Source organism: Zeugodacus cucurbitae, chromosome X (genome assembly GCF_028554725.1).
Source record: "Zeugodacus cucurbitae isolate PBARC_wt_2022May chromosome X, idZeuCucr1.2, whole genome shotgun sequence".
NCBI lineage: Eukaryota > Metazoa > Arthropoda > Insecta > Diptera > Tephritidae > Zeugodacus > Zeugodacus cucurbitae.
Window position 1 is genome coordinate 31,218,690 of NC_071672.1, and position 288,358 is coordinate 31,507,047.

The 288,358-nt window shown below is 36.6% G+C and overlaps 4 protein-coding genes, 2 long non-coding RNA genes, 1 other non-coding gene and 1 pseudogene across 37 annotated transcripts; 3 read left to right on the top strand and 5 right to left on the bottom strand.

The window, feature by feature from the left end:
* Positions 1-10,638: 10,638 nt before the first annotated feature.
* On the bottom strand, positions 10,639-11,548 carry LOC128923125 (uncharacterized). Its single transcript, XR_008472180.1, has 3 exons — positions 11,287-11,548; positions 11,175-11,218; positions 10,639-10,756 (listed from the first exon to the last, which is right to left on the bottom strand). It is a non-coding gene; the product is annotated as an uncharacterized LOC128923125 (long non-coding RNA).
* Positions 11,549-16,213: 4,665 nt separating this feature from the next.
* Positions 16,214-18,242, top strand: LOC105220552 (uncharacterized). The gene is made up of 2 exons (XM_011196994.3): positions 16,214-17,278; positions 17,336-18,242. Exons 1-2 carry the CDS (start codon positions 16,953-16,955, stop codon positions 18,240-18,242), a joined length of 1,233 nt encoding a protein of 410 aa, XP_011195296.3. The 5' UTR covers positions 16,214-16,952.
* A 454-nt stretch (positions 18,243-18,696) lies between these two features.
* LOC105220596 (uncharacterized) lies at positions 18,697-19,930 on the bottom strand. The gene is made up of 5 exons (XM_029045895.2): positions 19,819-19,930; positions 19,614-19,757; positions 19,400-19,559; positions 19,221-19,347; positions 18,697-19,164 (listed from the first exon to the last, which is right to left on the bottom strand). Exons 3-5 carry the CDS (start codon positions 19,498-19,500, stop codon positions 18,922-18,924), a joined length of 471 nt encoding a protein of 156 aa, XP_028901728.1. The 5' UTR covers positions 19,501-19,559; positions 19,614-19,757; positions 19,819-19,930; the 3' UTR covers positions 18,697-18,921.
* Positions 19,931-39,313: 19,383 nt separating this feature from the next.
* Positions 39,314-56,558, bottom strand: LOC114804697 (uncharacterized). Its single transcript, XM_029044097.2, has 4 exons — positions 43,656-56,558; positions 43,521-43,585; positions 41,288-41,603; positions 39,314-39,863 (listed from the first exon to the last, which is right to left on the bottom strand). The coding sequence occupies exons 1-4, from the start codon at positions 43,701-43,703 to the stop codon at positions 39,504-39,506; spliced, it is 789 nt and encodes a 262-aa protein (XP_028899930.1). The 5' UTR covers positions 43,704-56,558; the 3' UTR covers positions 39,314-39,503.
* Positions 56,559-78,323: 21,765 nt separating this feature from the next.
* On the bottom strand, positions 78,324-237,663 carry LOC105218274 (protein pangolin, isoforms A/H/I/S). Of its 31 annotated transcripts, none has more exons than XM_054235484.1 (14): positions 237,090-237,660; positions 232,930-233,153; positions 229,916-230,166; positions 215,941-218,487; positions 213,880-213,928; positions 212,536-212,633; positions 169,370-169,481; positions 139,940-140,021; positions 138,810-138,893; positions 136,259-136,405; positions 117,631-117,826; positions 114,768-114,933; positions 108,817-108,886; positions 78,324-87,536 (listed from the first exon to the last, which is right to left on the bottom strand). In XM_054235484.1, the coding sequence occupies exons 4-14, from the start codon at positions 216,115-216,117 to the stop codon at positions 85,568-85,570; spliced, it is 3,150 nt and encodes a 1,049-aa protein (XP_054091459.1). In that variant the 5' UTR covers positions 216,118-218,487; positions 229,916-230,166; positions 232,930-233,153; positions 237,090-237,660; the 3' UTR covers positions 78,324-85,567. The 31 variants fall into 31 exon arrangements, 29 of the variants coding, with proteins under 29 accessions (XP_054091459.1, XP_054091467.1, XP_054091458.1 ...); XM_054235492.1 differs by having other exon boundaries at positions 229,916-230,074; positions 233,073-233,153; positions 237,129-237,659; XM_054235483.1 differs by having other exon boundaries at positions 229,916-230,074; positions 237,090-237,659.
* LOC128923085 (uncharacterized) lies at positions 96,679-99,267 on the top strand. Its single transcript, XR_008472160.1, has 5 exons — positions 96,679-97,259; positions 97,373-97,440; positions 97,521-98,563; positions 98,677-98,744; positions 98,825-99,267. It is a non-coding gene; the product is annotated as an uncharacterized LOC128923085 (long non-coding RNA).
* Positions 237,664-263,115: 25,452 nt separating the features above from the next.
* Positions 263,116-263,206, bottom strand: LOC114804700 (small nucleolar RNA U3; annotated as a pseudogene).
* Positions 263,207-264,374: 1,168 nt separating this feature from the next.
* LOC128923255 (small nucleolar RNA U3) lies at positions 264,375-264,588 on the top strand. Its single transcript, XR_008472233.1, has one exon. It is a non-coding gene; the product is annotated as a small nucleolar RNA U3 (small nucleolar RNA).
* The last annotated feature ends 23,770 nt before the right edge of the window (positions 264,589-288,358 follow it).

The following is a 288,358-nucleotide window of genomic DNA, read 5'->3' on the forward strand; positions in this document are numbered from 1 at the left end:
ATTTGCTGGTAGGTAATGGCCATCTACAACCATGGCGAATAGTTCAAATGGTACTCCCGAACTGTACTGCTTCATATGACTATGACGCTTGGAACTCGACACTTTAGCTGCAATGCAATCTCTCATTGATTGACGACAAGCAACCCAATAAAATTGATACTTCAATTTTTCCAAGGCATCCGTGATTCTCAAGAATCCTCGGTTGGGACCTTTGTGCATCTCATTGCGAACTTTATGTAACCTTTTATTCCGACCAACTATGAAAGAACGGGAGATTTGTCCTTCTTTACTTTTCCATACCCGATATAAGCAACCTTTTTTCTTTCTCTGGACGTTTCACACCTGGAGCCTCATGTTGTTGAGAGTCGTCTTCCTTCAGATCATAATCTTACGTCTATGATACGTCTGTCTCCTCTGGGATCACCTGCATCGATATATGTACCTCCTGTTCCTTCAACTGTGTCGACACCGGAGCCGAAACCTGTGTGGGCATACACTTTCCATTCACATCCAGCTGTTTTGACACCTCTTCTCTTTGTAAGGTCACTTCCATCGACTCCTCCTCTTTCATCTGTAAGGACACCACATTCACTTCCAATTGTGTTAACAAAATCTCTCCATGCGCTTCCAAAGGCCTTGACATACAAGTCTCATTTGCTTTCAAATATGTGGACATATTCTCCTCATGCTCTTCCAGCTGTTTTAATATGTCTGTTCTATTTGAAGTCGCATCCATTGACTTAAGTTCCTCCTGCTCTTTCAATTGGAAGGATACATCATGCATGCATTCCTTTCCTTTCAGCTGTGCTGATATTTGTGTTGACCGCTCTGATATTTTTAAGGACACTTGCGTTATTATTTGCGATTTCATCTGGGCTTGCTGAACCAAAATGTTTGCCTACATTGTGCTTATGTCCCTATTCTTTGATGAACATTGGGTTTCTTCCTTCTCTTCTATCTTCATTGTTGATTCCTCCAACACCGATTCGAAAACATATTCGTCAACGTTGATGTTTTCTTCCTCCATGGCCTCTCGCAACCGGGCTTGTAACTCAGCTTTCAACCCATTCGTTGCTAACCCTCGTTGTTCCAACTCCGTTTTGAGTTGTGGTATCCTTAATTCGTTTAACTTAGCCATTATTTCCGACGTTGTTTTATTTGTCAATCCCACTTCTGACACCAATTGTAACGGATTTCCAAAATCTGTCGTTTACGCTGAAACTCTACCCTGAGTTCGATCACTGGATTATCAAATAAAAGGCACAATTTAATGGCTATACACTAAATTTTGTAATCCTTATAACTTAACACTTTAGTACTTAATATTCTACTTTAAAACTCTAACTTATAATTTGATTACACTTTACTCGACAACTCTCTCCTTAGAATTGTCCTCACTCGACAAGTCTAGTGCTGAACACAAAGACGACGACACGACACGACGTAGCGACGGCTGATCATAAATGTCGCTTTGAAGCCAGCGTCTTGAACATTTTGAAGACGGCAGCGACATATCAAACAGCAATTTAATTTCAACACTTCAATAAAATTTACATATTTAGTTTAAAGTGAAAGTATTTACGCAAAAAATGTAAAAATGGTCGATTTATTTGTTTTAAATAATCGATTGTTATTATAAATGATATATCAAAAATATTTTACGTTTCTGCTGGCAAACTAACGTCATACTTGTGAGAACTTTGAATAATTTTCATTTCACATGTTAGTGGCAGCTCTACAGCGGCCATTGTCGTCGGCAAAATTAGAAACATTTCTAATTTGGCGACAACGACAACTATAAGCCTGTTGTCGCGTAGTCGTGCTGTTGTCAAAAAATCTGTGCCCATAAGAACGCGTGTATTTTAACATTTGACAGATGTCGCTGGTCGCTTGTCGTCTTCTATGTGTTCAGCACATCTCTTATTAGAACTGTGTCCTTGCTGCCAGTCCGGCAGCCCTTATATAGTCGATTGTAAGCGATACATCGGCACTGGAACATTCTGGCAACTACGAAAATCGATGTCTAGTTACATCTGGCAAGTTATCGATTTCGATTGTCAATTCTAGTTTGTTCTGGTGCCATTTTCGTTACAATATTTTTGTTTTTTGATTTTGGCTGAAGCAATGAGTTATGCTAATACACGGCTAGCGCTTTTATTTTGAGATATCAAGGGAGATGAGTTACCAACTGCTGAGTTTTCGTAATTATTAAATAAAAGTTTCACAAATTACTTTTAAACTATGTACCCTGCTAGCTAAGCCTTACCACCTTCCCCATAGGTTTCAACACATTTACGCATTTTTTTGTAAAATACCAACACCAACGCACATGTGGTCGTCATTTTTGAAAACTTAATTAGAATTTCCCAAACAAATAAAAACTAGTTATCTCATTTCTGGTTCTTATTGAATGAGTACGAATGAGAAAACATGATTATCATTAGGGCCAAAAGAAAATCACAAAATTGGATATAAAAATATATTGAATAAAACGTCATTTGCGCTCATATTACAAAAAAGGTAAGTCGAATGTATTGATTGTTATTTTTAATTTCAATTTGTATTTAATTAATTAATGTAATGTTATTCAGCAGAAGCGGGAGCAGTTTTGGTCTTTCAACTCAGGAGCAGCACATACAAATTTTAAGTTAAGATAAGTTGTAAAGTGGTCTGCGCAGTGCAAAAATTGTATGAAAATAGATGTGTTTAAAGATTCCTGCGCAGTTGTAAAATTATTCAAAAACAAATATGTGCGGCCTGTGCAGTGCAAAAATTGTTTTTTTTTTTGTCGAAGGGGGAATCTTACACGATAATGCACGATTCGTACTGCCCGCTTTAGATTCACCTCATTCGGGACCACGCTCAGTCAGTATTACCTACTGTTCTGGACTTGCGAGACGGTACGCTTACGTACTAAACCCTAACTCAGTCTCCTGTAGCTTTACTGAGGCCCTGTGGGACCGCCGTTAGGCATTTCATCGCAGGGCAAGCTTAGCCTGTGGGCTCACGTCATTAACGCGCTATTCGCTACTCTATGATATTTCCTTCTTTGCTGTTCTGCTCTCCTCAAATCCTGGAGTACCATGACTGACATCTTCTCAATTATATTCCACACATTCCTTGAATGCAACATATAAGTCACTATATTCTCTGGTGTTATTCGGTCAGATACTTCCCTTTCTAAAGATAGTCTCTCATTTGTATATTTCCGACAGTAATAAAATAAAATAAAAAACAAAAAGAAAATAATTATTTTTAACTGTTAGCGGAAAAATATAACAAATATAGGTAACAAGCTGCTAACCAAAATAATGAACCGTACGGTAACAAATACATCTGTTCTGAATAACATAGGGATAACATATATGCTAACATTTGCTTCAGCAGAGGTAACATATATATAACATGCCAAATATGAAAATATATGAGGCCATTAACAGACTGTTAGTTGTCAAAACTTGACCAATAGGAGACAAGTATAAGTGTTATCGTAGAACGAGACCACTTATGCAAAATGTAATTGGATAGAGTGAGAAAACCGTTGAACGAGTAGGGGCATAGTGTTACTTCTTTCCCACGCTTCGAACAAAAGTAACACACAAATTAATTTTTGCTAATATTTAGAGTAACATAGCTGTAACATGTTAGCTGAAAATTACCCGTCTTGCAGGGGTATAGCTGTAATCGATTGGTCATTTATTTACTCATTAACTGTGTTTTGAAAGACGGTGAGCAAGATTTCTCGGAAATGGCTGAAAATGTTTGAAAACATAATTTTTTATGGCACCTAATTAGATTTATCCCCTTAAGTCGTGCTGAACAATACTCAAAAAAAGTATTAAATAAAGCGAATTTTTACATAATTTTTGGGTTTATTTTCAAAATCGTAGATCATTGTATAGGAAATACCTTCAAGTTTAATAACTTTTTTGAATTTTTTTGTTTCAGCTGCTCATTAGAATGGGATCATGTCAGCAGTTGGGGAACTTTTTTTGCACCTTCGAAGACGTTATTTTTCAATATTTTTGTAAAAAAAATTGAAATATAGCTGAAAATATATATTACGTCAAAAACACTTTGAAACATTCGATCAAGTACTTTCTTAAAAAAAAAACTCACGAAAATCGCCTAATTCGTCATGGATTACACTGGTAAAGCCCCATAAATACAAACCTGTATTGTTATCACCGCATTTGACATTTCCAAAGTTTGAAAAATATGATACAGCCAACCGTTATAATGTTTATATTAGTTGTTTACCTAACACAAGCAGAAGTTTTTAAATAATGGTTGATGTGAAAGTATAAAATTATATATTTTGTAGTTTAAAAAAAAATATGTGTTTAAATAATGATGCTGAAAATTTGCGTATGTCTCTTAATATACTTCTTCTTAATATATTCGCTTAAGTGCCCCTTCTTAACATGCAAGACTTTTGGGACACTTAAGCGAAAGTCACTTAAATGAATCCCTGTGTAATATTGGGGGGTGTGAGTACTGTAAGTGGGGATCACTGTAATAGAAAGCGATCTCCTCGATGTGTAAATATATTTATTATTGTAATACTGTGAACTTCCTTAACTAAAACTTCTATATCCCGAAGTTCTCCACAAGTAGCATTCTTGAATAGGCAATAGCAGTAAAATTTCATACAAATTATCTGTCATTACTCGGAAATCACTCTTACTCGAAATTTTTTTGGTGGATTATGGTGCTTCGAGAAATGGAAGTTCAATTGTATATTGTGAATACGGGAATTATTATTATAAGTAATAATATTAGTAAATAACTTAAGGAGTTGGAGTTTCAAAATTTTAATATTAGAAAAATGTTTTTGTCTTATTAAATAGTACAATTTGTTTAAAATATTATTTAAAAATAGCAAACAACCCGAGTGCAATTCTAAGATATATACCCTTTGGAAGTAATGCAAAACAGGCCACGTCGGTTTGAATGTAAAACTTTAAACCCGTTTAACTCAAAACTCAATTTTTCAAGTCGTCAAAAGTTATGAAGCGATTTCATTCAAATTTACACACATGACATTATCTAATTAATCAACCAAGGTTTTATTTTTATTACAACTAATTTTTTTTATAACTTGTTTACACTTTACTTGACAACTCTCTCCTTAGAATTGTCCTCACTCGACAACTCTCTTATTAGAACGGTGTCTTGCTGTCAGTCCGGCAGCCCTTATATAGTCGATTGTAAGCGATACATTTGGCAAGTTATCGATTTCGATTGTCAATTCTAGTTTGTTCTGGTGCCATTTTCGTTACACTACACGTTATACTCGCAGTCGTGTACGCCGTTGATTCCTGGACAGCAGCGGATACCTGTCCACCAGTTTTCTAAAACGCTCTTCCAAATTTTGGATTAAACTTTCCACCATGATATCGGATCTTGGATGTGATGCAGCTTCAAATATTTTCCAGACACATAACTTCTGGCACATCTCTTCAACTTTTGATGTCCACGTGAACCATCTCGTCAGTCTCTTGGCTTAGAATTGGGTATTTCTCCGTCCTAGCCATCAAATCACTCCTGTTTCCTGATTTGCTGGTAGGTAATGGCCATCTACAACCATGGCGAATAGTTCAAATGGTACTCCCGAACTGTACTGCTTCATATGACTATGACGCTTGGAACTCGACACTTTAGCTGCAATGCAATCTCTCATTGATTGACGACAAGCAACCCAATAAAATTGATACTTCAATTTTTCCAAGGCATCCGTGATTCTCAAGAATCCTCGGTTGGGACCTTTGTGCATCTCATTGCGAACTTTATGTAACCTTTTATTCCGACCAACTATGAAAGAACGGGAGATTTGTCCTTCTTTACTTTTCCATACCCGATATAAGCAACCTTTTTTTCTTTCTCTGGACGTTTCACACCTGGAGCCTCATGTTGTTGAGAGTCGTCTTCCTTCAGATCATAATCTTACGTCTATGATACGTCTGTCTCCTCTGGGATCACCTGCATCGATATATGTACCTCCTGTTCCTTCAACTGTGTCGACACCGGAGCCGAAACCTGTGTGGGCATACACTTTCCATTCACATCCAGCTGTTTTGACACCTCTTCTCTTTGTAAGGTCACTTCCATCGACTCCTCCTCTTTCATCTGTAAGGACACCACATTCACTTCCAATTGTGTTAACAAAATCTCTCCATGCGCTTCCAAAGGCCTTGACATACAAGTCTCATTTGCTTCCAAATATGTGGACATATTCTCCTCATGCTCTTCCAGCTGTTTTAATATGTCTGTTCTATTTGAAGTCGCATCCATTGGCTTAAGTTCCTCCTGCTCTTTCAATTGGAAGGATACATCATGCATGCATTCCTTTCCTTTCAGCTGTGCTGATATTTGTGTTGACCGCTCTGATATTTTTAAGGACACTTGCGTTATTATTTGCGATTTCATCTGGGCTTGCTGAACCAAAATGTTTGCCTACATTGTGCTTATGTCCCTATTCTTTGATGAACATTGGGTTTCTTCCTTCTCTTCTATCTTCATTGTTGATTCCTCCAACACCGATTCGAAAACATATTCGTCAACGTTGATGTTTTCTTCCTCCATGGCCTCTCGCAACCGGGCTTGTAACTCAGCTTTCAACCCATTCGTTGCTAACCCTCGTTGTTCCAACTCCGTTTTGAGTTGTGGTATCCTTAATTCGTTTAACTTAGCCATTATTTCCGACGTTGTTTTATTTGTCAATCCCACTTCTGACACCAATTGTAACGGATTTCCAAAATCTGTCGTTTACGCTGAAACTCTACCCTGAGTTCGATCACTGGATTATCAAATAAAAGGCACAATTTAATGGCTATACACTAAATTTTGTAATCCTTATAACTTAACACTTTAGTACTTAATATTCTACTTTAAAACTCTAACTTATAATTTGATTACACTTTACTCGACAACTCTCTCCTTAGAATTGTCCTCACTCGACAAGTCTAGTGCTGAACACAAAGACGACGACACGACACGACGTAGCGACGGCTGATCACAAATGTCGCTTTGAAGCCAGCGTCTTGAACATTTTGAAGACGGCAGCGACATATCAAACAGCAATTTAATTTCAACACTTCAATAAAATTTACATATTTAGTTTAAAGTGAAAGTATTTATATAAATGATAAATGATATATATTTATTATAAATGATATATCAAAAATATTTTACGTTTCTGCTGGCAAACTAACGTCATACTTGTGAGAACTTTGAATAATTTTCATTTCACATGTTAGTGGCAGCTCTACAGCGGCCATTGTCGTCGGCAAAATTAGAAACATTTCTAATTTGGCGACAACGACAACTATAAGCCTGTTGTCGCGTAGTCGTGCTGTTGTCAAAAAATCTGTGCCCATAAGAACGCGTGTATTTTAACATTTGACAGATGTCGCTCGTCGCTTGTCGTCTTCTATGTGTTCAGCACATCTCTTATTAGAACTGTGTCCTTGCTGCCAGTCCGGCAGCCCTTATATAGTCGATTGTAAGCGATACATCGGCACTCGAACATTCTGGCAACTACGAAAATCGATGTCTAGTTACATCTGGCAAGTTATCGATTTCGATTGTCAATTCTAGTTTGTTCTGGAGCCATTTTCGTTACAATATTTTTGTTTTTTGATTTTGGCTGAAGCAATGAGTTATGCTAATACACGGCTAGCGCTTTTATTTTGAGATATCAAGGGAGATGAGTTACCAACTGCTGAGTTTTCGTAATTATTAAATAAAAGTTTCACAAATTACTTTTAAACTATGTACCCTGCTAGCTAAGCCTTACCACCTTCCCCATAGGTTTCAACACATTTACGCATTTTTTTGTAAAATACCAACACCAACGCACATGTGGACGTCATTTTTGAAAACTTAATTAGAATTTCCCAAACAAATAAAAACTAGTTATCTCATTTCTGGTTCTTATTGAATGAGTACGAATGAGAAAACATGATTATCATTAGGGCGAAAAGAAAATCACAAAATTGGATATAAAAAAATATTGAATAAAACGTCATTTGCGCTCATATTACAAAAAAGGTAAGTCGAATGTATTGATTGTTATTTTTAATTTCAATTTGTATTTAATTAATTAATGTAATGTTATTCAGCAGAAGCGGGAGCAGTTTTGGTCTTTCAACTCAGGAGCAGCACATACAAATTTTAAGTTAAGATAAGTTGTAAAGTGGTCTGCGCAGTGCAAAAATTGTATGAAAATAGATATGTTTAAAGATTCCTGCGCGGTTGTAAAATTATTCAAAAACAAATATGTGCGGCCTGTGCAGTGCAAAAATTGTTTTTTTTTTTTGTCGAAGGGGGAATCTTACACGATAATGCACGATTCGTACTGCCCGCTTTAGATTCACCTCATTCGGGACCACGCTCAGTCAGTATTACCTACTGTTCTGGACTTGCGAGACGGTACGCTTACGTACTAAACCCTAACTCAGTCTCCTGTAGCTTTACTGAGGCCCTGTGGGACCGCCGTTAGGCATTTCATCGCAGGGCAAGCTTAGCCTGTGGGCTCACGTCAGTAACGCGCTATTCGCTACTCTGTGATATTTCCTTCTTTGCTGTTCTGCTCTCCTCAAATCATGGAGTACCATGACTGACATCTTCTCAATTATATTCCACACATTCCTTGAATGCAACATATAAGTCACTATATTCTCTGGTGTTATTCGGTCAGATACTTCCCTTTCCAAAGATAGTCTCTCATTTGTATATTTCCGACAGTGGAAAAATATATGTTCTGAATTCTCGTTACTACTTCCACAGAAAGAGCAAGATACGCCCTCATCGTGACCGTACTTATACAAGTACTCCCTGAAGCATCCATGTCCGGTTAGGAACTGTGTCATGAAATGATCTATTTCACCATGTTTTCGTTCCACCCATACCTGTATGTTTCCAATTAATCGATGTGTCTCCCCTTGCATGATGTATCCCAGCGTGTTTGCCATTCGTTTAAGCATTATGTCTGGAGGCGTAATTCCTGCTAAAACACCAACAGCTTCATTAGAGACCGTGCGGAATGCACTGGCTATTCTTATAGCTATAAGCCGGAACACAGATTTTGCCATTCCAGCATAAGTTTTGTGCATTAATGCCGGCCCCCATACAGGCACCGCATACATTAAAACTGACTGGCTGACCTTAGCCAGAAGAGCTCTCCTGCTCTGTTTCGGGCCTCCTATGTTGGCCATTATTCTAGATAGATGTCTTTTCAACCTGCATTTTGCAATTGAGTCTCGCATCTATAGTTACTCCGGGTATTTCACAGCAGTTTATGTTGTAATGTAGTGCCCGTCTATGTTAAGCGAGATGTTTTCGAGTTTCTTTCTGCTAGTGATGAGCACTGCTTCCGTTTTGTGTCCGGCAAGTTCGAGTGCAAAAATTGTGTAGAATCCAACATGTGCTATATGTCTCCAGTGCGGTCGATTTTCCATTTCAAACAAATATGTGCGGTTTTATTTACATAAGATTTGCGGGCATCGATTACAAAAATTAATTAATTAATTTTTGTATTTCCAGATTTTATAACTATTTATATATTTTCCTAACTATTTTTAATTAAAAATCTTTTTTTTCAGATTTTATAATTATTATTATTTAATAAATATTTTATCAGCTTTAATTAACCTTTTTTCAGATTTTATAATTATTATTATGTAATTAATATATTTCTCAACCAATATTATTCTTCTTTTCAGTTATTAATAATTCTTTTATCTTACCTTTTATTATCAGATATCAATAACATATTTTACAAAATATATTTTATGTAATAAATATTTAATTATACTATTTTTTTTAATAATTGTAAAAGTAAAATGTGAATACATTGACATATAAATAAATAAAAAAAAAAAAATAATAATTTTGAAATTAAAATAATTTGTTTGCAATTTGAAAAAAATTTATAAATAGGGCTAAAAATGCAACCCTGCATCAGCTGACGATTAGGGATATTACCCTGCAAGACGGGTAATTTTCAGCTAACATGTTACAGCTATGTTACTCCAAACATTAGCAAAAATTAATTTGTGTGTTACTTTTGTTCGAAGCGTGGGAAAGAAGTAACACTATGCCCCTACTCGTTCAACGGTTTTCTCACACTATTCAATTACATTTTGCATAAGTGGTCTCGTTCTACGATAACTCTTATACTTGTCTCCTATTGGTCAAGTTTTGACAACTAACAGTCTGTTAATGGCCTCATATATTTTCATATTTGGCATGTTATATATATGTTACCTCTGCTGAAGCAAATGTTAGCATATATGTTATCCCTATGTTATTCAGAACAGATGTATTTGTTACCGTACGGGTCATTATTTTGGTTAGCAGCTTGTTACCTATATTTGTTATCTTTTTCCGCTAACAGTTAAAAGTAATTATTTTCTTTTTGTTTTTTTTTTATTTTATTTTAATACATTTTTAATTATTACAAAATAAAATATGTAGATAATACAATCATATAAATTTAAACAGTTAAACTTATTATTAAATTTTTACATTTACAAGTTATTAATATAAAAATTACATTTATATATAAATTATTATATTTATGCAATTTATGTTCTAATTTAACAAAAATTCAAATGATATATAATCTTATTTTATTCTTATTCTAAATATATGTATATATTTTAACAATGTTGGGTGTGGACTGGATACTCCTTACGCAAACCTGCTAACAACATATCAAGAAATTCCATCCCAGCATCCAGGCATCTAACACCTAAAACAGAAAAACAAAACAAAGGATGAGTATATGTAAAATAGTACATAATAGAACTACACGCTATACAATGGCCACTAGTATTTACAAAGCTTTTAATATTTATTTTTCTTCTTATATTTAGCACTTTTTTTTAATATTAATATTCTTTAATTTAGCACTTGAATTTTTATATATTTCTTTATATATTTATATAGCTTTTAATATTAATTAATCAGCTTATATTTAACCATTGAGGTTAATATGTTCAGAATTCTGCAAACGAGCAGATACCCTGACATCCGAAAGCACTTATTTAAATGAGTTAGGTACCAACCGCTTGTTTACCCAATTCATTTTTTTTTTTTCACTTTTGAACTACACACTTTAAATATAATAATAATTAGGTATTAATTAAGATAATTTTAAAATATCTTACATTTTCTTTTGTATCAAGTCCCGGTCTTTGTGCGTTGATTTTGCCTGCAATTTCATTAAAGCTGTATTAGTAAAAACACACAAATTATTAGATAAACACAAATCACACTTACCTTTTTAATTGAATACTTTTACATATCTCCTGCATAAAAATTAAAATCAATTAATATTAATAATAAAATGTAACCAAAAATAACCTTTCCTCTTCAAGCGCCAATTTTTTTATAAAATGGCCAAATTGCGGCTTCAATTTCAGTTTTTCTTTTTTTAATGTCATATCTGTCTTCTTTTAGCATATTATTATATCAATATGCTTACAGTGGCAATATTTTTTCTCTTTCTAACGAAAGGTTTCTCCAATTCAATTCAAAGTTGTAAACAAATGTAAGTGTTGTAATTGTATGAGTAAACATCTGAAAAAGTTTGATTGTGTTTGTGCAGTTTGTTACCTCCGTCTTGCAGGGTAGAGCAGTTCAGCTTTATTTGTATGTATATAATTTATATGACGATGCGTAATGAGCGCAACAGAGTCGTAAGTTCACATGTATACGTACGTGTGAGGGGAATAGTGGTTAAAAAATGTACAAGCAGTTATCCTGGCCTATGGAAAACTCACCACTTTTTTTTACCACTTTTGTGGAATTGAAAAGCTTCGGTTTAACCAGCTTTTTCACCACCTTTGGCTTGCAGGGTAGCTTTGATATGCTGAATGTATGATGAAATTTATGTTGTATACATTAACAAGTAAGGAGAGACTAAGTTCGGGTGCAACTGAACATTTTATACTCTCGCATATTATGCTATATTTTTATTAAGATAACACACAATTTGACCCATATATTTTGTATAAAGTCCAATAGAAAAATTAAGTAATTCCTGAGCCGATTAAACTCTTTTTCATCACCAACATACATTAACAGCCGGTTTCACGAAATTTTTTAATTGAAAATTAAGTTCCATTTAATTTTAATTTTTATTTTTATTTAACTTTGCACTTAAGTTTCTTGCGTTTCACCATTATTGACATTTGTCATCAGAAAAATTAAAAGGCAAGGATGTTAGTAAGAAAATCAGCTGATTTATGTAAACAAATAAATTGTATTTCTTTGTCAAAATGGTAAACAAATTGGAATTCAGCTGATAGAGAAGCGTAACCATGGTTACATATGACATTATTTAAATAATATTTAAATGGCAAAGCGTGACCATTTAAATAAAAATTAAGTCAAATGATGAAACTGAAATTAATTATTTTTCACTTAAATTTGTTTCGTGAAACCGGCTGTAAATTTAAGATTATATTGTCATTTAATTTGGCTAAGAAATTTCATATATTACCCGATTTATAAGCTATTAGCCCATCGTATTTTTTGTGTTTCTGATACAGAGACACACTATTAGAAGAAAAAGATTTCCTCTGAATTAAATTAAGATATGAGACATTTACCGATATTTTCGGTGAAAAATTAAAATAAGGCACTGAGTTCTTCAAATTCGATATCCGGATCCTTGAGAAGTTATAGTCCGATTTCGACAATTTTTTCACAACTGATGCCACGGATCATATACAGTATTCATGTAAACTTCTATTTCGCTATTTTCATTGGTTCCTAATGTATATCTTATAAGGTGAAGGAATCAGATGGATTTCAAAATTGAGTTAAATGGGAAGTTGTCGTAGTTGTGAACCGATTTCATCAATTCAATTCACGAGTGTCATCAGGGTGTCAGTAAAATATTATATACCGAATTTCATTCAAATCTGTCCAGTAGTTCCTGAGATATTGTTTTTGACCCATAAGTGGGAGATGCCACGCCCATTTTCCATTTTGTGAAAAAAATTTGAGTGCAGTTTCCATCTGCCATTTCTTATGTAAAATTTAGTGTTTCTGGCGTTTTTCGTTATCGAGTTAACTCACTTTTAGTAATTTTCAACTTAACTTTTGTGTGGGAGGTGGGCGTGGTTATTATCCGATTTCTTTCATTTTTGGACTGTATTAAGAAGTGGCTAAACAAACTACTGCAAAAAAACTCTATTGGTTTGCGAGATATATACAAAAAACCTATTTGGAGGCGGGGCCACGCCACTTCCCAAAAAAAATTACATCCAAATATGCCCTTCATAGTGCGATCCTTCATACCAAATTTTATTTCCATAGCTTTATTTATGGCTTAGTTATGGCACTTTATGTGTTTTCGGTTTTCGCCATTTTGTGGGCGTGGCAGTGGTCCGATTTTGCCGGAAAGCAACCTTCCTATGGTGCCAAGAAATAAGTGTGCCAAGTTTCATCAAGATCTCTAAATTTTTACTCAAGTTACAGCTTGCACAGATGGACGGACGGGCAGACAGACATTCGGATTTTTACTCGCTTCGTCGCCCTGATCACTTTGGTATATATAACCCTACATTTTTACATACATTTTTTTCTTTGTGTACAAAATGGCCACAAATCACTGCCGAGAAGTACATTGCGGAAAGGTTTGTTACCTGTGCTGCTGCGCCAGATAAATTCATTTGGAAGTAGTTATGTTTTGTAAGTAATGCGTAGTAATGAATGTTTATATCACTCAATGATAATTGAGAAGCCGCTAGTGCAATCATGGTTGAAAGAGCTAAAACTTCGAAAGAGAGAGAACCCTGCAAGACGAGTAGAGTTACTTAACTTATGGAATATTGGTTACCAGTAAAGAAAGCTTGTATTATATTTTTGGTCTCTCTTGTTCTAGCAGCAGGAAAAAAGTTACCATTTCTCCTCTTTTACGGCATGTCGGTGTGATTATCTTGCTTGCTCTCTCTCATTGATTTTGGTGCCAATGCTGCATATGTCTTTCTGCTCTAATTTTTCTTTGTTTTGGAAAGGCATATGTCACTCTGTGTAGTAGTTTTTTTTTTAATCAGTCGTCTATCAGTGGAGACTGTTCGATTTATCATTTTCAGGGTAACCCTTTAATCACAGGTATTGGTCATTTGTTGGGTCACCGTTTCGTTACTTAAATTTGGTTCATTGGTCTTCATTCTACAGGTCACCTACTTTTCCGTTTAGAAATGAAAAAGTGAAATTGTTTTATTTTTATTTATTTATTATAATTGTATGGTGTATTTACATTTATAAATTAGTATTTTATAATATTTCAAATTTTTAATAATCATTATAGATTAATTTTTAAATATTAGCATTTCAGTACAAAGTGAACTTTCATTTTTACAAACGTTTTTGCAGCTATTTATACATTGATTTTTTATACATTTATATTTATACATTGACAAAATTTACATATTTTACAAATAAAGTTAGTATTAATTATTAAATTTTTATTTTTTGTAGTTGTTGTTATACAATTCAAATAAAATTCCATTACCATTACGAATGTTATTAGTATTCGAACATTCATTTGTATAATTTAAAAACAATTTATATCTAAATTATGAATAAGCAAATGAATAAATTAAGGGGTTATATACAGTTAGACGGCCGAAAAAAGTGAATTTTCCAGATTTTTTCTGATAAAACTTTTTAATTTATTGATCCAAAAATTTATACACATATTATGGTATCTTTTAACTGTATTTTAAGACTTAGTACTAGTAAAAATATTTATTTGAAAAAGAGCTACAGCAGATCTCCAGGAGCTCCTTTCAAAAAAGACGTTTTGCGGTGACCACTATATCTCGGAACTGGATCATCCGAAATTAAAAAACCAAACAGATTTCGTTAAAATAATGTTAAATCTAGTAATTAATCGAAGAAATAAGCAATATAAATTTTTTTGACAAAATGGCGGTTTCTCAAAAAAAAATCGATTTTTCACCGAAATTTCGGCCTTAAATTGTTTATAAAAAAAATATTTATCGGAGAGAAAAAATCTTTGATTAATTACTAAAAAATATATTTAAGAAGGTCGTGTTAAAATTTGAGACTAATCGGTCTAGCCGTTTTCGAGTAATGTTGGTCACCGACTTTGAAAACACCATTTTGAGAAAAACGCGTTTAAAGTTTGGACCTTGTACTTCCAAGCACTCTGAAACGCCTTTTCAAATTTTTCATTTGCTTGTAACATTGAAAATATTCACCGGAACGATATGAAATTTTCTGTGTGTATTCTTAAATATATGTACATTAAGGAAATGAAATAAAAAAAATCGATTTTTTGAAAATTCTAACTGTATATAACCCCTTAATACTAAACGCGAACGATTTCCTTATAACTATCCTGTAAGGCTGTTAGGATCCAACGAAACTAATGAACCAATATTGTTTGATGTCAATTCCACACAATCCTATCCCATATGTACATCATAGAAAGGTTCAGCTCGTCGGAAAGAGGTTGTGCAACTGCTAATCTAAATGTTCGATGGGATTTGTTGTTGTCTTGTTCATCATGCCTGAAAAATATTTAGAAATAGAAATTGTTATTAACGATTAGAAAATATTAATATATTTGTATTCGTGGTAAAAACCTAAGAAAAGTTGTAACTAATGTAATCCTCCATTTGTGCAAAGTATTTGTATTTCCAATATCTGAAATGGATAATGAAAATATAAGTAATGTTAAAAAACAAATGTATATATATATATATATATATACAGAGCTTAAAGTGCTGAACACAAAGACGACGACACGACACGACGTAGCGACGGCTGACCACAAATGTCGCTTCGAAGCCAGCGTCTTGAACATTTTGAAGACGGCAGCGACATATCAAACAGCAATTTCATTGTTGCCGTACTAACATCTTTCACTTCAATAAAATTTACATATTTAGTTTAAAGTGAAATTATTTACGTAAAAAAATTTAAAAATGGTCGATTTATTTGTTTTAAATAATCGATTGTTATTATATGATATATCAAAGTTATTTTACGTTTCTGCAGACAAAATAACGTCATACTTGTTAGAACTTTGAATAATTTTACATTTCACATATTAGTGGCAGCTTTACAGCGGCCATTGTCGTCAGCAAAATTAGAAACATTTCTAATTTGGCGACAGCGAAGACTTCAACCCTTTTGTCGTGAAGTCGTGCTGTTGTCAAAAAATCTGTGCCCATATGAACGCGTGTATTTTAATATTTGACAGATGTCGCTCGTCGCTTGTCGTCTTCTATGTGTTCAACACATAATGCTTGTAATAACTAAACAAAAAAAACAACGTTTTGACATCAAAATAAAAATTATTATTCTATTATAAATAAATAGATTAAAAAATGCAATTCTGATATTTACATATTTAAACTAAGGACTAATATGTACATCTTAAAACTAAAATATTTACTATTATTACTATTTTTATAGAATGTTTCACTGCAAGGTGTCTTGGAGAAATATACCACAAGAAAGAAAAATTTTCTTTATATATCACTAGCAGTATGCAGTAAACAGATTTTGGGAACAATGCACGAGATGCGTACTTATACATACATACATACAGACATCTTAAGTTTCACTAATCACATACCTAGCAAGGATATTTACAAAATAATAACAATCCACTATTTTGGACACAATGCAACAGATTCTTGTACCTACAGCAAGTGGGTAGGGGTATAGAATAGCGAACTCAAGAAGCATACCACGCAGTGTTGTATCAAGTGCTGAACACAAAGACGACGACACGACACGACGTAGCGACGGTCGACTACAAATGTCGCTTTGAAGCCAGCGTCTGAACACTTTGAAGACGGCAGCAACAGTAACAACAGCTGATTTTATAGTTTGAAGTTTGTGAGACTTTTAATTATTGAAATTCAGTGTTTTTAATCAAAATAAATATATTCAATATGAATGACGAATATGTAATAGATTTTGTGAGGATAATTGAAAATATTGTGCGCATTACAACTATTGCTAATGAATTACACAATGAGCTGCATGCAAGCAACCGAAGATGGTGGGTGCGTCCAGTCAACTTAACACGCCAAGAAGAAGGTTTTTTTAAAACGTGTATCAAACAACTCCAAGAAAAGGATGAAGAACATTTTTTTAAAGTGACTCGAATGAACGTTTCCAGTTTTAATTTATTATTGTCGTTATTAAAACAACGAATGGAACGCTTTTCGAATAGAAAAGCAATTGATCCTGAAACGCGTTTGGCGGTAACCTTACTGTAAGTTAATTTTAAATCTTTATTATATTAGTATACTTAAGCGCTTTCTAATTTCAGTTTCTTGGCACATGGATGTAATTTTAATGTGATATCTTGGGCATATAAAATTGGAATCTCAACAGTTCGCAAAATTATATATGAAACATGTGACGCTATTTGGAACGAATTGCATGTTGTATATTTGTCACCACCAAACTTATCCGAACAGAAAGGCATAGCAAACAAATTTTATGTGAAGACTGGCATGCCGAATTGCTTGGGAGCTATAGATGGGAAGCACATTCGTATAACAAGTCCTAGGAACAGCGGGTCTTTGTACTACAATTACAAGAAAACGTTTAGCATAGTATTAATGGCATCGTGTGATGCTAATTACGTATTCACATATGTAGACGTCGGAGCACTAGGAAGTCAAAGTGACGGTGGAATATTTGCCCGTAGTGCCTTTGGAAGCAAATTATTGAATGGTACTCTAGAAGTTCCTTCCGATGCAAAATTACCGGGTACATCTACCAGCTTTCCGTATTATTACGTCGGTGACAGTGCGTTTCCACTGAAACAAAATTTAATGAGACCATATCCCGGCCGCCAATTAGACGAAGATAAAGACAAATTTAACATAGTGTTGTCTAAAGCCCGCGTGCATATAGAAAACGCATTTGGAATTTTAGCCAATCGATGGAGAGTTCTGCATACAACAATATCAGCTTTCCCAAAGAATGTAGATAAAATTGTTTTAGCTACAGTAGTACTTCATAACTTTTTAATGCTACAAAATGACAGGAATTACTTCACCCTTGAATATGCGGACCACTCAGTAGGCAACCAAGAAATAAACGGCCGTTGGAGAGAAGAAGTACCTTCTCTTGAATCGTTTCATCAAAGAACTGTTAATCGTTCAACCACAAACGCTTTTCAGTTACGTGAAACCCCTAAAGAATTTATTTCAAGAAATACTTTGTAATGCTACTCATGTAATATTATATTTATAATTAAAACAAAATATTATATAAAAAAAAATTGTTTTATTCAAAATTCTAAATATAAAAAAATTATAATATATAAAAATAAAAAAGGTACTTCAGTCTCACAGTTTTCATAATTCATAATTCAAAATTAAAAATTCTTTTTAAAATATATTTACATATGTACATTTTTAAATAAAAAGTACTTCAGTCTTTGATTTACTTAAATACTAAAAAAGCTATTTACATATTTACATTATGTAAAAAAAGGTACTTCAGTTGCACTGTTTACTTAAATACTAAAAAAGCTATTTACATATTTACATTATGTAAAAAAAGGTACTTCAGTTGCACTGTTTACTTAAATACTAAAAAAGCTATTTACATATTTACATTATGTAAAAAAAAGGTACTTCAGTTGCACTGTTTACTTAAATACTAAAAACGCTATTTTCGTATTTACATTATGTAAAAAAAGGTACTTCAGTCTATGATTTAGTTAAATACTAAAAAAGCTATTTACATTTTGTAAAAAAAGGTACTTCAGTTGCACTGTTTACTTAAATACTAAAAAAGCTATTTACATATTTACATTTTTTAAAAAAAGGTACTTCAGTCTATGATTTACTTAAATACTAAAAAAAAAATTTCACATTAAAAAAAAAAACCCTCAAAAACTTAAAGTGTGTTGGCGGAATAAAATTTTTTGATTTCACCAAACACTAAATTAGATACTTTTAATTCTATTTCATTCACTAAATTTGGCGGAAGACCTGACTCTGTTATTTTTGCTGCCAGTGATGAAAAGTGCAGGGCAGTGGAGTTTTGCGTTTTACTTTTCTCAGCAAAGGTCGCACAACTTTCAGAAATGCTTCTTCCTGCCATGTCCAGAAATTGTTGAAATTTTTGGCAGTCCTTTTTCTGTGAATAAAAATTATGAATATTGAAAAAAAAGAATACAAACTATATATTTTTACCTTTCGTTTATTTCCATCATAATCTACATTTCTGCTTTCTGGTACTAATTTTTCTTGGGAGTCGTCAATTATGACAATGTCACTATCATCGACATATTCCACTTCATAGCTGACATTGCTAATAGTTCTATAAAATAGATTATTAGCTTATATATATAATCATAGGTACATTTACTTACCGCCTGGAAGTTGTGGCACTCTCCAAAAACGACATTACCTCTAAGTATTTCCACTTTCTTCTGTTTGTCTCAGCATCACTTCCAGAAGGGACCTGCTCCATTCTCCTGCACCGTTTGTAACAATCTCGAAGGCTCTTCCACCTTTTCTTGCACTCCAGTTCTATTAATGAATTATAAGTAAGAATTTTATTTATTGTTTCTATAATTTACTTACCACTCAATTTTAAACACTCTCCGACTTCCTTCCACGCGTGGTCCTTCTTCCGCAAATTTTTATAGTCACCATGACCAAGATCGTATAAAAGTTGGCGATGACGCACTTCTTCTATCAACGCCTCATCGATATCCCTATCTAGTTCTGAAATATAAAATTTTAATTGAAAACAAAGTAATTTAACAATTAAACTTAAAAATCTTACCAAATAAAAATAATGCGCAGTGCTATTACAAGATGTTTATTTTGTTTGACAACAACTTTCCATTTTCGATGTACACAATTTCATTGTTGCCGTACTAACACCTTTTTCTTCAATAACATTTAAATATTTTGCCAAATTGAAATTTTTTGTATAAAACATTATAAATAAACCGAATTGTTTATTTTAAATTATAAATAATGTATTACAAATGATATATCATAGCTATTTCACGCTTCTACTTGCAAAATAACGTCATAATTGTTAGAACTTTAAATAATTTTACATTTCACATATTAGTGGCAGCTCTACAGCGGCCATTGTCGTCGGCAAAATTAGAAACATTTCTAACAGGGATAAAGGGATGTCCAACTTATTCCAGTGTGAGAGCGCCTCAAAATTTGCGTTTTTTATAACATTTTGCATTATTACCAGATCAGACAAAATACTAATTTTTGGGCATTTTAATAAAAATACCCAACATTTATTATGGTTAAAAATTATTATATACTGAATGTTTATATAAAATGTACGTTTTATATTTCATTTAGCGATAAAATGGTATATTAAAATAGCCGGTTTTCGAAGTTTCAGTAATAAATATGGTCAATTATTAAGTGTCAACTGAAAATAAATCAATTTCTTTTATAATTTTCCATGAAAAATTAGTTTCTCGATGCTGCAATTGACAAAAACATTCTTAAACCACTTTTAAATTACGCGTTTTCATTGATATTTATTGTTTTAAGTTCTTATTAGTGATCTTGCAAGGCGGCTAAAAATGTCTCCACCGCATTATTTTTTTTGCAACATTTCAATCTGGCCTTTCCAGTTTCCCAATTGCGAAACGTCAAAACCTCCTCATCTCTACAAACTGTCAAAGTTTAGGTGGTTTTGACGTTTACAATTGCGCTCTCACTTCCAGTGATATGAGAGTTGTACATCTCTTTATCTCTGATTTCTAATTTAGCGACAACGACAACTACAAGCCTGTCGTCGCGTAGTCGTGCTGTTGTCAAAAAATCTGTGCCCATAAGAACGCGTGTATTTTAATATTTGACAGATGTCGCTCGTCGCTTGTCGTCTTCTATGTGTTCAGCACATCAGTCATATTTTAATTTTGCATGTGAAACAACAACAGTGGTGGTATGACAGTCACAAAAAAATATGACAATATGACACACTATGACACCTTGTGAATACCCTACATGTTATTTTCCATTGTTCTCTGCGTTGTTGTTATATATTGCACCAATGCTAAATCCAAAAACCTGAAATGATTAAAAATTACTAATTTGTATTATGTATTAAAAATATATGAAACATACCTCCACCAATTCCACCGTCACCTCCTTGCTCTTCCTTTGCTGTGCACACACGTATAACTAGAATGAAATTATTTTAATTATAAAAACAAATAACACAAATAAATGCATTTAAAAATTCGAAAAATTTCCAAAAACACTTAACAAAATAAAATAAATATTTAAAACGCACTTACATCCATTCACTTCAAATTTTATTTTGAAATGAACAGCGGCCATGTACGGTTCATTGTATCTCTCTTACACACACAAAAATTAGGGTTAATGAATTTTGCTACTCTAACTGCCGAGATTGCCACTTAACTACAAAATGTTGGCAAAGTGTAAGTATTGGTAAAAGCTGAAAAAATTTACATGTGTAGTGGTGTATGAGTTAGCTCCGCCTTGTAGGGATACTTCTTATACGAGTTCGGAAAAGTTGCGATAATTGTTGCGCAACATGCAACGTTATGCATAAACATACATATGTACACGTTTATATGTTATTGAACAAACACACAAACTTACATTTGTATATGAAAAACAGAAGATTGATCTTCGACACCGACGAAGGAACTAAGAGCTACTCTATTTCTAGTGGAGTCCCACAAGGCTCTGTTTTAGGTCCGCTCTTATGGAACCTCGTGTATAACGGTGTGCTGAGAAAACAACAACCAAAAAATGTAAAACTAGTTGCATACGCGGACGATCTTGTTGTGGTAGCAGTATCTAAACAGCTCGGTGACCTTCAGAACAAATGTAATGAGTGTATAAATGGTCTACGCCAATGGTTCTCTTCCATGAGCTTGGAACTGGCGGAGCACAAAACAGAAGTATTGCTTATAAGTACCAGGAAACTTGAGGAAAAAATAACCATAACTATTGGAGATTGTGCGATTATTTCACAGCCAAAGTTAAAGTATTTAGGGGTAATATTAGACTCTAAGCTTAAATTCAAGGAACACTTGGCGTACACGGCAAATAAAGCAAATAAGATTTATAACGCCTTATCAAGAATGATGGCAAATAGAGGCGTTCCAGCCGGCGTTTTTTAATTGCAAAAGCCATGAGCTCCGTAATATTATATGCGGCCCCAATATGGGTCCAGGCGCTAGACATAAAAGCGTATGCAAAACCAATAAATGTTGTACATCGACTCTCAGCAATAAGAGTAATAAGTGCTTTCCGCACTATATCCAGCGAAGCGGCTGAAGTACTGGCAAGTATACCGCCCATAGACATCCAGGGTGACGAATTCGCAAGATTAAACGAACTCTCAGAAATAACAGAAACCAAAAAGAGAGACGAGAGAAATAAGAGCATAACAATGTGGCAGCAGCGGTGGGAAACTTCAACTAAAGGACGGTGGACCCACAGACTCATACCTGACATCCATTCGTGGATAAATAGACAGCATGGGGACCTTGATTTCCACTTGACCCAATTATTAAGTGGTCACGGATGCTTCAGAAGCTACCTATATAAATTCCGTCATGACACTAGTCCGTATTGTCCGATGTGTACAGAGTTCATAGAAGACTGTGAACACATATTTTTCGAGTGCCCCCGATTTTTAAGTACAAGAGATAGGCTTAAAATTGCCCTAGGAGGTAGTTTAATGGTGGAAAATTTGACTGCACTCATGTGTCAGTCTCCCGATAAATGGAAAGCTGTTAGCAACGCAACAGCTTTTATTATGACAGAACTTAGACATTTAGAACAGATTAGGCGTCAGTCAGTCCGTATTATAGAGGAGACTTAAAAAGTCTAGTCACTCCCACGAAGTAATACTTAATCCGGTGGTTCCGTGGGAGAGTCTTGTGTTGGGAGTAGGTTAGGTTTAGCGGATTAAAGTTCCGCACTCCGGCTTTCGATGCTTCCCCCTACTATAAAAAAAAAAAAAAAAAAAAAAAAAAAAACATTTGTATATGCGTGCACGTAAGTTTGTCAACCACCAGAAATCAAAAGCAATGTTCTACAAAAACAACAAGCGCCAAAAATTTATGTCGATATGTTTGCGTGCTCCTACATATTCATACATATTTACGACAAGCCGATTTTCTACCAACAACGCAATGTAGCGTCGCGCAGGCGGCCATCAATTTTTCGACACATCGAGCTTTTCAGAGTCGTTTCAAGTGATCCCTCCGTAATTATAAATGCGCAAAATATGTATTGGATAGTATTGACTTACTATTAGCAAATATAAATAATTAAATGTATTTAAATATTGTACTAATATATGATGCCAAATATTAATGTACTACAATTGAGTTTAGTAAGAATCAAGACATTAAACAATCCATAATAATATGAGTTGGTGGTTGTCCGTGGCAACGAAGATTTTACAAGAAATGTACTACAAGTGCACATATTTACACACATTTGCGAATTTTATGCGTATGGTTCTTTTGATTTTTTTCTTTTTTCTTTCGTTTCTGTTTCATTTCTGCGAATTCTCAACTAGTTTATGTGACTTTTGGTTGGAAAAGTTAAGACTACGCTTCAAAGGATCATTTCTTGCAGTCAGTATTCATGTACTTTCTTTGCAAATCGAAAGTATTACTTTTGGTTGGTGACATATTCAAATTGTGTGTGTATTTTATTTCAATAAAATTAAATTTTAAAAATTTCTTAAGATTGTGGGTTCGAGCCTCAACCGGGGCATTAAATTTTTTATTTATTTCAATAAAATTAAAATTTTCAAATTTCTTAAGGTTGTGGGTTCGAGCCTCACCCAGAGCAGTACATTTTTTATTTCAATAAAATTAAATTATTTTGAAGTTATACGACTTCGGAAAAATGTGTACGCATATGTATGATTGAAATATGAACATATTCGCATGTGTATGTATAAACATTTTTTTTATTTTTTTTTACCAGGAGGAAGCATCGAAAGCCTGAACCCCATGTCAGTGTGGAACTTTAATCCGAACTAAACCTCCTACCGTCCTGTACCGTTCCCCCCGGTACCACCGTCAAGTATTACGTCGGGAGGATGGTTGAGTTACACTCATGCGTACGTGATGGTCACAATGCATTCAGTCAAAAGTTGCATTTACTTGGCCCCACCTCCGTTGGTTTATTACCCCGCCTCGTACATTGTTCGTCGCCAACCCTTCCCGTCACGTTAACGTTTGTGTGTTCAAGTCATAGTTGTTCGTTGTATTTAACAGCTCACTTCTCCGCCGCTGTTCGCTGGCTCGTTGAGATTTCATGATTCTGGCAGCAGCTTCGCAAACTGCTTTCCAATTTTCTACTGATTCGACCATTTGGTTTACAAGGTTATCAGGAGTAGGGTCTATACCAAGCGAATTTTTGAGATGTTGCCTCTCATGGTTATATTTCGGGCAATGGAAGAATGTGTGCTCTACATTTTCCACGGTTGCGCCTCCGCAATAGTCGCATATATCGTTAGTTTCGTGCCCGAATCGTTTCAAATATGCTTTGAAGCAGCCATGTCCTGTGAGGATTTGAGTTAGGTGGAAATCCACTTCACCATGCGTTCTAGTTAACCATGGTTCAATGTTGGGGATCAAACGAAAAGTCCAACGCCCGTTTCCGCTGTCTTCCCAGCGTTTTTGCCAGCAATTTATCGTTTCATTCCTGGCACTTCTTTTTAGTGCCGTGTGCGGTAAACTACCATTCATCACATACTGAAGCTCCTTGGCTAAGAGGTCTAAGGGGTGTAAGCCCGCAATTACTAGAGCTGCGTCTTCCGATACTGTACGAAAAGCGGAGCATACTCTCAGTGCGCAAGTGGCATATATAGAAAAAAGGCCACGGCGATATGATTTTATATCAGCGAGACGGACTTGAGTACCCCAGCTAGTAGTCGTCTTCTATTTTGCTTTGGCCCACGAGTATTGAGCATTAAACGGGTTAAAGCTCTGCACACTTTTGTAGCTTTTTCGCATGCATAAGCTACGTGTTCTTTAAAGGACATCCTTGCATCAAGGATAATACCCAAGTATTTTATTGCTGGTTGTGTAGTAATGTTTACCCCCTTTGTGCTGAACGTGGCAACTTCGCGGACTTTTCTGCCGGTAATAAGTACCGCTTCGGTCTTGTCCTCTGCTAGAGTCAATCCGTGAGTTTCGAGCCAGTCGCCTATTAACGCTATTGTCCTGTTGGTTATCAGAACTATGTCCTGAATGTGTTTTGCTATAACAACAACAGCAATATCATCTGCAAAACCGATTATATGAACGTTTTTGGGTACGTTGAGTCTCAGTATTCCGTCGTACATTATATTCCAGAGTAGCGGCCCAAGTACAGATCCCTGGGGTACTCCACTAGTGACTTTATATTTTTTAGAGCCTTCGTTCGTATTGTAGCTCAATGTTCTTTCCTCGAAATAGCTTACAATTATGTTGTAAAGGTATAGAGGCACAGAGAAGCTTCTTAGTGCACTCAGTATAATTTGCCAGGATGCCGAGTTAAAGGCATTTTTAACATCCAGAGTTACAACCATACAGTACTGTATAGTGCCTCCCTTCCATCTTTTACCGCTTATAGCCCGCTCGGCCAGGGTTTTTACAAGAGTTACAGCTGCGGTTGTGGATATTGCCTTCCTGAATCCGAATTGGTTTGCGGACAGTCCACCAACGTCGTCGATTGCCTTATTTAGCCGTTGGTATATGATTCGCTCCAAAATTTTCCCCGCGGAGTCTAACATGCAAAGGGGCCGGAAGTGGGACGGTTCTGTCATTGGTTTATTAGGTTTTGGCAGTAATATGAGGTTTTGCCTTTTCCATATGGTGGGAAAGCGGCCTTCTTGAATGCATATATTATACATTGTTCGAAAAGGGTCTATGTTTTGAAAAATCGCTGTTTTTAGCGCTAGGTTCGGGATTCCATCTGGTCCTGGGGCTTTAGATGGAACTCGAACTTCTTCATTAGAAACAGCGGGTATAGTCGGGCTTTGTTGAACTCTCACGATCTCCTCAAGGAATTGTGGTCGGGTTGGGAAGAGTACCGAAACTAGTTTCCCAATTGTTGAAGGGGAGGTTGGAATCTGTCCGCGAACGCGAAGTTTTCCCATCACCGCTTTATATGCGAGTCCCCAAGCGTTGTTTTCGACTTCGTCGCACATTTTAAGGAAACATTCCTGCTTACTTTTTTGATAGACTTTTTTAATAATTTTCTTTTGTCTTTAAAATGTCTTTGGAGAGTGGTATAATTGGGGGTACCACGTGACCTTTGGTATAAACGCCTTGCTTGCTGGCATTCTTTGCGTAGATTAGCTATCGTTCCGTTCCACCAATGCACTGGATGGTGGTGGTTGCGTCCAGATCGCTTGGACATTGAAGCGTCGCATGCGTTCTTGATACAACTTATAATCGAGGCAGCAGCTTCGTTAGCCGACAACAAATTGTCGGAAATAACGGCCGATCTAAATACTTCTTCAAAGAGGTCTGGGTCGAATGTTTTGGGGCGCCAGGTACTTCTGTTTTAGGTCGGTAAACATTGACGTGCGTGTATAGTATTTATCTCGAATATGATGGCATAGTGATCACTAAAAGTGTAGTGGTCACTGATTTCCCATTGAGATCTACATACTAGGCTTGAGTGTACAAAAGTTAGATCTATAACCGATTTTAACAGCTGTGCGAACAAATCCATCTGAAGAGAAGGGTGATTCGAGTTGAGAAAAGATGGGGTTACATTTCCATATAGCCGCTTTATTTCGTGTGTCGCTTATCCAATTTAAGTCTTGCCCGATTTTATGTATGTATGTGATTGGCGTTGCAACCGTTTAGCCGGTTATAGCCGAATCGACGATAGTGCGCCACCTGTCTCTCTCCTTTGCAGTTCGGCGCCAGTTGGAGATCCCAAGTGTAACCAGGTCGCTCTCCACCTGGTCCCTCCAACGGAGTGGAGGCCTTCCCCTTCCTCGGCTTCCTCCGGCGGGTACTGCATCGAACACTTTCAGGGCTGGAGTGTTTTCGTCCATTCGGACAACATGACCTAGCCAGCGTAGCCGCTGTCTTTTTATTCGCTGAACTATGTCAATGTCGTCGTATAACTCGTACAGCTCATCGTTCCATCGTCTGCGGTATTCGCCGTTGCCAATGTTCTGAGGACCATAAATCTTGCGCAAAATTTTCCTCTCGAAAACTCCTAGTGTCGTCTCATCTGATGTTGACATCGTCCAAGCTTCTGCACCGTAAAGCAGGACGGGAATGATAAGTGACTTGTAGAGCTTGATTTTGGTTCGTCGAGAGAGGACTTTACTGTTCAATTGCCTACTCAGTCCAAAGTAGCACCTGTTGGCAAGAGTTATTCTGCGCTGGATTTCGAGGCTGACATTGTTCGTGTTGTTGATGCTGGTTCCCAGGTATACGAAATTATCTACGACCTCGAAGTTATGACTGTCAACAGTGACGTGGGAGCCAAGACGCGAATGCGCCAACTGTTTGTTTGATGACAGGAGATATTTCGTCTTGTCCTCATTCACCTCCTGACCCATTCGCTTCGCCTCCTTATCCATGCGGGAAAAAGCAGAACAAACGGCGCGGTTGTTGCTTCCGATGATATCAATATCATCGGCGTACGCCAGGAGCTGTACACTCTTGTAGAAGATTGTACCTTCTCGGTTTAGCTCTGCAGCTCTTATAATTTTTTCCAGCATCAGGTTAAAGAAGTCGCACGATAGTGAGTCACCTTGTTTGAAACCTCGTTTGGTATCGAAAGGCTCGGAGAGGTCCTTCCCAATCATGACGGAGCTTTTGGTGTTGCTCAACGTCAATTTACACAGCCGTATTAGTTTTGCGGGGATACCAAATTCAGACATCGCGGCGTAAAGGCAACTCCTTTTCGTGCTGTCGAAAGCAGCTTTAAAATCGACAAAAAGGTGGTGTGTGTCGATCCTCTTTTCTCGGGTCTTTTCCAAGATTTGGCGCATGGTGAATATCTGGTCAGTTGTCGATTTTCCAGGTCTAAAGCCACACTGATAAGGTCCAATCAGTTTGTTGACGGTGGGCTTTAGTCTTTCACACAATACGCTCGATAGAACCTTGTATGCGATATTTAGGAGGCTGATCCCACGGTAATTGGCGCAGATTGTGGGATCTCCCTTTTTATGGATTGGGCAGAGCACACTGAGATTCCAATCGTCAGGCATGCTTTCTTCCGACCATATTCTGCAAAGAAGCTGATGCATGCACCTTATCAGTTCTTCGCCGCCGTATTTGAATAGTTCTGCCGGTAATCTATCGGCCCCCGCTGCTTTGTTGTTCTTCAAGCGGGTAATTGCTATTCGAATTTCTTCATGGTCGGGTAATGGAACATCTGTTCCATCGTCATCGATTGGGGGATCGGGTTCGCCATCTCCTGGTGTTGTACTCTCACTGCCATTCAGCAGGTCGGAGAAGTGTTCCCTCCATAATCCCAGTATGCCCTGGACATCGGTTACCAGATTACCACCTTGGTCTCTACATGAGGATGCTCCGGTCTTGAAACCTTCGTTAAGTCGCTTCATTTTTTCATAAAATTTTCGAGCATTCCCTCTGTCTGCCAGCTTCTCAAGCTCTTCGTACTCACGCATTTCGGCCTCTTTCTTTTTTTGTCTGCAAATGCGTCTCGCTTCCCTCTTCAGCTCTCGGTATCTATCCCATCCCGCACGTGTTGTGGTCGTTTGCAATGTTGCGAGGTAGGCAGTCTGTTTTCTCTCCGCTGCGAGACGGCACTCCTCATCGTACCAGCTTGTTTTTTGTCGTTGCCGAAAACCAATTGTTTCGGCTGCAGCGGTACGCAGTGAGTTTGAGATGCCGTTCCACAGTTCCCTTATACCGAGATGCTGATGAGTGCTCTCAGAGAGCAGGAGTGCAAGTCGAGTAGAGTATTTCGTGGCTGTCTGTTGCGATTGCAGCTTTTCGACGTCGAACCTTCCTTGTGTTTGTTGACGGACATTCTTTGCTGCACAGAGGCGGGTGCGTATCTTCGCTGCGACCAGATAATGGTCCGAGTCTATATTTGGTCCTCGGAGCGTACGCACGTCTAAAACACAGGAGACATGTCTTCCGTCTATCACAACGTGATCGATTTGGTTCCGCGTGTTTCGATCAGGAGACAGCCATGTAGCTTGATGTATTTTCTTATGCTGGAATCTGGTACTACAGACGACCATATTTAGGGCCCCAGCGAAGTCGATCAGCCTCAGGCCGTTTGGCGATGTTTCGTCATGGAGGCTGAATTTTCCGACTGTTGTGCCAAAGACACCTTCTTTACCCACCCTGGCGTTAAAATCACCAAGCACGACTTTTACATCGTGGCGGGGGCAGCGCTCATAGGTGCGTTCTAGGCGCTCATAGAAAGCATCTTTGGTCACATCGTCCTTCTCTTCCGTTGGGGCGTGGGCGCAAATCAGCGATATGTTGAAGAACCTCGCTTTGATGCGGATTGTGGCTAGACGTTCATCCACCGGGGTGAATGCCAGGACTCTGCGACGGAGTCTCTCTCCCACCACAAATCCAACACCAAATTTGCGCTCCTTTATATGGCCGCTGTAGTAGATGTCACAAGGACCCACCTTCTTCCGTCCTTGTCCCGTCCATCGCACTTCTTGGATGGCGGTGATGTCAGCCTTAAGTCGTATGAGGACATCAACCAGCTGGGCAGAGGCACCTTCCCAATTAAGGGTCCGGACATTCCAGGTGCATGCCCTTATATCATTATCCTTAAAACGTTTGCAGGGGTCGTCATCAAAAGGGGGGTGTCTCATCCGAGGCTTTCGTAGATTTTTCATTGGGGGGTGTTTTTATGTGGTGGGTCCCAAACCCTACGCACAACCGCATAAGCGGGCTTCGCCTTCTCACTTTAGCTCGCCTTCAAACGGATGTCTGTTGGCTACCCAGAGGATACTTGGTCTAAAACCGGAAGTCGTGAGCTGCTTGAACCATGTGGAGAAGAATCGTTTCTGGCCACTCCCAAGTGAGTGACAATCAAAAACTTTCCTCACTTGCGTGAACTTCTACACATGATCCATCCCGATTTTATACGGTTCGCTTAATAGGACCACATCAATTTGCTTTTCGGCAACTGACTGTTTTAATAAGTCGTGAGCCGCTTGGCAATGGTTTGCGTTAAGTTGAAAAGTGATTTAGCGAAGTGACGTGTTTTTCTGGTGCTCTGCTTATGGCACCACATACAAGAGGAAATAATTCGAAACTAGTTCCTAAGTGCGCGGAAACACACACAGCGCCCACATCATCACTGCGAAAAGCTGAGATTGGCCGTAATAAAGCCATACTTAATTGTGCGAAGGTTCGTGGAAAAGGGAAATTGGGAAGAGCGCACTGCTTATTAGCTCTCCCTTTCGATACCTTCCTAGATCCTACGATCCACAATCCACAATCCACACGAAGAGAAATTTCTGGGGATTTATCCTGAGGAATTTCCGAGCATCAGCTGCTCTAGTGTATTGCTGCAGGAATAGCTGAGAAAATGTCAGCTAAATCTAAACCAGCGTACACCATTGCTGGTAACAAGGGGGATTGTAACCCGTTTACACGGAGCAACAAAACACCTCGATCGCCTGATCGACGGAGTGCCCAGACGCTTAAAGTTACCCAATCGACTATAAATGATGTGACTCCTTCGAGTGCGATTTCGCGCGATGCGACTCCATCTGATAACGTCCCAATAGTAATTACTATCGCCAGTGTAGCCAACATTCCGTCAACCCAAGGCAAAGGGCAACACAAAGAAATTGCAATTATTGCTAGCGAAGGAGAGAGCGCGCTCTCCGCCCTACGCACTCTCATAGACGAGTTAATCTCACTCACTCATGGCCAAAAACAAAGACATCAACAAAAACAAATCCATTGAAGGAACAATGGAATACAGTAGCTAAGAAAGCTAATAAGAAGTCTATTAAACTGCCAAAAAGTATGTATAAACATATTCACATGTGTATGTATAAACATATTCACATATGTATGTATAAACATGTGTATGTATTTTATTTCAATAAAATTAAATTTTTAAAATCTCTTAAGGTTGTGGGTTCGAGCCCCACCCGGGGTATTAAATTTTTTATTTATTTCAATAAAATTAAATTTTTCAAATTTCTTAAGGTTGTGGGTTCGAGCCTCACCCGGGGCAGTAAATTTTTTATTTATTTCAATAAAATTACACCTTTTTGAAGTTATACTTCTTATACGACTTCGGAAAAATGTGTACGCATATGTATAATTGTATGGTTGCGCATTGTTGGTTGGTGACATATTTACATGTGTATGTATAAACATATTCAGAAACAGAAATGATAATTGATTTGGACTTTGGTTTATAAAATGTGCATAATAAATTTATAAAATGTGAATTTAAGAAAGTGTGTCTCGCTAGTTTTCTTTCATACAAAATGATATGCATTTCTTGGAATATCACTAAGAAGTATAACTTCATCCGCGCGTAGGGACTCCAGGCACTCTTTTTTATTTTTAATCATGTTATTTTAAATTTTTAATAATTATTATAGATTAAATTTAAAATTTAATTAATTAGCATTTCAGTAGAAAGTAAACTTTCATTTTTACAAACGATTTTACCGCTATCATTTATACATTGACAAAATTTACATATTTTACATATAAAGTTAGTATTAATTATTAAATTTTTATAATTTACAATTTCTCAAAAGTTTTAAGTATTGTTTTTTTGTGTTGTTATACAATATAAATTCAATTTCACTACTATTACGATTGTTACAAATATTCTTACATTCATTTGTATATATATTTATATATTTGTATATAGATGCCAATTTAACAATATTTTACATATAAATTAATAAATTGAGTGCTATTGCGTACGTTCAAAATTTATAAGTTAACAATCACAATATTGAAAATGTTAAATTGTAAGTTCAGCCTAACAATGCCTTCTTAATCAAATCAGAAGCAAGATGAACAACTTCGGCGCCGCAATGTTGTTTTTAGAGCTCTGATAATAACCTTTGTATAGATCCAAGGGCATTATAGGAGACACTGTGTTTAGCACGTCGAAAATAAGTGTTGAAAGTGCTACTCCAAAAGTCCGATGTAATTTGGAGTACATAATCCGATGCCTGAAAAATATTTAACGTTGGCTAGAAATAATTAAAATATCTATATTCGTAGAACAAACCTTGTTATTTGCCTGTTGCGTTGTGCGATTTTACATTTATTGTGAATTTGAATATGTATTACTTGTTGTTGCTGCTACACTTGTTACACCATTTGGCGATAATCCACCAATATTATAAGCATGGGAAGTATTAATACCAACTCTGTTAAATTATAAGAATATCAAAATTATTGTTTTGTCTTAGTTTTGCAATTAAATTCGAATCAATAATACCTGTTGTTGTAGCATATTTTGTGTTGTATTTCTAGGTGCATGATTTTTGTTACTTCCTGACACAAAGAACTGCGGGTGCTGCTTCCATCATACGTCGAATTTGTAATGTACGATTGATGAGCGATTGCCGTTGTATGGCTTGAAGAACTGCTGGTAGGATTTCCAGCACCCATACCAAGTGTAGCTACCTTCCTATATGCGAGTATATGGGTAGTATTCAGCTCAAGCTTTATTTTTTCATCCTAAGTTTTCAAATATCTGAAAAGGATAATAAAAAGATAAAAGTATATTCTAACAAAAAATTGATATTATCAACTTACCCATCTGCCTAAAGTGGCATAATCCGTGATCTGCTTCTTTTTTTAGTTTTGCATGTACGCACCAGATGTGCGTTGCAGCTCGCTTTGCCTTCCGAGACCATTTTCTGCAGTTATAATCCTTTAAAATAAGCTGCAGCATCCAGTCCACCATATTACCGCTCTGTAATTAGAAAATTTACTATAAATATAAGATAATATCAGTAACAAATTATTTTAATACGCACATACATCCACTCACGTCAATTTGTATTCATATGAATGGCGGCCATGGCATCTCTTTCTTATACATACTAAAATTAGGGGTACTGAATGTTGCCACTCTAACTACCGAGATTGGCATTTAACGTATAGATCGGGAAGTTTTATTATAAATGTCGAATGAAATGTTTTAATAGCAAAATCATTAATTACATTGCATAATTCGTGTTGTTAAATATTGAAGTGTTTAATGTCTTTGATTGGGCATTTCTATGGTTTTTATTCTTGTGCCACTCTCCTGTAAAAAAACTTTCCATGCGAATGGCATGACATAATTTTCCATTTGTATTCGTTCTAGAGAGTTTGCGGATACCTCATTGAAAATTCTATAACCGCTTCCGTCAGTGTTACCAAATTCTGTTTCACAAATTTAGACTATTCACAAAAGAAGGAAAATCTACAGAGTCAGCACTGAAATCGGTGATAGCAGATATTTCTGGTGGTAATAGAATACGCGATTCAATGACATCCAGCCTACAGCCCTAGTGAGCGCGTTTAAAGATCTGGACGCTCTGAAGCTCGGGTGAAATTTATTGAAGAGATATTTCTGCGAACGCTGGAAGCTTCTGTCCAAAGCGGTGCATCTCAAGGTGGCAAGTTATCACCACTTCTCTGGATCTTAACAATTAATAAAATGCTATTAGATAAGAAGCGGGGAGTATATGTTGCGACCTACGCTGATTATGTGGCTATTGCAAAAGGGATATTTCTAAGGACTCTTTCTAGTCTTATGCAACCAATATTTAATGAAATTAATAAAAAACAAGTAAGGAAGGCTAAGTTCGGTTGTGACCGAACATTTTATACTCTCGTAATTTATTTATTTAATATTATATAATACACAATTTGACCCACATATTTGTCATATCTTCTTCTTCTTGACTGGCGTAGACGGGAATGATGAGAGACTTGTAGAGTTTGGTTTTTGTTCGTCGAGAGAGGACTTTACTTTTCAATTTCCTACTTAGTCCATAGTAGCACCTGTTGGCAAGAGTGATTCTGCGTTGGATTTCCAGGCTGACATTGTTATTGCTGGTTCCCAGGTAGACGAAACTATCTACAACCTCAAAGTTATGACTGTCAACAGTGACGTGGGAGCCAAGACGCGCATGCGCTGACTGTTTGTTTGACGACAGGAGATATTTCGTCTTGCCCTCGTTCACCACCAGACCCATACGCTTCGCTTCCTTATCCAGTCTGAAAAAAGCAGAACTAACAACGCGGGTGTTGTTTCCAATGATATCGATATCATCGGCGTACGCCAGTAGCTGTACACTCTTGTTGAAGATTGTACCTTCTCTATTCAGTTCTGCTGCTCTTATAATTTTTTCCAGCATCAAGTTAAAGAAGTCGCACGATAGTGAGTCACCTTGTCTGAAACCTCGTCTGGTATCGAACGGCTCGGAGAGGTCCTTCCCGATCCTGACGGAGCTTTTGGTGTTGCTCAACGTCAGCTTACACAGCCATATTAGTTTTGCGGGGATACCAAATTCAGACATCGCGGCATAAAGGCAACTCCTTTTCGTGCTGTCTAAAGCAGCTTTAAAGTCGACAAAGAGATGGTGTGTGTCCTATTTTCACGGGTCTTCTCCAAAATTTGGCGCATGGTGAATATCTGGTCTGTTGTTGATTTTCCAGGTCTAAAGCCACACTGATAAGGTCCAATCAGTTTGTTGACGGTGGGCTTTAGTCTTTCACACAATACGCTCGACAGAACCTTATACGCGATATTGAGGAGGCTTATCCCACGGTAATTGGCGCAAATTGTGGGGTCTCCCTTTTTGTGTATTGGGCAGAGTACACTGAGATTCCAATCGTCAGTCATGCTTTCTTCCGACCATATTCTGCAAAGAAGCTGATGCAAGCACCTTATCAGCTCTTCGCCGCTGAAGAGGGAAGCGAGACGCATTTGCAGACAAAAAAAGAAAGAGGCAGAAATGCGTGAGTATGAAGAGCTGGACAAGCTGGCCGACAGAGGTAATGCTCGAAAATTTTACGAAAAGATCCAGCGACTAACTGAAGGTTTCAATACCGGAGCACACTCCTGTAGGACCCCCAGAGGTGATCTAGTTATTGATGACCAGAGTATACTGAGTTTGTGGAGGGAACACTTCTCCAGCCTGCTGAATGGCAGTGAAAGTACAACAACAGGAGAAGGCGAACCCGATTCCCCAATCGACGACGATGGAGCAGATGTTCCATTGCCCGACCGTGAAGAAATTCGAATAGCAATTACCCGCTTGAAGAACAATAAGGCATCGGGGGCCGATGGATTACCGGCCGAGCTATTCAAATACGGCGGCGAAGAGCTGATAAGGTGCATGCATCAGCTTCTTTGCAGAATATGGTCGGAAGAAAGCATGCCTGACGATTGGAATCTTAGTGTGCTCTGCCAAATACTTAAAAAGGGAGACCCCACAAACTGTGCCAATTACCGTGGGATAAGACTCCTAAATATCGCCTATAAGGTTCTATCGAGCGTACTGTGTGAAAGACTTAAGCCCACCGTCAACAAACTGATTGGACCTTATCAGTGTGGCTTTAGACCTGAAAATTCCACCATGGACCAGATATTCACCATGCGTCAAATCTTGGAGAAGACCCGTGAAAAGAGGATCGACACACACCACCTTTTTGTCGATTTTAAAGCTGCTTTCGACAGCACGAAAAGGAGTTGCCTTTATGCCGCGATGTCTGAATTTGGTATCCCCGCAAAACTAATACGGCTGTGTAAGCTGACGTTGAGCAACACCAAAAGCTCCGTCAGGATCGGGAAGGACCTCTCCGAGCCGTTCGATACCAGACGAGGTTTCAGACAAGGTGACTCACTATCGTGCGACTTCTTTAACTTGATGCTGGAAAAAATTATAAGAGCAGCAGAACTAAATAGAGAAGGTACAATCTTCTACAAGAGTGTACAGCTACTGGCGTACGCCGATGATATCGATATCATTGGGAACAACACCCGCGCCGTTAGTTCTGCTTTTTCCAGACTGGATAAGGAAGCGAAGCGTATGGGTCTGGTGGTGAACGAGGACAAGACGAAATATCTCCTGTCATCAAACAAACAGTCAGCGTATTCTTGGCTCCCACGTCACTGTTGACAGTCATAACTTTGAAGGTGTAGATAATTTCGTCTACCTGGGAACCAGCATTAACAGCAATAACAATGTCAGCCTGGAAATCCAACGCAGAATCACTCTTGCCAACAGGTGCTACTATGGACTAAGTAGGCAATTGAAAAGTAAAGTCTTCTCTCGACGAACAAAAACCAAACTCTACAAGTCTCTCATCATTCCCGTCCTTATTTACGGTGCAGAAGCGTGGACGATGTCAACATCTGATGGGACGGCACTAGGAGTTTTCGAGAGAAAGGTTTTGTGGAAGATTTATGGTCCCTTAAACATTGACAACGGCGAATACCGCACACGATGGAACGATGAGCTGTATGTGTTATTCGACGACATAGACATAGTCCAGCGAATAAAAAAACAGCGGCTACGCTGGCTAGGTCATGTTGTTTGAATGGATGAAAGTGCTCCAGCTCTGAAAGTATTCGATGCAGTACCCGCTGGTGGAAGCCGAGGAAGAGGGAGACCTCCACACCGATGGAAGGACCAGGTGGAGAGGGACCTGGCTTCGCTTGGTATAACCAATTGGCGTCAAACTGCCAGAAGGAGGGATACGTGGCGCGCTCTCTTGGACTCGGCTATAACCGTGTAAGCGGTGTCTACGCCAGTCAAGAAGAAGAAGAACTAGTCGGCGAATAAACTGAGGGAATCTTCTCTACTAGTCACCTCTAATAATATCAATTCCCATTAGTTAGGGAAGAGGAGAACCAAGATACAGAGAAGAATACGGACGGATCCAGACTAGAACAAGTAACGAAAGGCTTAGTTCGGGTCCGAACATTTTATACTCTAGCAATTTAATGAAGAAATTTTATTAAGATAACATACAAATTAATCCATAAATTCGGCATAAAGTTTAATAGAATAACGAAAATCGTCATATATAGTATATGAGGGCTGAGGTAATTCCTGAACCGATTTCATTCATTTTCATCAGCAAGGTACACTATATCCAAGACTATACGGTCACTTAATTTTCCTAAGATAGCTCACATATTAACCAATACATATATGAGGAATAAAGCTCACCGTATTTTTGAAAAACCTATAATTAGGTATATGGGAGCTAGGAGAAGATAGTTTTGAAAAACCTACAATGAGGTATATGGGGATGTTATGACCCGATGTTAATAATTTTTGGAACAGAGACACACTATTAGAAGAAAACAATTTCCTCTGAATTACATTAAATTATCTGAGAGATTTACGCATATTTTCGGTTAAAATTTATCCTTAGGCGCTGAGTTCAACATGTTCGATATCTGGGGCCTTGAAAAGTTATGGTCCGTTTTCGACAATTTTTTCACAAGCGAAGCCAGAGATGATACGCACTATTTGTGTAAAGTTTTATTCCACTATCTTCATTTTCTCCTTATGTTTACATTATAAAGTGAAGGAATAAGATGGAATTCAAAATTGAGTTATAAGGAAAGTAGTCGTGGTTGTGAACCTATTTAGCCCATTTATCCGTGTTATCAGGGTGTCAAGAAAATATAATAACCGAATTTCATTCGAATCGGTCGAGTAATTCCTGAGATATGGTTTTTGACGCATAAGTAGGCGATGCCACACCCATTTTCCATTTTGTAAAAAAATCTGAGTACAGCTCCCTTCTGCTTTTCTTCTGCAAAATTTAGTGTTTCTGACGTTTTTCGTTAGTTAGTTAACCCACTTTTAGTAATTTTCAACCTAACCTTTGTATGGGGTACGTAAGAGAACCGACTGCAGAAAGTTTGGTTTATATAGCTTTATTGGTTTGCGAGTTAAATACAAATAACCGATTTGTGGGCAGGGCCACGCCCACTTCCCAAAAAAAAAATGCATCCAAATATGAATCCTCCTAGTGCGATCATTTATTTCAAATTTTACTTTTATAACTTCATTTATGGCGTAGTTATGGCACTTTATGTGTTTTTGGTTTAACCTTCTTATGGTGCCAAGGAATATTTGTGTCAAGTTTCGTCAAGATATCTTAATTTTTACTCAAGTTACAGCTTGCACAGACGGACGGACGGACAGACATCCGGATTTCAAATCTACTCGTCATCCTGATCACTTTGGTATATATGATTCTATATCTAACTCTTTTAGTTTTAGGTGTTACAAACAACCGTTATGTGAACAAAACTATAATACTCTCTTTAGCAACTTTTGTTGCGAGAGTATAAAAACGAGTGGGAGTTGGCTTATTGTTGGTTGGTTGGCGCTTTCAAGCGGAGATGACTGCAATCAAAGAATATCTTATCGTATTGACTAATTAAAGTAAAGTCTTTAAAGATTTCCGCTAAGATAATGCAATAATGTCTCGAGCTATTTGTGGAACAATATTTTAAGATAAGTCTACAATGGGTTCCAATGAAGTAGTTGAACTATCCAGTTTAGGTACAGCCTTACAATGAGATTCCAATAAATATAGAGTATACAAGTTAACTTAAGTAGTTCATCCACAGACGGAGAATTCACGCGTGCCTTGAGTGAACAAAATTCTATCTCTTGCTAGCCACTGCGTTGGTCGCTTGATACTATTAATAGTGCAACAGAAGATATTGAGAGGATAAGGAAATTCGTTATCTCACGTCAGCCACTGCATTGGTCGCCTGATACTATTAATAGTGCAACAATGCAAAGTCACGTAGCTAATATTAAACATAGGCTCTAGATATAATTTTCTTTAGATTTAAGTTTTAGTTATAAATTGTAGCTTATAAGGTGCAGCAGTAGCTCACCAAATTATAATAAAATAAACAATTCAAAATAACATGTGTTGTTTAACTTATTTAACTTACATGTCCCACATGTAGAAACTTAATTGATAAATAAGTAATTTCAAGGGTTTGGAGAGTCCAAAATACTTTTTTTACAGACATGGATGCGTGTGATTTTTTTTCTATTTCCAAAAATAAAGAAAAACATTAAAGGGCCGTCTTTCGAACGCTGAAAAGGCCATAAGCAATTGGAAGAAATTAAATAAGAATAAACTGTTCAAGGCGTTGTACAAGAAAGGAATTGTCACGGTTTGGACATATAAAACTTTTTGAATTTATTTGCTTTATCAAGGCTACATAGTTGTTCAGAGAGATTGAGTGGGGAGATTCCGGGGTCTCCTAAAAGCCTAGGTAAAGAAGCAGCACTGAATAATTGGGTTTTTCATTCATTATTCAAACATATAAGATAAAAACAACAATGGTAATTTTATAGCCATATATCTAACAACCATTTGAAATAAAAAGTACACAATTTGTGGTCTTTAAACAACTATAATTTATCAAATATTTTCATTTACATACATATATACGTATGTACAATATAAAATGCCTTTCTATGTATTTATTTTAGCATACAAATGCGCCATATCCAGTCTGCTGCAATATGGGCCGACGAGAGCAAAACTGATCGGCTGCAGCTGTAGTGATTGCTGGAAAAGTTATGACACGCAAATCACCAGTTTCCGATATATGAAGTGCGTTGAATGACGTTAACTGCTTCAGTGGCAAAGATCCGCCAAGCCAAACTGTTGCTGCTGTATTGACTGGTGTACCAAATGTGTTTTGAAACTCTCCCGATATAGGATTGTACTGTGAGCAACGCGTTTTAGCTAATATGCACGATGAGATGTTCGTATAGAAATAAACACGGTCGAGGTTGTCTGTTAATGCTCTCGTGCCCAGGTTTTCCATATAACAAGTTGAAATCTAATAAAATAAAATAAAAAAATAAACGATTATAAACTTAAAGCTCTATCTATTTACTGATCGTAGAAAATAAATTCTAAAAAATCCCTAAAATACAGGCAGTGGGATGACCCCCTTAAGAAATAACAAATGTTGATGTGGAAATATTAATAGCTATGTCTGTCGATTTTGTGTATTTTTAGCATCAGGTCATTGTTATTAAAAAATATGCCAATTTAACCTCATTCGGATATCTTATCCAGCCTTAATCCAACGCAGAATCACACTTGCCAACATGTGCTACTTTGGACTGAGTAGGAAATTGAAAGGTAAAGTCCTCTCTCGACGAACAAAAATCGAACTCTATGTTCGATTCAGTACCCGCTGGTTGAAGCAGAATAAGAGGAAAGACCAAGTGGTAAGTGACCTGGTTATTTCGTCCCAAGCAGGTCTGACTACACGCCTCCGTCTAGGCGCGTTCCAGTCAACGGCATATTTTGTTATGTCGTTTACTGGTTTGTGTAAGATGTGTCCAATCCACACGCACTTTTGTTGCGTGAGGCTCCATACTGCTTGATTGGAGATTATATGCCGGGTAAATGCGTAGTATTCTACGAAGATATATAGTATCACAGCCATACAGCAAAACAGATGTAAGGGGTTACATGGGTTTCGTGGGTTCAAAAAATCGATTTTTTGTTTTTTTGGCTTATTAATTTCTACAACATCTCAAGAATATTATCCTAAATTTTCTAGTCGATAAGAATATTAGTTTGGCTCCAAGTCAGATATTACTCAAAACTTTAAACGCGTTTTTCTCGGAACCGTGTTTTCAAAGACGGTTGTCAAATTTTCTCGAAAACTACTCAACGGATCGGAAATTTTGCACAGGTGTTCAAGATACAATTTACGCGTGCTTGAACGAAGGATTTTATTTTCACTTACAACTATTTAAAAAAAAAAATGTCAAGTAAATTTGACCGAAATTTTATTTTTTTTTTAAATGTCTGCCAAAATTACAATTTTTTACTTTTTTTGTCTTTCCTTCGTTCAAGCACGAGTTTATGGTCTTACCTAAAACACTTATTTTTGTTTTTTTAATTTTGGATGATCCTGGCAGGAGTTATGCTGACAACGCGGGGGTCACCGGAAAGGAGGAGTTTTAATTTATTTTTTTGAAAATTTCAGAAATTATTCTTTAAATATGTATCTAAGTTTGAATTAAAATATAATTTTTACAAAGAAAAAAAAAATGATTGAAAATAGGCCATATTTTTCGCGACAAACCCCATGTAACCCCTTAAAAAAACGCTTTTTTATTCGAATGAATAACTATGGAGATTTCAATATGTTCTTAATTTGTACATATGGTTATAAAATATAGGATAAAGTAGACAAATCGCATGACTTAGGGGACAACAAGCAGTTGCTGTGCAGAAACTTACCAGACTTTGGGTATTAAAATGCCTCACGCAACGTACAAACTCACAATACCCCGTAAAACAAGGCCCAGTAGAAAATTCAGCAGGTAATGTCTCTTTTAAAGTTCCATCGATGGAAGCCTGTAAATTAGCAGCACAAACTGCATAACTGGAATTCGCTATATATAAACGGACACAATCATTCAATGATGAAAGTTGCTGAAGCCCATTAAGACTATTGCCGGCACGGAAGAAGCAACCATAACATGCATCACGGCTTTGTATCGATGTGGTTTGTGTCGTATTACAAAGCAAGTTCATCAGCGAAAGTAATTTTACACTGTAGAGAAATAATAAGTAAGTCAAGAAATAGTTTACACATTGAAAATAAATATACTTTTTCACTTTGAGCAGCAAAAGATATTACTTTTTACTTCTTTGAATTGACACAAAAACCTGCAAAAGCAATGCATAAACGAACCAAGAACAACAAAAAACAAGAATCGTTCAATTTTGTTAGTGTCAAGAAACTCTTTTCATAATTCGTTTTTATAATTCTTTAGCATGTGTTACACAATTAACCGTACTTTACCGTTACCTTTTCTTCGCGATGATACTTAAAATTAATTTCTGAATTAGTTCATGATTCATTTTTACTTTTTTCATATATAAAATACCGAAGGTTGCATATTTTAAATGGTCCAACTATTGTCCAATTGGATAAAAACGTTAGAAAGATATTAGACATGTTTTCTATGTCACTTCAAATGGTTAAAATGGGCTTGGCGTCACCCACTTTTGGGCCAGAAACCATATCTCAAGAACTACTCGACCAATTTACACGAAATTTGAAACTTAACACTTTCTTGATACCTTGATGTTACGGTTGCAAAATGGGTGAAAGCCTTTCACAACCACTCTTACTTCTCATGTGCACCATTTAAATTATCGGAATAAAATTGTGTCTCAAATACTGCAACTTATAAGTCTCTAAATATCGAATATAAGATCTCAATGCCAATGAATATTTTTTTGTAAAAAAGTGCAAAACTAGTATAAAGTGATTAAGCTCTTTCCATCGATACTATCAGGCACAACAAGTTGTTGAACTAAAACCAGGGGTCTCTACCGGCTACCATAGAGAATAACGTGGAAAAAGCCCATAAGATATCTGAGAAAACAGGCATCTTGAAGAACCGTGTGTACCGTCTCTGGTATAAGAGAACTGTCAGCAGACACAACCTGTATATAATGTTGTTTCAGCGCAATCCAAAGAAGATGCGGTCTGGTTTCGTGACTGCCCATGAGTAATTGATCCACTGGTACACACTACGGATTTCAACTAGCAAGCGTGTTCCGAAAAACGCGAACAACACTTCGGTTAAGGGCCTTGGAGACGATCAAATAAACTCATCAAATTCGTAAGTGTATTGGTGTCGGCCGCAAATTTGATCGTCCCCACTCATGCTTGACGAAAAAAAGCTTATTTGCCTTCGGACGTTCAACATGGACGGATGCGCGGACGAAATTAATTGCATATTGCGGTATATTGAACGTAGTAGTAGTAGTATTCGAGATGAGATGAGGAAGCAATATGAATTTATTTTAGGGATTTAGTTTTAAAAATTATTTTTTTAATAAAATTCCAGCAGATGCCAATAAAAATATCACCATCTGATTTTTACATGACAACCGAACTGACTCATAGCAAATTTAAAATGATGCTTAACGTGTTTATTTGACGGCAAAACACGAGTGAACATTACTCACTGTGAACTGATTATTTGATCGTCTCCAAGGGCCTTTAGCAGATAATTCACGTTTTGAGCCGGTCGATTGGCCACTAAGATCGTGTGATATCACACCGTTAGATTGTAGACCTCTGGTGATATGTATGTAAAGTCTAAAGTCTGTGCAGACAATTCCGTTTCGAATCAGTCTTTTGAGCTGGAGCAAATCATCACGCGTATCATACTCCAGTTACCAGTCGAAATGCTCGAGCACTGACCAACTGAGACGTAGCGGCGATCAACATTCAAAATTTATAATTAAAAAATATATGTTCTTTCGAATGATAATAAACATGATAAATACTTTTATAGCCATTCGGTATTTGTTGATTTTACATGTTAACGATATTTCGATTTAGAAAGATTTCGAGTCATAGAAGTTCAACTGTATTTATATTGCCTGAGTCTGTGGTAGACGTCCGATTGCTAACAAGCCAATATAACTTGAATTGTTATTAACAGCTTACTTTTTATCTGCACACACTCCAACGTTAGTAATTTTATTCCAATTCGCTGAGAAGCCGGGATTTATCTAGTGTAAAATTGAAATCAAGATTTGTATGTTACAAAAGAAGTGTCATAGACAAGTTGTAGGTACTCACAAAAGCGAATATAATCAGTAAAGTAATATAATTATTTTCCATCTTCATTTTCAAAGTTTTTCACATCACAAGAGTTTTTCACTTTGGACTAAACGCTGACTTTGCATAAATTCACCTCCTACTGCTATATTAAATTTGTTAAAAGTTTTTTATCCCGAAAAAATATGAACAATAAATTTCGAATAGAACACAACAGAAAATAAGTTTTCAATTAGTTTCAAGTTGTGCTGCACTAAGCAAAATGTTAACTGACTGTTTCTAATTCGGTGCAACCGCTAATAGTTATGTTTGCCGGAATTATTTTTTTTTTCAATTTTCAGTCCAGTAATCTTTTTAATGCCTTTATAATTATCCCACCATGTGTTCTGTACAAATAGTAAAACAACTTCACTGTCAAGCATTTTATGCATATGTATGCATTAATTATACTATACATAAAACGCTTGACGAATCGCTGAAAGTTTTATTGGGGAAATGGCTTCTCACTTTTTGTTTGCCTCTGAAATATTTACTATGATTATATAGCTAAGAGCTGCAGCACTTTTCATACAAAATTAATTTTTATACTCCACCACAACAAAATTAAATATAAATATAAGTTTTGCCGAAATCGGACTATAGCTTTTCAAGGCACCAGATATCGAACATGTGAACACCAAAGGTTTTGGCTAATATATTACCGGAAATATCGGTAATTCTGTGTCGCATTTTAACTTCGCCTAGCTCCAATATATAGGGTTTACAAAATTACGGTGGATTTTATACTTTATAAATCGGTGAGATATAATGAAGTGGTTATTATGTCGCTTGGTGGTGAAAATTAGTAAAATCGGTTCAGGAATTACCTCAGCAATTCAGACTTTATCTTCATCTTCTCCTTCTGCATATAACAATGTGTCATCCGCATTTTAAAAATTAGTTATGAAATTATTTCAAAAATTTTTATTTTCATTTCAATGTCATTTGCATATAGTATGAGTAGTATAGGTCCACGAATTGAACGCTGCGGTATTCCTTTCTCGATCCAACTACAAGCTCATATCCTCCCATTAAATCGTTGGTATCTATTTTCAATTTAGGATAGAATCAATTCCATTATACTTCTCAAATATTATGCATCTTATTTATTACGAGTACAATATCTCCATCGATTGTTTCAAAAGCCCGCTTAAAAAATAATGTGCTCCACTTGTCTTCTCTTCATCGATAATATAATTTATTGCGGTTTCACAAGAGTGATTGGAATTTCGCACAGCAGCACATTCCCCACTAAATATTCCATCAGCTGTTTTGTCTGATTGTCTAAGGACCGCTGATTATTCTCACTCTGCCATGCTGCAAAATCTTCCTTCAAGAGACGGTTAGCTCCAACAAAGGCTGTCCCAATGTCACTGTATAAATCACGACAAGGACCGCGTGTGCTGATTAAACGAGTGAAAGCGACTAGGAATGCCTGTGCCGACAGGTCATCTACAACTTCAATGTGTACAGCCTTGGTGACCATACATACGAATATGGCGAGGTATGTCTTGATGAGCGTTCGCGAACGTTTCGTTCCTGCACGTAGTGTGAAAGGTCCACAATAATACACACCAGATGAAATGAACGGCCGTGCTGCTCTGACCCTCTGCCCGGGTAAGGAAGGCGTTGCCTTTGGCATGATAATCGGGAATCGTGGATCATGTGCTAATTCGGCTTTATGAATTCGTCCACCGACTCGTACGATCTGGTTCTCGTCTAGAAATGGATTTAGAGGCAATATTCGAGAGGAGGATACCAAACCTGAACGAGACTTCAAATGTCAGATTTCATCTGCAAAATGTTCCTCTTGCGTTCCTGTGCGTCATCTAGTTCCTGCGCAACGATGACCGGTTGACGAAGATGTCGTCGGCGCTGTAACTAACGAAGAATAATGGCAATTGTGTCCAAGATGCGGGTAATTGTACTGAAACATTTAGTTAACAAAATAGTCTGTCCGTTTGGACGATGTGTATACAATGGATGTGAAACGAGTACAATCATCTTATTAGTGTTACGAGTTTCAGCGACTATAACTTCTGACTCGTCCTTGCTGAGCAAAGTATCGTTGTTAGTAGAATAGATCATGTGTGTCTCGTCCGGGCCATACCACCAAAGTGGGTGTACTAATAGCTCTTCAGGTGTGATGCCTCTGCTGGCACAATCAGCTGGGTTTTGAGCAGAACGGATGAGATGCCAGCGGGCGGGGGATGTCAGCTCCTGTATTCGACGAACTCGATTGCATATGAAAGGTTTCAGTGTTGTTGGATTCTTCTTTAACCAACACAATACAATCGCTGGAAGATGTAACTAGAAAGAGATGATTCATTAGCTAAGCACTTCATCATCTGACTATCGTTCGAATTCCATTTTCTCAAGGTAAACTGCCCTGCAAAGAGAATGACATCCACGTTCGCTGCTAGTTCTACTGCATCTGTAGCGCTTTCGCAACTTGTTAGAAAGTCATCAGCATAAAACGAGGTTAGTATCGCCGTTCGAGCAAATGCAGCTTGCTGTGTATTTGGTACCACAGTTGAATTGCCACAATCACATTGTTGCAGTGTACGAACTGCATTGTAAGGACTGTATGCAATCCCATATGTGAAGGTCTTTAAGCGGTACACTTGGATGTCGTCTTCCGGAGACTCTCGCCAGATGATTCGTTGATAATCGTGATGCTCAGGTGCAACCAACACTTGCCGGAACATTTTCTGGATGTCCGCACTTATCGCCACTCGATAGCGTCGAAAACGTAAAAGTATACTACTATGAGAATCCTGAAGCGTTGGACCAACCAGTTGAATGTCGTTCAGTGAGACTTCAGTGCTGGTAGGTGCCGAAGCGTTGAACACCACGCGGAATTTCGTTGTGACCGCATGATATGGAATATAGTAGCAGTTAGTGTGATCGTAGGGTGATTGTACCAATTCCATATGCCCAAGTGCGGCATACTCTTTCATGAATGTAATGTAGTTTTCTCTAAGAACTGGATCTGCAACCATGCGACGCTCCAATATATGAAACTGCCTTACTGTACGAGTCACCAAGTTCCGTTGCATTTCGTTGCAGGGGTAACCGTACAATATAACGGCAGTCTGAGGTACGGCTATGTGTGGTTTCGAAGATCTGCTCGCATTCGTTCTCTTGCGAATCGTCAACAACCGTTATGTCCTCCATTTGCCAAAACTTACTCACCAGTTCTTCTAAATGGTGGTCTTCTCTCTCTACTAACGTGTTGAGTGTGAGCAATGATTCCTCGATTGTTCCAGGGGTACCAAACTGGTCGTCCGCCAAAGCTAAGCCTTTCAAGTATGGCCATTAGGCATAGAACAAATTTTGACGAAAAATTTGGCATACTACCACGTGGTGGCAAATATTGTACAAGTAAAGAATATCACTTTTTTTAGGTGATTTCAGTTCAAAAACGTTCCGCCCAAAAACGGATTTCTAACTACGCTCTCGTCTCGTCAGATGTAAAGACATTGTCGCGCGCACAGCTGTGTTATTATTATATTGAATCAGAATTTTCTGAAGAAAAATTAGTTTGGGGTGGGTGGGGCACTTCCCTTAGGTCTATTAAAAGGCGTTTGGAATAATAGGAAGATTATTAGTTAAAAAAATATCTATTATTATGAAGAAAAACGTGTACAGTGTACAAAACTTTTTTTGTTATATTTTTTAGCAGTTCTGATAAAAAAGTAATTTCGTTTTGCGCGGAAACTTTTTTGCAATTTCACAAAATAAAAATAATGGGGTTCATACTCTTTTATTCTCTATTCGACTATGGTATGTCGTTTTTCGTATTTGCAAAAATTGTAAAAAGTTATATGCCTAATGGCCATTGCTTCATGTCAATCTTCACTGCTGGAGTCGGAGAAGTAATGGACGATAAAACCAAGGCATCAATTCGCATCTCAAAATTAGTTGTTGTTGATCTCAGAGTGAAGGTCACGCTGCCGTTAACTTGAGTACTAGCAGAACCTACTCCTTCTACCATTACGTTACATTTTCGTCGATATAGTTGCAAACAGTTAGCTAGTCGGTCCGTTACGAAGCTAACCTGGATCACATAAGACCCGGGCCACTCGCTGCACCGATGCGTTTCCAATGGCATATACAATGCTGTTGCTAAAAGAGTGATCGGCTTTGGATTGACAACGAGGGACCTGACGGGTGCTGCTAGTCATGCTGTTGAGGTTGTCTGCACCTCAGCAGGCACGTTAGCAGATACTGGTGAAGTAAGTGAAGATCAAAGCGTTGACGCATTATTGACCTTAGCTCGGCATAAGATTGAGTTGTGCTTGCGACCACAATTTCGGCAATTACCTGAGGAACACTGCCTTAGCGAATGACCAGCACGTAGGCAGTTGTAACACAACTGCAATCTCCTAATCGCCTCAAATCGTTGCTCTAGATTGAGGGCGAACACTGTAGGACACTTAGCGATTCCATGTGGTAAGCTGCAATAAGCACACAACGCTGCGTCTGTAGTCGCGACATGCGTCCTCACTGGCCGTTGTTGCTGACACCCCATTAACGCAGCCGATGGTTCCGGAGACAGGCTATGAGCATGTCTTTCGAGAAACTTCAATATATCTTCTAACTGTGGTATGTCTGTAGGAGAGCATGTCATACACCAATCCTGTTTGGTTACAGCTGGAAGCTTAGTCACCACGATTGGCACAGCTATTGTATCCCAGTGATGTATAGGAATATCCATCACCCGCAGAGCACGCAGTGACTCATGAACCGCGTCCACAATTGACAGCAACGATTGTGATGACTCCAGGGTAGCTGCCTTAAGGTTAAGAAAACGGGATACGTGTAGTTCCGCTAGCTGCTTTTTGTTGTCGTAGCGTTCCTTCAGAGCATTCCACACCTCTTGATAGCCACCCTAGTAGATTCCTCCAATTAAGGGAACTGAGGCTACATTGACTGCCTGACGAAGTTTGCCCAACTTAAATGCTTCCGGGTATGCCGAGTGATGAACCAGTGTTTCAAACGCATCTTTGAACGCTAGCCACTTGTCTCCATCGAATGACGGAATAGCTAACGAATCTAACTTAAGATCAACCAAGTGGCCATCCAGCGATGATATGGGGCAATCGCGCGCTCCATCGGTGACATTGATTCGACCTTTGACGATGAGATTAACCGATTGAGTTTACTGCATACTTCCTTGTAAAGCTCCTCCACTGCTTCCCAAAGCGCATCATGTGAACCCATCTCGGTGGGCGTAGCTCCTCCAATCAGATGATTGTGATTCTCCTCGAATCGCCCGAAGTGTGCTTCAACTGATCTGAGTTCTTGTTTAAGATGAAAAACATCCAGATCTTCCATGACGCCATCAGAAAAACGTGCGTGTATACGCTTAATTGAATTTACCGCAGATGTACGCCAGTTGAGTTCCGCCATGAAAAATACTCAACCGTATTAACACACAAAATTTAAATATTTGTCTTCACAGGAGGCACCAAAAAATGTTAAATAATTAATTTTACAGCGGGTAGAGTTCCTATTGAATCTTACGTTTATTTGACAGCTTGACCGTATAACTTGACATCAGAAAAAGAAGGATTAGTGCATGTATGTCCTGCACTTTGTATAGTAGTTTGTAGGAATTTGAAATACCGTAACATTGCATACGCGTAAACAAATAGCATAGCAAACAGAAGTGGATGATAAAAGAAAGTGTTTACTCAGATGAGTAATTATACTTACGTGGAATTAAATACGACCGCAATAATAAGGAAATTCTAAAGGTAAATGTAAATTTGAAATACGGTAACATTGCATTCGCGTAAACAAATAGCATAGCAAACAGAAGTGGATGATAAAAGAAAGTGTTTACTCAGATGAGTAATTATACTTACGTGGATTTAAATACGACCGCAATAATAAGGAAATTCTAAAGGTAAATGTAAATACACGATTTCAAGAATATGCAAAAGTTAACAATTTATTTCACTTCAATTCAAATCGCACAAGAATGAGATGGAATAACAATGTTGTTGGTATTAATTGGGGGCACACTGCTCACACGGAACACACTCGAGTCGAAAAAGACAATCAGACCGCAATAAAATTGGAGGCGCACCAAATTGCATAACCTTCTGGTTCACGAGTAAAAGCGAAAGGGAGCCAATCCCAATCGGATGGCTCCTTTTTAATAACTTGGGTGGTGAATATTAGCAAGTTCAGTTCGTTGGTGATGGTTTGGTTGATGTCTTGTTTGATGGGTTGTGTTGTGTGTTGCATGTGTGTGATGAGTGTGGTGATGTGTGTCGTGTGCGATGTGATTTGCAGGTGATGTACATAGGTCGTATGTCATGTGAACAGAAAGAAAACAAAGTAAGCATAGATAAGGCATTGCTAGATAAGAATTATAACAATTAGGAATAAACTTAAATATTAGGAATAAAATTAAAACTATTAATTTTAAACATACAGTTTTTAAAAGTTTTTCTATTGTTTCGCGTGTGTTAATTGGCCTAAATTCTTCCCCTTTTTTTGTTATATGCATATTTGCTGCATAGGAGTTATTAAATATTTCTTCAGTGACTGCGGTTATAGCAGTTATCTCTAAGCAATTCTTTCTGTATTTTATCAAAATCTGATTTTTACAAAATGTATACAATTCTTCATTAGTGATTTCCTTAAATTTAAATACGCTGTTTACATTCTCAATACATACATATGTGGTCTATTGTTCTACTAGACGCAAACGTTGCCCTGCGCGAAATTATTGGTTTTGAAAAGAAAAAAGTGGAAGTGGAAAAGTGGTTGTGTTGAAAATATTTATTTGCGATTTTTCTATTTTTTTTTTCAATGGAACGCAGCTGGATAAACAACAATTTTTGTTTTCAGTTCCGGTGCGTAAATGTACAGATAATATGGTTTTTCAACTCACATATCACATTATTCGATGGCTGCGTCACAATCAGTCGGGTTAAAGTACGGCGTATGAAGTTTGCGAAGTATAGACAGATCCAACTTTGAGACGCAAATGATGCAGCGGCATGCCAGTAGGGATGATGTATCGATGTCACTTTCAGCGATGTTTTATGTCGATGTTTTATATAAAAATTTTACTTCACACCTTCACATTTTTTCGGGTATTAACCCGAAACCCTCTATTTGGATAACCTTTATTACATTGGAATTAGATTTTTGTAAAATACGGAGAATTCGTTAAGGGAATGTGCGCTTGGCCTGCGGTTACTTTTATGATTTATTTATACAATTTACATAATTCTGGCGTAGGCTACTGCGTTTGATCAGAGATTCAAATTACTTCATTTTAAAGATGCTAGGGCTAAAGGAAATACTTTTTTTTTGTTTCATAGCGCGATTAATTTGCGCTGATACAACGGAATCTTCGGATGAGTGTGAAACAGAATACTCGTTTGATGTTTGGAACCAGAATAAACATTTGGTCCACCAAAAGGTGAAATGAAATCTGTCAAATTTATCTACAATTACAGGGACGGAAGGTTGAAGAGAAAGTGTATCTCGGCTGTTACCCCTACCAATCAGAAGTCTATAGAATTTGGGTTGACATGAATACTGTGTTTCCGGAGTTGTATAAATAGGCTTATTAATATTTACACATTGTAGCCTCTTCAGTGCCGAGTAAACGACTGTTTTCAAAACCCAGGGCAACTATCACGCAGAAGTAAAATCGAAAAGAAATTACAGTGAAGAAATTTTCCATATCGTTGTTTTGAAATTCTGTTATTTATTGAGAAAAAACTTTAGCAGACATATAATGCTAAGTGAAATAAAATGTATCAACTTAAGGCGTACTACTACCTATCGTAGTTACGATAATTTTAACCAATGTTCGGATAAACATTCGCGATGGATTCATCTTTCGTTGATGTCAAACCATTGGAAGTACAACCGGAATTTGGACATTTCCAATTCTTAGCAGTTCTTCTGCGGTGCTATACTGTTGCAGGTACAACGTTTGGTGTGATTAACGTGGGTACCTGCCGATGACGGCCTTACTCCACGGTGCTCAAATGCACAGCGGATCAAATCAATGCGAAGATCAGCGCCCCGAAAATGCAATGCATTACTCGGTACCAATTGTCGTGTGGAATGGACACATTAACCACCTTGGTGGGGTTCGAGGCCTATCTAATACCTCGCCGTATTTTGGGTCCGGGACCGGGTTGCAATGCAACTCCACATTGAGCGACCAAGATCACTCTACCCGCATTCGGGTATTAACAACAACCTCCACGATACTCCCCGAGGGGCCAGTCCGCATGAGCAGGTTGGAGCGAACTCCAAGGGCTCCGTGCTACCAGAATTAAGTCTCCGGTCAGACCTCGTAGCCGAAACTACTACCAGTTGAGCTTCCATCCAGCTCTGTACTGGTGACCAGGGTTTGAGCTCAATACTCTCATCCAATTCACACCCCATTCATACGAGAATCTAACCCCGGTTTTCAGCTAATTGCCTTCGCCGCCTAAACAACACACGCGGAAACCTTTCAAACGACCCTAACTGTTCGGCATTCCGACTAGTGGAAATCACACCAATAACATCTAACCCTCTATCAGTCCAACTAATCCCTATACAGCAAGGTCCCTAATGCCTCAGTACATCCGGCATTCCGCTATAACATGCACCCCATCCTCAACACGCGCTCCACACATACACTCTGACCTACCTGTAAGGTGTCTCATATGCAGAAATGCATTCAGAGGCACGTGCCCCGAAAGACAGAATCAGACAGAATCTGAAGTCTGGGTTTCCTTCTACATACCTAACGTCCCGGATGTACTCATAAGTCACCCGACCATTGAAGCTGTTGTCCAACGGTCTTGTCACCTACACCTGACCCTATCATCTAGAAGACTTTTGCTCCCTAGATATCCCTCCCCCTCCACATCATCATGGGAAATCAACTCGTTCCGAATTTTCACACTCAGACCCCTTCTTAACCTGAATGACACAGCACGCTGTATGACGACCACGTCAAGAAGGCATCCGAAGAAACGGTGCGACATACAGGCAGCATCATGCAACGCTTCACGGAGAGGAGCTTTCGGCGACCAAAGGCCGTCGTAGCTGTTTTCCACCATACAGCTGTCCAAGCAGAGAGTCCATCATGAGGGTTCATGGGTTCCTGCGGACAGCCACGAGCCACTCCAATCTCCATACTCCCATTCATTCTAACGATAGAGGCCTTTCTGTCCGAAAAATAACTCCGCCAGAGAGTAATCTCCGGCCAGCCAAGTTCCTCTAACCGTTGTATCACTCGGTCCCACATTAGAAAGTCAAACGCCCCCTTGAAATCAACAAATATGCCAGGGACATATTTGCTTTCATTCTCCCTAACCACACTCTGAACATACATTCACGCATATTCCACACTGCGTCCTTTCCTGAACCCATACTGACTATCCGATCACATACCCCGCGTTAGCTCCTGAAGTCGTTCCACCCTAACCCTCTCCAGCACTTTTCAAAGCACCGAAAAGAGGCTAATGCCCCGATAAGAACGAGGATCACTCCTGATCTTATCAGGGGACTTCGGGAGTGGGACGACACTTTTTCACTCACGTGGAAAATATCCCTCCCACACGTACTTATTATAAATGACCTCCAAGTATTCCGGAATGAACTTCCACAAGCTTTTACACATCTCTCCGTTCAAACCATCAAAACCAGGGGGCCGTTTTGACCTAACCAGACCAAAGACGTATCGTATCATCTAGTGAAGGAACAGGTACCTCTTGTGCTTGAGGTGCCTGAACCTCTGCCCTAGGAAAGAACGCTCCTAACAGAACCTTCGCACACTTTCTCCAAGTTGATAACACAGTGTCGCCAACGCGAGAGGTGATATCCTCCCTCTTGCGACCCCTGCAGATCCTATAGACCTGACCCCAGGGGTCATCCCTATTCTCCCCCACGAAACTCCTCCATTATTCTTCTTTAATTTTTACAAGCATATCATCGCAGAACTAAACTCATATCTAATCTGGGACAGCCTATCAGAATTGGACCGTCAAGCGCGTAGAAGCTTTCGTCGCAATCGCCGGACAGTCCTCCTTTTCAGGGTTAACTCATGCGTCCACTACTTAATTCTCCTATTCTTAAAACTTTCAGGATTTGGTGCTACTATCAGGGGCCACCTTCGGTTGGGGGAAGGATCCCCCACAACCCGCCCTTAACGTGTCGACCTGACCGCGGTAACTACCGGTCACGGTAACTACCGGTCTCGGTAACTACCGACATCATGAGTGCCTCGTACCTCGATGAAAGCTCCATCAGCCCCTTTGCAGTCGTGACTTCGAAGTTCTTCGACCCGAAGACCAAGGCGCTTCCTTCGGCTGTCACTGCCTTCATGGCAGCAACATGGCTGATAGCACCTCCCCCATCATACTCCCTTATTCTCTCCCTTCTTCACCGATCCCTTTCCACTCGCGACGCCATTTTCTGCTACGTCAGTGCCGCTTTTCGCCTCGCCCGACTTCACCGAACATGTGGGGTGAACAACCGCTTTTTCAGCGGTGCCACCTATTCCGTTACCACTACCGCTCCCGTCCCCCGATTTCGCCAACAACGGTGGTGAAGGACTTAACCCTCCTCCTCCGTGGTGGAGGCATTTCTGCCTTCGGACTACCCTCAGGCAGGCAGTTCAGGTAAAACCCGAGAACAGCGCTCTCCAAGCGCGTGCGACTGAACGCACTGAATATGCTAACCTCTATGTAGACCCGCTCTGTAGCAGTCACTACCCAGGCGGTCGATTAAAGCGCTCTCACGAGGGCACAGCCCGAAACTCCAGCCAACGGCCTGGAAAGGATTACTCAGAAAGACCGCTGGATGGATCATTGTCCCCGTAACGGTCGCGAGTCAACCGCTGTGGCACTGCACCAAATCGCACCGTGGGCTCCACTTCTACGACCGCAATCTACACACCAGTCAGCTACTTCAGCACTTGGACAGTCGCTGGCACCCTTTGGGCGAAACTGTCCGAGCAAACCCGATACAGGTGCAACTGAACCCGCACAGCACTCACTGATAGACCAGCCAGCAGGAATACCAACAACACGGTAAACCACTGAAACTGTGCGACAGTCCACCAACAACAACTGTGTAGATACCCACGCTACTTTAATAACAACAATGTTGTACTTACCAAGTCTACCAAAACTGTACAAAAACGCACGTCCGTACGGAAAACCGTAACCACGCGCGCCCAAAAAATGCGGAGAATGCACAAAATTGTGCACTCACACAAAATCACACGCGACCGTAACAACTACAACACGGCACTACTTACTCACGGCAGGCAACGGTGCCTATACTCCACGTAAACAAATGACCGCACAAAAGAAAATACGGAAAAATCGCAACACCAATTCGCCTGGAAAAAATTCACCAAGAAAATCGTGATGGGCTCGCACGTTTATTCGCGTCGAAAGCCAACTAAGGAATATAGGTACAATTGCATATTTATAGTCAATCCGTTGTGGTTTTCACGCCACAATCGGATGACCTGAGACATGTGTTCAATTCATCCGCCGTTGTTGATTTCGAAATAACAGAAGTGAAAAATCGCCTGCTAACAGGAGCATTACGCCACCAAAGTGACGTTTATTATTCCACAGAACTTTCACTGTTCTGTCAAGTGGTCCTAGAGAATTGAACTCATCTCATACTATCAGTTCACAATTCTTCAACATTTTGCCATAACTGATTGCGTTGCAAACATGTGTTTCATTGATATGCATGTTTAACGGATGCTTCAGTGCCGAATGTGCCGTTCTTCCAACTTCTAGTAGCGTTGCAGCAATTCCAGTAGATGCGAGAGCCAACGCAATGCCATTTTGAGATCTTATTGTTGCCAAAATAATCGATATCAGTAACGTTTTCCTAGTTCCGCTGGGCGTATCAAGAAAAAATAGTCCACTGCTTCCATCATTGACAGCCTTCATCAATTCATCATAGGCACTCTTTTGCTGCTCATTAAATAATGGAATTAATTGAACATTTCTTGATACTTGTTGCTCCAAAGTTATTCTGTCGTATGCTCGCTCACATTTCAATGTTCGGTTCAGTACATTTTGACGATTTGGCACTGGCATATGAATTTCAGTCAATAGTTTGTCACTCATAATCAGGCATGGGCAAAGTCTTAGTAGGTGCTAAAAGAGCATAAGTGATCGTATACGTACACACACCGATTGTCACTAACACGCACAAGCGAAGAACGTAAAACGAGCACCTACGATGGGACAATACGATAAATAAACGACGATAAAATCAGTCTGCAATCAGCAGTTGACTGTGCAGGTCGATGCGGACGAAGTTGTATATTTTACGTATGAAATGAAAACCATTTTTTCATTATAAAATAGCACTAATTTACTTTTTTAAATTATTATATTACCCAATTTTACTATAATTTATATTAAATATAAATTATTATTAATTTTTACATTTTGTGGTGGTGCCCATCCCTGCTCATAATCAAACACATACAACACGTTGGGCACTTTTGTGGGTGAGCATTTTCAGCCGTTCTCGCGACAGATGAGATTTTACACAGATATATTGAGCTGTTAAATACAACGAACAACTACGACTTGAACACACTAACATTGACGTGACGGGAAGGGTTGGCGACGAACAATGTACGAGGCGGGGTATTAGACCAACAGAGGTGGGGCCAAGTAAATGCAACTTGTGACTGAATGCATTTTGACCACCACGTACGTATGAGTGTAACTCAACCATCCTCCCGACGTAATACTTGACGGTGGTACCGGGGGGAACGGTACAAGACGGTAGGAGGTTTAGTTCGGATTAAAGTTCCACACTGACTTGGGGTTCAGGCTTTCGATGCTTCCTCCTCGTAAAAAAAAAAAAAAAAAAAAAAAAACAGATATATTCCTCGTGTATTCTTATAATATATGTATACTATACGCGCTCTCGCGACAGACGAGATTACATACCTATATGTATACTCAGAGTGTATAGGTATGCGAGAGCGCTGCATGCTATACGCAGTCTTTGCATGGGCATTCGTTTGTGCCCTCGCGACAGACGAGATTAAGAGTTTTTATACTCTCGCAACAAAAGTTGCTAAGAGAGTATTATAGTTTTGTCCACATAACGGTTGTTTGTAAGTCCTAAAACTAAACGAGTTAGATATAAGGTTATATATACCAAGTGATCAGGGTGACGAGTAAAGTTCAAATCCGGATGTCTGTCTGTCCGTCCGTCTGTCCGTCCGTGCAAGCTGTAACTTGAGTAAATATTGAGATATCTTAATGAAACTTGGCACACGTGTTCCTTGGGACCATAAGAAGGTTAAGTTCGAAGATGAGCGGAATCGGTTCACTGCCACGCCCACAAAATGGCGATAATCGAAAACACATAAAGAGCTATAACTAAGCCATTAATTAAGCTATGAAAGTGAAATTTAGTGCAAAGGATTGTTCTGAGAAGGGGAATATGTGGATGTAATTTTTTGGGAAAGTGGGCATGGCCCCGCCCCCTGCTAAGTTTTTTGTATATATCTCGTAAACTACTAAAGCTAGCATTTAATTATATAGTACAAAAATGGATAAAATCGGATTATAACCACGCCCACCGCTCATACAAAGGTTACGTTGAAAACTGCTAAAAGTGCTTTAATTCAGTAATGAAAACCAACAGAAACCTTAAATTTCATTATAAAGAACGTCCAGAAGACCTGCACTCAAAATGGTAAACAAAATGTTTAATGGGCGTGGTTTTGGTTTGTAATACTTTCCTGGCATCCCAATGGTATGTTGTGAAAATAGTCCAAATCGGATCACAACCACGCCTACTTCCCATATACCAGAACTTTGAAGTCGATCTGAATCGTGTACTTAACAATATATAAAGTAAGCACTAGTGAAGATATCGGAACAGAACTTTTATAACATCACTTTCAGTATAAATGTTTATTTGGTCTCCATTCTAGTTATCTACACCTTAAAAGTCTAATCATCATTTGTTGGTGGTGAAGCCCACGACCCCCTAACAAGCAGCTAAACCGATTTTTGAGCACCCCAATCGTACGTTCAACAATATTTCTACCTTGCCAATGTCGTTTATTAAATACACTTTTAGGAGATCCATACATAGTATATCGAAATGGAGTTAGTAAATAAGTTTGCAAGACATATCTAGCTTCCCTTGTAGATGATAAATATGTTAAACAATGTTTCAAATATGATACGTATTTCAACGTATGTATACCCAAAACAATACTCCGAAAACCGCCAAGATTTTCTGCTGCACGCTGCCGTTATATATATATACAATGTCGGACAAAACATATTGGACTCATACCTATGAAGTACGTTATCATCTCCTATACTCACAATTATTTTTGTAAATATAAAAAAATAACTTGTAGAATAACTATGTATTTTATGAAAACATACAAAATCTTAGACATTATTTGACTCCTTGGCTTTTTTTACATGCATTTTATTTTACGACAATCTTGCAACACAATGCGACAATGAATGCCATTTGCAGTGGCATTCATGACATGTTTACAATTAATTCACAATCAGCTGATATTGCCACAATATTGCCAAAGAGCGCTCATTTAAATAATGTTGTCATATTGAAAATTGCCATTTGTATATAATTGCGACGCTAAATGAGTACCACAACTGATTGTTGTGTAATATTTTATAGCATAACAATTATTTTTAATTTTTACGTGTTCCTCTTGTTCCTTGTATATGAATGGAACCATAATGCATTTGACTCGATGTAGAGACCTATCACCAATCCCGGAAAACTTCCCCATATCATAATGCCACCTAATCATTCTTAACCGTACCTTGTCAGTATCGGGATGTAATCCTTAATTTTTTGGTCGGCTAACACTTCTCATTCTGTCTGAGTATTTCAAATTAAATACTAATTTTTCAGAGAAAATTATTGTTTTTCATCGTTCCACTGACCAGTTATTGTGTTCCCCAGGAAATTGTAATCGTTTCAGTCGATTTTTTCTTGATATAAAGGGTTTTGGCTGCTCTTTAGCTTTTTAGCCCAACTGCATAGAATATCGAAATCGTCATATATAGTATATGAGGGCTGAGCTAATTCCTGAACCGATTTCACTCATGATCACCAGCAAGGTACACTGTATTCAAGACTATATGCTCACTTAATGCACAATTAGATGATATTGTCTCGCATATTAACAAGAGTCCGACCGATTAATCGGCCTTGGCATCGGCACAAAATTCAGAACCGGCACCCGCCATATTTGGCCGATTCTTTCTACTTCCTTTGAATTACACTTACATAATTTTTTTTTACTTTCTTGATTTCTTAAAAGCCTAAAATATACAGTCTTCTGTTCACTTTATAAAACACAGTTAGTTTTGTATTTGCATTCCTCACGATGATAATATTAGGTTGGAAAACATCTTCCTTCCGCCTTTTTATCTTTTGAATTTCGCAGCTATGTATATTATTATTATATATATATATATGTACAGAGATCGTACCTGGCAATACATCTGGTCTTGACATAACCTACAAAATGACGATGCATGATTAGTTTGGATATTGCGTTCAACATTTAAAGACTGGTAAAAAGTTCACTAACGCCGAAATTCGCGTTATTTTAAAGTTTACCTTTGTTTAGGCAAATCTCCTAGAGAAACGTTCCGTGATATCAATGATGTTTTGGGGGATGATACTCTATCACTTCGAACTGCGGAGGTGACGACGAATACCGATCAAATCTTGGAAAACATCGAGTTAGTCCGGCTTGTGGCATCTCGTGACATCGCCCACCTCTCCAACTCCTTCTCCCTCTCCAAAACAGGGAGGTACGAATGACTACCTCACCACCGTTAATTGGCTTCACTTCGTGAACGCGCCCTCCATGGGAAGGTCCAACCTCCTTAACGACCTTCTTAATCACCTCCTTGGAGGAAGCCGCAGGAGCGTTGCTCCACACCACCACCGACCAACGGGCTTCGGCAATGCCGGAGCTATCGCTTCCAACACACGCCGATTCAGCCGGAGCCAAAGCCGCAACCGACATCTTCGGTTGGGGGAAGGATCCCCCACAACCCGCTCTCACCGCGTCGACCTGACCGCGAAGATGGGCTTTCTCGGTAACTACCGTCATCAGGAGTGCCTCGTACCTCGAGGCAAGCTCCATCAGCCCCTTCGCAGTCGTGACTTCGAAGTCCTTCGCCCCGAAGACCAAAGCGCTTACTTCGGCCGTCACTGCATTTTTGCATTCGGACTACTCTCAGGCAGGCTGATACGCCGCCGAACCACTAGCGCAGAAGCCACCCGTTCAGATGAAATCCGAGAACAGCTGCTCTCCAAGCGCGTGCGACTGAACGCACTGAAGATGCTAACCTCTACGTAGACCCGCTCTGTAGCAGTCCCCACCCGTGGCGGTCGATTAAAGCGTTCTCGCGAGGTCACAGCCCACAACTCCAGCCAACGGCCTGGAAAGTGTTACTAAAAAGACCGCCGGACGGATCAATGTCCCCGTAACGATCGCGAGTCAACCGCTGTGGCACTGCACCAAGTCGCACAGTGGGCTAACAGTCCACTTCTACGACCGCAATCTACACACCAGTCAGCTACTTCAGTACTTGGACAGCCGCCGGCACCCTTTTGGCAAAACTGTCCGAGCAAACCCGACACAGGTGCAACCGAACGCTAGACGCTCAGCACAGCACTCACTGGTAGGCGATCCAGCCAGCAGGAATACCAACAACACGGTAAACCACTGAAACTGTGCGACAGCCCACCAACAACAATTGTGTGAAGTACACGTCGTACAGTGAACCCGCGACTGTACCAAAAAACACTATACCGTAACCACTCGCGCACAGAAATGCGAAGTTCTTTAAAAGGCTAAAAAGGGCTAAAAATATCATTATTTTATTATTAATTTATCCATTTAAGTAAACAATAACAATTAGCAATTCACGAAAAACTTGATCTCCCTCTAAAATGTCTTGGACATTCAAATAGCACAATTTACCAAACCTGCAAAAATTATGTGAAATTAATGAAATTTAATCAACGATTTGGTTCCATAATATATTTACGTTTCTAATACTTGGTACTATGTCCCCGATTTTGCATTACGGCATTACATCTGCGTATCATACTTTCTACAATCTTATCACACCTCTCCTTTGGGATGGAGTACCAAGCTTCCTTAATACCTTCCCATAAATGTTCAAAATTTGAGAAATTTTTAGCCGCAACTTTAATTTTAACATCGTTCCATAGGTTTCCTATGGGATTAAGGTCAGGGCTTTGCGCCGGCCAATCCAATACATTTTTATTTTCTTTCATAAGCCAATCCTTTGTGACCTTCGCCGTATGCTTAGGGTCGTTATTCTGCATTAAAGTCCAGCGAAGGGGCATGTAACTAAAAGCAAATGGTTCCATTTCGTTCCTTAATATGTCTAAATATTGATACCGATCCATTTTTCCGTTAATAATTGGACCCACGTCTTACAACAGTCTTCCGCGATATATTTAATCCATATTCGTCATTGATTTCCTGCATTATTTGTCTTGAAGACTTAAACGGGTCGGCCTTGCTTTTCCGGACTAGGGCTCTAACTTCAGAAATTGTTGTCTTTCGCGGTGGTTGGAGTTTTTTTTTTTGTTTTTGGTCAAATAGATCTCATTAGATTCAATGAGTTTAAGGCCATTATAAAACATTTTCCGGGAACAATTCAATAAAACAGCAATTTCGGTAACAGTTTTCCCAGATTTCTCCATATTCTGCATAACGCGTCGTTCTTCCGGAGTATAGTGCTTACCACGTAATAAAAAGTCACGATATTTTGAATGACCACCTCTAAAGAATGCAATATTTCAACAAACTGATACAAAAACCACGCGTTGCAAAATAACGGAACTTATTGAACGGTACTTATGACTAGACAGATTAAGTAAAAAAAAATAAATACCGTTCAAAAAAGTAAGTTTCGCAAAAAAATACGTATTTCGCGAGTCGTATGTCGCACAGAAAACAAGAGCGTTGCGCCCAGTATGTATTGACAGAGGGTTTGACTTTGCTTTGTTGTACGCGTAAAACTAAACATCGCGCTGTATACAAGACGCATAAATTATTTCAGTTTTATGAAAGCCGTTCAAGTGTAAAAGTCTCATAATATTATTATTGTGTTTACCATTGAAAAATTCAATTATTACTTTGAGTTATCCATTTTTTTAACTAAGTTGTCGAGGTTCTCTGAATTTAATTTTTTTAATAGCAATGAGTGATTATCGAAAAAGACTGAGCGGTGCGGAATATCGTAAAAGGAAATCAGAAAAATCATCAAAACATGAAACTTTACTGAATAAAATTCCAAAAATATCTAATATTATGACAAGATCAGAAAAACTTGTAAGTGAAGACTAGCAAGCATCAGGTTCATCGGACGTAAGGATTTTGATACACTTGCAGTGTGTTTTTTATACTCTCGCAACAAAAGTTGCTAAGAGAGTATTATAGTTTTGTTCACATAACGGTTGTTCGTAAGTCATAAAACTAAACGAGTTAGATATAGGGTTATATATATCAAAATGATCAGGGTGACGAGAGTCAAAATCCGAATGTCTGTCTGTCCGTCCGTCCGTCCGTCTGTCTGTCGTGCAACAGATAACTTGAGTAAAAATTGAGATATCTTAACGAAACTTGGAACAGAATAGATAACTTGAGTAAAAATTGAGATATCTTAACGAAACTTGGAACACGTATTGGCACCCTGAGGAGGTTGCTTTTGAAAATGGGCAAAATCGGACCATTGCCACGCCCACAAAATGGCGAAAACCAAAAACCTATAAAGCGTCATTTCTAAGATATAAATAAAGTTATAAAAGTAAAATTTGAAATTAAGGATCGCACTAGAAAGAGGCATATTTGGATGTAATTTTTTTGGGGAAGTGGGCGTGACTCCGCCCCCGCAAACTCGCAAACCAATAAAGCTATATAAATCAAACTTTCTGCAGTCGGTTCTCTTAAGTACCCCACCACACACCATGAAAATAGTTGAAATCGGATAATAACCACGCCCACCTCCCATACAAAGTTTAGGCTGAAAATTACCAAAAGTGGGTTAACTCACTAACGAAAAACGTCAGAAACACAAAATTTCACAGAAGTAATAGCAGAAGGAAGCTGCACTGAGATTTTTTTACAAAATGGAAAATGGGCGTGGCGTTGCCCACTTATGCGTTAAAAACCATATATCAGGATCTACTCGACAGATTTCAATAAAATTCGTTAAATAACATTTTCTTGACACCCTGATGACACGTGTGGAAAATGGACGAAATCGGTTCACAACCCCGACAACTTCCCATATAACTCATTTTCGAATTCCATCTTATTCCTTCACTTTATAATATATACATAAGGAACGAATGAAGATAGCAAAATAAAATTTCACACAAATACTGTATATGATCTGTGGCACCACTTGTGAAAAATTTGTCGAAATCGGACTATAACTTTTTAATCCCCGGTTATCGAATATGAAGAACTCAGTGCCCCATTGTAACTTTCCGGTAAATCTCTCAGGTATCTTAATTTAATTCAGAGGAAATATTTTTCTTCTAATAGTGTGTCTCTGTACCGGAAAAGGTTAAAATCGGGTCATAACTTCCCTTATATATGAATATACCTAATTATAGGATTTTCAAAAATACGATGAGCTTAATAGTTTATAACTCGGTTAATATGTGAAATATATTTATGCCGAAAATATGGGTCAAATTGTGTGTTTTCTTTTTCGGTTGCACCCTTACTTAGCCTTTCCTTACTTTTTTTTTTTTAAATATAACTCTAAAAAAAAGATCAAAAATAATTTCTCATAACTTGAACTTTTTGAGAAAGTAAGTATTGAAATATTGCGAATTGATTTTTTTATTTCATCAGAAGTTGCGGAAGAAAGTCTATCAACAACTGATATGTTGAAAGGAAAAGAAAAGGACCACTACCCTTTTCTATGGAATATAAATGATGAAACACGAGATTTTATAACTATAAACGGTTTCTTCTTCTTCTTGACTGGCGTAGACACCGCTTACGCGGTTATAGCCGAGTCCAAAACAGCGCGCCACGTATCCCCCCTTCTGGCAGTTTGGCTCCAATTGGTTATACCAAGCGAAGTCAGGTCCCTCTCCACCTGGTCCTCCATCGGAGTGGAGGTCTCCCTCTTCTCCGGCTTCCACCAGCGGGTACTGCATCGAATACTTTCAGAGCTGGAGCACTTTCATCCATTCGAACAACATGACCTAGCCAGCGTAGCCGCTGTTTTTTTATTCGCTGGACTATGTCTATGTCGTCGAATAACACATACAGCTCATCGTTCCATCGTCTGCGGTATTCGCCGTTGTCAATTCTTAAGGGACCATAAATCTTCCGCAAAACCTTTCTCTCGAAAACTCCTAGTGCCGTCTCATCGGATGTTGACATCGTCCACGCTTCTGCACCGTAAAGTAGGATGGTCAACAGTGACGTGGGAGCCAAGACGCGAATGCGCTGACTGTTTGTTTGACGACAGGAGATATTTCGTCTTGTCCTCGTTCACCATCAGGCCCATACGCTTCGCTTCCTTATCCAGTCTGGAGAAAGCAGAACTAACGGCGCGGGTTTTGTTTCCAATGATATCGATATCATCGGCGTACGCCAGTAGCAGTACACTCTTATAGAAGATTGTACCTTTTCTATTTAGCTCTGCAGCTCGTATTATTTATATTATATATTTTCTCCAGCATCAGGTTAAAGAAATCACACGAGAGTGAGTCACCTTGTCTGAAACCTCGTCTGGTATCGAACGGCTCGGAGAGGTCCTTCCCGATCCTGACGGAGCTTTTGGTGTTGCTCAACGTCAGCTTACATAGCCGTATTAGTTTTGCGGGGATACCAAATTCAGACATCGCGGCATAAAGGCAACTCCTTTTCGTGCTGTCGAAAGCAGCTTTGACATCGACAAAAAGGTGGTGATTTGGCGCATGGTGAATATCTGGTCCATGGTGGACTTTCCAGGTCTAAAGCCACACTGATAAGGTCCAATCAGTTTGTTGACGGTGGGCTTAAGTCTTTCACACAGAGCGCTCGATAAAACCTTATAGGCGATATTTAGGAGGCTTATCCCACGGTAATTGACGCAAATTGTGGGGTCTCCCTTTTTGTGTATTGGGCAGAGTACACTGAGATTAAAATCGTCAGGCATGCTTTCTTCCGACCATGTTCTGCAAAGAAGCTGATGCAAGCACCTTATCAGCTCTTCGCCGCCGTATTTGAATTGCTCGGCCGGTAATCCATTGGCCCCTGCCACCTTATTGTTCTTCAAGCGGGTAATTGCTATTCGAATTTCTTCACGGTCGGGCAATGGAACATCTGCTCCATCGTCGTCGATTGGGGAATCGGGTTCGCCATCTCCTGGTGCTGTGCTTTCACTGCCATTCAGCAGGTTGGAGAAGTGTTCCCTCCACAAACTCAGTATACTCTGGTCATCAATAACTAGATCACCTCTGGGGGTCCTACAGGAGTGTGCTCCGGTATTGAAACCTTCAGTTAGTCGCTGGATCTTTTCGTAAAATTTTCGAGCATTACCCCTGTCGGCCAGCTTGTCCAGCTCTTCATACTCACGCATTTCTGCCTCTTTCTTTTTTTGTCTGCAAATGCGTCTCGCTTCCCTCTTCAGCTCTCGGTATCTTTCCCATCCCGCTCGTGTTGCGGTCGATCGCAACATTGCGAGGTAGGCAGTCTGTTTTCTCTCCACTGCGAGACGACAATCCTCATCATACCAACTGTTTTTTTTTTACTTTTTCGAAAACCAATGGCTTCGGTTGCAGCTGTACGTAAGGAGTTTGATATGCCGTCCCCTAGCTCCCTTATACCGAGATGCTGATGAGTGCTCTCAGAGAGCAGGAGTGCAAGTCGAGTAGAAAATCGTTCGGCTGTCGGTTGTGATTGCAGCTTCTCGATGTTGAACCTTCCTTGTGTTTGTTGACGTGTGCGATTTTCTACTCAGAGGCGGGTGCGTATCTTAGCTGCTACAAGATAGTGGTCCGAGTCGATGTTGGGACCACGAAGCGTACGCACATCAAAAACACTGGAGACATGTCGTCCATCTATTACAACATGATCGATATGGTTGCGAGTGATTCGAGCCGGGGACAGCCAAGTTGCTTGATGGACGAGCCATATTTCGGGCCCCGGCGAAGTCGATCAGCCGTTTGGTGATGTTTTGTCATGGAGGCTGAATTTCCCGACTGTTGTGCCAAAAACATCTTCTTTACCCACCCTAGCGTTGAAATCGCCAAGCACGATTTTGACATCGTGGCGGGACAGTGCTCATAGGTACGTTCTAGGCGCTCATAGAAGGTATCTTTGATCACTTCGTCCTTCTCTTCCGTCGGGGCGTGGGCGCAAATCAGCGATATGTTGAAGAACCTCGCTTTGCTGCGGATTGTGGCTAGACGTTCATTCACCGGAGTGAATGCCAGGACTCGACGAAGGAGTCTCTTCCGCACCGAATTTGCTCTCCTTTATATAGCCGCTGTAGTAGATGTGACAAGGACCCACCTACTTCCGTCCTTGTCCCGTCCATCGCATTTCTTGGATTGCGGTGATGTCAGCCTTTACTCTTACGAGGACATCAACCCACTGGGCAGAGGCACCTTCCCAATTAATTGGGGTCTCTCATCCGGCTGTTTCTTTCTTTTCATTGGGGGGTATTTTTATGTGGTGGGTCCCAAACCCTACGCACAACCGCATAAGCGGGTTTCGCCTTCTCTCTTTAGCTCGCCTCCAAACGGATGTCTGTTGGCTACCCAGAGGATACTTGGTCTAAGACCGGAAGTCGTGAGCTGCTTGAGCCACATGTAAAAGAATCGTTCCTGGCCACTCCCAAGTGAATTACAGTCAGAAACTATCCTCAATTACGTGAACTTCTACATATGACTCCATCCTCCATTTTTACAATATGGAAAATGGGCGTGGCGTCGCCCACTTATGTGTCAAAAACGATATCTCAGGAACTACTAGACCGATTTCGATGAAATTCGGCATATAATATTTTTTTGACACCCTGACAACACGGAAGATTGGCGAGATTGGTTCACAACCACGCTAACTTCCCATATAACTCAATTTTAAATTCCATCTGACACGTTTACTTTATAATTTATATGTATATAAGGAACCGATGAAGATAGCGGAATAAAACTTTACACAAATATTGTATATCATCTGTTTCTTCACTAAAATTTTCGAAATCGGAAATCGGAAAAATTAGTGAAGCCGGTTTAGGAATTACATCAGCCCTCATATACCATATTTGATTCGTTATTACATTGGACTTTATGCCGAATATATGGGTCGAATTGTGTTATCTTTATAAAATTACATCAATAAATTGCGAGTGTATACAATGTTCGAACGCACGCGAACTTAGCCTTTCCTTACTCGCTTTCAAGTGGTGCACCCTGGGTAACGCCAAATGACCTGCCGCATTCACGGCCTTACCAACCCTCTTGATTGACGACCTTAGGCACGAATTCGGGCAACGAGTAGGAACACCTAGTTTTGAATTGGTTGAATCTTGGGCTGGTGGGTGCGGCACTCAGTTACCTGAGTATGATGTGGTGACACACATCAGAAATGGCTGGCGGGTTAATGTCGCAACCGCCTCCGTCCCGTTAAAACCATGTCATGCCCCGGAGTATCATCCTATATGTCTCATGAGGATGAGGTGCTGAGAAGGGCCCTAAAAGTGGCGGATAAAGCCGGAATCAGGGTCATCACAGAATGTGACGCGAACTCGCTACATCAAATCGGATACAAATAAAAGGGGTGAGTCACTTTTTGAGTTCATCGTAGATGAAGATCTTTTTGTTTGTAACATGGGAAGCATCCTTACCTTTGTGACTGCGGGCAGGGAGGAGGTCCTAGACCTATATATTTCGGCCAATGTTCAAATATCATTGAACATGCATTCTTTTATGCCTTATCAAATCCGAGGAGCTACATATAAAACATAAATTTGTATACATAAATAAACACATAAACATATATGCATTAATATGCAACAAACATACATTATATGTTGCACGCATACATGCAACACACATACATTTATATGAGGCACGCATGCATCTATATGCAACACGCATGCACTCAACTACTAATAAATAAACATATTTATATGTATGCACAAGATAACCTATTGGTTATAAAAATACATTGGGGCAATTGCTTGTGTGCATTTGAAATAACCCCTTATCGTGCAACATATAAAATATAGATATAGACATACACACATACACATATAATTAGTTCTTAAGATAATTCTAAAATTTGTATATAAGTAAGTAAAAAACCAAAATAAAACTAGAATGAAATAATTTCTCAATAAGGCTAGACTATCACTTATTTTCCCCCACCAGCGGTAAGAAATATTTGAAATAGCTAGTTTTAACATTTGAGAATGAATTAAATTCTCACTCAATGCAAGTCTATCATTGCCCCCCACCAGCGGTAAGGTTTGTTAGAAACTACATTGTTTTATAAAAATTGGTAGGCCGGATGTTTTTTACATTGGTCCTATCGAGCCTATGAAAGAGCTCAGCCAAAACAAAAGCCCTGAATTTAATACAGGCAAAATAAAAAGTCCTGTTATTTATACAGGCACCATAAAAAGCTCTGTTAGTTAGACAGGCAAAATAAAAAGCCCTGTTATTTACACAGGCAAAATAAAAAGACCTGTTATTTACACAGGCAACATTAAAGCCCTGTTTATAATTCAGGCAAAATAAAATAATAATTGTAAGACGGGTGCATATTCCCGCATATTAACAATATAAAATCAACAATTTTTGTTGCGAGAATATAACAATAAGGTTCTACAAAATGTGGAAGACTGAACCTAAATACCAATATCTGGATCGAAAAACGTCCATGATCATGAGGAAAATTGAAACCTTCAAAAATAAAATGGAAAATCTAAGTTTAGAATTAACGATAAAGAATTATCAACTAAGCTATTTGCAATCATTATACAATGATATTCAGAAGATGAAAAACGAATTAGATTTCAATGAAGAAATTGAAATCATATATGACCAAATAGGTGATGAATTTTTTCAAGAGCTTTGTTATTTTAATCGACAATCACAACGAGAAGAGCCAAAAAATACTTTTCGAAGTAATTTGGATAAAGAAGAATTTATAATAATTCCACAATTCTCTTCATCTACCACAACAAAGCTGGTTAAAACAAAACCAATACAAAAAGAAAAAGAGGAATTAATAAATATTCCAAATTTAAAAAATAAATTAAACCTATCTCCAAACCTATCTTCTGAAGTTGAACGAACTAAATTGGTTAAAACAAGTGATTCAGAAGAAGAAGAATTTATAATCGTTCCAAATCTCAATCTATTTTCTAAAACTAAGAAGAGACCAACTAAATTAGTTGAAGATAAGGCGTTACCGATCAAACATGCAAACTTTCAACGTTATTAAAATGCGGGGACACCAACTACTGTACTACAACATTCGAAGACATCACTTCAATCGACATACAAATATATAAAATGCAAAGCGACATCAATCCGAAGCTGGACCCGATCGTGAAAACCATAAAGGAAATTGCAGAAGACCAACTAACTACTCTTCAAATAAGTAAACTGGAGCAGAGAAAGCTGCGAGAAGGCCTTGAGAAGATCAGCAACAACGAACTAAAATTAATATTATTCAATATTTATAAAATTTATACAGTCCACTAATTTTATATAATAATTTCTTTCCCTCGGCAATATGTTCAAATATCATTGAACATGCATTCTTTTATGCCTTAGCAAATCCGAGGAGCTACATATAAAACATAAATTTGTATACATAAATAAACACATAAACATATATGCATTAGTATGCAACAAACATACATTATATGTTGCACGCATACATGCAACACACATACATTTATATGAGGCACGCATGCATCTATATGCAACACGCATGCACTCAACTACTAATAAATAAACATATTTATATGTATGCACAAGATAACCTATTGGTTATAAAAATACATTGGGGCAATTGCTTGTGTGCATTTGAAATAACCCCTTATCGTGCAACATATAAAATATAGATATAGACATACACACATACACATTTAATTAGTTCTTAAGATAATTCTAAAATTTGTATATAAGTAAGTAAAAAACCAAAATAAAACTAGAATGAAATAATTTCTCAATAAGGCTAGACTATCACTTATTTTCCCCCATCAGCGGTAAGAAATATTTGATAAAGCTAGTTTTAACATTTGAGAATGAATTAAATTCTCACTCAATGCAAGTCTATCATTGCCCCCCACCAGCGGTAAGGTTTGTTAGAAACTACATTGTTTTATAAAAATTGGTAGGCCGGATGTTACAGCCAACAAATATATATATGAATTTTAGGAAGACCAACTGGAAACTATACGGTGTCAGAGTTTTTAGTTCCGCGTGTAATTATGCCTTGGAGAGTTCCTGTCCAATGGTAACACCAAAGGCAGTGGGAAACCCTTCTGGTGGACTTCGGAGCTCTCTGAAATTAGGTCATCTAGCAGAAGGCTATTTAATTAGGCTCTGGAGGTGACTGGATATTGTATAAGAGTGGACTCGCGATTTACAAGTACGTGATTAGGAAGGCTAAAACGTCCTCTGGACTTTGAGCAGCGAGAAGACCCACAAACTGCTCCTTGACGCTCCCTTTCCGAGCAATCCTTCCCTGGTGGAGCGCACCTTGGCGTGCTTCTTACTGACCACGCAGCCTTTCCGGACCTATTGCATGAGCGGAATCTCGTAGGGCGATAAACTTATTTAAACCGTTCAAGTCCTCTGGGCTGGATGGAGCAAGCTATCAAAACATCATGCAGCTGGTTGGCCCATTTATGTGAACTGCATTAGATTGAATTACATTCCTGGGTCTTGGAGACAGGTTAGAGTCACTTTCATACCCAAGGCTGGAAAGTGCTCGCATGTCGCGGCCAAGGACTTCAGGTCTATCAGTCTCTCCTCTTTCTTATTGAAAACTTTGGAGAGGTTGATTGATCGGTACATCAGGGGAAGGATACCAGTAGATCTTTTATCAAGCGCGCAGCACACTTACTGTAAAGGTAGGTCAGTAGACACCGCCATATACACTGTGGTTACTTGGATAGAAAAGTCTATCGTACACAAACACTTTGCCGTGGGAACCTTTCTCGATATCGAGGGGACTTTCAATAATGTTCTGCCGGAAGCCGTAATTGGAGCCCTGAATAGGTTCGGGGTTGAATCCAACCTTGACATCTTGTTTTCAGTCTTCTCTGCGAAAGAACGATCGTTGCGTATTGGGGTAGCGCGCGTGTACATACATCGTGCTGTTAACAGGAGAACTCCACAAGGAAGAGTTCTCTCGCCTATTTTCTGGATCATGGTCGTTAACGACCTGCTAGAGAAGCTTGCAGAGAGGGGCTGCCGGGTGGTAGCCTACGCTGACGACGTAGCTCTCATGGTTGAGGGGAAATTCCTAGGTACTGTGTATGAACTTACACAAAGTTATCTTGGCGTCGTAACGAATTGGGCTGCGAAATGTGGCCTTTCCGTAAATCCAAGCAAAACTGAAATGGTTCTGTTCACAAGACGGTACAAAATACCGGAGGAGTCCTTGCCATTGATGGCCGGAACTTGTCTCCTTCCAGCGGATAGAGTCAAGTACCTAGGGCTCATTCCGGATAGAAAGCTCTCATGGAAACCTTATATAAAGGAGAGAGCTAAGAAGGCCTCGGTTGCCTTATATTGCTGCAGAGGAGCCATCGGAAAAAGATGGGGTCTTTCACCTAAGATGGTTCTTTGGAATCTGTAGTCAAGCCGATTATGTTCTATGGCGGGGGAGTTTACTGTCGGGAGCTTCGCATCAACCTTAGTTTCCGGCTTACCGATTAATGCAACGTTTTTCAAGCGGAAGGAGCTGCTATTAAAGCAGCGACGGATATATTGATTCGAAGCGCAACAACCTTTAGGGAGGTGACGATCCACTCAGATAGTAGAGCGGCGATACTAGCCCTGAGTTCATTGACCATGCGCTCAGGGTTGTTAAGGAATGCCTATCCTCACTGTCGGTGGCATCGCTATACTTCTCAATTAAATTAGTCAGTGTTCCTAGCCACTGCGGGTTTGTGGGGAATTGTAAGGCTGATGAGATTGCAAGGTCAGGAACGACGGACTCACTATTAGAAGCATGTAGGAGCACCATTGTCCTATTACGGTTTGCTAATGGACAGATGGGCCTCGGCTGAGTTGGGTAGGCGCTGGTCAATTACCAATACATGCGTAGTCACAAGATCCTTCTGGCTTAAGGTAAACCGCGATAGGTCTACCGAACTTTTCGCCCTGAGTAAACCTTACGTCGTAGCGGTTCTTACTGGCCATTGCCCCATCGGGATCCACGCTATAAGGTTAAAAATCTTACCGGACGCTAGCTTTAGAAGCTGCATGGAGGAGGATAAGGTGGAATCGTTTCATCACTTTCTACTGGAATGTCCTGCCTTTGCTTTGTAGTAGGTTCAAGGCGCTTTGTCGACTCCTAATTGTTAATCTAGGCTTATATGTATATAGGACTATATTTTAAAGTCTACAACCTAACCTAATCACCGTACGCAAAATTATCGAAATCGCAACTAAAATTGCTACTGTGATCACTGAACTGTGATTCTTACTTTTCGAACTGCTATTGCTAAAGTGATCGATTTAGAATTACTTAACTCCTAAATGTACTGTGATCGAACTCAAATTACTGAGCTGCCATTGCGATTGTAAATCACTGCTATTTACAAAAATTGATCGCAATTGCTGTATGCGATTTTTCAATCACAGAGAAAAAATCACCGGTAGTGAAATATCGCTCATCACTATTAAAAATGTTACACACATGTACGACTCACACCTGCTTGTTATTATCCGCTCACTGCTTTAACACACATTATATATTACAATTAAAGAAATAATAAGAATACTAGGTATTATCTAACAGTAACCCAATGCTAAGCTATATCCCCAATATAGGGCTTATTTGCATTTTTTTGGTTTCTAAGGAATAACGACAATGGCAAAACGTGCACAGCCGTGAGAACTTTTCCTCTCTTCACTCTTCTGAAAGATATTGCCAGAATGTTAAAGGCCTTCTCCAAATGAATAAATCCGATTTTAATGAAATTTGGTATATCATATTTTCTTGAAACCGTTATATTACGGATTGAAAATGGGCGAAATCCACCACGCCTACATGCCATATCGTTCATATATCGTTCACTTTACAATATATGTATAACTCCAGAACCAATGAAGATAACGGAACAAAACTTGACACAAACACAACATTTGAGGTGTGTTGTCGCTCATTTAAAAATTTTCTAACTCACACTATACATTTCAAGGCCAAAGATAATAACGGTAAATCTCTCAGATATTTTAAAGAAATTCTGAAGCAATCTTTTTCTTAAAAATATAAAATGGTGTAATCGGATTATAATATCCCCTAGCTCCCATATACATACCTAATATTAGAGTTTTAAACGTCCAATGGGGTTTATACTGTATTTATTGGTTAATATGTGAGATATCTTAAGCGAAAGTGAGCGTATAATCTTGGATATATTGTATTTTGGTGGTGAAAATGAATGAAATTCGTCCAGGATACTTATACCAATTACCCCAGCACACTTATACCATATATAATGATTTTCGTTATTCCAGTTGAGTTTATGAGCTTCGCATCAACCTTATATAGGAATGAATTGTGTGTAATCTTCATAACATAAAACAAATAACATTTAAAATGTTCGGTTACACCCGAACTTGTTTTAAATTAACAAAGTGGTGAATTATGGTGTTCTCAATAAAATATAATTTTTAAACCTATGTATGTATATGCAAATCTGCCACATCATCACAGTTAGATATAATGCGTATCATGTTTTAGGTTTGAAAGTTATCGCACTTTTATTAATTTTGAAGATTACAAATTGTCTCATGGAATGTCTGAGAGAATTATTTGCACTCTCTGATGATTTAACTTTAACAGTTGCCAATAAACCAAGTGAAGCAAAAAAATTATAAAAAGTAAAAAACAAAAAAATGTTTATCCAACTGATGCTCTGCGCAACTCAGATGAGAGGAGCAAGCTGTTATGATCACTGAAAAATCGTTAGTTTTGTCTAAACTAAAGGCCTTAGGAAGATCAGTTTTACGTTTGTTAAATCGGCAAGAAACGACCGTACATTCTCTTTAAAAAGCATCTCTATTATATTTGAACGCACCACTCAACCTTCTAACCAATGGTAATATGGTAATACCTCCGCTGTACAGTGCGGTAACTTTAAAGGCTCGTATCACTTCCGATTTTAGTACTGTATTTTTATCCAAATCTCGCGAAAAGACCCGTGAAAAGAAAATCGACACACGCCATCTCCTTGTCGATTTTAAAGCTGCTTTCGACAGCATGAAAAGGAGTTGCCTCTATGCCGCTATGTCTGAATTTGGTATCCCTGCAAAACTAATTCGGCTGTGTAAGCTGACGTTGAGCAACACCAAAAGCTCCGTCAGGATCGGGAAGGACCTCTCCGAGCCGTTCGATACCAAACGAAGTTTCAGACAAGGTGACTCACTATCGTGTGACTTCTTTAACCTGATGCTGGAGAGAATAATACGAGCTGCAGAGCTAAATAGAGAAGGTACAATTTTCTTTAAGAGTGTACAGCTGCTGGCATACGCCGATGATATCGATATCATTGGAAACAACACCCGCGCCATTAGTTCTGTTTTCTCCAGACTGGATAAGACGTATGCGTCTAGTGGTGAACGAGGACAAGACGAAATATCTCCTTTTATCAAGCAAACAGTCATCGCATTCGCGTCTTGGCTCCCACGTCACTGTTGACAGTCACAACTTTGAAGTTTTAGATAAATTCGTATACCTAGGCACCAGCATCAACACAAATAATATTGTCAGTCTTGAAATCCAACGCAGAATCATTCTTGCCAACAGGTAAAGTATTGAAAAGTAAAGTTACATACACTTTAAGTTGATCCAAATTTGTATTGTATTGGAATAGATATTATAGCGTTCGCTCTGCTGGAGATTACCTTAGATGCAATTTTGATTTCCAAAATTTTAAAGATGGTGCTTTGTGGCTGCTGCAACATCTTGAGCGGTAGGTCCAGGATGTTTGGTGGTGGAAAATTTCATTGACACAGCGTTTAGATTAATATTTCTTTACAAACACAATTCATATCACCGTTAACGCTTCAATGACCGGCCACCAATTCTAAATTTGATAAAACTCTTTTCAAAACATTAATTATGAATGAAAGTATGCTTAGCATTATTTGATTCAAAAAATTTTTCCATCGACAATCAAAACACAATTACGATGACGCCAGAGAAAAAATAACGCTTCATTACAAAAAAAAGTTGCCAAAGTTATTACATAAAGCTTGGAAATTATACGATAATATCGTTATTCGCAAATGACGAATGAGCTTCTCAAGCGCTTCGTACTCATGCATTTCGGCCTCTTTCTTTTTTTGTCTGCAAATGCGTCTCGCTTCCCTCTTCAGCTCTCGGTATCTATCCCATCCCGCACGTGTTGTGGTTGTTTGCAACGTTGCGAGGTAGGCAGTCTGTTTTCTCTCCGCTGCGAGACGGCATTCCTCATCGTACCAGCTCGTTTTTTGTCGTCGCCGAAATCCAATTGTTTCGGCTGCAGCGGTACGCAGTGAGTTTGAGATGCCGTTCCACAGTTCCCTTATACCGAGATGCTGATGAGTGCTCTCAGAGAGCAGGAGTGCAAGTCGAGTAGAGTATTTCGTGGCTGTCTGTTGCGTTTGCAGCTTTTCGACGTCCAACCTTCCTTGTGTTTGTTGACGGTCGTTCTTTGCTGCACAGAGGCGGGTGCGTATCTTCGCTGCAACCAGATATTGGTCCGAGTCTATATTTGGTCCTCGGAGCGTACGCACGTCTAAAACACTGGAAACATGTCTTTCGTCTATCACAACGTGATCGATTTGGTTACGCGTGTTTCGATCAGGAGACAGCCAAGTAGTTTGGTGTATTTTCTTATGCAGGAATCTGGTACTACAGACGACCATATTTCGGGCCCCAGCGAAGTCGATCAGCCTCAGGCCGTTTAGCGATGTTTCGTCATGGAGGCTGAATTTTCCGACTGTTGTGCCAAAGACACCTTCTTTACCCACCATGGCGTTAAAATCGCCAAGCACGATTTTGACATCGTGGCGGGGGCAGCGCTCATAGGTACGTTCTAGACGCTCATAGAAAGTATCTTTGGTCACATCGTCCTTCTCTTCCGTTGGGGCGTGGGCGCTAATAAGCGATATGTTGAAGAACCTCGCTTTTATGCGGATTGTGGCTAGACTTTCATCCACCGGGGTGAATGCAAGGACTCGGCGACGGAGTCTCTCTCCCACCACAAATCTAACACCAAAGTTGCGCTCCTTTATATGGCCGCTGTAGTAGATGTCACAAGGACCCACCTTCTTCCGTCCTTGTCCCGTCCATCGCACTTCTTGGATGGCGGTGATGTCAGCCTTTAGTCGTATGAGGACATCAACCAGCTGGGCAGAGGCACCTTCCCAATTAAGGGTCCGGACATTCCAGGTGCATGCCCTTAAAACGCCATAAATATCCTGTAATTAATAATTATGATTTAAAAAAAGCCTTTTTTCGATCATCGAAACCAAATATTTCGATTTTGGAGGCTAATTTCGAAAATAGAAGAATGCAATTTTTTCACTAGTGGCCACCCATAAATTACGTCACACGAATTTAAGGATTTTTTAACCCCTCCCCCCTCCTTGCAACATGTGGTCACATTTTGAACTATGACAGTTAAACAATTTTTTCAATGAATTATGTTCTTTATTTGAATTCACTTATAAATTAATAAAGAAGATGTTGTTTTTTAAGTTATTGCGGTCACATTACTGAGGGCTTACTTATACAATTATTTGCTTTACTTAGTTTAACAGTAATTATTTTATGTGTATTTGTGTGATTATATAAATAAATAAATATATATTATATATGTATACATATATATATATATAATGTATATATATTTATTTAATTGTATTTTATATTATATATTTATGTATAACTGTGTATTCATTAGTACATATATGCTTACCTACTTACTTATAAATATATATGCATATGCCTATATATGTATGTATATTTAAATTAAATTTAATTTTATAAGAATTCTTTTTAAATGGTATGTGTGTGTGTAAGTAAACATTACATACAACTTGCAACTCAGGCGTATCTAAAGTAACATTACATTACAACTGCATTCGTATACATAAACATAAACATTAAAATATATATATACTTATGTATATGTGTACATATTGATATAAACATTTATGTAATAGTTGTGTACATTATTTATATATATTAGATTGCTTTTGTTTATAATATATGCATGTAACTAGCTAATTGACAACTCAAACCATATACATACATGTACATAAATTTATTTAAATTACAGTATAAAATTATATAATACATATATGTATATGCAAAACGCTATCAGTGTATCGCAATTGCGTATCTACATGTGTATTGTGTCCCTCTTTGAACTGCTGGGAGATCTTTCTTAAATTGTAAATTAAATTCTTTGAATTATACTTATACTTATATATGTATGTATATATTGTCGGAACGTAAAAATACTGCTGAATGAACTACATGTTAATAACTGCAGTTAAATAGTTATTTCATTTTTTTCTAACTAAACGCTTGTGGGAAAAAATATTAATAATAATGAAACAAAAAAATATTGGAAGAGCGGGATTTTTACAAAAAAATAATTTCATTAAAAATAATTAATTAACAAATTATATGTATAAGTGTTTGAAAATAAAAATATATAATATTTGAAATAAAAAACCTTTTACTTTAGAACTAAATCAAATAGCTATCTCGATATGACGAAATATATTTTAAATATAATTCACTTTAAATACATAGCAGTTGTAATTAATATTAATAATTAATTATTAATCAATTTCTTCAAAACCAATAATTTCCAAAAGAAAACTGTTATACATTTATTATAAGAAAATAAAAAAATATATATAGTTTTTAGTTCTCTTATAAAGAAAACATAAATAATGGAAGCATTTGAATGATTAGATTTCATTAAAGAGTTGCACATATGTGTATATTCACACATAAGGACTACAAAAATATGTATGCAAAAATATTTCATTGTATTTTGACCATTTGCCTATACACATTCCATACGAATATTATGCCATAAGCAGTGCTACTAAAACTAAAACCCTGCTTGGCGTATAAAGCAGCATTGACACACGGCACGCACGATGGTATACTTTTTGAAATGCAAATAATAAAAATAATAACACCTCGATGGTTTTTCGAACATATGCAATTTCAATATACGGCAAAATTGACACTTCTTTTCTGGGTTTTGGACAAAACTAGTTTTATCCAGAAGATTGAATCGCAAGTAAAAAAATTGTATTTTCCGATTTTCGAAGTTAGCCTGCAACAACGAAATATTTAGTTAAAAAAAGGATTTGCTTTTCCAAAATGTTTTATATACATTTCAATGAATTAAGCAGAAAATTTAAACTTTTTTCCATATTTTGAATTATTTTTATAGCTTTTTAGTGATATAATTAGAAATTTTTTTTAAGTGTTTTTTTCGAACTTCGAATCGATATATTGCGATATTGGCGACTAATTACGAAAATCGTTGAACACACATTGTTTACTTATGACACAGTCTCACGTAAAGAAATTAGTTGGGTGCAATACGCAGCCGAGTGTTGCACAGTGTTTTACATGTGATTTGGTGTGTATTCAATTACGAAAGTTACTTTTCAGAAACATTAAAAATAAGTGCTGCTGCTGTAATTAATTACGGTATACTGAGTTGTGTTACTAGTTTAGTTCGCTTTTTAAACTATATGGCATTTCTCCTATATATCAGTTATAGCATTGAAAGTGTACACCTGAACTGCAACTGTGTGGATTAGCCCGGCAATGTGCATAAATATTATATATGTAACTAAGCTAACATACTCATGTTAACCATGTATACGATATAAGAAAAATGTTTAAATCTATTCATACACATATGTATAACAAATGTATAAATGTGTGGCTTATACTAAATACGCATATATTGCACGAACTTAACAATAACACTTGAGTTCACATGTGACATAGAAATAAGTAAATATATTAAATTACATAAATATAGAAATAGCGCTATGACATAAAATGTTAAAAAAATGCTTAAATATATACATTTAAATGAAAATATGTACATGTAAATATACATTCACGCGCTTAAAATTTGGTTCAATTTAAACGCTATAGAATGCTAAAGCCATAGATTTTTTTATGAAAACATACATGTATTAAAGCGTAATGAAAGCAAATTAGTGTTATAAAAAATATTATTAAATAAAACTAAATTTTCATTTGGCAATTAACAGTGCATGTTTAATTTTTTTTTAAATATTGAAAACAACAAAACATTTTGCGTTTGGAAAATAGTAAAATTTGCACAGACAGAATTTCAATATAGCGAATACAGTTAATGCTGGCGTCAAATTATATGACATTCCAATAGCAGTTTTTTTAAGCATATACAGTTGAATTGCCATAAATCGATCGATAACTCGATATTCTCCATAACTTGAACTCTTGAATTGGCAATCGCAGTCAAATTTCATACAAATTACTCTTAGAGCGTACATTTTACAAAAGCAGTTGTGCCAAAGGAGAAAAAAAAGCTATACTTAAGGGGTTACAACTAGTAAGAATTTTCAAAAAATCGAACTTTATATTTCATTTTTGTATTGTACATAAGTAAACACGCTGAAAATGTCAAGTCAATCCAATTGTTATTTTTGAAGTTACACACATTTTAAAGTAGTGGACCGGTAAACGGAGCTTTGTTTTTCTCAAAACAATGTTTTGAATATTTTAAACTCAAAGTTTTACACTGAACTATATATTCTAGCATTTTAATAGATTTTTTTTTTATTATGGATAAACATTTTTTGTATACAATTTAAGGTCAACATTTTGGCCAAAAAATCAATTTTTTTTTTTAGAAGCCGCCATTTTGTCAAAAAAAATTGTTTTGCGTATTCTTTCGATTAATTACAAGATTATACATTACTTTAACGAAATCCGTTTGATTTCTTCATTTCGGAGATATAGTGGTGAACGCAAAACGACTTTTTTGGCAGGGGCCCCGGAGACCTGCTGTAGCAGCTTCCAAAACTGTCATTTTTACAAATAAAAAATTATGCAATACTTTTCATAGTCATCATAATATGTGTAAAAATTCTTTGGATCATAAATAAACATGTTTAGTGCTCCTAACTAGTTGTAACCCCCTAAAGCATGTATGATGAGCGTACCTACTATGGGAAAGAGCTTGTAACTGTCCACCGATATTATAGTAGCTAACAGTAACATGTGTGTATACAATGAATGCAAGTGTCGATTTTGCGTTCTTACACCAAGCACATTGAATGTTTTTGAAAAGATTTCGCGTTGCGTCCATATATGTATGTAACTGTACTCTACAAGCTTTTCTTTTTTTATAAAAAAAAAAATATTTAAGGAAACAATTTATATTCATATTTGTAATGCACAATTAAATATTTTCACTTTTCTATCGTGCCATTGTATGCCAGCTTGTGTTCAGTTAAAAATAATTCGCTTATACATATACAAAATGTTGATTTTACAATTAAATTTTTTCACAACACACATTGCATTACAATTTACCTTATAATTAAATAATAACATACATACGTACATACATATATTAAATAACTATTAACTATTTATTTATACTTGATAAATTGCTGCAATTACAACACTATAAGTTTTAATTTACTTGTATTATTATTATTATTTGTAATTTGTTTTTAGTTTAGTTTTTCCATTTTGCTTGTTGGTTATTAACTTTACATGATTTCTTTTTCCTGGTAATTTGTAATTTATGTATACAACTAATAGATAGTAACAGTCTTTTAGTGAAAATTGGCAATTATCGATACATATGCTTACACAACTGGCCTTGGCCACAATGCTTATTTGTTTGTTTGTTATACATATACATATACATATATATGATATGTATATATGTATGTGTTTAATTATATTACGGAGGATTTTTCGCGCTTACGCTTTTGCATTTCATTTCACTTATAGCGTTTTCTTTTCTCGATGAAAATGCTGCCTTTTTATATTTCAACAATATACAAATGCTCTACTACCTTTTTGAATGTTTTCCATTTTTACGTAATAAAAGAACAGATAAATGTCTTCCTATTGCTGGTCAACTCTCATCCACAATTTGAAAATCCAAATACAGGGCAGAATAAATGTTACATTTTTTTGAGAAAAGAAAACGCTATTAATTTCCTTTATAGCGCACATTAGACCTACAAGTATGGGCCTGGTTTGCTTACATACTTACATACACAAATATGCGCGCTCTAACGGTATTTACATATATGTTAATAATGCTTCAAAATGTGTGCTAAATAATTGCATTTTGCATGCAATGCCATTTATCAGTATTATTACTTTGCTGATAGTTTTTGGTATATATAATTCGTTATCGTTAACTTGCTTAATGCTATTGCGTTATTACATACATATGTATATCATGTACACTTAGTCTGTACAATCCCAACGACTCGTAATTTTGTAAATCCGTCCCTAATCACAATACAAACGAAGTTATGTTAAAAACCCCACAAAATTACTATATGATTTGTATATATTCACGGCGTTCACACGACAATATGAAAATCGTTTAAGAAGAAGTGTACTTTGTACTCAAGAGAGGTCATATATTTACGCAGGGAGTAGCGCGGAAGTTAAGCAGCTGAAGTAAGGAATTGCAATAATTAATATTGCTTAATTGGAAATGACATTATTAACGTTTTAAGAAAATATGAAACATGAAACTGTTAACGAAAATATACCACTTTTGCGCTTAACAACTCTACTGAGTTAACATTTCGAATTAGTTAACAACTTACCTGAGTTAACAACTAACCTGAGTTGACAACTCAACTGAGTTGACAGTTGGACAGAGTTAACAACTCCGTCGAGTTAACAACTCAACCAAATTAATAACTCAACTGAGTCAACAATTCAAACAAATTAACAACTCAAACTAGTTGAATTGCAGTTAAAGCAGCAAAACTTCTACATTGCATTGCAATGATTGCTAGCTGAAGTTTCATTGTTATTGTTAGCTTTAAAATTGAAAATCCGGCAGTTAATTGAACAAATTAAACGGTTATAGAAAAAAACACAATTTTGTTTTATGCTACATAGGTAGGAGCCAAATTATGTACTTTTCAATACAAAAAGCTAATTTAGTTGTATTTCAACTGATTTTTTACGAATTGGGTTGTTAGCATTAATAAGCATTACAAAAATTCAACTGAAATGGAATATAATTGCATGGTGCAAAAAATGAAATTAATTTTTTTTAATATACAATATAAAAAAGCAAATGAGTTAGCTATATTTAGAGTTGAAATTTTTGTTGTTATGTCTACCAGTATAACCATACTGGCTGCTGAAAGAGCTTTTCTTGCTACGACGGCGCATTGTTTACAACATGATGATATGTTTAAAAGTAAGTCCAATGCACAAAATTAGTTTCGCGTAAATGTAGAAACAACTGTACAGCTATTATGTGAGTATATACATACATACATATACTTTCAATTTGTCTAGCTGCTCGTCCAATTATGGAGTTTGTACACATAATGTATGCCATTCTTTTAACTTGGGTTCATTTTATCATTTAGCTGGCACTTCACTAAACTTTTTTATGTTTTTTGCAAAATGTGTTATAACTACTTAATGCTGTTTTCATTTGTTGTTTTGAAATGTACATGTGTACTCATGAAATGCTAAATTTTATACTTATATGCTTAGATTTGAATTTGTCGTTGTCTTAACATTGTTTAATTGTATTATTCAACCTTTTATGTTTTATGCACAATTTTTTTGTTTTTGTTTTATGTAAATGCTTAAATAGATCTTTCCTTTTTTACGCTATCTATACGCCTACATATATAATCTTTTTTACATAAAATTTGAAAAAAAATATGGCAAAAATGTGGCACAGTTTTTATGTTTTGCATTGTATTATTAATTATGTTACTTTTTCATTATGTTTCTGCTTTAACATTACTATAGTAAAATGGTTTTCAGCTTTAACTACAAATAATATGTAGGACTGTGTATATTTTTCAACAACAACTTAAACTTTAATTTTTTTTCGCTAAATCCTGTATCAAATTTGGGTTGGTAGCGTATGTACTACGAGATATGTGTTGTGTGGTAAAGACTTAAATGGCCAGCAAAGGCTAAAATCTAGGGAAATTCATATCGCCGAGGATAAGGCATTAACTTGTGGAAATCAGGGGCGTTCTAAATACAGCGCAAATGTGATCTAAGAACTGATGCTATGTCAGTACGACAACTAACTCGGACTGCATGCTGTATTTATATGAGTTTTATGTCATTTACTACTCGTGTGTGTCCACATCTGATTTCCCAAAAATCGTGTATGATATGGTATACGTGTATGCATATGTCAAGTTGTGTGCTGTTGTGTTTTGAATTTTTCTTTGTTTTCATGTAAATATGACAAAATATACATTTTTTTGTTTTAAATTTGTAACTTTTTTTTACATTTTGTTATATTTGTTTTATATTGATTTCTTTAGGCATGTTGCGTAAAATTTCTTTTAAAAATAAATTCGTTTAAGTTTTCCGTCAAGTCTATCATTAAGTTTATTTGCAATCATTTACAAAAAACAATATTTTTGCATTACTTTCAATTGCAATAATTTTGTTATTAAACGTATTAATTTATGTATATATATACATATAAATATATATATATATGTATTGTTTTATTTTTGTTTTTTGTAAATTTATACTGTGTATTTCATGACCTAATTAGCTACACTGCTTGCGTTTCGCCATATCATAACCATTTAATTTTACACTTACTGTCGTGTGTATCGTTTATATTTACATATAGAATTCTTTTATTTAACTGAACGTGATTGCGCTTTTGAAATCACATTTGGTCAATTTTATTTTTTTATTATTTTGTCTACAGACATACACATGTAGCTGAGCAACTATTCAACATTGATCCACCGCCAAATATATTTCCAATTTATGGTGATGCTTGAAACTAATCAGAGTTTGCATTTTGTAAACAATTTATTGACAACCCGTGATGAGCACACACCACACTTGGTTAAGCGGTTACTACTAGTTGAATTAAAAAAAAATCGATTTCTTTATTTAATGTAAATGTATTGTAAATACGCTGAAAGTAGATCCGATGGTTATTTTTAAAGTTAAACACTTTTGAAAGTAGATGACAGGTATATAACGCCTTATTTTTCTGCAAAGCTGTGATTTGAAAGTCGGTGAGCAAGATTTCTCATAAATGGCTGTACCGATTAGTCTCACAGTCACAACTTTGAAGTTGTATTTAATTTCGTCTATCTTGGGATCAGCATTAACACCAATTATAATGTCAGCCTTGAAATCCAACGCAGCACAGAAAACTCTTGCCCATAGTTGCTACTATGTACTGACTAGACAATTGAAAAGCAGAGTCCACTCTCGACGAGACAGAATCAATCTCTACAAGTCGGTCATCATTTCCCCGCTGCCTTATAAAGCTGAAGCGTTTCCGATGAGACGGCACTAGGAGTTTTCCAGAGCAAGGTTTTGCGGAGGGTTTATTGTCCTTTGAACATTGGCAAAGGCAAATACCGGAGACGCTGGAAGAATAAGCTGGATGAGTTATATGGCAATATAACATAGTTCATCGCATAAAAGGACTGGCAAGGTTATGTTGTCCGAATGAACGAAAGCACTCCAGCTTTGACAGTGTTCCATGCAGGACCCGCTGGTGGAAGCCGAGGAAGACCGCCACACCGTTGGAAAGACCAGTTGGTTTAGTCTCAAAGTTTTACACAGGCTTCAGAACTATATTTTCTAGTACTTAACCGAGGCTTGCTTTTATTACCGTTACAATTTTGTTTTACATTACTTTAACGAAATCCGCTTGAGTTTTTAATTTTATATGAACCACAGGTCAACGCAGAACACCTTTTTTGGAAGGGGTGGCTAGAGTTCCTTCAAAAACTGTTATTTTTACAAATAAAAAAATATGCAAATTCTTAGAATAAATTTAGCAGCCTCAATCAAAATAGTATAAACGCGTGTAGAAAATATCTATATTAGTTACTTGTACTTGCTGCTGCTACATTTCAATAAAATTTGGATGACTTTGCAGTTGCATTAGTACTGCTGCTGCTGCAGCTGCAAAGCAACAGCGGGAAAAAGTTTGGAGTGTTAGGCTTCGGCAACGCAATGGTCGGCAAAGCGGTGAGTGGCTTAGCGGCGCCGCTCACAGCTCGCTCAGTATGTGGGCACTTCAATAGAATGTTTTAATCGTCTGCCGCTTACCGTTCAGCCGCTCATTGCGTGGCCGAGGCCTATGTATTAGGTCTACTTGACTGACTTAGGCGGCGCCAGGGTTGATTATTTGCCAACATTTTCACATTATTTATACTTACAATACGCATACTACATACTATGAAACTAAAAATATAACACAAACAGTTGCAACGTTGCTATTGTTGCAAGCGCTGACATTCACCAGTTTCAGCAACAGTTTGCGTGCGAGTGTATGTTACCGTTACGTAACGCTGATAGCGCCGTTTTCACTGCCAGTTTTGCTTGTGCTGACATTGGCAATGGCCGCGCTGTCCGTAGCCAACACTGGCAGTGTCTTCGCTGTTGGCGTTGTCACTGCTGTTGTTGACTGTGTTGCGTGGCATTTGGCCGCTGGCATATTTGCGCTGCTCTCTGTGCCAGTCTCATTGTTCAGAGTAGTTTCGCTCGCTGCAATTGTTGTTGCTGCTGTTGTGGCTACTGCGTCAACAGCTTCATGTGTTGTTGCGCCGCTTCTGCTGTTACGTTGTATGCTGTTGTTGTTGGGATTCACTGCAGCAGCAGCGCTCAATATGTTGGGCATGTGTATGCTTGCGGCCGCCGCCGCCGCTGCAACGGACGCCAAGTGATGGCTAAATTGTTGGAAATGCTGATTGAACAGTGGTGAATGCGCGTGGTGATGGGCGTGGTGATGGGTCGACGGCGTGGGCGGCCCAGTGCCCGCATGCAAATTGAATTGCTGCTGATAATGTTGCGGCACCGGCGGTAATAAGGACTGATGCTGTGGCGTTGCAGCGATTGTGGGTATACGCAAGGCAAGTTGTTTTTGCAGTTGTTGTGGGCTATGCTTGTATTGCTTGGCCGCAATGCCATTGGTAAGGCTGTTGAACGCAGTTGGCACATTATCGAGGCTGGATGGATCAGCGTTGTTGTCAGAATTCTTCGTAACAGTACAACTGATGTTGTTGTTGCTGCTCGTGCTTTCACTGCATTTGGTGAGCTGATTAATGCTGAGCGGGTTGTTGATGTCATGCGGATTGGCGCCTATAGGGTTTCGTTGGGCTGGCGGCACTGATTTTTCGTAAGTGTCACACGCAGGTGATGAGGGCTCCGATGAAGCAGACGATGAAACGCTAGATTTTGTCTTAACTACAGCGCTTAGTATGGGCTGTGTTGACGTAACGGCCTGCATTGCATTGGGTTCACAAACACCGTTGTTGTTGGTATTGCTATTGGTGAATGAGGCATTGCTATTGCTGCTGTAAGTAATAAAACTATTTGACTCATCTGTGGCGCGGTTGCTTAATGTGCTGTTGGTATTGGTCGTGGTGGGGTACTTAGCAACAGCGCTGGTTGGCGTCGTCGTCGCAGTGCTGGTCGATAAACTATTGCTATTCGCTAGAATTTGTTCTATTGAGACTATGGCGCCGCTTGGTTCCAGCGTACTCTGTGGAAAGCAATTGTTATTTAGTAGTAGGCCAGATGGACTAGGATTCAGTAGTGAGCGCATTGTGCGCTCTGTGAAAGCTGCCGCCGCTGCCACAGCAGACGGTGTTGTTGAGGTATTTGTTAGACTGTTGTTGCTGCCAATGCATATACCGCTGGCACCGTTATTTGACAGCGCTGGGGACATTAATGTACTACGGCCGACACCGACGCCGCTGCCACTATTGCAAAGAAATGGCCTTGCGCCTTTCGCATGCTGCTCGTAAATACTGTTATTTGTGTGCGTGGGATGCGGGTGGTGGTGTTGCATAAGTTGTTGATGTTGACTTAAATGCATTTGCTGCTGCTGATGATGATGATGTTGCATACGCATTTGTTGCTCACTACTCGCTTGTTGTAGTTGCTGCTGTTGACTTGGCACATTCTGCTCCTGCTGATTGTCAGATAGTCCGAAAGGCACACCCACTGTTACGGGCGTTGCAGGACTAGCGAGCAGATTTAATGGGCTAGCCATGCTGGTTGATGGGCTCTGTAGACTAGACAAACCGCTTTGGCATCCCGGACTAGATAGCGAATTATTCAGCGATTCCGTATCATCGTCTGGCGTTTTGTTGTTGTCATCTATGCTACCTGGACTACCGAGATTATCATCACTAGCATTATCCTCTTCCAGATCGTCCAAATCTTGAAAGCTATCATCTTTGGTGCCGCTGCTGCCGGCATTACTGCTCAGTCCTTCCATATAACGTATGCATTTCTTTTTACGCCTGCGCATTGGAAGGAAAAATGGCACATAAAATATACAAAAGAAAGAAAGAAAGTAAGTAATTAGATTAAGAGGGAAGTTAATTGCGACACACATACCAATGCACATTTTCATAATAAATTAGCGAAGCGCACACTCAATTTTTTTTAATTAATAATTTTAATAAATTCATTATTTTTTTGTATTTGAATTTTTTTTTGTGATTTTGTGCATTATTCGCTTTGCAGTGGTTTGTGTATGTGCAATTACCATGAGTAATAGTAATTATAAAAAATAAACGTTTTCAAATATATAAAAATCTATATATTTGTATAAGCACATATACATACATACATTTGTATATTAGACATTTAGAAAACTGAAATATGCGCATTAAATAATTAATAAAATAAAATTTCATAAGGCATTGTTTTTGTTTAAAAAGACAGAAATAAAAAAAACATCTCAACTACGCGTGCAACATGCAACATGTATAACGGTGTTTATTTAAAGCCAATCATCATCATCATATCAAAAGTACACAAAAACTATAAGTAGAAAAGCAAAAACTCCCAAAAAAATACTTGATACTAAAAAGCTTAAAATTGAAAAAAAAGTAAAAGACACAGCAACAGCTTGGATACAGAAAAAAATCCCGCTTCTAACATATCTGAAAAAAATTTACATTTGTTAAACAGAAAACGTGAAACAACCAATAATAATTATGATGAACTGTAATTAAATATTGCCAGGGAATTAGTACTTTACGATATATAAAACCCACTAACAGCCGGTTTCACGAAACAAATTTAAGTGAAAAATAATTAATTTCAGTTTCACCATTTGACTTAATTTTTATTTAAATGGTCACGCTTTGCCATTTAAATATTATTTAAATACTGTCATATGTAACCATGGTTACGCTTTTCTATCAGCTGAATTCCCATTTGTTTACCATTTCGACAAAGAAATACATTTTTTTGTTTACATAAATCAGCTGTTATTCTTACTAACATCTCTGCCTTTTAATTTTTTGGATGCCAAATGTCAATAATGGTGAAACGCAGGAAAACTTAAGTGCAAAGTTAAATAAAAATTAAAATTAAATGGAACTTAATTTTCAATTAAAAAAGTTCGTGAAACAGGCTGTTATAGTCTTTTCGCACTGGGATTAAATTAACCGGCTTTATGCTCCATTAAAACGCTGATTGAATCCGATTTACTATACAAAATAAAAATGTTTAAACGAATACAAATCATGTTGAAAATGCAGAGTGCATACTGTGGGAGTATAACAGCTGATCGTCAATCGAGTAGGTGGCAGTGCGAAGGGCAAAAACTGGTTTCTCAATTACAATCTTATTGTACTAAATTAATTTGGCTGTGCGAAAAAGCTATAACACAAGTATAACGCTTAGAAAAAAGTACGTTTGTGGCCATATGTTCCAACTAGGAGCTATGGGAAAAACTTATTTAAAGAATGCTTGAAAATCAAACTTGTTCATCCTATATCATTGAGACAACTACTATTGTTGTGTTTACAAATTTTGACTATTAGCTTTAACTCGCCATTGCTGATATTTTGAGTTGGGTGCACCAAATAAACAGCCATGCCCACAAATAGGCGGATAATATTAGAAGAAAGTCTTATTTTTTCGGTTGCTGGTATATTTATGCGGCGTTGGATAAACCAAATACACATTTTACTCAAGGTCTTTAAGGTATTCCCGGGTTAAAAATATTAAGCTTCAAATATCACTACATTATATGGTATGTAGTTCAACAAGTTTTATAAAAAGGCGATATTACTAATTTTATGAAATGTTAAATGCTTGTAGCCCGGTTAAAGTGCTAAACACACAGAATTACGATTTGTCAATTAAAACAAAATATACTGTAAATATTAATAAGAAAATACATTTGAACTTCGATAACTCGAACTTCTATAAACCAAAGATCACCATAACTCGAACTCTTGAATAGACAATAGCAGTAAAATTTCATACAAATTACCTGCCATAACTCGAAGTCGCTCTAACTCGAAGTTTTTTTGTGGATTATGGTGATTCGAGTTAGGGAAGCTCAATTATATATTAAACACTATGAATTATTTAGAAGCCGTAAGCTCTGCTGGTTAGTGCTTTTGTAATAAGTTTAAAATAGTTTTTTGTTTTTATAATATGAACTCTTTTGTAAGGTGATTTAGAGTTAGCCACTGCTACAATGCAGTCTCCAACAACATAAAGAACTATTAAAAAGATTATAGGGGTGTCTTTCGTCACATAAAATTTAGCATAAATTATAGTGATGAGTGATACATTTAACTGCTTTCGTAATCACCGTACTTAAAAATTTCGAAATCGCAAATGAAATTGCTACTGTGGTCAAACTAGAATCACTGAACTGCTATAGCTAATGAGATCGAATCAGAATCACTGAACTGTTATTGATACTGTGCTCGTAGCAGAATCACAGATACTGTAATCAAACTCAAAGTATTGAACTGCCATTTTGATAGTAATTCACTGCTATTTACAAAAATTGATCAAAAATTAAACATAGTGAAAAAATCACCTGTAATGAAATATCGCTCATCACCATAGCTCGCAAATAAGACCGATTTCACACAGGCAATTCCTGTTGCGGCAATTCTTAGTTTTATAGGAGAGGGGGCGCCGAAGAGAGGAGAATTTCTCTCTCTCTCTCGCCTCTCTTGGTCGCCCCCTCTCCTGTAGAACTAAGAATTACCGCAACAGGAATTGCCTGTGTGAAACAGCTCTAACTGTCGACTGTTTTTCTTCTTGTGCTCTCGTTGCGAGCACAACCGAAAAAGTTCATATTTTTCTCGCTCTCGCTCTGAGCAAGAGGCTCTTGCTGTCTTCATTGACCGTTTTCACACAGGCAATTTTTGTCGCGGCAATTCTTAGTTTTATAGGAGAGGGGGCGACGAAGAGACGAGAATTTCTCTCTCTCTCGCTTCCCTTGGTCGCCCCCTCTCCTATAAAACTAAGAATTGCCGCGACAAAAATTACCCGTGTGAAAACGGTCTAGTATGTTTTCTGTTGAGCGCTTTTCGTTGAGCTCTTTGTATTTCGCTCTTTCAATGAGCAGTGCGTAAAGAGCGGAACGAGAAACGCTCGCACAAAGAGAGTCAGCAAAAGACCGATTGACCGAAAAACTCAACGCAAACGGTCTTCACATTTACTTTTGTTGTTGTAAAAAAGAAATAATATAATTTGTTTAATAGAACAATTTAATTTTATTTTCAAATATTTTTGTTAACAAGTTTCATTTAGATTCCATATTCCACATAACAAAACAAAACAGACGTTTAACGATTTTCTTGCCTATGCGTGTGAATGTATACCAATACATACGCAAAAGACTTTTTACTTCCCTGAACACGACAAAACGGTCTTGGAACAACCAGAACAAAGCAGAATAGGTAGAAAAAAACTGTTTCGCTCTGAGCGCGAGCGAGCTCATTCAAGAACTCATAAAACGGTTGCTCTCTGAGTCTTTTCGTAAAGAGTCAGGGAGAGACACTTATTTGCAGACAACGAGAAACGGTCGACAGTTATTTGCGAGCTCTGCTCATCACTTATAAATTATGAGTCTACTTAGCACATGTCGTCGGCGTATTAGAACTTTTTTCACTGAAGTCCGTTTAAACGGCTAGATCGAAGGTTTGTATGCAATTTTTTGTGTGTCTGCAACTGGATTCGAGTATGGTTTGTAGTCATCGTACGGATTAAGGATCATAGAGAAGTTGGAGTTATAAGTTATCATACAGTTTATTTTATAACTCTTGTGGTTTGTTTAGATTATTATACATATTTGAATTTAAGGTTATATGCGTAACATGAAAGACATTTTTAGAAAAATTGGAAAAAGGAACATTAGTTTTGTTTGGCAAACATGCAATTGTACCAAATTCAACACAACAATCAATTAATTTTTAACACCAAGCGTAATAGCAACTGCGCTACAAAACAATCATGATATATACCATATATATAAACAACATCCAAACAACAATTGCGTTTATATTAAAAAAATGACAAAATTAATGCATAAAATAATTTCACCGTCCGTCAGGTGCGTTAATGCTATAAGTATATATACATTCATAAATACATATGATAGAAAGTATTACGGTCGCACCATAACTTGTATTGTTTGTGCTACTGTAAATAATGCAAAATTTATGATTTTCTTTTTATAAAAAATTTGAGTAAGCAAATAACAAAAAAATCATTCTAAAATTCATTACAACAATATTCAACGGTTTTGAGTTCAAATAAACTACAAGTATTCAATGTATGCTCGAAACAAATATTTTCATTAAATACATATTGGCTAAATGAGCAACCGTCGCATTATTGCCACACCTACATACGTCTTTATACAGCCATTCACGTACATTTGTACTTTACTAGTATTGCGGTATTGCTTAAAGTATAACGCTTCCCTTTGTGCACTAAAATGGTTTTCAGTTGTACGAAAATGTTCGTTACAGTGTTAAGGATATGTACACTTATGGATAATAATAGATGCCACATTTTTTCTTGTTTATATTTAAAACAATTTTGTTTTAATTATACTATTTTTTTACGCAATTCAATCGAAATATAATAAAAATCTTTCATTCTGAATTTTAAAACTGAACATTTTTTCATAATTGGAAATCAGAATAATGGTTGTAAAATATTTTTTCCTAACTAAAAACAAAAAATCGAAGTTTGGGCCATGGGTTTTTAACAACCGGTGCACCCTCCATGGTTTTGCATTAGTTTTCCAATTCTATACGGCTTGAATTTTATTATTTTTTTGCGGGTTTCCAATGGGCTGGCATCTAATAGTCCCTTTGCATTCTGATACAATTAATCGAGTTTAGAACAGAAAACTAGGCCTTTACATACAGGCCACATTTTCATCCAGGAACCACCCAGATACCAGCATTGATGCGTGTTTCAAGCCGTTAATTTATTGATATCACCATCTCAGACGAATGTCATTTTCAAAACATGACAACTTAACAATGTTCAATATAATCCCTGTACTCAATGGCGGTCATTATGGCCTTTATCCAAAATAACGGACAAACACTTTGTCAGGAGAAACATCTCCACACCATTATGGTCCTTTCTTGCTATGAGAAGTATGAGGCGATCATCGATCAGGTCTGTTTCACTTCGACGTCCAGGGGTTTCTTTTTAGGTTTTTTGCTCTACAGCATTATTTATAAAGTTTACGATTGCTCTAACATACTGACACTGAATCTGTACGTTTTTCTTTCACTGTACTGCAGAGGCTTCTACGACCCATTCCAAACAATTTCTTCTTATCAATTTATAGTGTTCAAAAGCAGATAAAATTACAAATATTCCAGTGTTGCATTGATATGAAAAATCCTTCGAAATAAGCAAATATTTTTTAAATATTTTACTTACACCTATCTTATTGGCCAAGCAAATTTATTGAAACAATGACAACTTGTCTCCAAAATGCAAAATTGACCAATGAATGAATGCAAGTTCTTTAGAAAATACTCTACTATTTGGCATTCATCATAAAAATATAAAAGTATGAAAAAAAGTAACAGTTACAATAAAATTTGGAAAAACTAGTACCAACTAAACGCACACATGTTATTATTTTGGACAAGGACGAAATCCAAAGATTTACTGTAATATATTTTCTAAGCACGCTGTAAGGAAGTCTCTTGGCATTTCGCTCATAAAGCTGTTATCGCGTATAGCGTGAGAAGCGCATAAAGTGGTAGAATGAGATTATTACTTAGTACAGTATAATCCTAATTATCCAAACATCAATTACACGGGTCAACAAAAAAATATTTTTTTTTTGGGTTTCTGTTCTCGTGTTTGGATTCTGATTCTAGACATTGAAAAACACTTAAATATTAATCTTTAGTTCTTTAAGTTTGCTTTGGGCTGATATATATCGATAAGTATATTTTAGTTTATTTCATAAATCAAAGATGGCAGCACTTTGATTAACCCGAAAGTAAACAGTATTATTATTTGTAAGAGGCACAGTAGTGAATGTTAATGTTGATTAACCCGAAAGTAAACAGTATTATTATTTGTAAGAGGCACAGTAGTGAATGTTAACCTGTTTATTATAGCTGTAACAACAATATTAGTGTATTACTCAGTTAAAAATGGCATCAAGTCAGTGTAAAAATGATGCTGATTCATTCTATTTTATTTGCGGTGAATTTATTAAAGTTAGAAGTAAAACATTTGCTTTATCAACAAATTTGAAACTTTGCGAAGCCTATGAAGCCTATTTTAACCTAAAAGTCAGTAATCAAAATAATCTATAGTGAAATTGTAGAAAAAATATAAAAATCAGTCATTTCTGCTTGAAAATCGAAAAATTGCTCTAATTTCTACGAAAGCAAACTTTAACCGGAAAAAAAATTTTTTCCTTATTTTTGCCATAGGAGAAACTAAAATTTAACATGTAGATGTCAGACCCAAAAATCGTGTTGACCGGTGTTATCCGAACTCATTTGTCTCGGCTCTATTTGCCAATTTTAAAATGTTTTGACAACGCAACGAGACATTACACGATAAGTTTTGGGAATCGCAAACACTACAAATGGCATGTAATAAATTATTAAAATTAACTCTAACTACTTCTTCAATTGAACCATGTTATTGACAACTTGTTTTTATTTTTTTTGTACCGTTAACTTGCTTATTGTTGACTTTAAATAAATTATTTAAATGTTAACTGATATTTGGGATGGTTTGTATTTGTATTTTTATAGTCCGTTATTGAAAGGAAGACAGTTGGAAAGTTGTAGTATTTCATATGTTATTTCCAGTACAATTCATGCAATTAAACTGCTGGTTAAAAAATTTTACAACAAAAAAATAAATAATCTTAAGCTGTATTAAATGTTATTATTTGTTAAAAATACGCACAAATGTACAAAATATCTAAAAAATTGGCAATAAATATTGTATAACGCAAACAACCGCAATACATGCCAGGACCAAAAGTTTACCACCACTATAACAACAGCGCAACTTTGAACTCCCTAAATACATATGCAAATAGTATATATACTCTTATAACATCAATGCTAAACACTCACCTAGTAAATTTGCGAAATAAAAAAAAATTATATATACTATATATTTTTGTTTTTTTATTTACAGTTGAACTTCCATAACTCGAACTCTTGAATTGGCTTTAGTCAGTCACTCTAACTCGACGTTTGTTTTTTGGATTATGGAGATTCGAGTTAGCGAAGTTCAGCTGTACTATATATTTTTGTTTTTATAATAACTATATCGCTGCTGAGAACACTTTATTACTAAACAAGTATATATTTTGAAATCTTTACAAAATACACAACTCAACGAAAATGCAAACGCAAATGAAAAAAGCATATATTAACGAGAAAGCGTGACACAAGTGAACAAGGGAAAAATATATTGAAAACACACATATGCTAACGAATGAAACGAAACATTGAAAAAATTTTGACTCATACGGGCATAAAAGTGGTGCGGTGGTACACGGTAGTTGTTGCGGCCAGGAGGTACAGCTGTTGTCCTTACGGTTGAATTTCTGCTGTGCTTGGTGTATGCGTTTCCTTTGTCCCTATGTAATTTTCCTATCATTAGGCCATATTAAGCTAGACTGGCTGTTCTAGTGTTTGGCAACCTCTGCTTTTGCGCTATTATATTTGTATGTGTTTTTTTTTTGCTTGCAATTTCATATTTTTATTTTTCCTTCAACTTTAAATAATTCGTCCAGCATTCCATTGGAAAAATGTTTAAAAAAATTTATGAATTTTTACTGCGTTTAAGTTTGTTTACGCATTATTTTTCTTCTGCTTTTAATATTGTTTTGTAAACAGCTGTTCATTGGGCCCATATGACTTGAACGTTTAGTTGTACTCTTGTATTTTTAATACTTTGCACTAATTAACTATGTGTGTACATATATAATAATTCAAGTTACCAACTGCCGCCGTTATTCCTTTAAAGCCTTTTTAAGCTTGCCCATATATAAATATATACACATATATACATATATATGGGTTATGGACTATATGTACGTATTGTAATCTAGATTTACAATAGTTGTCGCATTCTTCTTTAACCGCCAACGTGCATATATGATTTATGTATGTAAGTGCGTGTACATATCTGACTATGGTCTGTGTTCTGTGTCTGTAGCTTTTAAGAGCGTCTCTCTAAATCGGCGAACACCAAATCATTGAGCATCATCTAAATTAGTTGTACTTATAAGTTCACATACGTTGGTGGCGCCTGTGGTGACAGTTGTTGTTGTCCACCGTTACCGGCGCCACTACTATTACCACCAGCTGCTGTTGGTGCCGCCGACATGACATTGCTGATGGCAGACGTTGGTTGTTGCAACATGTTGCCGGCGTTCGTATTGTTATTGTTTGCTTGGGAGGATTGATTGTTATTGACTTGACCAGCTGCTGCGGCGGCTGCAGCTGCAGCAACGGCAGCTTGATTGAGTAATTGTGCGGCGGCAGCATTTATAGAACCATGCCCACCGACACCAATAAGCCCACCATTCGCACTAACGCCACCACCGCCAGGAGACGCTAATAGATTGCTGTTGCTATTGGAACTGCCATTGCCGCAAGGCGTCGCTGCTGAATTGAGCATTTGCAGATGATTTGAAGAGGACGTCGACGAAGACGATGATGAGGAGGATGATGAATTGGGCATCATAATTGTACTGCCAATGCCAGAAACGACCGGTGTTAATATACCGCTGGTAAGGCCGAGGTTACCAACACTTACGCCGCCTACACCAACGCCTAGACCTGTATTTGACATTGTGCTTAAATTAGGGCTACCGTTACAGCCATGTGATGATAGTTTCGTTGATTTCCATTCAGTATTAATCATTTTTTATTAGCAATATTGTTTTTTTAATTACGTTTTAATTATCCAAAATAATTTCGTGGTTTGCAAGCGTAAGGAAACAAAGAAGAAGAGATTGGTTTTGTCTTGATAAATGTTTCTATATACTATTAAAGTAACGAATAAGTGTACTGTAAATGTAATGTACGCCAAACGAAAGTACGAAAAAACATAGCTACAAACACGCATACACACGCGTAACGGTTAGTACCCTGCAGTACGGCTGGTATGTATTGGTGAATTGCACTAGTGAATTCTTGTGTTACAAGTAACTAGAGAATTCACGACAACGAGGTAATGCAGAGAAGCAATAGTACATGAGAGAGATTGAGAGAGAAGAGAGTATGATCTTGAGAACGTTGTGCTCAATATGTACTCTCAGTAGAATATTAGCGACAAATAAGGGTGGGAATGCAATTTTGAGAGATCGAAGCAAAAATAACGCAGAGTAATAACGGCAGAGCATCTCGTACAGTAAGTACAAGTTGCAAATAATTATTGGATCATTATATTATTTACGTACAAGTTGGTCATTGAAAGCATGATTTACTGTAGTAGAAAGAAAGGCATCAGCGTTTTCTTTGTAATTCTGATATTTCATTTTTCGCATAATAGTTGTTCTCTGATTGTACAATTGATTTCGTGTCGCGGGTTCTAATACGTTTATTGTTTATTAAAAGTGTTATTAAAAGGTGAATAATTAAATGAAATAATAGTGAATAAAAACAAAGAAAACATAAACATTTTATATGTATATATGTATGCAAAAAAATGGATTGCCCTGCATAATGAAAAAGGTAAGAATTCCAACATTGCTGTATTATGAACGCATCCTTGTATGTACATTTATTTAAATTATTAACACCTTACTTATATGTATACTTGTTTCGAATTATTTTACTCATTTAAGATCAACACCAAATTTTAATGGAACTCTTAGAAATGTGGCTTGGGGATATAAGTGCAGTGATAAATATGGTATGTAATTTGAATACAATTTTAATATCAACTAGATTTCTTTTTAATTATTTTCTTTCTTTATCACATGTTCAACGAAGTCGCCTTTGAATCCAGCCGAAGTGCACAAAAATTTTGACGGATATTAACCGACTCTGTTGTTCAGATGGTAAATATAATTGTAAACAAAGAAATTTTAAATAAAAATTAATATTGTTAATTATATAAAAATTAAATAAAATTTGTGTTTAATTATGTTTGGAATAAACTAGCTAGGTTGAGAGGTAGTGAAGAAAGTAGTGAAATTTAACAGTCGGTAAGTTGTGAGGTAACTAATGATATATAGTCAGTGATATGTGGTGAAGTAGCTAGTGAAGTATAGGCGGTGAAATCACTCGTGAATAGTGTTAATCGGTTACCGCCAATGACATCGCCGTGTTAAATTCATGAGTGAATTGCATTGCCGGTATTATGGTGGGTAACCAGTGGTGGTTACCAGTAAGTAGTGAACTCATTAGTGTTTCACTAGTGAGCCGAACTGAAGGGTAGTGATGATACCCTGCAGTACGGCTGGTATGTATTGGTGAATTGCACTAGTGAATTCTTGTGTTACAAGTAACTAGAGAATTCACGACAACGAGGTAATGCAGAGAAGCAATAGTACATGAGAGAGATTGAGAGAGAAGAGAGTATGATCTTGAGAACGTTGTGCTCAATATGTACTCTCAGTAGAATATTAGCGACAAATAAGGGTGGGAATGCAATTTTGAGAGATCGAAGCAAAAATAACGCAGAGTAATAACGGCAGAGCATCTCGTACAGTAAGTACAAGTTGCAAATAATTATTGGATCATTATATTATTTACGTACAAGTTGGTCATTGAAAGCATGATTTACTGTAGTAGAAAGAAAGGCATCAGCGTTTTCTTTGTAATTCTGATATTTCATTTTTCGCATAATAGTTGTTCTCTGATTGTACAATTGATTTCGTGTCGCGGGTTCTAATACGTTTATTGTTTATTAAAAGTGTTATTAAAAGGTGAATAATTAAATGAAATAATAGTGAATAAAAACAAAGAAAACATAAACATTTTATATGTATATATGTATGCAAAAAAATGGATTGCCCTGCATAATGAAAAAGGTAAGAATTCCAACATTGCTGTATTATGAACGCATCCTTGTATGTACATTTATTTAAATTATTAACACCTTACTTATATGTATACTTGTTTCGAATTATTTTACTCATTTAAGATCAACACCAAATTTTAATGGAACTCTTAGAAATGTGGCTTGGGGATATAAGTGCAGTGATAAATATGGTATGTAATTTGAATACAATTTTAATATCAACTAGATTTCTTTTTAATTATTTTCTTTCTTTATCACATGTTCAACGAAGTCGCCTTTGAATCCAGCCGAAGTGCACAAAAATTTTGACGGATATTAACCGACTCTGTTGTTCAGATGGTAAATATAATTGTAAACAAAGAAATTTTAAATAAAAATTAATATTGTTAATTATATAAAAATTAAATAAAATTTGTGTTTAATTATGTTTGGAATAAACTAGCTAGGTTGAGAGGTAGTGAAGAAAGTAGTGAAATTTAACAGTCGGTAAGTTGTGAGGTAACTAATGATATATAGTCAGTGATATGTGGTGAAGTAGCTAGTGAAGTATAGGCGGTGAAATCACTCGTGAATAGTGTTAATCGGTTACCGCCAATGACATCGCCGTGTTAAATTCATGAGTGAATTGCATTGCCGGTATTATGGTGGGTAACCAGTGGTGGTTACCAGTAAGTAGTGAACTCATTAGTGTTTCACTAGTGAGCCGAACTGAAGGGTAATAGTATTAGTGTATGGGTACCATAGGCAATAAAATTATTTCAAATCGAGTACGAATGAAACTCGTGTATTTTTCTTAATCTTATTAAAATATTCTTTTTTTTTATAAGTTAAAAAAATACATTCAATTTTCATGTCAAACAATCAGCTGTCTTGTATTTTAATGTATTTTCGGAACTCTAAAGGGTATTCATAGCGTGTACGAAAAGTTAACTGTACTTAAATTATACATATATAATTCAAAATTATTATGTATTAGTAATATACATACATATGTGACGATTCCCTTTTACTGAAGCGTTAAGCCAGAGGATATAGAAATATTCAAAATATATAATACACACAACTGTGTTCAAAATAATAGCAGTGTCTTATTAAAATTTGAAATTTTTTTTTAAGTGAAATTTTTATACTTAACAAGTAAGGAAGGGCTAAGATCGGGTGTAACCGAACATTTTATACTCTCGCAATTTATTTATTTAACTTTATTTATATTATATAATACACAATTTGACCCACATATGCGTCATATATATTGTATAAAGTCCATTGAAAGTTAGAAACCATAATATTAGGTTGGAAGCACCGAGGTCCTCATGTTCGATATATGGGGCCTTGAAAACATATGGTCCGATTTCGGCGATTTTTAGAATGGGGCTGCCACACTATAAAGGTAGTATTTGTGCAAAGTTCTGCACCGATATCTTCACTAGTGCTTACTTTATATATTGTAAAGCGAGCGATTCAGATCGTCTTTAAAGTTTTGGTATATAGGAAGTAGGCGTGGTTGTGAAGCGATTTGGCCTATTTTCACAACATACCATTGGGATTTAAGGAAACTATTACAAACCAAGTTTCATTGAAATAGGTCGAGTAGTTCCTGAGATATGGTTTTTTACCCATAAGTGGGCGATGTCACGCCCATTTTCCATTTTGTAAAAAAATCTGAGTGCAGCTTCCATCGGCCATTTCTTATGTGAAATTTAGTGTTTCTGGCGTTTTTCGTTATTGAGTTAACTCACTTTTAGTAATTCTCAACCTAACCTTTGTATGGGAAGTGGGCATGGTTATTATCCGATTCCAACTAATTTCATGGTGTGTGGTGGGGTACGTAAAAGAACCGGCTGCAGAAAGTTTGGTATATATAGCTTTATTGGTTTGCGAGATATATAGAAATAACCGGGGCGGGGCCATGCCCACTTTCCCAAAAAAATTACATCCAAATATGCCCCTTCCTAGTGCGATCCTTTGTTCTAAATTTTACTTTTATAACTTTATTTATGGCTAAGTTATGACACTTTATGTGTTTTCGGTTTTCGCCATTTTGTGTGAGTGGCAATGGTCCGATTTTGCACATTTTCGAAAGCAACCCTCTCACGGTCCCAAGGAACATGTGTTCCAAATTTCATCAAGATATCTCAATGACGGACGGATGGACGGACGGACAGACAGATATTCGGGTTTTGACTTGTCTCGTCACCCTGATCATTTTGATATATATAACCCTATACCTAACTCTATCTAACTCGTTTAGTTTTATGGCTTACAAACAACCGTTATGTGAACAAAACTATAATACTCTCTTAGCAACTTTTGTTGCGAGAGTATAAAAACTTCCAGCTTTTTAATTTTTTCCATGCAAGAACAAATATTGGGAATCAGTCTCTAAATTGATATTTTTAACAGTTATCACATTCATGGTGTACCGTTATTTATTATTCGAAAATCATGTATTTGCTGTGATTTAAAATAGCAGTGCAAGGGGAATGGTCATATTATTTGAAATAATTTAATGGAAAAGCGATAATTTAAATTGAATTCATCGGTCTTTAAATTTTTGAAAACATATTTCTTTTGAGAATTTTCTAAAGAAGAAGAAGAATTAAATGTATTTTATCCCAGATTTTCTTCCCGGACTGTGAAATATTGCGGTGCCAAAGTCAGTTCTTCTCTTACTACTTTATAGGTCCATTATATTGGGCTAAAAAAACATGTCTGCCAAAATTTACGTTGGAATCATGGAGTCGACTATGCTACACAGCTGAAATCGAAAATGCCACAGTAAAGCGTCTATCAGCAACGCAACGACTCGAAGTATTCTAGCAATTTTCGGAAAATTGGTTCAATCATTTGACCTAATCCTAAATGAGAATCTTTGTCAGTGGTTAAAGATGGTCATGGAGTGTTGTGAAGAAAGTTTGGAAGGCCATACCGATCGAGAAATGCAAGCATTTGGTGGACTCCATGCCTTGGAGATCTTGGAAATATGCAGCGGAATTATGCAACAATAGCTACTCGACGAAGTATTAATTATTTAAACTTTATTTTGTTTTATTATGAAGAATAAATTGTTTTTGGCAGTGAAATGCTCAATACTGCTATTATAATCACAGATAAAATTTTAATTTCCACACTTTTTTATTAAAAAACTCTTTATGTTATTTTCTAAGGAAACCAGATCTCTTGTAAACTTGAATATGGGCACATTGAATGAATTTACAATGAAATATAATATAAGAGGGAAGCGAGACGCATTTGCAGACAAAAAAAGAAAGAGGCCGAAATGCGTGAGTACGAAGAGCTTGAGAAGCTGGCAGACAGAGGGAATGCTCGAAAATTTTATGAAAAAATGAAGCGACTTAACGAAGGTTTCAAGACCGGAGCATCCTCATGTAGAGACCAAGGTGGTAATCTGGTAACCGATGTCCAGGGCATACTGGGATTATGGAGGGAACACTTCTCCGACCTGCTGAATGGCAGTGAGAGTGCAACACCAGGAGATGGCGAACCCGATCCCCCAATCGATGACGATGGAACAGATGTTCCATTACCCGACCATGAAGAAATTCGAATAGCAATTACCCGCTTGAAGAACAGCAAAGCAGCGGGGGCCGATATATTACCGGCAGAACTATTCAAATACGGCGGCGAAGAACTGATAAGGTGCATGCATCAGCTTCTTTGCAGAATATGGTCGGAAGAAAGCATGCCTGACGATTGGAATCTCAGTGTGCTCTGCCCAATCCATAAAAAGGGAGATCCCACAATCTGCGCCAATTACCGTGGGATCAGCCTTCTAAATATCGCATACAAGGTTCTATCGAGCGTACTGTGTGAAAGACTAAAGCCCACCGTCAACAAACTGATTGGACCTTATCAGTGTGGCTTTAGACCTGGAAAATCGACAACTGACCAGATATTCACCATGCGCCAAATCTTGGAGAAGACCCGTGAAAAGAGGATCGACACACACCACCTTTTTGTCGATTTTAAAGCTGCTTTCGACAGCACGAAAAGGAGCTGCCTTTATGCCGCGATGTCTGAATTTGGTATCCCCGCAAAGCTAATACGGCTGTGTAAGTTGACGTTGAGCAACACCAAAAGCTCCGTCATGGTTGGGAAGGACCTCTCCGAGCCGTTCGATACCAAACGAGGTTTCAGACAAGGTGACTCACTATCGTGCGACTTCTTTAACCTGATGCTGGAAAAAATTATAAGAGCTGCAGAGCTAAACCGAGAAGGTACAATCTTCTACAAGAGTGTACAGCTTCTGGCGTACGCCGATGATATTGATATCATCGGAAGCAACAACCGCGCCGTTTGTTCTGCTTTTTCCCGCATGGATAAGGAGGCGAAGCGAATGGGTCTGGAGGTGAATGAGGACAAGACGAAATATCTCCTGTCATCAAACAAACAGTCGGCGCATTCGCGTCTTGGCTCCCACGTCACTGTTGACAGTCATAACTTCGAGGTCGTAGATAATTTCGTATACCTGGGAACCAGCATCAACAACACGAACAATGTCAGCTTCGAAATCCAGCGCAGAATAACTCTTGCCAACAGGTGCTACTTTGGACTGAGTAGGCAATTGAACAGTAAAGTCCTCTCTCGACGAACCAAAATCAAGCTCTACAAGTCACTTATCATTCCCGTCCTGCTTTACGGTGCAGAAGCTTGGACGATGTCAACATCAGATGAGACGACACTAGGAGTTTTCGAGAGGAAAATTTTGCGCAAGATTTATGGTCCTCAGAACATTGGCAACGGCGAATACCGCAGACGATGGAACGATGAGCTGTACGAGTTATACGACGACATTGACATAGTTCAGCGAATAAAAAGACAGCGGCTACGCTGGCTAGGTCATGTTGTCCGAATGGACGAAAACACTCCAGCCCTGAAAGTGTTCGATGCAGTACCCGCCGGAGGAAGCCGAGGAAGGGGAAGGCCTCCACTCCGTTGGAGGGACCAGGTGGAGAGCGACCTGGTTACACTTGGGATCTCCAACTGGCGCCGAACTGCAAAGGAGAGAGACAGGTGGCGCACTATCGTCGATTCGGCTATAACCGGCTAAACGGTTGCAACGCCAATCACATACATACATACAATTACATTATTGTTTTCTACTGAATAACTTCCTGGTTACACCACCGCTATTATTTCGAACACGGTTGTATGTATACGCCTGTAATAACTCCACTTCTTGTTTGCAATGTTCTAAGCTGCCTAATAGTACCAATAATGATCAAAATGCATTAACACCAATAACGCAGGCCAACACTCAATTTGCTTCTTTGAATTTATCAACTGATTCTAGTTAATTTGGGTGCGCTGAATTCGAATCTGTAATCAGTTTGTCTTTATCAGATCAAGTTTTCATGATATAGCTTTTTATACCCTCCACATAACTCATGACCTGAAAAATAATGGAGGGTATAAAAAAGCTATATCATGAAAACTATAGCTGATAGAGACAAACTGATTACAGATTTGAATTCAGCGCGCCCAAATATTTTTTTTTTTAATATTGTCGGGCTGTGTATTAGTTGAACTTAAACCCTTACGCTTCAATTAGAAAGCTAAATGTAAATATGAGTGAGCTTAAATTTATTTGAAACATTATTTTATACAAAGCTAGATTTCCCCCGTTGTCTGTCTAGTAAATTTCGACAGTATAAAATGTGCCTTTACACCCAAACTTAACACCATTCTTACTTGCGCTCTATATGAATATGCATTTCAAATTTAATTTGCATAAAATAATTTTCTATATTTTTTTATTGAAAATCTTAACCTTCTCGTATTAAGGAATCTAAAGCAGTTGTTGAAAGCATGAAAAAACAATTGAAATAACTGTAGTCAAAAACTCCTTAGATCCTAAGGAAATATAGTAAGTAAAGTACCATAAGTGGTAAAATGGGAGCTATGTGATTGTGTATATATTTTTTGTATATTGTATTTTGACTTTCGATAGTCTATTTAATTTATTACAAAACTCTATGAGTCTTGCATGCAAATATTTGCCAAACTTTAATGCTAAACAATATTTTTGTATGGTCGTATGTTGGCAATTGACAGTGTGTTGTTGTATATAAAATAAATTAAATTAGTTACATTATTTTCTTTTCAAATTTATTAAATTAATTGTATAATAAACGCAGCAACATGAATTTTGCCATTTTTTTAGTTTTTGCTAGCTGGTGTAAAAAGAGATTTTGTACTTAATTGTTGTTTGCATGTATGTTTAACTCAAGTGAAACAGAAAATATATGTAAAATAAAGGTGTACATGACTAGATTGTGCAGCAAAAGTGGAAATTCTTATTTGAAGTAAAATGGTACTTATGTATGTATGTAGGCCCATACACATGTACTACGTGAGTGCGTGATATTTTGTTTGTAAATGTTAAAATAGTTGAAATTAAACAACGTTCGGTTGCATACACGTGCCGCGTATTTGCATATTTTATGGTATTTTATGGTATATGGAGCAACGCAACATACAACAAATGAATAAACATAAAGCAACAAACTTAAACTTAACCAAATCGGCAGAATTTCTAAAAATTTCCAAAAAATATCTTAAAATTAAGTACGTTGTTCCGATCAATTGGGTAGTTATTATTTTGCATTACTCATTGCTATTTATTACTTAATTATAAAATTTAATATTTTTGTTCTAGTTTGTGCTATGCAGTACCGCATAGCTCAACTAATTGTTTCAAATGTATGTATATAGCTTAAAAGTGAGGTTTAAATATGTTCAGTGTTTTGTAGAAATCTGCTAAAATACGTTGGAATCACCTGAATATAGGTATATCTTAGTATAAATATTCGTGAGTGTTAGTTGTTATCCAATAGTTTTCTAACACATAAGTGCACATATTAGCCTACTGCAAAGACAATTATTGATTCAATACTTCATGTGGAAAGCTCGTTTATTACAGTAGAAATACAGGTGAATATTCCTACGTCTATAGTTAGATATAAGTAGCTATGCCAATACCCGACACTGACGCAGTACGCATCGATTGCCCACTCAAAAGATAAGAAAGCGGCGGGCGCCGATGTATTGCCGGCCGAGATATTCAAATACGGCGGCGAAATACTGATTTTTCTTATGATCGGACGAAAGCATGCCCGACGAGGAACTTAGGCAACATTTGCACAATCCACAAAAAGGGAGACCCCACAATCGGTACCAATTATCGTGGGATAAGTCTCCGTAATATCGCATATAAGGCGCTATCGAGCGTACAGCGGGAAAGACTAAAGCCCACGGTCATCAAACTATTAAGAACTTATCAGTGTGGTTTTAGATCCACCATGGAATAGATATTCACCATGCGTAAATTCTTGGAAATATCCCGTGAAAAGAGTATCGACAAACATACTCACCTTTTCATCAATTTTAAGGCTGTATTCGATAGCACGAAAAGGAGCTACATCTTTGTCGCTATGTCTGACTATGGTATCCGTGCAAAGCTTATACGGTTATGTAAACTGATGTTGAATAATAACAGAAGCACAGTTAGAGGATTGGTACTAAACGATGTTGCAGTCAGAGCGACACTTTATCGTGGATTTCTTAAATTTGTTGCTGAAGAAAACATTAAGAGCCTTAGAGCTAAATAGATAGTGTACAATTTTTTACGAATGTGTACAATTGCTGACGTATGCACTATATATAAGGATATGAATATATTAAAATAACGGATAACTGAGGCTGCGATGAGAGTTTTTCTCCGGACACTTTAAGAAATCTAACTCCGTATCTTGCTCTAAAACCCTGGAGTCCTCCGTCACTAGCATTGAAACCGGAGTCGTTTTCTTTAAGTGGGGAATATAATTAATTTGCCTTTTCTTACCAACTTACGGGATTACCAAATTTACTGCATCCAACTTACGGGAAAATTTCTCACACGCATTCGAATGAATCAAAAATAAAGATTATTTCCCATAGATGGTCAGGGTTCCAATAGGTATATCTTAATGCTTATGTATTTATATGCAAACAATTAAATTAAATTAAAGTTGTTTTATTTATAAAATTAAAAGAGTATTTGTTGACGTTATATGAATGTGATGTTGTATGTGTATAAGCTGTATACTAAAAATCAATATGCACGTATTTTAAAAAAAGGAGAAAACTGCCAATAGCTCTCCTTCCAAGGAATGAAGTTATCACACAGCCACACTTTGAGAAACGATTCAGAATAGATCTGAGCAATAAGAGCTATCCAGCAGCACTAGAACACTAACGTTAAGCTCTCTTAACGCGGCAGTGTTAGATAGTACATTGTGCTAATAAGAGAGGGCACAATAGACCATCGGACTTTATGTCGAATTCATATGTACATAGCATAAGTCGATATGTGAGCCTTAATTAAAAGAAATGAAAAAGCCTAGTAGACGGTGAATAAAGATGTATTATATTTGGAAATGAAGACAAATAACTACTTTTTGTTTGAGAATTTATTGTTATGTGGTTTCTCAAAATTTATTTTCATACCTACAAATGTGTATGCTGCTGAGAATCTAGTTAATAACTTCACTCATAAACTACATGTGAAAGCATACAAAGTGTGTTTAATACGTAATTGAGATGTTTTTCATATTTGCATTAGACATATTTATTTTTTTTCTTCAATTCAATAACTATAGTTCCCTACCTTATGTACTACCACTTTCCTTTACAAACTTATAAGAGAGTATCTGCTATTAAATTAGTACATTCTGCTTCAACAGCTTGTTAGGTTTGAAGTCATTAAATTAAAGTGAAAGAATGGCACAGTGTTCATTCATACCTTCGACACTGTACCACAATTAGAAAACTCTGAACTCTGAAAATAATTAACTGAACAACATGCTAATCTTTATGGTAACTGAACTGAATTTGTGCACGTCAATATACTTGAATCAGCTCTTAGTATAAATATCGGGTGATTCGGGTGATCTAAGTAGAGGTACTTTTTTCAAAAGCCTTTCACGATCACGTGTTAGTTGTGTCAAGCTGTCATTTTCTTTTTGTTCAGTATTGTTCGGCATTTCCTTTTGAAAAAAATTACGCCTATGCTGTTCAGACAAATCGTCCAACTTTATTACGAAAATCCACGTATTGTTCACACGCTTCGTTCAACTTATGGTCAACATAATCGGCCTACTGATCGTTCAGTATTGGATAATATTCGACCGAATACCACGTCCAGCACGCAGTGATGAAAATCTAGCAGCCGTAGCTGAGAGTGTACACGAAGACCGTGGAGAGTCGATTCGCAGCAAACACGAACTGACATATAGAAGGACTTGGCGCATATAAAGACTAGATCTTAAATTTAAAGTTTATCTTAACAGTTTGTGCAAGAACTGAAGCCGCTCGATCTTCTCAGCCAACATCGCTTCGGACTACGAGCTTTAGAAAAGTTCCAAGAAGATCCGATGTTTTCCAGCCAAGAGGTCCATTTCTGGCACAATAGGTAAATAAGCAAAACTGCCTCATTTGGTATGAACAGCAACCTGAAGAAATGCAAAAGTTGACATTTCATCCAGAAAAAACAACGGTTTGGTGCGGTTTGTGGGGCGGTGAAATCATTCCACACACTTCGGTGAGCAGATAGTTTCACGTTTTGGGCGTTTTGGGTTTTTTGGTAAAGTCTATGTGAAGCAAAATGAAAATGCCACGCGTGTCATTTGCCAGTTACCAATCGAAATGCTCGAACGAGTCATCGAAAATTGGACTCAGCGGATGGACCAAGTGAGACGTAGCCGCGACCAAAATTTAATCTTTAAAAAATAAATGCCAAAGAATATTCTTTCGAATGTTAATAAACTTGCCACATTAAATTTGAATTTTCTTTGTTTTTTTTTTCTAAAAAAAAGTAGGGAACTCCGAAATGGATCACATTTTAATAGTGTGTCGCCGTGCTGACACAGCGTTTGTGTCTCGACTCAATACTTCCGCTAGGTGTCTACATTAGTATTTAAAAAAATAAAATTGACAAAATGAAGAGCTTCATTTTATCCCATTATATGTACAGTGAAACCTCTCTTGGATGCACACTCACCGTCGAGCGATTTTTGCACGCCTGTCATTTGTTCTTGTTGCATGAAAAAATGTCCGCTCAAGTGAGGTGTCCGCTAGGAGAGGTTGCTCTGTATATGTACCACAAAAAATTGTGTAATTTGTATGCAGGTGTAATGCTTATTGATTATATTGGTAGTTTTGTAAAGATAATTGAAATGAATACTGAAAGTCCTGTATACATACCTGCAAGGCTTACACCACTGATTCTGCTGATCTAAACCAAATCGAGCACGGCACTTTTTCATATTATTACCTATATGTAGTATAAGTATTTTAAGAATAAATACAAAAAATAGAAAATATTAAATAAAACTTTCAAAAATGTTATGTAGATCAAATAAAGCATATGAACAGTACAGTGTTCAATAGTTCATCACCACTGAAAGATGGTATATATGTATATGTAAGATTATATACAGCTGTTTGTACATACCGAATTGCACAAGTACTTACGCGTATAACGAATTCATGAATAAATTTAATTTAATTTAAGTAATATTCAATAGGAGAAAATGATAAATAGCGCTTAAATCTTAACGAATCAAAAAAAGTGTTAAACATGTTATATTTAATGATACACATACATACATACGTATAAAAGTAATAGTTTGAAATGAAAATTAAGTGTTAACGTAGGAGCTAGCAAGTTTGAATACTGCAACTACGTACATACGTATATGTTTACAATACATAAATAATAAATAATTGTTGGCTACAAACATGCTACGTATATGTATAAAAGAAAATACTAGTATTAGTACTTAATATTAGCACATACTACTACATTTTCATCGTTTAGCTAAAATTAAATGATACTTCATTAATTGATAAATAATACAACTTTTACAATTCACTTGTACCTGCGCGATGCAATGAATTGAATAACTTCGTTAGCATTGATACCGAAATGGGGCAAAAATTTTGAGCAAAGCATAATTTCCGAATCGAGTCTAATATTTATTTGAAAATTACTGAAAATTATTGAAAATTAGTTGAGTTGCGCGAGCACGGAGAGACAGCAGACATTTTGTTAACAGAAATATTTTCTTTGTTTTCATTCCTTTATCATTACACCTAGCTGAATTTCAGCTGCAACTTGTACCACTTTGATTGTACTACAGCTGTCAACAGTTCACTTCAATTCATGCTTATGTGGTAATTTAAGTCAAATAAAATTCCAAACAAAACTAACAAGCCGCAAGGTTGCCAACCCTACGCTTTATGCGTACTTATTTGCTGACATTATTTTTCAATAGTATAAAACGCCATTTTTTAATTGTTGTATCAAAGCAAAATACATATGTATGTACATATTGTCGTTTTTGTTTTTTATATTTTTATTTTTTAAGTAAATTGAAAGTGAAATTGTTATTAATTTGCTAACCTCCACCACCAGCATCGTTGGTGTCTTGCTTTCGCTTCCGTTTTTTCCCCCGTGACGTATTCGTGCGGGAGCTCCAATCTGGATACATTTGCATGTGTAATTGACGCTCCCGTCTAGCTAATTCATAATATTTGGCTTGCTCCTCACGGCCTAATGCGTGCCACTATTTTATGATTTTTTTTTGGTATTTGCATCGTATTATTATTACATTTGAGTGTTGGTGTGTAATGCAATTCAATTTTTAAAGGATATGAGTAATTGCAGTAGCCACATAAATAGGAATAAAGATAAAAAATTTATGTGTTAATAAAAAAGCAAATTATAATTGTTTTATAGACGTAATTTGCGTTATTTGTTACTTTTGTTTTCTTTTTTATTTCATATTTAGAGTTTTTAAATTTAAAACTTTTTTTTTTAATTTTTAAGTTTTGATTTTTGAATTGTTTATTTCTTTTTGATATTTTACAAGTGGCGGGAGGAATTCCCAAAAACTGTGCCTCATTATAGTACGAGTACACTATGCAAGTTTTCATTAAGTCTTTTTTCTTTATGCTAGTTTAGGTATGCTGCGCGTCAATGTACTTGTACAACATTTTCAATGCAGTGTTAGTAAAAAACAACGAAAAAAATTATTAACATGATAGTAAATTGTATGAACGCAAATATTTTTGTTGCAAATGTTCAAAATTTTAACGTGGTTTTCTGTGCTATAATTGATTGAATTTGCCAAACAAATTCGAAAGTTACAGATAGTTAGAAAGTAACCTTTAACCTTGTTCTTCTTTTAAAAACTGTGTTTTGAAAGTCAGTGAGCAAACTTACTCGCGAATGGCTGAACCTATTTGAGACTCACAGTTTGGCACATGCTTCTGTACTATATTTTCTACCAATTAGTCGAAGCTTTTTTATAACCGATAGAAATTATGTTTTTTTATACAAAATTTAAGGCCAAAATTATGGCAAAAATCGATTTTATTTTTTGAGAAACCGTGTCTTTTTAAATTATTTTTTTGCCGATCAATTACAAGATTATTCATTACTTTAACGAAATTCGTTTGGATTTTCCATTTCAGTTGAACCACTTCAGAATTATAGTGGTCACCGCAAAACGCCTTTTTTGTTGGGGCGCCTGACGCACTGCTGTAGCAGCTTCAAATCCCGTTATTTTTACAAACAAAAAATTATGCAATACTCTTCAAAGTTACAATGATATGTGTACAAATTCTGAGAATAATATGGTTAGAAGTTTTCTTAGGAAAAATCTGTGAAACACCGCTTTTTTTAGTGCTCCTAACTAGTTGTAACCCCTTAATATAATCATACAGTGAGAATTTTTCGAAGGCGTAGGCGATTACGTATTCCCTGCGTGGATATCGGCTACGATTTCAGTACGAGCTAACATTAAATTTTGTTTGTAATTCCGATTGGCACTTCGACAAAATCACACCTTAAAGCGCCATCTCGTCTTTCTCTTTGAAAGCGACACGGAGTCGGTTCTACGTTTCTCACGCACAGCTGGAAAAGCTAATTGTTTCAAAATTTGTAAGTACAGACGGACAAAACTCTTAAATAAACCCAAACGTAGAAAAGCAAAAGCAAAACAATTGTTAAACCAAAAACCCGAGCAGTTACTCAAGTAACGCGTGCGATTTACGAAATGTTTTGATTTCACACATATGTACCGATGTGTGCTGTAACACCCTAAATAATTGTTCTTGACAACCGCTAAAAATTTAGCATTGTTTCTTTTCGTTTTCTCAACTGCCTGTTGTAAGTACATTATGGTCCAAACTGACGGCCATGAAAAAAATAATTTCAAAAACTAGTTCCACAAAAAAAAGGAGTGTTTGTTGTAATATGAGATAATTTTAAAAATTTAAACACTTTCGGTATATTAAAATAATTAATATTTCATTGAATAGCTTTGATTTTTTAACAGCGCTCCAGCCGGCAGGGCAACGTTCATCATACTTTTAAAATGTCCATATCTACCAGTGACAAATATCTAAAATTGGTTGGATTCCGTTAGGCTACAATTTTTTTTAGTTATCGGATTTTCATTGAAGTTGAGGTCAGACCGAATAGTCCAGCGCATAACCTCAACAGTTGAGATTCAACTGCGATCAAGAGAAATTGGCAAACTCTACTATGTGAAAAGCTACCAGATAACACGGCAGAAGTGAGATTGCCAAGAGACAACTGTCATCTGAAAGCATGATCGACGTAGGTGAACTCTTGCAATGCCTATATGATGATCTAGATAGGAACTTGGTAAGTTCAAAGCGCGTTGAGAGGATATACCGTGATGAAAAACCGCAGAAGTTATGTGTAAAACGTTAGATCAGAAGTACACGAGAATTCTATTGAGGTATACCCACTGGTCGACATACCCACTGCTCACAGTCTGGTGGCGGCGCACGCCCCTAAGATGGGGTGACAGATCGAGATGACTACAGGAAATGTCAAGAGCAAGGTATCAGAGAAAGAATGGAGCATCTTTGAAATTCTGTGTGACGGCACTCCATCTGGTAACGTAAAGGAGCAAAACTCGTCTATTTGTTGATTTTTGGCCTACCAGACTAATCATACTTAACCTAAGGTATTTGCTAAAATTTGAGCAGATCATGCTTCGATTTCTCGGAGCTCATTATAATTTTATTTTTTATAATTTTCAATTTTACCTTACATTAGTACTAGATTAATTTTCGAGTTTTGTTAATACTTTTTGGGTTATAATCTATTTTTTAAATGAAATTTCTAGCACTCTTATTTTTTTGTACAAAGCTCTACTAAAATAACGACCAATGCAATAAGAATCTCTTTGTTATGTAGCCAAATATATTTTACATATTGGTACTCCTATTATTTTGTGGATAACTGTATGTACTTAAAAGTGGAGGAAAATTAAGTCGAATTTATATGCTCGGCAAATGTTTCGTGATATTCCGGACAATAATGGACAGTCGAAAGCACGTTCCTAAGCACACATATTTTTGAGTGACATTTTGGCGAACATTTGTCCCTTTGCAAGTACTTAATTTATTGTGTTAATGTCAGCGTTTAATGGTAAAGTTTCCACTGTTTACAAATGCATGCAGAGTTGTTAATAAGCTGAACAAATATTCGAAAATCAATATGTATAAGGTTAATGTACTAATTTTAATTTTGGTACATTAATTTAGTTGGAAAAAATATTTCTACCAATCTTTACTACCAATTCAAAGCAATTTAGCATTATGACAAACTTAACTATTTGGTAATGAATAACTAATCAAATAAAATAACTTAATTAAAATAAATAAATCAATAACAAAATGAAGGCGGCTAACTAGTTATAACTATTTGACTTTTATACATTAGTTTACTGATTGTGTTTGGATTATGTCGCTGCTATTGTACAGTAAGTTGTACGAGACAATGGATACAGTTAGTAAATATTAATTGCTTGGGTGATCCAAGTAGCGGTACTTTTTATAATAATATTCGACCGAATAGACCACGTTCTGCACGTAGTGCGGAAAATCTAGTAGCCATAGCTGAGAGTGTATACGAAGACCGTGCAGAGTCGATCGGCGCCGTTCGCGACAACTCGGACTGACGTATTGCAACGACTTGGCGCATTTTACGTCGAGATCTTAAATTGAAGGCTTTCAAAACCTACCTATCTACCCAAGCGACAACGCTTCGCTCCAAAGAAGCGAAAATATACGATGTTTACGAGCCGGATACTGTTCAACTATGAGGCCCATTTCTGGCTCAATGAGTATGTAAACAAACAAAATTGCAGCATTCGGGACGAAGAGCAACCTGAAGAAAATAACAGTTTGTTATGGATTGTGGGACAGTGGAATTATCGGTATATATTTCTTAAAAAATGATGCCGGTGAGAACAGACCATTTAATGACTGAAATTGAAGCTCGTGATCTCCCACACTGATTTTCAACAAGACGGCGCCACTTCCCACACATCGCATCAAACAATAGATTTATTGAACGAACACGTCGGTGAGTAGATAATTTCTCATTTTGAGCCGGTCGATTGGCCACCAAGATCGTGTGATATCATAAAGTCATACGCCACTTACCAGTCGAAATACTCGAACGGGTCATCGACAATTCGACTCAACGGATGAACCATCTGAGACGTAGTCACAGCCAACATTTGAAAGAGATAATCTTGAAAAAATAAATGCCAAAGCACGTGCTTTCGAATGATAATAAACATTCGCTATTAATTTTGAATTTTCTTTGCTTTTTCCTTAAAAAAAGTAGGGAACCTCGAAATGGATTACCATTTAGAAGATTGTAGTAATTAATATAGCGACATCTTTACTTTGGAGTTCTGCGGGCTAACAAATTTATCAACGACACTCTTTGTAAGATCCCAAATATATAGCGTTTTTATGTGAGTACCATATATACTGGATATTTGTGTTGGAGACAGTGCCGAATACTTAAGCGCCCACTACTTTGAGTTGATGAAATGAACTACTGGTATCATGGTTAGTGGATATAATAAAAATATATGTGTAACGTCTAAATAAATAAATGAAAGTCCTGAGAAACTATTGTTAATACAACGCAAATGATCAAATATGTAAGTAAGTATTTTAGTGCAAGTAAAGTAGTAAAATTAGTGCAAGAATTGCAAACAAAAAATGTATATAGTATGTATGTTCTTATACTATATTACTATTACTAGATATTTGGTTTGTATTGAGAAATAAATTGTATTTGTTTATTTTAATACCTCCCGAATCCGCGGGTGATCGGTCTTTTTTACGTTTTTTCTTTTTCGAAACATAGCCGTAGTTATCCCGTGCGCTCCACCCTGGATATAATTCCATATGTAATTGGCGCTCTTGCCGCGCCTTTTCGTAATATTTACTTTGCTCTTCGCGGCTAAGCTCATGCCACTATTTTTACCGAATTGTGAGAGAGTATGTTGGTAGTGTTGATACGCCCATTGTAGGTAATAATGCGTTCGATCGTTGTAATTATTATGGTATTTCATGGTGTTAGATGTGATATATGTGTGGATCCAACCAAAGCCAAATTTCGTCGAATACATTTTGGAACAGAAAATAAAAGCAAAAAACGAAAACAAAAAATCGTTTCAATTTTGATATATTAATTTATTTGCTTGTGGAATTTTGAAAATAAAAACATTTGATGAATGGGATACTTAATACTTGTTTCAAACGAAAAAAAAGCTATATTTATATATATGTGTACGTCGGCACACACACACACATCATTGCCAAGTATATTTGTATATATGTACATGTTTGTGTGTGAGAGGGAATGTGCTGTGCTGCTGGAGTGAGTGTACGCGTTTATTTAACTACTAAACGTTTCTTTCTCCCACATACGTACGTTAGCCGGTTATTGTTATTTACTTATTTTAATTTTTTATACTTCTATTGTTATTTTTTAACAGTCTCTGTAGTCGTATATTTCTATACAGCATATGAAAATTCCTTCGCTTCATTTTTTAATTCAAATTATTTAGTTTAATCATCAAAAATATATATTTTCCGATTTTGGTTTGTTCAAGTGTCCAATAAATATAAAAGAAAAAACAAAGTTGCAAAACAAAACGTCTATTTTACTTGACTTTCAAACAAAATACTTCGCCCATACTGAGCAGTACAAGTAATATATAAATGACATTTAAATATGTACTTATAACAAAAAATAATGTTTCCCTTAAGTTGGCTGTAGCATTTTATTAAACAAAATATTTGTTTATATGTTGTTAACTACTGGCAATCGCAAACATTTTATGCAATTCACAGGCTAACTTACTTATATTTTAACAAACTCAAGTTTTTCTACAACTAGATGAAAAGGCTTCAGCACTAAATTGCATTTGATAAAGTCTTATGCGACTTGAGATATTCGACTTTTTCTAGGTGAAGAAGGGCCATTTTAGGAAGCATATGATTTTTGAAAATGTGCCCAGTAAAAATCAACGTAGTATTACCCTAGACAAACTGACTTCGAATGAGCTAGCCAAATGCTGGACAACAACCAGTACTTGCGTAGTAGCGAGGCCCTTCTAGCCCGCGGTGATTCGAAAACGGTGCTTCCAGCTGCTGTCGTTTAGAAAAGCTCAACACGTAGCAATCCTTTAAATGCTTACTGCTCAATGTTCAATAGGCATATATGCGGTGAGGCTAGGATACAAGCCAGACGCTAGTTGCCAAAGTAGCTTAGAAGAAGGCAAAAAGAAATCATCCAAGCACTTCCTCCTACAATGTCCAGCATTCACCAGACTAAGGTCAAAACACCTCGGAAGGCACATCTTGAGCGAACCCAGCGAAGTGACTGTAATCGACATTACCTGACTTAAGAACTTCATAACAGAGTACAACCGCTTTGTCGAATCATAGGGATCTTGGTGATTCATCAGCAGTATTCGGGTATCACAAAGGACAGTCGATGCTGTCAAAGTGAGATTTTCTCTAGATGCGGAATTCTACGCCTCGACCTAACCTAACCTACCTTGTGACGTAAGTTAATAAGCGCGAATGAGCAAGGTGTGTCCTTTTTTGACATCAGTTGAAATTAGAGCTCAAATTTCGTTCAGAACTGACTTGAGATGAGCCATATCCAATGTCTCGGGTGATCTGCCCAGTGCCCGAACTTAAGCTCCATTGGGATTATTAAGAGGACAGTTTCGACGTGAAAACCATCGAATAAAGCTTCATTGTGGTGTGTTATAAATGTCGAAATGGGCAAAATTACTCCAGATCACTGTAACACACTGATCCGTACAAAGAACAAACACAGCAGGTATATAATATTGCCAAAAGGGTTCTCAACAAAATACTAGAGTATTTACGTCGTAGAGTATTAAAATCGTTCTAACTATTTTCTGTGCTAGACTGTGTCTATATGTAGTGCACTATATAGTTTAATATATCCCTGCTAAATAATCGCATTGTGTATGCATTTTGTGTTGCCATTGCCATTCATGTATTTCACTCGTTTAAAATAAATCTTGCATAAAAATTTCAGCGCTAAACGTGGTTCATAGTAAGTAAGATATATTTTTCATAATATGCACCATAAGTAGTTTAGAAGAAGCTGACATATTGTATTGAAGACTAAAAGACGTCTAGTATCTTGAAACTCCATGTTTTATGATAGGATTGAGGCACAAATACGCTTCAAAATAATTATTTTGTTAAGTAGACCATTGATAAATTAGGTTACAATAAAAACAAAATGCGAATTTACTCGCTTTACATAATTATTAAATGAAATTTTATTATAGCATTTATTTATTTAATTTTATTGACTTTATTTGGAATTTCAATTTAGACTTAATATCTTAGTTCAGGTTATGAAAACATTGATAAATGCTTTGCGCTTAGACATGTGTAAGTTCCAGTAGCTACCAGTTAATTAGATTCTTGAAATTAAAGCTTAATCACGCTTTTCGTTATTCCGTATGCAAGATTTAAGCCGAGAGTGAAACTTATTTCTTTTTATATTATATTATATTATTTTTTATTTTATTTGATTTTATTTTAAAAGAAATACTCGTATATAGTATAATATAAGTATAGTTTGATAAAGTTTTGTTTTGTACTTGTCGGACTTACCCTTCTACCAAGTATTTGATTTATTGCCGCCGATTCTTTTAATGTGCACTCGGCAACCACTTTGGCCCGCATCTCCTTCATATAGAGCATGAACGCATTCAGTGGCTTCTTGATATGCGGTTTCTTCTTCTCATTCGAATTGTCTTTGCACTCATTTCCCTGCTGATTAGCCGTTGAGATTTTACTATCCAAGTTTCTATAAATAAAAAGTGCAATGCATATTGCAAATATAATTAATTAAATGATTTGGTATGGCGACAATTCGGTTTATATATGTGTATGTAAATGTAAAGAAATTAAACTGAGTTAGGAATACAGAAACGTATTGGTAGTACCAAGAGTTGATGCTGGGTTTCCAGCACTGTGTATAAAGTTCTTACCAACATTAGGACTTTAAAATAATGTTTCACTACCATAACTGTAACTGCTCTGATCAAGGCCATTTAATACATAATATATTGATCAATATATTATAGAGAAGGTACAATCTTCTACAAGAGTGTACAGCTCCTGGCGTACGCCGATGATATTGATATCATCGGAAGCAACAACCGCGCCGTTTGTTCTGCTTTTTCCCGCATGGATAAGGAGGCGAAGTGAATGGGTCTGGAGGTGAATGAGGACAAGACGAAATATCTCCTGTCATCAAGCAAACGGTCGATGCATTCGCGTCTTGGCTCCCACGTCACTGTTGACAGTCATAACTTCGAGGTCGTAGATAATTTCGTATACCTGGGAACCAGCATCAACAACACGAACAATGTCAGCCTCGAAATCCAGCGCAGAATAACTCTTGCCAACAGGTGCTACTTTGGACTGAGTAAGCAATTGAACAGTAAAGTCCTCTCTCGACGAACCAAAATCAAGCTCTACAACTTGCTTATCATTCCCGTCCTGCTTTACGGTGCAGAAGCTTGGACGATGTCAACATCAGATGAGACACTAGGAGTTTTCGAGAGGAAAATTTTGCGCAAGATTTATGGTCCTCAGAACATTGGCAACGGCGAATACCGCAGACGATGGAACGATGAGCTGTACGAGTTATACGACGACATTGACATAGTTCAGCGAATAAAAAGACAGCGGCTACGCCATGTTGTCCGAATGGACGAAAACGCTCCAGCCCTGAAAGTGTTCGATGCAGTACCCGCCGGAGGAAGCCGAGGAAGGGGAAAGCCTCCACTCCGTTGGAGGGACCAGGTGGAGAGCGACCTGGTAACACTTGGAATCTCCAACTGGCGCCGAACTGCGAAGGAGAGAGAGAAGTGGCGCACTATCGTCGATTCGGGTATAACCGGCTAAACGGTTGCAACGCCAATCACATACATATTGATCAAAAGACCTATAGAGTTTTAATATAAATTGAGTCCATCACAACTTTTAGTGTGGCTTACATTCTATTTGGGCCATTCGAGAATTCAGTCGTTATAACGGGTGATCCGACGATTTGGGTGATACCGTTATACTTTTTCCTGCGGGGATATATACAGTGTAAAGTCTATGCGGACATTCCCTCTTTGATGCAGGTCTTGGAGCAAAACAACACTCGTGTCATAAGCCAGTTACCAGCCGAAATGCTCGAACATGTCATCAAAAAATTGTACTCAACGGATGGACCAACTGAGACGAATGTTCTTTCGCATTAAATTTGAAATTTCTGTGCTCTTTTCATTAAAAAGTAGGGAACCTCGAAATGCATCCCCCTTTAGATAGATTATTCTTAAATAAGACTTTGTTTCGACAGAAATGTTTTTGTTTTTAGCTGATCTCATCTCTCTTATAAAGGAAACTCTTAGGAAAAATTTAAATGGAGCAGTTATTGTGCGCTAACAAAGAAACAGAACTGTATACAAATCAAATGCGTATTTTTTGTAATTAACTATGAAAATATACATATGTATAAGGAAAGCATTACGTTTGCTTGACTTTTCTGCTGATGCTTAAATCGTACGGTCCATCTGGTGCAGATGCGGCGGCTGCAGCAGCAGTAGCATTCATTACGGCGGCAGCCGTTAATGCGTTAAAGCGTGCCTTAAAAATGTCAGTGAAAGCGCGCTCTTGCAAAGCCACCACTGCTGCTGCTGCAGTTGACTCGCAGTTGCTATTAGCTGCTGGACTATGGAGCCCATATAAACTACCGCTACCGCTAGCACCGTTGTTGTCATTATTACTGCTGCTACAACTACTAAACGCTACTTGCTGCTGTTGTGGCTGATGTAGCGTATACTGTTGTTGTTGTTTCTTTTTGCTACCAATATTTGCACCAACCACTGCAGGGGCAGCTGTTGCTTCCGACGTTGTCTGCATAACCTGCAGCGTTTCAAGTATATTTGTCTCCAACTTTTTGCCCATATTGATATCGCTAGTGTTGCTGTTGCTGTTGGCGACATCACTGCCGTTGTTGTTGCTATAGCGTTGTCTAAGCTTGCTTGCTGTCGATTCATGATGACGCGCATTGCGTTGATTTTTACCAAAATTGGTAATACTTGTGTTTAAGGGCGGCGTCGGTGTAGTAGTGGGCGTGGACGTTGGCGTCAGCACGGTAGGTGAGTTGAGCATTGGCGAGCCAAGACGTAATAGCTGCATAGCTTTTTTCTCGCCAGTGTCATCCTTTATTACGGCAGCTGCATGCGCATCATTGCCGGCACTTGTTAGGATTGTTGCATCGACTGATGGCGTACGTTCAGCGTTTTCATGATTATTTTCGCAATTATTTCCTTCAAGTTCAGCTGCTTGTGCTGTGTTGGCAATATTTTCACCGGCCATTGTATTAGTTGCATTGGCGGAACCTTGCATATGCGCTTGCACGCTTAAAGCGGCACACTCCAATATGATTTCGGCAGCCGAAAGCGTGTCATCATTAACGTGCAGCCCTCGATTATCTGGATGCCAAAAGCAGATGGGTGATGACGCCTCAAGCGGTCGCTGCGGTTTCATAAAGGACGGCAACTCTTGATTACCACACTTAACATGCGCACCACCTTCAACGTCATAGTCCACACCAGCATTATTGCCGCACTTGTTAGCGCTGTAAATCGTGCTGTCATACGCATCAGCATTGCATAGCGTCTCTACGTTTGACTGTGTCGTAGGCTCATTAACATCAACATTATTGCTGCATACCGTCTTCACGTAGCGCTCAATGTACGTCTCTATGCCCAACAAAGTCTCTCGTGTATCTGAATCAACAGCCGGCTGCTCAAATTCACTATCGCTCAATTCGCTTTTACCGCTTACCAGACGCTCCGTTTTAACGTAAGTTGTCGCCGGCAGTGGCTGCAATTCGATCGCGACCGCCATTGCGGCAATCACTGCCGCACGCGTTACATTATTATCCACACACCAAGCGGGTGTATATGTGGCATGCTTTTGACGCAGATACTTGAATGCGCTTGTGTCCATGCGCCGCATCGTGCGCTCGTAATAAAGCTTTGCGGTCGCGCATTGCCGCCTAAGTAGACGCAGCTGCGTCTGCGTGGAATCAATTAGTGTTTTCGTTTGTGCCACATGCTCGCGCACGCGTGGCACGATGTGCGACGTAAGTTTGTCCTTTATAGTTACATTGGGTTGCGTGAGCGCAACAAACTGCTGGCTTAGCTCCAAATACTTGTCTAATTGTAGTTGCGCTTGCGTGAGCGCCGTCTCTTGTGCAGATAAGAGTTCAGTGCCGCTGGCATGCCGGTGCGTTATTAGATGGCGACTACATTTGTCAGCGCCGCTGTTATCGGTGGGCAAATCGGTTGCAGGCATACATTGGTACGCGTTGCTTAGTACTTTATCAAACGCTAAATTCGTGTCAACAGTGGCGCTATTGACATGCGACAAATGATTGCGATTATTATTACTATCGTTTGTTGTGGATTGTGTACAGCTAGCAGGCGAGTGTGGCTTTGAGATGCTGGGCGCATAGTCTAACATGTGGATATCGCGTTCACGCAATTGCTCAGTCAGCGCTGGCACATTTGCACGCAATAGACGGGAATAGAGAAATTGTGTGGCTAATAAGTGATTTGTTGATTGTTGCTGTTGCTGCGATGACTCTACTATCTCTTGGTGTTGTTCATGGTGTGCTGTCGATTCGTGTTTGGAGTTCAAATAGATTGGTTCCTTACATTCACCAGTTGAGTCGCCTATCAGAAATGTGGGTACCTCGAAAGTGGGCTGTTTTGAAATCGCATTGTAGTTGTTATTGTTTTTCGTATTATCAATGACGGGCATGAGCGGCAGCGACAGCGGTAACGGCAGTGGCAGCGACAGCGATAATGGTAGAGGTAATTGGAAAGGAAATGGTAATGACAGTGGCGATGCCATCGACAACTTATTGATGTGTAGTGGATCCTTCTGCAAAGCAGGTGCTATTTCAACATTATTTACAGCCGCTGTGTGTAGTTGTGTTTGCTGTTGTATGTGTTGAAAGTCTTGTTGACGCAATAGTATTTCGGTTAACAAATTAAGTGCGGCGTTCGATACTTGCGGCTGTTTGGCGGACTCAGCAGTGCGTGTACTTGGTACACTTACATCAAATTCAGGTTTTTCTTTTGCGGCAACAGCTAACATTTCACCATTACTATACGTCAAACGGTTGTCCGTTTTGTTGTTGTGGCCGCCAGCGTCTCCGGCATCACTTACCGCGCTTGTTGTTGTTGCATAACATTTTGGTATCACAAGATCTGTAGCGAAGAGTTTAGCAAGCAGTTGACTCTCTTTTTCGTACAGAAAGGTTGAACTGCTGACGGGCAGCATGCAATCATTAGGCGGTTGCAAATTCGCTTGTGCGAAATGCTCAACCGCAGTCGATGTAATATGCTGCTGCAGCGCTACAACGCTTGGACGTGGGGGCAAATGCTTGAACATGCTCTGCGACAAACCGCCATTGAGTAGTACATCAAGCGCCTGTGTATTTGTGCGCGCGTCATTATTTTGAGCGTTAGCGTTTCCCGTTGCAGCACTGCGCTTAACATCGGTAATATTAAGCGTTGAATTTGTGTCGTCTTTAAGTTTACTATTCACCGTCAGTTGCGCTGATTTGTCGCTTTCATTTGTCGTTTCTTTGTCAGCTGGCAGCTCATGCATTGGCGAAGTCAGCAATTGATAGATTTTGGTATCGTGGCTTTGAGTAGCGTTCGGAATCGAAGAATTGCTTAGCTTGTCTGCGTTATGAACGCTATTCTCTGCATACATGTGTTCAAGCTCAGCGCCCCCGGCTGCTGGTAATGATTGTCGGCGTTCCGGTGTTGCTGCTATTTGTTTACTGGCATCAGGCGTAGGGTGCATATCCAATAGAATTGGGACTGTGGGGTTTGAGGTATCAATGGTAGGGTTCGCTTGTTCAACACTATTGCAGTTTTGATGCTTGCATTTGTGCTGCTGCTCCTCTAACTTAATACTTGAGTTACTAATTTCAACGTTGTTATCAGCTTTGTTGCTATCAACTGTAAATGTCTGTGCGGTCATATGCAGGGGATCAGCGCAGCAACGTTCCAAAGGAGCTATAGCTGAAACCTGTAGCGTGTTTGTTGTAGTGGCGTCTGGTGCATGATGTTGTATTGGTGATGGTGGCAGGACAACAGCAGCTGTATACGCTGTAGCTTTTACCAGCTTTTCCACACTTAATTGCTGTTGTAATATCGACGACGACGACATGCGACTAGTTGTACGTGTTTAATGTTCTATTACATGAACACACGGCAATTTGATGGTGCAATACTTATTGAACTGATAGTGTTTGTAGTGCGTATATGAAAGGCAAATCTTTGTGTACCACTATATGTGCGTTAATATATAAAGTTTTTCTTTGCTTTTGCAGCTGTAGATGTGACTGAGGCATAGTTGCACCTAAGCACATATTATTATTAATTAGTATTAGTTTATGATTTTCGCACGTCAGCAGTACAAGGTGTTAACTACAAACAGACAGATTTTGAGCATTGAATGTTAACTTTATACAAAATATGCACGGAAAACAAGCACACTTGCCTCGGTTAAACGAAAATATACTTGCTGTTCAATGCTGCTGCTTCACACATATGTACATACATATATACATACACACTAGGCAAGAACGCTGCTAATACATATCAACCACTTGTAAAAATAAAAAAAATAAAACGAAATAATAAATAAATTTAAATTTATAAATATTACAATCCTTGAAGGAGAAGCAGCACATTTAGATTACACACAACACTAGGATTGCAACAGTGTTGACGTTTCAAATGTCAATATATACAAGCAAAAGTCAGTAAACACGATACTAACTAATCACCTTCATAGTAATTATGTACAGTTATGTGAAAAATAATAAGGACAGGGATGTATAAAAAGTAAGGCATGGACATTTTTTGCCAGTTAAGTGCATTTTTTAACACTCATTATTTATAAACAAGTAAGGAAATGCTAAGGCAACCGAACATTTTCTACTATCGCAATTTATTTCTATAGTTTAATGTTTGCGGTAGAACATGTGAACATTATCTAGTCTGACAAAACAAATGTAAGCTTTTTTAGTACTGAACAAGGTATTCATCATATAAGAAATCCAAACAATAATGTTTAAAGCTCTAAATACACGGTAAAGACCGCTAAATGTGGTGGTGGAAAAATTATGGTTTGGGGATCGTTTACAGAACAATATAAAAGCAACCGGTTATGTTGCGATACTCTAAATACGTATGATACACAGAACTCGGTAGATAAAATGACACTTAAGTGGATATTTCGTCAAGACAACGACCCAAAACACACGGCTAAGTGTACAAAATAGTGGTTTGGGATCAGCAACTTCATTATGTGCTTAAAGAACAATGATGAATTGTCAGGTTTCCAATGATTAAAAGGATTCGGACTGCCGAAACCAAGTTTACTCTATGCCGAAGCTATATCGTTGCAATTTAAACAACCATGGATTTTCAAAAAAACATATTAAACTGATTTAAAATTAATACTAACACAATTGAAGGAAATTTCGTTCCTTTTTCTTATTTATTATTGCAACTTTTTTTGTAAAACTAGACGTGTCCTTATTATTTACCAAATGCTAAAAACGGCAAATTATAAAAAACAAAAAAAGTACAAGAATTTTAATTAAATCTGGATAAAACTAAAAAAAAACATTTGATTTGAATATGTTGCCAAGAAATTTGTTGAGTTAATTATCTTTGACTCCCTCATTCTGGATGCCCATTAACTTCATAAAATGTAGGCCACAATTCTTATTATATTTTACATAACTGTACGTATATGACGTATGTATATGTATTTGTAGTACTTATCAAACTTTCATAAAAGTATGTACATATGTTAAGGAAATGAAAGCAGAGTTTCAGCAATTTATGTTACTTCAAAATAAGCATTAAAGCAAAAATTCCAATTTTAGAAATTTATTCCACCTTATTGTAAATTTCATGTGAGCTACATTCCTAATGAAAAAACTCACACATGGTTTGTAACAAAAAATTCACATGGGAAAAATCGCACATCTTCGAAAATTTTCCTTTATTGTAAATGAAAGTTTGTTCATGTGAAGCAGTTAAATTTGTTTACAAAATCAATATACAATATTAACAACTTTTTTAATATAATATGAACTAAGGTCTACGTATATTAAGTTGCCATTTGGCTATATAAAACCAAAGTTAAACTAAGCGCAAGTGGATGCTATAAAGGTATCTATTTATGTTCGCTCCCAATAATAAACCATTATGTGTCATTGTCCCATTAAAAATTTTTATTGGATGCTAGCTGCAGAATCCCTTGAATCTCACTGCGAATTTGCGGATTTAGAAGTAAAAAACTTATGCAGACGAGTCCTAATATGTATTTAGGGTTATTCTGAGTTCAAAAAGGACTGTAGACTATAAGGTCTAAGGGTATTCCTTCTGTTGTGGGGAACAGGTTTTGGTAGAAAATTCAAATACAGCTCTCAAAGGAAATAAGAAAAAAGTGCATGCATTTGAATAGTGACACAATTCCCTCGATATAATGGGACCACCATCGATATCGATTGGAGAAAAGAACAAGATTGCTACCCAAATCCATATGTCATACACACGAAATTCATGATACGAATTTTTCTTTCGAGTGGAAATAAAAATTCCTGCTTTGGAATGCTTTATTCACATGAAATTTACAATCATGCTGATTGTGTTTTAAGTATCCAAACAAATTTGCTATTATTTTTCAAGTTTTGTCTCCGCTTTTTTCTTCTTGACAAATAATTAATATTTCATACTAAATATAAATTTAAATAAATATGTTAATATTGTTTTGGGTAAGTGAGAGATTTTGTGATTTCTGCGCATTACATGGCGGGCAACTCTCCTATCAATCATTGAGAAAGGCAAACCAAAGAGTACTTGCACACACCTAATGGGAAACATTTGTTTGCTACAAAAAGCAGGTTTAAACACAAAAATTAAAATAGTTCAAAAATAAATTAAATTTATGATGCACGTCTTTCAAAAATATAAATGTGACTGCCGCAGTTATTTTCTATGTTTCAACAATAACAATATGCCAAATAAGTTAAAAATAATATCATACGATTTAATTGTTTAGGTGGGTTTCAGTGTTTTTTTTTTAATTTTTTTATCACATATTTACATATTTAAATTGCATTTTGTGAAATTTTCATTTAAAAATTCAGAAAACTCAGCTGTTGGTACCACAACTCCATTGACATCTCAAAAAAAAGCACTTGCCGCGAACAGCATAACTAATTATTGTTTTAACAAAATTTAATAAACCGAAAATATTTCAGAAACAGAAAATATTATATTATTTAACAGAAAATAATAATATTTGTATTTTTGATAGATTTTTAACAACAAAACACACTTTTTTGTACAAACTTTCGCCATATATTGACTCGAAAAAAATAGTTGCAATACAAAAAAATATATATATATATATATTTCGTGCATTAAGTAAAAAATGTACTTTCAAAGATGTCTGGAAAATTTGAACAAAATCGCTTCTTAACTTGTCGAGATATCGTGACCAACGACTTGAAAAATTGACTTTTTAGATAAACACCTGTAAGGTTACATCTATCTCTTTATACGCTGATCGAGTTAATAATATTTGATATTTAATTAATTTTTGTTTAATATTTCAAACATATTAAACTATTTAATGAGACAATTTTTTTTTTTTGAAATCTTGAAACCCACCTTATCACTGAACTCATTTTAAACATACAATCAGTAAAATATTATAATTATTTTTTTTTTTTATTTTTTTAAATTGTATTAAAAACAAATAACAATAAGATATTAATGAAGTGATTTAACTAAAATGATTTTTTTATGCAAGAATTTGCCGCACAAAACCACCAATTTCCTGACGGGTAGCTTTGCTTTGCTTTGTAGTATCTCAGCAATTTCACAGATAGATATAACGCTTTTGTGCTCATTATAAATTGCTACTAAGTTTTCCATCATTAAAATTACATACATATACATATGTACAATAGCTTTCGGCAATAATGAGCATTATATATGTATATAAAGATGCACTTCCCTAATTCAAATCACCATAATCCACAAAAAAACTACGAGTTAGAGCCAATTCGAGTTATGGCAGGTAATTTGTATGAATTTTGATTGCTATTGCCAATTCAAGAGTGCGACTTATGGAGAACTTTGACTTATAGGAGTCCGATATTTTCCTTAGTTCATTAATTTACACTCAAGTACATAACAATATTGGCACAATTAGCTATTATAGAGCGCAGCTAATCAATAATAAGCAGTTTGTATTGTATATTGTGTAAACATTGAAACATGCATATGCAAATGATAGGCGCAGAAAAGTATGCTGCAAAATTGCTATACACATACACTTGTATGGAGCATATACATATATTATTTAATGCAATTACAGTTGAGTTGTACGCGACAATAACAAAAACAAAACTAACAACAAATTTCACACATAACACAAAATCACTGGAAAATTGCGTTGGATTGCACTTTGCGGGAAGATTTCACTGCATGTGACGTTGGTTTTACTGTTTTTTTTTTTAATTTTATGATGCTTTTTGTTCAGAATATTGTTTAGTAAATTTAGCTTTTGCTGCAGTGTGTATACTGTCTTAAGTTTCGCTTGTTCTGTTGCATTGCTTTTATATTGTAAACTGTCAATACTTTTCACTGTCTTAATTGTTCATTTTGATTTGTTTTCACTTTGCAAGAACTGCGAAAAAAATTAATTACATTCTACACTTATCGCGCTATGCAACAACTCGGTCACATACACATGCGCATGCATACACGTGTGTATACACATGCACGTACTCGTTCTTAGGTTTTCAGCGTTTTTTTTTTTTACTTTTATTTTAATTTTTTTCGAAGCAAGCAGTTTCGGCATTTCCTTCTGCTTTTCAGTGTTTGTTACTATACTTTTTCCTTTGGAGATTTTGGCAAATTTTTTTTCTTAGCAATACATGCATTTTATTTCGCACACTCACGCCCGTTGCACGGCCAGCATGCGGCCACATACAAGTTTATTGCGACTATATCAAGGCGCGCGACATACACACGGTGTTGGCATTAAAAACAGTACATATTTTTCGGCGCTCACCACTCGCTATGCGAATGTTGTTTCGGCACTACTTTTCACACACTTTCGCCTTGTGTTGTACTAGGTTTGACAGCTAGGCTGCTGCATTCGATTACTGTTACACTCGCTCGCTCAGTTGTAACGCAATTGTTGTCGCACATTTTAACTTTTCCACTTTTCCTTAAACGCAATAAATGACAATTACATTAAATTTCGGCCTGCGCCTGCCCGCTTACACCACGGCAAAAACCGTAACGAGCAATGTTAACGATTGTCTGTCAGTATGCACACAAACGTCGTTAAACTATTTTGGCAATAAAACATTTGAGTAGCAGGAAAATTTTATCATCTCTTCGTAACTCTTTTCTCAGCGTACAGCAACATGTCAGCATACACATAATTAATTCCACACACATCAATCAAGCTTTCATTATTGTAAACACACAGTATACACAAAATACAATCCATTCAACGCAGAAGCAACAGCTATAATTTTGCATAAGGTTGCCAGATAACAAGAACACACAATACTAAATGAAGCTGCTTTGAACTTAAAATTTATGCTGTCACGGTGTTTGATAACATTATATGGCAAAATCGACTTTTTTCTGTGTATTGACTGAAACTGATTTTTCCGGGAGCTTGAGACATAAGTAAAATAATTGCATACACCGATTTTCGAAGTTAACCTCCAAAATCGAAATATTTGGTTTCGCAGTTCGAAAAATTGCTTTTTAGAATAATAGTTATTAAAAAAAAATCTACATTTACCACTTAATTTAATGGTATATAAAATGTTTCTCTCAAGCTGATATGACCTATACCTAAGGTGTTCAGTACTTTTCGATAAATAATATTTGTATTATTCCAACTTTGACTCATAATAGATTCATGGTTTTGTTTGGTTGTACACAACACCTTTCATATATGGAAGTAATAGGCAAAATATATTTAAAAATTTGTGTAGAAATTTCACATAGGTAATTGACCATTATTTCTATTAGTGGTTGACATTTATGTTTACAGCTTATAAAATTCATCCGCGTATGTCCATATAATACTAATAAAAGGTTAACTAAATGTGGGGTCACTAATAATTTGATACTGTTAAAAGCAGATTTGAGGCCTTTTATGCCATCTAAGAACTATGGGCAAATATATACAGTTGAACTAACTTCCATAATCCGAACTTCTATAACTCGAACTCTTGAATTGCTAATAGCAGTCAAATTTCGTACAAATTACCTGCCATAACTCGAAGTCGCTCTAACGCGAAGTTTTTTTTGTGGATTATGGTGATTCAAGTAAGTGAGTTCAAATGTATATATAAAAGCAGTGACATATATTGAAAGCATCATCATGAAAAATAATTAATTTAAACACATTCTAACACTAGTATTTGTAAGCAGGAGATGAACAAGAGTTTTGGGTAGCTTTCCCTTTTTATCCTTAAGAAATAAAAATAGCAGTTAGCGCAAACCGGTGGTATAACCGTTTGTTGACTCGCACCGTAATAACGCTAAAACAGAGTTGCACAATGAGTGATGTTTTGAACTAGTTGTTTGCGAAGTGATATATATATATATACATTATTAGCTTGCTCAGCGAGATTTAATGATTGTACGAAATGCAAGAAAAAATATGCACAAAGACCTCCGTTATGGGTGTAATATTATGACAGCTGAATCAGGATTGCAATTATTTTGACACGATTTGTTGAATGTTCTGTTGTTGTAAAATATTCCAATCCATGTAAGAGCTTTGCAAGTTCAAAATAATCCCTCTATTGAGTTAGGTTAAATTGAAAGGCAGACCCTCGTGACAGGTGTAAGTAGCCAAGAAAATGCTGCATTAACCAATAATTTTGACATTGACAAATTCTATCAGCTGTTGGATACTCAAGTAAAATTATTCTTATTGAAAATTTTATATTTCGCTTTAAAAAATTATGTGGCAACGTTTGGTTAGAGTATGTATTAGTTTGCATTTTATTCATACACGCATACATACATAGAGATAAAAAAGCAATGTACAATTCGAAGTATGAATTTTAAATTTTAAATTTTTTTAGCTTGCAATTATTATACATATTTTATACATAATCTTTTGATTGATTTGATTTATTTACGAATATTTAGCAAAAACGCAATGAGACAAAGCTTTTCCCTACAGACACACGAGCTAGCCGTCTCGGGTGGCACGAATGCCTGCGAAACTAAAAATTTACGCGATTACCAAACGCATAAGTGTTTAGCAAGTAAAATTCATACTAAGGCTTCCGAACTGTTCATTTCGACTTACATACATATATATTACTTCGAATTAGCTTAGGTTGAGAAGCATGCTATAGCTATGGCTTACATCCCTATTATATTTAATAAGCTGCAAAGACCATGTCAAGGATAATTGGGATATCCTGTATATCGCGCCCTCTAACGGTGGGTAGGCAGCATAATTTTACGATATTGCCAACTGTTTGAGCAAACGATTTAAAAACATGATTAACCAACATAACAGTTATAAGAAGCAACCATTGGATAAGGAATAGTGAAAGCAAAGTAGGCATAAGAAGTGCAATATGAAGGGAATTTTGCACTATTTAACATTACTTTTGCAGGGACATTATTAATTTGTTCTAAAGATTTAACTTGGTGCAAGAAAAAATGTCGTCCAAGGAAGTAGTCCGCCTAAAAGAGCTGTCCGTTGGGAGAGGTTTCACTGTATATAAATACTACTGTGCTAAATAGTACATTCAATTAAACAAATAGATGCATACAAAACCAATACGAAAATATATGTTGAACTAAGTACATGCTTTTGTTGCATAAACCTAACAAATAATATTTTTATTTTCATTGCTTAAAACAGAAACATTATTTCAACAGAAATCAAAAACTTAGTGTCGGTATTTTCCGGAACTCTACGAAAACACCGAAAATGTCATTCATTCCTGTTATGCATGTTGATTGCGCTCCGAAACGGTTAATTCTAACAGTGCGCAGGTCCGTGGTTATCTTCCCCTGTTTTACCTTGAGCTAGCGCTCAAATGCACAAAAAGAGGACACACATATATATAAGTATTGAGAAAGCAGTTGAAATATATGGTAGCTGGTTGAAAGGGGAGGGAATACAACGGTATTTACCCACAACTGTTACAAGCTTTTATTTAGCCATTCCTTATATACATACGTAAGTGTAGAGTGTGCTGTGCGCGTGAAGGAGAAAGGACTAGTGATCATCGGGTGGTGGACTGTGCGATGGTTTCAAAACAAGTATGGCGAATGTTCGTATAGTTAAATACAAAAGGATAAGAAGTAAAAGATGTGGGGTGGACAGAGTAAAAGTAAAACATTAATTTTAATTACAAATTAAAATCGAAAATTACAGGATAAGTTTTTAAACCATACGAAATTGAAAGTAGTTGAATATTTCAAAAATGTATGCGTTATTTAGTAGTTGGTCAGCACACAGAATTTTTGACGGGGACACTTTATAACCAAGATTATATAGCTCTTCTAAGATAGTTTACATATTACTCGATATATGCAGAATCGTATGCTCGAAAAACTTAATATTAGATACTATATGCGAGCAAGTAATGACACGCTCTTACCCATTTTTTGGCCATTATCAAAAAAACCTTTGGCAGATTAGTTGCGTAGCTCTGGCAAAGATGCAACTGTAAATATTGTAATTCATGTCCATTTTATTACAATATAATTGATTTTAAAATTTTGGCACTATTCGGACTCGTAAATCACAAAATATGCTACAAGTTCAATGTTTATCACGCGATCCACGACCCATTTTCTGGATTACAAAATATTTAAATATTTTGTGATATGGATCGTGATCCATCAATATAAATAAATAAATCGATACAGGAAATATCACCATAAATACTGGACGCGTAGCAGGCGCCTATTAGACGAACACCTCCGGACATTTGTCATGCGCCAAGTTAAATTTTTAGAACAAATAGCCCTCTCTTCAGGCATACAGAAATCGCTCGACAGTGAGCCTTCTTGTGTCTGAGTGAAGCCTTCTTGTTCTGACAAAGCAGGTGCTTACAACAACTAGCAAATTTATGTTCACAGACAGCCAAGCGGCTTTAAAATCAGTCAAGTCTTTAAAGGTTTCTACGAAGTTGGTGAAGGCACGTTTTGGGACTGTTAGTAGAACTAGCTTTCTATTTCACGTCAAATGTGCAAAGGATTCCAGGACACAACGATATTCCAGGTAACTGTGAAGCAGTTGGACTTGCCAGTTTGGGCACCACGTTACAATTAGAATCCGAAAAAGAGGGCATATGCGTGCCGTTGGTACTAATCTAATAGAGTTGGCTGAGTCTCAGTGGAAACAATCCAGCACTTGCTCAACAAGCAGACAACGTGGCCTGCATGGAATATGGACAACACTTGAAGTTTAAAAGGAACAATATAGTCACACCGGTAGGAGTTCTAAAACGACAATGTTTGCTTCGTGGACTTGCCTGCAGTTTGGGGATACCATACAATTACTGCAGAAGCTGTCAAGAAATAGAAGAAGCAGAAACTGTAGAATATCTTCTGCAGTGTACTTCTCAAGGCTTTAAACAGGAAAATTATGGCAATTAACGGTCGCGGTTTCCTGTGATAATTTCATCAAGACCACTGAGATAGCAACATTTATTTAGAAAATCATTGACGGCTTCACATTCACTTTTCAAACACCCTTCGACCGCAGTTGGTCTGTGATCTCCAGTATACAATTTTTATATTTTATATATGTATATACTTATCATGCGGAGGAGGATGGGATCATGTGTAGAAGTTCACGTAAGTGAGGAAAGTTTTTGATTGTCATTCACTTTGGAGTGGCCAGAAACGATTCTTCTCCACATGATTCAAGCAGCTCACGACTTCCGGTTCTAGACCAAGTATCCTCTTGGTAGCTAACAAACATCAGTTTGAAGGCGATCCCGCTTTTACGGTTGTGCGTAGGGCTTGGGACCCACCACATAAAAACGAAGTACCAATGAAAAACCGAAAAAGAAAGCTTCGGATGAGAAACCCCCCTTTTGATGACGACCACTGCAAACGTTTTAAGGATAATGATTAAAGGGCATGCACCTGGAATGTCCGGACCCTTAATTGGGAAGGTGCCTCTGCCCAGCTGGTTGATGTCCTCATACGACTAAAGGCTGACATCACCGCCATCCAAGAAGTGCGATGGGCGGGACATGGACGGAAGAAGGTAGGTCGTTGTGATATCTACTACAGCGGCCATATAAAGGAGCGCAAATCTGGTGTTGGATTTGTGGTGGGAGAGAGACTCCGTCGCCGAGTCCTTGCATTCACCCCGGTGGATTAAGTCTAGCCACAATACGCATAAAAACGAGGTTCTTCAACATATCGCTTATTTGCGCCCACGCCCCAACGGAAGAGAAGGACGATGTGACCAAAGATGCTTTCTATGAGGGCCAGGACGCACCTATGAGCGTTGCCCCCGCCACGATGTCAAAATCGTGCTGGCGATTTTAACGCCAGGGTGGGTAAAGAAGGGGTTTTTGGCACAACAGTTCGTCAGCCTCCATGACGAAACATCGCCAAACGGCCTGAGGCTGATCGACTTCGCTGGGGCCCGAAATATGGTCGTCTGTAGTACCAGATTCCTGCATAAGAAAATACATCAAGCTACTTGACTGTCTCCTGATCGAAACACGCGTAACCAAATCGATCACGTTGTGATAGACGGAAGACATGTCTCCAGTGTTTTAGACGTGCGTACGCTCCCAGGACCAAATATAGACTCGGACCATTATCTGGTTGCAGCGAAGATACGCACCCGCCTCTGTGCAGCAAAGAACGCCCGTCAACAAACACAAGGAAGGTTCGACGTCGAAAAGCTGCAAACGCAACAGACAGCCACGAAATACTCTACTCGACTTGCACTCCTGCTCTCTGAGAGCACTCATCAGCATCTCGGTATAAGGGAACTGTGGGACGGCATCTAAAACTCACTGCGTATCGCTGCAACCGAAACCATTGGCTTTCGGAAAAGTCAAAAAACAGCTGATACGATGAGGAATGTCGTCTCGCAGCGGAGAGAAAACAGACTGCCTACCTCGCAACGTTGCAAACGACCACAAGCGAGGGAAGCGAGACGCATCTGCAGACAAAAAAGAAAGAAGCCGAAATGTGTGAGTATGGAGAGCTTGAGAAGCTGGCAGACAGAGGAAATGCTCGAAAATTGTATGAAAAAATTAAGCGACTTAACGAAGGTTTTAAGACCGGAGCATCCTCATGTAGAGACCAAGGTGGTAATCTGGTAACCGATGTTCAGGGCATACTGGGATTATGGAGGGAACACTTCTCCGAACTGCTGAATGGCAGTGAAAGTACAACACCAGGATATGGCGAACCCGATTCCCCAATCGATGACGATGGAATAGGTGTACCATTACCCGATCATTAAGAAATTCGAATAGCAATAACCCGCGTGAAGAACAACAAAGCGGCAGGGGCCGATAGATTACCGGCTGAGTTATTCAAATACGGCGGCGAAGAACTGATAAGGTGCATGCATCAGCTTCTTTCCAAAATATGGTCGGAAGAAAGCATGCCTGACGATTGGAATCTTAGTGTGCTCTGCCAAATCCTTAAAAAGGGAGACCCCACAAACTGTGCCAATTACCGTGGGATAAGACTCCTAAATATCGCCTATAAGGTTCTATCGAGCGTACTGTGTGAAAGACTTAAGCCCACCGTCAACAAACTGATTGGACCTTATCAGTGTGGCTTTAGACCTGGAAATTCCACCATGGACCAGATATTCACCATGCGTCAAATCTTGGAGAAGACCCGTGAAAAGAGGATCGACACACACCACCTTTTTGTCGATTTTAAAGCTGCTTTCGACAGCTTGAAAAGGAGCTGCCTTTATGCCGCGATGTCTGAATTTGGTATCCCCGCAAAACTAATACGGCTGTGAAAGTTGACGTTGAGCAACACCAAAAGCTCCGTCATGATTGGGAAGGACCTCTCCGAGCCGTTTGATACCAAACGAGGTTTCAGACAAGGTGACTCACTATCGTGCGACTTCTTTAACCTGATGCTGGAAAAAATTATAAGAGCTGCATAGCTAAATAGAGAAGGTACAATCTTCTACAAGAGCGTACAGCTGCTGGCGTACGCCGATGATATTGATATCATTGGAAGCAACAACCGCGCCGTTTGTTCTGCTTTTTCCCGCATGGATAAGGAGGCGAAGTGAATGGGTCTGAAGGTGAATGAGGACAAGACGAAATATCTCCTGTCATCAAGCAAACAGTCGGCGCATTCGCGTCTTGGCTCCCACGTCACTGTTGACAGTCATAACTTCGAATTTGTAAATAATTTCGTATACCTGGGAACCAGTATCAACAACACCAATAATGTCAGCCTCGAAATCCAGCGCAGAATCACTCTTGCCAACAGATGCTACTTTGGACTGAGTAGGCAATTGAACAGTAAAGTCCTCTCTCGACGAACCAAAATCAAACTCTACAAGTCGCTTATCATTCCCGTCCTGCTTTATGGTGCAGAAGCTTGGCGATGTCAACATCAGATGAGACGACACTAGGAGTTTTCGAGAGGAAAATTTTGCGCAAGATTTATGGTCCTCAGAACATTGGCAACGGCGAATACCGCAGACAATGGAACGATGAGCTGTACGAGTTATACGACGTTCAGCGAATAAAAAGACAGCGGCTACGCTGGCTAGGTCATGTTGTCCGAATGGACGAAAACACTTCAGCTCTGAAAGTGTTCGATGCAGTACCCGCCGGAGGAAGCCGAGGAAGGGGAAGACCTCCACTCCGTTGGAGGGACCTGGTTACACTTGGAATCTCCAACTGGCGCGGAACTGCGAAGGGAAGAGAGGAGTGGCGCGCTCTCATCGATTCGGCTATAACCGGCTAAACGGTTGAACGCCAATCACATACATACATATACTTATCATCATCTCTAATTGAATAGGAATAATAATGTGTTGCTAACTATTCGTTACTACTACAAGTCTATTCAAAATGTTGTTGTATAAAACTCACCTCGAATATCGATGATTTGATGCTGGCTCTTGATTACAGTCCTGTTTGGGACCAGATGTCACAATCGCTGGATGTGAATTGAGTACATGGTGCGGTGAGGTATGGACTGAAGGCAACAAATTCGGCGGAAAACGAAATGGGAAATCACTATAATAAAGGAAAATTTGGTATATAACTATATAATATATACTAAATACAATATGATAATTCCGAAAATTCGGAATTGCTTACAAAGCGTTTGCAATTTTCTATGCATATATATAATTCAATCCTAGCAATTCAATAAACCGTAATCACAAGAAATATTTAATTTTCATAAAAATAGTATTATATGCAAAATATATAGATGTACGACCTATTGACAAGTTTTGGCCAATGCCGATGCCGATTTCTGCATTAATAAATTTATTTAGTAAAATAGTTTCTCCAGGCAAGTTGCTACATCAGCTGAATAGTTTTTTTGCTTAAGGACGGTCAGGAAGTTGAATTTGGCAGATAATAATTTATTTTGAGCCATCCACCTACATGCGGACTTAATTCGAACCTGTGCTGTCAACAAGACGGGACCCTCTAATGGAAACAATTGACCAGAAGAGGCCAGTTTGGAACAATAGGAGAAACTTGTGTTTCGTCAGGACAAAGAAAGGCTTCACATATTAATAGTGACACGAAAGAAGCTTCGGGAGCTTGTTTGGAAGGTTCTTTTGTATGCACTCTAGTAAGGAGAAGCGCAAAGTGATTATTACCTGCTCCTATCTATGTCGAATGATGTAGTCTGTGAAGAATTGGCCTCAAAAGAATCAATCTATTTAAAATAGACTTCCCAGTTTTTTGCCAACAACCAACGAGGGTTTTTATAAGGCATTATGAAAATAGCTTCAAAATCTCAACAAATTGTTGAATGAAACAGTATTTTCTAAATGAAGGCTAAATAAAACCATCAATTTAATGCCAAAATTTCCTTATATTAATTATTAAAGCGAGGCATAATTGGTGCAGTCAAATATGAATCATCCTGTGCTTTATCCATATTTTAAGCTTTAAAGAAGTTATAGTTATATATTTATATAACATAGTAAAAAAATATTTAAGTATTCGAAAGTAGTAGAAAGAACCGGCCAAATGTGGTTGGTGCCGATGCTGATTAATCGGTCGGACTCTTTATATATACAAATAAATGCTCAGATTATTTACCTCTAGATACCTGCTTAAACTAAGAATATTCATATGAACTTGATATTCAACTAACCCATGCTATAAAGTTAGAGATGAGTGTATTTTTTATTATCTTTATATTGTTAATAAGCATTAATTCGTTCATGGTAAAAAAGGAAAAACATTTTTATTTACATAATATAACAAGTAAGGAAGGGCTAAGTTCGGGTGTAACCGAACATTTTATACTCTCGCAATTTATTTATTTAACTTAATTAATATTATGTAATACACAATTTGACACACATATTTGTCATATATATTGTATAAAGTCCATTGAAAGTTGGAAACCATAATATTAGGTTAGAAGCACCGAGGTCCTCGTGTTCGATATATGGGGCCTTAAAAACCTATGTCCGATTTCGGCGATTTTTAGAATGGGGCTGCCACACTATAAACATAGTATTTGTGCAAAGTTCTGCACCGATATCTTCACTAGTGCTTACTTTATATATTGTAATGTAAACGATTCAGAACGTCTTCAAAGTTCTGGTATATAGGAAGTAGGCGTGGTTGTGAAGCGATTTGGCCTATTTTCACAACATATCATTGGGATGCAAGGAAACTATTACAAACCAAGTTTCGATCGAGTAGTTCCTGAGATATGGTTTTTGACCCATAAGTGGGCGACGCCACGCCCATTTTCCATTTTGTAAAAAAATCTGAGTGCAGCTTCCATCTGTCATTTCTTATGTGAAATTTAGTGCTTCTGACGTTTTTCGTTAGTGAGTTAACCCACTTTTAGTAATTTTCAACCTAACCTTGGTATGGGAGGTGGGCGTGGTTATGATCCGATTTCTTTCATTTTTGGACTGCATTAGGAAGTGGCTAAAAAAACGACTGCAGAAAGTTTGGTTTATATAGCTCTATTGGTTTCCGAGATATGTACAAAAAATTACTTCCAAATATGTCCCTTCATAGTGCGATCCTTCATACCAAATTTTATTTCCATAGCTTTATTTATGGCTTAGTTATGGCACTTTATGTGTTTTCGGTTTTCGCCATTTTGTGGGCGTGGCAGTGGTCCGATTTTGCTCATTTTCGAAAGCAACTTTCCTATGGTGCCAAGAAATAAGTGTGCCAAGTTTCATCAAGATATCTTAATTTTTCCTTAAGTTACGGCTTGCACAGACGGACGGACAGACAGACATTCGGATTTGAACTCCACTCTTCAACCTGATCACTTTGGTATATATAACAGTATATCCAACTCGTTTAGTTTTGGGTGTTACAAACAACCGTTATGTGAACAAAACTATAATCCTCTCTACTTTGTTGCGAGAGTATAAAAAAATCGCGGAAAAAAATGTAAGTGCTTACGTGAGTAGGAAATTACCTTGATAACGTTGTGTTGATGGGTAATGATGATGGGTAAGGACTTCGAAAACTTGATGCGGCAGAATATACAGATGGTGTATGCCTAAAAATATGCAATAAGTGCAATATTGATCAACAAATATAGCTATATAAAAATAAATATTTAAATAAAAATAATTTATAATATGCTTATTAATCCTTTCTGTAATTATTTATGAACGCTAGTTCCTTGTTTAAGATATTACATTTTGTTAGAATTTTCAAAGAAATAAATTTTTTTAAATTTAATTTTCGTAACGTACATGTATTCAAGTAAACACTGTTAAAATTTCAAGTCAATCCGACGGTTACTTTTGATGTTCTACGCATAATTGTAGCGACGCGTCAGCGCATTTAGTAGGCCGGTGTAGCGCCTTGTTTTTCTCAAAACTGTGTTTTAAAAGACGGTGACGAAGATTTCATTTCTCGGGAATGGCAGAAGTGATTAATCTAAAAGTTTTAAACAGGCTTCTGAACTATATTTTCCAGTACTTAATATAAGCTTTTTTTTACTTTTTTTTTTTGTACAAAATTTAAGGCCAAAATTATTATAGATTTTAATCCACCATTTTGTAAAAAAAATGTTTTGTTTCTTCGATCGATTAATTACAAGATTACTTTATGAAAATCAGTCATCCACTTCAGCAATATATCGTCCCCTCAATATAATAATAGCGTATGTGTTCATACGCCATTATTTTTTTATTGCTTATTTAGATCTCCATCATTGATTCTATATATGTCTGGTCAAAATTTCGTCAAATTCTACTTCCACAAAGTGGGTCAAAATGTCATTGGAAAAAATGGTGTATAATTTCATGTTCAAAAATTTCCTTCAATAAAAAAACTTCAAAAACTTTAAACTCGATTTTCTCAAAACCCAAAAAAAATTATACGCTATTGTTATATTGAGGGGACGATATGTAGTGTCAACGCAAAACGTCTTTTTTGTAGGTGTTCCTGGGTTAGATGTTTTCTCAGGAAAATTGTTTGAAAAACCGCATTTTTACATCCTAACTAGATGTAACCTCTTAATATCCGCGTTAACAAAATTTCAGTAAAATTTAAACCTACAAATTAGTTAAACATATGACAATAGTACACACTTACCACGACGGTGTCATATCGGGTCCAAGCATAGGATATGCATACTGGCTTGAGGGAAATGAATATATAGCCGGCCGCGTTAAACCTATAAATGAAAAAAGACGAGGTTATTCAAATATGCACATCAATAAAAAATACAAGTATGTGGAACATTTTGTGAATAGTTCGCTATAAACCATCGTTTGTGAAAAATTTAAATCCTTGGATTCATCCTTAAATAAAAAACCACTATAATTTTTTGATCATCTCGAACTATAGCAAAAATAGGCAGCGCTTAATCGTTTTATGAGGTACAGGCACCGCGTTGGAGTCTTATAAAGTTATTAAGAAGGTCCATGGAGTTCATGTCTGTCACGAGACGCAACATAGATACCAAAAAATTACCGTCTGAAAGGCATTTTTAAGCGAAAAACACCGTTATGCTCGTTTAAAAGTCGCTAAAAAATTAATGACATTTCACCGTTGATGACTGAATGAAAGTGATTTGATGTAACTAAAACTAACCATATACTGGCAGAGAGAGGCATAAGGATGTGGAACGTTATGAAAACTGGTGTACATAAACGCAATACATGTATATACATATATACATATGTCAAACAATTAAAATTGGAGAGGATGAGAGGATCAGTTATGGCGAGGGAATGCTTTACAGCAGTGAGCCTGCTGGACCGCTCCGCATGGATGATATAATTCAAGCAAGGTATTATATCACGAACTTCGAGAACTCGGATCCCCCAAATCTTGACATTTTTGGGCTCGATGGTCACACTGTATGAATAGTTTCAATGCAATAGGATTAAACTGCTTGAGCCTCCACAGTCTCAGACTCAAACCCATTAGATTAACTTTGTCCTTCGAAAACAATTGCGAGCTTAGAAAATGACTCATTAATATTTCACATTGTTATACAGTTAAACTTAGACACCAATCTATTTAGCCAGTATTTTATAAAAAGCGTCAAAGTCAAGTGTCATCTTGATGTAGTAGTCATGGCTTTCCTACCATGTACATTGCACAAATTTTGCGTTTTCATGTTAAAATTAATGGTGCTCTCTTTTTTTTTGTGTTAGTAGAGTTTTACTATTGTATTTTTTTGTTTTCATTTCTTTTTGTATTTCGCAAAGAAGAACGCGAGTTTTGATTGCATTCCCACGATTTATATCGCTCAATTGCTATTGCTGCTGTTTGCTTTCCAACCCCTCAAAAAAGGGTTGGCTAGAGACGCTACATTGTACAGCTACAATGTGGTATATGTATGTAAACATGTTTGTTTTTAAGAGTACATCTTGTATATAAACCCTGCAAAAATGGCGTATACTCAATGCATACAACTAAATAGCACCGCACAAGGATTACGGAGTACTCCGAAACTAACCTCAATTCTTACAAATTATGTAACGTAGTGAATTCTCCAACAATACAAGGAGTCAATATACTTAAAATGATCCTACTATATGGTCCACACATTTTTTTGGAGTATTAACCATCACAATATTTCCACTGATCTAGATCCTTTTATGACTTTTCATAATATTTTCTCTGACATTTTTTTTTCACTTATACCGGTTATCTCATACATACATACAGTGGAACTTCTATAACTCGAAGTTCTCCATAACTCTAACACTTAAATTGGCAATAGAAGTAAAATATCATACAAATTTCGTTCCATAAATCGAACTTTTGACCAGGGCATAATACAAAATTTAAAATTTTACTATCGAGACAGAATTTTCAAAAAGTACTTCTGTAACGTATGGAGGCGAACAAAAAATATAGTATTACACTTAGGGATTGCATAAATCATGTAACAAATCCATAGGATACAGACGTCAAGACCCAAATAATAGCAACTGCAACAAACAAAATCACAGAATACAAGTTTTAACGTATGCGCATAAAACTTTATGCGAAGTAAATAAATAAAACTACATTTTACTGCTTTTTTTGTGGATTATGATGATTCGAGTTAGAGAAGTTCAACTGTATTTTATATTTAATAAGACTGTACATTAGAGTGGGTCAATTTTTTTCTTGACAAAGCGGTTATCAAAATCGTAAACTACGATGAATTCTAAGAAAATTTGTCCAAGAAACCATGGGTCTAAAATGAAAATCGAGCTTCCGGTTTTTAACGAGAATCTTTCGTATATTGTATTTTGTAAAAATCGTATCGAAGCTAATGTGCTCAAATTTGGTATGTGATGTTGTATTTAAGCAGAAAATTCGACAGTACAGAAATTTTTTATAGGGGGCGTGGCACTGCTCACTTATGAGTTCCTATGTATATCTCTGGAACCACCTCACCGATTTTTTTCAAATTCTGTATACGTATTACATTATGCCTATGTAAGCGATATTTGGAAAATTATCAAAAGCGGACAAAAACCACGCCCACCTGCCATATAACGGTAATTTTTGAAAACACTAAAGATTAGAAATTTTAATAACTGTTGAAGGGAAACATCTTGAGTTTGGTATTCGGTGTTGTATTGCAGCCAGAAATCCGACTAGTTTTTACTCAAGGAAGAACTGTCGCGATTCTAACATTTTAAAGCAAAACTTAAGCTTCTTTTAATTATGGAGTCATCTCCATAAAAAAAAACTTTACGAATGCAAACATATCCTATGACCATTTGCTCGAATACATAGAATTTGACAATCCTCCACTTCCGGATCCACAAATTCCTCCACATATTCAAGGAACCGAGCGCTTTGTGCAACTGCTGACTAGCGTTTCACGTCGAACTATAGAAAAAAATCGTGATGGTGTTATGGCAGTCACGGTTGCAAGTCGAAACGCAACATCTAGGATGGACAGCAAACAAGACCTTAAAACTAATTAATTGCGAACTTTAGAAGTATATTATATATTGTTTGGCCCTTAACAGTTAAGTGTTTGCTTTATATATAGATATAAAATGAAATTGTTAACTGCAATACGATTTCGCGGAAGATTAAAGTTATTAAAGTTTGAAATTTTATTTATTATTATTTTAATTTTTATGGGTGGTTAGGTAACATATAAAAAAAAAACAAAATGAAAAGTTTCTCGTTAAAAACCGGAAGCTCCATTTTGATTTTAGACCCATGGTTTCTTGGGCAAATTTTCTTAGAATTCATCGTAGTTTACGATTTTGATAACCGCTTGGTTAATTTTTTTTGCTCCATACAAATTGACCCACCCTACTGTACATACCTCATACAAATAATTATATGTGCATGAACTTTTTGCAAAAAAACTAAACGATTAGAAAATTGCAAAATGTTTCTGAGTATGTATGTATGCAGGTTTGTTATTACTATTATATACGAAATAAAATACAAAACATTAAACAATTTTTTATGTATAAAACATTATTTAATTTTAGGCTTATAGTAAATATTTATATGTGCATTTTTCTATTTTTACCAATAAACCTTATACATTTGAGTTTCTTTCAGAATGTTTATTTTAATAGTCACGAGCATTGTTCTTACATTTTAAAGCTAAATTAAGCCGCTTAACCAGAGAATTAACTAATGACTGTGGAAAAGTTATGTAAATATTGGCATCTTCTTCTTCTTCTTCTTGAATGGAGAAGACAACGCTTACGCGGTTATAGCCGAGTCCACAACAGCGCGTCACGCATCTCTCCTTTTGGCAGTTTGGCGCCAATTGGTAATACCAAGTGAAGACAGGTCCTTCTCCACCTGGTCCTTCCATCGGAGTGGAGGTCTCACTCTTCCTCGGCTTCCACCTGCGGGTACTGCATCGAAAATTTTCAGAGCTGGGGAACTTTCGCCCATTCGCACAACATGACCTAGCCAGCGCAGCCGCTGTCTTTTTATTTGCTGGACTATGTCTATGTCGTCGAATAACACAAACAGCTCATCATTCCATCGTCTGCGGTATTCGCCGCAAATTCTTGCTCTATGGCTAATTTAAGGTGATGTACTGTCTCAAACTGCTTTCCGTTTTGGAAAACTGTAGCAGAGAGGATCTCCAAAGATCCTCAATAGAATTTAGGTTCGAACTCAATGCTGCACATTGTAATACGGGGATTTTCCAGTCGTTAAAGATGTTCTTCGTGTGGGTTGAAGCGTTATCCTACTGATATGTCCAGTTATATGCCGTAATTATTTGCAGCAAATTTTATCAACTCTTTGTCCAAAAGATCTACATAAATATTAGCATTCATTTGAGGGGATATAAAACATGTAGATGTCTTTCCACTGCAACAAAATGCAGCCCATGAAATCAGGGTACCGCTTCGAAAAATATCTCGTAGCAGGACCGTCGTTCCTTGGGCGAATCGCTTCAATATTTTTTACAATGATCTGGGCCGACCAAATTTAGTTTTTTTCGTCACTAAAGTCTATATTCTATCACTTATCGGCCCAGAATTGGTATTTATTTGCAAACCTCAAATGTGCTTTATTGTGCCTTTATTTAGCGTTGGTTTAGGTACCATGGAGGTGTGCTTGAGAGTCTGACTTTATGTATAATTGGAAAAATTATGTTTATTGTGATTTGCAGTCTTAACTAGATCCTTATTTGACCGCTGCTGATCAAGTCCGCAACTTCTAGCCGTCGAATCATCCTTTTGCACCGATTGTTTTCCGTCCGCTGCGTCGCACTGTTCCATAATTAGTGGGGGTTTTAAGAAGTTTTGATATACATTTTCGATATCGCTTTGGTCTAGACGCGATATTCCCAATTTTATGCATTTCTATGATTATTTCTTGTTCCTTGGCTGACAAACTAGTACCACGAGGCATTTTAGGCTTAAATTTATAAAATTTATAAAATTTATATTTTTTCATTCTAATTCAAATATGAAATCATTATTTGAGAGCAATTGTTTTGGTTCACAGGACGATTTAACATACAGTAGAATCCCGATTAACCGAACATCGATTATATGAACAAAGTTATCCCCATATCCGAACATCGATTATCCGAATATCCGAATATTCGAACATCGCGTATCCGACAATCGATTACACAAACATTGATTGTCCGAACAACGATTACCCGAATATCCGATTATCCGAACATCGATTATGCGAATATTCAATTTAAAAAGGTTTTTGGTAGAAAAAATAATTAAAACTAACTCTATCTACTGCTTCAATTTGATACTGATGCAGAAATGATTTATAATTGATCAAATGTTATATGAAAAGTAAGGAGAGCGCAGATGATGAAGGTTCTGAAACTGGGGATTTACATATGTATGTCAAGTACCAACTCACGCAGAAACTTTTGTAGCTCTAGATGTTTCTTCGAGTGGTTTGAAAGACACAACGTATGGGATATCATACAATAGTTACAATTGCAACGCATCAGGGACTTGGCCGCTATAAAATGTAGCCAAAAAACTAGTTAGATTCAATACTTAGCCAAGTATTGTACAGTGTTATCGTTTAAGCTCGTGTGTATATGATATAAAGAGGAATGTAAAATCCATTACATAATAAAAAAATTATTCGGATCAAATTATTGTGTGATGAATTATACCAGCATGCGTTTCAGACTTTTCATAAAAATTCCGCATCGAATGATTATGAAGAAAAATGTCGAATATGTTGCAAACATTTTGAAGAGGGCACAATCCATTTGCGCTTATTTAGGCCCAGTATTACTGCAACAATGGGCGTGTAAATGTGTGTAGGTATGTATGTTTTCTGGTAAATTTTTCAGTAGCTACGACCAACAAACTGTATGTAACTTCCCCTAAAACCGCAATGTATAATGTAAATAAAAAAACAGCATTGTGTTATTGAATTAGTGCGACCGACCGCAATCAGAGTGGAGTAGATGGAATTGAAGTGGGATGTAGTGGCAGCAAGCAGTGCATTGAAGTGGTGGTATTGTTAACAAAACAACAATAAACGAAAGGTCTGACGGCGCATTGTTTAAAGGGGTGGTCAACATCTAGCAACAGGCACTGAACTTTTGCCTGCTATGAATTACAATAATTATTTAAATGTAACTGAGTTCGATAGTTGGCTTTGGTCTGTAAAAATTTTAGTAGGTTTTCGCAAAATATGTTCGAGAATACAAAGGAACGACACAACGGCATTACAAAAAAATGCAATCAAGCAGCTTGCAAGAATGCATGTAAAGCTATTGCATAATAGAAAAATGTATATGAGTATATTCCGCAATAATAGATACGGTTACGTAAATGCCTATTGGATAAAAAAGGCACTTATGATTAGGTAAAACGCTTGGAATCTGTTACAAACTGCTTTAGTCGATTCGATCTGTTTGTTGGCCATCGCATCTGCTTAACAAGCCTAGAACCTACTGTCGTCGAATTCAATGCTATTATTGTCGCTTTGCTGTCGGTGTGAATGTAGACCTCCCTAGAGGAGCCACACACTGCTACCTTGATTGCTCTGTTTGAAAGACACTGCAGTGGTCTGGTAGCCTTAAGCTGGTGTTGATTGAGAACTTCCGACTGAAAACTCCCCTTCCCACATTCCACTTTAACTTCGATCCATCCGTGTACCTCTTTTCCAACGACTTCTCCCTTCCCACATAGTCCTCGTAGGTATGTGCGTAGAGAAGAAACCGCTAGAGGACGATTCCGCGGTGCAGTGATTCAAGCAATGTGAGATGCAATGCCGCTGTTTGGGACCCTTAATGTACTTAGCGTCTCATAGTCTGATAGTGACCTTTGCACCTGCCGGAAATATCCACAGGTACGACCCCAACTTTTCCCAATAGCTCCCTTACAGCAGTATAGTGCTACCGAAGCTTTTCTTCTCAGTATATGCAGTAGAAAGCCTTTGGTTTGTATATTATTTTTCATCTTTTAACACACCACCGAGGCGTACTTGGGTTGTGTGCTACGCTTTTTTTTGCTACAATTGTGGTAATTAGGGTGTTGTGCTAGCATTTAATCTTCGGAAAAATTTTAAAGTCTGATGAACAGCACAGATATTAAATAACATTTTTTTTCATTATTATTGTGATTATTTTAAATTATTTCGTATGTTTGTTCAATGCTATTGTTGTATTAAATGTTATTTATTGCAAAGTTAGTAATATTTTAGATTCATATGTATAATGCGTTTCAAGTATTTATTGTATCTTAAACTTAAGAAAAAAAATGTATACCTGGGTTGGTAATAATACCTTGGTCCTTTAATTTTTTTGAAAATTTAATATTACTAACCGTTATGATATTTATATTATGGTTTACCTATTATGGTTTAATGCTCGAAAATTTTATGAAAAAATGAAGCGACTTAACGAAGGTTTCAAGACCGGAGCATCCTCATGTAGAGACCAAGGTGGTAATCTGGTAACCGATGTCCAGGGCATACTGGGATTATGGAGGGAACACTTCTCCGACCTGCTGAATGGCAGTGAGAGTACAACACCAGGAGATGGCGAACCCGATCCCCCAATCGATGACGATGGAACAGATATTCCATTACCCGACCATGAAGAAATTCGAATAGCAATTACCCGCTTGAAGAACAACAAAGCAGCGGGGGCCGATAGATTACCGGCAGAACTATTCAAATACGGCGGCGAAGAACTGATAAGGTGCATGCATCAGCTTCTTTGCAGAATATGGTCGGAAGAAAGCATGCCTGACGATTGGAATCTCAGTGTGCTCTGCCCAATCCATAAAAAGGGAGATCCCACAATCTGCGCCAATTACCGTGGGGTCAGCCTCCTAAATATCGCATACAAGGTTCTATCGAGCGTACTGTGTGAAAGACTAAAGCCCACCGTCAACAAACTGATTGAACCTTATCAGTGTGGCTTTAGACCTGGAAAATCGACAACTGACCAGATATTCACCATGCGCCAAATTTTGGAGAAGACCCGTGAAAAGAGGATCGACACACACCACCTTTTTGTCGGTTTTAAAGCTGCTTTCGACAGCACGAAAAGGAGCTGCCTTTACGCCGCGATGTCTGAATTTGGTATCCCCGCAAAAGTAATACGGCTGTGTAAATTGACGCTGAGCAACACCAAAAGCTCCGTCATGATTGGGAAGGACCTCTCCGAGCCGTTCGATACCAAACGAGGTTTCAGACAAGGTGACTCACTATCGTGCGACTTCTTTAACCTGATGCTGGAAAAAACTATAAGAGCTGCAGAGCTAAACCGAGAAGGTACAATCTTCTACAAGAGTGTACAGCTCCTGGCGTACGCCGATGATATTGATATCATCGGAAGCAACAACCGCGCCGTTTGTTCTGCTTTTTCCCGCATGGATAAAGAGGCGAAGCGAATGGGTCTGGAGGTGAATGAGGACAAGACGAAATATCTCCTGTCATCAAGCAAACAGTCGGCGCATTCGCGTCTTGGCTCCCACGTCACTGTTGACAGTCATAACTTCGAGGTCGTAGATAATTTCGTATACCTGGAAACCAGCATCAACAACACGAACAATGTCAGCCTCGAAATCCAGCGCAGAATAACTCTTGCCAACAGGTGCTACTTTGGACTGAGTAGGCAATTGAACAGTAAAGTCCTCTCTCGACGAACCAAAATCAAACTCTACAAGTCGCTTATCATTCCCGTCCTGCTCTACGGTGCAGAAGCTTGGACGATGTCAACATCAGATGAGACGACACTAGGAGTTTTCGAGAGGAAAATTTTGCGCAAGATTTATGGTTCTCAGAACATTGGCAACGGCGAATACCGCAGACGATGGAACGATGAGCTGTACGAGTTATACGACGACATTGACATAGTTCAGCGAATAAAAAGACAGCGGCTACGCTGGCTAGGTCATGTTGTCCGAATGGACGAAAACACTCCAGCACTGAAAGTGTTCGATGCAGTACCCGCCGGAGGAAGCCGAGGAAGGGGAAGGCCTCCACTCCGTTGGAGGGACCAGGTGGAGAGCGACCTGGTTAAACTTGGGATCTCCAACTGGCGCCGAACTGCGAAGGAGAGAGAGAGGTGGCGCACTATCGTCGATTCGGCTATAACCGGCTAAACGGTTGCAACGCCAATCACATACATACCTAATACAGTCATTAGTTTTCAACAAACGGTTGAAGTGAAGATACGTATATGTATATATGTAATTGTTTTGAAAATAAAAAAAAATTCCAGGGAAATTACATAATTATAAGTTTTGAATATAAAAAGAATATAACATATTATTCTTTAAAAAATTTTAAAGTTTAAGGGAGGTGACTACACCTCATTTTAAGCACATCAAGATATTGTGTATTTGCTTAACATAATCATTTCCACCCTATTTAGTTAATCTTTTAATTTTAGCTTAATGTTTGAAGTATAAGTATAAATTTGTTTGCAATGTTTCTATTTTTTTATATATATTTAATAGCTGTAAGAACTTATGAACTTAATTTGCAAACTTGAAATATTTATTTATAATATGTTGTAATTACTACATTTTTTATATCATGTTTTCCTTTTAAATTTGAGTTGTAAAAGTGAAAATATGCCTACTGCATACACCAGGGGTGGTGCGGAAAATGCAAAATATTTTAAAAATAAATATTTGTAAATAATTCAAGTTAAAACTAGCAAATTCATTTTTTTGTAATTTTGTGTCAGTAAAGTTTAAATAAGTGTGGCCAAAAATAACTTACCACAGAGAAGTACTTGCATGAGAGCTGTATTGTATTCTCACCACTTATAAAATATCTCATCTACATTAAATAAATTTGTTGCATATGGCACACATTGATGTTAAAATCTTCTATAAGTGAAATATAGCAAAAATAAATAAATTCGCTTCATATAAGACAATATAATATTTGCTATTTTATGACTAAAGTTTTACTAAAATTAAGTACTCAATATATACAGCACTGTGTTTTTCCAAGATGGCGGCTATCTTACCACCGAGAATTCCTCACGAATAAGGTTTTTTACTATATGTACTGAGCTTTTCTTACTCTCTTCCATGAGAGCTTCCTATCTCGGATCTATGATTGCAGACTGGAACCTCCCAGTGAGGGTAGAGTGGCGTTTGGAATTTTATACCTGCTTGTGAATACCTTCTCCTCCTTTTTGGACTTTCGAAACTTTGTGGTATTGGACCGATTTCCCCCATCTGCATAACCAATCCGCTCAAGGTGCCACGCAACACAGGCATTTAATAAAGATATTCTGCTCGGACGAATGAACGGACAGACGGATGTACATACATTGCGATTAATATTGCGAAAATGTTTTTTTTTATAGTTTTATTAGTTTACAAGGGGGGAACTTGGTTTAGTAAACAGTTAAGTATGCAATATTGCAGTGCTCTTAATTATTTATGGCGTTACAATTATTATGCGGAATTTCTTATCGACTTTTACATACATATGTACATGTTCGCAAGTTATTTCCAAATAATGCATTAAACCTGTAGTCACATTGTTCAGATGCACTGAAGAACGGAGCATGCCTACAGCTAACTAATTGAGAATAAACACAAATATTCAGTGTGTATTGTATGTGTATTTAACACGTCAAGTTTAACATACCATAACAAAAGCAACAAGTGCACACATGCCCACTTTTTTACATAAAATTCTTGTGCAATAATACATAATCCCTACTTTTTGTTAGCATGTTTATGTGCACAACAAGCCTGTACCGATCATGTTATTTGCTCATAATTGCGTGAAATAATCCGTAATACGTACCGGCAAATAACATTTAAAAATACAAATACAAGGGGCGGCCCCGTCTATCAGCACTTCTACACTTGAATATTTCTGGTGCATACATATATGTGTGATTATAGATTTCTTATTACAATTCATAATGCGGCATTAGCGAAGGGTTGTTGTTCAATCGCTTGTATATCGTGTTCGTAGTTAGACTTTTGGCAATCGTGTCATGTCAAATTATTATTTTATAAATTTCGCTTAGATGCCCACAGTATTGTTAAAACATTTAAGGGTGAGAGAAGTCAAGAGCGCATGGCTCGTTAAGCTAACTGTTGGCTTGCGTTCGATTATGCGTGCACTTATTAGTGGTTACACAGGGGGCACGGATGACAATAATGTTGTTGCAAGCGTCGTATCAATAAATCATTATTTAACAATATAACAATATGGCCTGTCATCAAACCAACAGTTGGGTCCCACGTCACAGTGACCATAACTTTGAAATTGAAGATAATTTCGTCTAGCCTGGAACCAGCATTAACAACACCAACAATGTCAGTTTCAAAATCCCACGCCGAATCACGTTTGCTACTTTGGACTGAGTAGGTAGTTGAAAAGTAGAGTCCTCTCTCGACGAAACACAACCCCTCATCATTACCGTCCTACTTTGTGGTGCCGAAGTGTGGACGATGTCAACATGTGATGAGACGGCACTAGGAGTTTTCGAGTGAAAGGTTTTGCGGAAGATTTGTGGTTCTTTGAACATTGGCAACGGCGAATACCGCAGATGATGGAACGATGAGCTGTACGAGTTCTACATTGAAGGGAAGACCTCTGGCTGCAATTAAGGGTATCCGTTGCACAAAGACGAAGTCTCACTGCGTTATATAATCTCATATGTATAGAAGGAAATCAAAAGGCGATTGATTTGGACCGCTCAGTGGCAGCTCGGAACACAGTTTCCTTAAACTAGGGAACTAGGAAAACACTTCAGGTCTTGGAGCATTTGCAACACGGGTCGTACCACAAAACTACTATGGGGTAATGTTGACAGACTTTGAGTAAAAGAGAACTTAGTAGTATCGCAGGTCATCACGCGGCACTTACCTCTAAGAGGCCACCTACAGAGACTTGGTATAGTAGAATGGGCGGAATTCAGGGCGTGAGCGGAGGCGGATGAGACGCTTTGCATTATCTTTGGGAATACCCAGTCTTCAGTGAATTAAGTAGGAACTCTTTCCACGGCTCCTAATACTCTAACTTACGAGAAATTGGACAGGTGGGATGGAAAAATCTTAGAAGTCAGGGTGTTTTTGGAAAACACAATGGACCTAATGATGGCATAACTCAGGCTATTTGTGCTGAGTACGTACTTCAGGAAGCCTACATTTAAATTCTATAAATAACAGTTATGATTTGGTGCCAGCATTTGATTGATACCGTTGAAGGCTCATTCAACCTTCCACTTATTGAGTACTTACCGCATTTGGCAAAAGGGACGAATATTTCCTTTGTGTGACATATGTATTTAAAAATAATTAGCGCAGAATATGTCACACTGTGCGTAAGACTGCGAAGCTGTGGTCGAAATTGTGGTTATGCCTTAACGCAGTTTTGCCGTTGGCAAAAAAGACACGTGACTATAAGCTCACAACAATTACAACGCAATGTTCCGTATTATTTCTACTATGGATACTCCAAATATATTGTGTAAAAGAGCAAATCAGCCATACAAATAACTGTGTGTTATAAGAAGCATTGCGTAATGAAGCCAAAATTTCTTGCGTATAATTTGCCTACTTGAAGCGCGTTTTCCAATGCGTGCCTAATTTGCATTGTATACGTGAGACTTTCGATTTGCTGAAATTATGGTGTTTATAGCGACGAGAAATGGTATGGTGAAAATAACATTGCTTTAGCTGGTAGCTGAAAAAAATAATTTAAAGAACATCCAAATAACGAAGATTACTTACTTATACTAATTTTACTGTGTATTTATTTATTGATTCTAATGCCGGTTGGTATTACGATCAGATCAAGATAATAGCCTGTGACGATGAGGGATCGGTCCAGCTATACAAAGCCGCTATAGCTTAAGCAAGGAAAATATATTCCGGAGCTAAGCTGGTAGCGGTCGATTGAACGAATATGCCACCCAGACCAAGGGCAAAGGTATGGATCTCAGCCGATTTAGATAATGCAGCTTATCAGAGTCTGAAGCCATAACGGGGAGATTAATGACGGATACAGATGCTTTCGGTAAACTGAACTCAGATAACGAGGTAGGTGAAGTCGGGGGAGATCTCATGGAGTCCTCAAGCTCTTTCGATAGCATGGGGCAAGGTGAGCACTCAAAACTATGTACTGAGAACAATCATTTAAGCGACTCTCACGAAGATGCAGATCTAATTCTAAATAATGCGTATTCTACAAATAAACTATCACCACAGTGGATTAGCTTCTTTAGAGCGAATTAACCGCGTGGCAAGAGAACAGCCTGACTTTGTACTCATTCAGGAGCCATGGATTAATGAAGGGCGTAATTGCGGGTTGAGGACACTGGATTACTTATTATACATGGCAAACTAACAATCTTAATGTTTTTATGCTACATAACTACAGTAACCAAGACAATACAGCAGTGAAGTGGGAGACGGGAGTAAACCAATAACAGCTGGTTTCAAGCTACATGTCTTTCGACGAGGATCAGATAACATCACAGCCAATAAAAGAATTGGTACTGAACAGTGAGGCATCCAAGAGAAGCATAGATACCAACGAAAGAGGTGAGTTGCTCTTCAATTATTTACTAGGCATTGAAAAAGAAGCAAAAGGACTAGGATCCCATGGTAGTCACCTAAGCTTCAAAAATTACAGAAAGTTTGCAGAAGGCAATTTAATATAGCAAAACTATCTCAAGTAGAAGAGGACTAGGTTAGATATTAAAGTCTTCGAAAGTCTTATACAAAAAAAAATAAGGAAAGCTTAAAGAACTGCATGGAAAGGTAGAGACTGCAGTGCACAGTGGTTCCCCCCATATGCCACAAATCAAAAAAATTATAACAAAATATTTTGACAAAATGTAAACGAATTGTCTCTAAAATGATCAAAATTGTATATGGTAAAACAGTTTTATCTGGAAATCTAACGCGACTTTCTAAAAATAGAATCGAAGACGTGAGTACATGTTCATTTTCATAGTGCAGCGAATACTTCTCAACTAAAGAGGAAATTCAAAGTAGCCTGTCGAATTTACGTTCCTGAATTTGAATGATTTTAAATGTATTTTTAAGTGAAAGGTATATATTTTATGTTCCAATAATAATAAAAGCTAATTTGTGTTGTATTTTTTTTTAATTTTATGCTTTTCTTTACCTTGTTTTTTGGATATTTTGTATGCGTCTTTATTACGTTTAGTTAAAGTTTTAGTTGTGTCCCCCATTCCCCCTTTGACTTTTTTATCCAGTGTATTTGTGGGTGTCTTAAGTTAATATAAAAGTTAAAGTTTGCAGACATATGCATAATCTACAATATACTAACGCCATATTTTGTTCTTCAAGGTCAAATAACTAAACCTTATAAAAGGTTTAAAAAAAATTTGGTACAAAGGATCACATTAGGCAGGATAAAATTATAAATATATAGGATATATTTGGATAAAATTTTTTTGGGAAAGTGGGCTTGGCCGCTCCCATTTATGTTTTTTGTGCATATCTCATAAACTGCTATAGCTAAATCAACCACACTTTCTGGAGTCATCTCCTTTAAGCACTTGATTATACAGCATGAAAATGGCGAAAATCGGTTTATAACCACACCCACCTCCCATACCAATGTTATGTTGAAAACTACTAAAAGTGCTTTAATTCAGTAAGGAAAAACACCAGAAACCCTAAATTATATCGTACGGAAAAGCTGAATTAAACGTGACATAAAAAATGGACAATGGGCGTGGGCCTTTCAAGGCCCCAGATATAGAACATGAGGGTTCAGAGTTTTTGGCTAAATCGGTAAAACTCTCAGATACGAACATAGCCCTTCCTTACTTCTTTTTAGTTTTTTTGTTAAATATCTAATAATAAGACATTATATTAACTATCTGTATATGTATATTTGTATAGAAGTGGGCGAGCGGGCCTTTTTCCCCCAATATATTTAAATCTCTGTTATTATAATAAAATGCAAAATTTTAAAACCGAATATAATACAATTTTTATAACTTTTCCCGATCGTTCCTAAGGGAGCTATAGGATATAGTCGCATGATGTGAGCAATTTTTTATAATATATTTAAAATATTTTTTCTAGATTTTGAAAATTTCATAACGATATCTTAACGGGAAGTATTTATGGCCGCGGCTTAATGCAAGCGGAACCACTGTGCAGTGGAGGCAACTCGTCCAAGAAAAATACTACCAAGGTCTGCACATATCATTGGAAGCCAAATCATGGCTGGACGACAACCTATGAAGAATACCTGGAACTACTAATGGACACACACTTCTCCAGAGGATGGGTTCTACACCCATACCTGCAGAAATAGTTAATCCGCGACTGGATGGGGCACAGCAATTCTGGAATTATATTATATACTGGTTGGTAACAATGTTCAAAGGAACGCTGCAAACAAACTCTTTTCCAGCGTTATGAAGTGAAGTCAAAGTAATTTATATACATGTGTGATACAACGGTATCACATGTATGATTATAATTCTACAATTTCTAGAGAATAGTTTTTTAGACGCAACTGACGAGGTTTTGAAATGAGCAAATTCAACAAACAATACCGTTTTTTATTTATTGTTAATTAAAGTCTATGCGTGTTGCAGGAAGCGAACAATTCCGTTCATGTGTATATAAAATTGAGAATATCTTTGTCTGCACGTAGCGTGTCACAGTAGGTTGCCAAATGCAATATATATTCGCTTGCTTAAATTTCAAATGGATGTTTAAGATGTCACAATTTGAGTGACTCGCACACGCGTTTTTCGTCGTATACCATAGAACGCTGCGGGCGTGATGAAAGCTAGCGCTGCCGGCATGAGTACGTTGCATGCGTGCGATGCGTCTTAAGCACATACCGGCCAGGCACACATTTCTGCTTGAATGTTTTTTTTCGTTTTTTTATTATGTATGCTATCTGCGTGTGTGTGTAATGAAATCCTATCACCAATAGTATTGAACTAAGGGCGGTTGTGATTTAAGTGCAAGTACAACCGCGCAATTTTTATCTGCAAGGACTTTTGGTTTTGCCGACAAGGGATGTTGATTGTTCAGATTGCTGTACTAATAGTTCAGCAATTAGACGTTTATATTGCTATGTGCTCTATTGTGTCACAATAGTCGTTTGTAATCCGCTTTAATAGGGAGAAAGGGTATTTATGCGCGCAACCAGCACACCGACGTACTATTTCCAACTGTTAACAAAATGCAGCACAAATGCATCCTGCTGATGAATGTATGTTGTTCGCGTTTTTTTCGTTTTACTTCTTTTTACAAACAGTAAAAGATAATGCTTAGCCTTCATTTCGATCATCCCTGTTGTCCGCAAGCGTTTGTGCCAACGAAAGGTTGCCTTCTCTTTGTCATTGCTGTCATCGACACGGCAAACATGTACTTATATATGTTTGTATGTATATTTGTTGGTTGTATACTCAGCCGCACAAAGTCTTCATTATTTAAAATTATGTCAACGGACAGTGATAGGGATGTCTTTTTTGTTTATCCGGATTACCCCTTCTCATGTTTTATGCATGTATTGGGTGTGTGCTCGTTTAGTAGGTACATACATACATACATTTCACAACTGGCACATGGCATTTTTCGCTAATTAAACATTAATTATAAGCTTGAAGATGGATTTCACAACCCAAAACCGTTGTACTTTGACAACAAATTCGTCGCAAAAAGCGTTTTGATTGCATTTGGAAAAAGTTTTCAACTCTTCTAGGCTGGCGAGCAACATACTTATACACGTACAGTGAAACCTCTCGTGGACGGACACTCGCCGTCGACCGATTTTGGTCAGCCTGAGGTAGAGTCATTTGTTCTAAAAAATTAACTTGGTGCATGAAAAAGTGTTCGCTCAAGGAGCTCTCCATCTAATAGAGGTGTTCGTTAGGAGAGGTTTCTCTGTACGAAAAATTTGTATTTGAAAACATAGCAGTCGCAACAAAAAGTGGACTGACACATGCAACGGCTTGGCGCATTTTACGTTGGGACGAAGAGCAACCTGAAGCGATTCAAGAGCAGCCATTTCATAAAAAAACGGTTTGGTTAGTTCGGTCCATATTTCTCAAAAATGATGCCGGTGAGAACATAACCGTCAATGACGACCGTTATCGCGCCATGATAACTGACTATTTCATGCCTGAAATTTAAGCTCGTGATCTCGGCGACATCAAGAAGACGGTGCCATTTCTCACACATCGTATCAATCAATGGATTTACGTTTTGTGCCGGTCGATTGACCACTAAAAGATCGTGTGATATTACACTGTTAGACTTGTTCCTGTGGTGATATGTAGAGTCTAAAGGATATGAGGACAATTTCGCTTCGATCCAGGCCATGCAGCAAAACAACACACGTGTCTTTCGTTAGTTACCAGTCGAGATGCTCAAACGAGTCATCGAAAATTGGACTCTACGGATGGACCAAGACGTAGCCGCGGAAAACATTTGAAAGAAATAATCTTAAAAAAATATGTTCCAAAGCATGTGATTTCAAATGATAATGAATATTACACATTTAATTTCAATTCTCTCTGTTTTTTTAGAAAAGTAGGGAACCTCGAAATGGATCATCTTTCTTATTTTACTATTAATAAGACAAAAACATTTCCAAATTTAGAATTTTTGAAATTTCGTAACCCGCCTAACCCCTAAACTACACAAACACTTTGCATTGCGACCAAATGAAACATATTAATCTAAACAAGTAAGGAAGGGGTAAGTTCGGGTGTAACCGAACATTTTATACTCTCGCAATTTATTTATTTAATTTCATTAATATAACACACAATTTGACCCCCATATTCATCATATATATGGTATAAAGTCCATTGAAAGTTGGAAACTCTAATATTAGGTTAGAAGCACCGAGGTCCTCATGTACGATATATAGGGGCCTTGAAAACCTATGGTCCGATTTCGGCGATTTTTAGAAAGGGTCTGCCATACTAAAAATGCATTATTTAATCAAAGTTCTGTTCCGATATCTTCACTGGTACTAACTTTATATATTGTAAAGTAAACGATTCAGATCGACTTCAAAGTTCTGGTATATAGGAAGGAGGCGTGGTTGTGATCCGCTTTGGACTATTTTCACAACATATAATTGGGATGCAAGGAAAATATTACAAACCAAATTTCATTGATATTTGTCGAGTAGTTTCGGAGATATGGTTTTTGACCCATAAGTGGGCGGAACCACATCCATTAAAAATTTTGTTTAGCATTTTGAGTGCAGGTCTTCTGGACCTTCTTTATAATGAAATTTAAGGTTTCTGTTGGTTTTCATTACTGAATTAATGCAGTTTTAGCAGCAGTTTCAACGTAATCTTTGTATGGGAGGTGGGCGTGGTTATAAACCGTTTTTATCCATTTTTGGACTATATAAGCAAATGCTTTAAAAAACGACCCCTGAGAGTTTCGTTGATATAGCTTTAGTAGTTTACGAGATATATTCAAAATACTTAACAGGGGGCGGGGCCACGCCCAATTTCCCAAAAATATTGCATCCAAATATGCCCCTTCTTAAAACAATCCTTTGTACCAAATTTCACTTTCATAACTTAATTAATGGCATAGGTATAGCTCTTTATGTGTTTTCGGTTATCGCCATTTTGTGGGCGTGGCAGTGGTCCGATTCCGCCTATCTTCGAACTTAACCTTCTTATGGTCCCAAGCAACACGAGTTCCAAGTTTCATTAAGATATCTCAATTTTTACTCAAGTTACAGCTTGCACGGAGGGACAGACGGACAGACGGACCTACGGACAGACAGACATTCGGATTTGAACTTTACTCGTCACTTTGGCTATAACCTTATTTCTAACTCGTTTAGTTTTAGGACTTACAAACAACCGTTATGTGGACAAAACTGTAATACTCTCTTAGCAACTTTTGTTGCGAGAGTATAAAAAGGGACACCCTCATGTATATACTTCGTGCACTGTCGTTGGGAAAAACAGTTGAGGGGAGTTAACTACAACTGGAAGGAGAACATGAAATATTTTTAATCACACGCACCAAAAAATCGCTATCTCAAATCAAGGATTTAACAACAACAAATTGTATGTATATTATACATTATTTGAACGTAAAACGCCCACCTTTTGCCTATAAAGACTCGGTGGTTATTCACAGTATTACGAAACCCATACATTTTATGTGTATGTGGATATGTGTGTAAACAATTACACAAGATGCGCTTGGTACCCCGTACCAGCGATTTTCAGCTAACGATAAATACTTGACGATAACAAAAAGTACGACAATAGACAAACTGTGAAGCTATCGATGGTCGACACACATTAACGCGCGAATATGCAGAACTTGTACATTTTTATATTATATGTATGTATAAATATTATGTAGATCTACATAGATGGTTTTACCAGATGCTTAGCGATTACGGCATTATTCTTTGTCATCTATTTATAAAGGCATACATACATCTGTCCGATTAACCAGGATCCTGCACATCTACTAAGGGCGGAGAGTATAAAAATGGGAGGCACTTCACAAAATTCCACTGAGACGTCATGTACGCACATATGTACATACATACATACATACATACATGTATGTATAGATATATATCTTTTAAGCGGATATTGATTAATGTGATTTGATAAAGCTGTCTGAAAGCTAAAAAATAGATATACCAAAGGCAATAGTCTACAGGATATAATATAAGTAAGTGATTGAAAAAAATTTTGGTAATCATAAAGATGAATCTAGTTATTGTCTTTTCGCATGCTTATGAAAATATGTATTAGGGCTCTTAAAATTATTCGATTAACCTGAAAACCGATTATTCGAATATCCGGTTTGTAACCGTTCGTACGAATATTAACCGGTTAGCACTATTCGGTTAGTCGCAATGTTCCGACTATTCGACTAGTCGTTCTACTGCGGTTATTCGAATAGTTGTATTATCACTATTCGAATAAATGAAAAAAAACAGTGATTTTTGCTAAGGCCAAAACCAGATATATGTCCGTATTTTCCAGATATATACAATGTGCGGAATAAATCGGTTGAGAAGTGTTCGGGCAGAAGGGCACGAGCAAAACCGACCACTGACCGACCCAAAAAACCGGTTCTTTACAGAAAACCGACTACCCACTCGTCGAAGTTTTGCCCCAAAACGCCCCAAAGCCCCACCCACCGACCGCCCACACTGCCACGAGTGTGTCCCAAAAAAACCGGTTCCAAAAAGTAACCGGTTACTGCAGTACTAGGCATATGCCGCAAAAAACCGAAAAAATTCGGCAGCAAGTGGATAGCGGTATAGAATAGCGAACTCAAGAAACATACCACGCAGTGTTGTATCAGTCATATTTTAATTTTGCATGTGAAACAAAAACAGTGTTGGTATGACAGTCATAAAAAATAGCGAGTTTTTTGTTAGTTTTAATGTTTCACTTTTTTTCAATAAAAATAAGAAAATTCATGAACTTGCACTATTCGAGTAGTCGACAACGAACGGTTAACCGAATAGTCGAAAATGAGCGGTTAATCGAATAGTCGATGACTGACGACTATCCGAATAGTGCAAACCGAATATTATTATTTGAATAATGCCCTATTCGGTTAATTCGGTTAGTCGATTATTCGAATACCAAGAGCTCTAGTATGTATATACAATAATCCAGCAACTCATAAAAATCAGTTACCATACGTTCACTTATTTTGGCTAAGATAACCTGAATGTTTGAAAATCGGTATAAAAGGTATATGGCGCTTAGAGGAAGTATTGATCCAATTTTGGCACAGACGCACACTAGTATAAAGAACTCATCTCCTTTGATTTTTTAGAATATCTAAGAGATTTACTGACAATAAAAATATATCCATAAGCACTGAGGTCGTCATGTCCGATATATGGTGCCTTGAAACGTTATAGTACGATTCTGCTGCATTTTATACTGAAAATATTAGAAATATGGTATTTCTGCAATGATTTCCCAGTTTTTGGCAACAGGAAAGACTGGTTCTTGAAAGTCGCATTATTATTTCCTTTTTCTAAATGACCCCAAATTAGGGACTCAAATGTATGTATGTATGTATCTCTCAAATAACTTAAGCAATATCAACGGAGCTTATAAAATGGGCGTGACACCGCCCGCCATAGATATCCACACTTATCACTAAAGATGATTAAAATCAAACCAACTAATCTTCAATTTTTCAATTGAATCGCACAACGATTTTAAAGCAATAACATACGTAATGAAATATGTATAATGGAATTCTTAGCATTGGTGAAAAGTGCGCTGAAGAGATTAATAAGGAGTGGCTGAACTACGTTAATAAAGACACTGGTTTCCAAATATTAACTGATAAAGAAATCATTAACGATTTGAACAGTAAGGTGAGGATGAAGAGACTGAAACTGGAAATGTACATATGTCAAGTACCAGCTCACTCGGAAGCTTTAGAAGCGCTAGATGTTTCTTTCAGGTGGTTTGAAAGACAGAACGAATCGGTTCCCAAATAGTTGTTACCATTGAAGCGGATCAGAGATTTGGCCGCAATGAAAAGTAGGTCGGTCAAGCATTATGACAGATGCTTTGGAGGGTCAAAGTTTGAACTTCGAAAAAAAAAAATGTATCGAAAAATACCGAACTTCTTATAACATCTTTAGTCGCTATGTATATTCCGTAATTAATAATACTTTTTTTCGAACTTCGAATACAAATATTTCTATTTTGCGGGCCAATTTCGAAAATCGAAAAATACACTTTTTTACTTATGACTCAATCTCACGAAAAAAACTGTTTGTTCCAATACCCAGTCGAATGTTGTACAGTGTTAACGTTACGGGCTTCATTTATATTATCTAAACGAGGTATGTAAAATCCATTATCTACATAATAACAAATTTTTAAAATTAAAACATTGTCGGATTTGCTATGAATTTATTAACCGGTTTAACGTTTATCCCGAGTACCACTGATTTCATTTGATCCGCATTATCGGATTCTACTGTACTTGACTACATGAAACGACTGTGGTCAGATCGCGTTCAGAAATGAACCAGAAATTTAATTTGCCATAAACTTTTTACTTCTATTCATTAGTAGGATTTTGGTAAAGATTGTCTAGTTGTCAACTGAGGAATTCCCTGGCTAGTCTGTCTCTTAACTACCAGGTATGAAAACGAATATGCATGCGTGATTGAATTCTCTTAAAATATAATACATTTAGCTGTGTTATTATAAGTTTAAGTGAGTCGGATTATACTGAGCGCAGCAGCATTGGGGTGTGTGCGTGTGAATAGATTTCGAAATTTTAGATCTTCATAATGGGACACTTAAATGAGCATTTACTCCTGTTGTTATGCGATAATAACTGGAAAATATTGCAAAAGCCGCCTACACATTTACACACATACATAAAACGGCAACTCCACAGTAGCGCTCACTATCCATACATATCCATATACACATGCCACTACATGCATATTTTATATATATGTGTGTGCATATGGGTTTGTTAAAAACTTCTAAACGGTAAGTTTATTATGGGCTTGGGGTTGCTGCAGCGACTGTTGCGCAATATGTTGCGTATGCTATTGGTGGTGATTCATATACACGGAAATATCTTTATATTATGTATACAGTTATGTGCACTTACATACACACATATATGTATGTACATATATACATCAACCCGCATTTTCGTTTTCTTATACTGTATATAATATTTTTCGACTAATCGAGATAGTTATAGGTTATACACTTATATCAAAATGAAAAGGATGTGATACGAGCTGATCGGTTCTATCAAAACTGCACAACTACAACAAATTCTAACCAAATTTGTACTTTAACTTTAAGTTATTTAACGAAGATATTTTTTTATGTTTTGCAATTCAATAATTTAATTATTTTTACAGCTAGACAAAGCCAGCTAACGAACTGGTAAGCAAACACGAAAAGCGCGGCAAATAGACGTACAAATTCACGTTCTACCCAAATAAGATTAGCATAATCATAGGCGCAAGACGCTGCGCAGACACCCACTAGGGAAATACAAACGGATAAAATGTTTTTTTTTTTTTAATTATTAAAGCAAACAGCAGAGAATAGTTTAGAATTGCGGTTTCTTGGTTTACGATAACACGTTTGAGTGGTTAGGTGGTTTTCAAAATTAGGATTTTTTTTGACTTATATATATTGTACCATAGATTTTGTTATGCAAAAATAGCAAATCAATGCGACTAAAATTCTAAGTGATAGAGTCTTTGGAATTACCGCCCATCAGTTTCAATTATTTAAAACTCAATTCAAGTTTTTCAAGTCGTTGAACACGATATCTCGAAAAGTTATACTGCGATTTTGTTCAAATTTTGCACACATTTTAGAAAGCTAGTTAATGAAAGAAAGATTTTTTATTTTTATTACAACTATTTTTTCGTGGCGGTATATGGCGAAAATTTGAACAAAAAAGTGAGTTTTTGTTAAAAATCTGTCAAAAATACAAATTTTAATATTTTTCTTTTTCCTTTCTTCATTAACTAGATTTTTCTAGTATTTACTAACGAAATGTTTTCTGATTTTTTATTTTAGTTGAAAAAATTATGACTTATGCTGTTCACGGCAACCGCTTTTATTTCATGAGACCAACGGCTGAGTTATCGGAATTCTTGATTCAAAATTTCACAAAATACGGTCTAAATATGTAACTTTGTTGTGCTATATTGTTTAAATGAAATATATGATTTTATATATAAAAAAATTGTAAAATTGTAAAATTGCACTCTGAAACCCACCTAATCGCTTAGGCGGTAGTGATGAGCGATATTTCACTACCGGTGATTTTTTTCACTGTGATTGAAAAATCGCATATAGCAACTGCGATCAGTTTTTGTAAATATGAGTGATTTACAATCGCAATTGCCGTTAAGTAATTTGAGTTCGATCACAGTACATATAGGAGTTCAGTAATTCTAATTCGATCACTGTAGTAATATCAGTTCGAAAGTAACAATCACTGTACAGTACCAATATCAGTTCGAAAGTAGCAATCACTGTTCAGTACCAATATCAGTTCGAAAGTAGCAATCACTGTTCAGTACCAATATTAGTTCGAAAGTAGCAATCACTGTTCAGTACCAATATCAGTTCGAAAATAGCAATCGCTGTTCAGTAACACTATCAGTTCGAAAGTAGCAATCACTGTTCAGTACCAATATCAGTTCGAGCAATCACTGCTCAGTGAACACAGTAGCAATTTTAGATGTGATTTTGATAATTTTTTGTACGGTGATTACAAAAGCAGTTAAATGTACCCAAAATTTATTAATTAGTTAATTATGATTACAAAAGCAGGTAAATTTTGGATATTGTTAAAATTAATAAAAATGTTAATGTAAAAAATTAAAAAAAATTGTGGAGTACAAATTCTCATAATTCGTGCTTTTTTTTGTGATCGCAATAACAATATAAAATAACAGTGATTTAAAAATAGCAATCACTGTGATTTCAGTTCAAAAATAGCAATATCTAGGGATGGCAACGATTAATCATTTGATTAAATTAATCGATTATTTTCATTTAATTTACGATTTAATTGCATCGAAACACCTTTTCAAATTACTCGACTATTACTCGAGTAATTGCAAAATAATCGCAAACAGCATTTTCAAATTTAATACATTTTATATTCATCTAAGTTAGCTTACAAGAGTCGAAATTGGTCACATCAGTCATTAATGAGTGCAAACGTTGTAAACATAGTTAAATTCTAATATGTCAACGTAGTTTATATCAAAAAATGAATATCTGGTAACACTGCATTTACAGTTAAGTCAAACGCATTTTACGTTCAGTTGTTTGAAGTGCAATGGCGCCAGTTAAAAGCGAAGTATGGAAATTTTTTAATAAAATAAGCAATAACTACGTTAAATATCAACTCAAATATCAAAAGCGGGTGCAACTGCGACCGAAAAACGCAATCGTTTGACAACAAAACGTTTATCGAAATTGCTTTTTCTTCAAACTTGGTTGAACAGACTTCTAAATTTTCTTGACTTCATGAATATATTTTCCTTTTAAGACAAATGAATTTTTAATACGATATTTTAATTTTATTTACGTTTTTGTTTTTGTGTATATACCAACACAATTTGAATGTCTGAAATAAGAATATAGTCTCCTATTTACTGCTACTTTGGACTGAGTGGGCAATTGAAAAGTAAAGTCCTCTCTCGACGAACCAAAATCAAACTCTACAAGTCGCTTATCATTCCCGTCCTGCTTTATGGTGCAGAAGCTTGGACGATGTCAACATCAGATGAGACGACACTAGGAGTTTTCGAGAGGAATTTTGCGCAAGATTTACGGACCTCAGAACATTTGCAACGACGAATACCGCCGACGATTGGAAGAGTTCAGCGAATAAAAAGACAGCGGCTACGCTGGCTAGGTCATGTTGTCCGAATGGACGAAAACACTCCAGCTCTGAAAGTGTTCGATGCAGTACCCGCCGGAGGAAGCCGAGGAAAGAGAAGGCCTCCACTCCGTTGGAGGGACCAGGTGGAGAGTGACCTGGTTACACTTGGACTCTCCAACTGGCGCCGAACTTCGAAGGAAAGAGAGGAGTGGCGCGCTCTCATCGATTCGGTTATAACCGTCTAAACGGTTGAACGCCAATCACATACATACATACATATTTTATTGGTTTTATTTTTACGCAAAGTTGCAAAACATAGCCTTTCAAGCAAGAGGCAATTGTTTTACTTTACGATTGCTGTGCATATTTTGAAAAATTTAATGTCATTGTGCTACTTAACTTCAAATGTAGGCCATTTTCTCTTTTTGGATATGTCTGGGACTCTGTGATAGAGCATTATAATACAAGATTCGGCGCTGAAACTGATGGTGGTCTTTATGCAATTTTGTATTATTTGAAAACATTGGAATTAATCGATTAATCGATTTTTTTACATTAATTGCAATTAATTGCAATTATTTTTTTATATCTTTCAATTAATCATTTGATTATTTAATCGATTAAAAAAATTTTTTTTGCCATCCCTAGCAATATCGTTCATCACTATTAGGCGGTCACACACTTGTGCGAATTTTGCAATTGTATTATATTCAAAGTTTTAGTTTTCTCGGCGGGCATGCAAGCCACAGTAATACACACATACATATACATAAAAAGTGAGAAGAAAGCATATACGACTCTGCCTTTGCATAGTCATCGCCTTTGCATAAATTGATAATAACTGAAGTCTTGTTAGCGATTAGAGCTCTACACAATATGAACAGTCTGGTAATTATTTGGCAATCGTTTGGAAAATTGGAATCATTGTCTTAAGTGTTTTCTCGAGCTACTAAACGTAATTCAAAAAGTAATTCTATTTTTATTCTAATCTTTATTGTCAATGAGGACAAACATGGACACACACACATGATGCAAATATTTTCCACGGCACTTGAATACTACGATAGACAGTCCTTTCTGAAACCAGGATCCCCTTCTATATCCACTATTTCGCGCGGTTGTTCGAAAAAGTCAGATCCGACAAATCTTTATCTTAATCTCCGAAAGGCGGAGCATTCCAGAAGTAAGTGATGAGTTGCTTGCACCTCATCCTACTCCATGCAGCTACTACAGCTAGCATCTGCTGAGCAGCGTAGATCCTGTTGGAACAATGACTAGTTAAAATTCATACGAATAAGGGGAGTTGAACTTTACTGCTGACGAAGAGCTCGGTAGACCTTCTGCGATTCACCTTAGGCCAGCAGAATCTGGCGACTGCGCCAGAATGCTAGTGTCCGACCAGTGCTTGCCCAGCTCAGCCGTGGCCCAACTGTCCAGTAATTAACCGCAATAGGACAACGGTACTCCTGCATGTTTCCATGCTACTAATAGTGAGACTGCCGTTCCTCAACTTGCAAGCTCCTCAGCGTTAAAATTTCCAGCGTTTCCGCTGTGATATTAGCTTTATCACATCAGAATCAAAGCTCCAGGCAAATATCGGGTTTTGTGGGATTCAGCAAGACTACTGTAGTAGATTACATATAATATTTCCCTGAAGAAAGGATCTTGAAGAGTCCAAAAGACGACAGTCACCCAAAACAGGCTCATACGACAGTCTTGTTTACAGGATCGCTTTAAATACTCTTGAGTTATTGAAAAAGACTGATAGGAGTGATAGTGGAGGCATAACGATTCTCGGGAGCCACAGAGGGGCTGTATTTAATGGCCGACGTTCCTCAGAAAAACCGTTTTCGAGCCAACGAAAGTGCAAACTGCGGTATGTTAGTAAGTTAAGCCATTTCGTCCACAAACATACGTATACATAAATATAGTTGAACTTCCATAACTCGAAGTCTCTCCAACTCGTAGTTTTTTTGTGAATTATGGTGATTCGAGTTAGAGAAGCTGAACTGTAGTACACAATTAAGGCATATTTCTTAATTAAATTTCTATCATTTAGCAATTTTAAGCGTGTATGCATGTACTATGTATATGTATATGTACATGAAAGTATGTAAATCTGCAATATCCATGTCAATACGGCTATAGAAAGTTTTATTTTGCATACGAACAAAAGTTTTCCCCAGCGCGCCATTTCAATTACATTTCATGAGTTTACACAAACATAGCTTATCCTGCACAAATGACTGTAGCGCCATTTTTGCAGGATGTTGGATGTTGCTTATTTACTTTGCTGGCAGAAAACTGCAGTAATTTCTGTATACTCATTTGCACAAAAGCAAGTTCCAAGACCAATTGTGTGGTTTGTTGGAAATAATTCATCTGGGTAAGAAATTTAAACACTATTTATCCTTGGACACGGCACATTCTATGGATTTTGAATTAAGTTCTGTTTGAATAACGCTCATGTGGTGTGTTTTAAAGCACATTCGTGGCTCATTGTTTTATTAAAGTCTCTATAGCATTGCATGTAATTAAAAAAATTGATGTTAAACTATCCAACGATACACCATTTTGATGATGCTTGTTACTTTCAACCGATTTCTTGTAGGGTTTCTTTATATTTATGTATTATTTCAAATATTATATATTCACTGTGCTCAAACTACATAAGTTTTTTTACACCGCAAAGTGCTTACATACGTATGTAGTATGCATTTGCTGCGGTGCTACGACAATTGATGCATTGAAGCGCCACTACTCGACGCAACATACAGCTAGCTCTCTGCACCATGTTTGTTGATTGACTTTGTTGGTTGTTGTTTCTTGTTTACTTGCTTTTATTAGAAAATTGAAAAGTGCAGCGCTCGTATGATTGCTCTCGGGTAGCGTGCCACGTAGAGTAAGCTCATAGCGAACTATGGTAGTGGCACTACTGATATAAAAAAGCTAGCACATAGACGCACATAAATAATGGGTGATCAAAGTAGAGGTATATTTTTCAATAGCCTTTTTTTTTGACAAATAATTTTTGGGTCATTCGATTGGTCACCAAGCTCATGTGATATCACACCGTTATGTGCCGTATGTAGTATGTCGTTTCGTTCCAGATATTGGAGCAAAACGTCACGCGCGTCATCGCAAGTTGGACTCGACGGATGGACCAACTGAGACGTAACCACGGCCAACATTTGAAATAGACAATCTTAAAAAAAATAAATGCCAAAGATTGTAAATTACTTTCGAATGATACTAAACCTTGCCCATTAAATTTGAATTTTCTGTGTTTTTTTCTTTAAAAAAGTAGGGAACCTCGAAATGGAGCACCCATTCAATGCTGTATACCCTACACAAAATTCAATAAATTTGAGTTCTACAAACACCATAACTTGTTCCAGCGAAAATTCTTCTATTTATTAGCAACTACGATCTTTAAGGCCCCATATTTCATCTAGGAACTATGGGGTAATATATGTATGATCTGACAGATAATGTCTTATAAATAATGCGGTCAAAAAGCTGATTTGGATGTACACGTGGTATTCAACAACTGACAACATTGATATAATACAGAAGTTCCAACCTGAAAATGCTTAGATTTATCACCGGTTCACCAAGATACATGCGTAATGAAAACATCCACAAAGATCTCGATATCAATATGGTAAAATAGGAGTTAGAGTACAGCAGAAAGAAATATATGTATAAACTCCAGGAACATCCAAACCCATTGGCTAATGCCCTGATATATTCCCGCAATCAAACACACCTAAAAAGAAGAGATCTACCAGAGAGACCTACTAGAGTGCAACATGTTGCACAGAGTATTATAGTTTTGTTAACATAACGCTTGTTTGTATCACCAAAAATAAAAGAGTTAGACATGGGATTATATATATAAATGATCAGGATGAAGAATGAAGTTGAAATCCGGATGTCTGTCCGTCCGTCTGTCTGTCCGTCTGTCCGTGCAAGCGATAACTTGAGTAAAAATTGAGATGTCTTAAGGAAACTTGGAACAAACATTCCTTGGCACCCTTGAAAATGCGCGAAATCGGACCATTGTCACGCCTACAAAAAGTCGACAACCAAAAACCTATAAAGCGTCATAACTAAGCCAAAAATTAATAAAAAATTACTAATACATAATATAACTAAGTTGCATTTAATTATATGTATGTAGTATAACGCAAAGATGTCTGGCACTTACCCATTGCTTTGGGATCCAGCTGATATGGCGGTATACCACAATGCGCGGGCGGTGGTGTCGTAAGCGGATCGCCATTGTGACAAAAAAACGGCGAGAGACCTATTTTATTTGCCTGAAAAGAGATAACGAATTTATTAATAATTTTTAATGCAGAAATTTGGCATAAACTTTAACCTACAGGGGCCCAAACGCTTAATTGGGCACTTAGAATAAGATTTCGAATGTCATCTCTTTAATAGGAAAATTTCCAAAAAGTTTTGTTGCAGAATTGTAGATTATTTAAAAACTTTTAAAACAGTATATAATACTTGTGGTCTTTTTTTCAAACATTTTTTTTTATTAAAAAAGAAAACAAAACCATCAGAATTCCTGTCAAACGTATAATTGGACAGTCATAATAATATTCATAAGTCTAACTATAACGTCTGAATGCCTGCTTCAACAACTACAGCGCTACTGTCTCGAAAGTAAATTTTATGAGCTTACGAGCAAGGATTATGATTTGAGGGAATGCACCTGGAATGTCCACTTAATTGGAAAGGTGCCTCTGACCAGCAGGTTGATGTTCTCATACGACTTCGCTGGGGCCCGAAATATGGTTGTCTGTAGTACCAGATTCCAGCACAAGAAAATTAATCAAGCAACATGGCTGTCTCCTGATCGAAACACGCGTAACCAAATCGATCATGTTGTGATAGACGGAAGACATGTCTCCAGTTTTTTAGACGTGCTTACACTCCGAGAACCAAATATAGACTCGGACCATTATCTGGTAGCAGCGAAGATACGCACCCGCCTCTGTGCAGCAAAGAACGCCCGCCAAAAAACATAAGGAAGGTTCGACGTCGAAAAGCTGCAATCGCAACAGACAGCAAAGACATAGTCTACTCGACTATGTATCTCGGTATAATGGAACTATGGAACGGCATCTCAAACTCACGAAAATTTTATGAAAAAATGAAGCAACTTAACGAAGGTTTTAAGACCGGAGCATCGTCATGTAGAGACCAAGGTGGAAATCTTGTAACCGATGTCCAGGACATACTGGAATTATGGAGGGAACACTTCTTCGACCTGCTGAATGGCCGTGAAAGTACAACAGCAGGAGCTGGCGAACCCGATTCCCCAATCGATGACGATGGAACAGATGCTCCATTACCCGACCATGAAGAAATTCGAATAGCAATTACCCGCTTGAAGAACAACAAAGCGGCGGGGGCCGATAAATTACCGGCCGAGCTATTCAAATAAGGCGGCGATAAGGAGCTGATAAGGTGCATGCATTAGCTTCTTTGCAGTATATGGTCGGAAGAAAGCATGCCTGACGATTGGAATCTCAGTGTACTCTGCCAAATCCAATCTGAGCCAATCACCGTGGGTTAAGCCTCCTAAATATCGCCTATAAGGTTCTATCGAGCATACCGCGTGAAAGACTAAAGCCCACAGTCAACAAACTGATTGGACATTATCAACGAGGCTTTAGACCTGGAAAATCCACAATTGAAGAAGACCCATGAAAAGAGGATTAACACACACCACCTTTTCGTCGATTTTAAAGCTGCTTTCGACAGCACGAAAAGGAGCTGCCTTTATGCCACGATGTCTGAATTTGGTATCCCTGCAAAACTAATGCGGCTGTGTAAGTTAACGTTGAGCAACACCAAAAGCTCCGTCAGGATCGGGGCTCTCCGAGCCGTTCGATACCAAACGAGGTTTCAGATAAGGTGATTCACTATAGTGTGACTTCTTTAACTTGATGCTGGAAACAATAATACCAGCTGCAGAACTTAGAGAAGGTACAATCTTCTATAAGAGTACGCCTGAAACTGTATGCCGATGATATTGATATCATCGGAAGCAACAACCGCGCCGTTAGTTCTGCTTTGTCCCGCCTGGATAAGGTAGCGAAGCGAATGGGTCTGGTGGTGAACGAGGACGAAATATCTCCTGTCATCAAACAAACAGCCAGCGCATTCGCGTCTTGGCTCCCACGTCACTGTTGGCAGTCATAACTTCTAAGTAGTAGATAATTTCGTATACCTGGAAACCAGCATCAACAATACCAACAATGTCAGCCTCGAAATCCAGCGTAGAATCACTCTTGACAACAGATGCTACTTTGGACTGAGTAGGCAATTGAAAAGTAAAGTCCTTTCTCGACGAACCAAAATCAAACTCTACAAGTCGCTTATCATTTTCGTCTTGATTTATGATGCAGAAGCGTGGTCGAGGTCAACACCAGATGAGACAACAGTAGGAGTGTTCGAGAGAAAAAATTTGAGCAAGATTTATGGTCCTCAAAACATTGGAATCGGCGAATACCGACATAGACGACATAGACATAGCCCAGCGAATAAAAAGACCGCTTCTACGCTGGCTAGGTCATCTTGTCCGAATGGACAAAAACACTCCAGCCCTGAAAGTGTTCGATGCAGTACCCGCCGGAGGAAGCCGAGGAAGGGGAAGGCCTCCACTCCGTTGGAGGGGCCAAATGGAGAGCAACCTGGTTACACTTGGGATCTCCAACTGGCGCCGAACTGCGAAGGAGAGAGAGAGAAGTGTTGCACTATCATCGATTCGGCTATAACCGGCTAAACGGTTTTTATGCCAATCATATAAGATAATAGTGAATAAAAATGTATAGCTTTTTATAAATAAATCACAACAAAATCGCATTTTAACATATCCGTCAGGTTTCGTGTCCGTAAATCTTGTTTAAATAATTGTAAATGATCCACAACGTGTGAAATATGCTTTGAATCGATGTCCCGATAGAAAGCAAATTTGTCCAATATGTTTTTATTTATTCGCACTTTGCTGTACAGTTTGTTTCAAAATGTTCAAATATTGGAATCAATTCCTTTCACGCTCTATAATATGATTGTTTTTTACCCCTGCACTAGAAAGTTTGAGACTCAGGAGACTTGCGCTTCTAAAGAGGAACGCGGTCATATTTTGGGTTCGTGGTAACTCCTCCCTTTTCCTTGTACAGAGTGCTGAATCTATCCAGCTGTCTAGTCGCGGTAAGATATCCGTTAACCAGCCAGCGGTCTGTTTATCCATGTAGTCAATCAACAGTAGGCCAGATCTAATGTACACCCGAGAAAATGACAGAGGATGACTCCACCATTTGACTATTTCGACCATTACGGTCCCTTGTAAGGAGGTGAGCTCCTCAGATAATAAAAAGGACCCACGGCTGCCACAGAGTCATTCTGCCATACCACCGTCATTCTAATGCTTTGTAGAGCATAAAACTGGCGGCAACTCCCATTGTTCACTTTGGTAGTTCTAACTGGAATACCTTTCGGTAATACGCGTTGAGAGTGGGGGTGAGCCTTGTACCTTCTTTTGACCAATCGGTGCAATGTGCCTTCATCTCCGCTTCTATGCGACGCTGTTACTTGTTGTTTTTTAGTGTTTTCGGTGGGGCGGGGTTTCCCACTGCCAAGCACCGTCATCTTATGAGGGTAAGGATCTCCGCTCAACATAACTTATGAACTTTCTTCGACTTCGATTTAGAAAGCTATCATCTATGGCTATGGAATTACCTTCCCCATGCTTTACAGTAGTCCAAGTACTATGAGGTAAATTTGGCTCAATGGGCGTGTATACATATATAGTTAAGAGTAGGAATCTCATGGAACGAAAAATTATATTATATGAGGTATTAGCGGTTCTTAACCAATTTTCAAACAGTAACAACGGTAAGTATCGAACTATCGGTTATTAACGATAACTGAATGAAAGGTGACGTGCAATTTAAAGTATTTAAAAATCGCAAAGCTGCGTAGAGAAATCAGTTAAATTTTCTTTAGTAGGCGTTTGTAGTATGTACATATTATGCACACATACATACATGCATCAATACATTGTTACTTATGTATTTAAGTATCCAATATATATACATTTCTATATATGTACTTGCATATACATATATTTGTGCTGTGTGTGTGTGTTTTGTTAATGGTGGTTGCTGCATGTGCTATAGGCGATTGTCATATGTTGGTGTTGGTGTTGGTGGTTGATGCTTTGGCGTGAATGAAGGAAGAGTAGTTTTTATTTTTAATGGGGACCAAACAAGTGCAATGTTCTTATAGCAGAGGGATGATGGCAACGCATATACATATGTTTAAATATGTATATATGTACATACAGCCAAAAGTTTGGGCGGCGCACGCGCATAATTATTCTCCAGTTATACTGCAGGTCAGTCAGACGCTCCAACATATCGAAATACATGCAAGCGTTCAATACATTGTTGAAAACACATAGGCGTGTATTTATAAATATAAGTACGGTATATGTTTATGTAAATATGTAGATACATACATATATATATACTGCTATGCATATGTACTTCTACTGCTTAGATTTAAAAATATGCACAAATCGGAATTGTGCTCCAAAATATTTTGAGCTTTAAAACACGAATTTTGCAGTAGGAATTCAATTATTAATGTGATTATTTTGGCGTCATTCAATTACTTAGACTGATGACCCCAATAGCAAAGTGAAGGTGTACAAAAAGTGTGAGCACCCGAAATGAGACAAATATTTGGTGTTTCAAAATAATAAATAAGCGAAAATTTTTCTTCGAAAAATCATATTTTACAATAACAAAATTTACAATTTACAAAATTTGAAATTCTTTTATCTTATTAAATAGTACAATATTTTTTAAATATTATACAAAAATATAAAATCATTCTCAGCCTATGTTGTTTTACATTACATTAAAGGTGTTTATCTAAAAAGTAAATTTTTTACGTCGGTGGACACGATTTATCGAAAAGTTATGAAGCGATTTTGTTCAAATTTTGCACACATTTATGAAATCTATACCAATATTATAAAGCTGAAGAGGTTGTTTGTTTGTTTGTTTGAACGCGCTAATCTCCGAAACTACTGGTTCGAATTGAATAATTCTTTTTGTGTTGGATAGTCCATTTATCGAGGAAGGCTATAGGCTATATAGCATCAGGAGCGAAGAAACAGTGGTAAATGTGTAAAAAACGGGGGAAATTATTTATCTTTGAGGGCTTCCGTTCCTTGCGCTGCGTAAGCGGTTCAAGATTAGATACGCTAAGGATCGAGAACGGTTGGACCATTCTTGATGAAATGTTCAGAGGTTGTTCGTTGTGGATCTTGGAAGGTTTAGTTGGAAAATTGTAAAATTCCAAAAAGTGACTTTTTTCCATAAATTTTTTTTTTCAATCTATCTGTAAAAAAAAAACAATTCGGAAAAGTCGGAAATTGGCAAGTGGCAACAGAGAATTCAGAATTGCAAATGAACGGTGACATCTACAATGAAGCATTGATATTCATATGCCATCACCAAATCGTCAAATTAGAGATGTACTGAATCGTGCATACGACAGAATAACTTTGGAACAACAAGTATAAATAAATGTTCCATTATTTAATGAGCAGCAAAAGACAACCTATGATGAATTGATTAAGGCTGTCCATGATGGAAATGGTGGACTTTTATTTCTTGATACGCACGGTGGAACTGGGAATCCTGATTGATTCTGATATCATTGATTTTGGCAACAATACGATCTCAAAATGGCATTACGTTGGCTCTCGCATCTACTGGAATTGCAGCAACGCTACTTGAAGTTGGAAGAACGGCACATTCGACACTGTAGCTTCAGTTAAACATGCAAATCTATGAAACATCTATGAGCAAGCAAAGATCTGGGCAAATTCTGGTTAATACTTCTAATGGTTTGAAATCAATCCGAACATTAGCCAAATTTATCGTAACTACGATTGGTTGAGTGCACGCAGATTTTTAAATGCCAAAAATACCGATGTCGATGATTTAATCTATACGACTTAAAGTCAACTTCCGGGAGATTTGTGTTCATACACATCGATCGATCATCTTGAAAATGAAGACGAAGCTCTGAATTATCCAGTAAAATTTCTAAATTCTTTGTCATTATAATGCTTTGTCATTTATTATGCTTCGCAATCTTCAAGCAGCTATCGAATAATGTAATAGTTGCAAGAATATTTTAAAGGGACTTACAAGGGGGCAGAATGCTTGATTCCACGAATTTCTGTGAGTTCCAACGATTTGCCATTTCAGTTCAAACGTATTCAGTTTCCAACGAAACTTGCATTTGGGATGACAATCAACAGGTCTGAAAGACAGTCGCTGGAGGTGTGTGGCATAAATTTCATTCACGAGTTGAAAAACCATCTTCTCTGTACATTTACGCACCGGAACAGAAAACAAAAAATGTTGTTTATTAAGCTGAGTTACATTGAAAAAAAAATTTGAAAAATCGCAAATAAATGTTTTCCAACACTATACAAATTCAACTTTATTTTCAAACCAAATAATTTCACGCAGTGCTACGACTGCGGAGTCAGCTAGTGACATTATAAAGTTAATGAACACAGACTTTTTTGTATTCTATTGCAATTATTTCGACTGTCTTGTTTATTGGATAGCTTTAAAAAAATACCAGGAGTGATAGTGGATGCTTGTACGAATGGCCGGAGACTCAGAGAAGCAAGATTCAACGGTCGACGTCCAGCCAAGAAACTTTTTTTAAGTCAATGAATGTAGAAACAGCGATATCTATGGGCGAAAGGGCATGGAAATTGTTCGGTGAATCAAAGTTCAATATCTTTGGATCAGACGGTGTAAACAAAGTATGGAAGAGATGAGTCGAACGGTTCAGTAGAGAATGCTTACAAACAACAGTACGCAAACTAGTAAGCATGCTGGTCTGGGTCTGATTTCCTTATAATGGACTCCAAGGCATTTATTTAATTGAAGGAATAGAATATATGGGGGATGGGGTCATATGTAGAAGTTCACGCAAGTGAGGAAAGTTTCTGATTGCCATTCACTTGGGAGTGGCCAGGAACGATTCTTTTGCATATGACTCAAGCAGCTCACGACTTCCGGTTTTAGACCAAGTATCCTCTGGGTAGCTAACAGACATCAGTTTGGAGGCGAGCTAAAGTGAGAAGGCGAAGCCCGCTTCTGCGGTTGTGCTTAGGGCTTGGGACCCACCACATAAAAAAAATCTCCCCAATGAAAACAAACACCGAGCCTCGGATGAGAAACCCCCCTTTTGATGACGACCCCTGCAAACGTACTAAGGATCATGATTTGAGGGCATGCACCTGGAATGTCCGGACTCTTAATTGGGAAGGTGCCTCTGCCCAGCTGGTTGATGTCCTCATACAACTAAAGGCTGACATCACCGCCATCCAAGAAGTGCGATGGACGGGACAAGGATGGAAGAAGGTGGGTCCTTGTGACATCTACTACAGCGGCCATATAAAGGAGCGCAAATTCGGTGTAGAATTTGTGGTGGGAGAGAGACTACGTCGCCGAGTCCTGGCATTCACCCCGTCTTGCCACAATCCGCATCAAAGCGAGGTTCTTCAACATATCGCTGATTTGCGCCCACGCCCCAACGGAAGAGAAGGACGATGTGACCAAAGATGCTTTCTATGACCGCCTAGAACGCACCTATGAGCGCTGCCCCCGCCACGATGTCAAAATCGTGCTTGGCGATTTTAACGCCAGGGTGGGTAAAGAAGGTGTCTTTGGCACAACAGTCGGAAAATTCAGCCTCCATGACGAAACATCGCCAAGCGGCCTGAGGCTGATCGACTTTGCTGGGGCCCGAAATATGGTTGTCTGTAGTACCAGATTCCAGCATAAAAAAATTCATCAAGCAACGTGGCTGTCCCCTGATCGAAACACGCGCAATCAAATCGATCACGTTGTGATAGACGGAAGACATGTCTCCAGTGTTTTAGACGTGCGTACGCTCCGAGAACCAATCATTGACTCGGACCATTATCTAGTAGCAGCAAAGATACGCACTCGCCTCTTTGCAGCAAAGAACGCTCGTCAACAAACACAAGGAAGGTTCGACGTCGAAAAGCTGCAATCACAACCGACAGCCGAACGATTTTCTACTCGACTTGCACTCCTGCTCTCTGAGAGCACTCATCAGCATCTCGATATAAGGGAGCTGTGGAACGGCATCTCAAACTCATTGCATACCGCTGCAGCCGAAACAATTCGTCTCCGGCAACGCCAAAAAACCAGTTGGTACGATGAGAATTGTCGTTCCGCAGTGGAGAGAAAACAGACTGCCTACCTCGCAACGTTGCGATCGACCACAACACGTTCGGGGTGGGATAGATATCGAGAACTGAAGAGGGAAGCGAGACGCATTTGCAGACATAAAAAGAAAGAGGCCGAAATGCGTGAGTATGAAAAGCTTGAGAAGCTGGCCGACATGGGTAATGCTCGAAAATTGTATGATAAGATGAGGCGATTTACAGAAGGTTTCAAGACCGGAGCATTATCATGTAGGGACCGAGGAGGTAATCTGGTAACGGATGTCCAGAGCACACTGCGATTATGGAGGGAACACTTCTTCGACCTGCTGAATGGCCGTGAAAGTACAACAGCAGGAGCTGGCGAACCCGATTCCCCAATCGATGACGATGGAACAGATGCTCCATTACCCGACCATGAAGAAATTCGAATAGCAATTACCCGCTTGAAGAACAACAAAGCGGCGGGGGCCGATAAATTACCGGCCGAGCTATTCAAATAAGGCGGCGATAAGGAGCTGATAAGGTGCATGCATTAGCTTCTTTGCAGTATATGGTCGGAAGAAAGCATGCCTGACGATTGGAATCTCAGTGTACTCTGCCAAATCCAATCTGAGCCAATCACCGTGGGTTAAGCCTCCTAAATATCGCCTATAAGGTTCTATCGAGCATACCGCGTGAAAGACTAAAGCCCACAGTCAACAAACTGATTGGACATTATCAACGAGGCTTTAGACCTGGAAAATCCACAATTGAAGAAGACCCATGAAAAGAGGATTAACACACACCACCTTTTCGTCGATTTTAAAGCTGCTTTCGACAGCACGAAAAGGAGCTGCCTTTATGCCACGATGTCTGAATTTGGTATCCCTGCAAAACTAATGCGGCTGTGTAAGTTAACGTTGAGCAACACCAAAAGCTCCGTCAGGATCGGGAAGGACCTCTCCGAGCCGTTCGATACCAAACGAGGTTTCAGACAAGGTGATTCACTCTCGTGCGACTTCTTTAACTTGATGCTGGAAAAAGTTATAAGAGCTACAGAGCTAAATAGAGACGGAACAATCTTCTATAAGAGTGTACAGCTACTGGCGTACGCCGATGATATCGATATCATTGGAAACAACACCCGCGCCGTTAGTTCTGCTTTTTCCAGACTGGATAAGGAAGCGAAGCGTTTGGGTCTGGTGGTGAACGAAGACAAGACGAAATATCTCCTGTCGTCAAACAAACAGTCAGCGCATTCGCGTCTTGGCTCCCACGTCACTGTTGACAGTCATAACTTCGAGGTCGTAGATAATTTCGTATACCTGGGAACCAGCATCAACAACACGAACAATGTCAGCCTCGAAATACATCGCAGAATCACTCTTGCCAACAGGTGCTACTTTGGACTGAGTAGGCAATTGAAAAGTAAAGTCCTCTCTCGACGAACCAAAATCAAACTCTTTAAGTCGCTCATTATTCCCGTCCTGATGTATGGCGCTGAAGCGTGGACGATGACAACATCCAATGAGACGACTCTTGGGGTTTTAGAGAGAAAGGTTTTGCGCAAGATTTATGGTCCTCTAAACATTGGCAACGGCGAATACCGCAGACGATGGAACGATGAGCTGTACCATTTATACGACGACATTGACATAGTTCAGCGAATAAAAAGACAGCGGCTACTCTGGCTAGGTCATGTTGGACGGATGGAAGAAAACACTCCAGCTCTGAAAGTATTCGATGCAGTACCCGCTGGAGGAAGCCGCGGAAGAGGACGACCTCCACTCCGGTGGAAAGACCAAGTGCAAAGTGACCTGGCTTCACTTGGTGTTTCCAGTTGGCGCCAAAAAGCAAAAAGGAGGAATGAGTGGCGCGCTCTGGTGGATTCGGCTATAATCGCTTAAAGCGGTTCCTACGCCAAATCTTAATATATAAAAATCACGTGTCACGTTTTTTTTTTCGATGGACTCCTAAACTACTGAACCGATTTTAATGAAATTTTTAACACTGTGTGCAGTTTGGTCCAACTTCAAAGATAGGATAGTTTATAACTCTCCTTATAGTCGCATTATTTATTTATTGCAAATTATTTGTTTATTATTAGCAAAGAGCTATCCACCAGTTGGTGGCGCTAAGTGCGCTATGTTACAGTAGATGGCGCTACATTTCTTTCTAAATTTTCATGGATTTAGGCTGTCATAACAAAACTTGCTAAAAACATTAAATGAAAATGCGTTGTTTGAAGTTTATATTATTTGTGGTAAAGTTATACGAATCTCTGACTTCCAATATTCTAAATTTAAGAAAAAATCACATACAATCCGTGAAATAAATAAAGTTATGTACATATGTATGGTCAGACAAATAAGCAATGCTGCCACTCTTTTCCAGTAAATCTTCCTCGAATTTGGGAGATTTCAGAGGAATTTAGGAAATCGCAGAGTTGATTTCTGCATGTATTTCCTAAATGCAAATAAATGAATTTTTTTTATTTGAATTCATTTATTTGCATTTAGGTATAAAATTTTGTATGGCTAATGCCCGGTTTCACACTCCATACTTAAGTTGTGCCTAAATAAAATCTTAGCTAAGTATTGTTGCAAACTGAGTAGTCGTTTGCGTTTCACAGTCAATGCTTAATTTCTATAAAATTTTATTATGATATATGGCAACGTTATGGGCAACATATGTTTTACAAATGTCATTCATAAAAATATGTTTGAAATATTTAAATTATAACAGACAATACATAAATTTGCGAGGAAAATTATATCAAAAATTGATGAAAACAACAAAAGAACCCCAAATTTCATCACTAGCGAGTCGGAGCACCTATGGGAACTGAAGGAAAAGTATAAGCTGTTATTGAGTGCAAACGAACGGACACTTGCCCTACGCTACGAAAGATGTCGCTGAAAATTCAAAGCAAATTCAAAACAAAAATCAGCTGTTATTTAAGCATTGCTTAAGTATAAAAATCCACGGGATTGAGATTTGAACTTGAGGTCAAAAGCGTGTTGGAGAGCCATCTTCTTTATTTGTTTACACGCTACACAACAAAACAAAGAACGAACTTCGCCAAAAATTTTTAAATTGACAGAGACGTTATTCCCTGAATATATTAACATTCCATACAAATAAATGGCCTTGAACAGAGTTCAAAAAGCGTTTTAACTATTTCAAATAAAAATTGGGCGGGGCGAAGTTCGCCGGGTCAGCTAGTATATATATATATATAATAGTCAATGGTGAAGTTGTACTAAAATTCTGGAAGCCAATTTGATACCCTGCATCGAAGTACTGTATCAACACCAAAGCCAGGTCACAGAGCCTATATTGTAAGTATTTTTTTAATTCTAATAACTGTTTTAATGGCATTCATAACTAATATGAAACATCATCCTGTTTTTTTTGCAGTTTCGCGGTTTTATGACTGGAAAAGAAATAAAACAATTGATGTGGCCTAGAAACAGCGCCGATTTCAACCCGATCGAAAAAATGTAGGCCATTATGAAAAAACAGTTAGCCGCACAGAAGCCGAACAACTAAAGAGTACTGAATTTCGTTCTTTTGAAGTCGTGGTCTGATGACATGTACGTCGGAATACTGCAAAAGATTATAAGATTATGGTGGCAAGGCATTTCTGATTTTTGCGAATATTCCTAATTATAATAATTTGACCAAATTTGAAAAAAAAAAAATATTCCTGAAAAATTTAGTATTAATATTTTTTTGCTAATAATTTATTTTAACTCTTATTACAAATCCAAACAAACCCGCATTTTCGATTTTTTTCTTGGATGAATATTTTAGCGCATAATAAAAGTTTTCCCACCGACCGGTTTTTTATGCCCAGTACTGTATGTAAATCGAGTTCCAGACTTGATGGCGCAATGTTATATACAATGATTTTCATTATACTAGTGGACTTTACGCATGGACTTTGGATATGGGTCAAAGTTTCCCCACCTTACATGTACACCAACACCTGCAAACATTTCCCCAAATTTATTGTGTAAATTGTTTGACTACATCCTAACTTATCCCTTTTTTACCTGTTACTAATTCGGTTTTAGTCAGGAATCTATGTTGATGTTAATCACAATTCGCCCTGACCGGTATAATATTTCACTGCAGGGACATTTAATTTTTTGTTTGTATGAACATTTCTAGTAATGTGTGTATAATATATGTACGCATATGTACGCATCTTTCTTCTTAGATCACATGCAAAATAATATGATGCCCCGGTTTTGGTTGTCCCCGCATACGCGCTCATATGTACCTACATATATATATAGCATATATTTACAAATGTTAGCAAGTACAAAAAAGACAGGGTGAATAATATTATATAAACATAACGAAAACCTAAGTAGACAAAAGATAACATACATCAGCGACGACGACAACAAAAACAACAGTAAAACAACCAAAATGTATAAAACAGTAATAACAAGACGCAACTGCATTAATTTTCTTTGATGTTGCCGAGTACGGCGGCAAACATCAAAGGGTTTTGCCAAAGCGGCAAATAGCAAAACAGCAAAGTCGCCAGTCATGAGTTGTTTAATAATTCCACTACACACATGTGCATATGTATGTAATTGAATACCAACGAACGATCGTCCAACCTCACTTACCTCCCACTAAGAGCTGCACATATACATTCGCTCGCGAATACTCTGCGACAATACTTAGTACTTACAAATTCAACGGCTGCGAAAAGCGCTCGTGCTCTCGCTCGTGCTCAATTTAACTCGCATACTTAGCGTTTGGTAATTTCCGTTCGACGTAAATATCGCTTAAGAAAGTTGTATTAATATTGTAATTGTATTCGTTTTTTTCTACTAAATGCATTGTTGCTGTATTTAATATTTCTGAAATGATATTTTTATACGATCACACCACACCCGAATGAGACGTAAATTAATCCCGAACTTGTACATATAGTTAGTAAGTGATATGGGTGAAACCACCTTTACCTCAACAAAAATGAATATTTTATGAAGCAAGAATTGTATCGAAACAGTTTTTGTATATATCACAATACAATATTCCTTTTAAATTCGATTGGAAACTATTAATATATTACTCATCTGCATTTCCGAAACTATTATACATGCATGTTCCACATCAGCGACAAATAATAATTATAAATTATTAGTAATTATAAAAAATAGAACAAAAACTAAAAAAACTATTACTGAATCGACAGCCATTTAAGGAGATACAGCTAGTTAGAATTTTCACACAATCGAAAATTTTTGTATTTCATTTTCGTAATGCACATGTATTCAAGTAGATACACGTTAATCCGACGGTTATTTTTGAAGTTTCACGCATAATTGTAATGACGCGCCAGAGCATTTGAAAGTAATTTTAAAATTTGTTTCTCTCAAAACTGTGTCTTAAAAGTCGGTGAGCTAGGTTACTCGGGAAGGGCTGAACCGATTTGAAACTCAAAGGTTTACACAGGCTGCTGAACAATATTTTTTCGTACTAAATTGAAGCTTTAAACTGATAAAAATATTTTTTATGGTAAAAAATCGATTTTTTAGCTTCGCTTATTCTTTCGTTTAATTACAAGATTATACATTACTTTAACAAAATTCGTTTCATTTTTTTATTTCAGTTGATTCACTTCAGAGATATAGTAGTCATCTTTTTTGAAGAACTGCTGTAACAGCTTCAAAAACTGTTATTTATACAAAAAAAAATTATTCAATACACTTTAAAATTACCATAATGTGTGTACAAATTATGAGAATAATAAATTTAGCAGTTTTCTCAGAAAAAGTATTTGAAAAACCACATGTTTTTAGGGCTCCTAACTAGATATAACCTCTCAAGGTTCTTTTATTGTTGGAAAGAGAAAAATTTTGTCAAATTTTTCTACTGACTTGTTGGTCTGACTATGTGTACTTAATGTGTTTGTGTGGCGCTGAATCCGAATCTAACATCCATATAACTGAACTTAAACTGTCTCCAGAACCTATCATTAATTGCAGTGACTTTGTTCTGATATATTATAGCAGGTTAAGTAACTACCAGATTAGACTCCGATCTCCGATATATCAAATACATGTCCTACATGTAATGACTACCCTTGATACTAACTACCGCTTTGCATGTTCAATCCCTCTCACTGCGTTCCGACCCTGACGAACCAGCTCCTCCTCCTGGGCCTGCCGTTTGCTCACCTCGATGACAATTCATCTTGGGATTTCTCCAGCAAGCAGTCTATATTTTGTTATATCGGGTGATCCAAATAGAGGTGTACACGAAGACCGTGGGGAGTCGGCGCTGTTCGCAGCAACTCGGACTGACGTATGGAACGACTTGGCGCCGAGATCTTAGATTGAAAGCTTACAAAATACAGCTTGTGTAAGTACTGAAGCCGCTTGACATTGTCAAGCGACATCGCTTCGTTCTCTCTCTTGAATGGGCTCTTGAAAGAAGATCCGATGTTTTCGAGCTAAACACAGTTCAGCGATGAGGCCCATTTCTGGCTCAATGGGTATGTAAACAAGTGAAATTGCCGAATTTGGGACGAAGAGCAATCATCCAGAAAAAATTACGATTTGGTGTGGTTTGCGGGCCGGTGGAATCATCGGCCCCTTTCTTCAATGATGCTGTTAATGGCGACTGTTATCGCGACACGATAACCGACTATTTGCTGCCCGAAATTGAAGTTCGTGATCTTTGCGATATTTCCCGGGGCCAACATTCAAAAGAGATAATCTTTAAAAAATAAAAATCAAAGAATGCTCTTTCGAATGATAATAAACATTCCCCAATAAATTTGAATTTTCTGTGTTTTTTGTCTTAAAAAAAGTGGGGAACTCCGAAATGGATCACCCTATAGAATATCAATAATATTATGTGTCTCTACATATTTACATAAATATATACATATCCTGAAGAATTTTATTTTTCTCTGTGTTTTTTACTTTAGTTGTTGTATACTTAAAGGAAAATGCTTTGAAAGCAACGATCCGTACATGAACTGGCATCCGCCAATTGGACCTTTTTGTAATCATAAATGCGTTCGTTTGCCTTTTCATTTCCTTAATTCATGCTCTTACGTCCTTCTAGACTATTTACTTTAGACCATAAATAACCGGCATTCTCCCTGTCAAAATATATGTGTGTACATACATACATATGTATATGTTAGGTACGGATGTAGGCATTCACTGATTTCTTCACATGTGGTTTCCGTTTTCTTGACATGCCTTAACATGCTATTCTAGTGTGTTTTCACAAAAAATTTGTACCCTTCAGGAAGTATCTGGCGTGAGTGTTTACGATGTAATTTTTGGAAAATATAATTATAAGCACCATAACAGCGGCGACTTCAAATTATACATATGTGGACATATATATATAATATATACATATATAATATTTCTACACACATATATTTTATATTATAAAGATATCAAATGGCAACGCAATTACTGAAAAGCGCCAAATAGATAAAGTTCATTATCTTCATAATAAAGCCACTGCCAAGTATATGGAACAGGTACTTTAGCAAATTAAAACAATGTGAAAACAAGTAAGAAAGCGCTAAGTTCGGGTGTAACCGAACATTTTATACTCTCGCAATTTATTTATTTAACTTAATTAATATTATATAATACACAATTTGACCCACATATTCGTCATATATATTATATAAAGTCCATTGAAAGTTGGAAACCCTAATATTAGGTTAGAAGCACCGAGGTCCTCATGTTCGATATATGGGGCCTTGAAAACATATGGTCCGATTTTGGCGATTTTTAGAATGTGGCTGCCACACTATAAACGTAGTATTTGCGCAAAGTTCTGCACCGATATCTTCACTAGTGCTTACTTTATATATTGTAAAGTAAACAATACAGATCGTCTTCAAAGTTCTGGTATATAGGAAGTAGGCGTGGTTGTGAAGCGATTTGGCCAATTTTCACAACATATTATTGGGAGGTAAGGAAACTATTACAAACCAAGATTCATTGAAATCGGTCGAGTAGTTCCTGAGATATGGTTTTTGAACCATAAGTGGGCGACGCCACGCCCATTTTCAATTTTGTAAAAAAATCTGAGTGCAGCTTCCATCTGCCATTTCATATGTGAAATTTAGTGTTTCTGACGTTTTTCGTTAGTGAGTTAACCCACTTTTAGTAATTTTCAACCTAACCTTTGTATGGGAGGTGGGCGTGGTTATTATCCGATTTCAACTATTTTCATGGTGTGTGGGGGGGTACGTAAGAGAATCGACTGCAGAAAGTTTGGTTTATATTTGGTTTGCGAGATACATACAAATAACCGATAACCTTCCTAGTGCGATCCTTTATTCCAATTTTTTTGTGAGCGTGGCAGTGGACCGATTTAGCTCATTTTCGAAAGCAACCCTCTCATGGTTCCAAGGAACATGTGTTCCAAGTTTCATTAAGATATCTCAATTTTTACTCAAGTTATCGCTTGCACGGACGGACGGACAGACGGACGGACAGACATCTTGATTTCAAATCCACTCGTCATCCTGATCATTTATATATATATAACCCCATATCTAACTCTTTTATGTCTTGGTGCACAAACAACCGTTATGTGAACAAAACTATAATACTCTGTGCAACAGGTTGCGAGAGTATAAAAAATAAAAATAAATTAACTATATTTTTCATAGGTTAGGTTAGGTTAGGTTACTCTGGTAGGCTATAAAGCCACACATAGACCAGTTTTGGTCCATTGGGGTACCACATGGAGTGCCGTCACGTAGTTAATGAGGAGTAATCATCATTTAGGATGCCTGCGCTTGTTGCGAATTTCATCATGACTTCACCATCGGTAGCGTATAAATTTCCCTAATGTTTCCTTTAATACATATTAAATATTGGTCCATTTACATATACAGTGTAGAAATAACCAGAGATATGAGAATTCTGTTCTGTTTTATTTTCTGTTATTATTATTTTTCTGTTCTATACACTTTTTAATACCACTTCTATTCTCAGATTCTGTTCTATATTCTTTTTTATACTTCTTATCCTACCAGATTCTGCTCTATATTATTTTTAATACTACTTATTATATACTCTTAAATTCTGTTCTATATTCTTTTTTTCTATGAATGTGATTGGCGTTGCAACCGTTTAGCCGGTTATAGCCGAATCGACGATAGTGCGCCACTTCTGTCTCTCCTTCGCAGTTCGGCGCCAGTTGGAGATCCCAAGTGTAACCAGGTCGCTCTCCACCTGGTTCCTCCAACGGAATGGAGGCCTTCCCCTTCCTCGGCTTCCTCCGGCGGGTACTGCATCGAACACTTTCAGGGCTGGAGTGTTTTCGTCCATTCGGACAACATGACCTAGCCAGCGTAGCCGCTGTCTTTTTATTCGCTGAACTATGTCAATGTCGTCGTATAACTCGTACAGCTCATCGTTCCATCATCTGCGGTATTCGCCGTTGCCAATGTTCTGAGGACCATAAATCTTACGCAAAATTTTCCTCTCGAAAACTCCTAGTGTCGTCTCATCTGATGTTGACATCGTCCAAGCTTCTGCACCATAACTCTATACACTTTTTATACTCTCGCAACAAATGTTGTGCGAGAGTATTATAGTTTTGTTCACATAACGGTTGTTTGTAACACCCAAAACTAAACGAGTTGGATATAGGGTTATATATACCAAAGTGATCAGGGTGATGAGTGGAGTTCAAATCCGAATGTCTGTCTGTCCGTCCGTCCGTCCGTCTGTGCAAGCTGTAACTTGAGTAAAAATTAAGATATCTTGATGAAACTTGGCACACTTATTTCTTGGCAATGAGTAAAATCGGACCACTGCCACGCCCACAAAATGGCGAAAACCGAAAACACATAAAGTGCCATAACTAAGCCATAAATAAAGCTATCGAAATAAAATTTGGTATGAAGGATCACACTATGAAGGGGCATATTTGGATGTAATTTTTTTGGGGAAGTGGGCGTGGCTCCGCCCCCTACTAAGTTTTTTATACCTATCTTGCAAAAAAATAGAGCTATATAAACCAAACTTTCTGAAGTGGTTTTTTTAGCCATTTCCTAATACAGTCCAAAAATGAAAGAAATCGGATCATAACCACGCCCACCTCCCATACAAAAGTTAGGTTGAAAATTACAAAAAAGTGGGTTAACTAACTAAAGAAAAACGTCAGAAACACTAAATTTCACATAAGAAATGGCAGATGAAAGCTGCACTCAGATTTTTTTACAAAATGGAAAATGGGCGTGGCGTCGCCCACTTATGGGTCAAAAACCATATCTCAGGAACTATTCGACCGATTTTAATAAAACTTGGGTTGTAATAGTTTCCTTACATCCCAATGATATGTTGTGAAAATAGGCCAAATCGCTTCACAACCACGCCTACTTCCTATATACCAGAACTTTGAAGACAACTTGAATCGTTTACTTTACAATATATAAAGTAAGTACTAGTAAAGATATCGGTGCAGAACTTTGCACAAATACTATGTAAATACTGTGGCAGCCCCATTCTAAAAATCACCGAAATCGGACCATACTTGTTAATACTAGTTATACTCTTAGTTTCTGTTCTATATTCTCTTTAATATTACTTATACTCTCAGATTTTACATATACTTTTTAATGCCACTTATCCGTTTGCAAAGGCATTTTAGCAGTCGAAAGTGAAAATAGAGTTATACGCTGAGAATTCTTCACTTCATTTCATTTTCTCTACAGGGCATGTTGTCTGTATTATGAGTGGTGTGTCTTTTCTTGGCATAGTTCGAATTCAACCAACCAGTAAATAGGACAAAAATTAATTAAATTGATGATATTAACGAAAGTAGTGGTGATTCAATAATAGAGGTCAATAATAGGCATTGAATGAGCGGTAACGGCGTCGTAATGCTTTTATTTTTCGTGTTCACAACTAACCATCCAATACATTGAACGCAGCCAACGTGGACAGTGGGGTGCGATAATGATATACTAATATGGCAAATATTTCTGACAACAAGTATAGTTATTTGGTGTTAACGCGTATAAATGTTCATGTAAGATTACAACGAAGCAGCGCAATACTGAAGTAACACCAATTTCAACGAAATGCGGTTCATAACATTTTTTGGCATTCCAATAAACCAGTTTGAAAATGTACTAAGTCGGTTCACGACCACGCCTACTTTCCTTATACCCTAATTTTGAAGTCCAAAGTCTTTACAAGTCGTTCACTTTACAATATATACATTACGCACCAGTGAAGATATTCGAACAAAACTTTACAGAAATACTGCATTTGAGGTGTGGTATCAGTTATGGTAAAATTGTCGAGATCGGACTACAACTTTTTAATGCCCTGGATATCGAACATCGAAGAACTCGGGTACCAAAGGGTGAGTTTTCACCGAAAATATGGGTAAATCTCTGATATTTTAATATACCTAATTATATATTTTTCAAAAATACGGTTGGCTTTAAACCTCATATATTGGTTAATATGTGAAATATCTTAGTAAAATAAAGTGATCCTATAGTTTTGGTTATAATGTATATGGGTGGTGAAAATTAGTGAAATCGGTTCAGAATTACCTCAGCCTTCATATACTATATACGATTATTTTCGCTATTCTAATGAACTTTATTCCGAATAAACGGGACAAATTGTGTGTTATCTTAATATAATAATATAATAGCTGTCAATAGAACACACTATCGGAAATGGCAATAGTGCTGTACCATTTTCTTAGGTGGAGAAATAATTAAAACTGCACAAAAATATTTGTATATCTCTTTGTTTCGAGCTGCGTCTATGCCTTATGTTTTATTTAATAAATTAAAATGTATTTCAAAGTAAAAACTGCAATATTTGTATTGCCATTTTTGTCTCAAATAAATCATTTGAGTCGTTTTTACCATTGTGAATAGTCTACATATGTAAAACAAAATTTGACAGCACTCAGCAAGCGACGATAGAATCTTCAATGAGGTATCCGCATACTCTCCTGTATGAATTCAACTAGATAACTTTGTTGTTGCTTTCTCATGAAAAATTTTTGACAGGCGACCAGCGGCCAAAGATAGCGTGCAGAGAAGTGACCAATCGATTGCAGCTAATATTAAACAAATAAACTGCGAGCGTATAAAATGTGCGGTTACACCCGAACTTAGCGCGTCCTTACTTGTTGTTATTGTATTTGTTGACATAACATATACGTATGCATGTAAGTTCACTTTATTTATTGATAGCGGTCGAATGTATCCATATCTCTGACTTATATATGTACATAATACATATATGTATGTACACTGTTAGGCATACTTATATATTTACATAAGTCGTGATATTTACGTACATACATATATTCGATGACAAGTCCAGCAAGAAGCTTGTTGCGTTTCGCTTTATCACCCTTTGCTTCGATATCACCGGCTTTTATCTCTGTTATTCCAGTATTATTATATTATTATTATTATATTATTATATGTATGTATATGTATATTATACAACTAAGTATTAGACTTATTAGTATATTGTATAAGTCTTCGAAAATAATTTAACACATAAAAATGTTGAATTGAAGCTGATAAAAGGTAAACAAATAAATTTATTATTCAATAAATATGTATATTTATACTCTCGCAACCTGTTGCACAGAGTATAATAGTTTTGTTCACATAACGGTTGTTTGTGTCACCAAGAAATATTAGAGTTAGATATGGGGTTATATATACATAAATGATCAGGATGGCGAGTAGATTTGAAATCCGGATGTCTGTCCGTCCGTCTGTCCGTGCAAGCGATAACTTGAGTAAAAATTAGGATATCTTAATGAAACTTGGAACACATGTTCCTTGGCACACTGAGGAGGTTGCTTTCGAAAATGGGCAAAATCGGTCTACTGCCACGCCCACAAAATGGAGGAAACCGAAAACCTATACAGTGTCATAACTAAGCCATATAAGCCATAAATAAAGTTATGAAAATGAAATTTGGAACATAGGATCCCATTAGGGAGGGGCACATTTGGATGTAATTTTTTTGGAAAAGTGGGCGTGACCCCGCCCCCAAATAGGTTTTTTGTATATAACTCGCAAACCAATAAAGCTATATAAGCCAAACTTTCTGCAGTCGTTTCTTTTAGCCATTTCCCTATACAGTCCAAAAATGAAAGAAATCGGATAATAACCACGCCCACCTCCCATACAAAGGTTAGGTTGAAAATTACTAAAAGTGGGTTAACTCACTAACGAAAATCGTCAGAAACACAAAATTTTACATAAGAAATGGCGGAAGGAAGCACTGAGATTTTTTTACAAAATGGAAAATGGGTGTGGCGTCGCCCACGTATAGGTCAAAAACCATATCTCAAGAACTATTCGACCGATTTCAATGAAATTCGGTATATAACACTTCCTTGACACCCTGATAACACGGGTGGAATATGGGCGAAATCGGTTCACAACTACGTCTACTTCCCATATAACACAATTTTAATATCCATCTGATTCGTTCACTTTATAATGTATTCATAAGGAACCAATGAAGCTAGCGGAATAAAACTTTACACAAATACTGTATTTGAGCTGTGACATCACTTGTGGAAAAATTGTTAAAATCGGACCATGACTTTTCAAGGCCCCTGTTATCGAACATGAAGAACTCAGTGCCTAAGGTTAATTTTTCACCGAAAATATAGGTAAATCCCTCTGATATTTTAATGTAATTCATTCCCTCTAAATTTTTTTCTTATAACAGTTTCTCTCTGTACCTGAAATGGTAAAAATCGGGTCATAACTTCCCCCAGATCCCATATACCTAATTATAAGTAATATTAAATTAAGTGAGCGTATAGTATTTGATACATTGTATCTTGGTGGTGAAAACGAGTGAAATCGGTTTAGGAATAACCTCAGTCCCCATAACTATTTATGATGATTTTCGTTATTCTATTGAACTTTATACCAAATATATGGGTCGACTTGTGTTATCTTTATAAAATTACATCAATAAATTGCGAGAGTATAAAATGTTCAGTTACACCCGAACTTAGCCCTTCCTTACTTGTTTTTAATAAATTCATCAATTCAAATATATATGTACATATATGATTCAAAGCGCTCCAGCGTAGTTTTATTGTCACTGAAAACTTAAAATTAATTTTTCTCAAAATAATGGTTTCAACGTTGATGCCCAGATTTCTCGAGAACTGTTCAACCGAACTTAATAATATCTCAGACATTTGATTTAGTCGAGATGTGATTTACATTTATTTGATACATGGATATCTTAGATATTTTCTTTATTTTGTATAAACTGCCAAACATTTGTATTTTCCATTTCTTTCTTCTTCCAAGTTCTAGTTTAAAGTCTTAACTAAATGCGTACATACAATTTTTTATACTCTCGCAACATGTTGCACAGAGTATTATAGTTTTGTTCACATAACGGTTGTTTGTGTCACCAAGAAATATTAGAGTTAGATATGGGGTTATATATATATAAATGATCAGGATGACGAGTGGATTTGAAATCCGGATGTCTGTCTGTCTGTCCGTCTGCCGTGCAAGCGATAACTTGAGCAAAAATTAAGATATCTTAATGAAACTTGGAACACATATTCCTTGGCACCCTGAGGAGGTTGCTTTCGAAAATGGGCAAAATCGGTCCACTGCCACGCCCACAAAATGGCGGAAACCGAAAACCTATACAGTGTCATAACTAAGCCATAAATATAGTTATTAAAATAAAATTTGGAGCACAGGATCGTATTGGGGAGGGGCACATTTGGATGTAATTTTTTGGGAGAAGTGGGCGTGGCCCCGCCCATTTTCCATTTTGTAAAAAATCTGAGTGCAGCTTTCATCTGCCATTTCTTATGTGAAATGTAGTGTTTCTGACGTTTTTCGTTAATGAGTTAACTCACTTTTAGTAATTTTCAACCTAACTTTTGTATGGGAGGTGGGCGTGGTTATGATCCGATTTCTTTCATTTTGGACTGCATTAGGAAGTGGCTAAAAAAACGACTGCAGAAAGTTTGGTTTATATGGCTCTATTGGTTTGCGAGATATGCACAACAAACTTAGTAGGGGGCGGGGCCACGCCCACTTCCCCAAAAAAAGTTACATCCAAATATGCCTCTTCATAGTGCGATCCTTCATACCAAATTTTATTTCCATAGCTTTATTTATGGCTTAGTTATGGCACTTTATGTGTTTTCGGTTTTCGCCATTTTGTGGGCGTGGCAGTGGTCCGATTTTGCCCATTTTCGAAAGCAACCTTCCTATGGTGCCAAAAAATAAGTGTGCCAAGTTTCATCAAGATATCTTAATTTTTACTCAAGTTACAGCTTGCACAGACGGACGGACGGACGGACAGACATCCGGATTTGAACTCCACTCTTCACCCTGATCACTTTGGTATATATAACCCGATATCTAACTCGTTTAGTTTTGGGTGTTACAAACAACCGTTATGTGAACAAAACTATAATACTCTCTTTAGCAACATTTGTTGCGAGAGTATAATTACTAAAAGTGGGTTAACTCACTAAGAAAAAACGTCAGAAACACTAAATTTCACATAAGCAATGGCAGATGAAAGCTGCACTCAGATTTTTTAACAAAATGGAAAATGGGCGTGGCGTTGACCACTTATTGGTCAAAAACCATATCTCAGGAACTACTTGACCGATTTCAATGAAACTTGGTTTGTAATAGTTTGCTTACAAACTTGTTCCCAATGATATGTTGTGAAAATAAGCCAAATCGCTTCACAACCACGCCTACTTCCTATATACCAGAACTTTGAAGAAGATCTGAATCGTTTACATTACAATATATATAGTAAGCACTAGTGAAGATATCGGTGCAGAACTTTACACAAATACTACGTTTATAGTGTGACAGCCCCATCCGAAATCGGACCATAGGTTTTCAAGGGTTTCCAACTTTCAATGTACTTTATACAATATATATGACGAATATGTGGATCAAATTGTGTATTATATAATATTAATAAAGTTAAATAAATACAACACGACAAATAAGCAAAATCGGTTATAACCACGCCAATATCCCCCATACAAAGGGATTAATTGAGAACTACTAAACAAGTTTGAGCTCACTAAAGCAAAACAGCATAAATTGGCCAGGCGGAATCGTTACGCATCCGCGCCTACCACCCATATATCACTAACTAAATTTACAACTGATTCGTTCAATTTACTAAATTTAAAATAAGCATCAATTAATATAACGGAATAAAGTTTTGTGAAAATGCTGCATTGGAGGTATGGTTAGGTTAGATTAGGTTAAAACCTCCGCGACAGGTTTCGCGATGGATCTCACTTGAACAGATAAAGGTGCCAGTCCAAGTTGATGCCAAAAGACTCTTAAGTATGGATCGCAAAGAAGACCTTTACATATCGCCGAAGCGTTTTGAGCTTATCATCTATGATCTGAAAATATTAAAATTAGTTATTGTTAATATATTTGCGAACAATTTAATTGGCAAAATAGAAACATAAATCATTTGATTACGTGTTTTCTTCTTCTTTGTATCAATTGGCATTCACAATAGCAAAAATCGGCCATTTTGGGCAGCGTTGCCAACTCAAATTTGGTAAATTCAGCTAAATGCACGGAATTTTTGTGCATTACTTATTTGCTTTAAAATGGATAAATGCGCGAGTTAAAGCAAATCAACGCCACTAATGCAAATTAGCGCTGCCGTCTGTCTAGGCTATAAGACAGTGCTTAACTAGCTTTGAGCACACATTCAGCGAGCTCAGGGCCATAATTGCTATTCTACTATTGGAGTGGATGCTGAGAATCGATGGTTTTCAACTTTCCTGCTGATTGTTTACCATTTATTTTGGTTAATATGTTCGATATTTGATAAAATTCAATGGACATATTTCCCTAACGATAATGTGAATTTGCCCTCAAAATGAAATTGATTGGTCTGGTTGTGTAGTCCCCATTACAAGTACAGTAGTTCAAGATATCTGAATTGATACTATTGAATTGAGCAGTTACTTGCTAGAATCATGAGCGGGAAGCAAAAACCCTATTTAATTGAAATACTGCATTCCCTACAGTGTATGCAACTATCCAATATATGTAAACATAAATGTATGGAAAATGGTCTACGCTCCTTTTAATTTGTTTTAAATACATTAACTCACATATATATAATCGAAGTATATATACATATATACATAGTATATATGTACAAACAATTAGTATTCATGCCATGTATGCCAGTGACGGCGGGGAATTTATCAGCCTAAATCTATTTGTGAGTAATTAATGATGAGACAAGATCACTCCAAGGGCATACACAGCATGCACACATATTCCTTTATTAACACTCCCAGAGATGTGTATATGTACTTATATTCACATTTAGTTCTTTAACACAATACAGTATAACCCAGAAAACAGCAGATTTGTGTGCAACATAGTAAATATTGAATATTCTTGAACTTAGAAACCAAAATTTCATGTGAACACGCACAAACAAATGTATGCTAAATGGTTGTAGTTAGTTTTTTGTATGTAGATCACCGTAGATAGATCGTCGATTCAGCTAAATGTTTGCTGGGTAGCAGCAAAATCAAGGGTCATTTACGAAAATTATTGTATGCGCAACATTGACGCTTATTTCATATGTAACAAATTCGTTCATAATTTAAAATAATTAATACTGTTTTATTACACGTAAACTGTAATTATGCTGTGAGCGTACTAGCATTAATTTGTTTTGTTTTTTTTTTTTTGTTATTATTTTGTTTAAGTAGTTAAAATCAACAAGAAGAAAATTATCTTAAATGGCTGGTTTCGGGCATTTTTACAGTTAAGCGTTTAGGTGGCGGTATGCCATATACGCAAATCCGTAGCCTTTGCTGACCCGCTTGCATACACATACATACCCGTATGTATATATTTCAATATATGTGAGTAAAAAATAGTTAGGTTTTAGTGCTACAAGCAAAATTATAAATTCAAGTTCCCGCCCTTTCCATAAGGCATCTGGCGAGTCTAACAAGTGCTAAATTTAGTCCACAATAACCCTTGATATAATAAGCGAGGTCTTTCTGGCACGCGGTGGATCGAAAACGGTCCTTCCAGCTGCTGTCGCTCATCTCGCCGCAATCATTGGTGTGCTTACTCGTCATTGTCCAATAGGCACACATGCAGTGAGGTTAGGGATCAAGCCAGACGCTAGTTGTACGAGCTGCTTGAAGGAAGGCGAAGCGGAATGAGACAAGCACTTACTCCTACAATATCTAACATTCGTCAGACTTAAATTAAAACACCTCAGTAAACACATCTTCGGCGAATCCAGCGAAGTGACTGGAATCGACTATAGCCGACTTAAGAAATTTATAACAGAGTACAACCGCTTTGTCGAGTCTTAAGGCTCTTAGCGATCCGTTAGGAGTATTTGGGTGTGTTGTCACTGAGACAAAGTTCATCAAAATCTTTCCAAAAGTTCAGTGGCGCTCTTGAATTAAAAGCAGTTCTGCTGTAACAGTTTGTTCGGCGTTTTGGGACAATTGAACACTTATTTTTGGGAGCGGCAACAACTACACTCGTACCACGGTTTAAAAAAAATACATTTTGCGGTTCTTAAAACGATAGTGAAAATGGTAGCGAAACATCAAAGTAATCTTTGGAATATGATTTTCACCTATGGATGCCATTCACCATTAGTTTATAGCAAAAAGCGTAGGTGGAATAATGATAAATTTCCTTAATACGAATTAACCACAATAACATTGGCGAGGCATGCGAAGAAATTAAGATTTTTTAGCCTAAATTTTAACTGCTTTCCTACAAATATGCGCTCTTGAGTATCCGCGGTATTAATTGTTTTATAGGCGGATCAATAACAAATTTTGAAATTAAGTCATTTCATTATTTTCACATAAAAACAATAATAATCATAAGGCGATTGATCGATTTTTTTATAAAACACCTTTAAAAAATAACAACACAAAAATTCACCAAAAAGTATTTATAAATTTATTTCAACAACTTAAGATTAGAACAAGTAAGGAAATGCTAAGTTCGGGTGTAACCGAACATTTTATACTCTCCCAATTTATTGAAGAAATTTTATTAAGATAACGCACAAATTTACCCATAAATTCGGCATAAAGTTTAATAGAATAACGAAAATCGTCATATATAGATATGAGGGCTGATGTAATTCCGGAACCGATTTCATTCAATTTCACCAGCAAGGTACACTATATCCAATACTATACGCTCACTTAATTTTGCTAAGATATATCACATATTAACCACTACATATGTATATGCGAAATAAAGCCCAACGAATTTTTGAAAAACCTATAATTAGGGATATGGGAGCTAGGGGATGATATTTTTGAAAAACCTATAATTATGTATATGGGAGCTAGGAGATATTACATACTATTGGAAGAAAACAATTTCCTCTGAATTACATTAAATTATCTGAGAGATTTACCCAAATTTTCGGTTAAAATTTAACCTTAGGCGCTGAGTTCAACATATTCGATATCTGGGGCCTTGAAAAGTTATATTCCGTTTTCGACAATTTTTTCACAACTAAGGCCACAGATCATATACAGTATTTGTGTAAAGTTTTATTTCGCTATCATTATTGGTTCCTAATGTATATATTATAAAGTGAAGTATTCAGATGGAATTCAAAATTGAGTTATAAGGAAAGTAGTCGTGGTTGTGAACCGATTTTGCTCATTTTTTAACCGTGTTGTCAGGGTGTCAAGAATATTATATACCGAATTTCATTCGAATCACTCGAGTAGTTCTTGAGATATTTAGTGAAGCTTCCTTCTGCTATTTCTTCTGTAAAATTTAGTGTATCTGACGTTTTTCGTTAGTGAGTTAACCCACTTTAAGTAATTTCCAACCTAACTTTCGTATGGGAGGTGGGCGTGGTTATTATCCGATTTCTTTCATTTTTGGACTGTATAAGGAAATGGCTAAAAGAAACGTGGCAGTGGACCGATTTTGGCAATGGACCCATTTTCTAAAGCAACCTCCTCAGGGTGCCAAGGAATATGTGTTCCAAGTTTCATTAAGATATCTTAGTTTTTACTCAAGTTATCGCTTGCACGGACAGACAGACAGACGGACGGACAGACATCCGGATTTCGAATCCACTCGTCATCCTGATCATTTATATATACATATATATAACCCCATATCTAGCTCTTTTATTTCTTGGTGACACAAACAACCATTATGTGAACAAAACTTGTATACTCTGTGCAACATGTTGCGAGAGTATAAAAAGATATACATATATGAAAATACATATATATATATATATATATTCATTCTCAAAGAAGTGGACAAAAATTCAACAGTAAAAGAGGCCCGATTCATAGCAAATACATCACGAATGGATTATCATCTTAATTAAAATTTAGGCTATAACTGTGCCAGATCCGAAGTACTATGTAATAATTGTGAACTATAGTAGCGATAATGTAATGGTTTAGGGAGCAGTTGGGGTTTCTGGCTTGGGAAGGCTAGCCTTAAATGAGGGTAATATTAGTCGCAACTAATGTAAGTCTCTGTTGGAACATGATTGCAAACCATTAATGGATAACTTTACCTTTGTTTTGACTGAATCTTCCAACAAGATTACGATCCAAAGCAAATCCACAAATTGTTAAGGATTGGGTGCTTTTTTATGCTTTAACAGATGTATAAACCTTATAAAGATGTGTAACCCTTGTGTTGCCACCCAAAAACAATCACACTGTCTGCCGCCCGGAGTACCCGGGTACCTGTACGCAAATTCGTGCGTATAAGTGCGTTATACGTAAAAATAATTGAGTGCATTCTATCAGGATCTATTTATTGACATCTTAGAAAGGTATTTCTGCTTGAAAGTACCATATGAATTATGTACAGACACCTTCATAATCTTAAATCAGGAATAAAACGCGCGCTTCTCTAACGTAAATTTCTCGATTCTGCGAAGGCCAGTTCCGTGGAATTAGAGAGGTGGGGAAACAGGCAGTTCTCTGAATTGGTTTGTACTTCAGGAACGTTCGAGAATGCTGTGAAACGAATATAAGCTGTATAGTTCAGTTTCTGTCATTGACTCGAAGAAGCCAGACGTATCGCTGTTTGGATAGTTCTTTAGCGTGTAATTGTATTTTATTTATGTATATACCTCAGATAAATAAAAGGATGGAGGAGTTATCGCCGTTTTTGAGGTAACGTAAAAACAATAAATACACGATTTATTTACCACAATGGGTTTTTAATTTTATCGAAAATTGAATGCGAAAAATATGAATAAAATATTTTTTGATGCTATATGCTAGAATATACGAAAATACATTTTACATTACTGTATATAGCCCATACTCATTAAAAATGAACATAATTTGTTATAGTTAGCATATAGATACTTATTTACTCCTTTTAGATATAAAACAAAATTATAATCATAATGTATTCTTTTTTAGAAAAAATATTATTCAACAAAATACACTCCGGTGGGTACCCGGGTACACAAGGGAATTTTGGTACGAAGAATTATAAAAAAGCCATTCGCTGAAATACTCAACAACCGCGTGATAGACACTTTGAACAGCATTACATCTGTAGAGTTGATACATTTAGTATCAAAGCCACCTTTAAATGGTAGTAGATGTCAACGCTGTCCCACCTAAAAACTAAAAGTAAGTAATATCTAAAATTCAGTACAACTTTTGCACTAAAATACGTCCTTTTTGTACCGTTTGTAGACTTTTGTCTATTATTTCTGTCATAACTTTCTTGATTTATTTTAAATAAGAGTTTTTTTGTTTAATGAGATTGGAATAAAACTGCATCAACACATTTTTCTAAAAAAACTTTCACACCAACGAAAACGGGGGGGTGTATGCAGACTTTTGTCGGGCATAGTACACGTTTTCAATATCTAATATCTAAGCAGGAACTCTACTCAAACCCAAGGGCTCAACGTATGTTATTTGATGCAGTAGGGAGTACATTTTCCACGAAACAGTATCATGTGCCAAAGAAACTGTTGGCACAAGTCTTAACGGAAATGTTGCCAGTCTGTTTGAACAGCTGATACATGTGGTTTTGTAGCTTTTAGCATATCAAAGCAACCAATAAATAAAATCGGCGTTGTGATGTCTGAGGATCGACTACATTACACAAATCTTCTTAATTCACAGCTGGAATGCGCTATTGTAAATATCTTTGAGTTTGAAATAACATAATATCTGTAAAATCAACCAGCCGGAGTGTACGCTGTCAAACATGCAAAACTGAAACAAGTATATTACTTATTTTTTTATATGAACTAAAGGCGTACAATATAGTACATGATTCAACAATAGCGCTACGATTGTATATTTAACTATGCATACACATATGTATGTATGTGTGTTTGAAATGAATATAGGTTGCGGTTGATTGCACTTTAAAGGCAAATAATAACATATACTTGTAATAACAATTCTTCGAAAGGAAAAACCTAAATCATTATTTCTTGCTATACAAAAAGATTGGAAATATATCGAAATGGCTACAAAAATCTAGTTTATTTGGTTTTAACAACGCTTTAATGCATTTATACTTTTGTCACACACTTGTAATATTTAATTATTTTAAACAAAATTTGCGCTATTCTACCTACACTGCGGGTCATCAGATTAGTGTTATCTATAATACTTAGGTCTGTGGTGTATGGCGGCCACTCTAGAACACCGACATTTTGGATTTATATCCATGTTTTTACAGACCGAACAAGCAGAATTTGGCCATTGTTAACATTATAGTTTGCCAAAAATATTTTTAAAAAGAAATCAAATCTCAATTCAAATGATCCCTATGTGTATGCGTTCCTAATGGTTCAACTCTTTGAGCAAGTCATGGAATTAAAAACTTTATTCATCTGTGCTTTCGTAAATACATTTATTCTCAAGCTAAAATCCGAGATAATCCCACTCCTTAGATCCCAAAAATTAGACTATTTCTTTTTGCAACTCTTTAAGAGCTGTTTTATTATCTTAGTTTCTGCCTGAAACAATTTTTCTTTAATTTTGACGGAGAAGTCCTGAGAATTGCAAGCTTCTCTATTTACTATTTACATATACAGCGTTGTTCAAAACAAATTGGACTGATAACTAAGAATGCTAAAACATCTCGTATATATACATCTCCAAATTTCAATTTTCGATATAAAAAGTACTTAAATATAAAGATAAATTGTTTATTTAGTGAAGTAATAATAACAAGTAAGGAAAGACTAAGTTCGGGTGCAACCAAACATAGTATAAAATGTTGATTGCTATATTTTTATTAAGATAACACACAATTTGACCCATATATTATATAAGATTTCCTCTGAATTAAATTAAGATACCTGAAAGATTTACCGATATTTTCGGTGAAAAATTACCTTAAGGCAATGAGTGCATTGAAAATTTATAGTCCGATTTCGACAATTTTTTCACAAGTGATGCCACAGATCATATACAATATTTGTGTAAAGTTTTATTCCGATATCTTCTTTGGTTCCTCATGTATACATTATAAAGTGAAGGAATAAGATGGAATTCAAACTTGAGTTATATGGGTGATTGCGAACCGATTTCATCAATTTTCCTTTCTGAGATGTCTCAATTTTTTTTCCAAGTTATCGCTTGCACGGACAGACGGACGGAAAGACATCCGGATTTCAACTCCACTCGTCATCCTGATCATTTATATGTATATAACCCCATATCTAACTCTTTTATTTCTTGTGACACAAACAACCGTTATGTGAACAAAACTATAATTCTCTCTTTAGCAACTTTGTTGCGAGAGTATAAAAAGTGGCCAAACATCCAGGTTTATTAAAAACATGAATTACAGACTACAAAAATGGTTTATCACGAAAAGACGTTTGTAATAAGTTTTACGTCATCATTTCAACAGTAAGGTTAATTATAAAAAATAGGGAATATGGATCTGTGAAAACTCACCACCGAGATGGACGACCCTAAGCTACTACACGGCAGGACGATTCAAAAATACTTAAAGAACTAAAAAAAGTTTCCAAATAAGTCGACGGCAAGGGGTGGTAAAAGGCTTAAATATGACAGTTAGCAGCCGTACTGTACAAAGAAAAGCGTGTGCAATTGGGGTAAAAAGTTATAGAGCAACCAAAACCGTTTATAACAGCTAAAACTGTTTTTATTTGCGGGGGAACACAAGAACGGGTCAGTGAAATGATGGAAAACAATACTTTTATCTGATAAATATTTAATGTTTAATTTGAAATAAGAATCGTTCGCCGACCAAAAAATAAGCGGTTACATCCCGACACTACCAAGGTACGCATGTACCTTGTGGCATGTTTATGTGGCATTATGGTATGGGGAGGTTTTCCGGGGTTGGTGTTGAACCTCTACATCGAGGCAATAAAATTATGGATCGATTCTTATACAATTCGATTCTTGATAACGTGATGATTCCCCATGCAAAGTGGAATATGTCACTTTCGTAGTCTTTTCAACACGACAGCGAGCCAAAGAAAGTCGCGAAACTAGCAGCAAATTGGGTCGTACCACAAAATATTAATGTCCTCAGTGGCCAGTTCAATCGCCAATCTCAATCCTATTGATAATCTATAGGATATGATAAATATAGGCATAGAGAGAGAAAGTTAATCATTCCACAGGAAGTTATTAATAATCTTATGTCAATTCTATGCCAAATAACTGCAGTGATGTAATTAAAAATAATGGTTATGCTATAAAATATAAACATCAATCATTATTCCAATATGTTTTGTCGCACTGAATCAAATAATGTGTAAGATTTTGTATATTTTCATAAACTAAATAGTTATTTTTCAATTCTGAGTATAAAATCATAATTGAGAGAATAGGAGATGATAATGTACCTCGTAGGTATGAAATCAATTTTGTCCTACAGTGTATATAAAAATGATGTGCGTATTCCTTCGATTAGTTATATGATTATACATTACTTTGTAAAAATGTAACCGATTAAATGAACTTGGCGTACAATTTACTTCAGTGTTTCATTGATTATTTGATTATTTTCGCTTTCTGGAACGGGGGATGGGGTTATATGTAGAAGTTCCCGCAAGTGAGGAAAGTTTCTGATTGCCATTCACTTGGGAGTGGCGAGGAACGATTATTTTGCATATGACACCAGCAGCTTACGACTTCCGGTTTTAGACCAAGTATCCTCTGGGTAGCCAACAGACATCCGTTTGAAGGCGAGCTAAAGAGAGAAGGCGATTGCGATTGTGGGTAGGGTTTGGAACCCACCACATAAAAAAACCTCCCCAATGAAAGACCAAACAGAGCCTCGGAAAAGAAATCCCACTTTTGAAGACGTCCCCTGCAAACGTTTTAAGGATCACGATTTGAGGGCATGCACCTGGAATGTCCGGACCCTTAATTGGGAAGGTGTCTCTGCCCAGCCGGTTGCTGTCCTCATACACCTAAGGGCTGACATTACCTCCATCCAAGAAGTGCGATGGACGGACAAGAACGGAAGAAGGTGGGTCTTTGTGACATCTAATACAGCAACTATATAAAGGAGCGCAAATTTCGATCAAAAATCGATCACGTTGTGATAGACGTGCATACGCTCCGAGGACCAAATATAGACTCGTATCATTATCTAGTAGCAGCAAAGATACGCACTCCCCTCTGGGCAGCAAAGAATGCCCGCCAACAAACACAAGGAAGGTTCGACGTCGAAAAACCAGTTGGTACGATGAGAATTGTCGTTTCGCAGTGGAGAGGAAACAGGCTGCCTGCCTCGCAACGTTGCGATTTACCACAACACGTTCGGGGTGGGATAGATATCGAGAACTGAAGAGGGAAGCGAGACGCAGACGTAAAAAGAAAGAGGCTGAAATGAGTGAGTATGAAAAGCTTGGAAAGTTGGCCGACATGGGTAATGCTCGAAAATTTTATGAAAAGATGAGGCAATTTACAAAAGGTTTCAAGACCGAAGCATTATCATGTAGGGACCGAGGAGATAATATGGTAACGGATGTCTAGAGCATACTGGGGTTATGGAGGGAACACTTCTCCGACCTGCTGAATGACAGTGAAAGTACAACAAAGAAATTCGAATAGCAATTACCCGCTTGAAGAACAACAAAGCGGCGAAGGCCGATGGATTACCGGCCGTGCTATTCAAATACGGCGGCGAAGAACTGATAAGGTGCATGCATCAGCTTCTTTGTAGAATAAGGTCGGAAGTAAGCATGGCTGACGATTGGAATCTCAGTGTGCTCTACCCAATCCATAAAAAGGGATACCCCACAATCTGCGCCAACTATCGTGGTATATGTCTCATCAATATCGCATATAAGGTCCTGTCGAGAGTATTGTGTGAAAAATTAAAGCCCACCGTCAACGAACTGATTGGACCTTATCAGGGACTTGACTTCTTCAATCTATTGCTGGAAAAAATAATACGAACTGCAGAACTAAATAGAGATGGTACAATCTTCTATAAGAGTATACAGCTGCTGGCGAACGCCGATATGATATCATCGGAAGCAACAACTGCGCCGTTTGTTCCGCTTTTTCCAGACTTAATAAAGAAGCGTATGGGTCTGGGGGTGAATGAGGACAAGACGAAATAACTCCTGTCATCAAAAAACAGTCAGCGCACTCGCGTATTGGCTCCCACGTCACTGTTGACGTCATAACTTTGAAGTTGTAGATAGTTTCGAATGGTCATGTTGTACGAATGGATGAAAACAATCCAGCTCTGAAAGTGTTCAATGCAGTACCTGCTGGAGGAATCCGCGGAAGAGGACGACCTCCACTCCGATGGAAAGACCAAGCGACACTTGGTGTTTCCAGTTGGCTCCAAAAAGCAAAAAGGAGGAATGAGTGGCGCGCTCTGGTGGACTCGACTAAAAGCAAAAGCGGTTTCTTCGTGTTATTGAACGTGTTTGCTAACCGACAAGCCGAAAATTGTAAGTAGTGTTCACTGACTCCACTCCCTTGTGTAATATTAATAAGTTGACTATTTCACAGTCTTCATTTCAGGTGCAGTATACATGCACCAAAAAGTGCAATAAGAGCATCTCAAAACTGATTACGATTTCTTTTTTAGTGTATGTAGTAAATGTATAAAGCATTGTGGCGTCTGAATAAGAAATCAATATCAATTCGAAAAATAATACTCACCCTTTAACTGCTTTTTCAAGGCAACACTTTTTCAAGGCATTACCCACATTTATCGGTGTCCCTAAATCTTTAATTATCAGTATTGTAGCGAGTTAGAGACGCATATTACACCATTATTGTGCATTTCAGTCTGCCCTAGGTGTAACAGTTGCCTATTCCGTTTTTTTGTTTTGTGCTGAGCCTGGACCTACTTAAACAAAAGGTAGTGCACACAAAAATGGAAGAAAAAATAAACAGTAAACTTGACAAGTAAGGAAGGGCTAAGTTCGGGTGCAATCGAACTTTTTATACTCTCGCAATTTATTGAAGAAATTTTATCTACATAACACACAAATTTACCCATAAATCCGGCATGAAGTTTAATAGAATAACGAAAATCGTCATATATAGTATATGAGAGCTAAGGTAATTCCTGAACCGATTTCATTCATTTTCACAAGCAAGGTGCACTATATCCAAGACTATACGCTCACTTAATTTTGCTAAGATATCTCATATATTAACCAATCCATATATGCGGAAAAAAAGCCCACCGTATTTTTGAAAAACCTATACTTAGGTACATATATGGGAGCTAGGAGATGTTCTGACCCGATTTTAATAATTTTTGGAACAGAACACTATTAGAAGAAAACAATTTCCTCTGAATTACATTAAATTATCTAAGAGATTTTCCCATATTTTCGGTTAAAATTTACATTAGGCGCTGAGTTCAACATATTCGATATCTGGGGGCTTGAAAAGTTATAGTCCATTGTCGACAACTTTTTCACAAATGAAGCTAGAGATGATATACACTATTTGTGTAAAGTTTTATTCCGCTTTCTTCATTGGTTCCTTATTTATATATTATAAATTGAGGGAATAAGATGGAATTCAAAACTGAGTTACAATGAAAGTAGTCGTGATTGTGAACCGATTTCGCCCATTTTTGGTCCGTATTATCAGGGTATCAAGAAAATATTATATACCGAATTTCATTGAAATCTGTCGACTAGTTCCTGAGATTTGGTTTTTGACCCATAAGTGGACGATGCCTCGTCCATTTTCCATTTTGTTAAAAAAATTTAGTGCAGCTTTCTGCTGCTATTCATTCTGTAAAATTTAGTGTTTCTGGCGTTTTTCGTTAGTGAGTTAACTCACTTTTAGTAATTTTCAGCCTAACCTTTGTATGAGAGGTGGGCGTGGTTATTATCCGATTTCAACTATTTTCATGATGTGTGGTGGGGTGCGTAAGAGAATCGACTGCAGAAAGTTTGGTTTATGTAGTTTATTGGTTTGCGAGATATATACAAATAACTAATTTGGGGGCAAGTCCACACCCACTTCCCCAAAAACATTACATCTAAATATGCCCCTTCCTAGTGCGATCCTTTATTCCAAATTTTACTGTTATAACTTTATTTATGGCTTAGTTATGACACTTTATGTGTTTTTGGTTTTCGCCATTTTATGGGCGTGGCAATGACCCGATTTTGCCCATTTTCGAAACCCTCTCACGGTCCCAAGGAACATGTGTTCCAAGTTTCATTAAAATATCTCAATTTTTACTCAAGTTATCGCTTGCTCGGACAGACGGATGGACAGACATCCGGACTTCAACTCCACTCGTCATCCTGATCATTTATATATATATAACCCCATATCTAACTCTTTTATTTATTGGTGACACAAACAACCGTTATGTGAACAAAACTATAATACTCTCTTTAACAACTTTGTTGCGAGAGTATAAAAATTGTTTTATCCGCGGAAGGGTGACAAATGTTTTGCACCAAAGGGGTGATAGTGAAGAGGTAAATACTTGCGGAAAGCGTTACTTTATAAGTGGTAGGTAGTATATGCATTCATACCATACATATGACAATATGCCGCGTGAAGTGGTGTATCAAATGACGATTTCTATGGTCGCACTTTTCAAATGTGAAAATGATCATTGTCTTCCACTTCAACACTAGTTGCTGGAACCAATGCGTTCTACCAAATACTCACATAGATATTTGGGAGTAGTGCATACATACATATATGCATTTAATACCAGGGTCACGCACAGTCGAACACTTGATATTGTCACGGTTTTTTGGAGGATATGACCGATACGGTATCAATCTTTCAACCGGCAGTCTGCCAATACGAGATCGTAAAGTTTTCACATTTCGACGTAAGTGATCCTTGATTGAGTAGGAAGGCATCGGGTGATCCAAGTAGTAGTAGTACATTTTTCAAAAGCCTTTTTCACAGATCACGACCGAGTCGTGTCAAGCTGTCATGTTATTTTTATTCAGTATTGTTTGGCATTTCATCATGGAAAGACTTACGCCTGAACAACGTTATAGACTCTTGAAAAGTTCTAAGAAGATCCGACGTTTTCGAGCCAAATTCTGTTCAGTGATGAGGCCCATGTAAAGTAAAGAAGCTAAATTGCTGTATTTGGGACGAAGAGCAACCTGAAGAGATTCAAGAGCTTTCATTTTGTCCAGAAAAAAAATGGTTTTGTGTGGTTTGTGGGCCGATGGAATCATCGGTCCATATTTCTTCAAAAATGAAATTGAAGTTCGTGATCTCAGCGACAAGACCGCGCCACTTTCCACACACCGCATCATTCAATGGATTTATTGAGAGTGAGCATATAATTTCACGTCGCGACCAACATTTGAAAGAGATAATCTTAAAAAAAAAAAAAACAAATATAAAAGACTAAAACAAACACTTTCGAAAGAAATAAATATTCCCCATTAAATTTAAATTTCCTTTGGAGCTGGAAATGTTTCACCCTTTATGTATTGGTTACCAAGTATTTTGTGCTGTTTGTAGCGTTTTCCTGCTGGGTATCTTCTACATATACGTATGTATACATTATATGTGTGGTGCATACACGTTTGTGTTGTCATTTGGGGTTGGACAGGTTCAGTAACAAATTAGTACGGCGCTCAGCTCAGTTCTAACATTGTTATACGATAACAAAACAAACAAAACGGCTGGAATAAAAAGGTATCATTATATAGCCTGCGCAGCAGTTCATTGCACGATAAATACCATATAATTTTGACAAAACTTTGTTAATGTTATATTTATTGTCAACGCGAACACCACTATTTAGTGATGACAAGCCGTGGTGATGATAGTGACTACATTGTCGTCTGTCAATCTTCATACTCAACTCGAACTTCCCCGCACTACTTGTAAAGTAGATAAATACACACGCATGTATATATTTATGAATGCAACATTTAATGCAAACCAATTTGATTAAAAAAATTTAAATGCCCTTAATTGAAGGGGTGGTTCCGTATACCTCCGTGTTACTTTAGTTTTTTATAACGCATTTACAATTCGACAAATGAAAGGGAAAGCGCACACATACACAACACATGACATTTAAAGTAAGAGAAAAACGCGTTGCACTCGCAACGTTATCGCTGCGCTTGCAACGCAATCACATTCTTGGCTTGCTTGGGTTGTTCAATACTTGTAATGATTGTAATAATAATTACAGTAATATAAGTAGATAACACACACCCACACTGCTAAACAACTCGCATACTCAATAGCTTATCGGTTCAACTCTTAATAGACTTATTGCAGTTATATGGAAAGACAATCATATGAAAGTAGTACCGAAAATACAAAAAGTAGTACAGAAGCTATGCGGTATCTACCTTCGTAAAAGAATTATATGTGCAACTAGCAGACACGGTCACACGTTTTTGTGGCTAAGGTATAAATTAAATTAGTAAATTTTTCAAAAATTGTACTTGCTTTCATAAATTTAATTTTCGTTTATACATACATATGTATGTATGTACATACTTTATTACTATATCAATTCTACAAATTTCTGTGTTGGTTTCAAGCGCTTTGATTCATACCTTATAAATTTTATCACTTACAAACACATTTTTCTCATTTTTATACTCTCGCAACATGTTGCACAGAGTATTATAGTTATGTTCACATAACGGTTGTTTGTGTCACCAAGAAATAAAAAAGTTAGATATGGGGTTATATATATATATAAATGATCAGGATGACGAGTGGATTTGAAATCCGGATGTCTGTCCGTCCGTCTGCCCGTGCAAGCGATAACTTGAGTAAAAATTAAGATATCTTAATGAAACTTGGAACACATATTCCTTGGCACCCTGAGGAGGTTGCTTTCGAAAATGGACAAAATCAGCCACGCCCACAAAATGGCGGAAACCGAAAACCTATACAGTATCATAACTAAGACATAAATAAAGTTATTAAAATAAAATGTAGAGCACAGGATCGTATTGGGGAGGGGCACATTTGGATGTAATTTTTTTGGAGAAGTGCAAGTTACAAAGGTTAGGTTGAAAATTACTAAAAGTGGGTTAACTCGCTAAGAAAAAACATCAGAAACACTAAATTTCACATAAGCAATGGCAGATGGAAGCTGCACTCAGATTTATTAACAAAATGGAAAATGGGCGTGGCATTGACCACTTATTGGTCAAAAACCATATCTCAGGAACTACTTGACCGATTTCAATGAAACTTGGTTTGTAATAGTTTGCTTACATCCCAATGATATGTTGTGAAAATAAGCCAAATCGCTTCACAACCACGCCTACTTCCTATATACCAGAACTTTGAAGACGATCTGAATCGATTACATTACAATATATAAAGTAAGCACTAGGTAAGATATCGGTGCAGAACTTTACACAAATACTACGTTTGTAGTGTGGCAGCCCCATTCGAAATCGGACCATAGGTTTTCAAGGGTTTCCAACTTTCAATTTACTTTATACAATATATAAGACGAATATGTGGGTCAAATTGTGTATTATATAATATTAATAAAGTTAAATAAATTGCGAGAGTATAAAATGTACTCTCGCAACATGTTGCACAGAGTATAATAGTTTTGTTCACATAACGGTTGTTTGTTTCATCCAGGAAAAAAAGAGTTTGATATGGGGTTATATATATATAAATGATCCGTATGACGAGTAGATTTGAAATCCGGATGTCTGTCTGTCCGTGCAAGCGATAACTTGAGTAAAAATTAAGATATCTTAATGAAACTTGGAACACATATTCTTTGGCAACCTGAGGAGGTTGCTTTCGAATATGGGCAAAATCGGTCTACTGCCACGCCCACAAAAGGGCGGAAACCGAAAACTTATACAGTGTCATAACTAAGCCATAAATAAAGATATGAAAACAAAATTTGGAACATAGGATCGCATTAGGGAGGGGCATATTTGGACGTAATTTTTTTGAAAAGTGGGCGTGACCCCGCCCCCAAATAGGTTTTATGTATATATCTCGCAAACCAAAAAAACTATATAAACCAAACTTTCTGCAGTCGTTTCTTTTAACCATTTCCTTATACAGTCCAAAAATGAAAGAAATCGGATAATAACCACGCCCACCTCCCATACAAAGGTTAGGTTGAAAACTACTTGAAGTGGGTTAACTCAATAACGAAAAACGTCAGAAACACTAAATTTCACATAAGAAATGGCAGATGGAAGCTGCACTCAGATTTTTTTACAAAATGGAAAATGGACGTGGCATCGCCCACTTATGGGTCAAAAACTAAAGCTCAGGAACTAGTCGACTGATTTCAATGAAATTCGGTATATAACACTTTCTTGACACCCTAATGACACGGGTGGAATATGAGCTAAATAGGTTTACAACCACGCCTTCTTCCTATATAACTCAATTTTGAATTCTTCGGATTCGTTCACTTTATAATATATATATTAAGAACCAATGAAGATATCGGAATAAAACTTTACACAAATACTGTATTAGAGTTGTGACATCACTTGTGATACAATTGTCAAATTCGGACCATGACTTTTCAAGGCCCCTGATATCGAACATGAAGAACTCGGTGCTTAAGAATAATTTTTCACCGAAAATATAGGTAAATCTCTTAGATATTTTAATGTTCCCTCTGAATTTTTTTCTTATCACATTTTGTCTATGTACCAAAAGTGGTTAAAATCGGGTCATAACATCCCCCAGATCCCACATACCTAATTATAGATAATATAAAATTAAGTGGGCGTATAGTCTTCGATACATTATACCTTGGTGATGAAAACGGTTCAGGAATTACCTCAGTCCCCAGATGCTATTTATGATGATTTTCGTTATTCTATTGAACTTTAATCAGAATATATGGGTCGAATTGTGTTATCTTTATAAAATTACATCAATAAATTGCGAGAGTATAAAATGTTCGGTTGCACCCGAACTTAGCCTTTCCTTACTTGTTTTTATCGAATCGTGACGAGAAAAAATCGTTGAGAAAATTTTTAAAATAGAAAGTTAAGAATGAAAATCATGATAACCTCCCTCGCCTTTCTTAGCCTTGTCAACGCCAACGCCACAAATACAGCATCTGCGTCAGCACTGAAGCCATTTTCGAACCTTACGGATTGTATGACTTAAAGGCATCCTGCTTGTTGGCTTACACCTAATAATATTAGCCGATTCAATGGTAGTAGTAGCCCACAGCAACGAAGCGCAATAACAATAGGTATCTTTTTTTGTGTATTTGTATATTAGATGCTTAAACTTTAATTTTTTTCAGTTATTTTACGGCTTTATTCCTGTATTTTGTACTTGAAATTTATTTGAAATATTCCCGTTGCTTCACAATACATGAATTCATTCATACGTACATATGTACATATGAAAAATTTTTTCCAAACAGCGTGGAATTTCATCAATTAAAGCTGAGTTTTCGGCTACACATTCTTAAATTAAGGGCTTCACATACTGAAGCGCAATTTGACATACACACACATTATTCAGTTCCATGCATATATATGTATGTAACACAACTATGTCAAGCAGCTTATTTTCATCATATAGCTTGTGTCTTTTGACATATACATACATAATAATAATAACGGGTGATTCAAATAGAGGTACTTTTTTCAATAGCTTTCTGCCATGTTATTTTTGTTCAGGATTGTTTGGCATTTGATCAAGTCTAAAGTCTATGCGGATCCGCTTCAATTCCGGTCATGGTGCAAAATTCACAAGTGTCATACGCGGTTACCAGTCGGAATGCTCGAACGAGTCATCGAAAATTGGACTCAACGGATGGACGTAGCCGCGGCCAACATTTGAAAGAGTTAATCTTTAAAAATTGAATTCAAAGAATGTTCTTTCGCATGAATTTTTTTTTTTTTTTTTATTTTTAAAATAGTATAGAACCTAGAAAGGGATCACCCTTTACATGTGTAAAAAATATATCTACAACTGGAACTTCTAAAAATTAGACAACCACACCATTGAACACTTTACAAATTGCAATACATATGTACATACATATAAGTATACGAGGATAGTTTTGTGAGTCAGACAGTCGGGTTTGTCTATATAGTGAAACATCTGACAATTGTTTTTATCAACGTTTACCAAAATAAATTTTGGTGGTTCTATAAAATCTGTGGAAAAAATGTTTACGTTCTGGCAACATGGAGAATATAAAAGCCAGGATACTGTATTAAATAGCTCATAATTTTTAGATAGTATAGAAGCCAATCAATTAATTGACATTATACTCAAGTTTATTCATTTTTTAATTAGTTCCTAAGCAATTTATTTTATCAACGTTTGACAATTGTTTTTATCAACGTTTACCAAAATAAATTTTGGTGGTTCTATAAAATCTGTGGAAAAAATGTTTACGTTCTGGCAACATGGAGAATATAAAAGCCAGGATACTGTATTAAATAGCTCATAATTTTTAGATTGTATAGAAGCCAATCAATTAATTGACATTATACTCAAGTTTATTTATTTTTTAATTAGTTCCTAAGCAATTTATTGTTAGTATATAATATTATTGCACTTACCATAGTTACCGGCAGTCCACCAGCACCGCCATTCGAATAAGAATATGGCGATACCAGGTATCCCATATTGAAGCTCGGCGCATGTGATTCAAGTTTACCTACAATGGAATTGAAAGCATTAAAATCATTACTATTTTATTTATTACATTTAATTAAATAATTATTAATTTAATTAAATAATTAAAATAAACGTACATAAATTGAATTGAAAGGATTCATGACGAAGGTATACGTACATATACATATTACATACAATTAACATGGATCGTTTGATAGCACGACTTAATCTCCAGATATTTTTAAAATATATCCTATGAATGATTTAAGCTATATGACATTTAGGTTAAGCTTTTCTAAATTCAAAAACTATCTAAGAGATTTCGTAGTCTCTAAAACGAACTATCTTAGTAGGATTTTGTGGACAAAAGTTGTGTTATGGAAAGTAGTGGTCTGCTTATTTATCAATGAATATAACATCCCCATAAGTGTCTTCCTACAAAATATAAAGATGAAAAGCACATACCAAAATAGGTCACGTATTCTGAATGACGACTAGTGACCATTCCGCTATATTAAAATCTGGTAGATCCCATCTTCAATATTATAAATCAACCAGAGGGCCAATATTATATTAACACATAATATTTGGATGATTTTTTTTTTGGGGAAAGTAGGCGTTTCTCGCCCCTAACAGGTTTATTTTACATATCTCGCAAACTAATAAAGCTATATAGACATATTTCCTTTTAGTATCCCATCCTAAGTATCTTGCACCATAGAAATGGAAATTAAAAACGGAAAATTACCACACCCACCCCCGATATAAATGTTAGGTTGCAAAGTATTAAAAGTGCGTTAACTCACTAACTAATAAAAATATACCAAAAACACTAACTTTTGAAGATAATATGGGTGTGGCGTCGTCCACTTTTGGATCAAAAACTACTTTACCAATTGTCACGATTTTGGTACATAATATTTTCTAATCTATTCTCATCTTGATGTCATTGGTCAACAAATGAGCTTCTGAGCTTATATCTTGTAGGAAATCTATTATTTGGAATAACTACAGCTATCATTAAAGTATTAAAAGTTTTTATATTTTCTTACTAAATCTACAGATGTTCCAAATGATTTTCATGCTAATAGTTTCCTTAAAGTTTTTTTTCAAGTTGGATAAGATCAGTTCACATAGGTCATTAGATGCCGCTATCTAAATGACATTACCTTATCTAATCCCTTTATCGAATAATGTCGATATATATGTATAAGATTATTATTCTTATTATTTTTAGAATTCAGAACTAGACTGCCCAGTACTGGCATATTAATTGGAATACTTACTGAACACAGGACTTAGATCCGGTCTCGTTGGCAGTTTTCCGCTCTTTTCCTGAAAGAAAATAACAATATACAATAATAGAATTTTAAATTGAATACAATTTCAACGATAACGATTTCTTGTTAAATTTTGTGTTAAAACTAAAGCTAAATACTAATACGAATAAGCTCAGAGTTTTCCAATATTAGCATTATTACTATGCGGCTATTGAAAATTGTACCCCGGAAGAGAAAGAGAACTTTTATGACACCCTGGAGGATAACAACAACTGAAACACGACGTAAAGATTATTTGTGGAGATATGGAGCAGATGGTAAAACGAAAAATCAAAATCTGACGCAAATGTGGGATTGACAGTTTAAAATCATTAAGAGAACATACCTTGAGACAGTAGGCAAGATGCAACTGGCAATAAAAATACATGGTTCAACGGTCAGTGCGAAATGGCAAGTTAAAAAAAGAATGAGGAACAAGAGAACAAGAGCATCTATAAAACTGTACAAAGCACTAAGAAAATTTTAAAAATGTACTCATAGAGCTAAAACGAAAGAACACACAAAAAAACTTTTTCGAAACTCTACGATCGAATTGCAGTTCGAGAAACTCTCGCCAATTCTACTAAAGCATAAACAGACATCGAGCAGACGATGTACAGAATGAATATTCTAATAGAAACACAAGGAATCCTTGACATTGGTGAACATTTCGATTAACATTTTCGATTAACATGGAGCTATTACGCACCGATTTTTAAATTAATCAATCACTAAGAATCGTCACGCAAACAAAAGGATAACATCATGCTAATCCATTTTTGACGATCCATCCATTTCCACGATGACAGACGAACGGACGGACAGACATCATTACAACTCTACTAGTCACCCTGATCTCTTTGAAATACAGTGTCTGCCATAAAAAAACTCTTGTGTAGATAGATTTGGGAGACGGGTCTGGAAGAGTCCGAAAGACGACAGTCGCCCAGGGCAGCCTCATCCGACGTTCTTTTCTACTAGATCGCTTTAAATCCTCATCACATATTAATTATGCTGGAGTATCAACATTTCTCCGGAAACATAGAGGGACAGGATTTAACACTAAACCTACTAGAGCGGTTAAATGACCGCTTTTGAGACTTTGAAAAATAATTATTAATTATTATATGATAATTATTTTGTGTTTATTGTTTATGCCAAATTCTGTATTAATTACAATCAACTGGAAACGGCTATAATTTTTATTTCAAACCCGGTAATTTGACCGCCATCGGTAGAAATTGAAATGTATATAAACTATGTCGTTAGGTTTAGTATTAACGGTCGACGGCCTTCAAAAAAACCGTTATCGAGCCAACGAATGAAGAAACTGCGGTATGTATGTGCTAGTTGGTGGATCAGTGGAAGACCGTAATTTTCTTGGATGATTAGAAGTTTAATAACTTTGGATCAGATGGTAGCCGCCTTATGTGGAGAAAGTCAGACGAATGGTTCAGTGGAGAATGCTTACAGACGCCAGCTAGTAAGCAGGCTAGTCTGGAGCTGTTTTTCTTATAAAGAACTAAAAGGTATTCATTTAATTGAAGGAAGAGTCAACTGTGTGGCATGTAGAAGAGCTAAATTAACACCAAAACGGCTTCATCCTTCAGACTCCATGTCATAGAGCCGACATCGTAAGTATTTTTTATTTATACTTACTATTATCAATGACATTCATAACTAATTCTGCACTTCTTCTTTGTTTTTTTCGGGATTTTATGACTGTAAAATGAATAAAGGAGTTGACGAGGCCTGGGAACAGCGCCAATTTAAACCCGATCGAAAATCTGTGAACAAAGTATTGATTGAGATATTTCCCAATAGAGAGTCATATTATGAAATAAAAACAAACAATTACTTTGATATTACTTTTTTTACCACCGTAGACGAACTATCGATTCAATGTGCCACTAATGGAATTTCAATCTCTACAATGTTTATTAGTTTGTTATTATATGGTAATATAAAATAAACAAGTAAAAGTTTCAGGGAATCAATAATAGTGTATAAAATATCGTATGGACTTACCTCACTTTCCGTCAAATCGATTAGGCTGGATTTTTCTTCAAGCAAATTCTCGGATGAAATTTTCTCCTCTTCCCGATCACCTTCATCTTTGAAAATTTTCACTTCATCGGTGCTACCCAAATCGTCGCTGGATGAACCCCCATGTCGTGAATGTGAACTATGACTATTGTGTGGCATTATGATTAATTTTAAATTTTATTTTTAAACTTCTATTTGTAAATGTTTTTATTTTGGTATTTTTCTGGTTTTCTTTACACATTCGCTGCACTTTACATATAAAATAATAATAACAAATGTATACAATTGTATGGATACTTTTGTATTGATATTTGATTTTTTGTTCGAAGTATAAACGAGCTCATATTATAAACACTAATAATTACACTTTTAACGTTAATATTTGTATGTATTAACAAATTTCGTTTGTTTTTATTGTTAATATTGACTGCTTATGTAATGCACATATATTTTTTATTATAGTTATAAACAACGCTTTTTATATATATTTTTTGTTTGAATTGATTTTTTTCCTTTTGCTTAGCTACCTGAAAAGGACAAAAACAGTCCTACAAATTGCTATACAACAACACAAAATACATTTTTAAGGAAACAACCTGTTAGTAATTAATAAAATGTGGATTTTGTCGATATTTCACTTAAAAATTTGTTGCATATTTTTTCACAATATATTTTGTATTAATAATCTTTTTTTATATTTTTAATTTTTTGTTTTCCAAATAAATTTACACAATTGTAAGCAATGCAATGGTTTTACCTCGATGCTCTCAACTTTTCGTCTTATTATCTTCTTCTTCTTCTTATTAGCACTTACTTTTGTGATTAAATTTTAAACTTTAAAACAAAATATTGTAAGTTTCGCATTAATGCTTTGGCGCTGTTGTGTGGGGTTATATTATTTATATTGAAAATGGTATGCATATAATTATTTTGTACTATTACTATTTATATGTATTTAATATTATTGGTTTTTTGGAAATTTTATTTTTTTTTATATGTTTTATATCTTTTCTTATATTTAATTTTTTTAATTACTTTTTCAGTTTCGCACTAACATACGCACCACATGCTAATACAACACATAATTTTAATTTTTTTATTTTCTTATCTGTAAATATGTGCAATTGTTATTGTATTTTATTTTTTAATTATCACATATTATTTGTTTTGCTGCTCTTTAGTTTAGCGCCTTTGTTTTTATCGCGTTTCATATACATATGAATGTATGTTACGCTGCTGTTGTAATTTTCTTTGACATAGCTTATATTGTTATCGTTGTTTTGGCTTATTTTTCATTGTCGCGTTACACCAACACAATCTTACGTGTTGTCGCCTATCAGCACACATCTGCCGCTTATAAAGTACAAAACAATTGCGGCAACTTTGTATCGCGTCGTCTACACCGTTAAATTCGTTCACTCTCACTCACTGCAATGTGGTGCGCTCACAACATTTATTGCATATAAGTATTTACATACACACACGCATGTTTGTTTATTTATTTTTATGTTTTGTTATTTTTTTATGTATTTAATATGCCAGGTAGATTCACACTCTCGACACACGATCGCCCGTACACTAACTGACTGCAATTTATGTGTATATATACATACATATGTATGTATACACATGCAGGTATTTGTGTGCTGACTTGATTTTATTTATTTAGTTGCAAGTTCTCGTTAACTACACATTTCTTTCAACGTTTACCACTTCCTATTCCTTAACCGGCAAAGACGCATGGTTCTTAACACTTGGCTCGTTGCCGTCTCTCTATACCTACTCACTCAGTGCATCAGTGCAGCCTCCTTTACAACATTATTGTCAGCATCGTTATGGAGTTTTAAAGCGGCAGCAGCCAGCCTGCTTATTATCAACAATATGACGATTATAATATGCACAACATTATCATCTTATTATCATCACATCATTATCACATCGGCAACGTCGCTGCTTGCTTTTGCTTTTTAACGCTTCGTTCGTTTTGTTTTTTTTACGAAATATATGTACATACATATAAGCGTTTGGCTTGTTGGTTTTCCTTTTTTCTTTTTACTTTTTTATATTTAGGCTTTTGTATGTGATTTTCGTTTGATTTATTTGTAGCAGTTGTGTACGTATGGCAATTGTCGTTGTTGTTATTGTTGTCTGCTACAACACGCATGTGTTGCTGATGTATGACGTGGTATTCTTTTGCGCGCGCCTACTTGGCCACTGCCTTGCATTGCGCACACGAACGCATAGCGTAATTCACCGTTGGCAAAGCGCCCACAATTCTTCGATCGTTCGCAGTAACGAGCACCGCGCCGTCAGCTTCTGTGTTGCTATTACGCTGTGTGTGCTTTGTGTTGCGCCTTCCGCCTTGTCTCTATGTATCCACCATGCATCAACAATATTTGTGGCACTTAATGTGTCTGCCGCCTGCGCTTGCGCTTGCACCAGCACTTCTTGGCGCGTTCGTGTGAGCGTTGTTGACAAGCTTGCGCGCCTGCCTGCTACTTCACATCGATTCCGACGACTCAAGTGTAGCTGTAATAAGAAATTAGCAGCAGAAGCCACAAAGAAGAATGAAAGGGAAACAATTTTACTTCGACGGTAAACACATATGCAAGTCTGTAGATACGTATGGCAATTGGCTTATGTTTATGGATCTACAGTAGAATCCCGATTAACCGAACAACGATTAGCCAAATCGAACATTGATTTATCGAGCATCGATAATCCGAATATCTGCCCATCCGGACATCGACTATCTCAATATCCAAACATCGAATATCCGATTATTCGAACATCAATTATTCGAGGATCGATTATCCGAACAACGATTATCCCAACTTCTATTATCCGAACGCATTCACCTCGGGTCTATTTGCCAATTTAAAAATGATTTTTGTTGTATAAATTATTAAAATTAACTCTATATAATAATTTAATTGAAACGTACGACGATTTTAAAGAACAAACAGCAGCAATGAAAATCCTTAGCATTTCGAAGGGTGCGCTGAAGATGATATTAAGGAGTGACTGAACTGCGTTAATGAAGACCCTGAATTCCAAATATTAACTGATGAAGAAATTATTAACGATTTGAGCACTAAGGAGAAAGAGAGAAGATGATGAAGAAACTGAAACTGCGGATGTATGTCAAGTACCAGCTCATGCAGAAGCTTTTGAAGCGCTAGATGTCGAATGTGAAAGACTGGACGTATCCCATACTGTTGTTACAATTGAAGCGCATCAGGGACTTGGACACAATTAAAAGTTGGTTGGTCAAGCTTATACTGAACGCCTTATAACATCTTTAGTAGCTATGTTTATTCCCTAATTAACAATAATTTCGATTTTGAAGGCTAACTTCTTAAACTAGTTTAGTCCAATACCCCACCAGGTGTTGCGTAGTTATCGTGTTTTATATATGTATGTGTCGTGTTGTCTAAAAAGGTGTCTAAAATATTGTTAGATTTGCTTTGAAATTATTTATCCGGACTATCGTTTATTCGGCATAGCACTGATTTTATTTGTTCCGGATAATCGGGATTCTACTGTATATGTACATATATACTATACACACAGATGATAGAAGTGTGATGCACTATAAAAAACTGAACTACGACTAGAATATATTATTATATTATTTTACTAGAACTATAATATTTTCTTCAAAGTATTATACAAGTTCTGTATTTCTAAAAGTTCTTGTTGGTTTGATAGCTTTTATTTTAAGGAGTTTTGTGGGTTTCTAATTTTAAAATTTATTTTTTTTTTTCGTATTAAATAGAACAATAAAATGAGGTTTTTCGTTAAATTCCAAAAAAATTCAATAAGTTTTTAATATTTGTATTTTTTCTTTTTAATGATGATAGTGATTAATTTTGGATGCAAGCACTTCCTATATTTTTTGAAGCGTGAGAACGCGATGTGGTGTGATGCTGACTTTTTGGGATTTTTAAATACTTTTACTTCTAAAAAAAGGTGTGATGATCAAGTTTCCCAAAAAAATAACGGAGTCCCACTATTCATTTGATATATATTATGTTATCGCGATATTTCGATTATAGTGTACAGTTAATTGAATGCATGTATGTATAAGTTTATAATAAACTGAGATGATGCTGAAACAAAATAAGGAAAATACCATATCCCTGACATAATCATTTGTATACCATAGAAGTGTTTCCTCAGTTTACTGTCTCTCGAAATAGTTGTATTCATGAACACTTTTGTCATCAAAGTCACTAAACATCACACAGCCAACTCGAAATTTGCATACTCTATGTAATTGTTTAATGTTTTTTATCGAACCATCCGGACTATTCTTGTCCAACAGACAACAGAAAAATCTTCAAACTAATTTTGGTATCGACGTCTTCTCGATCCAATAACGCACAGTAATATTCGGAAATATGGAAATACTTATTTTACTATGTTTAAAGTAGTCGACAAAAATATGCTAAAACCTTGTCGGCCGAATTTGGTCAAAATATGCGTTTGGACTTCCTGTGAAGAATCTGGATAAATTCAAGATAAAGATGACTGAGGATTTGCAAAAAAAATAAAGAGGGGAAGGAGAAGCACTATGAAAGAAAATAGCGCACAGAAATGCTTGTAGATTATTGTTTGAGACTTAAAAAGACTTTACAACAGCCAAATATGCACGAAAATCATAAGTATTTTTTCTATTTTAAGCAATGATTTCTCGAAATGTAGATGTTGTTTGTACTCTTTAAGAAAACATACATATGCTTTGATGTCAGACGAAAACCGGACGTGACAGAAATTCGAGTGGCGACTGGCTGCAGAACACATTTCTAATGAGAGTGTTGTCGAGTAAAGGATAGTTCTAATGTGAGAGTTATCCAGTAAAGGACAGTTCTAATGAGAAAGTTGTCGAGTAAAGTGTAATCGATTTATAAGTTAGAGTTCTAAAGTAGAGTAATGAGTAATAAAGTGTTAAGTTATTTGAATTAGAAATAAATATTAGTGTTCGAACTCTGCATAGAGTTTCAGCGTAAACGATTGATTTAGTAAAACCCTTACATTATCGTGCTATATTTGAGTGTGTGTTTCCCATAAAAGCAACTAAATTTTTTCACATTTTGGTGTTCTATGCATATATTAATAACGATTGTAGAAAAATATCGTTCAGTTTTATACCAATTTCAATATGGTTTCACAGATTCTTGTTAGATTATGGACTCATTAGAAAATCGTGCTGTAATTGATTTAAGTAAGTCAGATATATTTTGTCCAGTTTGAGTTTAATGCTAATTTCTAGTAGTATATTTTCAAATTAGTTTAAGCAGTTACATCTAGTTAGAATTTTCAAAAAATCGTTTTTTTATTTCACTTTCGTAATGTTCATGTGTTCAAGTAAACACTCTGAACATTTCAAGTCATATCGACTGTTATTTTTGAAGTTAAAATTATGTCAAAACATCGATTTATTTAGAATCCACCATTTTGTTAAAAAATGTTTTCCGTATTCCTTTGATTAATTTCAAGAATATATATTACTCTAACGAAATCAGTTTGACTTTTTCATTTCTGTTGAACCAATTCAGAGTCAAAGTGGTCAACACCAAACGTCTTTTATGGTAGCGGTGCCTGGAGAGCTTCAAAAACTCCTTTACTCTTTTACAAAAATAATTATGCAATACACTTCAAAGTTACCATATAATTACCAATATGTAGAAATTCTTAGCATAATAATTGTAGAAGTGTTTGAAAACCCACATTTTTAAGGGCCCTAACCAGCTGTAACCCCTTGATATTTCATTGTATGTGTACACTACAAAGGCAACCGTTGTTTGCATGTTGGTGCATACAATTGCATTTTCTTGCGCATGAATTAGCAATACAAATACAGGCATACGGAAACCTGCTCACTGCTTTGACTACATTGAAACTTGAAATACGACCTAGAAGAAAACAGCAACTGCTCAGAGAAATTTATGCTACGAAAACTGTATTTTAGAAAACATAGTGGCGTTTGAAGAAGCACACGGATTCGAAAATCTAAACAAAATTAATATAATTATAAATAGTGTGATAACACTTACACAGACTAGAAACATATACATATGTACATATTGAAAGCCGTCAATTACAAGAAATGTGCAAACTAGTTAAAAAAAAATTTACAAAATATGGAGAATTAAAAGTGAAAAAAATTAAGCAAGATATGTACATATATAGTGAAAAGATAGTAAAATTCTAAGAGAGACACAGTTTGGAAGTTCCGGCCACGTCTGTTTCGTTTAAAAACTTTAAACGCGCTTATCTCAAAACTCGAAGAAGCGATTTTGCTAAAATCTTAGAAAGAACATTAGCTAGTTAATTAAAGGAAATTTTTTTTATTTTTATTACAACTATTTCTTCGTGGCAATATATGGCGAAATTTTAAACAAAAAAGTGTGTCATTTTCGTTTATCCATATACTAGCGAAATATTTTTGGTTTATTGATTTTGGTTGAACAATAATGTCTTATGCTACGCTTGTCTTATACACGACAAGCGCACGATTTTTGAGATGTTATGAAAAATTACTTATCAACGGCTGAGTTTTCAAAATTTGTAAATAATTTGGCGAAATTTTAAACAAAAAAGTGTGTCATTTTCGTTTATCCATATACTAGCGAAATATTTTTGGTTTATTGATTTTGGTTGAACAATAATGTCTTATGCTACGCTTGTCTTATACACGACAAGCGCACGATTTTTGAGATGTTATGAAAAATTACTTATCAACGGCTGAGTTTTCAAAATTTGTAAATAATTTTTTTCTTATTATTATTATTGATATGCTGAATTGTTTCATTGAAATATATGTATGTTTGTATATGTTTAAAAAAAAAATTAAAAATATACTTGTTTTCAAACTCTGAAACCCACCCAAACCCAAAATCATCTTTAATTAGATAAGTTTAAATTTCAAAACAGTAATACTAATTCATGTTCCTGCAGAGCTACATATATTGCTGAATAAATACATATGTATATGTGTGTGCAGTCAGCAATTGCAAACTAACGAAAGTGACAAAGTGATAATAGTCGCCTTCGATTCGCCACTTCTTTGCTCAACACGTTTGGGCGCTGCTCTCTTGTTAAAGATATTTTCATGTGAAACCAACAACAACAATGTTATATACTTGGAGTCAATGAAAGCATGTATTTATGTGCATACAACAATAAAGTGGTATAACCACTTGTTTTTTTTTATTTCTATGTGATTATGCCGGTCAATGTGATTTATACCGATTGTTGCGCCATTAGCCTCTCTCCAGGCAAGGCAATGATTAAAGAGAAAGATATATAAATACAAAATAATCATATATTTATATATTTTTAATATTTATATATGTACCTACATATCAGTATGTTTCTAAGGAAATCTCAATAATATTCTAAGGATGTGTATGTATGTGACTGCCTACAGACTTAGAAAAATTCACGCTTGCGCACCAAAATAGACAGTAACTTATTCGTAGGAGTTCTACAGGTAACAGTGTAGTATTTAAAGTATATTCATAAAAAATTATAAATGTAATGTTAAAATTAAAAACATAGCATACACTGTGGTTGTCTTGACATAATTTCCACTTTGCATCATTAAGGAACTTAATGTTTGTATATAAACAAGATAAGCGTAGAAAAAGACTTGGATTTAATGAAATAAAAATACAATGAAACGGTATATACATATGTACGTCAAAACCAAATAATAATTAAACAGCAAAGCATAGAAAAACCAGTCAGTCAGCGATGTGGCAGGCAAAGAGAATGACCAAGATAATCGAAAAAATGCGGTAGAAATTGTTTTCAAAAAAAAGGACAAGGTAAAATGAAAGCAAAAAAAGTTAAACAACACAAATAAGGTCGTGGAAGCACAAACTTATCATACCCTACACACACGTTGTACATACCATACGTAAATACATAAATATGTATCTTTCCATTATAGTTTTATGTTAAAAGTGCAAACGAGCACAGGTCTTCTTCCAGCAGCGTTTGGGCATTGCTGCGATTGTGATTTTTCGATTTTTCTTGTCAGCGTTAATGATGTGTTAAGGCTATATTGAGCATGCTAACAAGCAGCAAGAAACCTGCTGTCGAAATATTCTTCTTGTTATTATTTGCTTTTTTACCAGGCATATGAAACGGCGCAAGAGCAACCGATTACGCTCAGCGAGTGGCTGGCTGGCTCAGCAGCATGGCATGTTACTTCATACGGCCATCAGCTGCGTCGTCTACACAGCGTACACACACACAAATGCACAGCGTAGTCGCTGCCGCTGCCGCCGAAAAATTGAAAACCAAAACAATCGCCACATGCAAGCCGGTAAGCAAGCCAGATATACGCTAGAATCGTATACATACATATGAATGTACATATATGTTTGGTTCTAACTGTGTGTAGTTGTGGTCGGACAGATCCGACCAACGTACAATACATGCACAATGCTCAGACAGACGGCTGCTGCAGCGTAGTTAGCGGCAGCAACAACGACAACGCCTCGTGGAAGCAACTCACGAGCGACATAGCGACGACGATTTTTTGGGAAGCAGTTTGACGATATTGGTATTGGTGTTGGTGTTGTTGATGGCGGTGTTGGCGCTACAATCACCAACGCAACGTCAAACCAGTTACAAATATTGTTAAGATACCCATTGTATATATATATGTGCATGTATATGTATTATTGGCAGTTACTGCCGCCGCTAACGACATTGTTTTGTGCGCAATCATAAATACATATGAATATAATATGAGATACATACATAAATACAAATATATGTACATACATACATCTAAACAAATATATATGTAAACAACCGCATGAAGACTTTGGTTTATAACCAGAAGTGAAATTCGCTAAATTTAACTGGCGTAGTTTAAAGAATACACTGTTTGCGTGGAACCCTGTCCAAGATACACAAGTAAAAGCCTATAATACGAGGCGCCATATACATACATATGTGCTTCTAAGATGCAGTCCCTTAAGTGGAAATTGGCTGTCATGTGGTACAGCTCCGTATTACAGTGTTAACTAACGTTAATAATACGCTACTAAGTTCAAATCTATGTAACGAAATTTCAGTACAACGGTACTCGAAGTTTTGAAATGTAAAATATAGCTTTGGTGAGGGTGCTTATCGCATAATAATAATTAATGAATTAATGAAGACCCTGTATTCCAAATATTAACTGTTGAAAAAATCATTGGGGATTTGAACAGTTAGGAGAGAGTAGATGATGAAGAGACTGAAACTGTCAAGTACGCAGAAGACCTTATCCGCTGCCCAACAGCTTCTGCAGCTAGCATCCGGTAAAATTTTTAGTTTGACCGTATGTATACCGATGGTACAATGGCCAGTAAGAACACCTATGGCCAGGGAAAGATTGACCTTGCTGAGGGGGAAGAGTTCCCTTAACATTTTGTGACTTATTTTGGGCCAGCATGATCGGATCCCATACAGTTGTTACAACTAAAGCGCATCAGGAACTAGGCCGAGATCCATTCCGCCGAAGTTCGAATTAAAATATTGTTTTATTTGTCGCTATATATATATATAACTAGCAGACCCGGCCACACGTTGTTGTGGCCAAGGTTTACATTAAATTAAGTTTGGATTGGAGGCTTCGGCGACGATATTGATTACTCGAGGTGGATTTATGTTATGTGTTATGTTAGGTTTCATGTCAGGAAAACTTCTCCTTCGAGTCAATGAAGTGACAGAAATCTGTTGGAAATGTTATTAATCCATGGAGATGTCAACTGCGACCCTACCATTTCCAACTGCTTCTACAATCGCAATTTGATATTGTTGCAAAAACACTCATATGTTAGTTGTTAATTGGCGATTCTTTATGTGTCGCCACAAATTAAATGACTTTAGGCATGCGAGTCAGTAACAGTTGATCCAGGAATAATTGGAAGAGTCTGGCGTAAATCACCTGCTAACAGAATCCTGGCTCTACCAAAAACAATAAAGATATTTTAAAGTCCTGTGCAGTTAGGTATGCAAACGATGTATCGATGTTTTTGAAACATCGATGTTATCGTCAAAAAGCATCGATGTTAGCCATCGATGTCTCGAATCTAAAAACATCATTGCATCGATGTCACTTTCAACGATGTTTTATGTCAATGTTTTATATAAAAATTTGACTTCACACCTTCACACTTTTTCGGGTATTAACTCGAAACCCTCTATTTGGATACGCTTTATTAAAAACTTTCCATGTCGTTATTTTGAAATTCTGTTATTTATTGAGAAAAAACTTTAACAGACATATAATGCTAAGTTAAATAAAATGTAGTAACTTAAGACGTACTACTAAGTTTCATTTATTTATGCTTCTGCTTCTATATCCTTTTGCTTTTCATGCTAAATTTAAAATAAGTTAAAAAATACATCGATGTTTCGATGTTTTATTGGCCGATGTTTTTGATTTCGATGGGTTTTGAAGAAATATCGATACATCGAACCATCGATGTTTCATTTCACGATGTTTGCATCCCTATGTGCAGTACCTCCAGCGACTTCTTGAATATTTAGAAAATCTTCGTTATAGCGCTATTTTTAGCGATTTTGCCGACTGGTGTTTCGTTCATTTACAATTTAGGAGTAATTTCAAGGCCGAATTGTTTGTTTGCCTACTAACAGGTGCCAAGTTGTCCCTATTCCCGTTAACCTTGGTGGTGAAAATAAGTGAAATTGGTTCTGGAATTACATCAGACCTTATATACTATATATGATGATTTTCTATTGGACTTTGTGCCGAATATATAGGTCAAAGTGTGTTATCTTAATAAAATTACATCAATAAATTGCGAGAGTATAAAATATTCGGTTGGACCCGAACTTAGCCTTTCCTTATTTGTTACAAATTGTTTTGGGCTATTGACACAACCTTATACAATTGAACAATAACAAAAATATTTTAACAATTTATGTAACTGTAAATTAGAAGTAAAACAAAATGTTAATTATTAATTGTGGAGACGATTAAGTTGAATAACAACTATTCTATCATCTAAGTTGAACTAAATTACATGTATATGCCAACTTTCATGAATATCTGTTGACTCGTTTTTAAGTTCATTCGGAACATACACACGGACACTGGATTTTTATATATTAATAATAATGTTATTTCAAAAATGTGTGCAAATTTTTAAAAACATCGCCACATAACTTTTTGAGTTACCGTGTCCATATACTTCGAAAATTTAGTTTTGAATTCAACGCGTTTAATCGGCGGCACTTCCAAAGCGTCTATCTCTTAGAATTTTCCGCGGATTGTTATTTTTGGTTAATGTTTTAAAAATATTGCACTATTTAATAAGACAAAAAAAATTATTAAAATTTTGAAATCCATCCAATGGGAGAGATTTCTCAAAATTAAAAAATCGAATTTGAAATGCATGATAGGAATCCACTAAACTGTGGGAGATGCGGGCAATTAAAATTTGGTTTATTAGTTTCCGTTATTGTTTATATTTGTGTTTATGGCGTATCGCCTGAATTATTCATAACAATAACAATTCAAGAAGGAAAATATTGTTTCAATAAAATTCACAAAAAAACACAAATTCGCTGCTAATATAATAAGTATATGCAATATATGAATGTAGGTACAATAATAAATTTATGTACATATTGGTAGACGATATTGTACTACTACTACCTACTACATGTTTATCTCACAAACACACAGGCACAGTTTCACGGCCAAGTAGCCGTCCGTCGGACGCCAAAGTTGATGACGGTAAGCGCACAAGAATTTCCAATGAAATTTATACGATTTTGCAGTGAAATCTTCTAGGTTTTTGAGCATGAGTAGGGACAAAAGGTCTTACAATATATAAATGTATGTATGTATGCTTACAAACAAAATCCTTACAGGTAGCTGGATATTTCATGGACGATACAATACGAATGCGCCAAGGTCATGCGTTGCATTGCCACAATAGGGGGTACATACGGTTTGTTTGCTGTTTACTGCTTCAATGCTTAAGGATTGTTTTGAACACGTTTCTGAAAATCCACAACCAAAACAAATTTCACATATCCAAATGCGATTGGGTATGTGCCTGTTTGGCCAACATGATGAGAATGTGGATATTTATTTTCATTATTTTGAAGCGACAACTACCTAAAACCAACATGATTTCTTAACAATTTTAAAGAAAATTAGTATATAGCGGAAAAAGTATAAGAACAATTAGAGATCTCACATACGATCTAGTGATCTATGAACAAGATCTTTGAAAACCTATGTTTTGATTGCAATGTGATAATAAAAAAATGTGTTAATAAAAAGTAGCTAACTAACCCTTTAACGACAATTTGAATTAATATTTGTATAAAGAGTTTCAATATTTTTATACTCTCGCAACAAAGTTGCTAGAGAGTATTATAGTTTTGTTCACATAACGGTTGTTTGTAACACCCAAAACTAAACGAGTTAGATATAGGGTTATATATACCAAAGTGATCAGGGTGAAGAGGTGTTCAAATCCGAATGTCTGTCTGTCTGTCCGTCCGTTCGTCCGTCCGTCCGTCTGTGCAAGCTGTAACTTGAGTAAAAATTAAGATATCTTGATGAAACTTGGCACACTTATTCCTTGGCACCATTTTGCTTTCGAAAATGAGCAAAATCGGACCACTGCCACGCCCACAAAATGGCGAAAACCGAAAACACATAAAGTGTCATAACTAAGTCATAAATAGAGCTATGGAAATAAAATTTGGTATGAAGGATCGCACTGTGAAGGGGCATATTTCGATGTAATTTTTTGGGGAGGTGGGCATGTCCCCGCCCCCAAATAGATTTTTTGTACATACCTCGGAAACCAAGAGAGCTATATAAACCAAACTTTCTGCAGTCTTAATACAGACCAAAAATGAAAGAAATCGGGTAATAACCACGCCCACCTCCCATACAAAGGTTAGGTTGAAAATTACTAAAAGTGGGTTAACTCACTAACGAAAAACGTTAGAAACACTAAATTTCACATAAGAAATGGCAGATGGAATCTACACTCAGATTTTTTTACAAAATGGAAAATGGGCGTGGCGTCGCCCACTTATGGGTCAAAAACCATATCTCAGTAAATACTCGACCGATTTCAATGAAACTTGGTTTGTAATAGTTTCCTTACATCCCAATAATATGTTGTGAAAATAGACAAAATCGCTTCACAACCACGCCTACTTCCTATATACCAGAACTTTGAAGTCCATCTGAATCGTTTACATTACAATATATACATATGTACAGTAAGCACTAGTGAAGATATCGGTGCAGAACTTTGCATAAATTCTGCAGGGGCGGCAGCCCCTTTCTAAAAAGCGCCGAAGTCGGTCCATAGGTTTTCAAGACCCCATATATCGAACATGAGGACCTCGGTGCTTCTAATATAATATTAGGGTTTCCAACTTTTAATAGGCTTTATACAATATATATGACGAATATGTGGGTCAAATTGTGTATTATATAATATAAATAAAGTTAAATAAATAAATTGCGAGAGTATAAAATGTTCGGTTACACCCGAACTTAGCCCTTCCTTACTTGTTTTATAAACAATTTAATATTTGTGTATGTACTTGTACAAAAAGTCAAAGTTTGGTACAAGTTTATTTTAGTCATTTTTGTGCAGCTTACATTTCAGAAATATTTAATTGTTTTTTGTTTTTTTTTTTTTTATTACTGTAGCCAATTAGGCTGAGCAGCAACAATACATTAATTACGCTGACACATTAAGGGTGTAAAGTATATAAATTGGCGTAGGTTGTATGTATGTATATGCTATGTATAAATTATGCACATAAATAGGGTTTAATATAGTACATATGTATCTGTACCTACCTAGATAACTACACATTTGTATAAATCATACATGTATGTATGTATTAAAGTGGTACTATTTGTTGCTTTATTACTTACACAACTCCTGAAAAGTTGTTGTTGTTGCGGTTGCTGTTGTTGTTGACTATTTGCATATTGTATTAAATTAAACACTTTTAAGCTACGTTTCCTTCTTCTTGATTTGGAAAAATACATTTTCGATTTGACTACAACTCCCAAACATTTTACGAGACTTGACTTTTTCAATATTTACAAAATAATGCAAATAAGTTATTTTAGTAATTAAAAAAAAAAACGACTTTAAGAAAATCTTTTAAGTTTTCGTTGATCTAAAAATGTGTTAAACATGGGCATAATATATTAGTTATATTTACACATATTTGCGGAAATATATTAAACTAAAATATGATTATAATATATATGTGATTAATATATATATATATATATGAGTATTATGTATGAATTCTAAATATACGCGACTTCAAGTAAATGTTAGTATGTGTTTGCAATTGATGTTGCAGTTGCAGTTTACACGCGTTGATTCCACGCATTTTAATGTTTGATCGCCCAATTTGGTAGCGCCAACATGCAATTTCATATGAAAGCAAAATATGCTTAATATGCTATATAGGTAGATGTAGGTATGTTGATTGTTGTTGCTTGACTGTTGATAGTTCAGAGTTGATTGTAGATTATTTGATTGCTAATTGTTGATTGTTGAACGTTGTTGTTGTACGGTCTTTTGCGCTAGATTAAATTTTCCAACCAAAGTTGCATGTATAAAAAATATAGGTAGTGTATGACATAATTCGATAATAATATTTGTATAAACAATTATTATTTATATTATAATTAATAGATATTTTCATAAAAGTAAACACAATAATATTATTGCAAATATAACGGACATAAAGTTATTATTTGTAAAAAAGGATGTGGGTATATTCATAAATATATATATAAATAGTTTATTATTTTCCATTTTACACTACACTATACGCCAAAATATTATTAATTACAGAATATAGCTACTAAAAAATCCGAAATATATATATAAACTGCATTTTCCACTTAATTCAATTGGGTATAAAGGTCATGTTGTCCGGATGGATGAAAACACTCCAGCTCTGAAAGTGGAGGAAGCCGCGGAAGAGGACGACTCCGGTGAAAAGACCAAGTGCAAAGTGACCTGACTTCACTTGGTGTTTCCAGTTGGCGCCAAAAAGCAAAAAGGAGGAATGAGCGGCGCTCTCTGGTGGATTCGGCTATAATCGCTTAAAGCGGTTCCTAAGCCAAATATATATGTATATATGTATAAAGGTATGTATATGACAACCTGTATGAAAGGTCAAAGTTTGATCTTCGAAAAAAATAAAATAAAATTCATAACGAAAAATACTACACCCGTAAAAACAGCTATCATATAGGCTTTCGAAAAAGTTTTATATGCAAACCATTGAACTCAGTAGAAAATTTAGTTTATTTCCATATTCTGGATTTTTTAGTTGCTACATATATCCCGTAATTAATAATATTTCTTTTAAAAAGTCGTATTTTCCGAATTTCGAATCTAAATATTTCAATTTCATACATATGTACATATGTATGTATAACGTTAACAATCATTGAGTTGGGCTCAAACGTTTGGAACTTATTGGAGAAATTATGGGGGCTTATAAGTACATATGTATAGTAACAGTTTGGAAGTGTAGGATGCAACAATTTCCAAGGCCGTTGGTTTTTTACCAACGAACATTTTTTTCGAGGCCGCGCTGTTCAGAGCGCTGTATCTTGTGCACAATATTTTCGGCTTAAAAATAAACGTTAAATAAATTTAAAGCTCTATCTTATCTTACTGGTCGTAGAAAAAAAAATTTGAAAAAATTGAAAAAATTCTCTCTAAAAACAGGCCGTCTCATGGGATGACCCGCTTAAAGAAACTACGGGGCAAAACCTGTTTTAAAGCCATGTCAGCGCAAAATTGCAGCGCCACAGTACAGACAGTTTGTACGAAAAACTTGGTTAGTTTGTTCGATTGGTTACTCCTACACTTGGCGTATCGAATACAGCACATTTAGCTCAAAAACAATTACAATTATTATTATTGTAATACTTTTTTCTATTTTATAATACAATTTTTGCCTTCGCTACTGCAGCTCACGTGTATAGTGTTGTAGCAGCAATTGGTAAGTATGCAAAACTTATTGCACTTCTGTATATACTGAGAGTTTAAGCAGGAGACATTTCACGCTTCATACCATAAAAGTAAATAGTTATGTATATACATATACATACATATATATTTCTATAATTACTTTGTATATACACAGGAACATACACATACATAGGTACATATGTAAGTGAGCAGCACAAATGCGCTTTTTCTTTCTCGTTTCGAAGATATCGACGAACTTCCTGCTTAAAACAATAAAAATACAACAACCGTAACACACAATATTGTTAAATACATATATATATTAAATACATATACATAAGTATGTATATATGTAAATATATGTTTGTCTGTATGACAACAAAGCGCGCAATAAAATACTGTGTGACTAGTGTACTTTTGTGTATAACGTAGATACTTATCTACATGCATATGAGCTTTAAAAGGATGCTGCTGCGTTACAAATATACAGTTGAACTTCCATAACTTGAACTTCTTCATAATTCGTACTCTTGAATTGGCAATAACAGTCAAATTTCATACAAATTACCTGCTATAACTCAAAATCGCTCTAACTCGTAGTTTTTTTGTGGATTATGGTGATTCGAATTATGGAAGTGCAACTGTATGTATGTATGAACTCGCATAAAAGTACAAGTGTTTTAAGGGCGGCGAAGACGTTGCATACACAAAAGAGTTGGCGTAACCGTTGAAAGCTATAAGCTTTTAATTAAATTAAAAAATTTACAAATTAAAATTTCTATTGCCAATTACCGTGTGCCTAAAGGCAACAAAGCATGTAGGCAAAAAAAATTAACAATTAACTGTAACTAATGTAAAGTAGAAAAAGTTAACTTTTTTAAATTAAAATATAACAAAACCATAAAAATTACAAACAGTTGTTAGTTAGTATTCTTACAGGCGCACATATTGCACGTTGTTATTACGCTGCATTTGTTGTTGTTGCTTGTTTTATTTTTTGTTAATTTTTCTAATTTAGGTTATTTATTTATTTTTTTTATTGCACTTTGTATGTCATTTCACCGGTTTCTAAGAACTTACAGCATCTTCACACTTTCTTTTTTATTCTGATTTCGTTTCGATTTTGTATAGTAACAGCTTCCAATTGCAATACACTGATATCTACAAATACACAATATACACAGCATTAGACAAGCGCACAATTAATATATATGTATATGTACCTTTGTGGTGTTGTTATTGTAAAAAAAATATATATATATTTTAGTTTAAATTTTTATGATGTTTATAGTTTTCAGTGTTTTCATTTAATTTCAGTTTGTATACACAGAAACATACAAACATCTCATATATTACAAACATACATACATATGCGAATATTTAAAGTATAAGACTAATGATGAGTACAACCAACCACATTTATTGTTTTCAAAATTACACGCGTAAACGTTTGAATTCAATTCCAGAAAAATAAACCGCCTTTTATTACTACCTAGCGCCCGGTGATCTACGCTTGACATGATAGATTGAGTTTATAATTTGGCTTAATGATGTCTATGCCTCCGCCACAACAATTTGCGGATAACACACGGTATGTTGCTTGCATGGCAAAATTATTGCTATGAAAATATTGTTGCATCTCCTTCAGCTATGACGAAATTAGATTGGGAAGTAAATTATTGCCCGTCTGCATGCTGATTTGAAAACTGTTTCGTTCATTGCTACATATTCTTTGGAAATCTTTCAACAATAACTAAACTAATAGGAAAACAACTATAAATGGTGCTCGTTATTTTCCATAGGAGCTGGCCGACACCAAGCACTGTTTGGTGTGGTTAGCGGGCCGGTGGAATCATCGGTTAATATTACTTCAAAAATGATGTCGGTGAGACCGTAACCGTCACTGCCGACCGTTAGCGAGCCAACTATTTGCTGCCTGAAATTGATGCTCGTGATCTCTGCGACATTTGGTTTCAACAAGTCTGCATCAATCAATGGATTTATTGAGAGAACATTTCGGTGAGCAGATAATTTCACGTTTTAGGTCGGTAGGGCAATTCCGCATCGTTTCAGGTCTTGGAGCAAAACATCACGCGTGTCATTAGCCAGATATCGGTCGAAATGCTCGAACGAGTCATCGAAAAATGAACTCAACGGACGGATCAACTGAGACGTAGCTGTGGCCAACATTTGAAAGCGGTAATTTTTAAAAAATATTAAATTATAATTTTCTGTTTTTTTCTCCTTTAAAAAATAGAGAACCTCGAAATTGATCACCCACTAGTATTAGACGTTTTAGTAACAAAGTAACTCTTATAAATAGTACGTCTTGCTTTCAAAGTTGGCTACTATATTATCAAAAATTGAGAGTCATATTAATCACCACCCGCATATTTCTATACTGGGAGATTCCGTACGACAATATGCTTTTAACTTGGCTGTTTCAGCAAGATAACGTACCGCCTGTAAGAAAAGAAAATGTCGGTCAACTAAACATTGGATGGACGAAAATATGATTTATTTATTGGAATGACATTCTTGCAGTACAGAACTGAACCCTGTTGAGTAGCTTTGGGGGGGCAATTGAAAACGAAGGTTCGATTGAACACAGTCGGAATTTTCAGCGAACAATTCGGAAAAGTTAAGCTGGAATTAGAAGTAATTTCCGAAAACATATGTGACATGATAATTGAATCAATGTCTCGCAGACGTGAAGTATTTATTCAAAATAATGGTACTTCCACAAAAGATTAAATTTTCAATGAAAAACCAAATATCAAGCGTTGTTAATTACTTGACTGAAAGGCTATGGTAGATCCTTTTCCAAATAATGAAAACGTAGTGTAGCATAAAATGAAATTAAAAAACTACATATTATTTAAAAAGCAGTGAAATATTGCTTAATTAAACTCCAAAAGTTTAAATTATTCGAGACAACTTTTCGACTTATAAATGTTAACATGGTTCATACAGCAGCGCAGCTAATTAGTTGACCGTAGCTGTATTTGACAATTATACTTATCATCGTGTAACAACATGAGCAAGCTATTTAAAAAAAATTTAGATGTTACAATGATTACCTAGTCGTATAGTATGCAAATATATAGTTATGTGCATACACCGAGATTATTATGTTTACTTTTTTTATTATTTTTTATTTAAATTTCTTTTCTTAACTCCACTTAAGCTTCGCACTTATTTCGGGAGAGCACTGAAAATCTGCCAAACGTAATATGTTTTGGCGGAGATTATTTGTGTAGTTTTTAAAGAAAAAAAGCTTTATTAATCGAATTACTTTTTTGATACTAAAGGCATTTGATATTATCAGCAAAGTATAAAATAATATAAGTTAAAATAATTTATTACAAACTTTTTTAATGTTAATTTATTAACATAGAAGTTACTGTATGCGTTTTTTACAAAAATACAACCTACAGCGAAGTTTTTCGTCATTTTCTTACAGGCGATACCTTTCTCATATTGACAACTCGTTGGTATCTGTCGCTATTTTCTTATTAGCGTGGCGCTATTGCTGAACATTTTACACGAATTTAAAGTATTGATAAATCACTTTCCCAGCCATTCATCATTTCGTGTTTAAATCGTGATTATTACATGTCTTACTTACAATTTTGTAATATTTAAGGGGCTCTACCAGTATAGTTTTTGAATGGCAGCATTCTAAAGAGCAACCGATCGCAGGCATAATCCGCGATAGTTGAAACTTTTAACAAGTTCTTCTCGAAACGACATTTTTAAAATTGCTCAACGAGAAATTGACCGATTAATATATTTCTACTGAAATTTATACTGAGTATTCTGGAAGATATGTATGTATTTACTATACAATGAACTCTTTTTAATCAGTTGAAAATTGTCAATTTGGCATTAAAAAAACGCCACTTTTTCAGAACTACGCCATTTTGTTCATTTTTCATATTTCAACTTTAATAACCTTTTTGATTTTTTTTGTTTCAGCTACTCATTCGGCCAGAATCATGTCAACAGTTGGGAAACTTTTGTTTTGAAAACTCCGAAAACAGCACATAACTCTGTTATTTTTCAAGATTTTTGTAAAAAAAATCTTAAAATATATCTGAAAATATACCTTATGTCCAAAAAACATTCGATCGAGTACTTTCTTAAAAAAAACTTCACAAAAATCGCCTAATTTTCCATGGATTACACTGGTGTAACCCCATAAATACTTGGAATGTTATGATCAGCTGTTGATACAAAGCGCGCATTTGGTGTTTTGTAGCAAAATGTTGGACATACATATGTACTTCGTACTTACAATACATGTTAAAGATTTCTGTTTTGTAACGACACATTAAGTGAGTGCACTTTTTATGCATGCTAGTTTTAGCAGTGTGTTTTTGGTTTTTGTTGTTGCCGCCCCAGTAATGCATTTTAGATTAGAGGCCGCAGGTATAAATCACATTTATATATGTATACAATTGAAAAAAAGTAAGACAACAACTAGTTAGAACCCTCTTCCCATATGCGTATGTATTAGGCGCGGTTCCGATAGTTAGTGGGCGTTGTTAGCGGCAATCGGCGCTATACACTCACTATACACAGCACGCATTTTCAATATTATTATTATTTTGCACGTTGTTGGTTGGTTGTATCATATTTATTTATCTACGAAGTTCTCAAATTTCTACACTTTCTTTTGCCGGCGGTAAATTGTTATTTAGCCATAAATTAGTTGATGATGGCAGCAATAACAGTACAACGCTCAGTCATACCATTACAAGCTTGCTTTCATGTTATTTGTAATGCGTTTCAATATAATATATATTTATATTTATGTACATATGTATGTTTGTATATAATAACTGATTTGGTACGGTTAGTTATAATTATTTTATTATTTATATGCATACATATATGTATGTAATATATATATATATATGAAATATTTATGCACGTTTGTATGTATGCATAGTTACAGACATAGACGTATATAACCTCACTCGCGCGCTCTTTGATTAACCAATAAATGGCATTTAAACACGTATTAATACATAGTAAACAATAAAATAACAACAAAAGGTATACAATATACATATATATTGTTGAAATACCGACGGTGTATGCATGCGTGACAGCCAAACTGCTCCGGTTTACAATTAGTGCATCATCTTATATTCGTCGCCGAAATATTTCACAAAACTTCTTTCTGCACAATTGGTCAACAAGTGTTTGATTAGTTGATCACCACGCGTTTTCTACCAACACTTTGAATTACACCGTATGTTCAGCAAATAATTTACACAAGTCACAACTGCAAATTTGCGACAGTAGAACGTGTGTACAAATTTTATCAGCTAATAAACCAGCCACTGAGACACACTTTTGCCTTTTTTTATTATTAAACATATATTTATTTTGGCCTTAAATTAATTTTATTTTTTGTTGTAATTTCTTATTTTGATTCTACGATACGATTTAATATTTTATATATTGTTGTAGCCGCGTTGATTGCGCGCACCGCACTAGTATGTTGCCTTGCAGCACAAGTTGAGGGTGTAGACTGTATATACGGTCAGCAAGCGCATACACTAACACCCCACTATTAAGTACAGTGAGCGCGCGTGGAAAAGAGGCAAAAGCAAGAGCCAAGAAGCAGTAAGAAAACGTAGCGTTAGCTACACAGCATTGATGACGATAGCTACAGCGGCTACGGCTATGGTTGGCTTTGGCTACAAAACACGCATACCAAAGTGTGCGCTAGCTATATAAATAAATTTGTTTGTATATACCACATAGATACATATATATATATGCTTGTATAGGTGCGTATGCGTGTGCATGTGCGTGTGTATAAAGTCACTGTCATCGACATTGTTAAGAAATAAGCGAGTGAGAGTGCATTACACTGCGTTGAGCACAACGAATAAGGTGCAAAAGAAATATGGTGAGAAGAGACAATCGTGTCAGAATAATTTACTTGTCGGCATTAGTGGCAGCAGAGCTGGCAACCAGTGCTGCCGTTAGGAAATGAAACGACTGAAAGTGTGTTTTTGGGTAGATTATTATGCATTTTATGAACTGGATGCACATGCATATTTTTCGTCAAATAATTATTTTTAAAATTTTTTTTGTAAATTTGTTTTCAAACATTTATTTCCTTCTTCTTCAAACATTTATCTCCTTCTTCTTTTTTTCTAAAATTTGTTTACATTAAATTTTTTTCGTAAATTTAATATAAATACACTTAACAAATTCACACTGCAGCAAATAAAATCTATTTGTTTAATCGACTTTTTTTTTGGGTATTGGACCAAACAAATTTTTTCCGTAGATTGGGTCATAAATAAAAATATTATATCTCCGATTTTTGAAGAAATCCACCAAAATCGAAATATTTGTACACGTTTTTTAATTATTATTATTATTAATTACGGCATTTAGCTACTAATAATGCAAAATAGTGGATATAATCCAAATTTCCTCTTAATTTAATGATGTAAAAAACTTTATGGTCAAGCTTATATGAGTTTGATCTTTGAAAAAAATAAAAAAAGGTTTATCGAAAAATACTGGACCCCTATAACAACTATCATAAAAGAGTAATAACAACATTGTATACTCCGATTTTCGAAGTTAGCCGCTAAAATCGAAATACATATTTGTATATAAAGATCGAAAGAATGATTTAAAAAAATATTAATTACAGGATATTCTGCATTAATTACAGTATATTCCGTATAACATCTGAAGGATCAAAGTTTGTTCTTCGAAAACAAAATAAAAAAATGTTCATATCGAAAAATACTGGACTCTTTATAACATCTATCATATAAGTTTGACGAAAAAGTTTTATAAACTTACCATTGAATTAAGCAGAAAATTTAAATTTTATCTATATTTTAGATCTTTAATAGCTACATACATTTATCCTGTAATTAAAAATATTATTAAAGTCCTGTTTTCGAATTCCTATTTTGACGACAAAATTCGAAAATCGAAGAATACATTTTTTAAATTTTCATATATGAGCAGAAAAGCACAACAAGCCGTTGTGTTTTCAGCATTTGCTTGTTACCTTATTTACCTGCTATGCGGCAACACTGTTTTGGGCACTGCATCGGTGTCGATACCAATGTCAACGACTGAAGCAACAGCGGCAAACAAATCTATGTCGCAGTTCAACAACAACAATAATAATCAAGTAGCTGTTGCAGCCAGCGTCGTTGGTGTAATTCACACAAAACTTCAAGTTGAAATCAGGTAATGGCAGTGAAGCGCATAAGCGTTGAACGCCTTATGGACCTTATTAACCATTTGGCTGTTTACAACTGTAGCTCGCTCTCTGCGTGCATCGATCGTCAAAGGTTCTTAGTTCTCCAGAAATATCAGTTTCATTGATTTTGTAATTATTTATAAAATAAAAAATTTCTAAAGGCGTATTATCATTTCAACAATTTAATATATTTGTTTCAAGGCTCAAATACAGTGATATGAAAAAATAAATTCTAAGCATAAACAAATTGTACATTTTCATACGACTGAATTTTGGTTGGACTGAATTTTGGACAAAAAATGTACAAAATTCGAGATTATGTCAAATATTCTAATATATAACAAGCAATGACATTTTTCGTTGTAATTTTATAACTTAAGAACGGGTTCACCTATCCAAACCGAATGTTTATCTTTGTTCGGACTATTTAGTAGATGGTTTATGTAAAGTTTGCACAAAATCGGTGGATTGGTATAATATATAAGAACCAATTGCTGTTCGTTAGTCGAGAACGGCTAAACCGATTTGGCTAATTTTAGTCTTGAAATGTTCGTGGAGATCCAGAAAACGTTTAAAATAATTGCATGGGAAACCCTAATACAAATGTTTTCTAAATAATATGTATGTATGTACATTGACAACATAAATAAAAAAACATAATAAAATATTTCGAAGGTTGTCATTGTTGCTTTGTTAAGAAATGTTTTGAAGTTATACTGAAAAATTGTAATTGAACATCATTCAATTATATAAAGGGGGTCGATAGCCGAAAAAACAATGTGAAAAGTGTTTTAATTGAAAATGTTAAAATCAGCAATTTTGGCAAATTGTTACATTATTCTATACAAGTTCAAATAAATGTTCCATTATTGAATGAGCAGCAAAAGAGTGCCTATGATGAATTGATGAAAGCTGTCAATGATGGAAACATTGGACAATTTTTTCTTAATGCGCCCGGCGGAACTGGGAAAACGTTCCTGATAACATTGATTTTGGCAACAATCTCAAAATGGCATTGCGTTAGCTCTCGCATTTACTGGAATTACTTTACAGAACAATGAAAGATCTGTGGAATAATAACACTGGTTTACAGCAAAAATGTTCCATGAACGCCACTATCCTATTTGTATGTGGAATCGCTCGCTGATTTCGAAAATCGATTTTTTTTTCTATGGATACGTTTTTGAGATATTTGCAATTTACCGTTATTCGACCAAAAAAAAGGTGTCTTCACTTAATCATGTATATCTCACTGACCAGTTGAGCAATCTTAAAATAAAAGTGAATGAAATTTCCTAAAAATATTGCCTACTCCATTTTTCCATAGTCCTTATAATTTCTAAGAAATTGATTGAAATTGAAAAAATTAAAAAAAAATAAACTTTGGCAAGAAAAAAATTTTAAAACAAAAGATGTTTTTTTAATTTTTTTTATTTTATATGAAGTCCTGTTTCTTTAGAAAAAAATAAGCTACCAACGAACAAAATCCATGGATAAATAGGAAAGTTATACATGATCAAATAAATATTTCCAAGTCTCGCAAAGTCAATGTATACGTATATGCGTATGTATTGTGTAAAGTAGGGGTGGGATATCTGGCTATGCGCTGTTTCTGTTAAGTAAAAAGTCAATTTTCATGTCGTTTTTTCATTTATTTATATATTAGTAATATATATTAAAACAATGTGTTATTTTTGTCTTAAGTTGATGTGATTACATTATAGTCGAAATGATTATGTGTTTTGTTTTGTCGTTTATTTAGTTTAGGATCGGTTTCTCTTATGAGAAACCAACAGTAGTCACCCATCATACCGACGTCCCAGAAACCTTGGTATCGATTCTTCTGCGCGATCGGGATCGAGGGCTTTTTGTTGCCATTATGCAGTTATACGGCCTTCAAGCTCAGTTTATTGCTGTCTATGAACAATCGCCACTCCTCGGAATCCTATGGTTGACCAAACTCTTTGAATAATCCCGGAATGTCTTTGCAATAGCATACATTGTCTTCCTTCGTATAGTGTTTGGCAAATGGTTCGTGACGATTTCTATAATATGTCACCTTAACATGGGGTGACACGAATTGAAATTGTTGCATACGAGAGACATGTAGCTCAGCTTTTCCTTGGATAATTCCACATCTCTAATCCAATCGTTTAGTTGCGCTTGTGATAGAAGGTTTCTATCGTTTTCCATTAAAAATTCATTAGAACTTGATTTCCCATATTCAGATGATCCTTCAGCAGCAGTATCTGTTGACAACGAAACTGGATACGCAACTTCATCTGAATGTGGAACTGGCAACGAAACGGTAGGTACGTTAGCACAAATCACTTTTCTTGATTTTCCAAAGCCAAGTACTTTTGTCATACAAATATAACAATCTTCTGAGTGGCATGTAGGTTCTCGCCATATCATTGGTACATCAAATTTCATGTATCGCCTGAAAAAGAAAAAAAATTAAAAATTACTATTAAATAAAAAGAAGAATAGTTTCATAATTTTAATACGTACTTCGTTGATCCTGATTCCCATTGAACCAATATTATTCGACACAAGGAACACAAAATATTCGGAGTCCATGGTTTATCAATATTTTTAGGATCAATACCAAAATATTTTGAATATATAGATTGGATCGAATCTGTAAACTGCTTCCGATGCCGTACAAGAGTATATTCACCGCATATGTAACAGAACATATCCGGATCGTTGGTACACTCAAATTCTCGCGTACGTTTACTCATTTTATTTTTAAAAATAGCTCACGGTTTTTTATATTGTAATTATAAACTGGAACCGGCGAGCTTTATAGATATTATGAACTTTAAAGCGGCATTTATCCTTATATATAGCTTGATCGCGAAAAAATAAAAAAAGGCAAAACCTACCTAAACAAAAAAGTTCCTTCATATTAACGAGGCGGGAAAAGAAAATACTACCTGCTGTTGATGTTGGCCTTAAAAAAATTAATCAATTTACCAAGATATATGTGTGTGCATGTAGGTATGCATGTTTGAATTAAATTTATTTGCATTAGGAATTTTCCGCAACTAATTACCCTTCGAAAATCTGCCTGTATACCTACACACATGTTAGGCAAATTAACATGACTACAGGGATTTCGCACCTGACACCTCTTGCTTTCGTTGCAAACTACCTACTACAACAGTATTTGAGTATTACTGTTCTAAAAGTATTATTTTATTATTATTATTAGTTATTAGTTTATTCTAATGATATTCGAAAACAATCCCACCCCTACTTTACACACTACATACGCATATACGTATACATTGACTTTGCGCGACTTGGATATATTTATTTGATAAAAATTTAAAAACATCTTTTGTTTTAAAATTTTTTTCTTGCCAAAGTTTATTTTTTTTTCAATTTTTTCATAAAAAAATTTAAAAACTCGAAGTTATTAAACAATTTCTCAGAAATTATAAGGCCTATGGAAAAATGGAGTAGGCAATATTTTTAGGAAATTTCATTCACTTTTATTTTCTATAATTTGCAGTAAGATTGCTCAACTGGTCAGTGAGATATACATGATTAAGTGAAGACACCTTTTTTTTTGGTCGAATAACGGTAAATTGCAAATATCTCAAAAACGTATCCATAGAAAACAAAAATAATTCGATTTTCGAAATCAGCGAGCCATTTCACATACAAAATGGATAGTGGCATCCGTGGAACAAAAAACAAATTCAAATTTGTGATCCAGTGTAATCGTCGCTTGGAGCCGTAATGATACTGTTAGAAGGCGATTTTTGACAAACAGTTCCTGTTATTTAGCAATTAACGGCGGCGGATGAATTGAATGCATGTCTCAAGTCATCGTAATTGTGGCGGTTTGAGTGACTATGAATATGCGAGTGTTGCTACAACAGGATAGAAGAGCTGCTAAGGATTGGAAATGGGAAAATTTCGGTTGATACTTCCAATGGATTGATATCGTTTCCACCTGCCATTTGTCAATTTACTTCAACGAAAGATGAACTCATCACGAATGTTTATCCGAACATTGGTCAAAATTATTATTATTAACTACGATTGGTTGAATGCATGCGTAATTTTAGCTGCTCACAATACCGATGTTGATTACTTAAACTATACAATTCAAAGTCGAATTTCGGGAGATTTGTGTTCATACAAATCGATCGATCGTGTTGAAAATGAAGACAAAGTGAATTATACGGTGGAATTTCTAAATTTTATGGACTTGCTTGGCATGCCGCGACATCCTTTGCATCTCAAAGTTGGGTCATCATCATTGTCATTATGATGCCTCGTTCATTCGCCGAAACTGTGTAATTGAACCCGATAGTATGCAGCTATCGAATAATGTACATTTTGCACCGGAACAGAAAACAAAAAATGTTTATCCAGCTGCGTTACATTGAAAAATTTTACAAAAATCGCTAATAAATGCTTTTCAACGCAATAGAAGTTCAACATTCTTTTCAAAACAATCAGCGATATCAGCTAGTTATTTAAAGTTGGACTTCCCGAAATGGAATCATCAGAATCCTCAAAAAACTTTGAGTTGTAGAGATAGGTAATGTGTATTAAATTTGACTTCCATTGCCAATTTAAGAGTTCGATATAGGGAGAACTTCGAGTTATGGAAGTTCAAATTTATTATAAATTATAAAATTATTATTATTGTTTGTCCATAAAATTTCAAATTTTTCTAAGCCTTGAAATTACAAAAAAAAAATGTTTTACTCACTCAAAATCGAATAAATCAAAATTGTTTCGAATAAAAGTAACTCAAAATTTAGTTTTAATTTATTATATTTATTAATGTATTAGTTAATGTACGAATGTGATTTTTGTGTATACCAAAAACAAATATGCTCGTTCATTCTACTCTCACGCCGTAAATGAGCGAATTCGTTGCCTAATAATAACATACAATACAAAATTTATCATAAAAATAAATGATAGAAAAATAATAAAAAAAAATTATTATTCTAAAAAGGAGTCTTTGAAATATGGAAGTCTGAGACATAAAAATGGCAAAAATTCTTAATTTTTCAGGATTTCAAGCTCCTTGCGCAACCTCTAAACCTTTTTTGATTGACCCAAAACTTTGTATATACTAGTTTTTGGGCTGAGTGAACACCACGCTGCACAGTGTGAGATTTAGTCAATCTAGCATCTCGAAATTCAAAAAAAAAATAATGTTTTGGTAACTCGCTCATATTTTTTTTTACGTGAGAAGAGACCCCAATTGTTACGAAAACAAACACAAAAGAGAATAAAAAAATGTTATTGGCGTGATAACAGCTATCAAACACGTGCAATTGCATTGCATGCTACAATTGATTTGCAAGCTTGCATTGATCACAAAAGTTTGAGTGATCAGGTCGAAGTTGTGAGTGGTTTTTTTGGCCTAAAATATTTTTTGTATTGAAGGTTATTACTTAAACTTAAAATTTTTGTTTTATACAATATTTATTTTTGCACTCAAGTATTTTGAAAAAATTGTTTTATAACCACATGAAAGGTAAGACAAATTTTAAAGTTTTCAAATATTTGATAGACTAGAACTTCCAAGTCCCACGGAGTTCCGTGATGGGAATGCCAGCAGAATCTTTGTTAACGTGCCCAAAACAAATTTAAAAAATAAAATCCTGCCCATTTTTTGCCTTTCCTTAGTATGAGTGAAATATCGCGAGAGGAACTATTTTGGATTTGGTTGAGCATGGTGAAAAGCGAAAAAACAGAAGCGGTCGAAATGCACGTTATGTCAATTTTTGGACCAGATGTTGACGATACCAAAATTAAAGATCGTATAAAAAAGCTTTGCTTCCAATTTCAATCGCGATGGAGCAAATCTCACCGTAATAAAGCAAGATTTATGCATGACAATGCTATTTGGCTAAGTTCAAAAATTTCTGCTGTTGATTTTGCTCTTGATCACGCACCATCAGCTTCAAAACAAATACCTCAACGCGGAAGGCGAGAAAGTGCTTCGAGTACACAAAAACGGAAATGCAAAGAGTTAATATCAAATGTAGCTTCGGAACAATTAACTATGGCTACCGCAATGTATCTGAGATCCTGTGAAAAAAGAGACTCAGCAAATACTAATAACTAATTTTGAATATTTTCCATTCTTTTAAGAACTTTCGCTGAATGCTCACACTGTGCGCTGAATGCTGTATGCTGCTCGCGTTGTTGCTGATCTTCAAGAACACTAGTGAACGTTACCAGTGTTGCCATTTTCACGCATTTGTGGTAGATATTTCTGGCCATTTTCACAGCTACCGTATATAAAGGGTGATCCATTTCGAGGTTCCCTCCGTTTTTAAAGAAAAATAAACACAAAAAATTCAAATTGGGGGGAAAGAGGAATATTTATTAACATTCGAAAGTACATTCTTTGGTATTTAATTTTTAAAGATTATCTCTTTCAAATGTTGGCCACGCTACGTCTCTGATGGTTCATCCGATGAGTCCAATTTTCGATGACTCGTTTGAGTATTTCGACTGGTAACTGGCGAATGACACTAGTAATGTTTAGCTCCAAGGCCTGAATCGAAGTGGAATTGGCCGGATAGACTTTCGACTTTACATATCTCTACAGGAAAAAAGTCTAACGGTGTGATTACGAGCTTGGTGGCCAATAGACCGACCCAAAACGTGAAATTATCTTCTCACCGAAGTGTTCTCTCAATAAATCCATTGATTGATACGACGTGTGGGAAGTACCGCCGTCTTGTTGAAACCAAATGTCGTTGAATCAAGAGCTTTAATTTCAGACATCAAATAGTCCGTTATTTGGGCAATAACGGCCGTATTTGACGGTTACGTTTTCATCGGCATCATTTTTGAAGAAACCGGCCCAGAAACCACAGCAAACGGGTGTTTCTGGATAACACAATTTAACCATATATTCGGCATAAAGTCAACTAAAGTAACGAAAAAAGTCATATATAGTATTTCACTCATTTTCACCACTAAGATACAGACTATACGCTCACTTAATTTGAATAAGATATTTCACATATTAACCGATTTATAAGGTATAAAGCCCCCGTATGTGAATTATGTACATTAAAATATCTGTGTTATTAACCGATATTTTCGGTAAACAAATTACACTTAGCCATTGAGTTCTTCATGTCCCCAATTTTCTATAAATAATGCCACATTGTGGTGTGTATAGTATTTGTGTAAAGTTTTATGCCACTATCTTCATTTATGCTTGATTTAAAAAATATTATAAAATGTACGAATATTATGGAATTCAGATTGTATTATTTGGGATGTATGCGTGGTTGTGAATGGATTTCGCCTATTTTCAAACTATTGAATTGGGGTGTCAAAAAATATTATATAGCGAATTTTATTTAAATTGGTCGAGTAGTTCACGAAATATGGTTTTTCACACAAAAGTGGGCAACGCCCCACCTATTTACCTTTTTTTTTAATATGAGTCATTTCTTCTGTAAAATTTAATATTTCTGATATTTTTCATCAGTGAGTTAACGCATTTCGAGTCGTTTTCAACATAACCTTTGTATGGGAGATGGACGTGGTTATTATACGATTTCACCCATTTTCACGGGGTGTGGAGGGGTACTTAAAGGAAATGTGACTAGTAAGTTTGGTGCATATAGTTTAAGTAGTTTATATATATATATATTTGGCGTAGGAACCGCTTTAAGCGATTATAGCCGAATCCACCAGAGCGCGCCACTCATTCCTCCTTTTTGCTTTTTGGCGCCAACTGGAAACACCAAGTGAAGCCAGGTCACTTTGCACTTGGTCTTTCCACCGGAGTGGAGGTCGTCCTCTTCCGCGGCTTCCTCCAGCGGGTACTGCATCGAATACTTTCAGAGCTGGAGTGTTTTCTTCCATCCGTACAACATGACCTAGCCAGCGTAGCCGCTGTCTTTTTATTCGCTGAACTATGTCAATGTCGTCGTATAAATCGTACAGCTCATCGTTCCATCGTCTGCGGTATTCGCCGTTGCCAATGTTTAGAGGACCATAAATCTTGCGCAAAACCTTTCTCTCGAAAACCCCAAGAGTCGTCTCATCGGATGTTGTCATCGTCCACGCTTCAGCGCCATACATCAGGACGGGAATAATGAGCGACTTATAGAGTTTGATTTTGGTTCGTCGAGAGAGGACTTTACTTTTCAATTGCCTACTCAGTCCAAAGTAGCACCTGTTGGCAAGAGTGATTCTGCGTTGGATTTCAAGGCTGACATTGTTGGTGTTGTTAATGCTGGTTCCCAGATAAACGAAATTATCTACAACTTCAAAGTTATGACTGTCAACAGTGACGTGGGAGCCAAGACGCGAGTGCGCTGACTGTTTGTTTGATGACAGGAGATATTTCGTCTTGTCCTCATTCACCACCAGACCCATACGCTTCGCTTCTTTATCTAGTCTGGAAAACGCAGAACAAACGGCGCGGTTGTTGCTTCCGATGATATCAATATCATCGGCATACGCCAGGAGCTGTACACTCTTGTAGAAGATTGCACCCTCTCTATTTAGTTCTGCAGCTCGTATTATTTTTTCCAGCAATAGATTGAAGAAGTCGCACGATAGTGAGTCACCCTGTCTGAAGCCTCGTTTGGTATCGAACGGCTCGGAGAGGTCCTTCCCGATCCTGACGGAGCTTTTGGTGTTGCTCAACGTCAGCTTACATAGCCGTATTAGTTTTGCAGGGATACCAAATTCAGACATCGCGGCATAAAGGCAGCTCCTTTTCGTGCTATCGAAGGCAGCTTTAAAATCGATAAAAAGATGGTGGGTATCGATTCTTCTCTCTCGGGTCTTTTCCAAGATTTGGCGCATGGTGAATATCTGGTCCATTGTAGATTTTCCAGGTCTAAAGCCACACTGATAAGGTCCAATCAGTTCGTTGACGGTGGGCTTTAGTCTTTCACACAATACGCTCGACAAAACCTTATATGCGATATTGAGGAGACTTATACCACGGTAGTTGGCGCAGATTGTGGGGTCTCCCTTCTTATGGATTGGGCAGAGCACACTAAGATTCCAATCGTCAGGCATGCTTTCTTCCGACCATATTCTACAAAGAAGCTGATGCATGCACCTTATCAGTTCTTCGCCGCCGTATTTGAATAGCTCGGCCGGTAATCCATCGGCCCCCGCCGCTTTGTTGTTCTTCAAGCGGGTAATTGCTATTCGAATTTCTTCATGGTCGGGTAATGGAACATCTATTCCATCGTCATCGATTGGGGAATCGGGTTCGCCATCTCCTGGTGTTGTACTTTCACTGCCATTGAGCAGGTCGGAGAAGTGTTCCCTCCATAATCCCAGTGTGCTCTGGACATCCGTTACCAGATTACCTTCTCGGTCCCTACATGATAATGCTCCGGTCTTGAAACCTTCTGTTAATCGCCTCATCTTTTCATAAAATTTTCGAGCATTACCCATGTCGGCCAGCTTTTCAAGCTTTTCATACTCACGCATTTCGGCCTCTTTCTTTTTACGTCTGCAAATGCGTCTCGCTTCCCTCTTCAGTTCTCGATATCTATCCCACCCCGAACGTGTTGTGGTCGATCGCAACGTTGCGAGGTAGGCAGTCTGTTTTCTCTCCACTGCGGAACGACAATTCTCATCGTACCAACTGGTTTTTTGGCGTTGCCGGAGACCAATTGTTTCGGCTGCAGCGGTATGCAATGAGTTTGAGATGCCGTTCCACAGCTCCCTTATATCGAGATGCTGATGAGTGCTCTCCGAGAGCAGGAGTGCAAGTCGAGTAGAAAATCGTTCGGCTGTCGGTTGTGATTGCAGCTTTTCGACGTCGAACCTTCCTTGTGTTTGTTGACGGGCGTTCTTTGCTGCACAGAGGCGAGTGCGTATCTTTGCTGCTACTAGATAATGGTCCGAGTTTAAGTAGTTTAGTTTTATGCAAAAAATCCTCTTTGGGGTCGGTGGCACGCCCAGTTTTCAAACAAAACTCACATACAACATGTCCCTTCCTATGTAGCGTGATCGTATGTACCAAATACAATTTTCATTACCTTATTTGGTTTTCGGTTATCGCCATTTTGTTGATTGGCAATGGTCAGATTACGCTCATTCGCAATACCAACCTCCTCAGAAGTCTAATAGTCATTTTTTCAATACGTTCTGTTTGTTATCCTATTTTTGTTTTTTTTTTCAATGTGGTATATATTGTATATCAATGAATGAGCGATTTTCCAATGCGTTTTGTTAATTGACACATAAATCATAAACAAAATTGATTTTTTGCGCTTTTTTTACCTTTTTGGCTGCAAACTGTTAGTTGTCAGTGCGTTATAAAAAGTTTTTGATGTTGCTTAAATAAAAAAATAGTCGACGAGAGTCCCTATGGTTAATACTAGTTGTAAAGTTGTTTATAACTAGTTGATTTGACTGCAGGGACGCTGTGCGACGCCTCTTGAAGACAAATACATACATACACACACATGTATGTATGCATGCAGTAATCAAGTTGCTATTGTTTTCCGCAGAAACCAAAAGTAAAGCATTATTGAAATGCGCTTTGCATACCCTTTCGGAGCGAAATACATACTTGCTTTACGCTCCACGGACTCTCAGTATGTAGTCGTGTGTGAACTGCATGTGCATATGTTACGTATATACAGTATGTACTCGCTAAAAGCAGCCGTTAATAATTCAGGTTTCATGGAAATTGAAATATTCATTGCTGTCTTTGATAACTACTGAAACAATATTATTGGATATTCGTTAGCTTTCAAAATATTCTCAATTAAACCTTAAAGTGTTAGGTAGTTAAAGTTCTGCGGTAGAAAACAAGCGTATTTTTACATTTTTTTTACATATGTATATGCAATCATATATTTTATTTAAAGAATTCAGCCTATCAAAACTACATATTTTTGCAGTATTTTGTGAAGTTTTTATTTAACTCTAAAACTCAGCCGCTGGTAACTCATCTTCCGTGACATCTCCAAAAATGCCCTTGCCGCGGACAGCATAACTCATTATTGGTGCAACCAAAATCTATAAACCAAAAATATTTTGTTAATGAATGGATAAAGTTAGTTAAGAATGCAAGAATCTTTTTTTGGTCAAATTTTCGCCGACTTATTGGCCCGAAAAAAATTTATTGTAATACAAATAAAAAAAAAAATCACGTCCTCATTAACAAGATAAAGGTATGTGTGCTAAATTTGAACAAAATCACTGCATAACTTTTCGATACATCGTTGTTATTGTCGTTATTGAGTTTAAGGTTTTCAATTGAGACTGACGTGGTCGGAGAGCGGAACTTCCATAGTGTCTGTCTCTTGGCATTTTACCCGGTTCGATTTGATAAATTTGGTTAATATTTTAAACAAAAAAAATTTCGAAATTTTGAAATGCCGAACAAGTGTCGACACCCATTTTTGGTTTACCCAAATTTGGTTAAATTAACTCAATTACCGATAATTTACACATAAAAATATGTTTTTTTTTGAAAGTGGGCGTGGCTTCACTCACTACTAAGTTTTATTGTACACAACCCGTAAACTACTAAATTTATATCAACCAAATTTTCTGTAGTCAGTTCCCTTAGACTCGAAAACAACTAAAATCGATTTTTTTAGAAACCGCCATTTTGTAAACAAAAATGTTTTCGTATTTCATCGATTTTAATTGCTAGATTATACATTACTTTAACGAAATCGGTTTGAATTTTACATATCAGTTTATCTACTTCAGGGCTATAGTGTTAAATTTTTTATCATAAGTATCTACGGTAGTAAAGTGATTTTTAGAAACTCGAAGTCGTTTTAAAGATACGAAGTTAGAAGAAGGAGCTGTCCGAAGCGCTCAGTTGGCAGCATGACTTGAAATTTGTAGGGTGTACTCACCCTATAATTAATCAAAAATTCTCAAAACTTCGATTTTTTTTTAAAGCAAAAAACAAAAACAAAAACTGCAAAATTCGCAATTTTTTCAAATGACCACTAAAAGTTCAATTTTTTGTATATTCACTTGATCGTAGTGCATTCCATGCATTTCAGCTTACATATTAAAACGCCGCTAATTTTGTTTGTTTGCGATAAGCCAATCAGCCGGAATCGTGGAGAAAGTGCGAGCCGATTTTATTCGAGACGGTGGTGTTCGGAACGCTGCAACTCATATTCTACAAAACATTTTTAGCTTAAAATGTATATTTATACTATCGAAATATATGTTAATAACTCATAATAAACTTAAAGCTCTATTTATTTACTGACCGTAGAAAAAAAATCACTAAAAATATGGGATGAACGCCTTAAGCACCAAGCATATCACCAACAAAAATTCAGAGCTTCTTGTATAAGTGGTTTTTGAATCATTAGCAGTACAAAGGACAATGAAAGCTTCGGCATATGCAGAGCCTTTTATCCTAACCTCAACTATATAAGGCATAGCATATGTATGTTTTATACATTAAAGCAATACAATTATATACATATGTACATACTTCTATAATAGTTTTTTTTTTTTTAATTTGTGTAATTTGTTAATTTTTACACAATTTGGCGTAGCTTCCAATTTGAGCAGTTAAATCTGAATCCTTTCTCAAGACACACATACATACATATGTACACATTTTTATGTTTGTATGCATACATATGTATGTACTAAGCGCAACAAATCTAAATTAAAGTAGTTTTCCTACAAATGGCTTTTCATATCGCACCATTTGCATACATACATACATATGTTTGTAACTATAATTTCAACTTTGACGTTTATTCAAGCTTCGTTTTCGTAGCGATTACATACGAAGAAATAGAAATGTACGTATGTATGTGTATAGTAAATACACGCCACGCATAACGGTATTGGTGGTGAAGCTAGGACAGTAGTGGTAGTGCATTGCATTGCGAATCCGGCAAAAAATAAATAAAAACGCGAAAAGACAAAAAAAAAAAACAAAAAAATCACTCTTACTTGACGAAAGAGAGCACGTAAGATTGTGGTCGTCGAAGGTATTGGTTGATTTGCTTGACCAATGAAATGTTTGTGGAGGGATTCACCCCTAGCGTCTAGCACTTATTTCACCCCTGAGTTCGTAATAGTTTGCTGAAACACACACGCATACCGACTTATAAACACATAATTTATATATGTACATACATATGCTTGATAACTGCCATGCATAAGCAAATGTGCACTTGCCGGAAAAAGAAATACGATTTAAATAATACAAATTTGTAATATATTTAATCTTACTAATAACATGTATGAACGTTAAAAATAAAAAAAACTGGAAACAACGTTAAAAATAGAAACGATACAGTTAAACTTCCATAACTTGTACTATAACTCGAGGTGCTCCATAACTCAAACTATTGAATTGGCAATAGAATTCAACTTGCTTGCAAATTACCTGCCATAACTCGAAGTCGTTCTAACTCGAGTTTGTAACTAAGTTTTTTTGTGGATTACGTTGATTCGAGTCAGGCAAGTGCAACTGTATTTGTTTTTAAATGTAATAATTTGATGATTATTGTCTCGATTTGCGTTTTATCACTACTGCTAAGAGCTTAAGTTTCACAGAGCACAGTTTCAGTAGTGTGTTTTGCAACGTGGTCATACGTGAGAAATTCTACAACACTCTGCTTCAAATTGTTTACGAAAATATTTAAATACAAGGTATTTTCCATTTTTCATGACCTGCACCATACACTACTCTTCAGTAAACTTTTCATCAATAAAAAAACTTTTTATTATATTTTCAATAAATAATAAAAAATATGTACGGTACGGTTTTACCGATTTCTTTAAAACTTTTTTTATATATTTTCTTTAATTTCCCTTTCAACATATATATATTCTTTACCTGTGAAAGCTTTATGGCGTAATAAAAAACTATTATTTCATTGAATAGCTTCGATTTTTTAACAAAACTCCACCCCTCTGGCGAATAGAGTCTATGAGATCCTGACAACGTTTAAATGGTCGTCCTTCCCAAAGTTCTTTCACAACCAGCGACACATCTTTAAAATTGATAGGTTTTCCTTAAACAAATTTTTTTTTGATAACATTCCGATTTTCCTCCACAAAGGGTTATGCTCTACTCAAAGGAGAAAAAAACAGTGATTAAATTAAGCTTAGATAATTAAAAATGCTTCTAGATTATGCAACTCTACTTGCTTTTCTAATGTTGTTAATATATTTTAGGTTATAGCCTTTTCACACATGATCTCGCTTAAAACGCTGATTAAGATACATTTACCATACAAAATAAAAATCTACATTAATTGTTAATTAAATTTTAATCGACTTGAATATGAAATGGAACTCTGCGAAAAGACCGTATTTGTATTTATATATACGTTCTTTGTGTGCGAGTTGTTGTTCACGCTACACGACGGTAGATATCGCTGCTAAAATGCAATCAGATGAAACTTACCAACATCTTCTGAAAAACAAAAACAAAAATATATAATAGCATTTTTAGACAGCCAAATAAATGGATCTATTAAAATTTAAATCAAGAAACCCATTTTTGCCGTTTATACTGCCGGTTACTCGATTTACGATCAGCTGTTATACATTTTTGTTTTTGCTTTTCATAAGAAGTTGGTAATTTCATCAGCTGATTATTATTTTTCAGCAGCGCCATCTACCGTCTAGTAGTATAAATGCAATTTTATCAAAAAATTCAGCCAATCACAGAGAAAGAACGTATATCGTACGTTATTGTCACAGCGTTGCTTTTGATTTTCAAGTCGATTTATATTAAATTTAAAATAAATGGATATTTTATTTTGTATGGTAAATCGATATCAATAAGCGTATATTTGCTATAACGCTATAACAGCTGATCGGTTATCGAGTAGCCGACAGTGTGAAGGGCAAAACTGGTTTCTCAATCAAAATTTTAAGTGATCAACTAATACGGCTGTGTGAAAAGGCTCTTATAACACAGTTTATTTTTTAAAGGAAATATCTAACATAATAGCCTTCGCGCAAAGGAGCTAATTGATCAATTAAACGGCTTTTGCTCGATTGATTAAATCGATGTATCATAGAAAATAATGTAAATGTAATTTTTCTTCATTAATTTTTAATTGAATTATAATCAAGTTGAAAAGCAATACAACTCTCCGGCTGTATTTTTTGATATAATAGCATTAATACTACCAAACAGAAGATGTCGCTGCTGAAATGAAATAAAAAATAGCAATCGGCTGATGAAATTTCCTATCTTACATCTTAGTAGCCGGTAGTGAGAAGACTGGTTTCTTATTTGACATTTTATGTGATCAATTAATTAGGCGGTGTGAAAAGGCTATAATTCCTGCTAGCAAAAATTTCCCTAGCTATCAGCCTAAGTATTGCTAGTAAGCTTGCGACACTTTGATAGTGCGGTCGTTAGCTTAACCCGGCACACTTGGTAAAAGTATTTAGTATGTGGACAACGAGCAGAATTTTGCTAGTAACCTGTAGGTAGCGCGCTATTTTTTATTTTCCGGTTCATGGGTTGCATATACTATTGCACAGTAATCGTGTAACAGTTCTGATTTTACCACGTATATAAATGTGGAAAACCTAGCGCGAATACCCAGAAGCATATGACTCACAGTGGGGTTGTTAGTAAAAGCAGTTAAAGTACAAAATATTAAAAAGAGAAATAAATGATCTAAACTTCATGTGAAACGACATCCCGAATGAAAAAATTCACACAGTTCTGCTTTTTTGTATCGCGAATTTTTATTTCCACACGAAAAAAAATTTGGTATCATGAAAACTTATATTCGAATTTCGGCATTCTGTCACAAAAATTTTTGTTTAACATAAATTATGAACATACAAATTTTCAGTGCTGGCCCGACTTTCATTCTCCACCACGGAAAAGGATGTAATAGTATATTTGAAGGGATAATTTAATAAAAAACTTGAACGGACGCACTATATCAGAAAACTTCAACTGTGTTTTGTTAATATGCCTTAGGTTAGGTTTAATGGCTGTCCCCACAAGAGAAGGAATACACTGAGACTAAAAGGATAGTCCTTTGGAATGTCAGATAAAACCATAATAGATATTAAGGCTCAAAAAAGTGCAGTGAACCTACTACAAATTCCAACTCGTCTTCTTCTAGGAAACATCTGCAGCTAGCACTCAATAATTTTTTTTAATGGGTCAATGACCCCTATATGGAACTAATACTAAGGGCGAAGAGCGCCCTAGATATCTTACGTTTTTCTTTGGGTCAGAAATGTCTCAACTGTTCACGTAGGTGGTGCTCGTACTTATTCGCTTTCTTCTGTAAGTGAGGGTATATAATTTTTACCAATCTCGAGCGCGTAGTCAGCGAGCACTTACTACCAGAGTGAGTCGTCACTTCACTGAAGGATGCGACGCTTCGAAGTAATATATCCATTGCTACTTTTTTAGCAGCCACTAGCGCATTTAAAAACACTAAAATAGTCGTGAAGCGTTTTGAAGCCTCCACCACAAAAGGATCCGCCGAATATAAATTTAACCTTGGGTTCAAATAGCCAAAGAACTACTTAATATATGTTCATATTAAAAAAGTTGTTAATATTGATTAAATTGTTAATATTTATTTAATTGATTTTGTGAACAAATTTTACTGTTTCACATGAGCAAAATTACATTTACAATTAGGAATTTTCGAAGATGTGAAATTTTCCACATGTGAAATACATGATACGAAAAACACATTCACACGATTTTTTTAAAATACGAAATTTTCTTTCGTGTGGTAATAAAAATTCATGGGAATGCTTTATTCATATGAAGTTAACAATAAGGGTGCATGCAGAGTGGACGCTCAAAGCAGAGCCGAGCGCAACGCTGATGAATGCGTGAAATAAGCTTCAAAGCTGAGCGCATACATTTTCATACGAAATCAAACAGGTAGCGCATAATGGAAGCCGACCGTAACGCTGATCAACGCGAGAAAAACTATTTGGAAGGGTTTTTCGGCGCTGACTCGCGCTCATACATTGTATTTATTCGCTTGATTTGAGTAGTTACATGCAATTTAGTGAACAAATATGTTCATATATTAATATTTTGATACTGATAATAATACACAATTTTAAAGGTCCAATTTTTTCAATAAATAATATAATCGAATATTTGTGTTTTAATTCGGACACATTTAAACATTTTTTTTCTGAAGCATTTTTATACTCTCGCAACAAAAGTTGCTAAGAGAGTATTATAGTTTTGTTCACATAACGCTTGTTTGTAAATCATAATACTAAACGAGTTAGATATAGGGTTATATATATCAAAATGATCAGGGTGACGAGACGAGTCAAAATGTTTGTCTGTCCGTCCGTCCGTCTGTCCGTGCAACGGATAACTTGAGTAAAAATTGAGATATCTTAACGAAACTTGGAACACGTGTTTCTTGGCACTCTGAGGAGGTTGCTTTCGAAAATGGGCAAAATCGGACCACGCCCGCAAAATGGCGAAAACCAAAAACCTATAAAGTGTCATAACTATGCCATAAATAGAGTTATAAAAGTAAAATTTGGAATAAAGGATCGCACGGGGATGGGGCATATTTGGATGTAATTTTTTTGGGGAAGTGGGCGTTGCCCCGCCCCCAAATAGATATATATCTCCCAATCTTGTATATATCTCGCAAACCGATAAAGCTATATAAACCAAACTTTCTGCAGTCGGTTTTCTTAAGTACCCCACCACACACCATGAAAATAGTTGAAATCGGATAAGAACCACGCCTACCTCCCATACAAAGGTTAGGTTGAAAATTACTAAAAGTGGTAACTCACTAACGAAAATCGTCAGAAATACTAAATTTCACAGAAATAATAGCAGAAGGAAGCTGCACTGAGATTTTTTTACAAAATGGAAAATGGGCGTGGCATCGCCCACTTATGGGTCAAAAACCATATCTCAGGATCTATTCGACAGATTTCAATGAAATTCGGTATATAATATTTTCTTGACACCCTGATGACACGTGTGGGAAATGGACGAAATCGGTTCACAACCACGACGACTTCCCATATAACTCAATTTATAATATATACACAATGAACGAAGGAAGACAGCGGAATACAACTTTACACAAAGAAAAATCGAAATCGGACTATAACTTTTCAATCCCCCGGATATCGAATATGAAGAACTCAGTGCCTCAGGGTAATTTTCACCGAAAATATCGGTAAATCTCTCAGATATCTTAATATAATTCAGAGAACATCTGTTTTGTCTCTGTACCAGAAATGGATAAAATCGGGTCATAAATTCCCCTAGCTCTCATATACCTAATTTAATTTCAAAAATACAATGGGCTTAAAAGCTTATATATCGGTTAATATGTGAAATATCTTAGCCAAATTGAATGAGCATATACATAATCTTAGATATAATGTATGTTGGTGGTGAAAATGAGTGAAACCGGTTCAGGAATTACCTCAGCCTATATACTATATATGATGATTTTCGTTTTTCTATTGGACTTTATGCCGAAATTTATATGGGTCAAATTTTGTGTTATCTTAATAAAAATATAGCAATAAATTGCGAGAGTATAAAATGTTCGGTTGCACCCTAACTTAAGCTCCAGTTACCGATACTTGACTTGACCTAGAGAGACTTGATAACTGTCACATAAAAGATCCGTTTAATGGGCCTTGCATGTATTTGATTACCGAACGCATGACTTGACTTGAAAGTCTGTTGAATTTAGAACTCTAAGTTACGTTGACATTTGAACTGCTCTCCCTCTCTCACTGCTTCTATTTTCATTCTCATTATGACGCTATTCCAGTGTTGCCTGAATATTTTCGGTTAAAATTAAATATGTTAAAATTCTAATCTTTAATATTTATAAATCTTCAAATAAAGAAAAAATAAGATAATTCAGAGGAAAATACCTTTTTCACAACAATTATTTTTTAATGTGTTTAATAAAAAAATCTTTTATTTTATTTATGACGCAAATACTTTAAGTGCAATAAACAAATCAAATCAAATAGGTACGATATGAGGGTAAATTTTGCAACAGAAACATAACTATTGCGAATCTCTGCATGCATTTGTGGTGATCTGCTCAGAAAAAAATATTTTGCGAATTTATGTAATGAAAAATTGATTGTAAATGTTCAAAAACAATTTGAATAAATTATTTTTTCACCTATCATTTATACGCTTGGCTGGCTCCAATTTATTACATCTTCTAACAATTCAAAATATCGAAAAACTGAGCTTCACAGATTTCCTAATAGTGAAGATTTTTTTGTAAACTAGTTTTGAAATCTTCAATCTTGGTGATATTTTAATTTAAAAAACTTAATTTTAAAGCTAAATCTGCACATCTGGCAACTCTACCCAGAAACTATAATAATAACAGCTGAAGTTGAAGTTGTGTAAAGTATAACTGCATCTAAGTTTTCCAAGCGAAATTTTTCGAAGCTGAGTCAAGTCAAGCATCGGTAACTGGAGCTTAAGCCTTTTGATGATGATTGAAACTCAAAACTACTCTCATGCTCTGTACACAAAGACGACGACACGACACGAAGTAGCGACGGCTAACTACAAATGTTGCTTTGAACGTTGCGACATATCAAACAGCAATTTCATTGTTGCCGTACTAAAATTTTTCACTTCAATAAAATTTACATATTTTGTTCAAAGAAAAATTTGATATAAACAATTTATAAATAGGTCGATTTATTTGTTTCAAATAATCCATTATTATTACAAATGATATATCAAAGCTATTCTACTAAAATAATGTCCTTCTTGTTAGGACTTTGAATAATTTTACATTTCACATATTAGTAGCAGCTCTAATTTGGCGAATGCGACAACTTCAAGCCTACTGTCGCGTGTTGTTTAAAAAGTTGTGCCCATAAGAACGCGTGTATTTAAATATTGGACAGATGTCGCTCGTCGCTTGTCGTCGCCTATGTGTTAAGCGCAATACGTATGGTTCTCTCACTTATGGAGATGGTTGCAGTCTTATTCCACTCCAAAGCCACACATTTTTGTGTTTTAAGGGGGTTCTTTTTGAATTTGAGTACAAGCCGACCGTCTACATCAGTCCGAACTTAGTAAAATTGTGTGATAGTCGAAGGTAAGCTATGTCAACATAATTATGCCGACTAGTGTAGGTCTTAAAGCTTTTCGGTTCTATACTTTCATATATACATAACTATGTACATATATGGGTAGAACTTTACGTCGAAAGCTTTAAGCTAAAAACCAACGTGGCCACTCATTCATTTATGAAACTGTTACAATGGAGATTACCATAATGATGCGATTTACTTCATTATATTTAATAAATAAATATACTATATATGCCCAACTTAAAACATTTGGTTAAAACACAGTTTTTGGTCGTTCGCATTGTTGCTTCGATTCCATTCCTTATGGGATTCAAACATTGACGCAGGGCCCGATATCAGTTTGCTATTCACCTGTGATGTATGTTGTTGTGTGTATGTTGATTTCATACCATAGATGGCAACGTATTAAATTGCGAAAAATGTGTGTGAAAGCCACATCAGCTGTTGTGCAATACTTCCGATATTTTTAATGCTGTATTGAAATTGTTTTCCTTCCAATATTCCGTTATATCTTTGCTTACTGCATTTTTTAACTTTACCATTTCGCTCCCAACTTTACTTCTTAACGCGCTGTCAAAATAGAAATTTTCAAGCGCTTACCATCGCCGTCGCGTTATTTAGGTATGCGCCAAACAAATTGTATGGGCATGAAAATTTTTTGACAGTCATTTGCTGCTGCCGCTTTTATTTAGGGAAGCCAGTTAAACTCACGGGCTTGGGCTATAATTGTCAATTTCGGAATAGCCTTTTCAGTTTTCTTATTAGTTATTTATATTCTGATAGTCAAAAGCTTATAGTTATTTATACTTTTTTTGAATTGATAATTTGAGCTAAGCACCTCTTAAGCAGTGCCCTGGCCAACATCAGGCTCCATGGTTTTTGCAACAGCACACGAATACGAGGATCCAAGTAAATGCTGCAAAGAACATTTTTGACTTCATCTTTCCCCATTGTCAATGAAAACTTTACTTTTTTATCGACAACTTGGTCTTAGACAATTTATAGTTTGCACCATAAACATGGCATTGTTGACATTCTTAATTCGTTCATCACTATTGACTGTCTCTGAAAATAGTGGGCAACTTGTCCATCCCCGACAGTAAGGTGTAAAATTCAATATTCTCTAGTTTCATTTTTTGGTATGCTACGTTCAAAGTCCGACTTTGAAACGCTGTGTAATTTCAAACAAATTGAGATTTTTCATATTGAATAATCCGAAATCTTTATTGTTTTGCAAAAGGTATGAAGTTGTCCAATGATACGATTAATAACAGAGATCGGCGGTACATACAATGAGTTTGCCTTAGAAATAATGATCTATCTATTGGCGTCGCTTTTGTCAGCAATGTTTGTCGGGGAGAAAAATATTTGTCAGGTACCGTGACCAGTATCAATTGTTGTTTTTTTTTTTCAACTTTTTCGCAACACGACTGAGTCGTTGTCCGAAGGTATTGCCTGCCATTGATGCAATCGTAAAATCAAATTCAGCTTCTTTATTTATATTATCGATGAGAGTGTGTACAGTAGAATATCTTTGGCAGAGATATTGAAACTTAAATCAATAGGCATTTGGACTTCACCGAACTTTTGCTTGATAAATGTGACGATAAAAGGTGAAAAAAATGGGATCATTATCATTGTTATACAAGGAATTATCCTGTCACCACACGTATACCTTTTACATTCCTTTTCTTCTTCTAATTCGGTGCCAATTGGAAATGCTAAGCGAAACGCTCTCCACATGCTTTTTAAAATCGATGAAAAGTTGGTGTGTATCGATTCTTGTCTCTCGGTCCTTTTACAAGATTTGGTGCAAAATAAATATCTGGTCCATTGTGGATTTGCCAGGCATAAAGTGATAAAGTCCAATCAGTTTGTTGACGATTGGGTTTAATCGTGGGTTCTCCCTTTTTGTGGATTGGGCAGAGTACACTTAAGTTCCAATCGTCGGGACCATGTTCTGCAAAGAAGATGATGCATGCACGTATTTGAATAGCTCGGCCGGCAATCCATCGGCCTCCGCCGCTTTTTTGTCCTTCAAACAGGTTATTGCTTTTCGAATTTCTTCAGAACATCTGGTCCCATCGTCATCGTCGCCATCTCCTGAGGTATATGGGGGCTAAAGGAAGTATTGACCTGATTTTACGTATTTTTAGCTCAGAGTCACACCATTATAAAAAACACACATCTTTTGAAAATCTTTAGAATATCTAAGAAATGTACCGATACTTTCCGAAAAAAAAAATAGCCATAAGCTTTGAGGTCCTAATGTTCGATATCTGGAGCCCTTGAAAAGTTTATTACCGATTACGGGGATTTCTAGACAGACATTAGAAATGCAGTATTTCAGTGATTTATAGATTCTAAAGTAAACGATTCAGATGGATTTCGAAATTGTAGTTTACAGAAAGAAGGCGTGGTTAGAAACAAATGTCTCCCATTTCCAAGCTATAGTATTGAGATGCTAAGGAAATGTTATGAATCGAAATTTCATTGAAATTGGTCGATTACTTCCTGAGATAGGGTTTTTGATCCTTAAGTGCGCGATGCACGCTCATTTTTTATTTAGTTATAGCAATTTATTTAGATTTAAACAAATATACAATTTTAGTTTGACCAAATTAAAAATTCAATTTAAAACATTCTCGAATCCAGTTTGGTGATTGTGGTTTCAAAATTATGCGAGGTACTTAACATTGTATTTGGGGCGCTAATCTGATGACGCAAAATACATGTTGTTTTTTTCATCGCAACTCTATTTTGTTCTATTTACTCTATTTTACTCTTAGAGATAGATAGTCTGTCGACTTAAAAACAACAAAAGCAATAACGAATTTTCGTGCAATGGAAAAATAGTTAAGAGCATTTAAAACTAAACGAATGAGGGCGGGGAGATTTGCTGATAACGCGCAGTGTATATAAAGATATTATGCAGGAAGAAAATGAAAGTGAACAATCGTTTAAAAAATAATAATTTAAATAAATTGATTAAAATCTGAACAGGCATGAAAAAATGTGTGTGGAGTCCCTAAGCGCGGAAGAAGTTATACTTCTTAGTGATATACCAAGAAATGCATATCATTTCGTATGAAAGAAAACTACGAGAGGGAACGTTAAAAATATGGTGGAGTGAACAACGCTTTCTTAAATTCACATTTTATAAATTTATTATGCACATTTTATAAAGCAAAGTCCAAATCAATTATCATTTCTGGGTTCTGACGGATTGATACCTCCTTTTGTCGTACGATCATTTCTTCCATTGATCATTTCTAATGAAAATTTCTCTTTGAGGAATGCCAGTAATGGTTCGGCTTCTGGCAATGAGAAATTTACATTGAAATCTCCCGCAAGGAGTACTGGTTGTTCGCTATACTCTACTGGTTCTCCGATAATATCTGCAAAAGCTTGCGAACCTGCAGTTGACAACGATAATAAAGCTTTACCGATGAACAATTTTATATCTCTCATCGATGAATTTGGTGATATATAAATGGCAATTAAATTCAATTTTTTTTACTATTATGATTATAGCTAGGGTTCATTTTGCATTCTACCGCACACAAATCGCCAATTCTTGTTGTCACATCAGCATCACTCGCGTACAGAGCCTTTATATCTAAATGAGGAGTGAGAATGACATTTGTCTTGCTCATTGTGATAAATAGCAACGCCTGAATTTCTTGTTTCATTTCGTTGAAATCTTACAACGAGCATACAAATATACATATGCGTACTGTAGTTATTATATATATATATATATATTAGGGCAATTCACAATCTGGTGCAAATGGTCTTGCATATTGCAAATGAGCGAGGCGTATTGTTTTTTACACTAAAGTAAATGAAGACTGACTACAGAAATGATCCTGTGAAGTATAGTCTTAACTTTTCAACGGCCAACGCAGAGTATTTCAACCAAGTCACACAAAATAGTTGAGAATTCGCAGAAATGAAACAGAAACGAAAGAAAAATCTGATGCATAGTTGACGAACAACAGCGCCATCTGCAGAGAACCAGTGGACATAGCAAGGTGAACGAAACACAGCGCTACCTACTGGCAGCGAGATAAACAGTCGATACAGCTGTTCAACGCTTTTACTCAAGCAGAAGCAAAATCATCACAGCAGTAAGGAAATGGGAACAAAGCTGCAACTAGACAGAAGGAGTATTCTCACATGCATTTTTGAAGTTATACTTCTTATACGACTTCGGAAAAGGTTGCGATAATTGTTTAACGCTTCAAGTGCTGAACACAAAGACGACGACACGACACGACGTAGCGACGGCTGATCACAAATGTCGCTTTGAAGCCAGCGTCTTGAACATTTTGAAGACGGCAGCGACATATCAAAAAGCAATTTCATTGTTGCCGTACTAACATCTATCACTTCAATGAAATTTACATATTTAGTTTAAAGTGAAATTATTTACGTAAAAAATGTAAAAATGGTCGATTTATTTGTTTTAAATAATCGATTGTTATTATAAATGATATATTAAAGCTATTTTACGTTTCTGCTGGCAAAATAACGTCATACTTGTGAGAACTTTGAATAATTATACATTTCACATGTTAGTGGCAGCTCTACAGCGGCCATTGTCGTCGGCAAAATTAGAAACATTTCTAATTTGGCGACAGCGAAGACTTCAACCCTTTTGTGGTGAAGTCGTGCTGTTGCCAAAAAATCTGTGCCCATAAGAACGCGTGTATTTTAATATTTGACAGATGTCGCTCGTCGCTTGTCGTCTTCTATGTGTTCAGCACATCAGTGGAGAGGGAATAGCGTTGAACAATTAACGCGAGAGAGAGAGTGAATGAGAGTAAAGCAGAGAACTTAAAACCCTTGCCATGCTTATGCTATTTGAGCAATTCTTGTTTTTGTAGAACAATGTTTAAATTTTTGGTTGGTGACATATTCACATGTGTATGCATATGTATGATTGTATGCTTGCACATTATTTTTCTTTCGTTTCTGTTTCATTTCTGCGAATTCTTAACTATTTTGTGTGACTTTTGGTTGAAATACTCTGTGTTGGCCGTTGAAAAGTTAAGACTATACATCACAGGATCATTTCTGTAGTCAGTATTCATTTACTTTCTTTGCAAATCTAAAGTATTAGTACCCGCAATGAGGAGGTATATCGTTTTATCTGACAGCGTGAGGTTTATGAACTTCATTTCTAATTTTGCCTTGTGGCATATTAGAAATGATGTTTCTTCGATGATCGCTCGGTTACAACGGATAAAACGACTTCTGAGTGGTGATTTTAATGAATAAATTTCAAGGTTTTATACAAATAATTATGTATAATAATTATATATGTATAATAATGCAGTCAATAAGTTCAGTAGGGCAATTCACAATCTGATGCAAATGGTTTTGCATATTTGCAATTGCAAATTCGCTGTATATTTTGTTAGTGTAAAAGCAACAGTATTGGAGGATGGGATCATGTGTAGAAGTTCACGAAAGTGAGGAAAGTTTTTGATTGTCATTCACTTGGGAGTGGCCAGAAACGATTCTTCTCCACATGGTTCAAGCAGCTCACGACTTCCGGTTTTAGACCAAGTATCCTCTGGGTAGCCAACAGACATCCGTTTGAAGGCGAGCTAAAGTGAGAAGGCGAAGCCCGCTTATGCGGTTGTGCGTAGGGCTTGGGACCCACCACATAAAAAAATCTCCCCAATGAAAAATCTACGAAAGCCTCGGATGAGACACCCCCCTTTTGATGACGACCCCTGCAAACTTTTTAAGGATAATGATATAAGGGCATGCACCTGGAATGTCCGGACCCTTAATTGGGAAAGTGCCTCTGCCCAGCTGGTTGATGTCCTCATACGACTCAAGGCTGACATCACCGCCATCCAAGAAGTGCGATGGACGGGACAAGGACGGAAGAAGGTGGGTCCTTGTGACATCTACTACAGCGGCCATATAAAGGAGCGCAAATTTGGTGTTGGATTTGTGGTGGGAGAGAGACTCCGTCGCAGAGTCCTGGCATTCACCCCGGTGGATGAACGTCTAGCCACAATCCGTATCAAAGCGAGGTTCTTCAACATATCGCTGATTTGCGCCCACGCCCCAACGGAAGAGAAGGACGATGTGACCAAAGATGCTTTCTATGAGCGCCTAGAACGCACCTATGAGCGCTGCCCCCGCCACGATGTAAAAGTCGTGCTTGGCGATTTTAACGCCAGGGTGGGTAAAGAAGGTGTCTTTGGCACAACAGTCGGAAAATTCAGCCTCCATGACGAAACATCGCCAAACGGCCTGAGGCTGATCGACTTCGCTGGGGCCCGAAATATGGTCGTCTGTAGTACCAGATTCCAGCATAAGAAAATACATCAAGCTACTTGGCTGTCTCTTGATCGAAACACGCGGAACCAAATCGATCACGTTGTGATAGACGGAAGATATGTCTCCTGTGTTTTAGACGTGCGTACGCTCCGAGGACTAAAATATAGACTCGGACCATTATCTAGTCGCAGCGAAGATACGCACCCGCCTCTGTGCAGCAAAGAATGCCCGTCAACAAACACAAGGAAGGTTCGACGTCGAAAAGCAATCGCCACAGACAGCCACGAAATACTCTACTCGACTTGCACTCCTGCTCTCTGTGAGCACTCATCAGCATCTCGGTATAAGGGAACGGCATCTCAAACTCATTGCGTACCGCTGCAACCGAAACAATTGGATTTCGGCAACGACAAAGAACAAGCTGGTACGATGAAGATTGCCGTCTCGCAGCGGAGAGAAAACAGACTGCCTACCTCGCAACGTTGCAAACGACCACAACACGTGCGGGATGGGATAGATACCGAGAGCTGAAGAGGAAAGCGAGACGCATCTGCAGACAAAAAAAGAAAGAGGCCGAAATGCGTGAGTACGAAGAGCTTGAGAAGCTGGCAGACAGAGGGAATGCTCGAAAATTTTATGAAAAAATGAAGCGACTTAACGAAGGTTTCAAGACCGGAGCATCCTCATGTAGAGACCAAGGTGGTAATCTGGTAACCGATGTCCAGGGCATACTGGGATTATGGAGGGAACACTTCTCCGACCTGCTGAATGGCAGTGAGAGTACAACACCAGGAGATGGCGAACCCGATCCCCCAATCGATGACGATGGAACAGATGTTCCATTACCCGAGCATGAAGAAATTCGAATAGCAATTACCCGCTTGAAGAACAACAAAGCAGCGGGGGCCGATAGATTGCCGGCAGAACTATTCAAATACGGCGGCGAAGAACTGATAAGGTGCATGCATCAGCTTCTTTGCAGAATATGGTCGGAAGAAAGCATGCCTGACGATTGGAATCTCAGTGTGCTCTGCCCAATCCATAAAAAGGGAGATCCCACAATCTGCGCCAATTACCGTGGGATCAGCCTCCTAAATATCGCATACAAGGTCCTATCGAGCGTACTGTGTGAAAGACTAAAGCCCACCGTCAACGAACTGATTGGACCTTATCAGTGTGGCTTTAGACCTGGAAAATCGACAACTGACCAGATATTCACCATGCGCCAAATCTTGGAGAAGACCCGTGAAAAGAGGATCGACACACACCACCTTTTTGTCGATTTTAAAGCTGCTTTCGACAGCACGAAAAGGAGTTGCCTTTACGCCGCGATGTCTGAATTTGGTATCCCCGCAAAACTAATACGGCTGTGTAAATTGACGTTGAGCAACACCAAAAGCTCCGTCATGATTGGGAAGGACCTCTCCGAGCCGTTCGATACCAAACGAGGTTTCAGACAAGGTGACTCACTATCGTGCGACTTCTTTAACCTGATGCTGGAAAAAATTATAAGAGCTGCAGAGCTAAACCGAGAAGGTACAATCTTCTACAAGAGTGTACAGCTCCTGGCGTACGCCGATGATATTGATATCATCGGAAGCAACAACCGCGCCTTTTGTTCTGCTTTTTCCCGCATGGACAAGGAGGCGAAGCGAATGGGTCTGGAGGTGAATGAGGACAAGACGAAATATCTCCTGTCATCAAACAAACAGTCGGCGCATTCGCGTCTTGGCTCCCACGTCACTGTTGACAGTCATAACTTCGAGGTCGTAGATAATTTCGTATACCTGGGAACCAGCATCAACAACACGAACAATGTCAGCCTCGAAATCCAGCGCAGAATAACTCTTGCCAACAGGTGCTACTTTGGACTGAGTAGGCAATTGAACAGTAAAGTCCTCTCTCGACGAACCAAAATCAAGCTCTACAAGTCGCTTATCATTCCCGTCCTGCTTTACGGTGCAGAAGCTTGGACGATGTCAACATCAGATGAGACGACACTAGGAGTTTTCGAGAGGAAGATTTTGCGCAAGATTTATGGTCCTCAGAACATTGGCAACGGCGAATACCGCAGACGATGGAACGATGAGCTGTACGAGTTATACGACGACATTGACATAGTTCAGCGAATAAAAAGACAGCGGCTACGCTGGCTAGATCATGTTGTCCGAATGGACGAAAACACTCCAGCCCTGAAAGTGTTCGATGCAGTACCCGCCGGAGGAAGCCGAGGAAGGGGAAGGCCTCCACTGCGTTGGAGGGACCAGGTGGAGAGCGACCTGGTTACACTTGGGATCTCCAACTGGCGCCGAACTGCGAAGGAGAGAGAGAGGTGGCGCACTATCGTCGATTCGGCTATAACCGGCTAAACGGTTGCAACGCCAATCACATACATACAAAAGCAACAGTATGCCTCGTTCATTGCTCAAATTGTGAATTGCCCTAGTATATATATACATATAATAAGTACAGGACGCATATGTATGTTTGTATGCTTGCGCATTATTTTTCTTTCGTTTCTGTTTCATTTCTGCGAATTTAGTGTTTTTTTACTACGTAATTCGTGTTCTATATAATATTGACGTACTATTTGTAGTATTAGTACACAGTGAATAGTGATTCAAATGTTCCACTGCAGGTTCGTATAGCGAAGAACCGGTACTCCTTGCGGGAGATTTCAATGTAAATTTCTCATATAATCTATAGATAAAGTAGATGTAAGAAATTAAGCTTAACTTTTATAAGTAAGTTTAAAGAAAAACTAAATGAGTTGTTGGACACCGTTGTCTTGGCAAATCTTACAATATATCATATACTTGCTGTATTTATATTTCCACCAACGAACAAGTTAATATCATTTAACCAAAACGATAAGCATATCATAAAAACGGAATGCAAGTCTCTAATGTCAAGTTTCATCAGCGAGGCGGACGGTCACGATCAGCCAAGCACATCGGTTAATCCTCCACCCACTCGCAAATCGCAGCTTTTTACGGCATTTCTACATCAATCTGAAGTTTTAAATGAGAAATATAATATCAATACCGAGGTTATTAAATACGAAGCAACTAATGTCCTATATTATGTCGAATTCAGTGTCTTTCAGTGGTGGCATCTACATCAATTTGATCAATATGTTTCCTTTGCTTTATAAGGTAGCCAGTAGTCTGTTAGTAATTACAGCTAGTAGTGCCGCTTCAGAAAGAGTGTTCTCAAAAGTTAGGCACTTGATATCAGAAAAGCGGAGTGTAATTGGTAGTAATTCATTTTCCATACATCAAGTAATGTTTCTGAATAACAATATGAATATTAACGAATTGAATTAGAACATGTTAACAATTACACGTAATTCATACATATACACTTATATATTTATCTAAATGTACATACTTTCATTAAACAAAATAAAATACCTTGAATTATTTGTATAGAAGCTATTCCTTTTAATTACATGCATATATATATATATATATATATATTTGGCGTAGGAACCGCTTTAAGCGATTATAGCCGAATCCACCAGAGCGCGCCACTCATTCCTCTATTTTGCTTTTTGGCGCCAACTGGAAACACCAAGTGAAGCCAGGTCACTTTGCACTTGATCTTTCCACCGGAGTGGAGGTCGTCCTCTTGGAACCAGCATTAAACTCACAACAATGAGTGACGGGATCGTTGATTGGTAGTAGGGCGAATTGGTGAATAGGGCGCTTAATTGTATTCGTCTTTGTTGCTACGTCTACCACTCATACCCTGCACGGTGGCATGTTGTCTTCGTGGACGCCAGGGTCACCTGATCATCCATACATCCGATTTTTTTACCTCTCCTCCTCAATTCCGAAGGTTCAGGTGAAAGAGTTCTTGCATGCAATGAGGCCGCCAAGCCGATTGTCACAGATGTATTTACATACCTACGGTCGAACATCATCCGGTACATAAACCATAAGTGTCCGAGTACATCCAGTGAAGCAAGGTATCATACCGCGTATCGACAATGCCAGAGTAAACTGGGAAAACATCTGACAACATAGAATCCCCAGCTGGTTTACCCTTTTTCAGGCGGAAGAGTTCTACCATGAATTAATGATGGGAAAACTCTGTGTGCACCCCTTGCACCACAACTCTTGAGGGAAGGTCTCACCTCCTAAACCACCTTTTTAGAGGCAGCTGTAGGAGCCTTGCTCCTAACCACCACCCACCAGTTCTCAACCGGATTCGGCAATGTCGGCGCTATTGCCTCTAGCACGGGTCCCTCAATGGTAGGCGCTGAAGAACCAGGAGTCGCCATTGCTCTGCTCTGAGGGACGAAGATTCCCCTTAACCTCCCTTAAGCAAATCCACCTGCCCGCGAAGATGGGCATTCTCCGCGATCACGCTCATCAAGAGTACCTCATCCTTAGAGACATATAGACTTTGCGCCCCGAAGACTACCTTGCTAGCTGGTAAATCTTTCATCGCTGCAACATGTCTGATGGCGCCACCCCGAAAAACACACCCCTTGTTTGTAACAACAACTTTGCCCCGCTGTCCTTCTTGTTACCACTCACGACATTATAAGAGGCTCCATTAGGACCGACGACTGCTTTGGATTGATGCCCGTATCAATTTTGCTCCTACTTCCATTTTCGCACGACTTCTCCAACGCAAATGCAACGCAAGGAAATGAAAAATCGCTTAGTAAGAAATCATATTTATATTTCGAAATTATAAACTTTTAATAATTTATTGATTATGTACATACATACATATATGTTTACTCTTTTAAATAAAAAACGCAAAAATTATTTATATTTTACAAGCGTTAAGTAAAAACATGTCCTTATACCGATATACAAGCTCACAGCCAAAATGATGCACAAATGTTTACGATTAGCAGCGACAGTTTGCGCCGATTTTCGAAAGCATAGTGTTACTGTTATACATTTGAGCTATCCTGGAACATTTTAGTATTGTCATTTGTAAAGTATATTTCAAAATGGGCCGCCAAACAAGTATTGAAGTGCGCGAGTTAGTCCTAGAAAGTGATTCTCATTAGGATTGTAAGGGAATATACGAATACCCGGGACTTTTCCCATTTAAGTGCTCCAGCTTAAAGCAACGAAATGGAAAAAATCCTTGCGAAGAAAAGTCATCCCAAAACCACAAGAGGAATGCTCAGAGAAGCCGATTTGAATGGCCGCCCAGCCCGAAATAAACCACACATTAATGCTAAAACTCGAAGTGCAAGGTTGAAAGTGGCAAACGAACAGTTATATAAATCTGGAATACCGTAATTTTTGCAGATGAGAGTAATTTCAACCTCTTTAGATCGGATAGAAATAGTTAAGTATGGACAAAAACAATTGCTGAGCTACAACCGCAAAATCTACGTAGTACCGGAAAGCATGGTGGAGAGCCTGTAATGGCGTGGGGATGCATGCCGTCTATGTGTCGGGAATTTGGAATTCATCGATTGTACTATGTACGAGAGTGTGTATCTGGAAATTTTGAAACGAAATTTGCTACAAAATGCTGCGAAATTAAATACTTTTGATAACTTTCGGCACTATCAAGATAAAGATCTGAAGCACAAATTCGGAGTTGTGGTTATTTGGAACTATCCACATAGTACAAACACCAGCGCAATTTTCAGATTTGAATACAATTGAGAATCTGTAGTCAGTTTTGGAATGAGACATGCGAAAATGCCAAAGCCCACCGTCAACGAACTGATTGGGTCTTATCAGTGTGGTTTCAGACCTGGAAAATCCACAATTGACCAGATATTCACCATGCGCCAAATCTTGGAAAAGACCCGAGAGAGAAGAATCGACACTCACCACCTTTTCATCGATTTTAGAGCTGCCTTCGCTGCAGCAGCTGCCTCTTTGCTGCGATGTCTGAATTTGGTAACCCCTCAAAACTGACGTTGAGCAACACCAAAATCTCCGTTAGGACCTCTCCGAGCCGTTCCATACCAAACGAGGCTTCAGAAAGGGTGTCGCACTATCATGCGACTTCTTCAATCTATTGCTTGAAAAAATAATACGAGCTCTCGAGCTAAATAGAGAAGCTACAATCGACGCAGCGCATTCGCGTCTTGGCTCCCACGACACTGTGATAGTCATAACTTTGAAGTTGTAGAAAATTTCGTATGCCTAGGCACCAGCATCAACACCGATAATAATGTCAGCCTTGAAATCCAACGCAGAATACAAGTCCCTCATCATTCCCGTCCAACTTTATGGAGCAGAAGCGTGGACGATGACAATATTCGATGAGACGACTCTTGGTGTTTTCGAGAGAAAGGTTTTGCGCAAGATTTATGGTCCTCTAAACATAGGCAACGGCGAATACCGCAGACGATGGAACGATGAGCTGTACGATTTATACGACGACATTGATATAGTTCAGCGAATAAAAAGACAGCGGCGAAAGCACTCCAGAAGACAGTGGACGAAAACACTCCAGCTCTAAAAGTGTTCGATGCAGTACCCTCTGGAGGAAGCCACGGAAGAGGACGACCTCCACTCCGATGGAAGGATCAAGTGGCGTGCTCTGATGGATTCGGCTATAATCGCCTAAAGCGGTTCGCCAACTATATATATATGTATATATATATGGCATTTTTCTATATTTGCTAAATAATAGACAATTGAAAACTTTAAACCGCTTTCCTGAAAAATCGACTTTTTTGAGTTCTGACACTATTCATGTAAATGAGCGATATGTTTAAATAAATCTGTATATATTTATTATTTATTTATTATTACTAACTTATATTATTTATTGGTCGACAAAAATCCTCTTAGCTATATCCTCCGCGCGGGTGTCGACTGGGCAATGGGTGGCGCTGTTTGCACTGTCGTGGACTCATGCTGGCGCTTGGCTTGCTAAGGCATGACAGTGGTGGCAGGCGTCATCCAGCGAAGGCTGGCATAATTCTCCATTCATTTCCCTGAGGTGGACTGCTTTTAACGCTTCCCCAGAGTGCTATTGAGGTGCCTGGCGGTAGATACATATAAAACACTAGGGGTAGAGGACCCCGAATTCAAAAAACTCACAATGAAGAGCGCAAAAAAGGATGAAAAGCGGGCTGGGATATCAGCCCAAACGCCCACTGCAACGGGAGCAAGTTGCAGTACAACTGCCAAACCACCCTTATAGCGCACTGGTGCCACAGTCCTCGAAGACTCGGACCAAGAAAGCGCCGTAAGCATCAACGCTGAAAAGGAAGAAGAGCTTCTTCGCTATCCTGAGCTGTCGACCGTGGGTACCAACTCACATACACCCCGAGCGTTATTAACAAGGTAATAACAGCCATATTAGTGAGCAAAAATATGTATTCCCATATTGATCTTAACCTCTCCACAGACGACCTGACTGTTGTGACGGTAAAGGATGTCAAGGATGAGCCTATACACGATCTGGGTCAGCACCGACATTAATCAAAGAGGTGAGTCCCTACTCAACTTTATTTTACAAAGTAGTCTAGTGATAGCTAACCGAGGAGAGGAGCCTACATATATAGGACCCACCTCAAAAAACATCTTGGACATAACACTCTATACGGGAAGATGTGCAATGGTAGAGAATTGGAGAGTGTTAAATACACCGTCATTCTCTGACCACAGGTACATCTACTTCTCTATAACATCTGAACCGAAAATTAAGGTAGACGTTAGGAGAAATCACCGAAATACAAACTGGGATCTCTATGTTCAAATACTAGAGCACAAAAAACTAAGACCTTGCGAGTTTTAGGTTTGTTCTAGCGGAGGTCCCTTAATGGAAAACTCTCCCGAGTTTGAATAGTATTGTTTTTCTTTTTTTAATTTCACAAGATATTAAAATTATTATTATAATCACAATAAAACTTAGAATTGATATTCCAATATGAGAGATATTTTTGTGATAATTTAATTCATTAATTTCTTTTAAATTTTCTTCGTTTTTAAATACAAGGTCGTTAATTGCAATTTTGCTAGTGAAATTGTGAGTATCATAGTTTTTTTTTTTGAGCGAGCTTTCAAACCATACGGACGTGTTCTCGATGCGGTCCGTGAAATCTTTCAAAATACAAAACAAAAAAAAATATAAGAACAATAAACAAGTATCTTAAAAAGTGCATTAAAGCAAGCGTTAGGAATTAACGCCGAAAGTGATAATCAAAACATAAAAAATCACAAAAAAACAGTGTACAAACAAATAAAATAATAAAATAACAACTAGTGAGTGGTAAATAATAACAATATTATGAGCGCAGCGCAGCCTCACCAACAAGGCCGTAGGCATTCTCTGAATGCTTACTTTAGCTTTGTCGAGCCTGCAAAACCAGCTCCCACCAACAAACAAGGCAACGGTGAGAAGGATGTTTTATCACAGCGACCAACTGTGCCTAAGCTGGTCTTACAAACAACAAAATCAACAGAGAACGGCAGCCCACAGATGCTAGCAACAAGCAAGAACGCCCCAACAAATACGCAGGTACCGGCAAGTGAAATGACAGCGAAAGAAAACAAAAAAGAGGGTGAGAATGTACCTATGAAAAAATGTTCATCTGTTAAGATTGGCATTGACCGCTACGTCAATATAAAAAGGAAGTTAAGTCCTTCAAAGTCAGCGGTTAATCCTAAAAAATTTCAAGGCGGCACGCCACTCAAGAATAAACCCGAGATTTTAAAGGGCAACAGATTTGCCTTATTAAGCAATGATTCGGAAGACGCTGCGAAGGGTACCACCACAGCAGCCAATGCCAAACCGCCACCAATATATCTGCGAGAGCGTAGCTCAAATGCACTTGTTGCTAAACTAAGTGAAATTGTAGGTAGCAACAATTTTCATATAATGCCTTTGAAAAAAGGCAATATCGACGAAACTAAAATACAGTCCTACACTGAAAAAAGTTTTATGGACATTGTTAAGTTTTTGTCAACTAAAAATAAGAACTATTATTCTTACCAACTTAAGAGCTCTAAGGGCTTAGTTGTTGTAGTTAAAGGCATAGAGTCTTCCGTAGACTCCAGCGAGGTCAAAGAAGCTCTTGAAGAATGCGGCTTTGAAATTAGAACTGTCGTAAATATCTTCAACAGAAACAAAGTACCACAACCCATGTTTAGAATTGAATTGATGCCGAATTCTAACCAGCTTAAAAAAAACGAAACGCATCCTATATAAAGGGTGATTTTTTTGAGGTTAGGATTTTCATGCATTAGTATTTGACAGATCACGTGGGATTTCAGACATGGTGTCAAAGAGAAAGATGCTCAGTATGCTTTGACATTTCATCATGAATAGACTTACTAACGAGCAACGCTTGCAAATCATTGAATTTTATTACCAAAATCAGTGTTCGGTTCGACAAATCGAAAAATCGACAAATCGACAAATTTTGTTCAGCGATGAGGCTCATTTCTGGTTGAATGGCTACGTAAATAAGCAAAATTGCCGCATTTGGGGTGAAGAGCAACCAGAAGCCGTTCAAGAACTGCCCATGCATCCCGAAAAATGCACTGTTTGGTGTGGTTTGTACGCTGGTGGAATCATTGGACCGTATTTTTTCAAAGATGCTGTTGGACGCAACGTTACGGTGAATGGCGATCGCTATCGTTCGATGCTAACAAACTTTTTGTTGCCAAAAATGGAAGAACTGAACTTGGTTGACATGTGGTTTCAACAAGATGGCGCTACATGCCACACAGCTCGCGATTCTATGGCCATTTTGAGGGAAAACTTCGGAGAACAATTCATCTCAAGAAATGGACCCGTAAGTTGGCCACCAAGATCATGCGATTTAACGCCTTTAGACTATTTTTTGTGGGGCTACGTCAAGTCTAAAGTCTACAGAAATAAGCCAGCAACTATTCCAGCTTTGGAAGACAACATTTCCGAAGAAATTCGGGCTATTCCGGCCGAAATGCTCGAAAAAGTTGCCCAAAATTGGACTTTCCGAATGGACCACCTAAGACGCAGCCGCGGTCAACATTTAAATGAAATTATCTTCAAAAAGTAAATGTCATGAACCAATCTAACGTTTCAAATAAAGAACCGATGAGATTTTGCAAATTTTATGCGTTTTTTTTTTTAAAAAGTTATCAAGCTCTTAAAAAATCACCCTTTATAACTTAAAATATTTGCTACACCGTAGAGTAACAGTAGAAGAACCACACAAAAGAAATGGTCCAGTACAATGCACCAATTGCCAAGAGTATGGGCATACCAAATCCTATTGCACCCTACGCAGTGTTTGTGTGGTATGTGGAGATTTACATCCCACTTCCAAATGCACAATTAAGAAAGAAGATTTAACTAAAAAATGCAGCAATTGTGGAGGAAATCACACTGCTAACTATAGGGGCTGTCCTGTATACAAAGATTTAAAATCGAAGCTATCACAGGGAATTCAAGCACGTCGTAACCAAATATTACATACACCCCGTAATGAAATTATAGATATCACAGACCACATTACAAAACCCGGTATGCTTAAAAATACTGCAGTACAAGGGAGCTATGCCAATGTTGTAAAAGGCAACACGGTACAAATGCAACTACCGCAAAATCCACCAACAGGAGGTATTGAAACCATGATTATAAATCTTACGCAATGTATGACACAATTTATGTCTACTATGCAAAGCATGATCCAAGATTTAATAAAATCACAAAACCAAATGCTGCAAACTTTATTAAGTAAAAAATGAGCGTACTAAATATCTGTATATGGTGCTAACGGTGTTAACCAACATAAATTAGAGATTATTAAATTTCTGTCTGAAAAAAATATAGATGTAATGCTAATATCAGAGACTCATCTGACAAACAAAAACAATTTTAAAATACCGGGATTTAGACTGTATGTTACAAATCACCCGGATGGAAAAGCACACGGTGGAACGGCAGTGTTGGTTAGAAATCGGTTAAACCACTATGCTCGGGAATCTCATGCTACAGCCCACTTACAAGCTACAACAATATCCTTAAAAAATCGGAATTGTGATTTAAATCTAACGGCTATATACTGCCCACCTCGTTTTAAAATTACAGATAGAGAATTTAAAGACTTTTTTGGTACGCTAGGTCATAGATTTCTAGCAGGTGGAGATTATAATGCAAAACACATGTACTGGGGTTCACGTCTTATTAATCCGAAAGGACGCCAGCTGTACAACACTATTATGAATAAGTATAATAATCTTGATATAATATCTCCTGGCCAGCCAACATACTGGCCCAGTGATCGTAACAAAATACCAGATCTAATTGATTTCGCTGTAATCAAAAATATAGATAGATCGCTTATGACAGCTGATACATGAACTGATCTATCTTCTGATCATTCGCCTGTACTAATAAAGTTATGTGAACAACCCATATTTGTTGAAACGAAAGTGGGCCTAACATCTCATAAAACGAACTGGCTAAAATACAAAAAATACGTAAGTAGCCACATTAATATTGATCTAAAAATAAACACAGAATGTGACATTGACGAAGGCATAAGAGAACTCAATGATATAATAACTAATGCAGCAGTCTCAGCAACACCAAATAAGAATTATAAGCCTCTTGGTCGCCGAAAAATCACTAATAGCGAAATTGAAAAGCTTGTAAATGAAAAAAGGCGAGCTAGACGTGAATGGCAAATAAATCGTTCCCCTTCTACTCAGCTCCAACTGAAATCTGCTGTGCGTAAACTAAAAAAAGCATTTAAAAGCGAGGAAGAATATAACACTCAAAATTATATAAAGAAACTGTGTCCAAATTCAAGTAAACGAAACTCCCTTTGGAAAGCCCAAAAGTCTACGAAGCCTCCAGTCGACTCCAACATGCCTTTAAGAGGCTTGGGTGGAAAATGGGAACGAAATGACGAAGATAAGGCAAATTGTTTTGCAAATCACCTAGAAAAGGTATTTCAATCAAATTGCCCAAAGAACAATTTTAAGTTGCCAATCATCCACAATACCGCAAACGAGTCGCTTGGGTCTATTAAGACTTCAACTACTGAAATTGTTAGTATCATAAAAGAGCTTAACCCAAAAAAATCGTCAGGACACGATAATATTACTCCAAAAATGCTAATTGAGTTACCAAATATTGCTTTAACAGTGCTCTCCTTGCTCTTTAATGCAATTTTTAATTTCGGATACTATCCTATTTCATGGAAAAAGTCGCAGATAATCATGATAGATAAACCGGGGACAGACCTGACACAGCCGTCTTCATACAGACCAATCAGTCTCCTACCCTGTCTTTCTAAAATATTTGAAAAAGTGTTACTATCAAAGATGTATCCTTTCCTTTATGAAAATAATGTTATACCAACGCACCAATTCGGTTTTCGTGCAAAACATGGCACTGTAGAATAGAGCATACATAGAGAGTACTGTTCTGCTATATTTCTAGATGTGGCTCAGGCGTTTGATAAAGTGTGGCATGAAGGACTTTTGTATAAGATTAAAAAAAGTTTACCTTTCCAATTGCATAAAACCTTGGAGTCCTATTTAAAAAATAGAAAATTTGGCTGTAAAAGTAGGTGATTTTATATCTGATGAACGTTCAAAAAGGGCTGGAGTACCACAGGGCAGTGTTTTAGGCCCAACTCTTTACATCATATATACAGCTGATCTTCCAACTGCTAATAATGTTTTGACATCAACTTTTGCGGATGACACAGCTTTAGTGAGTCGTAACAAATGTCCCATTATAGCATCAAGAATATTAGCAAAGCACTTAAGTTCTGTCGAAGAATGGCTAGCAAACTGGCGTATAAATGTAAATGAACAAAAGTGCAAGCATGTTACATTTTCCCTAAGACCAAAAACGTGCCCGGCAGTAAAAATGAACAATATTCTAGTGCCTCAAGCGAATGAAGTTACCTATCTTGGTATTCACCTAGATAGAAGGCTTACGTGGAGAAAACATATATCTAGTAAAATAACGTGCATGAAGATAAGAGCTGCAAATTTAAATTGGCTTTTAAATAAAAACTCTAAACTTAGCTTAGACAACAAAGTGCTTTTATACAATGCGGTCATAAAGCCAATTTGGATGTATGGCATTCAACTGTGGGGTACGACCTCTGCAACTAATATTGATATAATACAAAGGTTCCAATCGAAGTTGCTTAGATCAATCACGTGCTCACCATGGTACATGCGCAATGAAAATATCCATAAAGATCTTGGTATCCCTATGGTAAAGAAAGAAGTAGAGGACAGCAGATTGAAATATTTATCTAAACTCCGTGATCACCCAAACCCATTGGCTAATGCTTTAGTACATTCCTGCGATCAAACACGCCTAAAAAGAAGGGATATGCCTGCGAACTAAAGAGCAACGTTTCACCAATACAGCTCAATCACTTGGTTGAGCTTGTCTAGTTTTTAAATAGATTTAAGATTTTATAACTTGTTGTTAGGCTTAAAGTAAAAGCAGATTCAATAAATAAGGAAATATTGAAAACAAAAAAAAAAAAAAAATAGTTTGGATAATAAAATCTTTGATTGTATGATATTTTAGTATTTGAGAATGTTTGGTATAGGGTCTTAATTGTGCAGTTATTATAATGAATCAATGTAGTGTTTTTCATCTTAATTTTTCTGTTGTCGCAGTTCTGGTTTAGTTCTATGCCATTTGCAGTTTTTATTAAAATAGTTTCTTCATCAATTTGAAAAATTTCTGTAATGCTATTTTTTATAAGTTCACAATTTAATAAGTAGATGCAATATTTAGAAATTTGTAGTTCATTGAGTGTTTTAGCTTTTTCGAATTTATAAGTGACATTTTTGTATTCAAAAACATTTTCGATTTCTGCTGTTATTTCTTTGTCTGATGTATTTGGTACAGGAATAATAGTTTTTAATTGTACCGATTAAAATTCTTTTGGCGCATAATTTTATATATTGAAGTTGGTTGAGGTCTATGTTGTAATTATAAATTTCTTCATTTGTTAAAATGCTTGGGTGAAAAATACCACTTTTTGCCGAAATAATGCTTTCCTGAATCTGGTTCACTGCGTCTTTGAGAATGTTTATCTTTATTGTTTGTTCATGAAGAATCAATATGTTGTCTGTTCTCTCTTGATACATTAAAGAATTCTTTCTTTCGTCTTCAATAATTTGTTTTAATTTTGTGAATGTGTTCGAAAAGAAATTATTAATTTTTTTTTTGGTGGTGAGAGCTGTAATTGAATTATGTAAATTTTCATCTACTTTCTTAAGGTGATTTTCAATATCTATTCTATCTCCATCATCCATCGTTCCAAATAGAAATTTATGTACGGAACCTATGCCGTTAATTAAACCTCTCTTTGTATACTCTCGCAACATGTTGCACAGAGTATTATAGTTTTGTTCACATAACGGTTGTTTGTGTCAGCAAGAAATAAAAGAGTTAGATATGGGGTTATATATATATAAATGATCAGTATGACGAGTGGAGTTGAAATCCGAATGTCTGTCCGTCCGTGCAAGCTGTAACTTGAGTAAAAATTGAGATATCTTAATGAAACTTGGAACACATGTTCCTTGGGACAGTGAGAGGGTTGGCAAAATCGGTCCACTGCCACGCCCACAAAATGGCGAAAACCAAAAACACATAAAGTGTCATAACTAAGCCATAAATAAAGTTATAACATAAAATTTGGAACAAAGGATCGCACTATGAAGGGGCATATTTGGATGTAATTTTTTTGGAGAAGTGGGCGTGCCCCGCCCCCAAATAGGTATATATCTCGCAGTCTTGTATATATCTCGCAAACCAATGAAGCTATATAAATCAAACTTTCTGCAGTCGATTCTCTTACGTTCCCCACCACACATTATGAAAATAGTTAAAATCGGATAATAACCACGCCCACCTCCCATACAAAAGTTAGGTTGAAAATTACTAAAAGTGGGTTAACTCACTAACGAAAAACGTCAGAAACACTAAATTTCACATAAGAAATGGCAGATGGAAGCTGCACTCAGATTTTTTACAAAATGGAGATTTCAATGAAACTTGTTTTGTAATAGTTTCCTTACATCCCAATGATATGTTGTGAAAATAGGTCAAATCGCTTCACAACCACGACTACTTCCTATATACCAGAACTTTGAAGACGATCTGAATCGTTTACTTTACAATATATAAAGTAAGCACTAATGAAGATGTCGGTGCAGAACTTTTCACAAATACTACGTTTATAGTGTGGCAGCCCCATTATAAAAATCGCCGAAATCGGACCATAGGTTTTTAAGGCCCCATATATCGAACACGAGGAACTCGGGGCTTTTAACCTAATATTATGGTTTCCAACTTTCAATGGACTTTATACAATATATATGACGAATATGTGGGTCAAATTGTGTATTATATAATATAAATAAAGTTAAATAAATAATTGAGTATAAAATGTTCGGTTACACCCCAACTTAGCCCTTCCTTACTTGTTTATTTATGTATATATCCGCGTGAACTATTTCATTTATATGTGATTATGTTTTCGTTAATTGAAATTTTGATTTTAAAGGTTTTCTATCATATTTTGGTCTATTGCAAACATCGCAATTATTTATATATTTTAGAATCAAAACTTTCAAATTTTTCCAGTATATTAGTTTTTTCAATTTTTCATAATTTTTATTAATACCTGCATGGCCTGTTTCATTTTTATGATATTGAGCAATTTGTGTATAAACTTGTTCTTCATTTTTCATATCTTTAGCATGGAATTCACATCTAAAAAACTTTACCTGTCTATTAAATATTTGAATAAGCTTATGCTGAACTATATTGTACTGATTATGGGTTAAATATGAAAAAATACCTACTTTTCCACTAATTATGCGCTGACGACAAAGATCTATGAAATTATTATTTTTTATATCTTCTGCGCTAATAAAATTTTTCTTCGTGTTGCCTAGTTCTTCTGATTCCATAATTTTCTTTTTTGTTAAAATGATTTGTGTATTGAAGCGATTTACAATAGTATGTAAAATTGGAAAATGATCATTTAGTTCCTCCTCTAGAGAGTGGATTGTAGCATTTGTGCTTATGTTGTCATCTTCCAATGAATGAATCTCGCCTGTGTTACTATCTATTCTACTTAGAAAATCGGCTACGTTATTTTCCTTTCCTTTCACGTAATTTATATTAATATTGTATTCACCTAATTTAATTAACCATCTTTGCAATCTTGTGTTAATGTCTTTTCCCTTGTTTTTTATTTGGAGCCACTTAAGTGGTCTGTGATCGGTTAAGAGATCAAATGCTCTGCCGTAAATGTATGGTCTATAATATGTCACTGCCCAGACAATAGCTAGTAGTTCTTTTTCTGTAGTGGAATAACTCCTTTCGTGTTTGTTAAGTGTTCGACTAGCATAGCTTATAGGATGACTGTCCTGGGTTAATACTGCGCCAATTGCAAAGTCACTTGCATCAGTTGAAATGCCAAATTTTTTGTTAATGTCTGGATATTTCAATATTGGTGGGCTTACTAATAGTTTTTCAAAGGATGATATGTACTGAGGATAGCGAGTGTTTATATTAATATCCTTTTTTAAATATTTTGTTAAACCATGTGCTACTTTAGCGTAATCTCTTACAAATTTTCTATAATAACCTGTTATACCAAGGAATGATTTAATTTGCTTTGATTTAGTAGGCAACTTTAGTTTTTGTATGTTTTCGATTTTGCTTAAAGTTGGTTGTATCCCTTCTGTTGTTAAGGTGTGACCTAGAAATTCAGTTGTTTTCGCGAAAAATTTGCATTTGTCTACCTGAATCTTTAAATTATTAATGCTTAATGCTGAAAATATTTTGTTGATATTTTGGGTATGTTCTTCAGTGCTTGAACTAAAAATTAAGATGTCGTCTAAATAAACCACACATATCTTGTTGATATATTCCCGAAGAACTGATTCATTAAACGTTGGAAAGTTGCTGGTGCATTCTTTAGTCCGAAAGGCATTCTTATAAATCCAAAGTGTCCTTGGGGTGTAGAGAAAGCTGTTTTTGGTCTATCTTCTTCTTTTATTAATACTTGATGAAAGCCTTTTGCAAGATCTAATGTTGTAAAATACTGAGCTCTTCCAAGTTTACTGAGTATTGTTTCTATATGGGGTATTGGAAATTTGTCATCTATAGTGACTTCGTTTAGCTTCCTGTAGTCAATAACTATTCTCCATTTTTCTTCATTGAATTGTCTTGCTTTTTCAGTACAATCCAAAGAGGCGAGTTGTACGGAGAATTACTTTATTTAATTATACCTTGGCGCAACAGCTCGTTCATCTGTCTACTAATTTCTTCTTCATGAATTTGGGGATATCTATAAATTTTATTATAAATTGGTCTACTTGTTTTTGTAATAATTTCATGCTGAATTTCATGAGTATGAGAAAGGATTTTACCTTTTTAAATTAAATTTTGTTGCCGTTTATTTCTACATACTCCTTTTCTAAATTAATTATTGCTTTAATAGGTTTTAAAATATTCTGTCCTATTATAGCATCAAAGTTATTATTTTTTATGTTGGATAGTTTCCAAAGTATATAACTTTTTTCATTGAATTCGTTTGGGGTTGGGGTGACTAACTCTTTATTTAGGGAAAAATTTTCCTTAATGGTGCTAAAATGTATTGGTTTATCAAGTTCAATGCATTCATAATCTTTTAGCACAGTGGTCGGCAAACTTATACAATCTAACAATTTATTTTGTGAGAGTGTATGCGTGTTGAGAGCTACTCAACTGACCAAGTGTTATGTTCTACTGGTCCCGAACTTTCTTAGAACTAGTGAAATTAGGCCCAATACTGGGTTCCTAACAATCGTTTTTATAATGTACGTTGGTTTTACACATACAATCAATTGTTAATACTGCTTAGAAATGTGTATGAAAATTTTTGCAAAAAAAATCGGTTGTATTACTTCGAATTAACAACACAATTATTAATTATTATTGTTTAAGACATTGTATTTCAATAATGATGTTGTAGACCCTTATTATTATCGGTAACGATTGTTTTGGGCTGGCAACCGAAAATTTGCTTGTTCTTGAACGTGATCTATTTCCATCGGCTCGGGGGGGTTTTGTCTCCTTTGGACTGAATTATATCTTCTAGATTAATGAGAATTATTTTGCCTATTTGTCCAAAGCTAAATTGTTGATAATTGTCATTTTAGTTAGAATTGTTACGAAATACTCTCTGCTGCTTTTGTCCAAATTGAAAATTATTGGAATTTTGCATATGCTGTTTATTATTGAAATTGCCAAAATTGTGAGCCAAAGAATTTCTATTTGAAAAATGTCTATAATTATTTCTTTGATAATTGTTTTGTCTTTTATCAAATTGTATTAGCAAACCTGTCTCTTGAAGAACGCTAAAAGCCTCTATAATTGTGCTTATATTTCTACTAATCACTACACTGCTTAAGTTGGGATGTATCCCATTTAAAAATGTTTTTAGAATTAAACTTTCGAATTCATGTTTTAAATTTAGTTTATCTAAAATATCTTTTAAATTTTGAAAATATTGTGTGGTACGACTCCTTTACTCCAAAATTCTTTATGAGTTCTTCTCTCATTTGCTGCCATGTTGGTGTAGGTCCCAAAGGCCGGATGACACTTGCTGCTTCTCCTTTAATTTTTGTTTCGACGTGTCGCAGCGTTGCAAATTCCAACATTGATGGGTTGGTTGAATAAAGGAAGGATCAGAAGGATCATATCAACGATGATAAATCTCTGCCGTCAACGTCCATGATTCTTGAAGCTTCCTTAAAAATTTGCGATCCTGTCATCTGAAGTGGTTGCTGCTCGCCTGGATTCATTGCTGATGTATCCTCTTTTAATACAACTGAACTTGTTGTTGTTGGTGCACTTCGCTATTTCTGCGTCTGCTGTGTGTGAGGCATTAATCTTTAATCCCACTTTTCCTGGTAATGTTGATGGGCGGAATGAAGCTATTCTTCGCCTTCACAAATTGTTATCCTCGGAGTCGCTCTCCGACGTTCCAGATAACTTGTGTATAAACTTAAGTTTCTTAAACTTGGTTATCTGTGCCGACCGACTTATATGTTTATATATATATAAGAGATCTTTTTAAAATGGGAGCTAATCTTAGAATTTGCTTCCTGTTGTTAAAGCTTACGAAACTTAAAAACTTCAGTTTTTAGTATTGCTCAGCTTTGCAGTTTGTTTTTACCGACTGCGCTAGTTTTAGGTTTGTTCGAGCGGAGGAATAAAAATGCCGACGATGTTACTTCTATGACATTATATTTTATTCTCTGTTGTTTAAAGTTATGTTCTGCTTATATAACTACTAAAGTGATTACAATTTTCTTAATCTATTTCTTTGTTTTGTTTATTTTCCTATGAAATACAATATTTGTAAAATGTAATCTTATTTTCAATTGAATGTAAACAAACATGATTGTGTGGTTTACCCGATAATGTCTGGGTTATCATTACAGTCAAACATAAGGACCAAAACATGTTTGTATGGATTTGCATTATGTTCCTTATCTCTTATTTTTTTGTAATGTTTACTTGTTTTTCTTTAATCTCTTATTTTGTCCAATTTACAATATTTTTTTGTGTGGTGTCTGGTTGGGATGATAGTGTACACATAACTTGCATGAAGAAGTAGAGGCTGACGTGAATCTACTCACAAATGCTCTCAATAAAGCATTTCATTCCGCGTGTCCAACTATACCATTAAAGCGCAAAACGAAGCCCCCTTGGTGGAACAAGGAGCTCGGATTGCATAGACGCATGGTACGTGATATGTTCAACTGGGCTAAACTAGCAGAAAGTGAGGACTGTTGGAACGAGTACAAGGATCTTTTAAGGGACTATAAAAAGTTGGTGCGCAGGACCAAACGACAGTCCTGGACAAATTTTTGTAGCAGCTTGGAAAAGACCAACGAGGTAGCGAGGCTCAGGAAGCTACTATCCAAAAGCCCTGCCCCGCTTGGTCTAATTCGCAAAGATGACGGGGAGTGGACGGATAACTGTAAGGATTCATTAGAAGACCTGTTCAGTGTGCACTTCCCGGGCTGCAGGAACACGGGTAGTCCTTTTAACGAATGGAATAGGACTGTAAGTGTACCCGAAAATATCATAACAGAACGGAGGATAGAATGGGCAATCCAGTACTTCGACGCATTTAAATCACCCCGTACCTAGACCCGTACTAGTAGACCAAAGGCAGGTAAAAACAACCCAACCTACTCGAAAGAATTTAGACCCATAAGCTTAACTTCCTTCCTCTTAAAAACGCTAGAGCACATCAGAGATGCAGCGCCTCACGGCAGCTTGTCTAAACATGCTTATACAAAAGGCAGATTCGTGGAGACTGCACTCCATTCGCTGGTATTCAGAATCGAAAAAGCCTCGGAATATAAGGACTATGCCCTCGGAGCTTTCCTGAACATCTCCGGAGCTTTTAACAACGTGTCAACGGAAGCCATTCTGAACAGTATCGAGTCAATAGGCGTTGAGATAACAATACAACGGTGGGTCAAAAGCCTCTTGACTTCAAGAAGGATAATAGCATAATGGAATGATGCCAGAATGAATGCCGCGATGTCTGAATTTGGTATCCCTGCAAAACTAATACGGCTATGTAAGCTGACGTTGAGCAACACCAAAAGCTCCGTCAGGATCGGGAAGGACCTCTCCGAGCCGTTCGATACCAAACGAGGCTTCAGACAGGGTGACTCACTATCGTGCGACTTCTTCAATCTATTGCTGGAAAAAATAATACGAGCTGCAGAGCTAAATAGAGAGGGTACAATCTTCTACAAGAGTGTACAACTCCTGGCGTATTCGTGTACAACTCCTGGCGATGATATTGATATCATCGGAAGCAACAACCGCGCGGTTTGTTCTGCGTTTTCCAGACTAATAAAGAAGCGAAGCATATGGGTCTGGTGGTGAATGAGGATAAGACGAAATATCTACTGTCATCAAACAAACAGTCAGCGCACTCGCGTCTTGGCTCCCACGTCACTGTTGACAGTCATAACTTTGAAGTTGTAGATAATTTCGTTTATCTGGGAACAAGCATTAACAACACCAACAATGTCAGCCTTGAAATCCAACGCAGAATCACTCTTGCCAACACGCTCTTGCCAACGCAGATTCACTCGAACCAAAATCAAACTCTATAAGTCGCTCATTATTCCCGTCCTGATGTATGGCGCTGAAGCGTGGACGATGACAACATCCGATGAGACGACTCTTGGGGTTTTCGAGAGAAAGGTTTTGCGCAAGATTTATGGTCCTCTAAACATTGCAACGGCGAATACCGCAGACGATGGAACGATGAGCTGTACGATTTATACGACGACATTGACATAGTTCAGCGAATAAAAAGACAGCGGCTACTCTGGCTAGGTCATGTTGTACGGATGGAAGAAAACACTCCAGCTCTGAAAGTATTCGATGCAGTACCCGCTGGAGGAAGCCGCGGAAGAGGACGACCTCCACTCCGGTGGAAAGACCAAGTGCAAAGTGACCTGGCTTCACTTGGTGTTTCCAGTTGGTGCCAAAAAGCAAAAAGGAGGAATGAGTGGCACGCTCTGGTGGATTCGGCCATAATCGCTTAAAGCGGTTCCTACGCCAAATATATATATATATATTATTTATTAACTAACACAAAAAATATTCACTAACGGACTGCCAATGCATCAAATATAAACCAAAAAAGAGGAATTAGCACATACTGCAAAATTCAACCAAGGAACAAATACCCAACACAACAAAAATGAAATTATTGAACACCTCAAGTTACTCCGACCAAAGCATTTGCAGCTCTTGAGGGTTGGTCGGAGGTCGGAGTTAGCTTCCCCCGTTGCAACTCAGGATACTGCTTGCAAAACAGTATATACTGTTGCAGCTGCTAATGCGTTGTACTTTCAACTTTTGTTCGCTAAAAATAAACGAAATTAATATATTTACATTAAAATTAGTAAATTTAAAAAATTACTTACATTTCTTAGTTATCCATTTCAAATTTGTATTTATTTTTTTTTATTAAAACTGCTGTTTGACAGCAAAATGCTTTTCACCTCACGTGGCGACATTTTTAAGCTTTTTTCTTATGAGGTTCGAGTCAGGATAGTTTCACAAAATATGCCTTACAAGAAATCTCTCAAAATTTTCCTCATATTTCAGTTATGAGGTTTTTACAGAATAGGTCTGTTGGTCTTGAAATGTCCGCGGAAGTTGAAGTTTTATTGAAATATTTTGATAATTGTATTTGATTTGAATTAATAAATTTGTAAAATTCCAAAAAGAGACTTTTTTCCATACAAAGTTTTTTTTTTATAATCTATCTATCAAAGTGACAACAAAGATTAGATTGAAAATTTTTATTTGATTATGAGTGGCAAACTATTGACTGAATTTCATATACCTGCGCCAAATCGCCAAATCAGAAATGTACTGAATCGTACATAGGAATGTGAGAGTGATGAATTGATGGAGGCTGTCAATGATGGAAACAGTGGACTATTTTTTCTTCATGCGCCCGGTGGAACTGGGAAAACGTACTGATAACATTGATTTTGGCAAAAATACGATCTCAAAATGGCACTGCGTTGGCTCTCGCTTCTACTGAAATTGCTGCAACGCTACTAGAAGTTGGAGGAAAGACACATTCGGCACTAAAGCTTCCGCTAAGCATGCAAATCAATGAAACACCTGTTTGCAACGCAATCAGCTATGGCAAAAGTGTTTTAGAATTGTAAACTGATAGAATGAGATGAGTTCAATT

Coding starts and splice junctions, on each gene's coding strand:
- LOC105220552 (XM_011196994.3), top strand. CDS start 16,953: ATGAATGACGAATATGTAATAGATTTTGTGAGGATAATTGAAAATATT. Junction 17,279..17,335: donor CGTTTGGCGGTAACCTTACT/GTAAGTTAATTT, acceptor TTCTAATTTCAG/TTTCTTGGCACATGGATGTA.
- LOC105218274 (XM_029044134.2), bottom strand. CDS start 123,273: ATGTCGTCGTCGTCGATATTACAACAGCAATTAAGTGTGGAAAAGCTG. Junction 117,827..119,545: donor AGCAGAAAAGTCAAGCAAAC/GTAATGCTTTCC, acceptor TTTTATTTATAG/AAACTTGGATAGTAAAATCT. Junction 114,934..117,630: donor ATCAAATACTTGGTAGAAGG/GTAAGTCCGACA, acceptor CGGTAAAAATAG/TGGCATGAGCTTAGCCGCGA.
- LOC105220596 (XM_029045895.2), bottom strand. CDS start 19,500: ATGGAGCAGGTCCCTTCTGGAAGTGATGCTGAGACAAACAGAAGAAAG. Junction 19,348..19,399: donor AGTGCCACAACTTCCAGGCG/GTAAGTAAATGT, acceptor TCTATTTTATAG/AACTATTAGCAATGTCAGCT. Junction 19,165..19,220: donor ATGATGGAAATAAACGAAAG/GTAAAAATATAT, acceptor TTTTATTCACAG/AAAAAGGACTGCCAAAAATT.
- LOC114804697 (XM_029044097.2), bottom strand. CDS start 43,703: ATGAAGATGGAAAATAATTATATTACTTTACTGATTATATTCGCTTTT. Junction 43,586..43,655: donor TACTGATTATATTCGCTTTT/GTGAGTACCTAC, acceptor ATTTTACACTAG/ATAAATCCCGGCTTCTCAGC. Junction 41,604..43,520: donor GGAGTGTGTGCAGATAAAAA/GTAAGCTGTTAA, acceptor ATTTCTCTACAG/TGTAAAATTACTTTCGCTGA.